General features: G+C 40.6%; 2 protein-coding genes and 1 long non-coding RNA gene across 8 annotated transcripts; 1 reads left to right on the plus strand and 2 right to left on the minus strand.

Annotated features, from left to right (window-relative positions):
- Positions 1-33,409: 33,409 nt before the first annotated feature.
- Positions 33,410-141,623, plus strand: REC114 (REC114 meiotic recombination protein). 2 transcript variants are annotated; one of them, XM_003267189.4, is made up of 6 exons: positions 33,410-33,584; positions 63,996-64,085; positions 121,097-121,180; positions 131,787-131,999; positions 137,138-137,224; positions 140,565-141,623. In XM_003267189.4, the coding sequence occupies exons 1-6, from the start codon at positions 33,426-33,428 to the stop codon at positions 140,727-140,729; spliced, it is 798 nt and encodes a 265-aa protein (XP_003267237.1). In that variant the 5' UTR covers positions 33,410-33,425; the 3' UTR covers positions 140,730-141,623. The 2 variants fall into 2 exon arrangements, with proteins under 2 accessions (XP_003267237.1, XP_030670583.1); XM_030814723.1 differs by lacking the exon at positions 121,097-121,180.
- LOC115835515 lies at positions 127,640-140,664 on the minus strand. Its single transcript, XR_004030556.1, has 3 exons — positions 140,529-140,664; positions 139,140-139,337; positions 127,640-127,678 (listed from the first exon to the last, which is right to left on the minus strand). It is a non-coding gene; the product is annotated as an uncharacterized LOC115835515 (long non-coding RNA).
- Positions 140,825-214,855, minus strand: NPTN (neuroplastin). Of its 5 annotated transcripts, XR_004030555.1 has the most exons (10): positions 214,559-214,855; positions 177,862-178,209; positions 172,496-172,667; positions 168,026-168,120; positions 154,441-154,574; positions 150,915-151,188; positions 146,327-150,574; positions 144,030-144,377; positions 142,699-142,773; positions 140,825-141,843 (listed from the first exon to the last, which is right to left on the minus strand). XR_004030555.1 is itself a non-coding variant. In XM_012507464.2 (9 exons), the coding sequence occupies exons 1-8, from the start codon at positions 214,647-214,649 to the stop codon at positions 142,713-142,715; spliced, it is 1,185 nt and encodes a 394-aa protein (XP_012362918.1). In that variant the 5' UTR covers positions 214,650-214,853; the 3' UTR covers positions 140,825-141,843; positions 142,699-142,712. The 5 variants fall into 5 exon arrangements, 4 of the variants coding, with proteins under 4 accessions (XP_012362918.1, XP_003267236.1, XP_003267235.1 ...); XM_012507464.2 differs by lacking the exon at positions 146,327-150,574 and having other exon boundaries at positions 144,030-144,039; positions 214,559-214,853; XM_003267188.4 differs by lacking the exon at positions 146,327-150,574 and having other exon boundaries at positions 144,030-144,051; positions 214,559-214,853.
- Positions 214,856-265,059: the final 50,204 nt, after the last annotated feature.

Here is a 265,059-nt window from a genome sequence, read left to right on the forward strand (position 1 = left end):
TATTCCTTTGCAGCTAGGCTTCTGGATTCAAAGCAGCTTTTACCAAATAAACGCTCAAGTGGCATTTGGAAGTAAGAAGTGAGAAGAAGGCCATCTTCCTGCTATTGCTGGTAAACAAAGTAAAGAGTATGAAGGCTGTGGCAGCATCTGGACTCAGAGTTCCAATGTCTAGTGTCTTGCTTTGTGGGATGAGAGTCAGCTGTGGTGTTCTCAGAGGTAGTAGCAGCAGTGGGTTCCTGACAGTTTTAGTGGAATAATTATATATTTGATAGCCTGGTTGCAGAACCCTGACTTCCACATCACAAATTTCTTCCAAAAATTTTTTGTATTACATCCCTTTCTGCATAAAATAATTAGAGTGATTTCTGCTTACTTCAGTAAACTGATTGATGCATCTATCCTCTGCTGGGTCACCTAAATAGATAACAGTTTGCCCAGGAGGGAATCCATTTCAGTTCAGGTAAACCCAGTTGGTACTGACCTCCACTATATGCATAGTTCATTTTCTAGGGTTTTGCCTTCAAGAAGTTCCTAGTCTGTCTGGGTAAATGGACTCACACAATGGGGTCTGTAATCATAGATACTATTTATTGAACAACCACCAAGCACCAAGGTAATATTGGGACTTTACATTTGCTGTCTTTCTCATCATAACCCTGTATGTATGTGTATCAAGAATGCTTTTGGACATAAGCATTAGAAAATCCTATCACATACTTAAACAAGTAAGGGGTTTATTTTTCTCACATAAACAGGTGTTCAGGCTAGGAAATTCAGAACTGTATGGCTTGCCGAAGCCATTATGAAGAACTGGGCTTCTTTTATCTACCTGCCTTACCATCGTTAGTGTGTTTTTACTTCTACAATAGAATAGAATAGAACAGACTAGAATAGAATAGATGCTGTACCTCCAGACATGTCATCCAAGTTCAAGGCAGAAAGAAAGAAGACTGAGGGAGGCAAAAAGCAAATAGCAGGCTGGGCATGGTGGCTCATACCTGTAATCCCAGCACTTTGGGAGGCTGAGGCAGGCAGATCGCTTGAGGCCAAAAGTTCGAGACCAGCCTGGCCAACATGGTGAAACCCCATCTCTACTAAAAATACAAAAATTAACCGGGCATGGTGGCACATATCTGTAGTTCCAGCTACTTGAGAGTGGGAGGCTGAGTGAGGCACAAAAATTGCTTGAACCCAGGAGGCAGAGGTTGCCATGAGACAAGATCGCACCACTGCACTCCAGCCTAGGTGACAGAGTGAGACCCTGCCTCAAAAAAAAAAGCAAATAACAACATTCAGTAGCCTCTTCCTTGTCAGACATTGACTTTTTATTCTGGAATGGAAGGCCTCCCTGGAGTCTTCTGTCTGCATCTGATTCATTAGATGTGTGGTATCATGGCCACCTTTTTCTACAAGAGAGAGTGGAGATGTGAACATGTCATTTGCCAGCCTTTTTTAAAGTAAGGCAGTAGACAATATGGTTGAAATAGAGGCTAAATAATCTAATCTACAGAATCTGCCAAGGCAAGTGTTATCTCAGTTTTACAGATGAGGAATCTAAGGTTGAAAGAAGTCACACGATGTGCCTGAGTTAACTAAGGGAATGTGGACCACAGATAATATGGCAGTCCATCCTGTGGAGCATCTATGCATTGCACTGAGGTGAAGGGGTGCTTTTCCTCAGTGTCCATCAGAGTCTCCTTGGCCTCAATGCCTGTTACAGATGTCCCCGATCTTGGACAAGGAGTGTAGACTTGGGGAAGTATAGAGTTTTTGACACCATTAAACCTAGAGATTGAGAAACCTACCTTAACATGTTAGGAGCATTTCTAGAGCTGAAGCATTACCATGGGGATGTACAGGCTATTGTGAGAAGAGAGGACTCAAGGGAAGTTTCCACAGGAAGAACCACCAACTCATGAAGGCCACTTGCCAGCAATTTGTGTGGCACCAACAGGGAGCATCAGGGCTAACAGGGAGCTGTGTTCACTGTTAGGTTGATATAGAGGTGAGTAGTAACATTTGAGATAGCTTAAAAAAGAAATGGTGAACAGGCTTAGGGAGGTAAAGGTGGAGGTCTCTGTCCCCTTGAATTGGTGTAGGCTTGAAGAGAAAGTGGAATTGTGGACAGGGAGATCTGGGTGAATGGTGGCACCAGAGAGAAGCACTGAGAAGGTCCTGAGGGCAGTGGCTGCTGTGAATGGTCTAATTTCAAGATCTCAATAAGGGTGACTATAAAATTGGAGAGATTTAATGAAGGCCAAAAAAAAAAATGATATACCATGTTCATGGATCAGAAGCCAATATTGTAAATATGTAAAATTTCTCTAAATTGATCAATAGACTCAATACAGTCTCAATTAAAGTCACAAGATTCTTTTAGGAAACAAATGAGCTGATTTTAAAATTTATATGGAAATGTAAAAGGTAAAGCTTATCCAAGGTAAAAGAAGAGGTAAGAGGACTTGTTTTAGCAGATATCAGGATTTACTATAAAGTAGAGTAAGTCAGTGTGGTATTGGTACAAAGATAAAAAATTAAACCATTGAACTGATGGAATAGAATAGAGAATCTAGAAATAAATTGTGCATAGATAGACACTCGATATATGACAAAAAACAATGCTGTACACTGGGAAAAGATTGTCTTTCTAATAAGAGGTTATCAATGTGGAAAAAAATGACTCTTATTCTCATACCATCAACAAAAATCAAATTTTAGATGGATTCGAAAATTCTCAATAGATTGGAGTCCTAAAAATTAAAGACAGAATAGTAAGAAATGTATAAGAGAAGATAGGGGAATATTTTCATGACCTTAGGATAGGTAAAGATTTCATAAGATGCACAACAGTACCAACCATAAAAAAGACGATTGTTCTACATTAAGACTTTTGTTTTTAATTAAGACCTTTGTTCAAAAGATACTATTAAGTGAGTAAAAAGATAAGCCACAGAATGAGGCAAGATGTGTTCCACACATATAACCGAAAAGAAAGAGCACCTAGAAATCAATAAGAAAAAGACAACATAATTTAAATAATGGTTAAGTACTTGAACAGACACATCACAAAAAGGGAAGTCCAAATGGTGAATACATTTAAGGAAAGTCGTTCAGTTTTATTAATTAAGGAGAAGTACAATAAGATTCTATTACATACCCATCAGATGGGTAAAATTTTCCTTAAACATCTGGCAGCACTAGGCATTGGCTAGGGTGTGGTGCAAGGGGAACTCTCTTATACTGTTGATGGGAGTGTAAATTGACATAACCATCTTGGAAAAATGGCATTTGTTAGTAAAGTTTAAGATATGCATACTCATACCATAACCCAGAAATTCCTGTACAAGAACGTACATGGGCAAGAATGTTCATAGCAGTATTGTCCACAATAGCCTCAAACTAGAAACAATCCACATATCCATCAACCATAGTTTATTTATTCATATAATAGATTATATGGCAACAAAAATGAACCCAGCTACATGCAGCAACATAAACAAATCTCACAAATACAATTTTGAGCAAAGAAGTCATATACAAAAGAATAAACACTACATGATTCCCATCTATATGATATTTAAGAAATCAGCAGCCAAACTACCTAGCCTAGACTTGCATACTTAGGTAGGATGTGACTACTATTATTTTCAGCATAGTGTATTCCTCTTGGGGAGGAAGAGGGCTGTGACTAGGAAGAGGCACCTGGGGGTGCTTCAGTGGTGCTAGAAATAATCTCTTTCTGGCCAGGCACGGTGGCTCATACCTGTAAACTCAGCACTTTGGGAGGCCAGGAGGCTGAGAGGCCGAGGCAGGTGGATCAAGAGGTCATTAGTTCAAGACCATCCTGGCTAACACAGTGAAACCCCATCTCTACTAAAAATACGAAAAAAAAAAAAATTAACCAGGCGTGGTGGCACACGCCTGTAGTCCCAGCTACTTGGGAGGCTGAGGCAGGAGAATAGCTTGAATCCCAGAGGCAGAGGTTGCAGTGAGCCAAGATTGCGCCACTGCACTCCATCCTGGGCAACAGAGTGAGAGTCCACCATCTCAAAATAATAATAATAATAATAATAATAATAATAATCTCTTTCTTGAGCTATGCTGATTACCCAGGTGGTCAGTAAGAAGGATTAAACTCTACATTCATCTGGAACCATCAGTTTCATGTACTTTCCTGGATATAATATTGCAGAATAAAAAGATGAAATATAATATATATTAGATCTGGAAATAAATTCAAGAGGCCCTCTGGTTTAGGTCCACTCCATCAAGCAGATCAGATGTCCTTTATCCCCATTTTCAGGTGAGGCAATTGAATCTGAGAGCTTTAAATGACTTGTCCGAAGCCATTCAATGGTAACGAATCAAAACCAGAAATAGAACCCAGGCCTCCTGCCTCCCAGGTTAAGACTCTCTCTGGTCTACTTTACATTTCTCTCAACCTAAACAGCAGTAGTTAAGTTCACAAAGAGTTAAGCAACATCATTAAGGGAAGAATTTCCCAGGTGGCCTGGATCATCCTGAATCCTGGCCTCCTTTTCCCCAGGGTCTCAGCCCTACCTTGATGACCCAGGCAGTGTGAGGAGCTGGGACTGGAGGGTTAACCCTGAAGCCTCCAACAGCTGCTTGGGTGCATCTGAGGCTTTGCATTGCTCTTATTTCCCTGTTCTGCTCCACATTTCCTGGCTGGCCCTTCTGGACCTACAAGCCCTGGCTGATGCGACCAGCTCTTTGGGATTTGTATGTTTTATTGCCTCTCAGTCAAGAAGAGAACTACCTAAAAGATATACAGTTTGAGCTCTGTGAGGGCAAGAACCGTATGGGCACAGGCACTATACTCCCAGAGAGGTGGAGCTGAATAAAGGTCTGGTTCCTTATCCAAGGAAGTCGGTGACCAATCCATGGACTTTGTAAGTCATTGATGGCATTGATGGTTGGGGAAGGGAGAGATCAATGTGGGCTAACTGGTCCAAGAGGTGACATTTGTACTGAGTCTTGAGTGATAAATGGAAATTGATACATGTAAAAAGAATGGAGGATGTTCCAGCATGGGCGGTGATGGGAAACTTCAGGCCAGTTTTGAGGAGGGTGATCAAGTTGACCACAGCAAATCGTTCATGTGGGAGTGTAGGGTTTGATCAGTTTGTTTCACTGCCCTTTCAGTTATAGCATTCTGCAGGGCTTTGTCATCAAACTTGTGAAGCTATTTTGTGGCCCATGGCTCTTCCTCATCACAGTGGAGGCTCCTGCAGGGCAGGCCTATGCCTCCCTTATGGGGCTCAGCCAGAGTGCCACGCTCTGCAGCTTTGCCAAATCCCCTTCTGACCATCAGGCTAGCAGCAGTGTTCCTCCCGTGACCATCTGGGTTCCAGGTGATGGTTCTCCCAGACGTTCTGGTTTGCATTTTTTACAGGTTGAAGTAAGTGCATTATTTCATTCTGGCTGTCCCACAGCCCCAACCCTTATGCGGTTGTCCCCCCTGGTCCCCCATATTTTTAGCAACCAATGTAATTAATATGCTGTGTAATGTGTTTTCCTGGAACTATGATTATGCTCAAGGTATCTCAAACCTTTTTACAGTAATTACTGAGAAAAGGCTTGGAGAGTATTAACCATGCATGTGGAGTGAGCTATAATCTGACCCTTGGACACTTAGATATTAAAAATCTCTCTGACTGTGTCTGCCTTCATTTGCATTTCCAAATTTTCAGGTTAGAGGGCCTTTCAGTTGATTGAATAATGGGTTAATGGAATCCTCTTTCTAATTAAATCCAGATTGTCTCTTTGTGAAAGTGCACACTTGACAGTCTATCTGGATCATTCTAATTGCATTCTAAAGTTGCCATGGGGGCTGCCTTGAAGAAGCTACTGTCCTGTCTGAGGGTAGAAACTGCACACAGGAGAGTAGCAGGTCCAGGAACACTCAGAGGCTATCCAGTTCCACACAGTGCTGTAATATAAGATTTGGGAGAACAGGGACCCACTTTGCCTTGTTGACCATCATGTATGCTGTGCCTAGAGCAATTATGGCCACTGTTCTCAATGCTAGGCTCTTGATGCTGGATAACTATTGCTTGAACACATGAATGAATGAATGATTTGCAGCTGTGTCGTCATACTGACAACCCAGTGGGGCGGGCTGAATGGCCACTTGGATATAGTTTTAATCCCATGTTTTAAATTATGGGACTAGGCTATATTGAACCCAGAGCATGAGAAGATTCTGAATACAAGAGAAGCTAGGCTTGAGCAATTCCCATATCTCCCCAATATATGCCCCCATAATGAGCCTTCTGCAGGGACTGGGTGGCCCATCTCTTTAACAAACTCTATGACTTGCTAATAGCCATCTAATTTCTATGTCAGTTATGCCATATGATAAAAACTTTAATATGACATGTTCTTCTAATACCAGTCCTAGGTAATCTAAAACATACTACTTCCTCTAGCCATGGATTTCTATGCTTAATTCTAATCTTATTTTTATTTTATTTTATTTTTTTTTGAGACAGAGTCTTGCTCTGTCACCCAGACTGGGGTGCAGTGGCACAATCTCAGCTCACTGCAACCTCCATCTCCCAAGATCAAGCGATTTTCATGTCTCAGCCTCCTGAGTAGCTGGGATTACAGGCATGCACCACCAGGCCCAGCTAATTTTTGTGTTTTCAGTACAGACAGGCTTTCGCCATGTTGGCCAGGCTGGTCTCGAACTCCTGACCTCAAGTGATCTGCCCACCTTGGCCTCCCAAAGTGCTGGGATTACAGGTGTGAGCCGCCACACCTGGCCAATTCTGATCTTTTAAAAACTCAATATTAATCCTTGATTGCAGAGAAAGTAGTGGGGAAAGTAGTCTGGGTCTGCCTATTACAAACAGTAATATAACCAGCTTTTTTTTTTTTTTTTAAATGCATGGTTGGCTGGGTGTGGTGGCTCACACCTGTAATCCCAGCACTTTGAGAGGCTGGGCAGGCAGATCACTTGAGCCCAGGAGTTCAAGACCAGCCTGGGCAACATGGTGAAACCCCATCTGTACAAAAAATATTAAAGAAAAGTAGCCAGGCGTGGTGTCTCAGACCTGTAGTTCCAGCTACTCAAGAGGCTGAGGTGAAAGGATTGCTTGAGCTCAGGAGGTAGAGGCTGCAGTAAGCCCTGTTTGCACCACTGTACTCCAGCCTGAGCAAAAGATTGAGACCCTGTCTCAAATAAATAAATAAATAAAAATTTAAAAATAAAGTGCATGGTTAAGCTTACAAGAAATAAAAGTGAATCTTTCATTGGCCACCAGGAAAATTAAAATCTAAACCACTATGAGATACCATGTTACACCCATTAGGACAGGTGTAACAATTAAAAACTAAAAAAAAAAACATAAAATAACCAATGTTGGTGAGGGTGTGAAGAAATTGAAACCTTTCTACATGACTGGTAATAATTTAAAATTGTTAAAAAAAAAAAAAAAAAAAAAAAAAAAACTCCAGGCCGGGTATGGGGGCTCATGCCTGTAATCCTAGCACTTTGGGAGGCCGAGGCGGACAGGTCACTTGAGGTCAAGAGTTTTGAGACCAGCCTGGCCAACATGGTGAAACCCTGTCTCTACTAAATATACAAAAATTAGCCAAGTGTGGTGGCAGGCACCTGTAATCCCAGTTACTCCGGAGGCTGAGGCAGGATAATCGCTTGAATCTGGAATGCAGAAGTTGCAGTAAGCTGAGATCTTGCCATTGAACTTCAGCCTGGGCGACAGAGAGAGACTCTCTCAAAAAAAATTTTTTTAACTCCAAAAAGTTTTTTTTTCTTTTTTTCTTTTTTTTTTTTTTTTTTTGAGACAGAGTCTTGCACTATTGCCCAGGCTGGAACACAGTGGTGTGGTCATGGGTCACTACAGCCTCGACCTTACCAGATTCAAGTGATCCTCCCACGTCAGTCTCCCAAGTAACAGGGGCTACACGCGTGAGCCAGCATTCCTTGCTAAGTTTTGTATTTTTGGTAGAGACGGGGTTTCACCATGTTGCCCAGGCTGGTTTTGAACTCTTGGGCTCAAGAAATCCACCCACCTTGGTCTCCCAAAGTGCTGGGATTATAGACGTGAGCCACCGTGCCTCGCCCAAAAAGTTAAACATAGTATTATCATATGATCCAGCAATTCCACACAAGAGAATTAAAAACTTGTACATAAACATTTATAACAGCATTATTTATACAGTTGGTTCTTCATATCCACAGGTCCCACATCCTTGGATTCAGCCAACTGTGGCTGAATAAAAAAGTATTTTTTGGGCTGGGCATGGTGACTCACGCCTGTAATCCCAGCACTTTGGGAGGCCGAGGTGGGTGGATCACAATGTCCGGAGATCGAGACCATCCTGGCCAACGTGGTGAAACCCCGCCTCTACGAAAAACACAAAAATTAGCTGGGCAAGGTGGCGCATGCCTGTAATCCCACCTACTCAGGAGGCTGAGGCAGGAGAATCCCTTGAACCAGGGAGTCGGAGTTTGCAGTGAGCCGAGATCGTGCCACCGCACTCCAGCCTGGTGACAGAGTGAGACTCCATCTCAAAAAATATATATGTATATATATTTTTAAGAAATATATATTTTAAAAAACAATAATACAACAATAAAAATAATACAAATAAAAAACAACACAGAACTACCATTTACATAGCATTTACATTGCATTAGATATTATAAGTAATCTACAGATGATTTAAAGTATGCAGGAGGATGTACACAGGTTATATGCAAATACTGTGTCATTTTATATCAGAGACTTGAGCATGTGGATTTCGGTATGGGTGGGTATCTTGGAACCAATCCCCCTTGGATATTGAAGGACAAGTGTAATAGTGCATATCTTGGTATAAACAACCCAAGTGTCTATCAACTGATGAATGGATAAATAAAAGGTAGTATAGCCATACAATGGAACATTAATACACTTATCCCAGGCCATTTTTTCCTCCACAAAAGTTGATGGCCAGATATCCTACATAGAGCTCTGCCTTCTAGGAGGATCACAGCCATGGATGGAGTTGTAGTGGGGCGGCAGACCATTTTTGACACACAGCAACAAATCAAGGCATTCCATTCATGGACCAGACCCAGTTTTTTCCTGCTCGCAGTAGCTGGTTGTATGGAACTCTCCACGGGGCCTTAGGTTTGAGCTGAGACAAAGGTATTGGTACCACAGAGGTAGGCGGCATGGGGATTTGGGATACCTGACAGTGTAAATTATTTGAGCTCTCCAGTTTTATTTGGGCCTAATCTCAAATATACCAGTTCCACCATATGATGGATTGCTACTGTGTTCTCAAATTTGTGACTTGGTGGATGTGACAGGACCCAACTTATAAGGTTAGCTCCACTCAAACAGTCACCTAGCACTGCATGACCATGCACTCACTTTCAACGAGGGTTCTGGTCTACCAGGGACTGATGTTTAAATAATGACTATCTCTCTGCTGCAGGACCTTAGGGATTTGTGCTATGACTCTCCTAAAATAATTTGTCAGAGATGCCACATAGCACTCTTATCTATCACAGATACCTATAGCCCCATTGTGCTGGATTATATGACCTCCCCTCCACCCTCTGCCCCATGGCAGGGCTGCTTTTGCTGAAGCCTGGACCTGCTGAAGAACTCACTTTTACCCTAGGCCCAATTCAAAATCAGCTGCCTTCTAATGCATCTGATAAATGGGACTGAATAATATTCCCAGCCATGGTATATGCTATCTCCAAAATTCAAAGACAGCTTCCAAGTACTCTGCCACTTTTTTAGTGCTAGGAGGTACAAGGTACAATCCTTTGTCTTTTACTTGAAGATATTCCAGCATACCCCAGACCACTGGGCCCCTGAAAACTTCACTGGTATGGTATTCTCCCTAAATTTTTATGAGATTTATCTGTTACCCTCTGGCCCTCAAGTGTCTTGCCGGGGCTTCCAGAATGTTTATCACTTCCTCCTTACCAAGTCTGACTAGTGTGATTTGATCAATATCGTAAATCAGCATGAAGTTCTTCAGAATATCAAGATAATCAAGGTCCCTTTGGACTATATTGTAACGGGGAGCAGGAGAGTTAATCAAGCTCTGAGCAAGACCAGTGAATGTGTACAGCTCTGTGTCTTAGGTAAATGCAAACTACTACTAACCTCTTTTCTTAATGGAGGTTAAAAATAACACATTCACCAGCTTAATAGATGCAGACCCAGTATCACACACTGTGTTGATCTAATCAGTAAAGATAGCAAATTTCATATAGTAGCTGGGATTGGGACTACCACTTGCTTAAATTTATGGGAATCCACCATCATTTGTCTTGGTCAATCTGATTTGTAGGTCCTTAAGAAAGAATGGTGGTAATCTCTGCTATTCCACCCAGGATGCAGTACAACTACTTCTAATTTACTATCTTGGTTGGCAGAAGAATAGTTTAAGGGGCTTCCATCTGGCCTTTCGTATTACAGTGACTCTTACCCCACAGGCCAGGGAACCAACTACTAAGTATATCTATCTCAATAATGCAATCAGGACTGAGAAAATTGACATACCAGGACTCCATGTAATACCCAGCCTGCATATACCCCTACTGTAAGTATGGGGACCATGATGACATTTTCGTTCTTCATGGTATCAAATGTCAGCTCATTTAAAGGCTCTATATCCAATAGCCTTTAAAAGATCTGGACAGCCCTGTGCACGATTACTGTGATAAATGACTCTAGCTCCCTTTGGGATAAGGATCGAGGGAACACCTACCTGCATACACTTGATGTGACATTATAGGGTCCTTCTTCAAGGGAGTACAGCCCCCTTCAAGCAAGTGCTCTAAAAATTGGCTCATGTCTGGAAAACAGTGAGAGATCATGATATTTTCCCATTGCAATCAACCTTGTGCTCACCCTCTCTTGATCTATTTTGATCTTGTAAGTTGAGCCACATCCTCATTGGCCCTCCATTTGTCTTGTGCCTAGAAACATCATTGTTTATTAGCCATTGCTCTGAAGCCATGTGGGTTAGGACTCTTGATTTTCTTCTGGCATTGCTGTTCATTATGGTAATTACACCCACATTTTCTCTGACAGTTAAGTGCTGCCCCATGGCCTGTGCTATTCCGGAATCATATCATCTCATTGATATTAGGGACTCCAGTTCCATAGCACATCTTTTACCTTTAACCCTGGCCCACACAGGACAGCCACCATGGAACCCCTCACTAGCTTATTCCTTATTATTTTAATGAAGAAAGTGTCTTCTTGGCCTTTCTAGGAAATATAGTCAGCTGGAGTGTTCTCTAAAATTGCATAATAAATGCGTTCTAACACACTCATTTTTCTGAGGCTTTTTTTTTTTTTTTGACAAGAGTGCAGTGGCACAATTATAACTCACTGCAACCTTGAACTCCTGGGCTCAAGCTATCCTCTTGCCTCAACCTCTAGAGTAGCTGGGACTATAGGTGCATGCCACCTCACCCAGCTATTTTTTTTTTAAGAGTCGGGATCTTGCTATGTTGCCCAGGCTGGCCTTGAATCTCTGGCCTCAAGTGATCTTCCCACCTCAGCCTTCCAAAGTGCTGGGATTACAGGCATGAGCCACTGTGTTTGGCTTTTCTGAGGCGTTTGACCTCCTCCTCAGTACTCTGCTAAGCCATCTCCCCTTTCTTTCCTACAGACTATCACTGATTCCAAGATTCAAAGAGCCATTCCATATTGGGATCAGCTCCAGGCATCCTCATTGGGATGTTAAATCCAAAGCCACAAGTGTGTCTCCATATCATTAATCTTCCATATCCAGCCTTATCTTTCAACCTCATTAGTCCAGCAATCTTGGAATCTATTCCCACATGTGTTTTCCCACAGCTCTTTTGGTGAATAAGCCCTTTTATTTCATGGCAAGAAGCATACATTTTAACTGAAAGCACGCTGAGACCTGACCGTACTTATCAATCTAGAAGTGGCCTGGTGCGGTGACTCACACCTGTAATCACAGCACTTTGGGAGGCTGAGGCAGGTGATCACTTGAGGTCAGGAGTTTGAGACCAGCCTGGCCAACACAGTGAAACCCTGTCTCTACCAAAAATACAAAAATTAACTGGGTGTGGTGGCATGCCCTTGTAATCCCAGCTACTTGGGAGGCTGAGGCAGGAGAATCACTTGAACCCGGGAGGTGGAGGTTACGGTTAGCCAAGATCATGCCGCTGCACTGAGCCTAGGCAACAGAGCGAGACTCTGCCAAAAAAAAAAAAGAAAAAAAGAAAGGAAGGAAGGAAGGAAGGAAAGAAAAGAAAGAAAGAAAAAAGAAAGAAAGAAAGAAGAAGAAAGAAAGAAAGAGAAAGAAAGAAAGAAAGAAAGAAAATAAAGAAGCAAGGAGGGTGGCAATGGGAGGTTGCCCTCCTAACAAGTGGTGGTGGAGGTGAGAAGGGCACACCTACTGGCTCAGAAGGGTCTAGATTCTTAAAGGCATCTACCCAAATATCCCATGTATCAGGGTCCTGACCTCACCTTATCAGTGCTGTGATTTTGGCATAGGAGACTTGTTAGGGCTATTAATTCATCTTCCTCTGTAACTCCACCACCCTTGCAATCAAATCTTGTCCTGATTTTTAGTACAATTGTCTTTCAGCTGCAGGAGATGCAGGTCACTAACATTGCCACCATGCCGTGTGCTCTTCACATTGTATCCAGATTTAACAGGAGGCTGACATGAACTTGATATTTTTTTCCCCTGCTGAGCTTTTATTTTATTTCGAGACAGGGTCTCGCTCTGTTGCCCAGGCTGGAGTGCAAGTGTTGCAATCTCTGCTCACTGCAACCTCTGCCTCCCAGGCTCAGGTGATTCTCCCACCTCAGCCTCCCGAGTAGCTGGGACTACAGGTGCACACCACCATGACTGGGTAATTTTTTTATTTTTTGTAGACACAGGCTGTCATTATGTTGCCCAGGCTGGTTTCAAACTCCTGAGCTCAAGTGACCCACCTGCCTTAGTCTCCCAAAGTGCTGGGATTACAGGCATGAGCCACCGCACTGGGCCCTCTCTGGGTTTTTATGGCAGTTAACAATAGCCAACCAATTCTGCCATTTCTGTGATTACCATTGCCCTCTTATCTTTCAAGTGCCAGAGCTATTGAATAAGCATTGCATTCCATTCCACCTGTATTCAGTCCCAATCTATAGGCAAGTTTTATTCATTGTGGCTAGCATGAGAGCTAGTATTACCACCTCAGTTGCTTCTTTTTTTTTTTTTTTTTTTTTTGAGATAGAATCTTGCTCTGTCACCCAGGCTGGAGTGCAGTGGCACGATCTCGGCTCACTGAAAGCTCCGCCTCCCTGGTTTGAGCAATTCTTCTGCCTCAGCCTCCGGAGTAGCTGGGACTACAGGCGCCTGCCACTATGCCTGGCTAATTTTTTTGTATTTTTTAGTTGAGAGAGGGTTTCACCGTGTTAGCCGGGTTGGTCTTGTTCTCCTGACCTCAAGATCCACCCACCTCGACCTCCCAAAGTCCTGGGATTACAGGCATAAGCCACCGTGCCTGGGCCACCCCAGTCACTTCTTACTGATATCTGGTTGGCAAGTGATACAATTTCAGAACCCCATACTGAGGTTCTGCTTCCTAGGATCACTTTTGGCACCACCCTTCTTAGGATGAGAAAAGGATTTGAATGCAAGGAGCTTATTTGGAAGGTATTCCCAGACAGCACTGGTATGAAGCTAGAGAAGAGAGACAAGTAGAAGAAGGAAGTCAAGAGAGGCTGTATTAATGAGCAGATTTTCACCATGGACACCTCCTCCTCCCATTCATCACTGACTAAGAATCACTCCCCAGGATTTGCACTCCCCGACACTTCTGGTTCACCCCATGGCACGGACCATGTAAAAGCTCTCAGGTAGAGAATTACAGGTTTACAATGGGATACTATTAGTGTGTATGGTAATGATGAATGCTGGTGGGGTATGTGTGTGTCCTTAACTGTATATACTACAGTAGAATAGAAAAAAAAATTGTCCACCTTAACCACCTCACACAAAGGGAGATATCAAGAAAGCTTATCTTTTTTTTTTTGCTTGGGCAAATGTGTGTGTTTGTGTGTGTGTGTGTATGTGTGTGTCCCCTTTGAGAATTTGTAACCATAGATCTTTACCTGACATAGGCTTGCTGTTTGAATTTATACTCCTTGATGGCCCAGAAACCCAAAGTAAGAAATTAATGTAAAATTTATCCCTGGCTAACTGATACCCATGGAATGCTCAGCAAATGTGCGTGAAAAAATAAAAAAATTCATATGACTTAAAACACCCAATAAAAGGAGAAATGATTTTTTATAAAGCCAAATGATGTTACATAATGCAACCATTAAAATGATGCTTAGAACCAGGAGCTTGGGGGAGAGAGATAAAGAGAAGTTGTATAATAGTTGCAGAGTTTCCGTTCTGCAAGATGCAAAAGTTCTGGAGATCTGTTCCACAGGAATGTGAATATACTTAACACTACTGAAGTGGACACTTAATAATGGCTAAGATGGTGAATTTAATGTTATGTGTTTTTTTTTACCACACAGGAAAAAAGAGAAACAAAGAATTCTTAATGGTGAGGAGAAATGCTTATGGTAGAATGCTAGAGAGAAGGGAGACACAAAATTGTATAGACCATCTTATCCATCTTATCTCATCTGTGAACAATTACATATATATATATATATCTACAGTGGAGGGAAAAGGTTTAAGAAAATATTTTAAAATACTAATAAAACTGCCTGGCAGAATTATGGGTGATTAATTTCATTTTCTCTTCCTTTCTAAAAAAATCTATTTCAGTAATGTATCACTTGGGATGATTTCAGTTGCAAGAAATGGAAAATCCAACTTGAAATGACTTAAAAAATGAAGGGGATTTATTGGCTTATGTAACTGAAAAGGCCAGAGGTGGGATGAACTTCAGGGCTGATTTGGTTCAGAGGTTCTAGTGATGTCATCAGCAACCCATTTCCTTCCCTTTTTCTGCCCTGCCATCTCTGGCTCCAGGTTTACCCCAAGGCTGACTCCCTTCATGGTACCAGAATAGCTGTAGCTGTCACAGGCTGTGCACCCACACACCATGCTGTCCCAGGGAAAGGACCCCTCTCCTGGCGGCTTTCAAAAGAAGAGGAAATTTCTTTTTCATAAGCCACAGATAACTGATGCTTAAGTCTCTTTGGCCATATTGCGTCACATTTCCAACTCCGATCATATTATCCTGATTGATCTTAGCTTAAGCAGATAGGCTACAAGGTGGAGAAGATACCTGAAAAAATGTCTGGGCATTGTTAGGAAGGGGAGAGAAAAGAATGAATGCTGGCTGGACAGCTAACAAATACATGTATTTAAGCCTATTCCAAAATTTTAGAATAAATTTGTATTCCTCCGGGAAGTTCAAAAACCACAAGTGTAAAAATGCTCTTTTATAGAATATTATATATAGTATACTATAGTATGTATTACATAAGTTTATATAATATAAACATATATATGTAAGTTATAAGTTTGTATTAAATATATATTTATTATAAAATATGATATATATTATATTTTGTACATAATATGTATCATGTAAGTTTCTATAATACATACTATAGTATACTATACATAATATATTCATATATGTACTATAATAGACTATTATATTACAAATATAATATAAATACCATAATAATAATGTTCTTTATGCAGAAAAAGTAACAAACCACCTTTACTGGCCTTTTATATAGACTCTATAGAACGAGGCCAGCATTCTGAAATCAGCTTTAACCTGACATTACAATTAAGGGTGATATTAAAAATATTTAATGAGCAGTATGGCACAGTTATCTATCAATCTGAGTGGGCACCCAAACAATGGGGGAGAGGGTGTCACTGGCCATTCCTCTGCGTTGGTGACCTCAGCCACAATCACAGTCATTATTACTTAGCAGTCACCATCAGCTCAGAGTGTGACATAAAACTGCCCAGTTTACCTTCAGCCACCAGTGCTGGACACCCACTAGCCAAGGGATTCTCACTCACACCCAGTCCAACACTGTGCCAGGACAGAGGGATCCCCATCACCAGACACACAGTTTCAAGGGAGATTAGGATTATCATTGTCAAAGACCAACAGAAGCATCTGCTAAAGACAACAAAAATAAAATCCAGCAAAAGCCTCCCTAGTCTTCTGTTGCATTTAATGAAGAGATACGGCATTGAAGTCAAGATAAACCAATGTCAAAATGAGCTCGATCATTTATAGCTGTGTCTACTCCACCTGGCCAAGCTTCAATGTTCACATCTACAAAAATGAGTAATAGAAGAATTACCTCCAAAATTGGTTATGAACACGCAGAGGTAGTGTAAATAAAGTCATTAATGCAGGGCGTGGCACATAGTAGGGAGTTAATCAATGGTAAGTATCTCTTATTACCATCTCAAGAGGCTGGTTGAAAAACCTCAGACAACTGAGTGGCTTACAAATGCCGTTGTAGGGATATTAGCTCTCTGATTTCTGAAGTAAGGAAACAGCCACTGGCCTCCCCATAATTTCACCCTCATTTTGGGCTTGAACCATCCATTCATCCACACTGCCCCTGTCTCTATAAACATAATGGGCTGACAGCCTCTAGTGCTGGAAACAGCTCTTCCTGAGCTGGGATTTCTGACAGCTCAACTTCCACAAGCTGTTCATGAGTTATTTCAAGGGACATTTTACTGTCAATCATTTAGCCCTGAAGTGGACTGCACAGTCCTGCCATGTGACCAGGATTCTGAAAGGGGTGAGAACAACATTTGCTTCCTGGAAATCAGCATACTGGTTCACGACCCATAAAAGGAAGCTGAGAAAAGGAATGTGATGCTAAACAAGGAAAGGAAGCTATTCTTACCAAGACCTCCATATATGTCAGCCACTGTGCTATCTTGCTGAATCCCCACAAGAACCCCAGGAGGCAGGTGTTAGATGCCCACCTTACAGGTGAACAAACTAAGGCTTAAAGATGCCAACTAACTTGCCCAGGCTGGTATGGGGAGGAGATGAGTTTCACATCTAGGGCTCTTTGACCGCAAATTTCTTTCAGAATTTCTCAGAGGTGATGCTGTTGACATTTTGGGCAGGGCAGTTTTTTTTTTATTATATGATGTTTAGCAACTCTGGTTCCTGAGCATTAAAGGTCAACAGCATGCCCAGGTCATTGTAACAGCTAAACTGCCTCCACACAGTTTCAAACCTTCTATATCTATAATAAATAGATCTTTTAGATCTATAATAAATCTATTTGTAGTAGATAGATAGAAAAACATCTTATTTCAGAACAGGATTCCGGCACAGAGTAAGAAGAGAAAAGGAGGCTGGGCACGGTGGCTTATGCTTGTAGTCCCAGCACTTTGGGAGGCCGAGGTGGGTGGATCCCTTGAGCCCAGGAGTTTGAGACCAGCCTGGGCAACGTGACAAAACCCTATCTCTACAAAAATACAAAAATTAGCCAGCCATAGTGGCACACACCTGTGGTCCCAGCTACTCAGGAGGCTGAGGTGGGAGGATTGCTTGAGCTGGGAGGGTTGAGCTGCAGTGAGCTGCGACTGCACTACTGCACTTCAGCCTGGGCGACAGAGTGAGACCATGTCTCAGAAAAATAAAAATAATTTAAAAATAAAAACAAATAAATTTAAAAATAAATAAAAAAGAAGAGAAAAGGAGTTTTACAGATGTGGCCATGGGTGATACTGGAAATGCATTTGTGAATCCGAGTATGTGTATTCCTGTCTAGAGTTAATAATGCATCTCTGTGCATAGAATGTGCATGCCACACTATGACTGCACGCGTGTATGAGATGTGCTCTTGTGTATGCACAGGCGTGCAAGGCCCTAAGTCATCTGGGATCCTTTCTTCTCAATCAGCTCCCACATTCAATCAGTCTCTTCAGTCCTGTTGATTCCCCCTCCTAGATATATCTCACACCCATTTCTGCTCTCCATCACTGCTACATTGGTCTATATCAAACTTCTTCATCTCTCATCTGGACCACTGCACTGACCCTATATCTGATCACAGGTACTACCAATTCATTCTCCACACCACTGACCACCAGCATGATCTGTCTATAAGGCAAATCAGACCACATCTCCCTCTAGCTCAAAATTCCTCAGTCATTGTCATTGCCTATAGCAATTTTAGAAGCAGAACCTTGTATCTAAATGAAGTCTTCAAACACAAGTGCAATATGTAAAGCAGATAAATGTAGAACTGCTCTTTTGGATTATGTAGACTCCTTAGCAAGGCATACAAGGTCTTTTATGGTCTGTCCTCCAGCCAACTACTACGGCAACATCTCTGGCTTGGTGGTCATGTTTGAGGGATCTAGAATTGCCTACCTGCATTCAAATTCTTTGCCACTTACTAACTGTGCAACTTGGGCACATTGCTTTACTTCTCTGTGCCTGGGTTTCTTGTAGATAAAGTGGGACTAACTGCACTTAATGGAGTTCTTTTGAAGATTAGATTCATTCATATTTGTGAATCACTTGGAACAGTTCCTGTGGTTCCCAAAGGAATCTGTGGCGGGATTGACCCCCACTAGAGTTGCCTACAATGTGACCAGCTAAATACACATCCTTGGATTAGCTTTCCTCTTTCTCTCTTTCATTTTTTTTTTTTTTTTTTTTTTTTCAGATCGAGTCTGGCTCTGTCGCCCAGGCTGGAAGCAGTGGTGTGATCTCAGCTCACTGCAATCCCTGTCTCCCGGGTTCAAGCAATTCTCCTGCCTCAGCCTCCCAAGTAGCTGGGACTACAGGCGTAGGCCACAATACCCAGCTAATTTTTGTATATTTAGTAGAGACAGGGTTTCACTACGTTGACCAGGCTGGTCTCGAACTCTTGACCTCAAGTAATCCACCCACCTCAGCCTCCCAAATTTCAGGGATTACAGGCATGAGCCACCGCGCCCGGCCCTCTCTTTCACTCTTTAGTCCCCCCACCTCTATTTCCTCAGACCACTTCCCCAAATAAACTATTTGCACACAAGATCCTGTCTTGACCTCTGCTTTTGTAGGGAATCTAAGCTAAGACAAAAAAGGTTCCCAAATTTTTCACTATTACAAAAAAATCCTGCTTTATGTTTTTATGTTTCCTTGTGACCATGTGTGAGTTATTCTCTAAGGTGTAAATCTAAAAGTAGAACTGCTGAGTTACATGATGTGTGCATTTTCAATTTTATTAGAAATTGCCAAGTTACTTTCCCATATGGTGGAACTAATTTACATTGTTGTCCACACTGTTGAAAATTCCCATTTTCCCACATTCTCTTCAATATTAATGTTGTCTGGTTTTAATTTTTGCCAGTAACATAGAGCCTCATTATTGTTTTTAATATGTATCTCCTTGACCACTAACGAAGTTGAGCATCTCTTCATAAGTTCATTGCTCGTTTTGTTTTCCTTTTATGTATTTTGCTAATTCACATCTTTTGCCCATTTTCTATTGGGTTTCTTTGTCTTTTTGTTATTGACTTACAGAACTTCTTCATACATTCTAGATGCAAATCCTTTATCTGTTTACTAGGTTGTGAATATTTTCTCTGAATGTTTTACTTGTCTTCAAATTTTGCCTATGATACTTAGTTTTTACTTTTAACGTAATCAAATATATTTTGCCCCTTATTGTTTGTAATTTTTTGTGTCTTGTTTTAAAAAATCTTCTTTTTATGTTACTTTATGATAATATTTACTTCTTTCCTTTCATAATTTTACATTTTGGTTTATGTTTAGGGCTTTAATACATCTGGAATTTATTTTTATATATGGTATAAAGAATAACTCTTTTTGAGCTAACAGGCATTGAGAAGTTTTACTTTGCATTAAAAAATGTTTCTTGCAGAGACGTCTTGGCATTTTGCATAAGGTATATCTGACAGGCCTAGAAATGGCAGAAAGGTAGAAAAGGAGGGGAAAGCACTGAGAAACTAGGGATGGTAAAGAAATTTCCATTTCACATTTTATCCAATGTGAGTACTGTGACCTTGTTTGGGCAAAGCAACCACATAAAAACCACTTTGAAAAGGTTTACATTGGTTCTTAATTATCTACAGGTGTCACATTAGTGAACATTTTTTGATTCCCTCACTTCCATTAGTCAGCTGGAATATGCTCAGAGAAATTGCAAAAGCTATGAAGTGGGAAAATAAGTAGCTTCAGTCTGAACCAAACACAACGAGAAAAGGAGGTCTGCAGGAAGAAAATTACATTTCAAAGCCTAAGCTAAAAAGTTTGGGGATTTTCTGCTATTTTGGAATAGTTACTCACTTTATATTCATTCATTCAGCAAGCATGTATTAAGCATCTACTCCACTCCAAGGACTATCCTGGGTGTAGGGAGCTATAGAGATAAATAAGTCCCTCCCCTTGCTCTCAACAATTTCTCTTTTGGGCAAAAAGACAATTATGTAAGAAAATAAATTTTCATTATATATGACAAACATGAAATGGCTACCATACACCATTTAAACATAACACCGAGCAGGAGGAATTAGTTATCTAGATTGGGGAGGAGGAGGTGGTCAAGGAGATGTTCCTGGATCTAACATGTGAGGAACTATTCAGGGGTGAACAATGGTTGACCAGGTAGACAAGGAGGTAGGTATGAGATGGCTTCAAAGGACATTCCAATCAGAGGGAGTAGAGAAAGCAGACATGTGAGAGGTAGTTGTGCCTGTAGGTGGTGGGAAGGGTCTAAAAATGTCACACAAACAGGATCTATTTTCCCAATTTTCTGTTTCTCCTTTTCAGTTTGAGCTTAGTTCTTAGTTCTGAAGAAAAGTCCCATTTCATCAAAGTAAACAAATACGGGCTGAAATTGACCTTCTTTTACATATATACCTAGATTTATTTATCTAATAATTTTTGTCCAGCACCTACTACAGGTGCTAGCAATACTTAAGGAATTATTGTGAAAAGACACACAGAAATACAGACATTAATAAGACAGATCTGCTAATGGAAGGTTGTACCCAGGTCCTGGATATGAAAACAGGGCACCTAATTCTGCCTGGGAGAGTCAGGGAAGAGAGGCAGAGGAAGTGGTCCTTGAGTTGAAATCTGACGGTAAATAAAGTTTGCCAGGCAGAGAAGTAGGAAGGAGACAATTCTAGGTGGAGGCTGCAGGATGTTATGGTACCAACGTGGTCACTACACCCCTTTCAGCTGCAACTGTTTCACCCACAATGCCCTGCTCAAGGAAGACAAGCAAAGCCATCCTTTGAAGGATGGTGGCTGCTGATTGGACCTCCTCACAGGCAGACAGTGTCCTATGAAGTATCCAGACGCAAGGGCTTTACCCAATTAGGAGGCATTGGTAACTGGTCAATCAGGCTGCATCCCCTAAGAATTTAGAGAATACAAATTGGACTGTCTGGTGACAGCAGAAGGATGATGAAGCCAGCTCTCAGAGAAAAGAAGAAACCCAGCTAGAGCACCAATTGTCTGTGATTATTTCCCCCAAGGACAGAAGATTAATTCATTTATCCATAGGCTCCCAGCTTCCAGTCATCAAAGATTGCCCCATGGGATGTTAACTCCCTCACGTTTCCAGGTTGCATGTAGGTCAGAATGGCTGAGCAGGACCCCACTGGAGTTCCCAGATTGTTATGTTTTCTTTCATGGGCTCTGTCTCTTTGGCCTTTTGTTCACCTCCCTCCCTCCCTCCCTACCTCCCTCCCTCCCTCCTTTCCTCCCTCCCTCCTTTCCTCCTTTCCTCCTTTCCTCCTTTCCTCCTTCCTTCCTTCCTTCCTTCCTTCCTTCCTTCCTTCCTTTTCTTTCTCTTTCTTTCTTTCTCTCTCTCTCTGTCTCTCTCTCTCTCTTTCTTTTTTAGACGGAGTTTTGCTCTCGTCACCCAGTCTGGAGTGCAATGGCGCAATCTCTGCTCACTGCAACCTCTGCCTCCCAGGTTCACAAGCGATTCTCCTGCCTCAGCCTCCCGAGTAGCTGGGATTACAGGTGCCCACTACCATGCCCAGCCAATTTTCGTATTTTTAGTAGAGACGGGGTTTCGCCATGTTAGACAGGCTGGTCTCGAACTCCTGACCTCAGGTGATCGGCCTGCCTTGGCCTGCCAAGGTGCTGGGATTACACGCGTAAACCGCTGCACCTGGCTGACCTTGTGTTCTACTTTCTAGGAGAGCTCCTCAACTTTATTTTTCAACTCCTGTGCTTTCTTTTGTATTTGTCCAGCATATTTTAAAATTTTTAGAGCACTTTTTTCTCCAATTATTTGTCTTTTGTGTAGCAACCTGTTCTTGTTTTATAGATATAATAGCTTCTCAAGTCTCTCTGGGGATTTTAATTATCTTCTTCTTCTCTCTATGTCATCTCTGTTCTCTCTGGTTATTTATCCTTTCTTCTACTCTCTTTTATATGTTGGAGATTTTTCTCAGAAGTCTGATAATTGCTGGTTTTTATTTAAGAGTGAGGTAACTAAAAAGCTGATTGGAACTATAATATTCTGGTTGGGCTTTAGAATTGGGGAAATTTGCTTTAGGTAAGTTAGGAAATAAGAAATTTCCTTCTATTCTGAGTGGCCCCCAAATGCCAGATAAATGGAAGTTACTCCATTTCTCTATGGAAGAACCCTCTGCCTGGGGGGAGATGTCCTGTGGGTAGGTGTTTTACACTCAAGTTTTGAGAGTGTGTTCCACTAATAGACTTTCTTTCTTTCTTTTTTTTTTTTTTTTGAGACAGAGTCTTGCTCTGTCGCCCATGCTGGAGTGCAGTGGCGCGATCTCGGCTCACTGCAGCCTCGGCCTCCTGGGTTCAGGCGATTCTCCTGCCTCAGCCTCCTGAGTAGCTAGGATTATAGGTGCCTGCCGCCATGCCCAGCTAATTTTTGTATTTTTAGTAGAGACGGGATTTCACCATGTTGGCCAGGCTGGTCTTGAAATCCTGGTCCAGTGATCTGCCTGCCTTGGCCTCCCAAAGTGATGGGATTACAGGCGTGAGCCACTGCACCTGGCTCCACTTATAGACTTTCAATTAGTCCATCTATTTGCAGCCTCACGTCTCAGTCACGTGTACCCTCTGGGGACACATGCCATCACTGCCAGACATGATGGCTTTCTTCTATTTTACATCCTCCTTCTAGCATGCTCCAGGCTGCAACTTCCCCTGCCCTACTAACAGTTACCCTTCCTTCCATAGTTTTTTCCTCCTTAGAAACTTGTTGAAATCTCTCCTTCACCTTGCTTTTTGATCATAGTCTTTTTTTCTAGTCATCTACATTTATTAATATGACAGTACATTTGGTCTTCTTAGTTATTCCTTGGTTTTTAATACTTTTTTGATGTTCTGTTATATTAATGTTTCACTTTATAATCTGTGATTACTTTTCTGGGATATGCATGCTGTTTTTGTCTGATAATAAGGATTTTTTTTGTAGTCTGATATTTTTCTAGTTGATCACTTTTTAGCTATTATTTTGAATAACATAATTGATTCTAGCATACAGCTAGATTTAAAAGTCCAATCTGATAATTTATGTTTTTAATTTGTGAGTACAGTTTATTTACATTTTTGTAAGTATATATATATTTGAAGTTTTAGGACCACCTTATGCATGATTTCTGCTTATTATTCTTTCTTTATTCCTTCTCTTTGTTGATGAACTTTTCTTTATCCCAACACTCTTTTTTAGTGTACTCATTTGGAAGCTATAGATTGTTCTATATTTTTAGTGGTTTCTTTCATTTTTTGACATATGCACACTTAACTCCTCATTTTCTAACAAAACTACTGTTATTAAATATTTCAATCCTAACTTTGGACATTGTCACAATTTAACTACTTGTTGAATACCTCTCTCCCTCCATCTTTTTACTCTTTAGAGTTTTAAAAATAGTCAATAGTTTTTTTGATAGTCAATAATTAAGTTTCTCTACATTTAAAACCAATTTCTGTGCTATCATTAAATACATCCTCTAATAGTTATTTTAGTGAGTGTCTAGAAGTATCAATTCTCAGTTATTACACTGAAAATTCATTGTTTAAATTTTTAAATGGGCAACTTTTTAATTGAAGTGTAATATACATAAAGAAACCTACAAAAATTATATACAATTGATTCTCATTATTTGTGAAAATTATCTTCCATAAAATCACCATGAACACTGAATTAATGAATACTGAACCATTGCTCCCAGGGGAAATACAGAGTTAGGCTCCCATGAGCCTCTGGTCACAACATTTTCGTCAGCCGATCAATGTATGATCTTGTTTTATGTGTGTTTCTATTGAAAGACACCTTATTTAATATGTATGGTTGATTCATTAACATTGAACTTACTGCCAACAGCACTGCAACTCATACCTGAATGAAGCTTACTAACACATGTATTTTCTCTATAAGGCATACCACAGGCTTATGATAACACTAGGTAACACTTCAGCTGTATGCTTCCAGGCCATTTTAAACAGCAAAATCACCATCAGAAAGCACGAAAATGCAGAAAAATGTGCACTAAGTAGCCTGTGAAAAGGACACTTGAGGCCAGGAGCAGTGGCTCACGCCTGTAATCCCAGCACTTTGGGAGGCCGAGGCGGGCGGATCACAAGGTCAGGAGATCGAGATCATCCTGGCTAACACGGTGAAACCCCGTCTCTACTAAAAATACAAAAAAAAAAAAAAAAAAAAAAAAGCCCGGGCGTGGTGGCGGGCGCCTGTAGTCCCAGCTACTCAGGAGGCTGAGGCAGGAGAACGGCGTGAATCCGGGAGGCGGAGCTTGCAGTGAGCCGAGATCGCGCCATTGCACTCCAGCCTGGGTGACAGAGGGAGACTCCGTCTGAAAAAAAAAAAAAAAAGAAAGAAAAGAACAGAACAGAAGAGGACACTTGCTTCTAACATGAGAGCTGAAACAAGTAAGCAGAGAGTTGCTTTGTCCGACTTCAGCTTGGAACATGTGCATCCAGTGACTCAAATTTTTCCCCTCAATGCGTATATCTGCAAAAGACCACAAAGCTCAGCAAGTATTGATTTTGGGGTTGCAAATAAATTTGAGTGAGTGGGTAAATTAACAAATACAGAATCAGTGAATAAATGAGGATGGATTGTATGGACACACAATGACTTTTCATAAAGTGAAAGCACCCGTGTAACAAGCATCTGAGTCAAGAAATAAAACATTTCCAGCATCCTCTTTGGCCTTTTTCCAAGGGTAACCATTTTTCTGGCTTCTGACACCATAGATTGGTTTGCCTGCTTTTTCACATTACATCATGTAAGCACGTGTTATGTACTTTTTTGTGTCTAGCTTCTTTTGTTCAATATTATGTTATTCATCCATGTCACAGGTTGTAATAAATAGTATTGATCATTCTAAAGCATTTTTATCAGTCTATTCTATACAATTAGTTTTGTCAGAATTGAGTTTGTATCCCTAGTGTTGATTTTGTTGGTCGTCTTTCCTAGAATTGTATTCCCTGATGTGTTTTAGACTTTTGATTTTCAGGGTCATTTTAAGCAAGAAGCTTCTTGCTTTTCTTCATGCTTCTCTTGCTTTCTAGTAATTGAGTGGTGTGCTACTGCCTTCCCTTGGTCCCCCAGGCTCCAGTCCAAAACTAAGTCTTACAGTGATGTTGATGTGCTGCAACATTGGAGATATCCATTTCCAGAGTGTGCACGAGCCTTGGCTCAGGTCCTGCTCATGAGGCTGTGTCTGCCCACCTGCCTACTTTGGGCCCCATGTTGCTGGAAACAGTTACACCAGGCAGCAGAGTGGCAGTCTTTTTGAGCCCCTTTCAAAGGAGTAGCATCCCACTCCAGATCCTGGCTTCATGCAGGGAGCCTGACTCTATTCTGTGCCTTGTGTGGAGGTGTTTGGTCCTGATTCCCTGCTACCACTGTCTGGGGCCAGACCTGGAGCCCAGCATGCCCTGGCTTTATCCTTGCTCACTGCTGGAGATTTATGGTCCCAGAGATGCTTGTCTTCTCTTTGATCCCAGCTATCCATTTTCAGTCATCTCTCCTTATATTTGACCTGTCATTACTGTGTCTGGAGATGGGTGACGTTGTCGAGGGGTGAATTTAACTGTACTATGCTGCCTGGGAGTCTGTATTGTTTGTTTTATCAGAGAACTAACAAGCCATTTTTATCTTGAAATACATAAAGTATTCAAGAGTTTCTTCTCAGGTGGAAACAACTCAAATATCTGTCAACTGATGAGTGGATAAACAACATAGGTATATCTATACAATGGAATATTAGTCATCCATTAAAAAGAATGAAGTATTCATACATGCTATAACATGGATGAATCTTGAAACCATTATGCCAAGTAAAAGAAGCCAAACATAAAAGGCCATATATTGTATAATTTCATTTATATGAAATATAAAGAATAGACAAATTCATAGAGACAAAGAGTGGATTGGTGCTTTCCAGGGGCTCAGGGGAGGGGAGCGTGGAGATAACTAATGAGTATGGGGTTTCCTTTTGGGGTGATGAAAATGTTCTGGAACTAAAGAGTGGTGATGGTTGCACAACACATGCCTTCTAATTGCTCTCATTTGAAGGTATCACTCCTTTGCACCAACACAAGGCCAGGTCCTGTCTTTATTGAACATCTTTCAGAATATATTGTGAATTACTTGTCTTTGAGTCTGTCCCTCTACCAGACTATAAACATTTTCAAGAGAAGTGTTTTTTCCTATTCAGATTTTTACCTCTGTTACTTTGCTTAGTGCCTGGCACAGAGTAAATCCAAGAAACACTGCTGAATAAATGAATGAACAAATTAGTTGAACTGAAATGACCACTTCAAAAAAAGTCATTCTTTTTCTGGGTCCCTCAATTTATTGTTAGAATCATCTCCCAGGGAAAGATTTTCATTCAGAGATACTGTGATGCCCTCAGAGTTAAAGCGTTTGATGTGAGGAAGCAGTGCAAGCAGCCCTTACCATTCCCAGGGTCCCCCTAAAACTTTGACCTCCCAGCCTCAGCCAGTCCTAACCTAACATCTGCTGGAGGTGCAGTTGCAATGGCTGAATTATTCAAAATATTCCCAACAACTAAGCACAAAAATGCTGTTGCTGAGTCACTCCCGGCACAAAGCATTTTCTTTATGATGTCTGCCCTCTGAGGTGTGAATTGCATGTCTCACAGCCTCACTCTATAGAGGTGAGCTAAATGACTTCTCCAAGGTCAGAACAAATGATGGAATAAGTGGTGCATCAAATTGGAAGAGATTTCTAGGGATCTATGCTTCTGTATTTGAGTATGTATATGTAGGTGTCAGGGTTAGAAAGTCCCCAAATACATCACTTATTAGATTAAGATCTTGAGATACAAAAATTTATTCTTTAATGTTAGCGCCAATTCTTCATGATGTGGTTGAAGGTGATTTCTTCTTGTTCCAACAGTGTGGAGGTAAGGAAGGGAAAGGGTTATTAACCATTTCCCCCCATGTTAACCCTTTATACACTCAAAGTGATTTTTAAATTGTCCCTTTCTTCCATATTAAAATTTGCAGTCCATTCATTAAAAAAAATTAAGAACCTACTATGTGCCAGCAAGTCTGGATTCCAACATAAATTATAGTCCCTCTCTTTAAGGTCTGAGTTCATAGTCTTCCTTTAGGGTTTGCTTTAAATTCTTATTTCTGACGCTAATCCAGCTTTGTAAAATACGCTCCCAAATCTACCACCTGGCAAACATTTTGTAGTAATTTATTATTCTCTGTGCTTTTAACACATGGGAAAATCAGTGTTAATCTCTCTCCATGTTATGCCAATGACCAGCAGCCTGTAGACAAGTTGGGATTGTCCGCGCCTGGTCACATAGAAATACTTTCAATTACCTGCAATGGAGGAGTTGATTTTTGCTTGTGAAAGATACAGAGTAGCAACTTGAAAATAATTGCTTTTTAGCAGTGAGGGTAAAGTACCATGGGAACATCCCCTTCTTACACAGTATACACAGATCTGTCATAATGTAGACAGTTCATCTGGCTTGACTGATTCAGATAGGGCTTTTCTGGGAAACCCCACAGCCATCAACATTATTCTGCAGTTCTCAATCACTTTGTGTGGTCCCCAGAGCTGTTGCTGAGGGACACAGCAGGCAGAGTAGAGGTGAAGCTTTTCCTGTCATCTTGTCATCTAGGGGACCCAAGGAGACTGAAGCCATCATTTCCTTTGCTGACTCAATATCCTGGGCCAAAGGGATGTATGGGGTCCCTGGTCTGCTCTGAAAGAGACATGCTAGGGTTCCAAAACCAGTCCTTCAGCCTGCCTCCAACAATGATGCTGACTTACTCACACAGCATCTCTCTGTGCTATTTATGCCACCTGCAAAATAGAGTTACACAGTAAAATAATTTGGAATGAAAACACTGTTCAGTGAAATAAATGACTTTTTCTCTTTTTGTTTAAACTTCAGGGGCTAGGTTTTTCTGACTAGTAATAGTCTTCTAAGAGGGGGATGTAGGGATCCAGTGGCTCATGCGTGTATCCCCAGAGGCTGAGGCAGAAGAATTGCTTGAAGCCAGGAGTTTGAGACCAGCTTGGGCAACAAAGCGGGACCCCATCTCTACAGAAAAAAAAAAAGAAGGGGATGTTTTAACTCATAGTAACCTGTCATTTATTAGTTCTGCCTTCAAATGCTGTCATTCTGCTGCTTCTAGTCAGCGAGACATTGGAGGGTCTACTTTGCATTTGAGAATGACTTCTCCCTCCTCTGAATGCCGGTTGTACCATCTTCCTGTATGCAACTATATTAAAGCTAAATACATGAGGGTAGGGACCGTCTATCTTGTTTGTTACTGTCTTGGTTTGAGTTTCCACAGAAGCAGACCCTGGGATAAGCAGACCCTCAAGTGCAAGCAATTAATTTGAGAGGCGATCCCAGGAAACACTGATAGCGGAGGGAGACAGGGTAGGGAAGTTAGCCCAAAATGAATCATTACTAAACAAGTTAGCATCATGGGTAAGTGGAACTTAATTCCACTGGAAAACTTAGGGAACAGGGTATTACACACATCTCAGAGCTGTCCCAACTGAGGAGTAAGGGAACTTGGGTATTTATATGACAGTTTCCATTAGTCATTGGTTTAGGGCTGCCCCCATTTAACATAACAGTACATCCACACGGAAGAGAATGATCCTTAATCCCTACTTCACTTCACTCAAATATAAGGCAAGAAGGATCATATACCTAGTTGTAGAAGTTAGAACCATAAAGTTTCTGGAAGAAAATGTGGGAGGATATGTGTGCAACCTTAGGATGAGCAAAGTTTTCTTAGGCAGGACATAGAAAACACTATTAAAAACACCTGAAAAATTAATTAAAAAGTACTTAATCAAAATTAAATACATCTGCTCTTTACAAAAACATTGGTAAGAAAATGAAAAGGCAAGTAATGGAATGGGAAAATATTTTCATTACATATATCTGACAAAGGACTGGTGCCCAGAATATATAAAGAACTCCTACAAATCAACAACGTTCAATGATTTGAACAGACACTTCACACATAATGTATACAAATGGCCAATAAGCCAATATCATTCATCATCAGGGAAATGTAAATTAAAATCCCAATGAGAAACCACTAGACATCCACCAGAATGGCTCAAACTAAACACTTGGTAAGGTGAATGTCAGCAAGGATGTGGTCGTGTCAGCAACTGGAACTCTTATATTTTGCTGATGGGAGTGCAAAGTGGCACAATCACTATGGATAACTCTTTGGCAGTTTTTTACAAAGTTAAACATACATCTCTCTAAGACCCAGAAATTATATTTCTAGGTATTTATTTATTTATTACTATTTTTTGAGATGGAGTCTCGCTCTGTCACCCAGGCTGGAGTGCAGTGGTGTGATCTTGGCTCACTGCAACCTCCGCCTCCCAGTTTCAAGTGATTCTCCTGCCTCAGCCTCCCGAGTAACTGGGATTACAGGTGCCCACCACCACACCCAGCTAATTTTTGTATTTTTAGTAGAGAGAGGGTTTCACTATGTTGGCCAGGCTGGTCTCGAACTCCTGACCTCAGGTGATCCACACGCCTCGGCCTTCCAAAGCGCTGGAATTACAGATGTGAGCTACTGCGCCTGGCCCTCTGGGTATTTATTATTGAAGATAAATGGCAACACACATCTACAAAAAAAAAAAGCTTGTACAAAAATGTTCATAACAGCAAAAACAAAAAACTAGAAAGTATCCCAAATGTCCACCAACAGGTGAAAAAAAGCAAGCTGTGAAGTAGTCATATAATAGAATGCTATTAGCACTAAAAAGGAATGAATTATTGGTACATGCAACAACATGGATGGAGCTAAAAAAACAAAATTACACTGAATGAAATAAGCATATATAAAAGAATATATTCTGTGTGATTTCATGTACATAAAGTCCGGGAACAGGAGAGCGAAGGTGATAAATCGACCAGTGGTTGCCCTTGCAGTGTGGTCTGATTTGAGTAATGGAAAGGAGGCACTCACAAGGGAACCTGGTGGTTTTGAAAGTGTTCTATATTTTGTTCTGGATGGTGGTTACATGAGTGTATATAGGTGTCAAAACTCACCTAATTGGATATGTGAGATCTGTGCTTTTTATTATCTAAAATTATACCTTAATAAAGATTACAGCCTTATCTTTTAAAAAGAAAACACATTAGCCATTAACAATAGTGGGTGATTTGCTCAGTGTTCTGCCCTCTACTAGATTGTGAGCTTCAAGAGAGCAGAAGCCCCATTTGTTTTGCTCTCTACTATATGCTCAGCACCTAGCATAACACCTGGGACCACTTGAGTGCTCAAGTCATATTTGTTAATATTATAAGTTTGTAAGAGCCTCTGTGCATTGAGCTATGGCTTTAGCATATCTCCCTTTGCAGACATGATCTGTTCTTGGCAGACGCTGGTGGCCCCAGAAGCTCCAGCACAGGTGCATTGTCTAGGAAGGGAGCTTGCAGGTGGGAACCCAGCAGGGCCCTGGGTGTCCTTGGGCACTGACAGGGTCCCAACTGTGAGCACCATCTGCTCCTGTGAAGGGTGTCTGACAGTAATAGCCGCAGCCCTGGACCTGGAAGGTGAGTACTTCTGAGACCCAAAGTCAGGCTCCCATTCCCATCCTCCCTGCCTGTAGGGAGTCTACGGAAAGTCACTTTAACCCTGGAAATAGAAAGCACCAACATATGTACCACTTTGTAATTTACCAAGTGTTTTCCCACATATGTTCTTATTTTATCTTCTCGATGACCCTGTAAAGTAGTTGTCTAATAACCTCATTTTACAGAGAGGTTAACTGACTTCAACAAGCTCACGCAGCTGGCAACTGACAAACCTGGGATTCAAACCAAGTTTTTAACCATTTATTCCTGTATTAAATGCAGTACTGCTGTGTCATTTATGGACCTTCAGAAGCAATTTCTGAAACCTGACCCCTTCAGTAAGCTTTACCAGACTGCTGGAAAGATAAGTAGCAGGCCCCTCTTGCCTTTTATCCAATTTATCCCATGTGCTTCCGAGATATTAACCTGCCTGGACGTCTACTACGATAGTGTCATTCTCCTATGCAAATTTTTCATATTCCTCATCACCTACCAAGTAAAATTCACATTCCTTAGCTGCTGTTCAATGCTCTTTTGCCCCAACTCACCTCTGTAGCCTCATTTTCCTTAAAAAAACAACTTTGCATTCTAGCTGGTCATGTCATTATCCTCATTTCCACAACTTTACTCCTCAACTTCTCCTTCATATGGAACAACAGTTCCTTTCATCTTCCCTTGGGAAATTTTTCTCACCCTTCAAGTCCTCACTCGAATACCACTGCCACTCCCTATTGAGAAGATTTTTACTTCATTTGAACCCTGAGAGCACATGGTTTGTTACCTTTCCTGTGGCATTAACTGTCAGGCGTCATGGGTATATTTGCACCTTGCTTGTCTTCCTTATTAGATCCTGTGATCCCAGAAGGTTAGATACATGCCTTATCCGTTTCTGTAGCCCCTATAGTGACTAGCATAGCTGTTTGCACACTGTAGATATTTAAATGATACTTTGTAGAGTGAATACATTACCACCTCTCCAACCATTGTCTATGAATTGAATATCCTTTGGTATGCATAGCTTTAAACATTGTTTGCGTTTTAATTCTATTTTATGTATTTGGTTAGCATAGTCTCTACCCTCTGTATACTTTGCTTCTAACTTGACATAGATTGTGTGAATATCTAAATTCTTTGCAAATGAGGTGGACACGTGGAGATTGTGGAGTCCACAGCTCTACTCTGGCTCTGCCGTTCACTGGCTGTGTAACCTTGGACAAACCACATCTACTCTCTGGATTATTTTTATTTATTTTATTTTATTTTATTTATTTTATTTTATGAGACGGAGTCTTACTCTGTAGCCGCAGCTGGAGTGCAGTGCGACAGTCTCGGCTCACTGCAACCTCCGCCTCCGGGGCTCAAGCAATTCTTGTGCCTCAGCCTCCCGAGTAGCTGGGGTTACAGACGCCTGCCACCATGCCTGGCTAATTTTTTGTATTTTAGTAGAGATGGGGTTCACCATGTTGCCCACAGTGGTCTTGAACTCCTGAGCTCAGGCGACCAACCCACATCGGCGTCCCAAAGTGCTGGGATTACAGGCATGAGACACTGCGCCCGGTCACTGGACCTTATTTTGCCTCCATCTATTAGATGGGGGTAATAATCCCTGCTTTGCTTCTTTAATTCACTACAAGGTTGTTGGGAGGACAAAGGAAATAACAGATGTGTAAGTGCTTTGCCGACTGTAAATCACCCAGAAATGTCGTTTCACTGCATCTGCTTTTGAATGCAGGCACATCTTTTGCTGCTGGCAGCCCCCACCCATCTGCTCCTCTTTCGGTGAAAAATTGACTGTCGGGTGGCAGGGAACGTCCAGAGGGCCGCAGGATGGATGATGAGGAAGTAATCATGTCTCCTGAATGGCGTGTGGCACTCGGGCTTTGTTGTGGTGGGTGTTAGGTGAAGCGGGGACACTGTCTTCTGAAAGGCCGCTATGAGGAAGGGAAACGCCTGTGTCCAGGCAGCCTCGACTACCAGCCTAGTCCCAGGGTGTAGGTTACAGGCAGTCAGGCAGTTTGGGAAACTTCTCAGACTCAGAGCTGCAGAAGTTGACATGGGCTGCCTGAGGGAAGGTGTGGGCCCGAATGCTGTGCAAGCGCGACATCAACTTCCACTAATAAGGGTCACAACCGCCCTTCAATGTAGAAGCGACCATCTCAGTGCCCAAGGTCAAGAGAGACCCCGAAGCCCGGAAATGCCCTAGGCAGGAATCTTCAGAGCCTGCCCATTGGCTTCCGCTGAACAGGAGGGTGGGCCCTGCAGCGCTCCGCTTACTGATTGGTTCGATGCCGGATTGGCAGGTCCCCGCCGCAGTGCGTGTGCTGAGGCAGGACATGGCGGAGGCAGGAAAAGTGCCCTTGAGCCTCGGGCTTACCGGAGGAGAAGCGACAGAGTGGCCTCTGCAGCGGTACGCCCGCTGCCTACCCTCAAACACCAGAGACCCACCTGGGCCGTGCCTGGAAGCTGGAACAGCCCCCTGCCCGACATGGAAGGTGAGGCCCGAAGGCAGAAATATCCCTGAGGTGCCCACAGCCCTCAGGAGGGGAGGCTCCGCATATACACGGGGCCAGTGCCCCGAAAGCGATGCCGAGGGGACACCGAGTGACGACTGCCAGGCATGTTGGGGAATGGACAGGCCGACAACTAAGATAGGAAATACATACATAGCAGTAGGAGACATGGTTGGAACCCTTTACAGTCTCAAAATAATTATGCGGGGGAGTAGTAAACATTCATATATTCAATGTGTATTTATTGAGCGTCAAGTATGTGCTAGACTCTATTCAGGGTGCTAGGGATGGAGCAGTGAGCAAGATATAAACGCTCCCCACCCTTATTGATGTTTTTAGTGGAGGATACACTATTTAACCAAATAACTAATTACAGAAGGGACAACTGAGTCATCCCATAACCAAGCATTCACACAGGACTAAATTTGAATCCTCGTGTTGCCAGTGAATTTCTGTGACCTTGCTTCAGTTTCTTAACCTCTCTGTACCTTATTTACTTTGTCTTAAAATAGAGATAATAATATAATGGTACAGGCCCTCAGAAATATTGGGATTCGGTTCCAGACCATCACAATAAAGCAAGTTACGAACTTTTTGGCTTCTCAGTGCATATAAAACCTATGTTTGCACTATATTGTAGTCTATTAACTGTCTAAAAGAATTATGTCTAAAAGAACAATGTACACACCTTGATTCGAGGATACTTTATTGCTAAAAAATGCCAACACTCACCTGAGCCTTCAGCAGGTCAGTCTTTTTGCTGCTGGAGGGTCTTGCTTCATGCTGGTGGCTGCTGTCTGATCAGAGTGGTGGTTTCCCAAGGTTGGGGTTGCTGTGGCAATTTCTTAAAATAAGACAACAATGCAGTTTGTCACATGGATTGCCTCTAACTTTCAGGAAAGATTGCTCTGTAGCATGCAATGCTGTTTAATGGCATTTTTACCCACAGTAGAACTTCTTTCAAAATTGAAGTTAATCCTCTCAAATTTTGCTGCTGCTTTATCAACTAAGTTTATGTGATATTCTAAATACTTTGCTGTCGTTTCAGCAATGTTCACAGCATCTTCACCAGGAGTAGATGCCATCTTAGGAAACCACTTTCTTTGCTCATCCATAAAAAGCAACTTCTCATCTCTTCAAGTTTTATCGTAAGATTTTAGCAATTCAGTCCCATCTTCAGGCTTCACTTCCAATTCTAGTTCTCTTGCCCTTTCTACACATCTGCAGTTCCGTCCTCCATTGAAATCTTGAACACCTCAAAAGTCATCCGTGAGGGTTGGAATCAACTTCTTCCAAATTCCTGTTAATGTTGATATGTTGACCTCCTCCCATGAATCACAAATGTTCTTAATGGTATCTAAAATGGTGAATCCTTTTCAGATGTTTTCAATTAACTGCCCAGCTCCGTCAGAGGAATCACTATCTACAGAAGCTATAGCCTTATAAAATGTATTTCTTAAATAATAAGACTTGAAAGCTGACAATTACTCCTTGATCATGGGCTGCAGAATGAATGTTGTGTTAGCAGGCATGAAAACAACATTCATCTCTTTGTACATCTCTATCCAAGCTCTTGGGTGACCAGGTGCCTTGTCAATGAACAGTAATATTTTGACAGGAATCTTTTTTTCTGAGGAGTTGGTCTCAACAGTGAGCTTAAAATATTCAGTAAACCATGCCATAAACAAGTGTGCTATCATCCAGGCTTTGTTGTTCTATTTATAGAGCACAGGCAGAGTAGATTTAGTACAGTTCCTAAGGGCCCTAGGACTTTCAGAATGGTAAATGAGCATTGGCTTCAATTTAGAGTCACCAGTGGGATTAGCCCCTAATGCAAGAGTTAGCCTGCCCTTTGAAGCTTTGAAGCCAGGCATTGACTTCTCCTCTTTAGCTATGAACGTCCTAGATGGCCTCTTCTTCTAAAAAAAGGCTGTTTTGAATAGTTAAAAAATCGGATCAGGCTTTGGCTTAAGGGAATGTTGTAACTGGTTTGATCTTCTATGCAGACCATTACAAATTTTTCCATTTCAGCAATAAGGCTGTTCCACTTATCATTCCTGTGTTCACTGGAATAGCATTTTTAATTTCCTTTAAGAACTTTTCCTTTGCCTTTACAACCTTGCTAACTGGCGTAAGAGGTCTAGCTTTTGACCTATTTTGGCTTTCAACATGCCTTCCTCACTAAGCTTAATCATTTCTAGCTTTTGATTTAAAACGAGAGATGTGTGATTTTTCCTTTCACCTTAACACTTTGAGGCCATTGTAGGGTTATTAATTGGCTGGATTTCAATATTGTTGTGTCTCAGAATAGTGAGGACCAAGGAGAGGGAGAGAGACAGAGCGAAGGCTAGTGGATGGAGCAGTTGGACTATACATATCATTTATTGATTAAGTTCACTGTCTTCTATGGGCATGGTTTGTGGCACTCCAGAACAATTACAATAGTAACATCAGAGATCACTGATCACAAATCACCATCAGATATAATAATAATAATAATGAAAAAGCTTGAAATATTGTGAAAATTACCAAAATGTGATACAGAGACATGAAGTGAACACATGCTGTTAGAAAAATGGCACTGAGAGACTTGATTGATGTGGGGTTGCCACAAACCTTCAATGTGTAAAAAATGTAATATCTGTGAAGTGCAATAAAGCAAAGTGCAGTAAAGGGAAGTGTGCCTGTACTTACTTCATAGGATTATTTTGACCATTGCATAAGCTAATACATATCAATCACCTAAAATAGTGCCTAGTATATGTTAAGTTAGGGGTTTGCTCTTATTATCATTTTGTTCTAGTGGTATGCTTTAACACCATGGGTTGCCAGTCATTCAGTTCCCTTTTGTCTGGTTTGACTATTGGATGAGGAACCTGGGATTTTGGATTATACACATACATGTACATCACATGTGTGCACACATGCATACATGTTTGTGTATTTTGGGCAGCAGTAGATAGAAGAAGAATTAAAGAGAATAAAGGTCCCAGGCAGCTGGGTGTGGTGGCTCATGCCTGTAATCCCAGCACTTTGGGAGGCTGAGGCGGGCGGATCACCTGAGGTCAGGAGTTTGAGAGCAGCCTGGCCAACATGGCAAAACCCCGTCTCTACTAAAAATGCAAAAATTAGCCAGGTGTAGTGGTGCCGCCTGTAGTCCCAGCTACTCAGGAGGCTGAGGTGGGAGAATTGCTTAAACCTGGGAGGCTGAGGTTGCAGTGGGTTGAGATCATGGCACTGCACTCCAACCTGAGTGACAGAGCAAGACTCTGTCTCAAAAAAAAAAAAAAAAAATCCCACAACATGTACAGAGGCCACAACATATCTGAAAAAACCTCAGCATGTAATGTATAGTGAGAAGGCTAGCAAATCTGATGCTTAGAGAATAAGGGAAATGGTAGCTTGAGATAAGCCTGTCTGAAGAGGTAGGCAGGTGCCTTGTGAACATTATTATAAATCCAGTGGGAAGCCACTGAACAGTTTTAAGCAGAGGCATTTTCATCTTTGAAAGATCACTCTGGCTGTGGTGTGAAGATGGAATTGGAGGGGAATATGAGTGGATTCAGAAAGATCATTTAGAATGCTATTGCAGTGTTATAGGCAAGAGATGATGATGGCTTAGACTCAGGGCATGGCAGTAGAGATAGGGATATTGGGAATATATTTTGGAGACCAAAATGAAAAGACTTGGTGATTGATTGTATATGAGTGGCGAGAGTAAAGGACTTCTGGGTTTCTAGCAGAAGCAACTGAGTAGATGGTTGAAGAATGGGAAACACTGGAGGAGGAACAGTGAGGGAAAAATCCAAGATTTCAGTTTTGGATGTATTGAATTTCATAAGATTGTGAAGCATCCAGGTGGAGATATTGAATAGGTGGTTGGGTATATTGGTCTAGACTCAGAAGGAAGATCTGGCTGGAGATATAAAGGTGTGAGTCATCAGCATAAAGGTCATATTTATAGTCATGGGATTAGGTGAGATTCGGGACCAAGCTTAAAGGCAATCCAACATTTGTAAGTTGGGTAGAGGGGACAGAACCCCAAAGAAGATTGACAAGAGGCCTGGCACAGTGGCTCATCCCTGTAATCCCAGCACTTTGGGAGGCCAAGATGGGTGGATCACTTGAGATCAGGAGTTCAGACCAGACTGGCCAACATGGTGAAACCCGAGGCTACTTGGGAGGCTGAGGCAGGAGAATCCCTTGAACCTAGGAGACAGAGGTTGCAGTGAGCCAAGATTGTACCACTGCACTCCAGCCTGGGCAACAGAGTGAGACTCCATCTCAAAATAAATAAATAAATAGGAAAACACAACAAGATAGCCAAATAGGAACAGCTCCTATCTGCAGCACCCAGCAAGATCAACACAGAAGGCGGATGATTTCTGCATTTCCAACTGAGGTACCTGGTTCGTCTCATTGGGACTGGTTGGACAGTGGGTGCAGCCCATGGAGGGTGAGCTGAAGCAGGGTGGGGCATCGCCTCACCTGGGAAGCACAGGGGGTCACGGGATCTCCCTCCCCCAGCCAAGGGAAGCCGCGAGAGTCTGTACTGGGAGGAAGGGTGCACAGATACTGCGCTTTTCCCATGGTCTTCGCAATCAGCAGACCAGGAGATTCCTTCTCATGCCTATGCCACCGAGGGCCCTGGGTTTCAAGCACAAAACTGGGTGGCCATTTGGGCAGACACTGAGCTAGCTGCAGGAGTTTTTTTTTTTTTCGTACCCCAGTGGCTACTGGAATGCCAGTGAGACAGAACTGTTCACTCCCCTGGAAAGGGCACTGAAGCCAGGGAGCCAAGTGGTCTGGCTCAGCGGGTCCCACCCCCACAGAGCCCAGCAAGTTAAGATCCACTGGCTTGAAATTCTCACTGCTAGCACAGCAGTCTGAGATTGACCTGGGATGCTCTATCTTGGTGGGGGGAAGGGCATCCACCATTGCTGAGGCTTGAGTAGGGGGTTTTACCCTCACAATGTAAACAAAGTCACCAGGAAGTTTGAACTGGGTGGAGCCCACAACAGCTCAGCAAGGCTGCTGCAGCCAGACTGCCTCTCTACATTCCTCCTCTTTGGGCAGGGCATCTCTGAAAAAAAGGCAGCAGCCCAGTCAGGGACTTATAGATAAAACCCACATCTCCCTGGGACAGAGCACCTGGGGGAAGGGGTGGCTGTGGGCACAGCTTCAGCAGACTTAAATGTCCCTGCCTGACAGCTCTGAAGAGAGCAGTGGATCTCCCAGCACAGTGTTCGAGCTCTGATAAGGGACAGACTGCCTCCTAAAGTGGGTCCCTGACCCTTGTGTCTCCTGACTGGGAGACACCTCCCAGTAGGGGCCGACAGACACCTCATATAGGAGAGCTGTGGCTGGCATCTGGTGGGTGCCCCTCTGGGACAAACCTTCCAGAGTAAGGAACAGGCAGCAGCCTGTTCTGCAGCCTCCGCTGGTGATACCCAGGCAAACAGGGTCTGGAGTGGACCTCCAGCAAACTCCAGCAGACCTGCAGAAGAGGGGCCTGACTGTTAGAAGGAAAACAAACCAACAGAAAGGAATAGTATCAACATCAACAAAAAGGGTGTCCACTCAGAGACCCCATCTGAAGGTCACCAACATCAAAGACCGAAGATAGATAAATCCACGAAGATGAGGAGAAACCAGCAAAAAAAGGCTGAAAAATTCCAAAAACCAGAACACCTCTTCACCTCCAAAAGATCACAACTCCTTGCAAGCAAGGGAACGAAACTAGATGGACAATGAGTTTGATGAACTGACAGAAGCAGGCTTCAGAAGGTGGGTAATAACAAACTCCTCCGAGCTAAAGGAGCATGTTCTAACCCAATGCAAGGAAGCTAAGAACCTTGAAAAAAGGTTAGATGAATTGCTAACTAGAATAACCTGTTTAGAGAAGAACACAAATGACCTGATGGAGCTGAAAAATACAGCACCAGAACTTCATGAAGCATACACAAGTATCAATAGCTGAATCGATCAAGCAGAAGAAAGGATATCAGAGATTGAAGATCAATTCAAAGAAATAAAGCGAGAAGACAAGGTTAGAGAAAAAAGAGTGAAAAGAAATGAACAAAGCCTCCAAGAAACATGGGACTATGTGAAAAGACCAAATCTATGTTTGATTGGTGTACCTGAAAGTGATGGGAAGAATGGAACCAAGTTGGAAAACACTCTTCAGGATATTATCCAGGAGAACTTCCCCAACCTAGCAAGGTAGGCTAGCATTCAAATTCAGGAAATACAGAGAACACAAATTCAGGAAATACAGAGAACACCAGAAAGATATTCCTCGAGAAGAGCAACCCTAAGACATATAATCGTCAGATACACCAAGGTTGAAATGAAGGAAAAAATGTTAAGGGCAGCCAGAGAGAAAGGTTGGGTTACCCACAAAGCGAAGCACATCAGACTAACAGTGGATCTCTTGGCAGAAACCCTGCAAGCCAGAAGAAAGTGAGGGCCAGTATTCAGTATTCTTAAAGAAAAGAATTTTCAATCCAGAATTTCATATCCAGCCAAACTAAGCTTCATAAGCAAAGGAGAAATAAAATCCTTTACAGACAAGCAAATGCTGAGAGATCTTCTCACCACCAGGCCTGCCTTACAAGAGCTCCTGAAGGAAGCACTAAACATGAACCAGTACCAGCCACTGCAAAAACATACCAAATTGTGAAGACCATCTATGCTATGAAGAAACTGCATCAACTAACAGGCAAAATAACCAGCTAACATCATAAAGACAGGATCAAATTCACACATAACAATATTAACCTTAAATGTAAATGGGCTAAATGCCCCAATTAAAAGACACAGACTGGCAAATTGGATAAAGAATCAAGACCCATCAGTGTGCTGTATTCAGGAGACCCATCTCATGTGCAAAGACACACATAGGCTCAAAATAAAGGGATGGAGGAATATTTACCAAGCAAATGGAAAGCAAAAAAAAAAAAAAAAAAAAAAAAAAGCAGGAGTTGCAATCCTAGTTTCTGATAAAACAGACTTTAAACCAGCAAAGATAAAAAGAGACAAGGGCATTACATAATGGTAAAGGGATCAAAGCAACAAGAAGAGCTAACTATCCTAAATATATATGCACCCAATACAGGAGCATCCAGATTCATAAAGCAAGTTCTTAGAGACCTACAAAGAGACTTAGACTCCCACACAATAATAGTAGGAGACTTTAACACCCCACTGTCAATATTAGACTGATCGATGAGACAGAAAATTAACAAGGATATCCAGGACTTGAACTCAGCTCTGGACCAAGCGAACCTAATAGACATCTACAGAACTCTCCATCCCAAATCGACAGAATATACATTCTTCTCAGCACCACATCACACTTATTCTAAAATTGACCACATAATTGGAAGTAAAACACTCCTTAGCAAATGCAAAAGAACGGAAATCATAACAAACAGTCTCTCAGACCACAGTGCAATAAAACTAGAACTCAGGATTAAGAAACTCAAAACCGCTCAACTACATGGAAACTGAACAACCTGCTCTTGAGTGACTATTGGGTAAAGAAAGAAATGAAGGCAGAAATAAAGATGTTCTTTGAAAGCAATGAAAACAAAGACACAACGTACCAGAATCTCTGGGACACATTTAAAGCAGTGTGTAGAGGGAAATTTATAGCACTAAATGCCCACAAGAGAAAGCAGGAAAGATCTAAGGTTGGCACCCTAACATCACAATTAAAAGAACTAGAGAAGCAAGAGCAAACAAATTCAAAAGCTAGCAGAAGACGAGAAGTAACTAAGATCAGAGCAGAACTAAAGGAGACAGAGTCTCGAAAAACCCTTCAAAAATCAGTGAATCTGGGAGCTGGTTTTTTTAAAAGATCAACAAAATAGATAGACTGCTAGCCAGACTAATAAAAAAGAAAAAAGAGAAGAATTAAATAGATGCAATAAAAAATGATAAAGGGGCTATCATCACTGATCCCTCAGAAATGCAAACTGCCATCAGAGAATACTATAAACACCTCTATGCAAATAAACTAGAAAATCTAGAAGAAATGAATAAATTCCTGGACACATACACCCTCCCAAGACTAAACCAGGAAGAAGTTGAATCCCTGAATAGACCAATAGTAAGTTCTGAAATTGAGGCAGTAATTAATAGCCTACCAACCAAAAAAAGTCCAGGACCAGACGGATTCACAGCTGAATTATACCAGAGGTACAAAGAGGATCTGGTACCATTCCTTGTGAAACTATTCCAAACAGTATAAAAAGAGGGAATCCTCCCTAACTCATTTTACAAGGCCAGCATCATCCTGATATCAAAACCTGCAGAGACACAACAAAAAAAAGAAAATTTCAGGCCAATATCCCTGATGAACACTAATGTGAAAATCCTCAATAAAATGCTGGCAAACCAAATTCAGCAGTACATCAAAAAGCTTATCCACCACGATCAAGTCAGCTTCATCCCTGGCATGCAAGTCTGGTTCAATGTACACAAATCAATAAACGTAATCCATCACATAAACAGAACCAATAACAAAAACCACGATTATCTCAATAGATGCAGAAAGGGCCTTCGACAAAATTCAACAGCCCTTCATGCTAAAAACTCTCAATAAACTAGGTATTGATAGAGTGCATCTCAAAATAATAAGAGCTATTTATGATAAACCCACAGCCAATATCATACTGAATGGGCAAAAACTGGAAGCGTTCCCTTCGATAACTGGCACAAGACAAGGATGCCCTGTCTCACCACCCCTATTCAACATAGTATTGGAAGTTCTGGCCAGGGCAATCAGGCAAGAGAAAGAAAAAAAGAGTATTCAGATAGGAAAAAAGGAAGTCAAATTGTCTCTGTTTGCAGATGACATGATTGTGTATTTAGAAAACCCCATTGTCTCAGCCCAAAATCTCCTTAAGCTGATAGGCAACTTCAGCAAAGTCTCAGGATACAAAATCAGTGTGTAAAAATCACAAGCATTCCTATACACCAATAACAGACAAACAGAGCGCCAAATCATGAGTGAACTCCCATTCAGAATTGCTACAAAGAGAATAAAATACCTAGGAATCCAACTTACAAGAGATGTGAAGGACCTCTTCAAGGAGAACTACAAACCACTGCTCAAGGAAATAAGAGAGGACAAAAACAAATGGGAAAACATTCCATGCTCATGGATAGGCAGAATCAATATCATGAAAATGGCCATTCTGCCCAAAGTAATTTACAGATTCAATGCTATCCCCGTCAAGCTACCATGACTTTCTTCACGGAATTGGAAAAAACTACTTTAAAGTTCATATGGAACCAAAAAAGAGCCTGCATAGCCAAGACAATCCTAAACAAAAAGAACAAAGCTGGAGGCATCATGCTACCTGACTTCAAACTATACTACAAGGCTACAGTAACCAAAACAGCATGGTACTGGTACCAAAACAGATATATAGACCAATGGAACAGAACAGAGGCCTCAGAAATAACACCACACATCTACAACCATCTGATCTTTGACAAGCCTGACAAAAACAAGCAATGGGAAAAGGATTCCCTATTTAATAGATGGTGTTGGGAAAACTGGCTTAGCCATATGCAGAAAGCTGAATCTGGATCCCTTCCTTACATCTTATACAAAAATCAGCTCAAGATGGATTAAAGACTTAAATGTAAGACCTAAAACTGTGAAAACCCTAGAAGAAGACCTAGGCAATACCATTCAGGACATAGGCATGGGCAAAGATTTCATGACTAAAACACCAAAAGCAATGGCAACAAAAGCCAAAATTGACAAATGGGATCTAATTAAACTAAAGAGCTTCTGCACAGCAAAAGAAACTATCATCAGAGTGAACAGGCAACCTACAGTATGGGAGAAAATTTTTGCAATCTGTCCATCTGACAGAGGGCTAATATCCAGAATCTACAAAGAATTTAAATTTACAAGAAAAAGTTAACCCCATCAAAAAGTGGGTGAAGGATATGTACAAAAGAAGACATTTATGCCGCCAACAAATATATGAAAAAAAGCTCATCATCACTGGTCATTAGAGAAATGCAAATCAAAACCACAATGAGATACCATCTCATGCCTGTTAGAATGGTGATCATTAAAAAGTCAGGAAACAACAGGTGCTGGAGAGGATGTGGAGAAATAGGAACGCTTTTACACTGTTGGTAGGAGTGTAAATTAGTTCAACCATTGTGGAAGACAGTGTGGCAATTCCTCAAGGATCTAGAACTAGAAATGCCATTTGACCCAGCAATCCCATTGCTGGGTATATACCCAAAGGATTATAAATCATTGTACTATAAAGACACATGCACATGTATGTTTATTGCAGCACTGTTCACAATAGCAAAGACTTGGAACCAACCCAAATGCCCATCAATGATAGACTGGATAAAGAAAATGTGGCACATATATATCATGGAATACTATGCAGCCATAAAAAAGGATGAGTTCATGTCCTTTGCAGGGACATGGATGAAGCTGGAAATCATCATTCTCAGCAAACTAACACAAGAACAGAAAACCAAACACCACATGTTCTCACTTATAAGTGGGAGTTGAACAATGAGAACACATGGACGTGGGTGCGGGGCATCACACACCGGGGCCTGTAGGGGAGTGGGGGGCTGGGGGAGGGATAACATTAGGAGAAATACCTGATGTAGACGACAGGTTGATGGGTGCAGCAAACCACCATGGCAAGTGTATACCTATGTAACAAACCTGCATATTCTGCACATGTACCCCAGAACTTAAAGTATGATAAAGAAAATAAAACACAAACAAAAATAAATAAATGAATAAATAAAAGATTGACAAGGGACAGAGAGTTGAGAAGCACCCAAGGGAATGAAGGTTTATCAGTGCTAAAGAGAGTTATTTCCAGGGGAAAGAGTGATTAACTTTGTTGAATGATGCTGCAAAATGAAGAAACATGATGACTAAGGGATATCTATTCCGTTCAGCAGCATGAACGTCCTTAATGGTCTTTACCAAAAGAAATTTAAGTGGAGTGAAGGGAGTGGAAGCCAGATAGGAATAGGGTAAAGAATGGCTGATAGGTGAGGAAGTGGAGCCAATGTGCACAGACAGTTCTTCCGAGAGGCTTGGCTGTGAATGTGATTAGAGAAAGGGCACAATGAATTATTCACCACATTCTAGAATATTAGAGCCAGGGGCACTCCTTTAAGATTGAAATCAGTATATCTACGACCATAAAAAAGGCATTAAATTCCTAGTTGTACTGTTTTGAAACCCTGTATCCTGAGAAATGATATAGGCTGAAATACAAAATGAGGCGAAGAAAGAGTTAAATATAAGGATGACTGACCTATAATTGGATCTTATAAAAAGCTGGGAATGTTTGATGACATATTTAATTTTTGAGACTGCTCCACAGGTTCCTTGATACCTTCTCATAACACACTTTAAACCCTTTCTCCTAAAGCATCTGTGTTGGGTGCAGCTGAATAATTCTTAAATTCTTATCCTGCAACCCAGAGGCCAGGACATTTGACCATTCTAAGGAGTTGGTTGTTATTACAATTTTTTTACTTCTCTTTGCAAAGCTCTTCATAATTGCTTATAAGGAACAGTGCTTTTAACAGTTTTCAAATGTTTGGCATAAAGCCACAGCTACAGTGACAAGAGATGAGGTTGGCTTTTGCAGTGCTTTTGAAAACTGAACATTTGTACCTTCCTTTGAATCTGTGCCGAACCATCCTACCCGCTGTGATCAGTTTCAGCCTAGGTCTGTCATTTTTTTTTTGGAAAAAACGAAAGAGAAAACAAGATTTGTTCTATTTTATGGGCACTAGGACTATTGTGCAATAATAATAATAAAAGATGAGCCATCTAAAGAACTGTACTCTCTAAGTCTCATGTGAATTTTTTATTTTAAAAATATGTGGTACCTGCAGTAAAAAAAGAGGTTAGGTAAAGCATAAAAATACATTACTGTGGAGGATAGAGTCATTCTAGTTGTTTTTTCTTTAGGGAACTTTCGAATTCAATCTTGGTTGAACCTATTTTGAGTTCTTTGATTTTTTCTGATTATGGGAGAATCTGTTCTCCTGGTACTGTTCTCTATAGCTGTTTAATTACAGAGAAAACGTTCGTCACAATGGTTCTATATGCTGAGACAAAAATGTCAACTCAAGAGAAAAAATGAATAGTACAACAAGACTCCTAAGACTCGAAGTCCTAGTTGAGAGGGAAGATCAATTCTGAGACAGAAAGAATGTTATATATAAAATATCTAACATATTTTATAGAATAATATACTTCATTATATGTACTGATTTGATTTACTTCTTTGAATTGAATTAATCTTGTTAAAAGACACTATCTAGAGATAAACACAATTTGGAAGCAAATAAACTTTGTAAAACACACACATGCACACTGAAAACCCAATGGTTTAGAGCTATGCTACCCAGACCTTAGTGTGCATAGAAATCATCTGGGGGTTTTGTTAAAAATGCAAATTCTGATTCAGTCAGAATAGGTCTGGTATGGGGAATGAGATTCTAGTTCTAACAAGCTCCCAGGTGACACAGATGCTGTTGGTTCAAGGACCACACTTCGAGAGGCAGGGGTTTAGAATATCTTAAATGAAATGATAGCCATATAGTACAATTGATAAAATGAATTTATAGAATTATGAGGTAAGGCAATCAGATTCATAATAACTATGCAAATGTTTTATTAATAGGGTTAATATTTAAGCCATCTGTCATCATTTAAGTGGAATGAGCAAACGTTAGTTCCTTACATCTGTTGGCTCAGTCTTTCTGAAAAGATATAATAACAGATTGGTCCATTTTATGTATTTTATGTCTGAATATAATTTAGTCTGCTAATAAGTAGACTAATTTGAAAGGTGATGTTAATTGCAGGTTGCTTTTAAAGTTTTACCATGTTTTTCAGATTTCAAGGATTTCTCAGACATGCCCTAATTGGTTGAACCTGACAACTTCTTAGATTTTTTTTTTTTCCTTTCAAAGGGAAAACAAATCCTTTTTTATAGGAGGAACTTAAAATAATTGCCCTACTTAGAAATTAAGAAATAGAATGTGAAGTTTGTACTTGAAATGAACTTTTAAATGTGGATTCAACATAAGATATATTTTGGATCTTCTCAACAGTGTTCTTTTTTCTTTTGTATTCCTAGTGCCTACATAATACCAAGTATATGATAGGTGCTCAGTAAATGTTTGAATGTATGATGTGGTAATTTTCCTTATGATAATGTGATAATTATTAAATGATAGCTATTATTTATCATTTGCTTTGGTATATTTTTTACAGGAGCCCTATGAAGCAAATATTATTATACCCATTTTATAGATAAGTGAACTGAAACTCAGGTTCAGTGGCTTTCCCAGGAACACAAAGTTGAAAAGAAAGAATTTAGACCCTCCTTTTCTTGTCTCTAAAATCTGTGCTTCTAAGCTCTATGCTGTTTGCCTTAAAAGTATTAATGTCTTATGTGGAGTGTAGCAATTCAATTATGTGGATGAAGAATTTTGAGATTAACACACAGGATAAAAATGACAAAAATAACAGGTTTTTTATTTGTTTTTAAGGAAAATTTAAAATAGTAAAATAGTTCTTTGTATGCTTGATAATTTTTTATTGCAGGCCTAATGTTGTGAATTTTACTTTGTTGGGTACAGGGTATTTTTGTATTTCTGTATTTCTGAGCTTTTTTTTTTTTTCTTTTCAGATAAGTTATTTGGAAACAGTTTGATCCTTTCAAGTCTTGCTTTTAAGCTTTGTCAGCTGGGACCAGAGTGGCTGGGACTAGGGCTAATTTTTCCCACTTCTGAGGCAAAGCTCTTGAGTATTCTACTCAATGTAAATTGTTTTCTCTACTAAGAACAGGCACTATTCCCTGTCCTGTGTGAGCTCTGGGGATTATTCCCTTAAATTCTTTCAGGTGGTCCTTTCCCCACCCTCTGGCAGTTTCCTTACGCATATATATATATATGTTGATCAGTACTCAGCTGAAGCAGAGGAGGAGGTTCTGCAAGTGTCTGGCGTTCTCCCTTTGTACAGGTCTCTCTTCTCTGGTGTTTTGTCTTGCAAACTGTAGCTGCGCTGACCTCCTAGGACTCCAAGCTTCATCTCCTCAACTCAATGAGACCTCACCAGGCTCTGCCTGGGTTTGTCATCCTCGCACTCTGACCTGGAAACTCGCGCCAAGAAGTAACCTGGGGCAGTGGTAAGGGCTCACTTCCTTCATTTTCTGTCATTTCTCAGGAATTACATCCTTTGTTACGTGATACCTATTGACTTGAGAGCTGTTGCTTCCTTTGATTTGTTCAGTTTTTTATTTCAGTTAGGAGGTATGAAATAACCTGTTAAGGAGGTACTTGTTAATTCCTGTTGGCCAGAAGTCCATAGTGAGTCTTTTGATTCAGTTCCACTTTGTTTTTCTACTGCAGGTCATCAAACAAAGCATTATTAAATTATCTGCTAAGTACTTGACATTCAACTAGGCATTAGAGATGCTATGGAACTGTGTGCTTCACATAGTCTTAAAATATTATGTTACTTGAGTACAGGATTACAAGGATAGGTGGGGCTTGATCACTGGAGCCAAAATTCCTCCTGGTGAGCAGACAACTTTCGTCAGTCCTTTGGGGTGCTTCTTGAAAATGCAGCTTCATTGTTCCTGTGCTAGGCCTACTGAATCAACTTCTGGGGTGGCTCTCTAATTGATTCTATGAGTTGTAATCAGTCTTCATGGCCCAATTCTGAAGAAAGGGTGGTAGGGAAGAGGGGACAATTGACAAAGTGGTACTGATACTACATGGAACTTTCAATTTACAAAGTATTTTCATAAACCTCTTTCCGTTTAATTCTCACATTAAGACTTCCTGGGTCTCATTACCATCTTATAGACAAAAAGCTGAGGCCTAATTAGGGTAAATAGTTTGCCAAAGGGTAACATAGGAAGTGTAGGAAGTGGAAGAATGAATTCTAAAACTCAGGTTTTCCTCAAGCCATTGCTTCTTCTGCCATACACTAACACTTACTACATTAGTTATCTTCTCATATGCAGATATAGGAGTATCATCAAGAGTTATTATTCTTTCATGTAGCATGCTTTTTTTGAAGAGTTAACAGGTAATATTTTGCATTAGGATTAAGATAGGCTCTGAGTGACATGTAACAGTGGATTAAATAAGATGAAAGTTTATGATTTTCCACATAAAAGTCCACCGCTGGTGTGGCACTATAGTGATAGGTACTGAGGCTTCTTCTTTGTTCTCTGCATGGCCATGGTCTCACAGTCTGAGATAGAATCAGTATCCTAGACAGCTTGTGGAGGAGGGGATAAAGAAATGGACAAAGCTATATGATTGCTATCTCTTAAGGAAGATTCCTGTAAGCCACCACGACACTTTCCTAGAACACAGTGGCCAGAACTTAAGACCTGTGGCCATCCTAGCTGCACGGGCAGCTGGTATATATGGTCTGTATTCCACAAGTTCATATGTCTAGCTAAAAAACTAAGGGTTCTATTACCCCATAAGAAGGAAAAATGGATATTGGAGGGTAACTGGCAGTCTGCCACACAGTTCTCTTCTGAATCTAGAGACTGCTAAGAAATGAAGACTTATTCTTTGAGTCCCTGGTTGGAATAACAAAAACAACTATTTAATGAGTAATTATTGTATGTTAATACCTAGAACACTGCTTGGCAGATGCCCCCAAAATATTGATTGAAGGAATGAAGGCCAGACATTCTGCTAAGCATCTGATCTCACATACCATTTAATCTTTCAGATGATCCTATAAGGTAGCATTACAATTTTTATTTTACATTTTACAGATGCGGTAATTATACTTTTTCTTTCTTTTTTTTTTTTTTTTTTTTGGAGATAGTCTCACTCTGGCACTCAGACTGGAGTACAGTGGTGCAATCCTGGCTCACCACAATCTCCACCTCGCAGGGTCAAGCAGTTCTCCTGCCCCAGCCTCCTGAGTAGCTGAGATTACAGTTGCCTGCCACTACCGCCTGGCTAATATTTGTGTTTTTTCAGTAGAGACGGTTTCACCATGTTGGCCAGGCTGTTTTTGAGCTCCTGACCTCAAATGATCCATCTGCCTCTGCCTCCCAAAGTGTTGGGATTACAGGCATGAGCCACCGTGCCCAGCCCTAATTAAATATGCTTCTAAATGGCAAAACTGGAATTTGATCCTAGCTGTAATTCCAGATATTGTCTTTTATAAAGTAGTAGTCGTTAGTGCTGTTCACCAAATATGCTCAGATTGTATATTCCTGCCCTCTTGAAGTTAAGTTTTATATATGACTGGTTTTGGCCAGTGAAATATGAGTAGAACCAACTGTCATGGGCAGAAGCTTTAAGAGCCAGTGCATGATTCATCTTATTCTTTTTCTTTGCCAGTGTTGCAGATATTGGCTTCTCTCTTAGCCTAGGTCCTACAGTGAAAACATAGGTGGTGTGAGGTAGAGTATGAAGACAGGTAGAATAAGGGTGGATAGGTAATGTAAGTGAGAAATAAACCTTCGCTTTTGGGGGTTGTTAATTTCTGCAGCATACTGTAAGCTACACCTGACTGATATGGAAATTTTTTTTACTTTCGATTATGTTTAATTGAATTATGTCATGTACATTGTAGAGTGCATGGGCTTTTGAGGAAGAATCTTATAACTGATGTTCTAACATTTTTTTTTCTATGACAAAATTATTGGTTGTTCCAAAGCATTAGTTTATAAATGTTTCCAACTTGGGACCAGTCTTTGTTCTCTTTCTTCAGTAAACAAAATCTTAATTTTATTGTGTAACAGACATAGTTTTCATAGAGGCTATGGCTTGTTTATGAAGCATGATTTAAAGTAGAATTTATCTGGACAAATAACTGAAGTTTTTTTCAGCTTAGTGGTTTAAGGAGTCTAAGAAGTTTGTTTAGAATGAGGCCCAAGAGTATTAAAATTCATTCATTTTTAGGATTTATTCTCTACCCAGTATGTGCCAGACACTATGCAAGGCTCTGTTTAGAGATGGTTAAAGCATCTCTACTCAAAGAGCTAGCCAATTAAGCTCAAGTACCTGCTTATTTCAATATAGGGTGTTTTTGACTTCACAAATGACAGCACTGTATCTGAGAAATAAAGTAAGGTGTTTCCTTAACTCAAATTTGAAATATAATTTGAATATTGGAACTGTTATGAGCTTAAGTGGGCTTTGTGAGTGAATAGAAGAGCATGCCTATGAAGATACCAAAGGTGAGTGTGAGAGTTGCAGAGACCTAGGATAGGTTTGGTAATGGGAAGTACCACTTTCTGGTATAGTTAGTGATTTTTATCAGATTTAGTAGTCTGGGAAATGTTTAAAGGATATTTTAAACATGTTGGAGAAACGTTGTGGGAGTATTTGTGATAGAAATAACCAGAGTGGCCTTGACTGGTAATTTCAAAGACATAAGGAACTTATTCTTCTGTTACATGGAAAGTGTTTTGAGTAAATGTAGTCTATTTATAGCTACTGATAGAGGTGATCAAGTTAATTCTAGTAATTGTGTTTAAAAAGACTGGATAATTTCATGACCAGTAATCTTAGGGATATGTGGTAAAAGTAGGGGAATTACATCTCATGCTTTGATACGTGAGATAATTTTTGTACATTGTAAAAGAAAAAATTCATATATATATGATTACATTTTGGTGGTGGGAAGGTCTGCGTGTTATTGCTATTTTTTTTTTTATTGTTACAGTTAAAACTTTGTATTTCTGTGAAACACCAAAAAATGCTGAATTTTATTGTTTGGTAATTGGTATTTGGCAGGACCATTCTTATTAGCATAATACACTCTGCAAGTTTGTTGAAATAATTTATGAGACTCTTGCTACCAAGAGTCAGTGGGAAGGCAGTTGATAGCCTACTTAGCAATTTTGCACATTTTTCATATTTTATAGTGCATAAAATAGCAACTTGAGCCAATAAAGCTGTGACACTTTTTGAGGGGTCTTAAAAGCAGAAACCAAAACCCTTAATCTAGTACATAATTTAATTCATCACAATCTGAATAATAATACTATTTTCACCTTTCATGTAGATATAATTTAGGGTAAGTACATTTGGAATACTTTTCTGTATTTTCATACTCTTTTGACTTTTTTCTACCTGATTTTAGATTTTTCTTATTTACACATGCATGTAAATTTTGAGAAGATTCTCTGTTTAACCAATATGTAGGTTGTGCTATTGTTGTTTAACTGATGTATCAGCTTGTGATAGGGAGGTTCCAAATAAAGCTGTGTGTGCTGCTGTGTTGATGGCAACATACTGCCATAGGCGGAGGTCATGTTGATGTCAATGTTAAGCTACGTTTAGATTGGCAACTGGAACGAAGAGAAGATATAAACTTTATGTATGTTCTCTGTGACCCCTTAACATTAATGTCTTCTGTTATGATTTGGTCATTAGAGATAACATTTTTCTTTTTCTTTCTTTTTTTTTTTTTTTTTTTTTTTTAAAGACAGAGTCTTACTCTGTCACCCAGGCTGGAGTGCAGTGGTGCGATCTCGGCTCACTGCAACCTCTGCCGCCTGAGTTCAAGTGATTCTCCTGCCTCAGCCTCCTTAGTAGCTGGGATTACAGGCACCTGCCACTGTGCCCGACTAATTTTTGTATTTTTTGTAGAGATGGGGTTTCACCATCTTGGCCAGGATGGTCTTGAACTCCTGACCTTGTGATCCACCCACCTTAGCCTCCCAAAATTCTGGGATTACAGGTATGAGCCATCGCGCCTGGCCAACATTTTTCTTTAAGCTTTCCATATTGTGTTAATGTGAACATGCCAGTAGCATAAAGTTATCAGTCATTAAAGGTATTTCCCAAGGGCCAGAAATAAGCAATTTTTTTTCTCAGATACCTGGATTATGTTAGGTGTTATGATATTGGAATGTCTCGGTAGAATTAGGACATTATATTCAAATCCTAAATACAGTATCATTGTCCTTTGTGGTAAGCTGAATGCTTTTCTTAACCTTGATTCTAACTAGTTGACAAAGAACATGGAAGCCTCTAACAATTTGTATTCTAAAGCATTTCAAGCATAATCAAAGGTAGACAGAATAATATAGCGATACAAGTATGCATCATCTAGCTTTAAGAATTACCAATTCGGGCCAGGTGCGGTGGCTCACGCCTGTAATCCCAGCACTTTGGGAGGCTGAGGCGGGCGGATCATGAGGTCAGGAGATCGAGACCATCCTGGCTAACACGATGAAACCCCATCTCCACTAAAAATACAAAAAATTAGCCGGGCGTGGTAGCAGGCGCCTGTAGTCCCAGCTACTCAAGCGGCTGAGGCAGGAGAATGGCGTGGACCTGGGAGGCGGAGCTTGCCCTAAGCCGAGATCATGCCTCTGCACTCCAGCCTGGGCGACAGAGTGAGACTCCGTCTCAAAAAAAAAAAAAAAAAAAAAAAAAAAATTACCACTTACAGCTAGTCTAATTTCATCTATACCCTATCCACCTCCTTCTCATCATGTTATTTTGAAGCAAATCCCAGACATGATATCATTTTCATCAGTAATTATTTCAGTTCATATCTCTAAAAGAAAAAGGACTTTAAAAAAGCATAACCATAATACCCCAAAATTAACAATTCTGTAATATTATCAGTGTTCTTCAAATTTCAAGTAGTCTTATAATTCTTTTAAACATGGCCAAAAATTGTGATTGATTGGTGTATCTTTTAATTTTTAGGTTTCCCTGCAGTATTTCCCTGACCTCACCTCTCTCTCTTCCTTGCAGTTTAAGAAATCAGGTTGTTCTACAGAGTTTCTCAGTCTGGATTTTGCTGACCGCCATCTCTGTGTTACAGTTTAATGTGATCCTTTGTGCTCTGTGTTTCTTGTGAACTGGTCATTGAATCTAGAGGCTTTGTCAAATTCAGGTTGGATTTTCTTGTATTTTCTTTATATATCATCTGGAATATTTCTGTAAAGAAAAACATCCCCTTATCTATTAGAGGTTACCTGGTGGTTGGTTTTTATAGCAGAGCTAGGATAAATTCTTGATTCTTTCTCTTCATTTACCACTTAAAAAATGAGTTAAGCTGGGCGCTGTGGTTCACACCTGTAATTCTAGCACTTTGGGAGGCCCAGGTGGGTGAATCACTTGAGGTCAAGAGTTTGAGACCAGCTTGGCCGACATAGTGAAATCCCATCTCTACTAAAAATACAAAAATTAGCTGGGTATGGTGGCGCATGCCTGTAGTCCCAGCTACTTGGGAGGCTGAGGCAGGAGAATCACTTCAACCCACGAGACAGAGGTTTCAGTGAGCCAAGATCGTGCCACTGCACTCCAGCCTAGGTGACAGGAAAAGAAAAAAAAAAGAGTTGGTTCCCTAGATTCCTTCGGTGTTGAAGGAGGATGTTTTTGTTTTTAACTAGAAGCTTTTAAGATCTTCTTCTATCCATGGAATTCAGGAATTTAATCCGGATATGTCTAGTTATTGATTTTTTAAAAACCCCCATCCCCATTAACTCCTGGAACTTAAACCCTTTCTGTCTTCAGTCTCACTTCTTTCTGCAGCTGTAGAATATTTCATTCTATTATTTTTTCAATTGGTTCCTTTCCTCAGTCTTTTTTTTTCCCTCTACTTTAGCCCCTCTCACTAACGTTTTTTCTCCTGGATCTGAATCTTTGCTCCATGTATCTTATATTGTTACACATGATTTCTTTCTCCTAGTTTTACTCTATTTTTCTCCCACTTGCTCTTTTAAACTATTAATTTGGCCTCAATAGTGTCCATCCAATTCTTCAATTAGCTATTGAATTTTTGTATTCATAAAATAGTTTTAGCTTCGAGATTCTCCTTGTGTGAATAATAATTATATTTATTATTTAATAAGAAATATAGAAATATATATTTATTATTACAGTTATTATTTGGTTCAAACTGTTGTCAGTCTCCTCTAGCAGTTTGTTTCCCCAGGAGCCTCGTGTGTTGGGTTTTCTGTTGTTCTTCATTGCTTTAGCCCATTGGGTATGTAGCTATTTTCCTTTGTCTAACTTATGGCTCTTTTCACTCCTGGGTCTCACCTCCAAGAGTGGACACTTTCAGTGGTGAGTGTTGGGAGATGCAGAAGTCACAGGGCTGTGGGCCTCCTGTAGAGAAGTAGGAAGGACTCAGTTAACTTGGCCAACTCCTTTGTGACTTCTTGGAGGTTGAGAGACCACTAGGAACTTCAGAGCACACAGTCTGGTCTGCCCATCTTCATGAGGTCCACAAATTTCTAGGGACTAGGCTCTCTCACAAGAACTGCAGCATTGTCTTTGCTTCAGGGCTCCTTGCTTAGTACCTCCTTTCTCCTGTAGGGGGAAAGCATCCTACTAGCTCTTTTTTTGTGGACTCTGAGACCTCAGTCCACCCTTCTGGCTCTCTTGGATGATGTTTTTTTTTTTTTTTTTTTTGAGATGGAGTCTTGCTGTGTTGCCCAGTCTGGATTGCAATGGTGCAATCTCAGCTCACTGCAACCTCTGCCTCCCGGGTTCAAGAGATTAACCTGCCTTAGCCTCCTGAGTAGCTGGGATTACAGGCACCTACCACCATGCCCAGCTAATTTTTGTATTTTTAGTAGAGACAGGGTTTCGCCATCTTGGCCAGACTGGTTTCGAACTCCTGACCTCATGTGATCTGCCTGCTTCGGCCTCCCAAAGTGCTGGGCTTACAGGTGTGAGTCACTGTCCCCTGCCAGATGCTGGTCTTAATTGCTTAAGGAAAGGTAATTGGCATTTGGATTAGATTTGGAAAGAGAAGACTTCAGGGATGCAATGAAGCTACCATTTTTTCTTGAACCCCTTGGAAGTTCTTAAAATGGATATTTTCTAACTATATGAGCACATTACGTAGACCTTTTGGATGAAGGATTGCAACAGACGTCTGAAAAATCATAAGCCTGGAATTCTCCTCCCCCAGATAGCTGGTTAACTCTCATACCTTTGGTCTTTGCTCAAGCCTCACCTTCTCAGATGCCTACCTTAACCTCTCTATTTATATTGTAATATCTGTGTCCTGTCTTTGCACTTTGATTCCACTTGCCCTGCTCTATTTCTTCCCTAGCTCTTGGCATTATCTCATATACTAGATAATTTATTTACTATGTTCAGTGATGTGTCTAGAACATCTGACACCTAGAATGAATATTTTTTAAACATCTTCTTCCCCTGAATGATGAAATTATTTTCAGAAATAATCATTAAGTTAAATGAAAAATATTATGCAGCGGACATTTTCTCTTACTGAGTTTTGTTATAATAATTATGCCAAATAAATAAGAAAAATACAGTATAAGGCAGGAAAAAAATCCACAACTAGCCCATTGTTTTTATTTTATGTTATGTTATTTTATTTTATTTTGAGATGGAGTCTTGCTCTGTCACCCAGGCTGGAGTGCAGTGGTGCGATCTCAGCTCATTGCAACCTCCGCCTCCTGGGTTCAAGCGATTCTTCTGCCTCAGCCTCCTGAGTAGCTGGGACTACAGGCGCACACCACCACGCCTGGCTAATTTTTTCATTTTTTTAGTAGAGACGGGGTTTCACCAGTTGGTCAGGCTGGTCTCAATCTCTTGACCTCATGATCCGCCCACCTCGGCCTCCTGAAGTTCTGGGATTACAGGCATGAGCCACTGCGCCCGGCCACCAATTGTTTTTATATCTAGTTAATTGTTTGAACTTGGATTCTGCAGTTACAGACTGATATTTTATGTAATTGTTCATTAACTAATAAGTGAAGTTTTTTTAAGTAAAACTAAGCATTTCCAGCTGGGTTCAGTGGCTCATGCCTGTAATCCCAGCACTTTGGGAGTCCGAGGCAGATGGATCACGAGGTCAGGAGTTTGAGACCAGCCTGGCCAACATAGTGAAACCCCATCTCTACCGAAAATACAAAAAATTAGCCGAGTGTGGTGGTATGCGCCTGTAATCCCAGCTACTCGGGAGGCTGAGGCAGGAGAATCGCTTGAACCTGGGAGGCAGAGGTTGCAGTGAGCCAAGATGGTGCCATTGCATTCTAGCCTGGGCGACAGAGCAAGACTCCCTCTGGGGGAAGGAAAACAACAACAACAACAACAAAAACCTAAGCATTTCCAAAAGGTACAATTTATGCAACTATTAATAAAATTGCTGATATGTTTTATCCCCTCTTAATGTTCTTCAGTTTCAAAACACTTAATTTGAAGAGAATAAATTTCAATGTTAAAGATATTGTTCAAATTTAGTAAAATATTTTGTGAACTAAAATTTGCACTTATTAAATAAGTTACATCTTGCTATTCACACTTGTAACAGTGTTTTAAATTTTAGACACAAATACCAAAAGGTCCCATAAAAATGACAGAATTGGAGTGCCTCAAGTTGTTTCTTGGTCTTTACAATCACTGTGCTATCTTTGTTTTATTTTGAATCTATCATTTAAATGCACAAGAATGTAGTACCACAGGGATGGAAAAGCCAACTGCATCCTAAGAAAGGGTTGGAATTAAGAACTTCATGTTAAGCAGTCTTCAGGTTTAACAAAGCATGGTGCACTAATTTTGAAACAAATGTATGTGCCTAAGTTTGCATGGATGGGGGTTAGCTGTAACTGGGAGTTTCCCCAGTGAACTTATATGTAGACAACAATTTAAGAATAAATAATAAATCTGATAATTTGAAGCTTACATATATATTATTTAAACTCAGCAGTAACTGCAGTAATTATTTGGAACTTAGACCAACAAAATTTTTTTCAGGAAGGAGTATTTTTATCACTAACATTGATTAGAATTACTGGCACATGGTGGTAATAAACTGATTTTAGTCAGCTTTTTAATTGTTTATAAATTCTCTACAGACCAAGCATTCCTTTATTGCCAGCACCTGCAGTGTACTGCTCCCAACATCCCACCTTTGATATGTCACTAATTATATTTGTTGTTTATTGTCTGTATCCTTGCTCTGCATCACCATTTCATGCTTGCTCCATTAGGATGAGGATTTGTGTTTTGTTCAGTGATACTGCAATCATATTTGTTGAATGGAAGAAATGAATTAATGAAGTTAAAGTTCAGAGACTTTCTATGTCTTTTTTCTTCTCCAAATTATAAGAGGGATCAGTACATAGTGGATACTTTGCTATTGTTAACTCACTGACTTAAATGCTTGGCATGTAGTCTCTTTGGACTCTTGCATTTCTTGAAAAATTTGGAATTTTGATTGGGATTGGATAGATCAACTTGGAGAATTGGCGTCTGTACTAATTTCTTACTGCTGCTGTAACAAGCTATAAACTTAGTGGCTTAAAACAACGCAAACATTAGCTTATAGTTCTAGAGGTCAGAAATTTTAAATGGGTTTATTGAGCTAAAATCAAGGTGTCAGGAGGACTGCATTCCTTCTGGAGGCTCAAGAATCCTTTTTTTTCTTTTTTTTTTTTCCTGGCCTTCTCTAACACATAGAGGTTGCCTGCATTCCTTAGTTTGTTACCCACCTTCCATCCTCAATGCCAGCAATCACATTCCTTCTCTTTCTGCCTCCCTCTTTCCCTTATAAGGATGCTTCTGATTACAATAGGTTCACCTGGATAATTCAGGGCTATGTCTCCAGCTCAAGATATTTTAACTTAATCACATATGCAACATCCCTTTGCTATGTAAGATAACATATTACAGGTTCCAGGTATTAAGACGTAGACATCATTAGGGGGACCATTGTTCTGCCTATTACAGCATTTTAATAATATTAAATCTTCCTGTCTGTGAACAAAATATTTCTCTCCATATATTTAAGTGTTCTTAAATTTCTCTCAATTTTCAATGTGCTGGTCTTCTTTTGTCATATTTATCCCTTAGTATTTTGTATTTTTGATGTTGTAAATTTTGATGCTTTTAAAATTTCAGGTTCTAGTTCTTCATTAGTGTATGTAAATACAATTGGTTTTTATTTATTGCTCTTATGTAACCTTTCTAAAATTCACTTATTAGTTCTAGTAAAATCAACTGGATTTTCTACATAGATGATCATGTTGTCTGTGATTAAAGACAGTTTTACTTCTTTCCAATCTGGATGCTTTTTCATTCTTTTTCCTGTCTGATTACAGTGGTAAGAAGTTCTGTTAACAATGTTGAATAGAAGTGGTGAAAGTGGACATCTTGTCTTGTTTCGTAGGGAGAAAGCTTTCAGTATGAAGTTAACTGTAGGTTTTTTTTTTTTTTTATACATGCCCTCTATCAGCTTGAGGAAGTTACTTCTATTCCTGGTTTGCTGAGTTTTAAAATCAGGAATAGATGTTGGATTTTGTCAAATGTTTTTTCTACATTCTCTCGTATTGAGGTGATCATATGGCTTTTTTTTTTTAATATGTTAACATGGTGAATTACTTTGAGTTCACAATATTTCAGATTTCCCTTTTAATTTCTTATTTACCCATGAGTAAATAAGAATATTTGGGGTTTTTTTTTCAGACCTTTCTGTTATTGATTTCTAATTTAATTCATCTGTGCTCAGGTAACATTCTCTTAAATCAACCCAAACTTGTTCTGTGGCTCAGAATATAGTCTTTGTGAATGCTCTGTGTATACTTGAGAAGAATGTGTTTTGTGTTGGTGTTAGATGGAGTGTTGAATAAATGTCGATCAATCATGTTGGTTGACAGTTGCTCAAGTCTACTATATACTTGGTGATTTGCTATGTGCTTTTTCTATCAGTTATTGAGAGAGGGGTATTAAAATCTGACTGTAATTGTGAACTTGTCTATTTCCCCTTACAGTTCTATCACTTACTGCTTTGTGTATTTTTAAGCTCTTTCTTGGAGGAATACATGTTTGGGATGATTGTCTTTCTTGATTAATTGACCCTTTTATTATTTGAAATGACCTTCTTTGTAACCTTTTGATATTCTTGTCTAATATTAATAAAACCACTCCAGTTTTTATTTTTTATTTTTATCTTTTTAGTGAAAGAGTCTCACTGTGTTACCCAGGCCTCTGGGTGCAGTGTGCAGAGTGCAGTGGTGCAATCATAGCTTACAGCAGCCTCGAACTCCTGAGCTCAAGTGATCCTTCTGCTTCAGCCTCCCAAGCAGCTGGGACTACAGGCGTGTATCACCATGCCTGGCTAATTTTTAAAATTTCTGTAGAAATTGAGTCTTGCCATGTTGCCCAGGCTGATCTCAAATTCCTGGCCTTAGGCAAGCCTTAGACTCTTTTTTTTTTTTTTTTTTTTTTTTTTTTTTTTTTTTTAAAAGACTGTCTCCCTCTGTTGTCCAGGCTGGAGTGCAGTGGCGCGATCTTGGCTCACTGCAAGCTCCACCTCCCGGGTTCACGCCATTCTCCTGCCTCAGCCTCCCGAGTAGCTGGGACTACAGGTGCCCGCCACCATGCCTGGCTAATTTTTTGTATTTTTAGTAGAGATGGGGTTTCACCGTGTTAGCCAGGGCAAGCCTGTGCTGAGATTGTAGGAGTGAGCCGCTGTGCCTGGCCTTACTCCAGCTTTCTTTTGACTAGCATTAGCTTGGTATATATTTTTTCTATCCTTTTGTTTTTAACCTGTTTGTTTTTATATTTAAAGTGCATTTCTTGTAGGCAGCATATGGTTTGTTTTGTCTTTTTATCCAATCTGACAACCTCTGCCTTTAATTGAGGTATTTACATTTAAATGTATTATTACATTTAATATGATTATTGATAGGGTTGGGTTTAAGTCTGTTATCTTGCTATTTGTTTTATAATTTTCCCTTGTGTTCTTTGTTCCCTTTTAATTTTGATCCTGCCTTTTGTTTGGATTAATTGAATATTGTTTATCAATATAATCCCATTTATCAGTTATCTTTTAAAGATAGATAAAATTTTTATGTATTTGCCCATGTAATTACTATTTCCAGCACTCTTTATTCTTTTGTGGAGATCTTAGTTTTTATCTGGTATAATTTTCTTTCTTCCTGAAGGACTTCCTTTCACATTTCTTTCAGTGCAGATCTGCTGGTGATGAATTCTTTCTGAAGACATCTTTATTTCGTTTGAAAATTTTGCATTTTAATATGGTACCTTCATTTAGAAGTTAATATTTACTTAACCATCCAACAAAATATTGGGTGTCTCTTGTGTGCCAGGTACTATCCTAGGCATTTGAATATAACAGTGTCCAAAACGGGGAAAAAAATTCTGTATCTTCGTGGAGCTTGATTTCTGCTCAGGGAAAACTGGTAACAAGTAAATATAACAAAGTGGTAAGAGCTATGGATAAAAATAAAGCTGGAGAAGGCAATGGGAGTAGTGTGGTTTAGGTAACATGGGGGAGTTTTCAGTTGGATGGTTAGGAAAAGTTTTACCTGAAAACATGATATTTAAGCCAAGGTTTGAAGATGGAGTGAGTCATGTGGTATCTAGGAGAAGAGAATTTCAGATAGAACAGCAATTGTGAAAGCCCTGAGGTTTATAATAATCAGTGTGCCTAGTGGGTTCAGGGAGCAGGAAGGAGGCTAGTGTGGCTGATCAGAGTGCACAGTGGGTGGGTGCTAGAGGACAAGAGCAGACAGGCAGTGGAAGGGCCTAGACCATGGAGTGCATTGCAGGAGCTTCTGAATGAGATAGGGAGCTATTGCAGGGCTGTAAGCTGGAAATGACATGATCTGACTTATATTTTTAAAGGATCACTGTGGCTACTGTATAGAGAATAAACTCTGTGTTGGAGAAGGGAAGCAAGAACAGAAATGGAAAAGTCAGTTAGGAGATTATTATAATAATCCAACTAGAGAGAATGATAATTTAGACAAGACCTGTAAGAAGTGATTGAATTATGGGTATTTTGAAGATAGACATGAAGGATTTGCTGATGGATTGGATATGGGTGTGAGAAAAGGAGTCAAGAATGATTCCATGGTTTAGCTGAAGAAATGGAAGGAAAGAATTAATTTCTTCAGTGTTGCATATAGAAACCTGAAAAAGAAGAAAATTATTTTCTGAGGTGAAAATATTGTGGGGTCAAATGTCTACAACAGCCTAGCACAGGGTAGGTACTTTGTAAATAATGAATGAGAAGGTTAGGAGTTCAAGTTAGGGACTGTTAATTTTGAGATAACTATTAAACCTTTACATGGAGATGTTGATTGGGTGATTAAATGTAGCAATTTGGAGGGCAAGAGAGTAGTCTAAACTGGGGCTCTCCTGGAAGTTGTTGGCCATGATTTGAAAAAAATAAAATAATTTGGGAAAAATAGAAATCTTTATAATGAGTGTTTCTATCCAACAAGAGACATATGTAAGAATGTTCATAACAGCATTATTTGTAGTGAACCTAAACTGGAAAAAATACCCATCAGCAAAAAAAAAAAAAAAAAAAAAAAAAAAAAAAAAAAAAAAAGTGGTATCGTCATAGAATGTATTCAAGAATAATGAAAATGAATACACATGCAACAACATTGATGAAGCCAAATGTCAATTCTTTATGATTCCACTCATATAATTAAAACTAAAGTATGGTGTTAGAAGTCAGGGTGGGAGATTATTTTAAGGGAAAAAGAAGCAGATAGTGATTTTAAGACGGCAAACACTAGAGGACCTTCTGGAAATCTGGTAATGTTCTATTTCTTCATCTGGGTGATGTGTTTGCTTTGTCGTCGTTCATTGAGCTGTACACTTATATTTTGATGCTTTTTGGTATATATGTTACATTTCTTAAAACATTAAACTATCATGTAACACATTGCCTTCCAAAGAATTCGTTGACCAGACTGTAGTTGTGAAAGCTGTACTTGACTCCTAGCTATGCTTCTGGTTCTAACTAGTCATAAAACACACAGGATAATTCATTTAAACTGTGACAGGAAGAGTGTTGTGCCACTGACCAAGTTCCAAATACTGGGAAAGAGGGAGAATTACAACCACTGAAGGAATTAGTGCAGGTCTTATCGTATCCCCTTTGATATCTAAAATGTTATTCACTTTTTAAGTTTGGAATTTAAAATGAATTAGAGAAAACACAGTAGAAATCTTGGATTTAAAAATAGCATTAAAACTCCAAACCCCACATATGAAACTATAAGAGCATTATTAGTAGAATGCAGTAACCTCATAAAAACATATCTAAGTTGAATTAGGTATGTGTTAATTATTTTGAACTTTGGGCATTAAGATGAGTCTATAACTTATTGTTTATATAAGGATGTTTACCTTACAGTGTTAATTAAGGATATGAAAGCCACCTATATAGTATAGTCACTTAAGACCCAGATCCCACTCTAATGTATCTATCAGTCATGTCCTTCCTGACATTTTGATTTAATTTCTTCGGTTCTTCACTACATCTCAATAGGTTGGAACTATAGATCAAATCTAACAAGATAAAATATAATGGGGCTAATCCAAGGTTTTATGTTCAGGTTCAAGATGAATAAAGGGAAGTATCATTTACCAACATAGGTAATGAAGTGTCAGGAGGTTATATTGATTTAAGATCAAACTCTTCAGTGTACTACCCTCTCAAAAAGTTAATGTGATTATAGGCAACACTATTGCAAGTAATGGGAGATAATTAGACTACACCAAGCAGATTACGTAAGTTTATGGCACCATATTTTAAGAGTGACACTGACAAACTAGAGCTTATCCAAAGGAAAGCACCAGATGTTAAGGGGTTATGAAAAATGGATGGCCGGGTGCGATGGCTCACGCCTGTAATCCCAGCACTTTGGGAGGCTGAGGTGGGCAGATACTTGAGGTCAGGAGTTCGAGACCAGCCTGACGAACATGGTGAAACCCCATCTGCACTAAAAATACAAAAATTAACTGGGCATGGTGGCGCATGCCTGTAATCCCAGCTACTCGCGAGGCTGAGGCAGGAGAATCGCTTGAACACATAAGGCAGAGGTTGCTGTGAGCCGAGATCACACCATTGCACTGCAGCCTGGGCAACAAGAGCAAAACTCTGTCTCCAAAAAAAAAGAAAAGAAAAATGGATTACATGGTGGAAGAAATTGGGACTGTGAAGTCTTACAGCAACTCTTTAAGGTGCTATCTCCATTTTACAGAAAGAATACTGAGGCTCAGAGAGAATAAATTATTTATTAAAATGTAACTAAAAAGTGGTTGGCTCAGGACCCACAACTCATGATTCTTAATCTGATATTCTTTCTGTTTCAAAATATTGGCTTTTAATTTTATTTTTTAAAAGTCTGGCTGTTAGCCTCTATATATGGGGAAACTTAAAGCTGTAAGGGAGGGGTTACAGATTAAATGAATGCAAAAGTGAAGAGAATGCTCGGAGTAGAAAGATCAATATGAGAAAACAGCTTGGTCATCAGTATTATAAGTTTATCAGTTATAGAAATGTATTCTCTTTTACATATTTTTCTCTTTCTCTCTTTCAAGGTTTTTGATTCCAATGAAGAATCTGGGTGTCTTGTTCTCACCATAGTTATATCAGGTCATTTCTTCATTTTCAAAGGACAGACACTACTGGTAGGTTTTATGCATAATAGTTTAATATGGAAATATATCTTTGTCTTCTTAGCTTTGCATGAATTTTTGTATCCTCAAGCTTCTTCAGTCTCACTGAAATTCATCAAGGTCAACACATTAAGCATTTATCAAATGTGCCATGACAGTGGGAAATACAGAAACGTACTGAATATTGCCTGACCTAAAGGGGTTTAGGATTTTGTTGGGAGTCAGAGTGGATCAAAAGATTGAAATTAACCAGTATGATAAAGGATTCTGCAGTAAGGGAGATTGAGTTAAGATAGGCTTGTTAACAGAGACAAGTGTGGAAGGTTTTCCAGATACGGAAAACAGCATATGCAAGGGGATAGATTTTCAGAAATAAAGAAAACAAAAAGGTGTTATTGTTAATTGATAGAGTCCTCTGTAAAACTCTAATTCTACGGTGATGCATGTGTTCTTTATTCTGAATATATGTACACTTTAGGAAATTTTGAAATGAAGAAATATGTAAAGAAAATAAGAATCAACTTGGTTGAAAGTTTAGGTTTTATTTGGTACATAGAAACCAAATGAAAGAACAAAAACAATTGGTAACTTCCAATCAAAGGAATTGTACAAGAAAGGAACATATAATGGAAAGTTATTATATCATTTAGCTGTGAATGGGGTCTACATTGACATAAATTCATACAACAAATATTTACTATCTACATGGGCAAATTTAACAAATATTTATTGAGTAATTATATATGCTAGGCATTTTATGGGATTCTAGGGATATAGCAGTGAACAGTGAAGACAGAAATCCCTTTCATCATGGGGATATCATCATTCTAGTGGGGGAAAAACAGCAATAAGCAAATAGGTCAAATACATTTAAAAGACATTAATTTTTTTTGGATCGCTTACATGTTCTATCATAATATGGTAGGATCTCACATGTGTATATTGTGATAATTCATCTTTCCGCTTAAATATAGCCTTCTCATTGAATGTGAAATGACCTGCAAAGTCATCTTTGTATTCCTTGTGACTTTTAAAACTGCAGCATGAGTTGTACTATTTTGCTTTATCTGCTACTGTCAGGGTCTGCATCAGTTGCAAGAGATAAGGTTTCTTCAGCTGCTAATGGGTACTGGAAATGGTAGACTTCAAGGATACCTAGTGCACAGCTAGTTCTCCCTGCCAGTATCATGGGTCTTTGCTGAATGGTGGCATTAATGCAGTTTGGCTTCCTCAGGCATAGGAGACCACCCCATACTGTGTCTTTGCTCCATCTTTTTGCCCCAATGGTAACTATTATGAACAAATGGATAGAAATTTCTTTGTATCACACATAGAATGATTTTTGCGCTGTAGTCACAAAACCAAGTTTATCAAATTCCAGGATACCCACTACTGAGAAATGTAAGGATAACTGCAATTTGGTGCATGTTGCATATACAGTCATGTGTCTCATCACAACATATTAGTCAAGAGAGGACCACAGATATGATAGTGATCCCATTAGATTATAAGGGGGCTGAAAAATTCCTATCACCCGTGACGTCTTGATGATACTGGCCCTTGTAGGCATAGGCTAATGTGCATGTTTGTGTCTTAGTTTTTAACAAAAGGTTTTTAAAATACAACAATTTTAAAAATGTAAAAATAGAAAAAATATTGTATATGTTTTAAGTTATTGTAAAACAGCCCAAATGTTTTTTAAATTTTTTTTGAAGTTTATAATGTAAAAATGTTACAGTAAGCTAAGGTTAATTTATGATTGAAGAAAGATACTTTTTAAAATTTATTTATAAAAAATAGTCATTAAGGAAATGCAAATTAAAACCACCATGAGATAACACTACACACTTATTAGGATAGTTAACTGAGCGTACAGTGTTTATAAAGTCCACAGTAGTGTACAGTAATGTCCTAGGCCATCACATTCATTCACCACTCACTCACTCATCCAGAGCAATTTTCACCTTGCAAACTACATTCATGGTAAGTGCCCTATACAGGTGTAATGTTTACTGTACCTTCTCTATGCTTAGATATACACATATTTAGCATTGTGTTACTGTTACAGTTGCCTACAGTGTTCAGTACAGTAACATGCTGTACAGGTTTGTAGCCTAGGAGCAATAGGCTATTCCACATGGCCTAGGTATGTAGTAGGCTGTACCATCGAGGTTTGCATAAGCGTACTCTATGATAGTCACACAATGACAAGATCACCTAATGACACATTTCTTAGAACATATCCCCATTTTTAAGTGACATATGACTATACATATATAACTTAAATATTGTAATTTGTTTAATCTTTTTTAAGATTATTTTTAAAAATCACTTTTTTGAGGTATAATTTACATAAAATTCACTGACTTTAAATGTTCAATTTGATATGTTTTAATAAATCTATATAGTCATGTAACCATCATCACAATCATGATACAGAACATTTCAATTAACCCAATTTCCTTGTGCCTCTTTGCAGTGAGCTTCTCTGCCCACCCTCAGCACCTAGAAACCATTGATCTGCTGTCACTCTAGTTTTGCCTTTTTTAAAACAATTTTTATTTATATATATCTTTAATTGACATAAAATTGTACATGTTTACTGTGTACATTATTTTGAATTATATATACATTGTAAAATGACTAAATCTAGCTAATTAACATATGCATTACCTCACTGTAGTTTTGCCTTTTCTAGAATTCATGTAATGGAATCATATGATATGTAGTCTTTTCAGTTGGGCTTCTTCCATTCATTGTAATTTGAGATTCATCTCTGTTGTTCCATGTTATCAGTAGTTGATTCCTTTTCATTAATGAAAAATATTCCATTGCATAGGTAAACCTATTTTGCTTATCCATTCAACTTTTGAGGGACATTGGGGTAGTTTTCATTGTTTCAGCTGTTATGAATAACACTACTGAATATTTGTATATGAGCCTTTGGGCATGTTTTCATTTTTCATCGTTAAATGTCCAAGAGAAGAACCGCTGAGTCATATGGTGTGTCTGTGTTTAACTGTATAGGAAACTGCAAAACTGTTTTCTAAAGTTGCATTCTCATAAGCAACGTAGGAGGGTTCCACATGTTCCACATCCTCACCAACACTTGGTATTGTCAGTCTTTTTAATTTTAACTATCCTAATAAGTGTGTAGTATTATCTCATGGTGGTTTTAATTTGCATTTCTTTAGTGACTAATACTGTTGAGCATCTTTTCATGTATTTGCCATTTGTATATCTCATTGGTGAAGTGTCTGTTCGTGTCTTTTAACCATTTTTGAGTTGTTTGCCTTCTTATATTCGAATTAAGAATTCTTACTCTGGTTACAGCTCTTTTATCAGAAACGTGTTCTTCGAATATTTCTACCAGTTTATAGCTTACCTTTTCATTTCTTTGTGTCTTTTGAAGAGCAGAAGTTAAAAATTTTGAAGTTCGATATTTTTTTCTCTTATGGTTTATCCTTTTTGTATACTACTTAGGAAATTTTTACCTATGCCAAGATTGCAAAGTCGTTTTTTTTGAGTCAGGATCTTGCTCTGTTACCTAGGCTGGAGTACAGTGGTGTGATCACAGCTCACTGCAGCCTTGACCTCCCAGGCCCAAGTAGTTCTCCCATCTCAGCCTCCTGAGTAGCTGGGACTGTAGGCACACACCATCATGCCTGGCTAATTTGTTATAGTTTTTGTAGAGACAGGATCTCACTATGTTGCCTAGGCTGCTCTCAAACTCCTGGACTCAGGCGATCCTCTCACCTCGGCTTCCCAAAGTGTTGGGATAGGCATGAGCACTGTGCCTGGCTGCAAAGATTTTTAAAAATGTTTTCTTCTAGAAGTTTTATGCTTTCAGCTCTTCTATTTAGGCCTCTAGTTCATTATGAATTTTTTTAGTATTTAATATTAATATTTTTTATTTTTATTTCATGTAGTGGTCCTTCTTTCCCACAATTAAAGCAATGCGGTATTGATAAAAATTACTATATTATGGAATGTAATCATGGATCTTAGGCAATTTACTTCTGGAACCATTGAATTAATTTTAATATATGGTGACAGTTAAGAATTTGGGTTTATTGGCTGGGCGTGGTGGCTCACGCCTGTAATCCCAGCACTTTGTGAGGCCAAGGTGGGTGGATCACCTGAGGTCAGGAGTTCGAGACCAGCTTGGCCAACATGGTGAAACCCCATCTCTACTAAAAATATAAAAACTAGCCTGGCATGGTGGTGGGCGCCTGTAATCCCAACTACTCAGGAGGCGGAGGTGGGAGAATTGCTTGAACCCAGGAGACAGTTGCAGTGAGCCGACACGGTGCCACTGCACTCCAGCCTTGGTGACAGAGTGAGACTCTGTCTCAAAAAAAAAAAAAAAAAAAAAAAAAGAATTTGGGTTTATTTTTTGCACATGGATATCAATTATTTTAGTACCATTAATTGAAAAGACTAGCTTTCCCTCATTGAATTACCTGGGTATCATTGTTGAAAATTAATTTGCTAAGTATGTGTTAGTCTATTTCTGGACTCTTTTGTTCTGTTGATCTATATGTCTATCCTTACTCCAGTAACACACTGTCTTCTGCTTTGTTGTAATTTTTGAAATCAGGTAGTTTAATTCTTCCAACTGTGTTCTTTTTCAAAGTTGTTTTGACTATTATAGGTCATTTGCATTTCCATATAAATTTTAGAATGACGTTTCCTACAAAAAAGCTTGCTGGGATTTTGATGGGACTGATTTGAATCTATAAATCAATTTAAGAAGAATTGACTTCTTTTACCATCTTCTAACTAGTGAATATATTTAAAACTCTCCATTTATTGATTTCTCTCATCAGTGTTTTATAGTTTTCACAATACAGGTCTTGCACATACTTTGCTAAATTTATCCACACGTATTTCATATTTTTTATGTTCTTGTAGGTAGAATTTTAAAATTTCAGTATCTAATAGTTTGTTGCTGATGTGTAGAAACATAATTGATTTTTAAATATTGACCTTGTATCCTGTGATCTTGCTAAACTCATTAGTTCTGCAGCTTTTTTGTAAATTCTTTAGGGTTTTCTACATACATGGTCTGTGTTCCGTAAATAAAGATGTTTTACATTCTTCCTTTCAATCTGTATACTCTCCCTGCCCGCCTCACCTGCTTCCCACAGATTATGCTGGCTAGGATGTCCTTTTCAATGTTGAATAGCAATGGTGAGAGTTGATATCCTTGCCTTGTTTCCCCATCTTAGGGGAAAAGCATTTAGTCTTTTCACCATTAAATATAATGTTAGCTGTAGGTTTTTTTTGTAGATCCAATTCATAAAACCAAGGAAGTTCCCTTCTATTCCTAGTTTGCTAAGGGACTTGTTTTTTCCCTTTGAGCTTCTGGTATTTATCTATTTTTAAATAAAAATTATATATATTTATATATATATAAAATTAAGGTATACAATGTAATGTTTTGATATACATTGTAAAACGATGACTAGTCAAACTAATTAACATATCGTTACCTCACAATTACCATTTCATATATGTATGGTGAGAATACTTAAGATCTATTCTAGCAGATTTCAAATATACAGTATAGTGCTATTATCTATACTTATGCTGTACATTAGATCTCTAGAATTTATTCATCCTATATAACTGAAGCTTCATACCCTTTGACCAACATCTCCTCATTTTCTCCACCTTCCCTGGCCCACCCCTAGTAACCACTATTCTACTCTCTGCTTCTATGAATTTTACTATTTTAGATCTCATATATAAGTGAGATCATGTAATTTTTGTGTGTCTGGCTTATTTCACTTAGCATAATGTATTCCAGGTTCATCCATGTTGCTGAAAATGGTAGGATGCCTTCTTTTTTGAGGCTGAATAATATTCGTGTGTGTATATGTACCTATATACATAACAATTTTTTGTCCACTTATCCACTGATGGACACTTAGTTTATTTCTGTATCTTGACTATTGTTAATAATGCTGCAGTGAATGTGGAGTACAGATACCTCTTCAAAATACTAATTTCATTTCCTTTGGATATATACCTGGAAGTGGGATTGCTGGATCATATGGTAATTCTATTTATAATTTTTTGAGGAAACTCCATACTATTTCCCAAAATGGCTATACCAATTTACATTACCACCAACATTGTACAAGGATTCCTTTTTCTCCATATCCTCACCAATACTTCTTGTCTTCTGTCTCTTTAATAGTAGCCATCCTAAGAAGTATCCCCTAAGAGGGGATAATGTCATTGTGGTATTAATTTGCGTTTCCCTGATGATTAGTAATGTTGAACACTTTTTCTTATACCTGTTGGCCATTTCTATGTCATTTGTGGAAAATGCTTATTCAGGTCCTTTGCTAATTTTTTTTATTTTTATTTTTTTAAAATGGAGTTTCGTTCTTGTCACCCAGGCTGAATAATAAATAAATTAAACAAATTTATTATTTAAAATAAATTTTAAATTTTATAATAAAAATGTTCAATTATTACTGAATCAACCTTTATTGTAGAAGTATTTGATTTTTAAAATTATGCACATGTGTAAGTGTGATTAAAAATAATACATATTTAAAATATATTTTGCCCCCTAAATTACAGAATAATTTTCATCAGTTCATGCCATTTATTCATAATCTTTCTTAGCCTCCACAAAAAGCAACACATAGAAGAGCAAACACATTTGGATTATAATGCATTTATAACACATGTAATTTTATGTTGGTATTACATTTACACACCCTCTCCTCTCATACTAATCTGGGTCATGATACATTTTTAGAACTTTTTTTTGAGACGGAGTCTCACTCTTTCGCCCAGGCTGGGATGCAGTGGTATGATCTCAGCTCACTGCAACCTCTGCCTCCTAGGTTCAAGCGATTCTGCTGCCTCAGTCTTCTGAGTAGCTGGGATTACAGGTGCCCACCACCACGCCCAGCTAACTTTTGTATTTTTAGTGGAGATGGGGTTTCACCGTGTTGGCCAGGCTGGTCTTGAACTCCTGACCTCAGGTGATCCACCCACCTCGGCCTCCCAAAGTGCTGGGATTACAGGCCACCGCACCTGGCCTTAGAACTTTTTTCATAAAAGGTAGAGACAGGACAGCCATGGAAAGTTTTAGCCATTTCTGTCTTAGTACAATAATTCAATCACTGGCATGGATCTAAATATCATATATTTATATTTTCAAAGTTGTGTGGAGGCTGCATCCACAAAACCCCTCCAAAAAGTAGTAACAGCCTAGTAACAGCTTCATGTGTGTGATATGTTTATGTAAAAGTCAAAACAGGTCAACAAGGTTTTGGGCTTTCTGCTTGGTCCTGGGAAGTTATTTAAATTTACTTTCCCTTAACCATCATAGGTCTTTGATTGTCACTCCCTGTGAGATCCATGGGAACTTAATGCTTCAGATTAAACTGCATGCATGGTATCTAGTAATACTACAGATTTCCATCTTGCTTGTTCATATGGCACCTGCATTCAACTGGGGACGTCACTGCCAGAGGGCTCCGTGGAAACCTACCACTAGACTATTCTATTGTCATTTATGTCAAAGGGTTAGTACAGCAAGAAGGCTGAGATATCTTGACCCCATCCTCAGTTTACCTTGGACTTGGGCTCAACTGACTTCCCCTTGCTAGTCTTGAGAGTTTGAATAGATTCTCCCTTGGCCGTTTAGGGCTTTACATTTTTTTTTTTCCTAATTGTGGTAAATACAGGTAACATAAAATTTACCATCTTAGCTCCCCTCTTTTTTTTTTTTTTTTTTTTTTTTGAGATGGAGTCTCACTCTCGCTGAGGCTGGAGTACAGTGGAACGGTCTCGGCTCACTGCAACCTCTTTCTCCCGGGTTCAAGCGATTCTCCTACCTCAGCCTCCTGAGTAGCTGGACTTACAGCTGCGTATCACCACGCCAGACTAATTTTTGTATTTTTAGTAGAGATGGGGTTTCACCATGTTGGTCAGGCTGGTCTCGAACTCCTGACCTTGTGATCCGCCCACCTCGGCCTCCCAAAGTGCTGGGATTACAGGCATGAACCACCACGCCTGGCCTATCTTAACCATTTTTAAGTGTACATGTCAGTGGCGTTAAGTACATTCATATCATTGTGCTACCATCAGCACCATCCATCTTCAGAACTCTTCATCTTGCAAAATGAAAACTCTGTACCCATTAAACAACTGCCCATTATTTTTCCAAGCCCTTGGTAACCACCATTCTACTTTCAGTTTCTATGAATTTTTGACTATTGTAGGTACCTCATATAATGGTGATATAGTTTGGATGTTTGTCCCCTCCAAATCTCGTGTTGAAATGTAATCCCCAGTGTTGAAGGTGGGGCCTGTAGGAGGTGTATCCCTCATGAATGGCTTGGTGCTGTCCTGACGATAATAAGTGAGTTCTTGCTCTGAGTTCATGCAAGATCTGGTTGTTTAAAATAGTGTGGCACTTCCCCCTTCTCTTGTTCCTGTTCTTGCCTTGTGACATGCCTCTTCCCCCTTTGCCTTCTGCCATAATTGGAAGCTTCCTGAGGCCTCATCAGAAGCTGAGTAGATGGTGGTGCCATGCTTTCTATATGGCCTGCAGAACTGTGAAACAAATAAACCTCTTTTGTTCATAAATTACCCAGCCTCAGGTATTCCTTTATAGCAATGCAAAAACAGCCTCTAATACAAGAGGAATCATACAGTATTTGTCTTTTTGGACTGTTTCACTTAGCATAATGTTATCAAGATTGCTCCATGCTATAGCATATCATAGATTCCTTCCTTTTTAAACAGAATAGTATTCTACTTTAGGTATATACCACATTTTGTTTACTGATTTATCTACCAATGGACGTTGGGTTGTTAATACCTTTTGCCTATTGTGAATAATGCTGTTATGAACATGAGTGTACAAATATCCCTTTGAAACCCTGCTTTCAATTAATTTGGATATGTACTCATAAGTAGAATTGCTGGATTATATGGTAATTCTATTTTTGATTTTTTTTTGAGGAACTGCCATACTCATTTCCACAGGGGCTGTACCATTTTACATTCCTAGCAATAGTGCATGACAGTTCCAGTTTCTCCACATCCTTGTCAATGCTTATTATTTTCTGTTTTTTAAAATAGTATTGATCTTAGCGGGTGTAAGGTGGTATCTCCGTATGGTTTTGATTTGTGTTTCTCTAATGATTAGTGAGGTTGAGCATCTTTTATGTATTTGTTGCCCGTTTTTGTATCTTGTTTAGAGAATATTCAGTTTTCTTTTTCAAAAAAAATATTTAACAATTTATTTTCTTTGAGTACTTCTGGTCAGGCTTTGGCAGGGCTCTCTGGATTCCTCTGGTCTTGTTTTGAGCTACTGCTGCTGCTGCAACTTTTAAAGCCTGTTTTTGCTTCTTCAGCTTTTGAGTTTCTTGGAACATCCAGAACGCACAGTCTTCTCAGTCAGGACTTGGCAATGGGCTGCTCCATCAAAAAGGTGTGCCCAATCCCCAGTGTGTCTTCTCAGAGACATCATATTGGTCTAACGAAGGTTTTTGAGCATCTTTTTCCTCTGGACAGTGCCCATCACCAAATAGTATTTGTGAGTTTTGTTCTTTCAGTGTTTCTGCGTGTGTTCTTCATAATTGTGGGCTTTGGTCAAGGGAATGATTTGAGCCTCCAGGAAGCTGGTGTCCTTAGGATTTGCCACGACTTTGTTCATCAGATGTTCTTGCTTGATATTTAGCTTCTCCTCTTGGTTGGTCATTTCCAAAGACAAGGATCTTTTCACTGTATCATTGCCCTGCTCAATTCCAGGGATGGTCTGGTGGTCTTTGAGCAACATGGAAAGGGGGAAGGTCATGGTCCTGTCTAGGCCAGACTGGTTTCTGGATGGCGTATCTGCTGCAGCCTGGAGGAGGAGACTGCAGGCCCCTTCATTTGGGAGGAGACTGCAGGCCCCTTCAGCTGGAAGGAAGCCTGGCATTCCCTCAGCCCAGCAGCCCAAGGACTGGGGTCTGGGTCACTGCCTGGGTCCAGTAGAACTCGGCCCTCTCTATGTGGTCCTCAGCATGGTGACTTCTGACCCCCACCAACTCCCCCGGGGCCTGCTACACAGCCTCCAGCCCCTTCACTATAGGGAATGGGTTATACAGACCTCTTCAGTTTTCTGATTGGGGTTTTGTTGTTGTTGTGTTGTGGAATTGGTGTTATTTTTTTAAAATGATAATTCCCCTTTACACAGACACATGCACACATATCCTCCACCTAGTGAACATAGCTTTTAAAACATTTTTGGCCAGATCTCATGTGATCTTCTCCACTTCTGTTTCTTCTTTCAGCTTGGATGAGGTGTAGGATAAGCACTGTGAGCCCTTTTTAGGGTGGGGACTAGAAAGTGTGGCTTTTCTCAGAGCACAGAGCTCTGTGCCATGTTGTGCCCTCTCCCCCAGTCACCCTTAAATATCAAGTTGCTTCTGCCACCTGCTTCTTTGCTGCCTGCTCAGTCCTCCTCGGCTTCTTCTGTCCTGGGGCTGGAGCTTCTGATTATTAGCAGGAGGTACACTTACCGTTCAGTGGGCTGCCACCTTTTCCTGGATATCAAATTCATTCTTTAAAAAAGTGGAATTCATAACTCCTTTGGGGATATTTCTCGAAATTTAAAAACACATTCTCTTACATATCATTGTAAACCTCTAAACATCTACCTTTTGTCAGCATCTTCCTTCTCAATCCAGAAGTTGCAGAAGCCAAAGTTTCAAGCCAGGTTCTAAATATATCCAAATGGGAGAAGTTATTTCCCAAGGCTTTAGCCTCCATTTCCAGCCATTCCTTTTTATCTCAGTTGGCTTTGGTCCAGCATGAGTGTCTTTACCTAAATATAATTATGCCTGAAACACAGAATGGTTTTGAGACAATTTTAATTCTATTTGTCTGGGAAACATGGGTCATTCTAGAAATGATAGAGTTCATCAAATTTTGTTTTGTTTTAGTTTCCTTTTTATTTTTCACACCTGGCCCAAATGTTCTTCCAACAGGAATTGTCTTTCTGTTTACCAGTGAAAATGCTATATTCCTATTTAAGTGAACTCTGAAACCTTTAAACACTAATTTTAACCCAATTTGTTTTAAAAAGTGTCCAAATCAGTCTTAACTACAGAATCTTCTAAAAGGAAAGATTTAGCATAAACTTTTAAAGTCAAGTTATTCACCCCATTAAACTCTTCATTTATTTAATATTTATTTTGAGATGGAGTCTCGCTGTGTCTCCAGTGCAGTGGCACGATCCCTGCTCACTGCAACCTCTGCCTCCCAGGTTCAAGCGATTCTCCTGTCTCAGCCTCCCCAGTAGCTGGACTACAGGCGTGCGCCACTATGCCCAGCTAATTTTTGTATTTTTAGTAGAGATGGGGTTTTGCCATATTGGCCAGGATGGTCTCGATCTCATGACCTCATGATCTGCCTGCTTTGGCTTCCCAAAGTTCTGGGATTACAGGTGTGAGCCACCGTGCCCGGCCAACTCTTTAAATCAGAACCTGTCTATTCTTTGGCCACTGATATGGTTTGGATCTGAGTCCTACCCAAACCTCATGTTAAATTGTAATCCCCAATGTTGTAGGTGCGGCCTGGTGGAAGATGATTGGATCATGGGGACGGTATCTCATAAATGGCTTAGTACTAACCTCTTGGTACTGTCCTTGAGATATTGAGTGAGTTCTTGTGAGATCTGATTATGTAAAGTGTGTGGCGCTTCCTCACCACCTTGCTCCTGCTCTTGCCATGAGATAAGCTCCTGCTTCACCTTCTATTGTGATTTTAAGCTCCCAGAGGCCTCCCCAGAAGCAGATGCTGGTGCTGTGCTTCCTGTACAGCCTGCAGAACTGTGATCCAGTTAAACCTCTCTTCTTTATAAATTACCCAGTCTCAGATATTCTTTATAGTAATGTAGGAATAGCCTACTACAGCCACTTTTTCAGGAAATAATGAGGGAAAACAAAGCTCGTCATAACTTTATCACCCCCTCCCACATTTAAAACCACTGTGATCAGTTTAATTCCACTTTTGTGTGTTTTGTTATTTCTCATATAAAGACAGTTGGGTTAGCAAGAGTTAAAGCATTTTACTGTTCTACGTTTATACTGTCCTACATCTAAATAAACTTCAGTCTTATGCAATACTTGCTTGCAAATTTGCTGATTACTCAACTGGGAGAAATGTGAGGCGATCTTCTACCATACCTTTTTTCCTTTCTTTTTTTATTTTTTTTGAAACGGAATCTTGCTCTCTCGCCAGGCTGGAGTGCAATGGCGCAATCTCGGCTCACTGCAACCTCCATCTCCTGGGTTCAAGCGATTCTCCTGCCTCAGCCTCCTGAGTAGCTGGGATTGCAAGCACGCACCACCATGCCCAGCTAATTTTTGTATTTTTGGTAGAGACAGGGTTTCACCATGTCGGTCAGGCTGGTCTCGAGCTCCTGACCTCATGATCTGCCAGTCTTGGCCTCCCAAAGTGCTGGGATAACAGGCATGAGCCACTGCGCTTGGCCACCATACCTTTCTTATCTTCCTGGCTTTTCAGCTCCCTTTGGGAATGTGTGATGTGAAAAACCAGGGAATAATGCCTTAAGCTACCTTACCTTTCCCTCTTTTACCCATTGGGCTCAATTTATCAGCAGGGGGTTCTTAGTCCATTTGTACTGCTATAACAAAATACCACAGACTGAGCATTTTATAAGTAATGGAAATTTATATCTTACAGTTTTAGAAGCTGGGAAATCCGAGGTGCCAGCAGGATTCGTGTCTGAGGTATCTCTACTTCCAAATGGTGCCTTGTTGCTGCATCCTCCATAGGGGAGGACTGCGGTATCCTTACATACAGAAGAACATAAGAGAGGTACTCTATTCTGGCCGGGCGCAGTGGCTCATGCCTGTAATCCCAGCACTTTGGGAGGCTGAGGTGAGCGGATCACCTGAGGTTGGGAGTTCACAACCAGCCTGACCAACATGGAGAAACTCCATCTCTACTAAGAATACAAAATTAGCCAGGTGTGGTGGCATGTGCCTGTAATCCCAGCTACTCGGGAGGCTGAGGCAGGAGAATTGCTTGAACCCAAGAGGCGGAGGTTGCGGTGAGCCGAGATCGCACCATTGCACTCCAGCCTGGAAAACGAGTGAAACTCTGTCTCAAAAAAAAAAAAGTACTGTATTCCCTGAAGCCCTTTTCTAAGGACCCTAATCCCATTTATGAGGGCCCTGCCCTCATGACTTAATCACCTCTTAAAGGTTCTACTTCTGTATACTATCATATTGGCAATTAAGTTTCAACATATTAATTTTGAGGAATACATTCAGACCATCAATTCCACCCATTCCCAAAATTCATGTTCTCACATGCAGAATATATTCATTGCATCCCAGTACCCCCAAAAGTCTTAACTTGTTCCAGCACCATTTCTAAAGTCTTTAAAGTCCAGAGTCTCATCTTTAAATCAGATGTGGGTGAGACTCAAGGTAAGCGTCATCCTGAGGTAAATTTCTCTTCAGCTGTGAGCCTGTGCTATCAAACAGGTTATATCCTTCCAAAGTACAATGGTGAGATGGGCATAGGTTAGACATTCCCATTTCAAAAGAGAAGAAATGGTCAGGAAGAAAGGGATAACAGGTTCCAAGTAAATCTAAAACCTAATAAAGCAAACATTAAGTCTTGAGAGTAATCTTCTTTGACTTCATGTCCTACTTTTGTACACACTGAGGTGGAGTTGAGCTCCAAGGGCCTGGAAGGCCCTGCCCGTTAGAACTTTGTGAGCATGGCCCACACAGAAGTTCTCGTGAGTTGGAGTTGGGTGCCTGCAGCTCTTCCAGGCTAAGATCACACTCTGGTGGCTCTACAGTTGTGAGATCTCAGGAGTGGCCCTGCTCCCATGGGCTCACTAGACATTGCCCTAGTAGGGAGTCCTTGCAGTAGTCCTGCGTCCATGGTTCCACTAGGCATTGCCCTGGTAGGGGCTATCTACAGTGGCCCCACCATGTGGTATTTTTTTTTTTGCCTGGGCCCTAAGGCTCTCTGAGCCATCCTTTGAGATCTAAGTGAAGGTAGCCATGCCTCCACAGCTTGTGCACCTTACACACCTGCAGAATTAGCACCATGTGGATGCTGTCAAGATTTATGTCTTGTGCCCTCTGGAGTGGTGGCCAGAGCTGAACTTGGGCCCACCTTAGTCACAGCTGGGGTGGCCAAGGAACACTGCACCAGAATTCTGGGAGCAGAGACTTGAGGCAGCCTGGAGCAGTGAGCCCCAAGGTCAATGGGCACCCTGGGTCCCTCCCTTAAAACTGTTCTGCCCTCAAGGCTCTGGCATTGTAGACCTATGATGGGTGTGGCAGCCTCAAAGGTCTTTGAAATACTTTTGGGGTTATTTTCCCATTGTCTTAATGAATTGTATCTGGCTTTCTTCTATCCATAGTATTCTTTTTATCAAATAGTTGCTTGGTCATACCTATAGGGTTTTCTTCCAAACACTCTTTTATATTCTTTACGAGGGCAGGCTGAGAATTTTCCAAATCTTTATGTTCTACTTCCATTTGACTATAAATTCCATCTTTAATTTATATCTCTCTTCTTGCAGTTTATTATAAGCAGTTAAGAAAGTCCATACAGCACCTAGAGTATTTTGCTCAGAGATTTCTCTACTAAATATTCTATTTCATTGCCTTTAAATTCTGCCTTCCTCAAAGCGGTGGGACACAAACACAATTCAACCAAGTTCTTTGCCATTGTATAACAAGAATGGCCTTTCCTCTAGTTTCTAATAAGATATTATTTATTTTTGTATAAGACCTTATCCAAATGGTCTTTACTGTCCATATTTCTACCAACATTCTATTCACTACCACTTAGATTATCTCTAAGACTGAGGCTTTCTTTATAGCCATCCTCTTCTAAGCCCTCACCTGAATCATCTTTAATGCTGTGTTCACAGCAATATGGGACTTTTCCAGCATTCACTTCAAAACTATTCCAGCCTGTACTCATTACCCAGTTTCAAAGCTACTTCCCCATTTTCAGGTATTTGTCATAGCAACACACCTTTCTTGGTACCAATTTCTTAGTCCATTTGTGCAGCTATAACAAAATGTCACAGACTGGGTAATTTATAAACAATAGAAATATATTTCTTACAGTTCTGCAGGCTGGAAAATCCAGATCAAGGCACCAGCAGGGTTGGTGTCTGGTGAGGGCTGCTCTCTGCTTTTGAGATGGCATCTTGTTGCTACATCCTCCACAGGGGAGGAAGACTATGTCTTCACATGGTGGAAGAGTAGAAGAGAGTGAACCCATTTTCTGAATGCCCCCACCCCCACTTTTTTTTTTTTGAAACAGAGTCTTACTCAGGCTGGAGTGCAGTGGTGCGATCTCAGCTCACTGCAACCTCCGCCTCCCAGGTTCAAGCAATTCTCCTGCCTGGGCCTTCTGAGTAGCTGGGATTACAGGCAGGTGCAACCATGCCCAGATAATTTTTGTATTTTTTTAGTAGAGATGGGGTTTTATCAACATGGTCAGGCTGGTCTTGAACTCCTGACCTCAAGTGATCCGCCCACCTCAGCTTCCCAAACTGTTGGGATTACAGGCGTGAGCCACCATGCCTGGCACCTGGAGCCCTTTCCTAAGGGCCCTACTCTCGTTCATGAGGGTTCTGCCCTCATGACTTACTACTTCTTAAAGGCCCACCTCTTAATTATATTATTATTAACTTATTATGTAAAGGCCTACCTCTTAATTCTATTATATTATTATTAACTTATGTAAGTTTCAACATTTGAATTTAGGGGAACACGTTCAGTCCATAGTGAGGGGAGAGTCTGTACTCTTATATGGCTACTCCAGAAAAAAAAAAAAACCTCAACTCTCTAATCACCCAGCCTTCCTCAGGCAGCAGTTCCCTTATTTGCCTTCCTAGCACTCCTTCCAAACTCTTAAAAACAGTGGTGGTTTATCTGTGCCAATCTCATGTCTGATGCCAACTGTAGCATTTCAGGTAGTGGAAGGAGTGAGTACACTCAAACACAGTGGAGTTCCTTGCTTAATTGTAAATGTGGAATCTTTTGAGAGTGAGGTGACCATCCATGACTGGAGTAGGTACAGTGAATCTCAGGATAGCTTTTGCTAACCCTATTTTCTGATGACACTTTTTGCTAGGCTGTAGCCCTTATGTACTTGGGAGCTAGGTCACCATTCCAGAAGAATTTCACTAATAGCTTCTGATTAAGAGAATGTTTACAAGCACTGGATTTACATCTGCCTTGTTTTCAAAGATAGAAAGTTGTCAGTGCTCAGATGTCCATGAAATTATTCTTTTGCCAAGCTTTTCAGCATTCTGGAAATTTACAGTGCTCTTCACATTTTCTGTTGGGATACTGAGGTTTTGTTATGTATTATTGGCATTATCTCTATAGAATAAGAATATTACGTCTTTGAATATATGTTGAAATAGTTTTGCTTGGTTTGTCATTGACTATTCTTAAAATGAGTTTTATTAGAGTACAATTTATATATAATAATAAAGTGGCTGGGCGCAGTGGCCCATGCCTGTAATACCAGTGCTTTGGGAGGGTGAGACAGGAGGGTCTCTTGAGCCCAGGAGTTCAAGACCAGACCTGGCAACATAGCGAGACCCTATCTCTACAAAAAATTAGCCAGGCATGGTGGCATACACCTGTAGTCCCAGCTATTCAGGAGGCTAAGTTCAGAGAATTTCTTGGGAGATGGAGGCTGCAGCGAGCCCTGGTCGCACCACTGTATTCCAGTCTGAGCAACAGAGCAAGATCTTGTCTCAAAAAATAAAGAATTTATATATATAATATACTCACTGAGTTCATTGAATTTTGATAAATGTATTCAACTATATAAACCATCACAATCATGATATGAACATTTCTTTCATTCCTTCGCCCCCACCAAAAAAAAATTCCCTCATACTCGCCCATCTTCATCCCCAGACAACTACTTTCTGTCTGCTTTCTGGCACTACAGATTAGTTTTGCTTTTGCTGGAAATTGATTAAATGCAATTATTGTAATATGTGCTCTTTTTGTGTCTAGCTTCTTTAATTCAGCATGATGTTTTTGAGCCTCGTCCACATCATGCTGAATTAAAGAAGAACATTGTACATGTTCTTTTTTTGTTGATCTGTATTTCATTTTATGGATGTACCACAATTTGCTCATCTATTAACCTGTTGGATATTTGGGCTATTTCCAGTTTGGGGAAATTATGAGAGCTGTTATGAACATTTATATATAAGTCTTTGTGTATTATCTTAATTTCTTTTGGGTAATACCTTAGTGTAGAATTATTGGGTTGCCCAGTAAGTGTCTTTATAAGAAAGAAGTAACTTCATAAGAAACTTCTGGGGCCAGGCGCGGTGGCTCACGCTTGTAATCCCAGCACTTTGGGAGGCCAAGGCGGGCAGATCACGAGGTCAGGAGATCGAGACCACAGTGAAACCCCGTCTCTACTAAAAATACAAAAAATTAGCCGGGTGTGGTGGCGGGCGCCTGTAGTCCCAGCTACTCGGAGAGGCTGAGGCAGGAGAATGGCGTGAACCCGGGAGGCGGAGCTTGCAGTGAGCCGAGATAGTGCCACTGCACTCCAGCCTGGGTGACAGAGCGAGACTCGGTCTCCAAAAAAAAAAAAAAAAAAAAGAAACTTCTGTATACTTTTTCAAAGTGATTGTATCAGCCAGATGTGATGGCTCATGCCTGTAATCCCAGCACTTTGGGAGGCTGAGGCAGGTGGATCACATGAAGTCAGGAGTTTGAGACCAGCCTGACCAACATGGTGAAACCTTGTCTCTACAAAAAAATATAAAAATTAGCCAGGTTTGGTGGCATATGCCTGTAAGACCAGCTACTTGGCAGGCAGGAGAATCTCTTGAACCTGGGAGGCGGAGATTGCAGTGAGCTGAGATCATGGCACTACACTCCAGCCTAGGTGACAGAGTGAAACTCTGTCTCAAGAAAAAAAAAAAAAATGATTGTACCATTTTGCTTTTCCACCAGCTTTGTTTGACAGTTCAAGTTGCTCTATAATCTTGCTAACAGTGGTACTGTCAGTCTTTATAATTTAAGTTATTCTTGTGTTTGTGTAGTGGCGTGTCATTGTCATTTAGTTCTCATTTTCTGAATGACTAGTGAAGCACATTTTTTATATGCTTATTGGCCATGTTAAGAAACAGAACATTTTTAGTATCCCAGAAACCTTTCTCATATTCCCTTCCAGTGACTATTACACACCCCCTCCCCAAAGACTAACCACTATCTGACTTCTAATAGCATAGTTTCCCTGTTTATATACTTTATATAAAATGAATAATACAGGACTCTTCTGTCTGCCTTCTTTTGCTCATCATTATATTTATGGGACTTATCCATATTATATTTATGGGACTTGTCCAAAATGTGATTGTTCATTCTCATTTTGTGAATATATAACAATCTATCCATTGATGGGTGTTTGAGCAATCTCAAATTTTTAGCTACCACAAATAGTGCTTCTGTGAACACTCTTGTATATCTTTTGGTGGACACTTGTATGTGGTTTTGTTGGGCATATAACTAGGAGTGGAATTAATGAGTTATACGGCAGCGCTTCTCAAACATTAGCATGCATATGAATTATCTGGGCTCTTATTAAAATGTTGATTGTGAATCACCATGTCTGGGGCGTAGTCTGAAATTTTGCATTTCTAGTAAACTCTTGATGATGCCGATTATACTGATCCATGAACACACTTTGAGGGACAAAGTCATAGAGTATGCTTTGGTAGATATTGCTGGAGTTTTCCAGAGTTATTCTGCTCAATTTATACTCTTACAAATAATGCATGAGAGTTCTCCACATTCTTGGCTATACATTCCTGATATTTTCTTTTTAGCCATTTTCGTAGGTTTTCATTTATATTTTCATAATTAATAGTGAGTTTGAACACTTTTCCTTATGTTTATTGGCCAGCTGGATATCCTCTTTTGTGAAGTATCTGTTGCAATCTTCTGCACAATTTTCTCTTGGGTTATCTTTATTTAGTTTTTATTTCTGCCTTTTTTTTTTTACTCTTTATTTTATTTTATTTTTTTTGAGGCAGGGTCTCACTCTGACAGTCTGGCTGGAGTGCAGTGGTGTGATCACTGCTGACTGCAGCCTTGAATTCCTGGGCTCAAGAAATCTTCCAGCCTCAGCCTCCCAAGTAGCTGGGACTATAGGCTCATATGCCACCACACCTAGCTAATATTTCTTATTTTTAGTAGAGATGAGATCTCACCATATTGCCCAGGCTGTTGCTTATTATTTGTTCGAGCTCCTTGTTTATTTCTTCTTTACTCTTAGCGAAACCTCTGACTGTTGCTTATTATCTGATCTTTACTCTCTTTTTTCAAAGAATCTGCATTTTTCTGAATTTAGTTTTTTTTGTGGTGCAATTTTAATTAAAATTTACTTCTATTTCTAGTTTTGTTTGTTTTCAAAACTATGCCCTTTTCTGTATCTTGAGGGTTATGTTTTCCCCTTCCATTTTGTTGCAGAATGTTTTCATAGATCTATTACTATTTTTTCTTTTTTTCTTCTTCTCCTTCTTTTTATGTTATTCATCCTCATGCATGGAGATGTCTCATATGTAGAGGCCTGAGGGTGGATTCATCCGCAATAACCTCACTGTCCTTAGAAACTAATAGTTTCCTTTCAAATATTACATAAGAGACCTGGCTAATGTAAGTTTACATTTCTGTTCATTGATCTAGAAGCCTGAGAAGAGTGAACTTAGAGCCTGTCCTAGCAAAGGAGTTATCTCTAATTTCTTCTGTAAGGAATCAGTTTTTTGCTAGCCACAATGCCAGTTGAATACTGTAGTTATTCATCCACCCTTCTGGTATATCTGCCTATTATTTCTCACACAAATTTTTTATTTCTCCGATTATTTTCTGGTATGCTGCAGTACACATTCTGGGGCACAGTTATTTCAGATGACCTTGATTAGTAGTGGTGAAACAGATTCCAGATGAGGGCTTTCTTATTTTTTCTGTGGCTCCCCTATTCAGTAGCTGTTGCCCCTCTTGGTAATGGCGTTTCTGCCAGTGTCTTCTCTTTCTCTCTGAGTCACAGAACTCCTTTCTCAGGAAGGTGCATCACTAGTTGGCTCTTGGCATCTTTCTTCCATCACAATACCATGTCTTGCATAAATTATTCAACAATTTTGTCATATGAATGGCATCTATTCCTAGTTTCTAGTATTGATATAGTTCTCTACTATTTTATATTTGTTTTGGCATTTTCATTTTGATAAGATGAAGGTATGAGTTAAAAGTTCAAGATACACCCAGGAGGCAGAGATTACAGTGAGCCGAGATCTCGCTACTGCACTCCAGCCTGGTGACCTGTCTCTACTAATAATAAAAAAAAATTAGCCAGGTGTGGTAGCACGCGCCTGTAGTCCCAGCTACTTGGGAGGCTGAGGCAGGAGAATCATTTGAAGCCGAGAGGTGGAGGTTGCAGTGAGCCCAGATCGTGCCACTTCCCTCCAGCCTGAGTAACAGAACAAGACCCTGTGTCGAAAAAAAAAAAAAAAAAAAGTTGAAGATATTTTCTTACCTCGAAGTCTAAAACCCTTTAAATTATTTTTCTTTTTTTCTAAAATGCTTTAAGTATTAAAAAGAAATGTACCTTTTCTCACCATAGGATAACAGTTATGCAACTTTCTGTGAGGTTTTGTTGTTCGTGGTATCTCAGATGACGTTATATTTTTGCAATTGGTTGATATGCTATAAGTGGGCCAGAATATCCAAATATACATCAAGAACATTTATGTAGATGTAAATAATTCACTTTCTATAGTGGATCAGACAGATGCACTCTAATTGGGTAGCTAAAATGGAGATCTTTGACCTAAGCCTTGTTATACTAAGTGTTTCATGGAAAGTTAGCGTATATATCTAGCTTCACTGATATGGTAATAGCTCTGATAGGGACCCGAAGGGCTTATCTAGCCTGGTTTGCTTTTAAAACTGCAATTACACTTTTGTTTTGTTGCACTTACATTGTGACTTTTATATGAATTTCTTGTCTGTCTTTCATTAGTGACTAATTCCTGACAATTTTTAAAAGAGCTTCTGCTTTGTATTTGGTATGAAAATCTTAAGCATGTGAAGCCAGTATACCATTTTATTTCTTCTCCTCATCTTTTCTCTTCTCTCTAAAGTGAGTCATGACTTTGGAATAATCTTTTGAAAGGGTACTAACTACTCACAAAGAGTAATTTTGACACTTTAAACCTAACTGTCTTTCCCACCCTTCTTTTTTCATTTCCTAGCATATAGGAGTCAAAGACATTTGCCAGATTGTGTAGACTGTCTTTATTTTTAGAGCTCTTGTTTACATTACTGGATTTGTAGTTTCGAAAAAAAGTACCTCTTCAGGACTAAGTTCTGGTTGGTTCATTTTGGGTATGTTGAAATTTTGCATCAATATGTAGCTTACTAGTTATCTCTGATATATTCTATCCTCAGTGTCATAACCCAAAACAAAACATAAATACCACAGTCTTAAAATATTTTGCACTGCCAGTTTAAAAAAAAAAAAAAAAGCAAGGGAACTTTTTTTTTTGCAGTGACAAAATAAGTCTTGATTTAATTTATATCCTTATTTATCATCTTATCAAATTACAGGCATAAGAAGCTTAGTTATAGTACTTAGCCAGACCTCTAGATTCCTTCTTTTATTAAGAGGCTATAGAATTTAGGGTCTTTTCAAAAACACATCTTTAATATAAGATTTTTTTCTCACAGTATTCAATTAAGTCTGTACTAGGTTCAATTGGATTAGCTTTACTTGGATTCCTTTAAAATAGTAAATCTTTTTATTGTTGGAGAAAAATTGTTATTTTTTGTATCACTAATCATTAGTGAAAGGGAAGTGAGCACATTTTACTTTGACTATTACTAATTAAACTCTTCTTAAATCTTTAAATTAATTTAATATTTGGGAATATTTAATCCTTCAGTGGACCTTATTGAGCAGATAAAATTTTCACACTTGAAACAAAGAAAATGCAGTTCCAAAAGATGGGAAAGATGCTCTAACAGCATAACATTTTTTTATTTAAACTTTTTATTTAGAAATAGTTTCAGACTTATAAAAAAGTTGGCTGGGTGCAGTGGCTCACGCCTGTAATCCCAGCACTTTGGGAGGCCAAGGCGGACAGATCACGAGGCCAAGAGATCGAGACCATCCTGGCCAACATGGTGAAACCCCATCTCTACTAAAAATACAAAAATTAGTTGGGTGTGGTGGTGAACATCTGTGGTCCCAGCTACTCGGGAGGCGAAGCAGGAGAAACGCTTGAACCCGGGAGGAGGAGGTTGCAGTGAGCTGAGATCGTGCCACTGCACTTCAGCCCGGTGACAGAGCAAGACTCCTCAAAAAAAAAAAAAAAAGTTGCAAAAGTAGGCCGAGCGCGTAGTCCCAGCACTTTGGGAGGCCAAGGCGGGCATATCACTTGAGATCTGGAGACCACCCTGGCCAACATGGCAAAACTTCGTTTCTACAAAAAATACAAAAATTGGCCAGAGGTGGTGGTGGGCACCTGTAATCACAGCTACTTGGGAGGCTGAGGCAGGAGAATTGTTTGAATCCGGGAGGTGGAGGTTGCAGTGAGCTGAGATCACGCAACTGCACTCCAGGCTGGATGACACGGTGAGACTCCATCCAAAAAAAAAAAAAAAAATTGCAAACGTAATATAAGGAATGTGTTTATACCATTCACCCAGCTTCCCCAAATGGTAATATTTAGCATAGAATGGTAATCCAAACCAGGAAGTTAACACTAACACAATACTACTAACTGATCTACAGACCTTATTCAAAATTTGAAGTTGTCATACTGTGTTTTTTGCTGGTTCAGGATCTAACCTAGGATTCCACGTTGTATTTAGTTTTTTTTTTTTTTTTGAGAAGGAGTCTCGCTCTTTCACCCAGGCTGGAGTGCAGTGGCGGGATCTCGGCTCACTGCAGGCTCCGCCCCCCAGGGTTCACGCCATTCTCCTGCCTCAGCCTCCCGAGTAGCTGGGACTATAGGCGCCCGCCACCTCGCCCGGCTAATTTTTTGTATTTTTAGTAGAGACGGGGTTTCACCGTGTTAGCCAGGATGGTCTCGATCTCCTGACCTCGTGATCTGCCTGCCTTGGCCTCCCAAAGTGCTGGGCTTACAGGCGTGAGCCACCACGCCCGGCCTGTATTTAGTTTTTATGTCTTCTTGGGTTCCTTCAATCTGGGATAGCTCCTCAGTCTTTGTTTTTTTTTTTTTTATAACTTTGACACTTTTGAAGAGTACTAGCCAGTTATCTTGTGAAGTGTCTCTGAAAGACAGAAGAGATGTTCAGTTCATTATCACAGGAGGTACATGATATTGATATATCTTGTTACTAGTAATGTTAACCTTGATCACTTGGTTAAGGTGATATCTGCCAGTTTTCTCCATTGTAGTTACTCCTTTTCCCTTTGTAATTAACAACTATGTTGCCAGGAAATATTTTGAAGTATGAAAACACCTTCATTCTCACAATACTCTTGTCCCCTAGTTTTAGCATCAATTGGTGATTCTTGCCTGCAACAGTTACTGCTCTGGTGTTTGCCAGATGGCAATTTCCTATTTCTGTGATTCCTTCTGCATGGACTAATTGGAATTCTACTGTAATAAAGGGTTGTCCCTTTTCCCTTATTTATTTATATATTTATTTGATTCTATCAGTATGGACTCATAGATACTCACTTCATTCTGTAGGTTATCCATCACTATCATTATCTATCACTATCACTAATCTCCCACTGATCACTTTTCTTTAGTCTTTTAGTGTCTAGCACCATGCTATCAGTTAGAATATCAGGGTTCTTACTCTAACTTCCTATGTGCCATGAAATTCACCTTTAGGCAAAATATTCAACTATTGTTACCCTGAGTGCCCTCTCTCATAAAATGGGAATAATATCTGCTTGCGGTATATAAATAGATTTGTAAACTATAGAATGTGAAACATATAGTAATATTGTCATTATTTTGTTGCTAAATGCCACAATGGTATTCAGAGAACAGGGGCTCTTTTCAGGGGCTGACTTAAGAATTAATTCTTTTAGGGTGTCCACTTATTTCTATAGGGAGGCCCAAGAATGAAAGTGGAGAGGAACAGTTGTATGGAGATGAAAGGCAGAAGGAAGCCAAAAGTAAGTCACAGAAACACAGAGCAGCATTTATTTTCACATTCTGCTGTGTACAGTAAATAATTACTGAATTCCCTAGAATATCATGCAATAGTAATCTATTTCTTTGACTATTAGTTTTCAAAATTCCCTTGTTTCATGTAACAAAATATTTTTAAATTAAATATGGCATATAAAAACAACATTAACTTAATTTTTCCTGTACCTCAAGCTATTGTTTGATTTGGAAATGTTATCTCTGGTGTACTTTAAGGATGTGTGAAGCACACAAAACCATAAGGTGTTATGAATGTTATTACTCTTGTTTTTTTTCCCAGTTTTCTTTGTGAGTCTTTTTAGATACCTATGACAATACTGTGTACAGAAGTCCTTGATGTGACTTTTTCTCATTAAATTTCTGAATCAATACATACATCCACTGCCCGAGATCATTTGTTTCTCCATCCTCTTTGCTGTAGGTATTTGGAGAATCTGTTGAATGCTAAGTTTGTGATTTAAGGTAGGGGTGTGATTTAAGGTAGGGGTGTGATTTAAGTGTGTGTGTGTGTTTCCTTTTTTATGTTTTATTTTGTCTTTGGGGATGAGAGTTTTATTTCTTCCTGTCACAATAATTGGGCAAAAAATAGTAGATTAAACTGCTAAATAGGTCAACCTGCCTGAGCACCATGAGGTGGCAAATTCTAATAAGATTTCCTGACTTCGGGAGTTATCAGTGATGGGAACAGGGAGTAGAAATAGCAGTATTTGAACTTCAAATATCCAGGGAAGAATACATGAGTTTCTGTTTTGTTCAACATTTGTAACTAAAGAAAGATTTTACACCACAAGGTCTTTTTCTATTTCATTTTAATGAATATTACCAAATAAAGGCATGAAACCAGAATTAGAGAATAAGATCACAGTAAATTATTATATTAATGGATTTAGGCTGTGTAGTAGACACCTTCTGTGTTCTCTAATACAGTAAAAGATTAGAAATAGCCTTGCCTCCTTGTTGCGTATGTGTATAAAAGTGAACATTAGGCGTTGAAGCTATTAAGGGATGCTATTTCGTGTCAGTTATTTTGGAGATGGATGTTTTGTAAAATCCTCTTAGACATTAAAATCAACAAATGCTATGAATGAACTTCAGACCTTTGGCTTTAGCTTAGCTTTTGGTCATAGGTTGAAATTTCATTTTTTGTTGTTGTTGTTGGTCTTTGGCTACTGACTTGTTTGCAGAATGGTGCTCAGCTAAACTCTTCCCCATGTCATTGGTCTACCAGGTATCTTAAAACTCTCCAGATAACAATGGCAAGTGCAATAGGCACTGTAAAGAAACACCTCTTAAGGCATTAACACTTCTGAATGAATTACTCTGATTCCTTTAGGTTGATGCAAAAGTAATTGCGATTTTGCCAGCAGAAAGTGCAATTACTTTTGCACCAATCTCATAATTGACCTGAAACCAGTTATGAGGAGGCAAGTATTAGGGAAAAATATTTTTCATTCCTGCAAGGTCATGTGGAGAGTGTTCTAAATAGCAAAATTAAGTACTTATTCACCAGAATCCAGTTTGATCACTTGCTGTCTAATTAGCCTTTTGTGTTAAATCTTTCAGTTTGGTTGAGGGACAACAGGGTAGTTTTTGACAAATCATATTAAAACCAAGTAGTTTTAACATTTGAGTTCCCTACATCTTTATTACCATTACCTCAGTTTAGTCCTCGTTATCTCTTGTCAGGGTTACTACTGTAATCTCCCACTGATCACTTTCTTTAGTCTCTTATTAAGTCTGTACTAATATCTGAATAATCATTTAAAAATACAAGTCTGGTCAGATAATTTTCTTGCTTCCAGTTTCTTCAAAGCTCCCAATTGCCTTAGAATAAAACCAGGCATTCTTAGCATGGAATGCAAGGACCTTAGTGATCTAGTCCTGGCCTAACTTTTCAGTCCTGTTTCCTTACAACTTCCCTCAAATGACTTGTGGGTCCCTGAAAACTCTGCAGTTTTGCTTCTCACCCTTGCTTTTAATGTTTCTCTGCTTGGCATGTTATTGTCTTACTGACTAGCTGCTATCCATGCTTTAAGACACAATTTAAATTTTAGAAACTTTTAATTATGGATATTGTCCAAACATACACAGAAGTAGAGAGAATAATATAATAAACCCTATGCATCCATCACCCAACTTTAGAGTATCAACATTTAGCAAATTTTTCAACCATGATTTTTTTTTCCAACTCAGTCTTTGTTGGAGTCCTCCATGACCTCTCTAAGCAAAGTGAGCCACTCTTTTCCTGTGTTCTCTTTAGCACCTTGACCATCCTGCTGTTAGAATGCCTGCAAATATAATTCCTCATTTACCTGTCTCTCCCTCTACAATGTGAATCCTTAAGGATAGGTACCAAGCTCTTTTCACCTGTTCTCTATGCCTAACATAGATGCCAACACATCATAGGTGTTAAATATATGTGAATGAAAGTAATAAACCAACCTCTTATCTTCTTCATCCCCACTTGCTATCACCCTTTCCTTCCTTCACAGAAATAGCAAAAAAAAAAAAAAAAAAAAAACTTGTTTCCCCAAAGAAACCAGATACGACGAAAGGGTGTGTATGTGTGCACATGTGCATTTATTTTTACTTTTTCAAGAAAGGCAAAACTAGCCTATGGTGATAGAAGTCAGGATAGTGGTACCTTTGGCAGCAGGTGAGGTGGAGGCATTGTTCACTGGGGAGAGCTCATGCATGGAGGAGCCTTCTAGGTTCTAGAAATGTTCTATCTTGACCTGGATGGTGGATAAATATATGTGTGTATAAAAATGTATCAAGTGGTAAAGTTAAGATATGTGTATAATACTTTGCTGTATATAAGTTACAGCTAATTTTTTAAACATCTGTTTGTTTTTTAAAGCCTGTTCTCTTCAATTACTGTTGTTTTTTTTTTTCACTGCTGGTAACATCATTTTCTTGATTACCCAAATTGCAAAACTGGGAGTTTCTCTGGACTTCTCCCACTCCCTCCTCTGAATTCTGATGAATCCATTTTATAAATAGCATTTGATCTTTCCCTTCTTATTCATCCTTAGAACCTCTGTCCCCAGGATATGGACCAGCCTGTGATGGGCCCACCTTGTGTCAGGTGTCCCCATGGTCTTATGTATTGAGGGAGGAGTCATCTGGCTTACTACCCACTTAACAGGAGTTGTGAGTGGGACATGGCTCAAAGGCCTTGTTTGGGAAGGCAGTGAGTGATTCACATCACTTATATACAGTATGTGAGAATTTAAGGCATATCCATTAAGCCATTTTTAGTACCTAGGTAAGTGTATCCATGTAAATGAGGTTATGATAATTTGAAGTAAAATAACACAATTTTTACTAACTGTATATTTTATTGCAACACATCTGTGAAGGTGTGCCATTCAATCTCATTGGATAAATGTTAACTAAGTTTAAAAGAAACAAGTTTTTATTACATGTAGTGTGGAAATGTGTAGCACAATTTAAGGCAAGGTGCATTTTACCTAAGTATCCCTTGTCATTCTTCTTCTATTGAAGGAAAGGTGGTAAAAATAAAAAGCCATAGGAGGGTTCCAAATGGTGATAAGAGTTTATCCTGTGAGCCTTTTCCAGTTTTATCATCATCAGCAGCATTATTATTATTTTAGACAGAGTCTTGCTCTGTCTCCCAGGCTGGAGTACAGTGGCGCCATCTCAGCTCACTGCAGCCTCCGCCTCCCAGGTTCAAGAGATTCTCATGTCTCAGCCTCCAAAGTAGCTGGAATAACAGGTATGTGCCACCACACCCAGCTAATTTTTGTATTTTTAGTAGAGCTGGGGTTTCGCCATGTTGGCCAGGCTGGTGTCCGTCTCCTGACCTCAATTGATCCACTCACCTCAGTCTCCCAAAGTGCTAGGATTACAGGTGTGAGCCACCATGCCTGGCCGCCAGTTTTATTATTAAAGAAGGACAGAACTGACTCACTTTTAAGCAAGCTGATTTTATGTTTGATTCTTGAGAATAAATGTTTCATCAAATAATCAGAACAGATACAAAGATGCAACCATCAGAACAGTGAATACTTAAATGTGTGCAGTTCCTGAGTAGAGTTTATTTTCTTATGTAATGATATTAAGATCATATTCTTCTGAAAATAAACTGAGTATTTAAGAGAGTTCCATTGTGGAAAATGCAACTCAAAGAGTTACGAGCTGGGCACAGTGGCTCTCGCCTGTAATCCCAGCACTTTAGGAGGCCAAGGCTGGAGATAGCTTGAGCCCAGGAGTTGGAGGCTGCAGTGAGCTATGACCATGCCACTGCACTCCAGCCTGGGCAACAGAGCAAGACTTTGTCTCTTAAAAAAAAAAAAAAAAAAGACAGAATGCCAGGAATTTTAGATACAGAATGTAACATTTGTATACTTTGTATTCTTCATATCATTGTTAAATAACACATCTTATAGAAAAAAACAAAAATATAAAAGCTGAGGATTAAATTTCCATGGTAACATCACCTTATTACACTACAGTTGATCCTTCAGCAATGCAGGGGTTAGGGGCACCAACCCCTTGCGCAGCTGAAAATTCAGGTATAACTTTTGACTCACTGAAACGTAACTAATAGCCTACCGTTGACTGCCTTACCAGTAAAATAATTTTTAACACATATTTTCTATGTTACATGTATTACATACTGTATTGTTATGATAAATTAAGATAGAGAAAATAATCATAAGGAAGAAAAAATATATTATTTATTAAGTGGAAGTGGATCATCATAAAGGTCTTCATTGTCATCATCTTCATATTGAATAGGCTGAGGAGGAGGAGTAAGAGGAGAGATTGGTTTTTCTGTCTCATGGGTGGCAGAGGCAGAAGAAAATCTGCCTATACATGGACGTGCACAGTTCAAACCTGTGTTGTTGAAGGGTCACATGTAATTAGTTTTAGAATCCATTTAAGTAAGTTTTAGTACTAAAATTGTTCAGAGCATAAATATTTGAAAATTTTATGTTGATTTTATGGAACCTGGCACATTCTTTAGAATCCTGTTACCTCCAAAACTTATCTGTAGACTATTATTTGCATAAAGGACAATATTTTTCTATGCATGCTTCAATTCTTACTGAATTGATTGCATTTATTAGTGAAATACAGATTAAAACCCCAATGAGATACCACTACATATCTATTAGAATGTATAAAGGTCTAATGCATGCTTCAATTCTTACTGAATTGATTGCATTTATTAGTGAAATACAGATTAAAACCCCAATGAGATACCACTACATATCTATTAGAATGGCCAAGATTAAATGAAATATAATACAACTGTTTGCAAGGATGCAGAATAAATGGAGCTGTCATGCTTTGCTGTTGGAAATGCAAAAGGATACAGCCACTTGGCAAAAAATTTAGCAATTTTTTGTAAAGTTAGTCACTTACCATATGACCCAGTAATAAAGGCTCTTAGGTATTTATTCAAGAGAAATAAGTTACTTTCACACAAAAATTAGCTCACAAATGGTTACAGCAGTTTTATTCATTATCACCCCAAACTGGAAACAATCCAGTTCATACATTCCCCAGTGTTTCAACTGAGTTGTGGCACACAACTCATAGAACTGTATACTAAAAAGGGTGAGTTTTACTGTATGTTTATACCTCAATTTTTATTGAGGTATAACTTATACTTCAATAAATCTGACTTACATTTTTTCCCTATCTTTTAGGGATGTAACTGAAATATTTACAGAAAAAAAAGTGATACAATACCTGGGATTTGCTTCAAAATTATCTGGCAGTAGAGATAGGGATAAAATAAGATTGATCATGAATAAATTATAGTTACATTATGGGGTGGGTACATGGATGTTCATTTTTTTTTCTCTCTACTTTCATACATGCTTGAAATAAGCAACATTAAAACAAATTACAGGTTATCTGGGAGATGTGAAATGGGATCTCATGTTTTAAAATTTTATTTTCCTGTTTATAATAAGTTTTAGCATCTTTTCATATTGGCAATTTGGGTTTCCTCATTTATGAATTTTTGTTTTTGTTCTGTGCCTATTTTCCTACTAGCTTGTTTGGCTTTTACTTATTGATTTTAGACCTTTATATATTCTGGATACCAGTCCTTTGCCAGTTACACAGGTTGTAAATCTTTTTTCCCAGTCTGTTATTGGCTTTTCAATTAGTTTATGTTAGCTTTTGTTGTATATAAGTTTTAAACTTTTATGTAGATGGATTATCAACCTATTTATTTGTGCTTTTATATCTTAGAAATTCTCCCATGGGAATTTTTTTTTTTTTTTTTTTTTTTTGAGATGGGAGTCTCACTCTGTCACCCAGGCTGGAGTGCAGTGGTACAATCTTGGCTCACTGCAACCTCTGTCTCCCAGGTTCAAGTGATTCTCCTGCCTCAGCCTCCCGAGTAGCTGGGACTACAGGCACGCACCACCATGCCCAGCTAATTTTTGTATTTTTAGTAGAGACGGAGTTTCACCATGCCCAGATGGTCTCGATCTCTTAACCTCATGATCGCCCTCCTCAGCCTCCCAAAGTGCTGGGATTACAGGCGTGAGCCACTGCGCCCGGCCTGAAATATTTTTATATTTCTTTGTTTTTCACATTTCTCTAACCCTTCCGGAATTTATCTTTTTGTATAGGAATTCAGTATTTTTTTCGTATTGATTATCAGTTGTCCTTATACTAACCTTTCCTACTGATTTGGAATGCAACCTACAGTTCTTTACCACTGGGCTCCCTACTGATGTTGGATCCCTTCCTGGACCGTGTTCTTGTTTGGCAAGAGGAATCCTAGCCCCTCCTTCCTGCCCATATGACCAGCAGTTGCTTCTTCTCCTCTGGGTTTCTTTAGGAGTAGTTATAGATTTATGCTGCTTTGGCTTTGCTTCTCTTCCAGGTTTGGAAATGGGTCATTTTAAACTTTTTCTCAGGAATATACTTGGTGGAGGTTGGGGTAGAGAGGAGCAGGCAGGCGCAGGCTACAGATTTTATATGTTGAACTAGTTTGGAATGAGTCTTTTGAATTATTTTTGTTACTTATTAAAAAAATGACTTCATGAATTATAAGTTGTATAAAAAATTTTGTGGGTTTTGTTTTAATGGGTTTTGTTTAAAAATGTAGACGTTTTATTGGATTCTATCTTAATTTGGGTTAAAAAACCCTGAACCTTGGGCTGCTTAAATTTCTGCAATAATAAACTTGCATCCTCTTCTCTAGCCAAACTAAATTACATTCTGTTCCTTGTTCATGCCGTGTTCCTCTATTCCTCTGTACTTTTGTATTTGCTGTCCTCACAAGTGACATTTTTTTTCCTTATCTGCTTGGGAAACATGTACATGTTCCTGTTTATCTTCTTCACTAGTCTGTGAGCTCTTACTATGTCTTATTTATCTTTTAATAACTGTGCACAGCACCTAAAATTAACTGTGCACAGCACCTAAAATTTAGTCAGTGCCCTGTAAATGTTTATGTGCAACCTTAGATTCACTATGTTTGTGATATTCATGTATAAAAGTTTTAAACCTTTTCTATAATTTAGTTTGATATTTGGTCAGTGTAAATTTACCAGTTTCACACATGTGGATTGTTATTGGTCAGGCTCTACCATGTGTACTCAACCTGTTGGCCCCTGATTTGCTAAATCCACCAAGATTCTTATGAAAACAGTTTTTTGTCCAGTTGGCCCATATGTAGATTTTTCTACCCATCCCTTTGGCATAAGCTAGTTAGGATGCTTTTCTGTTCTACCAGTGCCCTTTCCCCTGTGTAGGGCCTTTTCTTATCCAACATTCAACTGTACTTCTCCTTCCTTTTTTTTTTTGTTTTTGAGATGGAGTCTCGCTCTGTCGCCCAGGCTGGAGGGCAGTGGTGCGATCTCTGCTCACTGAAAGCTCTGCCTTCTGGGTTCACGCCATTCTCCTGCCTCAGCCTCCTGAGTAGCTGGGACTACAGGTGCCCGCCACCACGCCTGGCTAATTTTTTGTATTTTTTAGTAGAGACGGGGTTTCACCGTGTTAGCCAGGAACATCTGTGGTCTCGATCTCCTGACCTCATGATCTGCCTGCCTCGGCCTCCCAAAGTGCTGGGATTACAGGCGTGAGCCACCACGCCCGGCCTGCACTTCTTCTTACCCTGGTTATAGTTGGTAGAACATTTCCTGATTACACCCTGATTATTGTAGCTATTGTGATGTCATGCTCTTAGTTTGAAAAGGCTCTCTTATTTTTATTCCTACTAATGGAGCAGTTGAAGAGGGCATGCCTGAGAAGTGTGGTCTGCAGAGCACATCCTTTCTGAACTGACAAGAATGGAGATAACCCCTGCTTTTTTTCCTTTTTGTAAACAAATGTTTTCATATTGATTTTGCCATTTTATACAGAAAGCTTCTATAAAATGTTATTATTACTTATTTATGGAATAGGCTCCATAAATGAAAAGTTTAAAAAAGCTTTGCTATTTCTTAGAAGATAAAAGCTTTACTTTTTTTTGTATCTGATATTCTATCACATATATTTTCTAATAATGGAAGATAGAACTGAGAAATAGGTTCTGAGTTGTGACCTTTCTATTTTTTAAAAGCTCTGTTGTCATGTTGTCTTGATTCTGCTTTTAACGTCACTTAGTATTGTCTAAACTGTACTGAAATAGCAAGAGGTGGCATTATACCTAACTCAGCTGGTTCACTGTGCTGTTATAATTACTACTGCTTGTGAAATCTAAAAATTGAAAGTTTAAAAAGATGCCTGCGGTGCTGATAAAACATGGCTGAAGTGCCACTAGAAATGAATGCAAGTAGACGTGCTATATATAATAATTCAGGAATTAGATCAGAAATTGTTAACTATAAACAATATAAATATGCTTGGTTTGCTAAGGATTATAGTTTAATACAGCCATATATATGTTCATCAACACTAAATGCCATCATTTGTAGAACCATTATTACAACTGTAAATCTTTTGTGGAGATAAATGTAAATGAATGAGTTTTATAAGTCTCATCTCTATACTCAAGAGGCAAATAACTCCATCAAACTTACAGGCCCCTTAGAAGATTAAGAGCAATACAAGTCTGAGAGAAGGTACTTGTATACATCTGTGTACTGACATTCTGGCCTTAGAAAGGATTTTTAAATCACCAAGGAAAAGATCAACAGATATTAACTACATAAAAGTAGAAAACTTTGGTATATCAAATAAAATCCGTAGCCAACTAAAAAAAATTAAAGTCTTGGAGTGACAAGGCCTTGTTAAATAAGATAGAAATGCTCAGAATCTATAAAAGATTGATAAAGCTTGCTACATAAAAAAATTCAAAACTTTCTGCATGGAAAAAATACCATAAAGTTTTAAAAAAAGACAAGTCAACTCAAGACTAAGTGTTCATTTCCTGTGTATATAAAGGATATCTACAATTAATAAGATAAATTATAACCCAATTAAAAATGGGCAAAGGATATAAACAGACTGTCCACAGAAGTGGAAACTATGTGTGTATAACTTAAATAAAAATATATCACATATATATTTTTGCTTGCACATGCATAGAATACATCTAGAACAAGATTGTCCAACATGTGGGCCAGGATGGCTTTGAAAGCAACCTAACACAAATTTGCAAACTTTCTCAAATTATGAGGTTTTTTGTTTTTTTTTAAAGCTCATCAGCTATCGTTAATGTTAGTGTATTTTATGTGCGGCCCAAGACAATTCTTCTTCCAAGGTGGCCCAGGGAAGCCAAAAGATTGGATACCCTTGTTCTGGAGGCTTTATAAGAATTTGGTAAAATTTCAATGGTTATCCCTAGGGAGGGGACCTGGGTGGCTGGAGGACAGAAATGAGAAGAGGATTTACTCTCTAAGATATTTTTTACCTTTTGATTCTGTACATATGTATTAAATATTAAATAGATACTATATATGGGTACACATGTATGTGTACATGTATGTACACATATATAGTGTTTTGTGTATATATGTATTTTTAATGTTAAAAACCTAGAAACAATCTTTAGAGCACAGAATGACAAATTTTTGTTTTAACAAAGAGCTCACACAAATTAAAAGCAGAAACTTATAAATACGTAAGCAAATGAACAAACAGTTCACAAAAAGAATGAATAAACAGACATACAGAAATATGTTCAATCTCAGTAGTAATCAGAATGAAGCTTGGACATAACCTTCTCAGAAAGCCATTTCCAAGTACCTAAGGTCATGAATGAGTGGGTTTTATGAATCTGGTCTGTATAAATGAGGTGGATGCTAAGGTCAAGGTAAGTGCCATCTTTGGTGCATCCCTACAGCATCTTGTATTTGCTGGGTTGTGGCACTTAATCAGTGGCTTTTGTTGGTTGGTTGCTCTTCTTGTTTTCTGTCTTCAGCTCTAAACTATAAGCTCTCTGAGGTCAGAGATTATGTCTTCTGTTATTTTTTCCAAGTCTGCCATCATGTCTGGCATCTGTTTGTTGAATGAATAAATGAATAGAGTAAATAGATGGTAATCAAAGACATAGAAATTAAAGTAAAATATTTTGGTTTATTTAATAAGAGGAAATTAAATTTTAATATATTGTGTGTTGATAAAAATGTAATGAAGTTAGTATGTTCATTTACTGCTGGTGACGTAGCACACTGTTTTTCTAAAATGTTTTCTTCATCTGCCAGTATGTATATCAAGACTACCCTCTACCACAGCACACAGTTTTTAACCTTTGACCCAATTCTATTTCTCCAGATCTGTCTTAAGATAATTTGAGATACAAAAAAAGTATACATCTAAAAATGTCTGTCACAATGTTATTCCTAATAGGGATAAAATGGAAGTATTCATAATGGACAACATTAAAGTAATGGTTTTTATAAATTGTTGGTTCTATATGATAAGCATTAAAAATTATAATCCTAACAAAAAGGTAGCAGTTTGAAAAAAATGCTTATGCTAAAATAATGTTAAGTGAAGACAGCAAAATTCAGAATATAAGTATGCAACAACAATGATAAGATATAAAGAAAGACTAGAAGAAAATACTTTAAAAGGAGAAAACGGGAAGGTATATTTATTTGCTGTAATTGGAATAATTTTAAGTACAGTGGCTAAGACTCCATTCTCAAAAGTGCTCTAATGGGCACTACTGCCTTTAACACTCCGATTTTTTTTTTTTTTTTTTTTTTTTTTTTGAGACAAGATCTCACTTTGTTGCCCTGTTGCCCAGGCTGGAGTGCAGTGATGCCATCCTGGCTCAAGTGATCCTATGCTCAAGTGATCCAACCTCCTGTGCTCAAGTGATCCTCCTGCCTCAGCTTACAGAGTAGTTGAGACTATAGGCATGCGCACAATGCCTGGCTAATTTTGTGTAGAGATTGGGTGTCTCTCTGTTGCCCAGGTTAGTCTCAAACTCCTGCATCAAGCAACCCTCCCACCTTGGCCTCCCAAAGTGCTGGGATTACAGGCATGAGCCACCATGCCTAGCCAGATTTCTTTTTCTTTAGATATATTTGATACATCCAAATAACTTATTGTATTATCTTTTATCTTTTGGTAGGAGTCTGGGAGATTTCTCCAACAGATCATATGATTATTTTTTAAAATAAAAATGTTTACATATTCCAGCAAACATCCATATTCTTACAGGTTGCTGCAGTTATTGTACTGGTGATGTTGCTTACAAATTTTCAAGGTATTTTGGCAGACGACTCTTATGGGCTTTTAGGGCCTGAATTGTGTCTCTGCCCACATTCATATGTCGAAGCCCTAGCCCACAAAGTGATGGTGTTTGGAAGTGGGAGCCTTTGGGAGGTAATTAGGTTTAGATGAAGTCATGAGAATGGAGCCTGTGATGAGATTAGTGCTTTTATAAGAAAAGGAAGAGAGAGAAATCTCTCTCCCTTCTCTTGGTGCATGCACTGAAGAAAGGCCATGTATGAGCACACAGCAAGAAGGCAGCTGTCTACAAGCCAGGAAGCAAGCCGTCACCAGACACTGAACCTGCCAGTATCCTGATCTCAGAACTCCCAGCTTCCAGAAATGTGAGAAATGAAATATCTGTTGTTTAAGCCACCTTGTCTCTGGTATTTTGTTATGGCAGCTTCAACTGACTAAGACATGGGCTAACTTTTATGAATATGGGATGTGTTGAAGGCACACGATAGCTACTTTTATATTTTGCCCATAATCCATTTTACTAACAAGGAACTGAACATGAAGGCCAGTCTCTAGCATTTTTTTTTTTTTTTTTTTTTTGAGACAAAGTTTTGCTCTTGTCACCCAGGCTGGAGTGCAAGGGCACGATCTTGGCTCACTGCAACCTCCGCCTCCCAGGTTCAAGTGATTCTCCTGCCACAGCCCCCCAATAGCTAGGATTACAAGCACCTGCCACCACGCCCAGCTAATTTTTGTATTTTTAGTAAAGACAGGGTTTCACCATGTTGGCCAGGCTAGTCTCGAACTCCTGACCTCAGGTGATCTGCCCGCCTTGGCCTCCCAAAGTGCTGGGATTACAGGTGTGAGCCACCTTGCCTGGCCTCTAGCTTTTAACCATTAATAAAATTAAGGTTCTGATTGTTAGTGTTCTAAGCATCTGGGGGTTTTAGAAAGATACTCACCACTAGCCTGAAAATAACCCACCGAGAACTTTTATGATCTTCAAAAGTCTAGAACAAGAGAAACAGATTTCACACAGAGAGTTAAATGGTAAAAATCAAAGCCGAGGTATGGAAAGATCTCCCAAGGAGATAAGATTGCTCCCAGGCTGAGTCCTGAGAAGTAAATTGAGATAGGTTTGCAGAACCTTGGAGGTTGTATTGATGAATGCAGTACTCCATGCTATGAAGTAGACAGCATTCTGGGCCAAGTCTCAAAGAGAGGGGCTATAAAGGTATAAACGATTTTTTTTTTTTTTTTTTGAGATGGAGTCTTACTCTTGTCACCCAGGCTGAAGTTCAATGAAGCAGTCTCGGCTCCCTGCAACCTCTGCCTCCTGGATTCAAGCAATTCTCCCACCTCAGCCTCCCGAGTAGCTGGGATTACAGGCTCCTGCCACCATGCCAGGCCTATTTTTTATTTTTAGTAGAGATGGAGTTTTACCATGTTGGCCAGGCTGGTCTTGAACTCCTGATCAGAGGTGATCCACTGGCCTCGGCCTCCCAAAGTGCTGGGATTACAGGCATGAGCCACTGTGTCCAGCCATGTAAAGGATTTTTATATGCTATCCATAGTTGGAGTATTTTGTAAAACACTCCATCAATTTCATTCTTCCCAAAATGCATATTGGGGAAGGTGAGGAGGGAGTTGACAGAACCTCACTAGGACACAGGCTTGTTCTGTGTCCGTAGACCTCTGTCTTAAGAGGTTTCAGGTCCCAGAATGTCTTTATGATTTATTGGCAGTTTATGATCTTCAAGTCTTTTATTTAGCAATTAGGTATGCAAGTGTTTATATACTTCAACCTTCCCACTTCTTTGTAGGTCATATAAAAGATTTAGTTTTTAGCTTGAGAGAAATAGGAAGCTGTTAAAGAATTCTAAGCAAGGGAGTGACAGAGTCAGTTACGTTTTTACATAAAAAAGGTATCTCTCAAACAAAGAAAAAAAAATTTTTTTAAAGGTATCTCTCAGTATTGTGGAGAAGAGGAAGAGTGGGCAAGAAGATATCTGAAGCCTACTTAGAAGGCTGTTTTAGTAAATAAAGAAGATGACAGCTTGGACTACAATGGAATAGATTTATTTAAAAGATATTTAAGAGCAAAAACCAATTGGACCTAGTGGTGTTTTAGAAGTGAGAGGGGGAAAGAAGTGAAGGAAAACTTTGAAGTTTCTGGCTTATGCAACTCAACTGAAGGTAGCCTCATTTATTGAAGTTAGGGACTTCAGAGATGAGCCAGGCCTGGCAGGCATGTGTGATGACCACCGCCCTGGTGTCGGACAGTTTGAATTGGAGGTGTTTTTGAGACACTCAAGCAGGGATGTCAGTTCTACTTGTCCTCATTTACTATTTAACAATTAGCCCTTCTGGTTCTTTGAAGGTCAAAGAAGGCTGTGCTAGAGATATGATTTGGGACTCACAGATATTTAAATAGCAATTGAAACTGTGGATCTGGTGACTATAGCCTGGGGGAGGGTAAAAGAATGAACAAGGGAAAGAGGAGGTTGAAGAGAATAAGATCAGAGTAGGCGAAGAAGGAACTGCCACATGTAGGAGGAAAACTAGGAAAGGGTGTGATCATAAAAGCCAAGACGAAAGTGTTTCACAAAGGAAGCAGTGGTTAACTATGTTGAATATTGCTGATGTTGATAAAACATTCAGATAAAAAACTAATTTGTTAATTGCTATGTTAAATGAGGAGATGTGGAGTTTTTAAAATGGCATGGCAATTAGATAGGGAAATTTGGATAATTGAGCAGTTAAAGAAATGAATTATGTTTGCTATTATACTTCTTAAGCTGGGTATTAAACTCTTTGTGTTGCAAATAACAGAAAACCAACTCAGGTTCTTTTAAACAAAATAAATAACTTATTCCTTCATGGAATTGAAATATCCAGGATAGGAGTGGCCTCCAGCACAATTGAGTCAGGGGCTTAACCAATATTGTTAGCTGTGTCTCTCCCTGTCTCTGCCTCTGTCTCTCAGCCTGTTTTCCTCTGGAAGGATCTCTGGTGGTTCCTGGCCACATCAGGCTTTTCTGATCCTTACAATAAATAACCCTAATGGGAAGAGAGCTCCTCCTTCCTAGTTCTAGCAGAAGTCCCAGGATTTACTTAAATTTTACTAATTTAAATCACATCCTTATTCATAACCTAGTTACTTTGGTCAGAAGTAATTAGATATGCTGACAGGCCAGGCCTGAATCATCTGCTCACCCCTGGAGGTGGGCCAGGTGAAAAGTAGCCTTGTCTGAATCACATGGGCTCTGAATAGCGGGAGGGGTGATCTCCCAAAGGAAAATGAAGAATGCATGCTGGGGATACAAAAACAACAGACAGCTATTTTAGCCGTAAAAAGAAGCCTCTGGCCCAATACATTTGAATAACTGCTTCTGCAATATACTTTATAGGTAATCTTTTGGCCTAAAGGATGAATGGATGTATTTGTTGTTGTAACTTTAAAAGAGCTACAGGGTCTGATTTTTAAGACTAAAGAAAGGTTGTAATTATTTTTTGCTGCATGTGCTGCTACTGTGGGGCTGAATACTAACTAATCTTAAAGACACATTGAGGCCAAAACAAGCCCATGAAAAATGTTCAGCATCAGTAATCATTAGAGAAATGCAGATCAAAACCACAATGAATTATCACCTCACACCCATTAGGATGGTTGCTATAAAACAACAAACAAGTGAAACAGAAAGTAACAAGTGTTGGTGCTATGGTCTGAATTTGTGTCCCCCTAAAATTCATATGTTGAAACCAGTCCTCAATGGAATAGTATTATAAGCATTACATAGTATTAAGCACCCTTAAGAGGTGATTAGGTCTTGAGGACTCTGTCTTCATGAATGGGATTAATGGCCTTAGAGACCCCAGAGAGCTAGCTAGCCCCCTCCACCATGTAAGGACACGATGAGACAATGTCATCTTTCAACCAGAGAGCAAGCCCTCATCAGACACTGAATCTGCCAGCACCTTGATCTTGGACTTGCCAGCCTTCAGAACTGCGAGCAATAAATTTCCACTGTTCATAAACCACCAGTGTATGACATTTTTGTTATAGCAGCTAGAATGGACTAAGACAGTTGGCAAGGATATAAAGAAACTGGAACCCTTATACATTGTTGATGGGATTGTGAAATGGTACAACCTCTCTGAAAAACACTATGGTAGTTCCTCAAATAATTAAAAATAGAACTACTATCTGATCCAGCAATCCCACTTCTGCATCTATATCCAAAAGAAGGAAAGCAGGGTCTCAAAGAGATATTTGTACACTCATATTCACAGCAGATTATTCACAGTAGGCAAAAGGTAGAAGCAACTCAAGTGTCCATCAGTGGGTGAATGAGTAAACAAAATGTGGTATTTACGTATAATGGAATATTATTTATCCTTACAAAGCAAGGCTGTCCTGTCATGCTGCATAGATGAACCTTGAGGACATTATGCTAAGTGAAATAAGCCAGTCTCAAAACGACAAATACTGTATGATTCCTCTTATATGAGATATCTAAAGTAGTGAAACTCATAGAAACAGAGTAGAACAGTCATTACTAGGGGCTGGGGGAAAGGAGAAATGGACAGTTGTTATTTAATGGGTATAGAATATTAGTTTTTTTTGCAAGATGAAAAAGTTCTGGAGATCTGTTGTACAACTGTGAATGTATATATAATATCACTGAATTGTACAGTTAAATATGGTTAAGATAGTTTTATATGTGTATCTTACCACAATTTAAAAAAATTCATGACACATTGATTCAACAAATTACATAAATAGATGGTCCTTATGGACTAATTGTATCTTTTTTTTTTTGTTTTGGGTTTTTTGTTTGTTTGTTTGTTTTGAGATGATCCCTGTCGCCCAGGCTGGAGTGCAGTGGCACGATCTTGGCTCACTGCAACCTCTGGCTCCCAGGTTTAAGCAATTCTCTGCTTCAGCCTCCTAAGTAGCTGGGATTACAGGCGTGTGCCACCATGCCCGGCTAATTTTCGTATTTTTCGTAGAGACAGGGTTTCACCATGTTGGCCAGGCTGGTCTTGAACTCCTGACCTCGTGATCCACCTACCTCGGCCTCCCAAAGTGTTGGGATTACAGGCGTGAGCCACTGCGCCTGGCCTGTTGTATTTCTTAATAAGGATTGGTGCACATATCCAAAGGCAAGGGATTTTCGGGGGTTGAATTTGTTAGAAGATGTACCTAGCACCCCATCACGAACCTCCCTGCCCCATTTTGCCCTGGATGTGCCTCTGAACTATGTGGTTGTTGTACTTTGCAGTGGTATTAATAGATTTGTATGATTAACCTTATTTTTCCTGGTTCTCTCTTAAATAGTCCGTTTATGTTATCAGTAACTATCTTTTAAAAGAGTATTTCTAAATCTTTCTAGGAGTTTGCAACTCATTATACTTGTTTATTAGAAATTAACCCACACTTTCTTTTGCCATAGATGGGATTGCTGTTCTTCATTTTTTCATTAATTCATCAAACAGACATGCCTATTGAATGTCATTCTTGAGATATGGAGCTTTGTGACATAGACTTTGCTCTCAAGAATCTCACAGACTAGGCAGATATGATTCACAAGACAGGGTAGGAAGTGCTGTGACAAAGGTGTGCACAAGATGTTACAGGGACATAGAGGATGAGTATCTCTTTCAGGATGGGCTGGAGTATAAAGAAAGTCTTAGCAGAGGTAATGACTGGGTTAAACTTTATTTTAGCATTAAAAATACTTAAGAAACGGACAAATCCACAATCCTGGTGAGAGACTTCAACACACCCCTCTCAATAGCAAATAGAAGTGCAGAGAAAAATCAGTAAAGATGTAGAAGATGAAACAAAACAACAACTGACATACTGAACACTGTACCTAGAATGACACAATTCACATTATTTTCAAGTACACATGGTATACATACCAAAATTGAATAATTGTTGGCCTAAGCTGTGCTTGAGGAAATTCTGTAGTTGTACAAGCATATTAGAAAAGATGTAAGAGTGAAAATCAAGGATTTAAACTTCTATCTCAGATTGAAAAAGAACAGTAAATCAAACCTAAGGAAAATAGAAGAGAAGAAATAAAGAAGAGAAATAAGTGAATTAGAAAGCAAATGTATAACAAAAAAAATGAAGAAAGCCCAAAATTGGTACTATGGAAAGATTAGTAAAATTGATGAACCCTTACAAAGACTAATTTCTTGAAACAGAGAAGATATAATATTAGGAATGAAAAGGGGGATGTCACTGTAGAGCCTACAAACATTAAAAGAAGATATTTTTATCATCTCTATATCATGTATTTGATTGGATGAAATGCACAAATTTCTTGAAAAATACAACTTACCAAAGCTAACGGAAGAAAGAATAGAAAATCTAAGTAGTAAAATGTATATTAAGGAAACTTTCTGTTATTTAAAACCTTTCCACAAAGAAAACTGTAGGCCCACGTAACTTGTCTGGTGAATTCTTTCAGATGTTTAAGGAAGAACTCAGATTCTTCTAGATAATAGAAAAAGGGAATAGTTCCTAACTCAAACTGAACACATAAAATGGACAGTACATTACAATGAAGCAGGTTTATTTAAAGTATGCTAGGGTAGCTTAATGTTTAAAAATCAATGTGTTTCACCACATTGACAGGAAGTAGAAAAAGCAGACGATCATTTTGATATGAATTTTTAGCTTAGCGGAAAAGGCCCTTTTCAAAGAGTCTGCCTGTCCTCCAGCCTCCTCTCCTTCCACTGTCATGTATACACACACACTTCAGCCATATATGGAATGGTTTGCACTTCTGAGGCATGGCATGTTATTTCTTGCCTCTCTGCTTTCAAATGTATCGTACTACCTGCTTCTTTACTCAGTAACTTACACTTGTCCTTCAAGTCAGTTTAGGATTCTTGGAAGATGTTGCCAGCATAGTCTTTCCTCCCCCTTTTTCCATCTTTATTGAGATATAATTTACATGCAACGAAAGGCATCTGGGTAACTACCACCACCACAATCAATATGTAGAATATTTGTATTACCCTTAAAAGGGTGCTCCTTCTCTGTAAATATTCCCCACATTGATCTATCTGCTTTCTGTTAGTGTAGATTAAATTTATATTTTGTGAGGTTTCATATAATCTGTATTAACTCTTTTGTGTCTGGCTTTTTTCACTCAGTATGTTTTTGAGATTCACCCATATTGTTACTTGTATCTGTAATTCATTTTCTCTAACTGCTGAGTTGTATGCCACTATATGGATATACCACAAATTGTTTATCCAATACATATTCACGGACATTAGAGTTTCTTCTAGTTTTTATTAAGAGTAAAACTGTTAGAAACATTAGTATTCAAGTTTTGTGTGGACATATTTTCATTTTCCCTAAGTAAGTACATAAGAGTTAAATTGCTCAGTAATATTGTTGGTATATTTTTAACTATGTAAGAAACCACCAGAGTGTTTTCCAAAGTGGTTGTACCATTGTACACACCAGTCAGCAATGCATGAGTGTTCTGTTTGCTTCATATCCTCAGTAACACTTGCTATTGTCAGTCTCTTTAATTTTAGCCATTCTGCTGGGTGTTGGTGGTATCTCATGATTTTAATTGATGTTCCTCTGATGAATTATATTGAGTATCTTTTAATGTGTTTATTGGCCATTAGTATTATCTTCCTTTGTGAAGTGTCTGTTGAAATATTTTGCCTATTGAGTTGTCTATAAGAGGTTATAGATATATTTTTATATATATATATATATATATATATATATGTTCTGAATTCAAGTCCTTCATCAGATATGTGATAAAAGAAAAACTTCAGCCGAATTAAATTTAAAGGAGTTTAATTGAGCAATGAATGATTCATGAATCAGGCAGCCCCTAGAATCACAGCAGATTCAGAGACTCCAGCACAGCCACATGATGGAAGAAGATTTATAGACGAAAATAAAAGGGGGGGGAGATGAGGTACAGAAACTGGAAGTGAGGTACAGAACAGCTGGATGGGTTACAGCTCAGCCTGTGCCTTATTCGAACACAGTTTGAACACACAGCAGTGAATGAATGGTTGAAGTCTGGCCGCTGGGATGGGCCAAAACTTAGCTATTGTTACCGGTGCATACTACTAAGTTAGGTTTTCAGTTTTGTCTGCCTGTGAGGCTAGGTTACAGTTCATCCACAAGGACACAAATATAGAAGTATGGAGTCCTTCTCAGGCCATATTTAGTTTGCTTTAACATATATATGTTGTGAATATTTTTTCTTAATCTGTGGCTTGCTTTTTCATTTTCCTAACATTGCCTTTGGAAGAGCTAATACTTTAAATTTTATGAAGTCTGATTTATGAAATGTTTCTTTTATGGTTCATACTTTTTGTGTCCTCTGTTTCTACCCCAGGGTGGCAAAGATTCTCTCCTATGTTTTATTTTAGAAATTTTATAGTTTCAGCTAGTACATTTAGGTCTATGATTTATTTTTAGTTAATCTTTGTGTATGATGTGAGGTAAGGGTCAAGGTCCCCTCCTCCCCAACTATGGATAATTTGATTGTCCCAGCACCATTTTTTGAAGAGATTGTACTTCCTTCATTGAGTTATTGTGGCACCTTTATTGAAATCAATTGACCTTGTACAAGGGGTCTTCAAAAAGTTCATAGAAAGTGTATATTTTGAAAAATCTATACAAGGATTTCATTTATTTTGCACCAAAATAAACATCTACTAACTTGTTATAACATGTCTGAACAGGATCTAGTTTGAGGCACTAAGAAAGAGGAGATATCAGTTTGAAAACGACCCCTATTAGAGCAACATGGATTTTGCTAAAATTGAAGAAAGAACAAACATCACATTTATGGTGAAGCTTGGATGGAAGAAGAGTGAAATCAATGATGCTTTATGAAAAGTTTATGAGGACAATGTTCCCAAAGAAATTGGCAGCTTATAAATGGATAACTCATTTTAAGAAAGGATGAGACAAGGTTGAAGATAAAGCCCATAGTGGCAGACAATCCACATCAGTTTGCAAGGAGAAAATGAATCTTGTTCATGCCCTAATTGAAGGGGATCAATGATTAACAGTACAAACAATAGCCAGCATCATAGATATCTCAATTGGTTCAGCTTACACAATTCTGACTGAAAAATTAAAGTTGAACAAACTTTATGTTGATGAATACCAAAACTGTTGTGCCCAGATGAACTGCAGACAAGAACAGAGGTTTCTTTTTTTCTTTTCTTTTCTTTTCTTTTTCTTTTTTTTTTTGGAGACAGAGTCTCACTCTGTTGCCCAGGCTGGAGTGCAGTAGTGTGATCTTGGCTCACTGCAACTTTCGCCTCCTGGTTAGAAGTAATTCTTGTGCCTCAGCCTCCTGAGTAGCTGGGACTAGAGGCACCCACCACCTTGCTAGGCTAATTTTTGTATTTTTTGAATAGAAATGGGGTTTTGCCATGTTGGCCAGACTGGTCTTGAACTCCTGGCTTCAATTGATCTGCCTGCCTCAGCCTCCCAAAGTTCTGGGATTACAGGCATGAGCCACTGTGCCTGGCCCAAAAGCAGAGCTTTCAATGGAAATTTTTAACAAGTGGGATCTAGATCCCAAAGCATTTCTTCGAAGAACTGCAACAGGAGATGAAACATGGCTTTACCAGTATGATCCTAAAGACAAAACGCAATCAAAGCAGTGGCTAGAAAGAGGTGGAAGTGGTCCAGTCAGAGCAGATGCGGATCAGTCAAGTGCAAAGATCATGGCAATAGTGTTTTGGGATGCTCAAGGCATTTTGCTTGTTGACTTTCTGGAGGGCCAAAGTGCAGGGATTACAGACATGAGCCACTGCGCCCAGCCAAGTTGTACTATTCTTACTATCTTTTTAGTGCATGTGGGATCTGTTGTGCCATCTTCTCTTTTATTCTTGTTGTGAATTTGTGTCTTCTCACTTTTTATTCTTGATCAATCTAGACAGAGATTATTTTTTCAAAGATCTATATTTTTGTTTCATTAAATTTTCTGTTTTCTATTTCATTTACCTAAGCTCTATATTTATTTCCTTCTACTTATTTCTGGTTTAGTTTGTTATTTTCTAGCTTCATACAGTAGAAGCTTATATTATTATTGATTTTTTTCTAAGTATTTAAAATCATAAGCTTTCATTTGAGTACTATTTTCACTATATATCCCAATTTTTTTCTATGTTGTATTTTCATTTTCATTCAGTTTAAAATGTTTTATTCTGTGATTTTTTTTACCCATGGGTAATTTCACATTGTGTTATTTAATTTGTAAATATTTGGAGATTTTCCAGTTATCTTTATGTAATTTTTTTCTAATTTAATTCTGTTATGACCAGAAAGCCTACTCTGTAGTATTTCATTATTCTTTTAAAAACCTACTCTATATTATTTCAGTCTTTATGGAAGGCATGCATATGGTATATCTTTTTGAATGTTTTGTGTGCATTTGAAAAGAATGTATATTCTGCTGCTGATGATAGGTATTCTATGAATGTCAGATCAAGTTGGTTGATTGTGTTAAGTGTTCCATATTCCTAATGTTATTCAGCCTACAAGTTCTGTCCATTACTGAAAAAGGAGTTTTGAGGTTTCCAATTTTAATTGTAGATTTATTTCTCCTTTCAATTGTGTCAGTTTTTACTTCATGTATTTTGAATAGCTGTTATTGGGTACAAGTACATTCAGGATTATTATGTTTTCTTGATGAATTTAACCCTTTATCATAATGAGATCTTCCTTTTTATCTCTGGTAATGATCCTTGACCTGACATGTTTGTCTGAGATTGACATAGCCATTCCAGTTTTCTTATTATTAGAGTTTAAATGCCATATCTTTTTATCTCTTTTTGTTTTATTTGTTTCTTTACATTCAAAATGAATTTATTCTAGATAGAATATCGTCTGATCTTGCTTTTAAAATCTATCCTGACAACCTCTTTTCAGGGTTTAGACCCTTTGCATTTAATGTGATTTTCTGTGTAAATTTAAATCTGCCATCTCGTTGTTTTCTGTTTATCACATCTATTTTTGTTTCTTTTTCCTTCTTTTCCTTACTTTTGGGTTAATTCAGTGTTTTTTAGGATTCCATTTCATTTTCACAATTGGTTTATTAGCTACTCCTCCTTTGTCGCCACCCACCATGGCTGTTGCAGGGTTTACAATATACATCTCTAACTTATCACAGTCTGTCGTCAAATATATGCTGCTTCCTGTGTAATGTATGAAACCTAACAATAGTGTACTTCCATTTGTCCCCTGGACAAATGTGCTGCTGTTGTCATATAGAGCATATTCATGAAATAGCTTCTTCAACACGCTTTTCTGCTAATTTTATCATCTCTTGAATTTCTGAGTTTGTTTCTGTTGACTCATTTTTCTCAAGGCTACTAGTCATTGTTGCTGGTTTTTCATATATATAGTACTTTTTGATCAGATGTCCAATATTGTGACTTTTACATTGCTGCATGCTCACTTTTGTTGTATTCCTTTGAAGAGTACAGAATTTCAAGCAAGTAGTTAAGTTACTAATAATCAGTTTGACCCTTTTGAAGGTTATTTTACTCTAAGGCTGATTTAGCAATACTCCTGATGTATTTTTTTTTTTAAATAGAGATAGGGTCTCATTATGTTGCCCAGGCTAGTCATGAACCCTTGGCCTCAAGCAATCCTCCCATCTTGGGCTTCCAAAGTACTGGGACCATAGGTGTAAGCCACCGCATCTGGCCCTCATGTGTGTTTTCTACTGAATGTCCTGTGTATTCAATGAAGTCTCTCTACTCTAGCTAGTTGTAACTTAAACATTCCCAGACCTGTGGAATTCTAGGACTGTTTGACTTACACTTCCTGGTGATTCTTATTTTTCCAGAAGTTGTTCTTGCTCAGTCTTATAGTATTTCATTCTGCATATGTACAGATAGCTATTCAGCCAGAGAGTCAAGGAACACATATACAGGTTTCTAAAGCTCTTCCTCTGTATTGTCTTCATCTCTTAAGTGCCCTGCCCTGAAAACTGCAGCATCTTGGCCTACCTGACCTCCCATCTCTTTCTTCTCAACTCACTGGGATTGCAGGCTCTGTTTGGATTTCCATTCTCTGTGCCAAAGTCTGGAAATTAATTTTAGGAAGAAAGCCTGGGTGATGGTAGGGCTCACTTTGTCTCCCTTTTATCAGATATCACAGTCCTGTACTGTCTATTTTCTACTGTCTGAAAATAGTTGCTTCCAATAGTTTTGTCTAGTTTTCTAGTTGTTTATAATAGGAGTATAAATTTTGACCCTCTTATTCCCTGTTGGTCAGAAATGACATCATAGCTTTTGTATTTTCTCACATCTCCCCATAAAAATAGACAGTTCAAACAGGGCTGCAAAACCAAAGACCCGTGGATAACATCTACAACTAAAACTAGATGACTAGGCATTCCTGTGACCTTCCAAATATGAGTGGATGGAGCTAAATCACTGACAGCTTGAAGACCTGTGTGATGTCGTTATCTATACAGGAAAAAAAAAAAAAGGCAGTTCAGCTTCTGATACCTTGAGATTACTAAGGCTATATCAAAAGGACAGGGCCAACTTGAAAAGGTCCTCATAGCTAAAGAGAGGCAATGTAAAGATCAGTAACTTGCAAAGGATCGAAATAGCAAATATATTTAAATTTGTAAGTTCCAAATGACACTTTTTTTAAAAAAAACTCTCATTGTAATCTTTGGAGGATACTAGAGAACCACCTCATTATTTTGAAAGCTGACAAATACAAGAAATGAGGTGAGCATTTATCCCACCTTTCCTATTTTTACCTGGTATAACAAAATAGTTGATGAGGAAAAATTCCTCTTTCGAGATGTATTCCGTCTCATAAAGAATGAATGAAAAAATTTAAAAATCACCATTTTGCAACCCCAGATGAATTAATGAGTGTAGGCAGTGATTATCAATGGCTGCTAATATCACAAAAAGAATAAAAAACCATTATGTACCTACTATGGAATCACATACCTGTCACTTAGGAAGTAATCTTATAAAATCTGAGAAAAAAAAATCCAACCTGAATCTGCAAGCTTCTTGATCTACCACTTTTTGAGAATTATAAGACAGAGTTACATATTAAAACACACCATGGAGATACAAAAACAAAATTTAGTGAGGGGACTTTAGGGCAGGGGTTAGCACACAATGCGTGGGACATATCTGGCCCATTGCCTGTTTTTGTATGGCTTTTGAGCCAAGAATAGTTTTTACATTATTAAGTGGTTGAAAAAATTCAGAAGAATATTTTGTGAATCATAAAAATTGCAGCGTTCATAAAAAGGTTTTGTTGGAACACAGCCATGCTCATTTGTTTATGTATTGTCTGTGGCTGCTTTCATGCTACAAGGGCAGAGTTGAGTAGGTGCAGGAGTCTGTACAATCAAAATGCCAAAATATTTACTCACTGGCCCTTAACAAAAAAATTGTCAATCCCTAATCTAGAGGACTAATGACCCGGTTTCTTTAACAAAAAAATTCCAAGAAAAAGGATGAAAGGAAAAATCAGTAAGACTTAAGAGACATAACAATCAAGTATCACAATATGTGGACCTTATTTGGATCCCTATTCAAAACACAATGTTTAAAAACCAAGATCATCAGGAAAATGTGAACAGCAACAAAGATATTTGATGATATTAAGGAATTGTTAATTTTTAAAGGTGTGATAATTTTGTGATTATATTTTAAGAGGTCCTTAGCTTTTTATTTTTATTATTTATTTATTTTATTTTTTGGAGACAGAGTCTCGCTCTGTCGCTCAGGCTAGAGTGCAGTGGCGTGTTCTCGGCTCACTGCAAGCTCGGCCTGCCGAGTTCATGCCATTCTCCTGCCTCAGCCTCCTGAGTAGCTGGGACTACAGGCGCCCGCCACCACGCCCAGCTAATTTTTTGTATTTTTTTAGTAGAGACAGGGTTTCACCATGATAGCCAGGATGGTCTCGATTTCCTGACCTCGTGATCCGCCCGCCTTGGCCTCCCAAAGTGCTGGGATTACAGGCGTGAGCCACTGTGCCTGGCCGGTCCTTAGCTTTTTAGAGATAGATTCTGAAATATATACAGATACTTGGATTTGCTTCAGATGGGAGTTACTGAGTGTGGATGTAAGTAAAATAAGATTGGCCATGTTATGAAAATTGTGACTGGAAGATGGGTACGTAGTGTGATGGCTCATCACACTGTTTTACTATTTTCTCTAGCTTTGAATGTTTGAAAACTTAGAGTTTAAAATAAATCAGTTATTTCAAAATAAGTTTAAAAATCAGTTCAAAGGCCATTTCCTCTGGACCTAGTAATCGAATGCCTCTTTTCTGTGCTTCTGTAGAATCATGGAACTTACCACATTGATTATTGTTGGGTGATTATTTGTTTAATTTCCCCTAGACTCCCAGCTCCTTGAGGGCAGGGACCATTTGACTTTGATCTGTAGTGTCAGTTATAGGACATAGCACGTAATCTGGTACATACTTCTGGAACCAATATAATGACTTTTCATGGCATACCATGATTTCTAGATGATAAAAATTGTAAAACACAGTCATCCTTTTTTGTTGACGTTATTTATTTTTATTTACTTTACTCCTTCCAAATAGCCTATAGTTCAGCATGAAACCAAACTGGTTATATAGCTTTTATAAATCAGGAAAAATATAACTCCAAAATAAAGTAAGTTATAGAATGGGCATCTTAGTTTGAGCTGTCTCAGTCTGAGACATGATATTGTTTAAGTGTGGAATAGGCACTTTGAAGTAAGGCAGGTATTTCTTCTCCTAGCACAATATTGTATGTTTCTGAATATTGCAGAAGATCCATATTCAAATCTAAGACCAAAATCTAATCAAACCAGCTACAAATTATTTCTATCTTATTATTCCCTTTTGTTAGCTTAATACCTTAATTATTAGCTTAACCCAACAACTGGTTATGATTGTTGAAAATTTAATTTTTGCCTGGGTGTGGTAGCTTATGCCTATAATCCCATCACTTTGGGAGGCCCAGGCTGGAAGATTGCTTGAGACCAGCCTGTACAACATAGCGAGACCCCATCTCTACAAAAAAATTTAAAATTAGCTGGGCATGGTGGTGCATGCCTATGGTCCCAGCTATTCAGGAGGCTGAGGTGGGCGGATTGCTTGAGTCCAGGAGATCAAGGCTGCAGTGAGATATCATCGTACCACTGCACTCCATCCTTGGCAACAGAGCAAAACCCTGTCTCCAGAAAAAAAATGTAATTTTAGAAATCCCAGTCTTTTGCTTTGTTTTCCCTCTCCACATTGTTGTCTTCATATTTGTAGCAATTCTCTTATCATGGATTTTTTTTTTTCTGTTTTCAGTGAAATTTGATCCTCACAAACTGAGCTCCAAGATAATGAGTCAGAAACACAACCCTGAAGCTTAGGCCAGGGTCTAAGTTTTAAATAAATCACCTGGCACCAAAACACCTTCTCACATTCATCAAGAAGACCTTTTGGTGTTCTGGGCTTGGGGACAAGGTGCATTGTCAAATGATTAGTCATCAAGTTATTTTTGTAGCCTTATTCTCTTATGCTGTTTTCCTCTGAATCAGGGTTTTTATAGCAGGTGTGAACATTTATAATTGTCATTTTCATAAAAATAAAATGCTGTTTTCTTCAAAGCATTTACAAAATCATAACGGGAAGATTTTAAAGCTAATTTACCTAGCTAAATGCCAGTGACACCCCATGATATTCTCCTGGCTTCCTTGCCCAAACTGGTGGGTGAAGTCAGAACTGAGGGGTGTCTAAGGTACTAACGGAACTAGCTCAATGGCAGAGTCAACAGCAAGGGAAACAGACTCAGTAGGGTTAAGGGCCCAGGTAGTTTTTCCCATCATCTTTGGACTTCGGATTGTGTACATCTTATCTCTGCATCCATTTTCTTAGGTACTTTTCTCCCTTCCCTTGATGGCTTCCTTTTTATCTCTTTGGCAAGTCTTCATTATGTATGATAACAGGGGCCACGGAGTGCATGGATGACCACAATTTAGAAACGCACTTCATAATTTATAATGCATGAAGACCAAAGCTTGAGATTATATGAAGTGTAGTGTGGCGCCCCATCTTGGTGGCATATTGGCCACTGCCCTTCAGGGAGGCTGTGCCAGAACTGGGCAAATTAAGGGATGGGTCACAGTGTGTTAGGAGGAAATGGGGATGTCAACCGTGTGCCAGAAATTGGCCCTCTTTCATTCAACAGACATGCTGGGCACAAAGATGAATGTACCCCAGTTCTTGATCTCATGAAGTTTGCAGTGAGGTGTAGGGGCTACAAAAAGAAGACAGGGTAGAAGCAACAGCCAGCCATTGCAGGGCACAGCATCTCCTGCTGCTAGACTCCATGCAGATTTGACAGCCCTTATTTCTACTCCATCCCTGTGCATCACCTGACACCATTGACAAGTTTCTCTGCTGGAAACTCTCACCCCTCTTAGCTTCCACATTACTCTGTCCTGGACATTCATTCTTGGTATTGGCTCTTGTTCTTTTGTCTGATGGTAAATTAGCATTTCCTAGAGTTCTCCACTCTTTCCCATCCCACCCAGTGCCATCAATTCTGAACCTCAATTTTTCTGCCTCAGCACTTTCCTGGGTTATGACAGACTCTCATCAGTTAACAGTAACTTCCTTTGGCAGTGATTCTTGACCTGGTGGGGGAACAGTATCCAAAGCTCCAGTAGCAGAAGCTCCCTGGGTGATTTTGACACATTTCCCCCTACTCTTGGACAGATTCTGTGTCTTATATTTTAACCCCTAGCACGGTGGCCAGCTGTGGTAGGAGCTCAGTGATGTTAACCACGTGTTTAATGGCAGTAAGCACAGCATGCTATGAGAACACAGAGCGGGTCACTTAATTGTGAGAAAGTCAGGAAAAGCTACAGAGAAGCCATCAGTTGAGCCAAACTGAATTCTCTAGATGGATAAGCCTTAAAGAGATTCGAACAGGTGGATTTTCACAGCAAGGCAGATCAGTTATTGAACTTTATGTATGGCAAGTGGTTAGACACACAGGCTTCTTTCCTAAATCTCAGCATTAAGAGGAAAGAACTCTTTCTGAATTTTGAACATTAGCATAAGTCAAATAAAAGTAAGATGTTCTATATCACTATATCACTATATTACACTGGATAGGTAATAGATTTGTGGCCATCACTGCTCCCAAGAAATGATACTGGTCCTGGCATGAAATAAGTCTAATTAATTTTAAAAAATAATTTCAATTTTCATTTTAGATTCAGGGGTACATGTGCAGGTTTGTTACCTGAATATATTGTGTGATGCTGAGGTTTGGGATACAAATGATCCCATCACCCAGGTAGTGAGCATAGTACCCAACAGATAGTCTTTTAATTAATTGTAATAAAGAGTTTCATTTATTCACTCAATAAACTTATTGAAGCACCTTCTAGTGTTAAGCACTATAATAGGTGCTATATATTCATTAGCGAGCAAAACGAACTTAGCCCCTTCCCTCATGGGGCTTATAGTCTAGTGAAAAAATAGACATTAAGGAAATCACTACAAACACACAGACACAATGATAAATGCTATGAGAGAAAGTGGAATGTTAAGGGAAAGTACAACAGAGTCACCTACTTGAGAGACTAGGCAAGAAGTGAACAATGATCAGAGGTTAATTAGGCAAAAAAATTAGGGGGAAGAGGCAGAAGAGATACAGGAAACTCCATGGCAAAATGGTTTGAACAAATTGATGAAGAGCCATAAAGCAAGCAGCTCAACTAAGAGTTGCTGTTGAGGAGAAAGGGCACACCCCTTCTCAGGTCCTGCTTCTGCCTCTTCCTTGAGTTCATGCCATATTGTAGTGGGGGTATTCCCCCATCAACTCCAGCGACAGTGGTCTCCTTGCAGGTTCTCAGACAGGCTATGCTGTTTCATGCCTTTTAAAAATTGTGGTAAAAAACACGCGACATGAAATGTACCCTCATGTTAAGTGTTCAGTACAGTATTGTTAACTATAAGCACAGTGTTGTCCAGCACAGATTTAAGCATTATGCATAACATAAGCATTAAGCATAACATTACGCAACAGTGTTGTCCAGCACAAATGTTTGCACAAATTTTCTCATACATGCATAAGAAGCTTACACAGCTCAAAAATCAGAGCAATGTAAAAAGGCATAGAGAAAGCTTTTATTCCCACCCCTGCCCCATCTGCACTGTTCGCCTTCACTCCCTGCAGGTAACATTTTTATTAGCCTCTTGTGTATTAGTCCTCCAGTTCTTTATGTAAAGAATATACATTGTTATGTTCTCTTATTAAAAAAGTAGCATATGATGGACATTGTTATGTAGCTTGCTTTTTTGCCTAACAATACGTGTTAGAGTTCAGTTTATATAGAGCTGCACTGTCCAAGAAAGTCAGTAGGAGTCATATGTGGCTGTGGAGCACTTGAAATGTGGCAGGTGCAACTAAAAATGGAATTCTAAATTTAATTTAAATTTAGATTTAAAAAATGAAAGCAGTGAACAATATTTTCCTATTAATCTCAACTTCATTGTTTTAGTAGGACTACATTTCACTTTAACCATTGAAAATCCAACATCCAAATTGAGATGTGGTATAAGTGTAAAACACACACTGGATTTCAAAGACAGTATAAAAAAAATGCAAACTGTAGGCCGGGCGCGATGGCTCACGCTTGTAATCCCAGCACTTTGGGAGGCCGAGGCGGGCGGATCACGAGGTCAGGAGATTGAGACCACGGTGAAACCCCGTCTCTACTAAAAAATACAAAAAATTAGCCGGGCGTGGTGGCGGGCGCCTGTAGTCCCAGCTACTTGGAGAGGCTGAGGCAGGAGAATGGCGTGAACCCGGGAGGCGGAGCTTGCAGTGAGCCGAGATTGCGCCACGGCACTCCAGCCTGGGCGACAGAGCAAGATTCCATCTCAAAAAAAAAAAAAAGCAAACTGTCTCATTAATGTTTTACATTGTTTACAATCTAGTCATCAATTTGTTCAATGTTTTTTGATATAGTTGGTTAAACAAAATACTAAAACCAATTCTGCCAATTTATCTCTTTTTAAAAGTGATACCAGAGAACTTTAAATTACATATGTGGCTCAAATTCTTTTTTTTTTTTTTTAGACGGAGGCTCGCTCTTTCACCCAGGCCAGACTGCAGTGGTGCTTATCTCGGCTCACTGCAAGCTCTGCCTCCCGGGTTCACGCCATTCTCCTGCCTCAGCCTCCCAAGTAGCTGGGACTACAGGCGCCTGCCACCGTGCCCGGCTAATTTTTTGTATTTTTACTAGAGATGGGGTTTCACCATGTTAGCCAAGATGGTCTCGATCTCCTGACTTCATGATCCACCCGCCTCGGCCTCCCAAAGTGCTGGGATTACTGGAGTGAGCCACTGCGCCCAGCTCAAATTCTATTTCTACTGGACAGTGCTGATATATAACAGTTACTACTTTTTACACCTGTATAGTATTCCATTGTATAGAGTACCACAATTTACTTAACCAATCCACCTTTGATGCATACTTGTTTCCAATCTTCTGTTAAAAAAAAAACAAAACAGAAATGCTTACCCTTCTCCATGCATCACTTCATACATGTGCAGGTTGATCTGTAAAATGAATTCCTGGCATTGGGATTGCTGGGTCCAAATGTAAATACATTTGTAATTTTGATATTGCCAAATTGCCCTCCATTAGCATTGTACCAATTTGCACTCCCACCAGCAATGTGTGTGAGTGCCAGTTTCCTCATATATTGCCACTTGAAACTACAATTAACTGTATTTTTGGATGTAATAATCATTTCTTTTTGTTAATTCTGAGAGGGTTTTAAGAAGAAATCATAAATGGTTTGTCTAACTTCTTTTTCCATTTGGGAAAAAAACCTGCCATTGATAAAATGCTTAGAGGTAGCATTTCAGAACTGACTTTTTTTTTGAGACGGAATCTCCCTCTGTCCCCCAGGCTGGAGTGCAGTGGTGCAATCTCGGCGCACTGCAACCTCCGCCTCCTGGGTTCACGTCATTCTCCTGCATCAGCCTCCCGAGTAGCTGGGACTACAGGCGCCCGCTACCACGCCTGGCCATTTTTTTTTTTTTTTTTTTTTTTTAATGAAAGCATCAAAGAATTAACCCGCACTGTTTCCCAGGTTGTAAATTTCTATGAAAGTTGCAACTTTCACCATACTGAGATTTAGGTAGAGGGATTTTGTGAGGGTTCAAATGGATAAGGGACTACATTTTCTTATGTTTTTTTGAGTTGGGGATTTCTCAGATTACTCCAGCAGCCTTCCCTGGCTGTGGTGGACTAATATTTAAGGGTAGACCGGCAGTTTGCATGCAGTTTTTGCATATTGTCAGTAATCTCTTGGATTGGTTTTACTGTATGCTAGACATATTCTAACTCAATGGGTTGCTTAACTGAGGAAACCACTGACAACATAATTGGCGCTTAAGAGCTGCCATAATCATCAGATAGTTCATTCCACTGACTTTATTAGTAAATGGCAGAGAAAGTTTTTCTTTTCACTGTATGGATCCAACTGTTGTCCCTCATTTGAGACTTGTGTGCCCTCTACTGCCCCCTTTGCCTTTTTTTGTTTTTTCAGATGGAAATGAAGAAGTAAACATATAGTATCCAAAAGCAAACTGCTTTAAATTTTCCATTCATAGGAATATGAAAATAAGATTCTTGTGAAGAGAAATCTTACTATGGAGTTAGAGACGTGCCAGATAAGTTAATAAATCAGTATAATGGAACCCTTGATTTGGGGGAATATAAAATATTTTGGCAAATCCTAGAGGCATAGAAAGGCATGTTATATCAAATATGACTATGGACACTTAACTATCTTTAGTATTGTATTGATTTTCAACATAAAAAGATTAAGAAAAAAAGTTGTCGTATGTTCCTCATGCAGGAGACGCACCAGGACATTGAGGACTTAGTATAAGGGTCATCCCTGGCAACTGGTTTTATTGAGTCATTGCTACTGTGTTTGAGTTACACAATAAATAAATATACAACTTTCTAACAGGAAGTAGCTGCAGCCGCAGCTATTCTTCATATTTTTGCTTCTGTTGCTGATTTTTGCTTAATTTTATTTCAGGAAGGGTTTTCACTCATTGGTAGCAAGGACTGGTTGAAGATTGTAAGACGCGTGGATTGTCTGTTGTTTGGAACAACGATAAAGGCAAGATTTAAGCTAATGATCATACTCTTCTCATCTTCTATGTGTGTATGTTGGGGAGGTGTTTGGGGGCATCTCTTGGTAGGTGACGGGTACTGGGAAGAATACAAATGTTTAAGAAAGGTTTGTACTATGAGCAAAACATGAAACAAGGACCGTAGAGAGGCAGAAGCCTCATTAGCAGGAGGACATTGCTAAGGAGTCAGGCTCTGATGGATTTATCAATATGCATCTGATGGAGCTGTGCAGCCATTCTCTATCCCCCAAGCACAAATCGGAAGTGGAGTACATCATTTGTCTTGCTATTTGGATGTTTAAAAAGGTGTATATCTTCAAATGATTCAGTGAATATGTATTTTCATTTTTTCTCTTTTTAATATTAAAAAATTTCCATTTTACTTGCTTTCTAGCTGTATTAAGTGTAAAGAATGATCCTCATCAAAGAAACATTCATATTAATCACCTGGATCATTTTCCTTCAAAAATAACTATGAAAACCAATCTGTTAACGTTCACGGAGTAGATAATATTGAAATTTAAGTGAACGATAGTAATTTTTGAGGGACTCAGACTCTGAGAGTTAGACGATTATCTAGTGGAGGGGTATTAACCTGGGGTACACAGACCCCAGAGTCTCCATAGAATTCAGGGGGTCCAGGAACTTCCATGGATTTCCACTGACCTCTAATTGAAATTTATCATTTCCTTCCACTGTGAATGTAAGGCCAGCAGACCACAGTAGTTTTAGACCTTCTCACTAATGGAAATCACAGATACTTTCATATCACATTTCAGTTGTTTCTGACATCTCAAATGTTTATGCTCATCACTACCTCAAAATTAAGGTGTTTATTAGTCCTCCTACTAGATCTTTATTATCCAATACATTAATAAAGAAGCATATATGTTAGTTCACAAATTAGTGCCTTAATATTGTAATAAACTAATTCAGTATAATTGGTTTCTTTGTAAACTTGTGCATTTTGTGTAATTAAAAACATTGTTCGGAGAAGGGGTCCACTGGCTTACCAGATTGCCGCAGGGATCTGGAGCACACACTCCAAAATGTTCAGAACCCCTGTTTTGTTTCCCATATAAGGAAAGTGACTTAAGCCAATAGCCCAGGTTATGACTAGCTATCAGGGAACCAGGCTGCCCTTTGATCTTTGGACTTAGCTCCAGACCATATCATACTGAATGAATGTATAGATCTCTGAAAAAGTTATACCATGCTGTATGTTTGATATTTGAGTTTTAAATTTTTCTAAATATAATTACTAAAATTTTAAACTAACTACAAAGAGCAAAATAAAAACCAACCATAATTTGACCACTGAAAAATAATTATTAATATTCTGAAGGTTTTACTAAGCATATATACTGTATCAGGATTGTGTTCAGATGCATGTAAGAGAAAAATCAGCTATAATGGCCTAAAAACCAGGTTTCTTTTTTTTCACTTAAAAGGAAATCTAGGCTGGGCATGGTAGCTCATGCCTGTAATCCCAGCATTTTGGGAGGCCAAGACGGGTGGATCACCTGAAGTCAGGAGTTCAAGACCAGCCTGGACAACATGGTGAAACCCCATCTTTACTAAAAATACAAAAATTAGCCAGGGGTGGTGGTAGGTGCCTGTAATCCCAGCAACTTGGGAAGCTGAGGCGAGAGAATTGCTTGAACCTAGGAGGCAGAGGTTGCAGTAAGCCAAGATCGCACCACCACACTCCAGCACGGGCGACAGAGCAAAACTCCATCTCAAAAAAAAAAAAAAAAAAAATCTAGAAATAGGCCCTTGCTAGCATCCTCCAGCAACTCAACAGTGTCCAAGTTGGCATCTCGGTAATTCTGGCCTCTCCCTCTTGGGTGCAGAATGGTTGCTGCAGCTCTACTGTATTTCCACTGAAGGAAGGTCAGCATCACCTGGCCCTTTTATAAGGAAAGCATCCACTTTCCTATATAGCTCTCCACCACCCACAACCCCCAGAAGATGCCTGCTTATGTCATGGACCAGTGTAATATGGCTGTCCCAAACTGCAAAGATTAGGAAAATGGGCATTTGACGTTTCCAGCCCCTCTCGTGGATTGGCTTGTGCTAATTGAGTGTCCACCATATAGATAATTTATAAAATGGGGATTGTAGTACTTTGTATCCTGCTCTTTTTATCAGGAACATTATACCAAGTCATTAGATAGTCTCTGAAAGGAAACACTCATAATGGCTTGGTAGCATGTTATTGTTTGGATGCACTAGGGTTTAACTCATTGCTAATTTTTCACTATTATAAAAATGTTCAGATTTTCATAAGGATTTATTTACAGGGTTCTTGAGATAGAAGTCCTAGAAGTATACATTTTTTTAAATTTTATTTTATAAATTTGCCTCCCGATAGGTTGTCCCTGCTTCTACTGTACTGGCAATGTGTAAGAATGTTCATTCATCCAAATCCTCTCCAACATGGTGATACAATTTAAATTCAAAAACTAGTTTCTGGCTGGGCGCGGTGGCTCCCGCCTGTAATCCCAGCACTTTGGGAGGCCGAGGCAGGTGGATCACGAGGTCAGGAGATCCAGACCATCCTGGCTAACACGGTGAAACCCCGTCTCTACTAAAAATACAAAAAATTAGCCGGGTGAGGTGGCGGGCGCCTGTAGTCCCAGCTACTCCAGAGGCTGGGGCGGGAGAATGGCGTGAACCCCGGGGGGCGGAGCCTGCAGTGAGCCGAAATCGCGCCACTGCACTCAAGCCTGGGCGACAGCGAGACTCCGTCTCAAAAAAAAAAAAAAAAAAAAAAAAAAAAACAACAACAACAAAAACAAACTACTTTCTAATTTGACAGGCAGAAATGAGCATATTCCTTTAATTTGCATTTCTTGTTAAAACCGATGAGAATGGTAATGTAACATTTGTATTTCTTCTGTGAATCACCTACTTCTTTTGCCTAGTTTTTCTCTTCTTCAAACTATGTATAATTTGTGTAGCTATATAATTTTATATATTTGTGTACATACTGTATGCACAGACTTTTTAAACATTTAAAACTGGGAAGCATTTGCCTGTTACTGTGAATGGTTTTTTTTTTTTGAGATGGAGTTTCGCTCTTGTTGCCCAGGCTGGAGTGCAATGGCGCGATCTCAGCTCACTGCAACCTCCTCCCAGGTTCAAGTGATTCTCCTGCCTCAGCCTCCTGAGTAGCTGGGATTACAGGCATGCGCCACCACGCCCAGCTAATTTTGTATTTTTAGGAGAGATGGGGTTTCTCCATGTTGGTCAGGCTGGTCTCAAACTCCCGACCTCAGGTGATCTGCCCGCCTCTGCCTCCCAAAGTGCTGAGATTACAGGTGTGAGCCACCATGCCTAGCTGTAAATGCTATTCTTTATCCCAAATATATTTTCAGCTAGTTATTATTGGATTTTTTTCTGAATTAGTTTAAATTTAACCTCCTTACTAAACTTTTATTAACTGTTTGTTTTTTTAATTTCTAGGAAAGTGTTTTTATAATTTACAGACAATTGTATTTCTTTCCAATGATTTATATTTTTTATTACTTTCCCCACCTTACCGAATTGTCTAGATCTCCCAGAATGCTGTAATCATAGGGTTATAGTATCTTTGATGTCTTCCTGACTTGCATGGGAAGTAGTGTTTAGACATTTTTTTTGAGAAGAGTCTAACTCTGTCACCCAGGCTGGAGCACAGTGTTGTGATCTCTGCTCACTGCAGCCTCAACCTTCAGGGCTCAAGCAATCCTCCCGCCCCATCCTCCTGAGTAGTTAGGACCACAGGAGTATGCCACCATGCCTAGCTAATGGTCGGATATTCTTTATCATGTAAGGGAGATTCTCTTTCAATTATAGTTTATTTAATACCTTTGTCAGGATTACATATCATTTTATCAAATGCTTTTTGACAAGTATTAAGATCATTGGTGTTTTCCTCCTTTGATCTATTGACTTGATGTAATATTTTGACATTGAACCAACAGATTCTTCTTTTGCCCTACCTGGCAAAGAATATCTCTGGTGCTTCTTGGCTTGGATAACTTTTAGTTTTCAAGTATTATGCCAAAACACTATTATTTAATTGACAAATGGAAGAAGTAAAATTTTCACTCCTTTTATAGCAATTTAATATAAATTCTGTGAGTAGTAAACATTATATTTCTTTTCTCTCTGAACTGAAATAAGTAGGTTGAATAAATTCTGCCTACTTATAAGGTAGGCTTCCCTGTTTCTAGCAATTCTGAACAAATAGGTTCTGGCTAATGGGCTAACAGTAGACATATAATTACTTATCTTAAGGGCACTTTGGCTTAAAGAAGGAAACCCAAACAACCACTGTCCTCTTTACTTCTCACTCCCAGTAACTCACTGAGGAGTTTTTTAAATGATTTCGTCTAGCCAAGGCTTTGAGTATTGCCTTTTAGTTTCAAAGCAAAGAATCAAATAAAATGCTGAAGTACCTTCTCTGGTTAAGACCTTTTTCTGTACTTCCACATTTTCTATAGTAGAGGAATTCACAATTAGTGGTGGGGAAAACTGCTTCAGTTGGGGTCTTAGTGGTAATGGAAAATTTCATACTGATCTGGGTGACGAATCTAAAACAGCGGGAAAACCCACTGGGTTTTTATGAGGCCTCTAGTGTCTCCTTGGCTGTCTATGTCGTGTTAACTGGGCTCCACATTTTCCAGGGCGTGATGATGCCTTGGAACACCTGCTGTGGAGCCTGTGGCCTAACCATCTCTGTATGGAGATGCTATTCATACCTGTGAGCCAGCACTTAGTAGGCCTAATCCCTTTGTGAGTACACGTAGATAAGTGAAAAGAGATGAGCACTTATCCTTAAATTTGCTTCCTTGAGTCTGTATTAGTTGTTATAACTTGAAATTAAGTGTTCTGAAGGAGGGTAGGTGCAACTTTACATGTAAGCCACCACTTCAGATACAGTAATTATGAGCCCATCTTCTTAGGTGATAGAAACTAGAGACTGTATATTTGGCAAAGTTCGTGATTGTTGGTATACTTGAGAACTTTTCACTTCACAGCAAGAAGCTCTTTCTGACTTTTAATTATGGCATAAAAATAAATCTCATCAAGACTTTGAATCTTTAGCAGTCCCTCTGGTTAACCCAGTGGAAAGTTTTCCATTATGTTAACCTATGGCATTGAGGTTATAGGATGGAGATACAACTAATTTTCAGATTTTTCCTGATGTACCTGGGTTTTATCTTTGATCCACATGCATTGAAGTGGTATTTCTGGCTTTAGATGATAAGCTCAAATTCTAAAATTTTTACAGAAGCAAACATGGAACAAGACTTCAGTTAGGCTATTAGACATGTAACCTACTCTGTTGCATTTTTGGAATTATACTCCAAAAACCCCTAGCTATCCAAACTGATTATTATATACATTCACATATAGATACCTGTAGACTTATATAACTGGTCTCAGGTTTTTGCCCTGCTTGTATGCTTAGTGTCTGCTTGTGCATACAGCTTTTTAAAGCTAGCTACGAAGTACAGTTGCTGATGTCACTGTCAGAAGGTGAATCGCAGAATCCTAATAGCTAATCATATAGATGTCTTCATATAGAGTCTGTTGGAAACAGCTAAGTAACTGTAAACAAGAAATCAGTTTAATTTCACAAAAGAAGATTCATAGTAGTATTATAGACTGAATGTATAGGTCTCCTATCAGTTCTTTTCCCTTCCTCAGGGAAGTTTACCTTTCAATGACTCTTGATAATTTGGGGATTATCCATCCAAGAGGAAAATGGCTAAGGGCATGAATAGGTAATACACTAAAAGAAAAAATACAAATGACCAATAAGCATAAGAAAGATAGTCAACCTCACTTGTAATCAAAGAAATGAAATTTTTAAAAAACTATGTTAACTTAGTGTGTTGACAAAAATTTAAAAACATAATCTTCAGTGTTGGAGGGAAATGGGCACACAGATTCTTGGTGGGAGTAAATCAGCCCTGTCCTGCCACAGGGGAGTTAGGCATTATGTACCAAAATATGAATTACACACATCCTTTGACCCAGCAAGTCTTGCTTTTAGGCATGTATACACAAAGATGTATGTATAAGAGTGCTTGTTAAAGCTTTGTGGTTTATATAGGAACAAAGGCTGGAAATAACCTAAATGTTCATCCATAGGGGGCCAGTTAAATAAAGGAATACTCTTCAGCTATTGAAAGTAATGAGGTATACTTCTATTTTTATATATTTGATGTTAAATTAAAAATTATGTTATAGAACAGCAATGTATTTTATATACACACAATATATATATATAACCTATAAAAATATATTTATCAGTAAACTCATTTTCGATAAAGGTGCCAAGAACATAACCTGAGGGAAAAGACAGTCTCTTCAATAAAGAGTTCTGGGAAATTGCTGAGGCAGGAGAATCGCTTGAACCCGGGAAGTGGAGGTTGCGGTGAGCTGAGATTGTGTCATTGCACTCCAGCCTGGGCAACAAGAGCAAAACTCTGTCTCAGGGAAAAAAAAAAAAAAAAAAAAAGAGTTCTGGGAAACTGATATCTATGTGCAGAAGGATGAAACAAGACTCCTATCTTTCACCATATACAAAAATCAAATAAAAATGGATTAAATACTTACATCGAAGACCTCAAACTATGAAAACTACTACAAGAAAACATTGAGGAAACTCTCCAGGATGTTGATCTGGGCAAAAATTTCTTGAGTAATACCCCACAAGCGTAGACAACCAAAGCAAAAATGGACAAAGGGGATCACTTTAAGTTAAAAAGCTTCTGCACAGCAAAGTGAAGAGACAACCCACAGAAGAGGAGAAAATATTTGCAAACTACCCATATAACAAGGGATTAATAACCAGAATGTATAAGGAGCTCAGACAACTCAATAGGGAAAAAAAATCTAATAATCTGATTAAAAAATGGGCAAAAGATTTGAATAGACATTTCTCAAAAAGCAAATGGCAAACAGGTATATGAAAAGGTGATCAACATCACTGATCATCAGAGAAATGCAAATTACAACTACAATGAGATATCATCTCACTCCAGTTAAAATGGCTTTTATCCAAAAGACAGGCAATAACAAATGCAGGAGAGGTATGTGGTGAAAAGGGGACCCTCTTAAATGGTTGGTGGGAATGTAAATTAGTACAACCATTATGAAGACAGTTTGGACGTTCCTCAAAAAACTAAAAATAGAGCTACCATATGATCCAGCAATACTACTGCTGGATATATACCCAAAAGAAAGGAAATCAATATATCAGGATATCTGCACCCCCATGTTTGTTGCAGCACTGTTCACTATAGCCAAGATATGGAAGCAACCTAAGTGTTCATCAGATAAATGGACAAAGAAAATGTGGTACTTATGCACAATGGAGTACTATTCAGCCATAAAATAGATATACGCAGAATGGGTATAACTGGCTAGCCATATGCAGAAATACAAAAATTAATTCAAGATGGATTAAAGACTTAAATGTAAAACCAAACGCTGTAAAAATGCTGGAAGACAACCTAGGCAATACCATCCAGGACACAGGCACAGGCAAAGATTTCATGACAAAGATGCCAAAAACAACTGCAACAAAAGCAAAATAGGATCTAATTAAACCAAAGAGCTATGCACAGCAAAAGAAACTATCAACAAAGTAAACACAAAAGCTATAGAATAGAACATTTTTGCAAACTATGCATATGACAAAGGTCTAATATCCAGCACCTACAAAGAACTTAAAATTTACAAGAAAAAAACAACTCCATAAGAAAGTGGGAAAAGGACATGAATAGACACTTTCTTTTTTTTTTTTTGAGATGGAATCTTGCTGTTGCCAGGCTGGAGTGCAGTGGCGTGCTGTAGGCTCACTGCAACCTCCACCTCCTGGGTTCAAGTGATTCTTCTGCCTCAGCCTCCCAAATAGCTGGGACTACAGGTGGGTGCCACCATGCCCAGCTAATTTTTGTATTTTTACTAGAGACAGGGTTTCACCATGTTGGCCAGGATGGCCTTGATCTCTTGACCCTTGTGATCCTCCCGCCTCGGACTCCCAAAGAGCTGGGATTATAGGCATGAGTCACTGTGCCTGGCCTGAATAGACACTTTTTAAAAGTAAGACATACATGCAGCCAACAACTATATGAAAAAAAGCTCAATATTACTGATCATTAGAGACATGCAAATCAAAACCAGTGAGATACCACCTCATACCAGTCAGAATGACTATTACTAAAAAGTAAAAAAAAAACAGATGCTGGCGGGTTGTGCTTATATACTGTTGGTGGGAGCGTAAATTAGGTCAGCCATTGTGGAAGACAGTGTGGCAATTCCTCAAAGACCTAAAACACCATCTGACCCAGCAAGCCCGTTACTTGGTATATAATCAAAGCAATATAGATCATTCTGTAATACTGACACATGCACATGCATGTTCTTTGTGGCACTATTCACAATAGCAAAGACATGGAATCAACCTAAGTGCCCATCAGTGATAGACTAGAAAATGTGGTACCTACACACCATGGAGTACTATGCAGCCATAAAAACATGAAATATTCTTTGCAGGGACATGGATGGAGCTGGAGGCCATTATCCCTAGCAAACTAACACAGGAACAGAAAACCAAATACCACAAGTTCTCACTTATAAGTGGGAGCTAAATGATGAGAACACATGAATACAGAGAGGGGAACAACACACACTGGGGCCTTTTGGAGGGTAGAGGAAGAAGAGGATCAGGAAAAATAATGAATGGGTACTAGGCTTAATACCTGGGTAATGCAATAATCTGTACAACGAACTCCCATGACACAAGTTTACCTATGTAAAAAACCTGCACTTGGACCCTTGAACTTAGAATAAAAGTTAAAAAAAAAATTATGAGATCTTGTTACTTGCAACAACACGGATGGAACCTGGGGGTCATGTTACGTGAAATAAACCAGGCACAGAAAGACAAACATCACATTCTCACTTATTTGTGGGATCTAAAAATCAAAACAATTGAACTCGTGGAGATAAAGAGTAGAAGGATGGTTGCCAGAGGCTGGGAAGGGTAGTTGGGATGGTTAATGGGTCCAAAAAAAGAATGAATGAACAGGACCTAGTACTTGATAGCACAACAGGATGACGATAATGGAAATTTTTAAATACGAGTATAGTTGGATTGTTTGTAACACAAAGGATAAGTGCTTGAGGGGATGGATACCCCATTTTCCATGATGTGATTATTACTCATTGAATGCCTGTATCAAAACATCTCATGTACCTCATATATATACCTATGTACCTAAAATTTTAGAAATTAAATATACATGAGTGTTTGTATATATTCCTTTATACACCCACAGATATATATGACTTCATATTTTTTCCAATGTTGGATAAGATAATGAATAATGGATTACTTTTATATTCAGGGGAAAAAATTAAATGAATTAAAATATAAAGAGTACCAAATACTGGCAGTGAAAAGGGGTAGTGGTGCCTATTCTTCTAAACATGATAGTTTACCATTATCTTAGCCACGCCAAGAGTTTTCCGTAATCTAAATATATGGCTTTACTTGATGGGTTTATTTAAATAGTGTAAATTGTGAACAGGAAAATCAAGGACTATTTGCTTATAGGAACTTACAGAATTTTGTTAACTGTAGTTAGGAGTGTTTTCAAGGTAGCAACATGGTATATATAGTTCATGAGGAAAAGGACTGTCACTGCTAAGCTTAGCATCTACATTTCTTTACAGAAGAAACTGATGAAAGGTATACAATATATACAGTCTGTTTCGGGAGGCTCTTATGTAGGTTGACTCCTCTAAACTAGGCATAGTAGATAACCAGAAAAAAGGGAAACTATTCTAAAATGATTTTATGTTATTGTTACAATCTAGATGTTTTTATACTTAGATGTTTTTATACTTGTAATCAAATAAGTTTGATGTAGTTGACAGATTTTTAAAATTTTTTAATTGCATCTGTCCCACATTTGCTAATTTGCCAAGGGATGTGACTCATACAGCAAATTAAAGACAGCCTTTCACTTTGCAACTTGTATGGTAGTCTGGCCTCTTTAAGGATAAAGGGTACTACAGATCATTAGCATGAGATCTATTAGCTTTGAGCATCTGCCTGTCACTCTTCCCCAGTATTGTTTAAGCTCACTGCCTTGTTTAACATAGTATCTACCTGGTTTGGTATTACTCAGTTTAGAAAAGTTTTGTTGAGCAGGACTATGCTGTATTATTATCCTCACAGATTTTTCACTTAAGGAATTAGAAGCTATGAAATCTTTATTCCAAAGCATGATAAAACACTGATCTGCAATCAGTATAGTGATCTTCCTTGTCTTTATGATATGAGCTTTTCCATTATTGCTGATGTCACTTCCCAGAGGGAAGTGAATTTTAGTATGATAAACAACTCTCAAAAGAGGGAAGAAAATGAATTATTGGCTTTTTCTATGCCTGCATCAATAAGTGAAGATGACTGTTCCCTTATCTATACCTCTTCCTCCGCCAAGCAAACACTCAGTGGAAGACCCCAAAGTAAATAGTTATATGACGAGGGTCTCTCACGATAACTTTTGATTTGTCAAACAGGACAAGAGTCGCCTGTTTCGAGTACAGTTCAGTGGAGAGTCAAAGGAGCAGGCGCTGGAACACTGCTGCAGTTGTGTTCAAAAGCTGGCGCAATACATAACCGTTCAGGTGCCTGATGGAAACATCCAGGAGCTTCAGCTGATTCCTGGCCCACCCGGGGCAAGTGAAAGTCAAGGGAAGGATTCTGCAAAGAGTGTCCCACGGCAGCCTGGAGTAAGTAGGCTGATGTGTTGGTTATACAGGAAACATGACAATGCAGTGCACGATGAGTGGCCAAAATTGACAGTGGAGTTTGTCAAGTCTGTTAGGTTTGTAGTTTAAAAAACATCTATGTTGGGTGACTTTTTAAAATTGAGGTCGACACTCATTGTAGCTCCCTATTCAGAAATTAGGGAGGGAGGAGTTCCAGCTGCATTCTGGGTGTCACTACAGAACAGTGCTTCTCAGAGTGTGGTCCATGAACCCCTCCCTAAGACCCTTCCAGGGGGCCCACAAGGTCAAAATTATTTTTCTTAATATTTAAAGAAATAGTATCACTTGCCTTTTTCACTGTGTCAACATTTGAATTGACACAAAGGCATCGTGAGGCTGCTGTCATCTCATACAGATCAGGCAGTGGCACCAAACTGTACTAATAGTCATCATGTTCCAATCATTCGCAGTAAGAACAAACTAACTAAATAACCCTGCAGTCTGCAGTACCATGGCTGTCTCAAGGGAATGCACCTGTGTGACATTTGTATTTTGAACTAGCCTCTTTTTTCATAAAATACCATCATTATGTGAGAGAACAATAGACTATGGTCATTCAGATTTGGGTATTTGGCAGACATTTTCTCAAAAATCAGTGAAATGAACTATCACTTCAGGAAAACTGATAGTATTTATTGAAAATGATAAAATTTAAGCTTCCAAGAGAAAATTAGAATCTTGAAAAACTTGTATCTGCCACATGAGCTTCACAACTTCCCAACCCGGAAGACTTTTCTAAAGGTGCTATTAATAAATGTGATTTACTTTTTTATAAGTAATTACCTGATGAAATGTGTCAATATTTGAAAGACAGTATATTCAGTGAACCAGTATTGTCCAAATGACCGATGCCTGAATGCCACAAAATTATACGTGGATAAAGAGCTATTCAAAAGTGTAAGATAGGCTAAAAGATTGTAATATAACATTATAACAAGTTTATTGCTATGGTTTCTGATTCTATATTGCAACTTTAAGCAACTCACTCGTTGAGTTTTGGTGTTATATCAAGGAATATCCACAGTTATCTGAACAGGCTATTCTAAAATACCCCTCCCTTCTCCATCTACAATTTGTGTGAAGCCAGATTTTCTTCATGTCTTCAACCAAAGCAGCACATTACAGCAGACTGAATGCAGCAGCATATGTAAGAATCCAGTCACTTTCTACTAAACTAGGTAGTAAAGAGATTGGCAAAAATCATTACATTTTGTTTTAGAAAAGTTATTTTCCATAAAAATGTTTTCAACATTGACATAAAGTGGGTTTATTATTTTTAATGAATATTTTTAAATTCCATGTTAATTTCTAATATGATAAATACCAGATAAATGTAACTCAGACGAAAGTTCTCTGAAGGCCTCATAAGGGGTCTTGCGACAAAAAAGTTTGAGTCTCATGACTATAAATTTCTCCCAGAAATGTGTTCTGCATTTCTTTGGCACAGTTTCAAATATTGTTGGAATAAGCACCTACCTCTGCTCTTGAGATGAGATTCTACTTTCAAGCTGGGTTTTGCATTTGCTTTGAGAAGTGATTTTTCCAAACCTGGTTTTCCATTACTTCATCATGTTAGTTTTCCTTAGCCAAAACACCTCATTTTTGCTGTTTTGTCACTGTCTTTTTTTTTTTTTTTTTATACAGAGTTTTGCTCTTGTTGCCCAGGCTGAAGTGTGCAATGGCACGATCTCGGCTCACTGCAACCTCGCCTCCCAGGTTCAAGCCATTCTCCTGCCTCAGCCTCCCAAGTAGCTGGGATTACAGGCATCCGCCACCATGCCCAGCTAATTTTTGTATTTTTAATAGAGATGGGGTTTCATTATGTTGGCCAAGCTGGTCTCGAACTCCTGACCTCAGGAGATCCACCCGCCTCGGCCTCCCAAAGTGCTGGGATTACAAGCATGAGCCACCGCACCCAAGTGTCACTAAGTTTCTTGTTACCCATAATTTGTCTAAGGTGAACATAAATTGTCATTATTTATTATAAAATCTTTTTCTTTAAGCAGGTGCTGCATGATTTCCTCTTGAATGTATTTAGTTTGCCAAACAGATTTTTGGTGTTTTGAGTTCTTTCCCTTCGTTTGATTTTTGTGAAGATGTCTTAATGCTAAAGCTGCTTGCCTCACAAACCCTGGATCTAGTTTCAAACAATAATGCTTATTCAGCTCCTGCTATATTCCTTAAGAATCCCCTCCCTACAAATGGGTTGGTTGTTATAAGGTATTTTATTGCTTACGATTCTTTGCCCTTTAGATTTTCATGTTTCACTGCCCATTAGATTCAGATGATAGTATAGTATACCCAGTGTATGGAGTGTAACAAAAAAACCCAAAAGGGTTCCAGAATTTGGGAACTCAGTCTGGAATTCCTTATAAAGGTAATGAAGTCACATCATGCTAGAACCTCATCAGGCTACACAATTATCTGAGTATTACAAATGCAAATAAATTGAAGTTGTAACATGCAGTAACAAATGCAGGCTGAGTTGTGAGCTACAGCCCCAGATGAAGGCTCCAGCTCTCTGATGTTAAAGACTGGTCCCAAATGTCTAGGTAGAAATACCTAAGAAGTGGTTAGGAAACTTTCATGCCTTTCTTGATTCTATTTTCAGGGACTCTTCTGAACTGTAATTGGGTGATTTGACTAAGATAGCATGATGTTGTGCAAAGACTACAGGCTTTGGTATCAAAATGGATCTAGGTTAGAATCCTGGCCCTATTTCTTAGTAGCTGTGTGATCTCACGGAAGCCAATTAGCCCCATCTGTAAAATGGTGAGATTAAAATGCTGTGTAGAAAGCACCCAATACAATGCCTGGCAAATATAATCACAAAATCCATCATTACTATTATTGCCACCAGTGTTACCCTTTCAGATGTGCCTTCCCTTGCAAATGAACAAATCAGCATCCTGGTCAATTAGCAAGGATAAGAACCTCCAGAGCCAAGAGAGGGCATGATAAGACAGTGTCTGAAGCTGCAGAGCAGATGACAAGTTAAAGCCATTGGATTAAATTCCACCAGCATACAGACCTTGTGAGGCACCACCTAGAACATTCTAGTTTTCCTAATGGCAAAACATAAGGTTTGCCCTTAACTACTGTTGTACAAATTTTGGTAGCATGTGCTCTTTCTCAGAATCCGTCTTAAGAGGTACAAGCCATGGCCAAGTTCTGGTCATTTTGCTGCTCTTACATTCAGGTGTGTCATTTTTGTAATACCTATATATTTTTTAGTATAAAATAGTTGTTTCCTTCTTTGCAAATAGAGATAATTCTATTTCAAGTTCTTGAGTCATTTACGGGCTCATATTTTAGTTTTTGCTTTTCCTCAGCCTTGTAATTTTGTTAACCGTGGCTTAACCAGGCATTTCTAAACCTTAGCACTTCAAAGGCAACCAGCCCACCCCAGGGAGGGGGATGGGAAAGACAGTCAAGAGGATCGCAGTTCCTATGTGGACTCTTTCCTGTTAGCACAAGTAGTCCAGAAGAAAGTAGCTAGGGGACTCCAGCTACTGTGTGCACAGACTCTTCCGTCTCTATGCAGTTGCAGGGGTGGACCATCTAATCCTAGAGCCTGCTAGCCTCAGGTGCTTCAGCTCCACTTAGCTATTTTCTACAGTGTTTATGGCAGACAATTTTGGTTGACATCTTAGTTCTTTGTGTGAGCTGAAATGATAGGTATTCTAGGAAAGCATCAAATGTCATTGCTGAAGAAACACTACGCACTAGAGTCTGCCTTGTTTTTACAGAGGAGAAAACTGAAGAAACTGAACAGAGAAATAGGGCTTGTCTAAGGGCTCTTGATTATAGAGTCCTTTGGCCATTTTGCTCATTTTTTGTTTTCTTGTCTTTGTTCTTTCCTTCCTCACTGTACCTCCACACCTCCTTTTTGTTGTTGTTGTTTGATGCTTCCAGGTCTGGTTTTCTGCTACCTACTGACTAGCAACCATTAGCTTCTCTGTAGGACAGAAGACAGAATTTGGCATCTTCTGCCTTCTGGTAGTCAGACTTGTTGCTGAAGGACGGAAGCGCCCTCCAAAGAGTGCCCTGTTTCCTCCCTGTATTGCACCATCAGCTCATACCTAGTGCAGGATCACCACTGCTCGTCTGGAGATTAGCACTGCAGCAGCCTCAGGTACCCAAGGCATATTGGGGCCTGCAGACATGTGGCTAGAAGGAACGGAGGTAGGGCCCTTCATGCCTCCAGACCCCCTGCACCTTGTTCATTCCATTTGCCTGGAAAGCATCCCATGTCCTACCCTAGAACAACTTATTACCATAGATTCTCTCCAGATAGCATGGACCTTAGAGCATCCCTGTACTTCCTGCTTAGCATACAGCCCTCCAGTTTACCCACTTCTCTGTGAACCTCCAGCACTTCCTGAGTTGCAAGATAATTCATGGTTTTACTTGTTAGGTTCTCACTAGGTTGTGGGCTTCCAGAGGGCAGGACTATCTTGTTCTTTGTAGCTCCTATCCCTGTACCACCCCAGTGTCTAGTACGTAGGAGGCATAAACAGTCGTTGAAAGAAGGTATCTGTAAGTTTTACTTACAGAAGAACTCGTTCCTTCAGAATATCTAAAATGAGATTAAAAAAATCATTTTATTGAAAACATCAGTTGTCTTAAAATTATAGGAGTTTTCCCCCATTTTGCATTTCTGCAATGAACATGTATTACTTGAGCAGTAGAGTGTGACAAATCATGATCAGAAGCTGGGGTCCATCCACTGCATGCAGGCTGCCATGGTAACAGCACCTGGCCCACCCTCCAGCACCTGGTCCTGAATCCTAGGCTGGGCCTCTGACAACAGAGGAATGCCCCAGTGTCTGACAGGAAGAAGCACTAACAGCCTGCCAACTGCTGAAGAACGTCAAATAGAGGTCAGGAGCCGCAAATTTAAACTCAGTACTTCTGCTGTGGTAACTCAAGTAACCCTCCGTTTAAACCAGGACAGACCTATGCTGACAACCATTTTTACCACTCTTAGTGGTATTTTCTTTCTTTGAACATGAATGCATATTTCTGTTTCTTTAATGGCCTGTGGTATTTAAGATTACATTCAGCTAGTCTCCTTATTGCATGTTGTTTTATTCCAGTCCCACCAGCACTCAGAACAGCAAGTGTGTGTAACAGCGGGCACCGGCACTTCAGACGGAAGGACCTCACTGACGCAGTTAGCTCAGGTAGAGCTTATTTCTGTGTTCAATTTTCTTGTCATGAGAAGCAGTGACCCCTAAGAATTTGTATCCCTTTGTTCACTTCTTTGTTTTAGGAGAGAAACTTCTAAAGCATTACTCTAAAAGGTGATAAAGACAGAGACAGGCCATTTTCATCTACCCCTTGCAGAGTAAGTTTTATTACAGTAAGTTGTGAGGTGAGACATGATGGCTGCAGGCACATAAAGATCTACCCTCCTAAGGAAATAAAAAGAGGAAAAGTGGTTGAATGTCCAAGATAGAAAATTTAATCACCACTTTCCCAAAAAATAATAAATGGAGGACTCCATTGTAATTATGGAAATGAAATTTGGGAACTATTTTAAGACAAGTATCAAAATGAATGTGGATTCAGATCTACAGTTTCTATATGGGCAGATTGTTAGTACTCAGCTAAGGATGTGCAGAAACCCAGGAGGATTCAACTGTTACCTCAGACTTGCTTTCAGACAGCCCCTTGCCCCCTGCTGCAAAACCTCTTCATTTAAAACTATGGTTATGTGATGTCCACTCTCCTGGGAGCTCTGCAAGGACTTTGTCTCCCCCTCACTGCATTCCTCATTGCAGGTGTTCAAGCCAGCAGCTTCTGCTTTCCACAGAATTCTGCGTGGAGTTCATCAATCTTCAAGTATGATTTCTTTTTTTTTTTTTTTTTTTTTTTTTTGAGGCAGGGTCTCACTCTGTCACCCAGGCTGGAGTGCAGTGGTGCGATCTTGGCTCACTGCAACCTCTGTCTCCTGGATTCAAGTGATTCTCCTGCCTTAGCCTCCTGAGTAGCTGGGATTACAGGCATGTGCCACCATGCCCAGCTAATTTTTGTATTTTTAGTAGAGACAGGGTTTCACTATGTTGGCCAGGCTGGTCTTGAACTCCAGACCTCAAGTGATTCCCCCACCTTGGACTCCCAAATTGCTAGGATTACAGGTGTGAGCCACTATGCCTGGCCAAATTCTCTTTTAATCCCTCTACTAAACTGTGCTATCAGTAGTTTAAAAAAAAAAAAACAAAAAAAAACAAAAAGCGTTTTCTCCATCTGGCTTGCCACTAACTCAAAATAAATGGACAATCATATAGAATAAAAAACTCAAGAGGTAGGAAGACTAAGAATTCATGTTTATTTCTTTTAATAACCCAGTAACTATGAAAAAAATCTGTCCAGCAGCAGGACTGACTAATGCCCATATTTGCATTGGGGTTAGGGGCTAACTGAATCAGAGAAGCTGAGGAAAACAGAGCTGCAATAAAACAAGCAAGGCAGGGTGTGATGTCCTTATTTAGGAAATATCAATTGCTAAAAAAAGGCATACCTTTGCCCAGTTTATTTACATAGTATGGAAGAACCATATACAAATGGGAAAAAGCATGAAGCTTGGAGCTCAGATACATTACTTATTTGCTCTTATCTTTTGGACATGTCGTCATTCTATGTAAGTTGGTAAAACCTTTTGGAAGGCAATTTAGCAGTACATATCAAATTTAATTATTATGTTAGCTATAATTTCAACTACACAAACATACATATGTTTATCACAATGCTTAAGAAATTGGAAATAACATAAATGTTCATTTAATAGGATATTAAGTGAGGTATAACCACAGATGGGATGGAAATGCAATTATTACAAGGGATGTAGGCTGCACATGGTGGCTCACACCTGTAGTCCCAAGCACTTTGGGGGACTGAGGCAGGAGGATCATTTAAGGCCAAGAGTTCAAGACCAGCCTGGCCTAACATCATATTGAGACTCCCATCTCTACAAATAAACAAAACAAGTGCTGTATATCCCAAGTAAATTTCTGTTACAGAGAGTTCCTAGAGAAATATCAGTTATGTACTTACACACTAAAACATGCTATCCACAGAAAGAATAAAGCCACCTACCTCACAGAATTAATGTGAGGAGTCGATAAGATGACCGAGTCAGTGCACCAAAGTAAGTGGACCACACAGAACTGGAGCCCATCATCGTCATGTGGGACTGTGGATCCAGTGTTGCCAGATCTTCCAAATTGTCAAGATTTTTATTTGAACTCTCCTAATATTTAAATGTCGACAACTTATTCAACTGGTTTTAAAACACTGCAGGTTACCAAAGAAAACATACAGATGACAAATAAGCATGTGAAAAGATGCTCAACATTATTAGTCATTAGGCAAATGCAAATTAAGACCACAATGAGACATCCTGCAAACTTATTAGAATGCCTAAATTAAAAACAAAAACTGACAATACCAAACCCTGGATGGGTAAGCAACTAGAACTCTCATCTACACTGCTAGTGGAATGTAAATGGGACAGCCACTAGAGATGACAGCTTGGCAGTTTCTTACAAAGTTAAATATACATTCACCACATGACTCAATCCCAGGTATTTACTGAAGTGAAATGAAAACCTGTGTTCACACAAAAACCTGTAAGTGAATGTTTATAGCATCTTTATTCATAATCACAAAAAATAAAACCCAAATGTCCTTCAACTGGAGAACAGATAACCAAACTGGCACATCCATGCTATGTAATACTTATTCAGCAATAAAAATGAACTACTGCTATACTCAACATCACAGATTAATCCCAAATGTATTCATTATGCTAAGTGTAAGACGCCAGATTCAACAGCGTATTATGATTTCATTTATATGACATTCTGGAAAAGGCAAAACTATATGGAGAAGAGATCAGTAGTTACTAAGGGTTAAGGGTTTTGACGGTAATGGTTAGCACAAGGGTCACATAAGGGAATTTTTTTGGGAAGTGAAAGAAATGTTTTGTGTTTTGATTGTGGTGCTAGTTACACGACTATTTGTCAAATCTCATAGATGGCCAGAAAAACACGCGTGTGAACTAATGTCCTTTGGGCAGTCTGTGGCCTCTTTCTTACATTCAGCATGCAGCTAGCACATAGTAGGCTGCTCACATCCACTCTGCCACCTATGCTGTGGGGAAGATGAACTAAGCTAGTGGAGCTCGTTCATTCATAGGTTTGTTTTCAATCCACAGGTTATCAGCACAGTATTCTTCATTAAAGTAGAATCTCAACTTTGCAAACATTTCATCAGTACATTTGAAATTCTTTCCTTAGGGCAACAAGATTATCTCACATGCTATGGGTATTCAGAAAACATATTAATATACAAAATTGTAAATGTAACAGTAAAACTATGTAAAGGAAGCCTGTAAAGCTAATTAACACTAATTTTTTTGATGTGTATTTCTCTAATCTTAAAGCACTATTTGCCTGTGTTCTATTAGCCAGGTATTGCTTTTACCTGTAATCTGTAACGACTTTTCTGGTATCCCTGCAGACTCTTCTGGCCTCGGAGGAGCTGCCCCGTGTCTATGAACAATCTGCATGGGGTGCAGAAGAGTTAGGCCCCTTCCTACGTTTGTGCCTTATGGATCAGAATTTCCCAGCATTTGTGGAAGAGGTAGAAAAGGAACTTAAAAAGCTGGCAGGTTTGAGATATTAATGCTCTATATACATATATAACTAAGGAACTTCAAAGTATTGAAAATGCTTCCTCCTAAAATTAAAGAAGAATTAGAATAAAGAGTATTATCCAAACACCTTTTATCAATGTTTTATTTTTAAAAACAGGTGAATCCACTTTTTTATACATCATTGCACTTCAATAATTACACAAAACACACAAGTACATGCATCTACGCACCGCATGAGAACCCTGTTAGGTTATAAAATCTATCAACCAGTAAATCAATGTGAAAAAATACAGTGTCAAACCAAAAAGTGTAACTATATAGTTGCATAGAATATCACCATGCTATAACATTTCAAGGTCATTGGAAACAAAAGAAAAATTATAAAAGTTTGCCTTGATTGAATGTACAAGAATAAGGTTCAACACATCAGTGCAAAAGGATTTATGAATTTACATGACTTAACAAAAGAAAAGATAATCACTTAAAAAGCAATCATACGTATATACTGCAATTCATTATACCCATTCAGTGGACTGTTCCAGCTTATTAAAGTCACAGGTTAAGCCCTTAAAATTATAGATTTCAGTTTATATTACTCATCTTTATGTACCAGAACTGCACAATTTCCTCATCTGACAACATACAATAAGGAATGAATATCAGCAGCTTAAAAATGAAACAAGCATTTATTTTGGATTTCTCCCACCCCCAAAAATATAAATATATATATATATATTTATATACTGTATATATCTGTAGGTTTTGCTGTACTTTACAAAAATGTATCACTAGATGGCAGCAGTGCATTTTAGAGCTTTGCCAATTTAACAGCTGCATTAAGTAAAAAATGGCGCATGCATGATCTGATCCTTAGAGGACCTTTTCACTTCTATTTAAATATTTTAACAAAGGAAAAAAAAAAAGCAACATTCACAGCACATCAAGCCCAAAATAGTTTACACCTTCTACACTGAAGCATTGTTTAAAATGTACCTGGCTAGATCACCCTTACAGGAGAGGCTAAATAAGGCATGCTTTAGACAGTCATTGTGGTGTTGCTCACTTGAAAGGGGAGAGAACCAAAGAGGTCCAAGCAGAAAATTTAGCAGGTCATGTTGCCACCAGTTTCAGGAACCTAAAGATCTGTAAAGAAATATGTATTTGGAAATTATAAAGGGATTATGCACTGTCACTCACAACTACACCATGTGCCACACAAAACTTTGGTTCAAACAGCATGCTCAGGGATGTGGTGTGAAATTCTGATTTCCATGTGCCTAATAAGATGATGACATTCTGGCCCTATTGCTACCTGGCCATTCTCGTCTTGCCCTCAGATGTGAGGTAAGACTAGTAGGCCTCTGGGAATAATCCACCTAAGAAGGTGACAATTTTCACCTCTTTGTAAAGATATAATAGTAGTGGAAAGTATTTATTTTAAAACATGTCTTCTGAAATGGCATTTACATAAATATGTGACACAGTGCACCTGATGGCGGGGCACACTGGCTCATGCCTGTAATCCCAGCACTTCTGGGAGGCTGAGGCACGCGGATCACTTGAGGTCAGGAGTTCAAGACCACCCTGGCCAACATGATGAAACCCCGTTTCTACTAAAAATACAAAATTTAGCTGGGCGTGGTGGTGGGCACCTGTAATCCCAGCTACTTAGGAGCCTGGGGCAGGAGACTTGCTTGAACCCTGGAGGCGGAGGTTGCAGTGAGCCAAGATCACGCCACTGCACTCCAGCCTGGGCAATAGAGTGAGACTCCATCTTAAAAAATCCAAACAACAACAAAAAACAACACAGCTGAAAAATGTTCCTTTCCAGTACCTAAACTGGGCAGACAGAACTGGCTTCATCAGTATCAGCTGCTCTGAAATGAACTAAAATATCTTACAACATAACACCAATTACTGAAGAATTTGTAACAAGGTCAATAGAGGAACATTCATTTGAATATAATTTTTAAGACTGCTACAGAAGGCCATACTTACATTGTAAGCAGTACTTAATTTGTGTTTCTCTGGCGCAAGTTTTTATCTTTGTGATTGTTGGTAGAGTTGGTTTTCCTTTGGAGGAAAAATTGCATTACATGAGTTAAACTCAGTCAATAACTTTTGAAAGTATAACACATGGACATACAGGGACTCTTTCACTTACTGCCATCCCTGGTGTAGTGAGAAATTTTGTGGCACAATATGAGTGCATAAAAAAACATTCCTTAAGTAGCTACAGGTTAAGTATCCCTCATCTGAAATGCTTGGGATCAGAAATGTTTCAGATTTTGAATTTTTTTAGATTTTGGAATATCTGCATTATACTTACCAGTTCAGCATCCCTAATCCGAAAATCCAAAATTCAAAATGCTCCAATGAGCATTTCCTTTGAGCCTCGTGAGCACACACAAAAAACTTCAGATTTTGGAGCATTTCAGATTATGGATTTTGGTAGTAGGTAGACTCAACCTGTATATACCTCATTTTATCCTCCGTTTGACCACCAAGGCAGACAAGTACTTTCCCTTTGATTCCTGAACTATAATTACAATACAAGTGAGAATATGTAAAACTTTTCTCCACTGAACACACCACCACTGTCCCTTCTTGATAAAAGATAATCGTAAGCTGGCAGTGCTGGGCCCTCTGGTACTTAACAAATTTGGGTGCTGTTTGTCTGCTTCTCACTCTTTAGTCCAACTCTAGGAGATTCTGCCGACCTTAGATTGATTCCATAGCTGCAGTACCCTCTCTTGGATACGAGCAATTGTTAATGGGGCTAGAGAGTTTATCCAGGCTACAGTTCAGCCTCAGATTGCATTACATGAGTTAAACTCGGTCAGTAACAACTTTTGAAAGTATAACACATGGAAATACAGGGACCCTTTTACTATCATCCCTGGTGTAGTGAGAAATTTTGTGGCACAATGTGAGTGCATAAAAAAACATTCCTCAAGTAGCTACAGGTTGAGTATTCCTCATCTGAAATGCCTGGGATCAGAAATGTTTTAACATTGACAAAACCGGAAGCCTCAGATATACTGGCCATTTCCCCCACATTTTAAGTATATTGAATACGCAAAATTTGAAAAAAAAGTTTTTTGCATGGTATTCCACTTTGTATGGCCACTGAAAATAAGACTGTATAACCTAGCCTGAGAATCAAGTGGTTTTTAGTCAGATCTGTGTCAAGCTAAGAAATCTACACTGCAACCTTCATTTCTACTCACTGTCTTCCCCTCCAATCTTAGCTACTCCATTTGATTAAACTGCAAACACAACATAATTCAATCAGATACTGTTGAATCAATGTCCAATGAAGTACTTACATTGGTCCAGCTGGTTCATCATCTACATGGTGTTCAGTTTTTTAAAAATCCATGAGAGATAAGAGAAGAAAGGAGAAAACTGTTAGATTCTGCGTAAGGATTAATAGAACAGCAAACTGCAAGTGGCAATCATGGCTACTCACAGCATTTATTAAAGGCCATTCCATCTGGAGGTGCAAAACACTCATGGAGTTATTATTTCTAGATTCAAGTTTAAATGGCAGGTATGTTGTTTCAATGGTTTTAGTTAACACTTTGAATGCTTGTCATGAAAAACTGCAACTGTAGCGGACAGATAGGCTGCAACATTGTTATACTCATCTTGTCCCCAAGTTCCAGTGGTTCACTCTTAAATAGATGAGAAGACAAACCAACATTTCAGTTGTAAAATCCTGCTGTTTGTTTTCTTGTGGTGAATGCATGCAGTTTTGGCTCAATCCTGCAATGTGAATGGATGTGTACAATCTGTACATTTAGCCACACATCCTCACTTCCCCAAAGGGCACTCTGTTTTTCTTGCTGTTTTGTAATCTTTAGAAGAGTCTTTAGTCTGGAGAATGAGATTGAGAAGAGGCAACCACAATAGTTCAACCTAAATTGGGTCAGCCATGCTGGGCTATGCCAGCAACAAGTGTATGTATACCAGAGGATGTTCTGTGACACACCAAGGAAAGCTGAACAGTGGTGACATCCCTCTAGAAAAGACTTCAGAAAGACAGGCTCACTCCTGTGCCCTGGCCAAAACCAGAAGCCAAACCCAGGGGAGCCATGAGATAACTTTTTTAAAATCAAAAAGCTGACATTATGAGTTTAAGCCTTCTTAAATTGATACTTTATGATTCTGATTTATAAGTCTTTCGTGTTTCAACTAAGTGCAACTTGATCCCCTTTAAGCTGAGATATACATTCACAGAAAGAGAATGTTTTAAAAAGACCCACAAGGGAAGGGAACAAGTAAGTGCTCTTAGTTTTTATTATACAAAAGTCAGGTAGACTAAACGATTCAGAACAGTTTGATTTCACTGAAGGCTTCTAGAAAAACTCTCAGCAGGATTCCACAAGGGGGCTTGGTGCACATGAAGCAGTTATGGAGATTACAGTCTCAGTGTAGGCATCTGCAGGAGCACACGTCGGGAGTAATGTCTGTCAGAGGGAGACATTGCTCCACCTGTTCCTTCGAGGCAACGGAGAGGCAAAGCCACCGCCAGCACACACAGTGACTGGAGCAAAAAAGGATTTCAAAAAAAAAGAACTAACCACAAACCAATGACTCATCAGCCAAAACAATAGGCTAGCGACACACTAGTGTCCACAGGAGTCCACTACTAACAACAGTATACACTATCAAACGGGTACAGAGAACAAACTAAGACTTAAGGACACCCAAGACATCTGTGTGCTGTGTATGCAGTGGAGAGATACAAAGACATACCAGGTACTAAGACACACAAGCCCAGCCTAAATTCTCCCCTCACAACATCCTAATGCTCAGCATCCCAGCCAAGCCAGCTCAGCTACATGCTAGGAACTAAGCACTTTGGGGATTTAAATGAAAAGACACAGGAGCAAACTTGGAATATTTTTAGTGCTCTGGCTGTGCACTCGAAAATACAAAATTCTAATGCAAGATAGCCGAATCAAGAATACACCAATCTACTCCCAAATTTAAAATAAAAAGCAGGGGAGGGAGAATCGCAATAGCCAGGCTAATCTTTTCAAAGCATGACACTGTAGGCACCAACCCAAGCACCTCACACCACAGGCTGTTTTTCCTTTTGGAGTGTGGGTATTCCCTGGTGTCTGATTAGTAATGTCACTTTCCAGCCCAACAAGCTGGTAACATGCAAAGGGTTGCATGGAGGTGTTTTAGCGACAGTGCCTCCGGCGTAGCTGCCATGCCTGCAAGTGGGAACAGCTGAGATTCACAAGGGGGCAAAATCCCAGGAGCCCTCTTCATCTGTCTCCCCAAATCCACTTTCACACTGACAAAACAGCCTCATGTCTCCCCACTCTCCTGGACTGAATCACTATCTGCAGCACCACTCTCCCCTACAGGTCAGACAAAAAAATGACTTGACCCCTAACAGGGAAGTCAGGGGAGAGGGAAAGAACAGAATTACAGAAAAAAGATACAGAAACCAAAGTAAATGAGGATTAAACAGCAAACTGAAATCCAAATTAGTTGTGAAAGTGAATGAAGTAAACTTGAAGAAAAGTGTTAACATTATGAACTGTGCATCGTATAGACTGAAGCGGAGATTAAACAAACTCCAAAAGCATGCATATCGCTCACTTACCACCATGTTTTAAGGGTTTGATGCAATTGAGGGGGGAAAAAAAAGAAGTCATAGTAACCGACAAATATCAACATACCCCAAACCCTCAGGCCAAAAGATAGCCAGCTTAAACAATGACTGTTCTCTCCACCTCAGTATTACAGCCACTGGCTAGATGAGACGAAGAGGACTGGGGGGAGAATGGAAACAAGATGCTTCTGGAATCCACCTTATGAGAGTGAAGTTACCGGTGGAGCTGTAGCACACACTGATTTATCTGCGTGTTCCATCTTCCCAACCGAATGGACCACAGCCCTCACTCCCCCTATAGCCGCCTCATCATCTAGAAGGGGTGCTCTGCAATGTCTAGTAAATAACGGATTGCCTAATACAATATCACCTCCAAAAAGATGGCTTTAAAGTCTGAATAATGAAGAGTTGACTCTCTGGTCAAAGGTCCTTTGTCACTGCAGTCATCTCACTAGAAGGTTTTATGGTTTCTAAATCCACTTAAATTTTGCCTGACCTTAGCAGGTTAGCATTAAACCCAAGAGAGACTGAGTTACTTCCTATTTCCTTCCTTGTTTGGTCCTATTGCATTTTCTCCATGAGGTAACTTGTTACTGACCCAGATGGCCCCTAGTTAACAGACCAGACATTGAATGCATGTTTTAGGTATCGTTTTAAAAGTCACATTTCTTTTCCAATATCCCTAACCTGTATAAAGCTTCATATGCTACCAAATGTTTTGGCCAACTAATAGATTTTGGAACATTAGAACAGCTTTTCATTCTAAAGCGTCTAAAAGAGCTTGGATATAACAGAGCCACTAAAAATGGCCCCCCAAAAAACCTCAAATATCTTCTCCGTCAGTAACTTAAAGAGAGTCCCTTTGACTTGCTTATAAAAATTATCCCAATGTAAAAACAGAAAGTTCTTTTTTGGTGCCAGCACTTCTTTTCTTAAATCAGCTCCTGTTTTAATTTGCTGTCTGTGAGGTCACTAAAATATCCAGAAGAACTGAAGTCCTCAGCAACTAAGTGGGTTCACTCCCCATTCCTCCAGGGCCTGGGGAGGGGAGACTTAAGAGCACACACTGACTGCTCCTGGATTGCAGTCGGCAGGACACCAGCACAGAAGGTGCACCCAAGCAGGTGCCCAGCTGTGACATGGATGGAAGGCTAGAGGCTGCTAGCTTGACCTGGTCTTTTTAGAGAATTATCATTTAACGTTTTCAGGGAATACAGTCAAGTGGTGAGTAAAGTGAACAAAACAAAGCTCTTATTTGACTCCATCATTCACTTGTTCCTGAAAATACTGAAGGTAAAGGTGATCTGTAGATTAGTCCACCTACAAGACAACCTAGTGGGCACTGATCCTCAAAGAGACCATACAGGGGACTAAAGGAATGCAGGTGGGAGCTTTCATGTAGGAAATGGTCTGAGAATACTCCAGTAGGTGAAGAAAAAAGACATGGGGCTTTTTTTTTTTTTTTTTAAAGGAAGCAGCTAAACCTCAATCCTAAGCATTTTCAATGTGAGAAATCTAAATTAATATTTGATTTTCTAGTGAAACATACTTAAACTAAACTATGTAAGTTTAAATTTGTGCTTTTATACTTTTGTATTGTTCACTTGGTGCTTTTGTAGTAAGGGGATGAGTTACCAAGAACTCACAGACTGCCCAAAATATGAAGACTGCATTCATATAAAAAAAGTTCAGTGAGTCTGAAATGAGCCATGGGTGTATCTTGATAATAAAGTGTTACTTGGCAAAGCAGAAGTATGCCAGGCCTATTAAAAAATTCCCATTTTCCTAATGGTATAAAAAAAATCCAACACAGAGCCACAGATGGTTATCTGATAGGTAAACACTTATCACCTCTAACACTCCCAAGTTTGTGTCAAATATAATGTACCTCTTCGTTTATTCCAAAAAGAAGTGTATGTATATATCTATATGAAAATTTGGGGAGGAGCACACGGGAAGAAAGCAGACAGGTAAGTTTGTCCTTCCTATGGAGTGCACAGGGGTTGAGGGGAACCGGCTAAAGAAGGAAAAGGCAGAGAAGAAGGAAAACTCACCAAAGAACATTTCAACTTTTTCTTTTGTTTAATGATTACTTCCAGGAAAGAAGAAAAGCGGGCAGGGGTGGAAGCAGGGAGGAGTTTGAGAGAAAGAGAGAAAGAGACGGAGGAGAAAAACAGAATGGAAATACTGGAGCAAGGGCAAGGTGTGAAGATGGAGAGTGGAGCCTGGCCCACACTGGCTGTCAGGAAGGGAAGGAGAGAAGGCAAACATTGCGATCATTCCAGCATCTCAGATTTTTCACCCCAATGCAACAACAACGAAGTAAACGCTGCTTTCATTACAATACTCTCCCAAGAGACTAGAGCAAGGAGGTTTTACTTTGCACTTACCCTGCCGTCATCTCTTTTAAGGGTAGGATTCGTTCACTGTCTATAATAACTTAGTTTAAAAGAGGTACTTTCCCTCCAGGAAGCTGTTCAGATTTGCTGGCCACAGATGTCTCCTATAACAAACTGGTCCCCCATTTGAATTCAGTAACCAAGAAACTCTTACAAAAAGAGAGCTGCTTCCCTGGGCAGGTGTCTGCACTTGTCCAACAGAACAATCCTAACCATTTCTCAAATCTAACCTGCCACATGCACTGCGATAGCAACCTCATAAGCGTGGTGACTTCTTAGGGCAAAGACTAGACCTCTGCTGGGAACACGCTAGGCTGCTGCATCACTCATCAGTGGCAGCCAGCCTTGCCTTAAAATTTAAAAATCAGGTTCTGAAGCCCATCTCTGCCTTCTCTTACCTGACTTTTTAGCTTCTCAACCTTTCCAAAAGGCAGGCTGAGGAAGGTGGTATTGGCAAAGCAAAAGCATTCTGGGGGGATAAAAAGGCCCTTTTCAGGAATGAGGCATAACTGATCCCACAGAGCCAAAGCTGGAAACACACGAAAGCCAACTCTTTCCCTTTACTCCCAGGTCTAAATAAAGGTGCACTGTTGCCTTGGGAGTCCTAATATGTAGCAGGAAAGAGAAATAACCTGGAGAGAAAAAGCATTAGGAGTACATGAAATCCCAAAGAAAGCAGGTTCACTTCATAAAGTAGGAAAGTAAAACTCCTGGGGACACTCCCATGTTGCAGGAAACTAGAGATTCATTTGCAGAGGCTGTCTGCTCCCAGCCAATGTCCCTCCCACGCCTCTGCCCAGCTCACTGCTGAGTGCACATCTGGAGGGCGTCACCAGATATTGTCAGTGTCATCAACAAACCTCCTCACCAGCCACTCAACTTACTGCAGGCAGAGAGATTTAGAACTGCTGAGAAGAAAGGAAAAGATGGGGAAGGGGCTGTTGCTCTCAAACATGTCCTCCCAGAGAGTCTAAAGCCACTGGCATGCCTCTGGGGCCACACTCTTTCTGAGGGAGCACCAGACGTCACTTTGTATTCTCCACTGGACAGCCAGCTCTGTGGGGCAGGATACAGCACCACAGGTGCACAAACACAGGCCCCAGAACAGCTGGACTGTGGCTGGCAACCCCACCATCACCCCGGGTCGGCTACCACTGAGCCCAGGGGCACATCCGTCTAGTCTAGCCAGGGACAGACTAGTGGTGGTAACAGTCGGCCAATTAATTTCTGTACGCTGGTCATGTTATAGGGTGGGGATGGGGAGCCAGCTGGGAACCTGAAGTACTGCAGATACAAGTCTCCATCAGCAGCTTCCCCCTTCACAGGAAAAATCGATCACCAAAAATTTCCCAAGGCTTTTCTGACTCTAGGCATATCCAATAACCTAAGACTTCAGCTCTTGCTCTTTCCGGTGCTCAGTGGTGTGCTGTGGTTCTACTGCTACCATCTCCTCCCTTCTCTGACCCTAGGCCAGCTTGAGGGCACAGCCTCGGGGCGTGGACTCCATTTGTTCCGCCTTCGCTATCTCTGTCTTACACTAGGTGGGTGGATACATCAGACTCTCCTTTGTCTGTGAGACACAGATGGAAAGCCACCCAGCAGAGAGCCTTGGAAACCTATCAAAGGGACCAACCAAGGAACCAAAGGCTGGCTCGTTCCAATGGCTTTTCTGAGAACAGTCTGACTGGGCTGGGGCAGTTACCTACAGGGGCTACACCAGGCAACCATGTGACAACCAGTTAGATACCTTAAATCTGCCTGAAAGGCCAGGTGGCCTGCCATCTTGGGGTGGCTTCTAGGCTTGACTTGGATTCTCCTCAAGCTCAATCTGCCTGATGATCTGTATTGAAGGAGGACAGAGCTGAACAAAGAGACTGACAGCTGCCCATTCACCACATGGGGCCTGAAAGGCAGATGGGACTAGGGTTTGGAAAACACCCAAACAGAGGGAGAGAGCTAAGGACAGCTCTAGATGGCTAATGCAAAAAATAAAATAAAATAAAAATAAAAAATAAAAATAAAAAACTCTTACGGGTAGGGGGTTAGGAACTGGTATAAGAATTTTCCTTCTTTCCTTTAGGGATTGAATCCCAACATCCCTATAGTCCTCTTTGGGTACTTGGAAACCACCCGAAGGAACCAACCCCAGCAGTACAGCTATTTTGTAGGGATGCTCTTACCGTCAGGAACCTCATCTGGCCTCTTCCTCTTCTCATACACAACAATGATCACCACAAGGATGATAATTTCAGCCAGAATTCCCAAGAAAGGCCAGAGTGGGGCCAGGTGGCTCCGCACCCTGAGGACAGTGACAACAGAGGCGGAGCCAATGGCGTTGGTGGCATTACATTCATACTCGCCAGGGTCTTCTGTGATCTGCAGGTTCACGATGTTCAACTCGGTGTAATTTTCCTTGTTGATGATGAAGAAGCGGCCAGAGGTATTAACAATGTCCTGCAAAAAAGTGAGAATACACAAAGGTGAGAGTGAGTAATTGAGCTAATGTTCAAGAGAGGGTGACACTGCTCTCCGTTCTTTTCAGGCACCAGCCAGAACAAGGAAGCAGTGTCTAAGAGGATTTCATTAATGATTTCCCTTCAGTATCAACAACAACAAATCAACACACTTCTGACAAAGCCAGGCAAGCCTCCCTTACCATCGGTCCTCCAGAATTCCCCGACTTCCACGAGATGAGTGCAGGTCCTACTGCCTGGAGACTCAGAAAAGTCCAACAACCTAGTAAATGCTGCCTCAAACACCAGGTAAGAAACCACAGCAGAAAGAGGACGGCGGCAGGAGGGGTGCAACCCCTACAGTCAGGCATGCCTCCAGGACCTCAGGCCTCTCTGATGACCTCAGAGTCAGCACACTGACTTCACGCTTGGTGAGTTCTGAGGAAGTCTCCTTAAACTTCCTCCACAAACAATGCTAAGAACTCACTCCTAGTCAGACTGGGGGAAATTCATAACTTTCCTTTCACTTAAGGACTACAGGGTTAGAGGAAAGGTTATTCAATCAATCAACAAATATTTATGGCTGGGCACAGAGGCTCATGCCTGTAATCTCAGCACTTTAGGAAGCTAAGGTGGGAGGATCGCTTGAGCCCAGGAGTTCAAGACTGGCCTTGGCAACAAACTGAGACCCCATCTCTACAAAAATCAAAAACAACATTAGCTGAGCATAGTGGTGTACACCTGTGGTCCCAGCTACACGGAAGGCTGAGGCAGGAGGATCACATGAGCCCAGGAGGTTGCTGCACTCCAGCCTGGTAGACAAATCAAGACCCTGTCTTAACACAAAACAAAACAAACAAATAAAATAGAACAAATATTTACTAAAATATGCTGCATGCTTTATATCCTACTAAGAGTAGGTGGGAGGGAGAAGGTGAGATAGGGAGAAGACAGATCTAAAAATGAATAAGGAGCTTGGCCTCAAAAGGGAACCAGACATCCAAAAAGGGATGACTGATTACAGGAATGTGTTAAGAAGCTCCAACAGAGCATGTGTATAGAGTGCTGTAGGGCACAGTGAGTGGCCACAGCTGGAAAGAGTCAGGGAAAGCTTCACAGATGAGCTAACATTTGCACTAGACTGTGGAGGAGGACAGCTGATCAAACAGGGAGGAGCAGTGCAGGCAGGGATTCGCATGGGTGCGAAGGCAGAGGTGCAAGAGTGCACAGGCAGAGGTCGGGACTCAGCAGGATGGCTCACTGCACTCAGCTCATGAGATCCCAGCAGGGAAAAAAACAGACTCATGTGTCTTTACCCTGCAACAACTAAGGCACAATCAGAAATAGGAGAGGAAAAGGGGAATATTATCCTGGAAATGATTCTAGATATGGCATACAATCTTGTCAGCATGTGAGTGCAGGTACATCTGAAACGGAGAACTCATAGCTTTTAAAACAGCTAGTCTGTGATGCCTCAAGCTTCATCTTTCAGATTAAAACACATACTGAGTTAATTCCAACCTGCTTTGGCAAAAGCTCAAGGGCACTCCTTCCCAGTGACCAGCAGAGAGAAATGGACATTTCCTCTCCAGTGCCTTAGGAAGTTCAGTGTCTTGTAAAAAAGACTCAACTCAGCATCTTCACCTCTCCAATCCTCATCCTGCTCCTTGTTAACGGGTCTCTGAAATCATCGCTGATGTTGGAGTCATTATCACAACTCAACATTTTATTATCAAGATGTCATGAAGTGGGAAGAATAATGGACTTGAAATTTACAAAAAACTAGATACAACTCTTGGTTTTGCCACTAATTTATCTTGGCTACTATGGAACCCTTCCAAAGAAGCTGGATTAATGATCTTTAAGGTCCTTTTGGATTCTGAAGACTGATAATCAAAGAGGATCCATGGGATCAGAGGAATGCTTGACACCCTCTCTGACAGAAAAGGTAATGGGTCAACAATCGTAATGAGAGAGAAAGTGAGGGTCTAAAGCTCTGACTCCCCAAACACCATCATGAATCATCCCACTGATCGGAAAAGATGTTCTCTTTGACCTTTTCTGGGGCAAATACCGTCAGGTTCCCAATGTCTAAGGCTGCCAAGGCTGCCCTTGGGCCTCCTCAGGTTGCCCCCATTCCTTATCAGTATGTTCTGTGTTGCAGGAATGTACTGGTAATTGCCCTCAGTACCTTGGGCCTCCTCAGGTTGCCCCCATTCCTTATCAGTATGTTCTGTGTTGCAGGAATATACTGGCAATTGCCCTCAGTACCTTGTTTCCGACCAAAAAAACAAGGCAGGTTCTCTACGACCACTTCAAGAACAGTATTTTCTTCAGGATAAATGGACGAGAATTAGGCTCAGTTCTTTCAGTGTCCTATCCTGAAGGCAAGTGATATGGTTTGGATTTTGTCTCCACCCAAATTTCATGTTGAATTATAATCCCCAGTGTTGGAGAAGGGGCCTCGTGGGAGGTGACAGCATCATGGGGGCGGATATCCCCCTTGCTGTTCTCCTGACAGTGAATTCTCATGAGAGCCGGTTGTTTAAAAGTGTGTAGCACCTCCCTCCTTCACTCTCTTCCTCCTCTCCAGCCACCTAGGACCTGCCTGCTTCCCCTTCACCTTCCACCATGATTCTAAGTTTCTCTACTTACAGGGATCACTTAGGAAGAAATAAACAGCAACTGCAGTCTAAAAAATAGGTAAGTTTCAAGGATCAAAGAAGCCTGAGGGAGAGGCTAATTCTTTGGATTTAGCTTTATCTTAACTATATTACCTGTCAATGCCTCACCTTCAGTTACAGTAATCTGAAAGCAATAAAACTCAAAGCAGGCCAGATGTCACTATGTTGTCTAAAACAGAAAAGATCATCTTTCCTGTGTTTCCTGAGGCCTCCCCGACAATGCTTCCTGTAAAGCCTGTGGAATCATGAGCCAATTAAACCTTTTTTCTTTATGAATTACCCAGTCTCTGGAAGTTCTTTACAGCAATGTGAGAACGGACTAATACAGCGAGCAATCTAATCTCTTACCAGATGGACAGCTTTAACAAATCATGTATAGGGATTTTTGTGCTGGAAGAGACTGTCAATGACCTCTTGATTCATGCTGTAAACCGTTCATGACTCTAGAAAGGGTGACCCTCGCCATGCACACATCCGAGGATACAGCTACTACAGTAACTGACCCACATGTCTGGACCTCTGCAGGGAAAACTCCAGCAACCACAGACCCGGGCCTGCCTCCTACTCACCATGGGCATCCCGTTCTCCTTCTTGCGCCATATCCAGTCGGGGTGGGGGTAGCCAACTGACTTGCAATACATCGTGGCATCCTGCCCTTCATTCTTGTTCTCACTCCGTTTATGGCCAGTGATGTCAGGAGCGGCTGTGAGAAAGCGTTAGACGCAGTTACCATGGAAGCCTACTCCAAACAGGATACAAAGGCCCCACCTTCTGGCTCAGAGCCCTGCTTGTAATGTAGTCAGTCTTTATGCTTACTTTCATACTCAGCTTTGATGAAGAGCATTTCAGGTCAGAATAGGGTAAAGGGACCAACCCCATCCTCTACCTCCCACCCGCTAAAGATGCCCAGGCAGATACCAGGCTCTACTAATGTAGGTGATTCTCCAACCTACTGGAAAAGGATGCAGGTCCAACTGCCCTCAATTAAGCCCACCTTTAAAGAAAATGCAAACAAATGCTATTATCTCTTCTATCAGCCCAAGTTTTTTCTTAAAATACCTGCATGAACAACAATTATGCATCCTGTCAAATATCACACATTCCCTTAAGGAAATGAGATTCTGAGATAAAACAACTATAATCAAGTCCTATTACAAGGTATGTAAAAACAATGAATGCTTGGAGAAGCTACTCAATGAATAACAATGACCAAGGCTCTCCCAGGAAAGAGGGAATCCAGAAACTGGTCTTCACAAGGAGGAAGAAAGGAATGAAGAGGAAATTCAACCAGTGTCCCAAGAGATTTTTTTCTTTAATTGAATGACTGATTGAGATGGGGTCTTATTCTATCATCCAGGCTGCAGCATAGTGGCATGATCACTGCTCACTGTAGCCTCAAGCTCCTGGGCTTAAGTGATCCTCAGCTCCCAAGTAGCTAGAACTACAGGCACATGCCACCACACCTGGTTAATTTTTAAATTTCTTGTACAGACGGGGTTTTACTATATTGCCCAGGCTGGTCCTGAACTCCTGACCTCAAGTGATCCTCTCACCTTGGCCTCCCAAAGTGCTGGGATTACAGGTGTTTGCATCTGCACCTGGCCCTAAGACCTTTTATTAACAACTTAAGAATCTGCCTTGGACACCTGATTTGCAACAATTTCCTAGACTGAACCCAATATAGAAGGAATTTCAAGACATGCTAGAGGCCGTTGGTCTTCTCTATTTATAGGGATCACTTAGGAAGAAATAAACAGCAACTGTAGCCTAAAAATTAAGTTTCAAGGATCAAAGAAGCCTGAGATAAAGGCTAATTCTTTGGATTTAGCTTTATCTTAACTATATTACCCGCCAATGCTTCACCAGTTACAGTAATTTTTTTGGAGACAGAGTTTCGCTCTTGTCGCCCAGGCTGGAGTGCAATGGTGTGATCTTGGCTCACTGTAACCTCCACCTCCCGGTTTCAAGCAATTCTCCTGCCTCAGCCTCCTGAGTCGCTGGGATTATAGGCATGCGCCACCATGCCCAGCTAATTTTGTGTTTTTAGGAGAGATGGGGTTTCATCATGTTGGTCAGGTTGGTCTTGAACTCTTGACCTCAGGTGATCTGCCCGCCTTGGCCTCCCAAAGTGTTGGGATTACAGGCGTGAGCCATCACGCCCGGCTAATTTTGTATTTTTAGGAGAGATGGGGTTTCACCATGTTGGTCAGGCTGGTCTCGAACTCCTAACCTCAGATGATCTGCCCGCATCGACCTCCCAAAGTGTTGGGATTACAGGCGTGAGCCACTACACCTGGCTGGGTTACAGTAATCTGAGAACAATAAAACTCAAAGCAGGCTGGATGTCACTCTGTTATCCAAGATAGGAAAGATAATCGATATGCCTTGGTCCCAATTCCAGTTTTGTTGGTTCTTTCGTTATTCTGGGCTTTGCTGCTATAGCCATTATCAAATGGAGACACCTCGTGTCCTTGTCTACCTCCCAGTGTTCCTGCATAGATGAACAGGATGTCGAAACATTCATCTTGAGACTGTAGAAGCCTGTACAATTGCACTGGGGCTAATCTCATGTTCCACCTTTGACTGGCTCGGCTTTTCTTGGCTTAAAAACAATGCAAAGCCCTACTAGTCACAGGATGTGCTTCCCAGGCACAAACTGGTTTTAGACTCATCCTCCAGAGACACCTGGATGGGTATGCACTGGGCAAGGCCCCAAGCTGTCTCTGTAACCAGTCCCTGCCAAACTGAGGCCTGCTGAGTAACACTCAGTGTGAAGTGTTTTCTAGATAGTACGTTTCAAAGGAAGTATCTTTTTTTATTTCCAGGCCAAGTTTCTTACTACAGAAGGAAGTGGTCAACCTGGCTCTATCTCATTCCCACAAAACCAGACTTTTCCCACAACTACTCAGTCACTTCTTAGGCTGACTGTTCAACCCGGTCACCCTTTCTCAGAGCTTACTTCAGTCAATAAATTCCAAGCACTCCAAGGAGCAGGCTCCATAGCCACACAGGACCCAGCATGTCCGAAGCATTACCATGTGCTGCTCCAGCCAGCCATGCTTCATTCATCTGGCAAACACCTGCTGAGCACCCACTACACACCAGATATGTCAGACTGGTTGGGTAAGGCTTTTGTGATGAGATGAACTTTAGCATGGTCGTGAGGAAAGTAAGGGAGTATATACAAGTTTCCTGACCTGTGGTAAGTAAAGAATGTCACTTTTTTCTTTTTTTGAAACGGAGTCTCTCTCTGTTGCCCAGGCTGGAATGCAGTGGTGTGATCTTGGTTCACTGCAACCTCCGCCTTCCGGGTTCAAGTGATTCTTCTGCCTTGGCCTCCCAAGTAGCTGGGATTATAGGCATCTGCCACCACACCTGGCTAATTTTTGTATTTTTAGTAGAGATGGGGTTTTACCATGTTGGCCAGGCTGGTCTCAAACTACTGACCTGAAGTGATCCACCCGCCTCGGCCTCCCAAAGTGCTGGGTTTACAGGCATGAGCCACTGCACCTGGCTAAGAATGTCACTTTCTAACAGGCCAGGAACCCCAAGTTATCTTGGAACCTCAAGAGGAGAGGAATTTGCCCAACTCGTAAGTATTTGAGGGTACAAACCCATGGCTGGGCTCGACTTTTTGAAAGTCTTATCTGAGATTCTTCACGGAACAGAGTTGTCAAAGCCAATTTAAAAAGCCTAAGTGAAAAATAACTATTCTTGCTGCACTTTATGCAAATAATCAGGCCAAGTACAGTAAGAATAAGTTTATTTTATAAATAAATCAGTTCTATCATGATTTGTTTTTAATAAAAATGGGGACTGGAGAGAGAAAAATTATGCTTCAAAAGAAAAACTATAGTATACTGTTGTTAGCTGTTCTTGAGGTTTTTTTCTGCAGTTTAGATGAAATTCTAAATTCTTTGTGGGTTGGAAGGCCCCAAACTAATGCTTTCAAATCTTTGCTTTTAAAATTGGGAATTGTACTCCTCATCCTAGGACTCGTTATTTACCTTATAGTAGGCTGTTCACTTAAACACTGTAGTAAAACTATAGATGAGAGTAGTAATGTTTTTCCCACACAAGCCTTGGAATCCTAGCCAGGCCTGCATGAGTACACTCAGACAGTAACAAAGCAGTTCCACTCTTCTCACCTTGGGGTTCACTCCCATTCCCACTACGTCCCCTATCAGCAGGAAGAAGCCAGAGTGATCGACGGCCTTTTCCCATCTTCAGAGCCTACACCTTAAGATTAAGGTGTTATAAAACCCAAAGGGAGGGACTGAAACCGTCTTTGCAAAATTATGACTGAGACAGTGAAAGAGATCGAACTTAACTGCTCCATCTTACTTCTAACCTCCAAGCTGTCCTTGTTCACTCCTGGGCGCAGGCTGAACTAACTTTGGGAGAAACTTATAGTTTAAACAAAGATGGTAACAACCCTTTCCCAAAACAGACCCCCTTCTTGTCTGGGGACTAGATTGCCTTTGTAGGACTAACATTAGCCACAAGATTAGAAATTATGGTTTAGGAGTCATGCAGCTGGAGGCTACAAGATTCTGACCCTCCCTAAACTGCTCCTAAGATCAGTGCTTGAGATATTTTGCAGACCTTGCATTTGATGGATCAGCTGGCCCCACCCAGATCAATAAACAGGCTCATCTGATCTTGTGACCCCCACCCAGGAACTGACTGAGCACAAGAAGACAGCTCCAACTCCCTATGATTTCATCTCTAACCAATCAGCACTCCTGGCTCACTGGCTTCCCCTGACCCACCAAGTTATCCTTAGAAACTCCGCTCCCTGAATGCTAGGGGAGACTGATTTGAATAGTAATAAAACTCTGGTCTCCCAGCAAAAAAGAAAAGAAGGGAGTACGTCACACGTATCTGTAGGAAGAACACTCTAGGTCGAGGGAAATGCAAAGGTCTTGAGGTAGGATTGTGCTTGTTATGTACAAGGAACAGCAAAGAGGATTTGACTGGAACATAGTAAGCAAGGAGAAGAGAGCAGGAGATAAAAGAAATTAGAGAGACTGGGGACCCAGATTAGACAGGACTTTGTAGGCCACCATAATGACTTTGGCAGTTATAGTGAGTCAGCCGGGAAGCCACTGGTGAATACTATGTGCAGGTATAAAATGATGGGTGTGTTTTAACAGGCTCCCCGTGGCTACTATGTGAACAAGAACTGCAGAGACAGCAGTGGAAGCAAGACCAAGCAGGAGGCTATTAGAGTAACCCAGGCAAGGGAGAGGCTGGTTTCCATGGGGGCAGTAACAGTGGAAATAACGAGAAATGCTGAGGTTCCAGGTATATTTTGGAGGTTGAGTTAACATATTTGCTAATGGATTGAATGTGGACTGTGAGAAGAAAAGGAGTCAAGGATCACGCCAAGGTTTTGGCCTGAGTAACTGTTAGAACGGAGTTGACAGTTAACTAAGATGAGGAAGATTGCAAAAGAATAAGAGTGTTTTTTGTTTGCTTAATCTTAGTTTGTTCTGTTAAAAGACAGAGAAACAGTGGTGGTAAAAACCAGAAGGTCAAGGTCTAGAACATGGTAAGTTTAAGATACTTATTTAACATATGGCTAGGTGCGGTGGCTCACGCCTGTAATCCCAGCACTTTGGGAGGCCGAGGTGGGCAGATCACCTAAGGTCAGGAGTTTGAGACCAGCCTGGCCAACATGGTGAAACCTTGTCTCTACAAAAATACAAAAATTAGCCAGGCATAATGGTAGGGTGCCTGTAATCCCAGCTACTTGGGAGGGTGAGGCAAGAGAATCGCTTGAACCCGGGAGGTAGAGGTTGCAGTAAGCCGAGATCATGCCATTGCACTCCAGCCTGGGCGACAGAGTAAGATTCTATCCCCCCCCCAAAAAAAAAAAAAAAAAAAAAAAAGATACTTACTTAATATCCAAGTATTGGGAGGCCAAGGCAGGCGGATCACGAGGTCAGGAGATCAAGACCATCCTGGCTAACACGGTGAAACCCCGTCTCTACTAAAAATACAAAAAATTAGCCGTGCATCGTGGCAGGCACCTGTTGTCCCAGCTACTCAGGAGGCTGAGGCAGGAGAATGGCACGAACCCGGGAGGCGGAGCTTGCAGTAAGCTGAGATCACGCCACTGCACTCCAGCCTGGGCGACCGAGCGAGACTCCGTCTCAAAAATAAAAATAATAATAATAATAATAATCCAAGTAAAAATATCAAGTAGGCAGTAAAACAGCCAAGTCTGGAGCTCAGGGAAATGTTCTATGTTAGAGATATAAATTTCAGATTATCAGCTTATATGTGGTACATTTTCCCATTTTCATTCTCCTTTGACCCAAAGAGGACACCCACTTTGGGCCAGTTATTGGCAATAGTACTATGAATTCAGTACTATCAGCTTTTGCTTTGGGGACTCATTTCCAAGACTGTACCTTAGAACCATCTAGAATGCTAAAAGTTGAGTCAACAGCTGCACTGCCTCTGAAGTCACTATTCTGAAAGGACCCAGACTTAAAGGTCAAGATTGGGAAGGGGGCTAGGAACAGTCTTCACTCCTGCCTTGGTGTGTGGGAGGAGAAGACCACCACTTCCCCTCTTTATTCGACACTCTGGGAAAGGGTGGCCACCATACTGGGGGACACTCAACCAACCAATGGAGAGGCCGGCACACTGAGGAACTGAGGGCCACTGCCAAGAGCCGTGTGAGTGAGCTGTACACATGGAGTGGATCCTCCAGCTCTGGTCAACCTTTCAGATGACTGCAGCTCCAGCCAACAGCTTGACCAAAATCTCAGGAAAGGCCCCAAGCCAGAACACCCCACTAAGCTGCTCCCTAATTACTGACTCACGAAAACTGTGAGGTGGTAAGTGCTTATCATTTTATGCCACTAAGTTTTGGGGTAATTTATTATGCATATTTGTATGTATAGATACAAATATACCAATTGATGAAGCAGACATTACCCCACATTTTAAAATTGGAAAACTCAAGTTTGGAAAAGTAACTTAATGTTTAAATGGTAAAGCTAGAATCCAAGTTCAGGGTTGTCTGAATCCAGAGACCATGGTTTTTGTACTTTAACATACTGAGGGGAAAATAAACTAGAACAGAGTCCACAAAAATAAAAATATACAACATGCGAGGAGGGAGACCATCAGGACAAATACCTAATGCATGTGGGGCTTAAAACCTAGATGATAGGTTGATAGGTGCAGCAAACCACCATGGCACAAGTATACCTATGTAACAAACCTGCACGTTCTGTACGTGTATCTCAGAACTTAAAGTAAAATTTTAAAAATATATATTTATATATGTATATATTTATATGTGCATTATACATCATGCATTACTGGTAACTGCAGAGCAAAGAGCCCAAAAGTTATCTTTACTTATAGATGTGCTAAAACACCTTAGACCCAAAGCAGAACTGATTTACCAGTCAGACTTTACTCTGTATTAGTGTAGCATAAAGACAGAGCTTCAGACCTGAAAACATGGAAATCTGGACTTGATCTCGACTCTATTACTCACCAACTGAGTAACCCAGGGCAGATCACGTCAAATACTCTGAGTTTTAGTATTGTAAAATGACAGTAACACTCACATGTTTCAGAGGTCTTGTGAGGATTAAATTACATCTCCGTACTAATCTAGAACATGGTTGGAACTCAGGGTCAAGCATTTAAACATCAGTCAGGGAAAGGAAAGGCTAAGGCTTGGACTCTGTCATTAGTTCTAAGAAATCAAAGATACTGATTACTATGTGCTCTCCCCATTTGCTGATACAAACAGGACTTTTGTTTGTAGCTCTAAAAATAAGGTTTAATCAGGTCAGATACTGATAAATTATCTGATTAATGGCCTATTTTAGTGCCTCACCTTCTATGGGCTTGCCATTTAATAAGGGACCGCTTAACCAGATTTTGTTGGTCTAAAAGCAGGTCTGAGCATCTAACTAAGCCTTCATATCCTGAAGGAGACAAGAGACGATACTCTGTGCTTCCCTTTACCCTCTTAGTGGGGCACAGACTAAGTGGCAAGAGCAAGGGGTAGAAGCAACAAAGTAACAAAAAGACCCTTAGAAGAGATCTCTGATCCACTCAGGAATTCATTCATTCTCTGGCCTTGTTAGTCACATATTCTAGTCACACTGGTTAATTGATATTCCTCCAGTATCCTAATAAACAGCAACACAGGGGTCCCAAAAGAGTCTCAGTTACCCAACAGCACCTGACCCAATTTCATTATCTGGGCAGTCTGGGACTCTGGCTGAGGACAAATACATGTTCCTCAGTACCCTCTGCTACCCAACCTGGTGCACTTAGAGCAAAGGGTCAGCTTCTAGGCCAGGCTGGATGCTGTAGAAACTGTCAACTCAGGCCATGGAGGCGCATTTCAGATGATATTAAATAAAGTTAACAGAACAGACTTAAGAAAGTGATCAAGATATAAGGCCTCTTTACAGACACTGCTTATATGGTGCTCACTTTTTTTTTTTTTTTTTTTTTTGAGACGGAGTTTCACTCTGTTGCCCAGGCTGGAGTGCAGCAGCGCGATCTCAGCTCACTGCAACCTCTGCCTCCCGGGTTCAAGCGATTCTTCTGCCTCGGCCTCCCGAGTAGCTGGGACTACAGGCGGGCACCGCCACGCTTGGCTAATTTTTGTATTTTTTAGTAGAGACGGGGTTTCACCATCTTGGTCAGGCTGGTCTGGTCTTGAACTCCTGACCTCGTGATCTGCCTGTCTCAGCCTCCCAAAGTGCTGGGATTACAGGCGTGAGACACCACGCCTGGCCTTGGTGCTCACTTCTTAAAGCATGTTCATAACCTAGCAACTTATTTTCAAAGAAAATCTATCCTTAAAGGTGTTGTCAATGAGTAGGCTGTTTCCAAGTAAACACAGAGATTCTGCATTTACAGTCTATTTGCTTCCTTCATGCAACCTATCAAATCCCAAAAACACCTATCTTTGTGGTGGACAAAATGAACACTTGGCTGAAGGCAGTGGGAGAGTGAAGATTTACTGCTTGCCAAGAGCTATGCCCAAGAAGGAATATGAGACCGGTCAAGACAGAAGCAAGAAGGATGCAGGCTTTTGGCTCAAACAAGCATTCTCCACCCACAGCAGATTCATCATTGGTTGTGAACACTAAAGCAGTCTAGGACAGGCGCCTCCTTCTGCAGGTGAAACCACTGAGTAAGAGGTGCAGAAGTTTCCTCAAAGACAGTGATCCTCAATCCTGGCTGTATACCATAATCACCTGATGTGCCTTAATCTGATGCCCAAGCCACAGTTCATATGAATTAAATCAAAATGGAGAACCATTGTTCTATCACCTTTCCTGGCACCAGTACTGGAGGTCAGATACCCCCCACAAGACAGGGAGATGAGTGGGTAGAGGTGTGGGAGTCATTCAGGTGACTTTTCCAAGCTGAGAAACTGACAAATTGAAATTTTCCAATAACACTAGGAAAATGGACTTGGAAATCACTTCCTTCAATAACCAACCTCTCCCAGCCTACATCTTTCTCCCGTGCTGGATGCTTCCTGCCCTCAAACATCGGACTCCAAGTTCTTCAGCTTTGAGACTCGGACTGGCTCTCCTTGCTCCTCAAGCTTGCAGGCAGCCTATTGTGGGACCTTGTGACCATGTAAGTTAATACTTAACAAACCCCCACATATGTATCTCCTATAAGTTCTGTCCCTCTAGGAAACCCTAATACACAACCTCTCATCTCTGTCCACATAAGGGAACCTAGACCGTCAGAGCCACACAGAACAAAGGAACCTTAAAGATGAGCTATCTCCTTCTACTTCATCAGGCACTTGAGGAAGCTGAGACCCAGAGAAGGGAAGTGACTGGTCAGAGTCACTGTGTTTAATGGCAGGACCACAATTAGAACACATTTCTCCTAACTCTTAGTCAAGGCCTTTTAAATGTTACATGCTCAACAGAGCACCATGGCTTGGTGCTTAGGAGCACAGGATCTGGTGCTAGGGTGCCTGAGTTAGAACCCTGGCTCCACCAGTTAACTCTGACACTGGGCCAGTTATTCCCTCAAGCCTCAATTTTCTCACCTGGGAAGTAGAGATAATAATCGCACTTATCCCATAGAGTTGTGGACACTAAAGGAGAGAAAAGGAACAAATAATGCACCTAGCACAGTGCCTGACTAACATAAGTGTGCAATAATGTTAGCTATTCTTATTAAGGAAGGTCAGGGTGGCACCTTGAAGAGAGGAAAAGAAAGTGCAGGTATGGTTTTTGGGTTGAAGTTAATGTTCAAAATGCCCCAGCAGCTTCATATTATTATGCCTTCAAAGACTTCTCAAGTCACGGCAATTCTGAGTCAGAAGCAGGTTGCTTTGACATCAGTTCTGACCTAAAGGATGTCACAACCTCTACGCATCCTCACCTATCACACTAGCTGCCTTTCCTGACTGTCAGTGAAGAAAGGACGGTGGAGATGCTGTGCATGCTGAAAGTGCTGTGTGAATGTGGTCTGTGTATCACTGCTCTTCACAATGATCTTCATCCCCACCACACTGCCTTAGCCAGTCTGGATTAATATGTCACTTGTAATGCACCATGACAGAGTAGGAAATAGGAAGGCAGGGCAAGGCCACTTATAGATATCCTAACCTTTATTCTTAATAGTCAAATATAGAGAGAGCTAAGGAGTAGGGAGGAGAAAAACAAGATCCTGGCTCTCACAGCAACCAAAAGACTGAAACTCATTTGAAATGTCCAATAAGGAGGGTGAGATGAACCTAGTAAGACAACAGCCTCAACCCCCTTCTGGGCTGGGATGTGCCTCTCACAAGAGGCAGTGACATATTTGTTGCAAAGGATTGGATGACCAACAAAATCCTTTTCCAAAAACAGCAATAAAATTCAAACTCTTTCTTTCTTGTACTAACCAAAATGGTTAAGGGATAAGGATACTGCTTGGGAGTCATGAGAGCAATTTTTTTTCTTTTTACTTTGTAAATGATATCGGGATTTTTAATTTGCTTTTTTGTGAGCACTTTTTTTTTTCAAAATTTTAGAAAAGGAAGGAAGGAGAAGAGGGAAGGAGTAAGGGGCAAAAGGTTGAAAAATTATAGGGATAGAAAATTTCAACATCTATTCATTCACGAATTCTCTGTAAGGTGTGCACTCTGGTACCACAGCCTCTGAAGAGTCACAAGCTGAGGACAGAGATGCCCTCCTCAGTATTAGCTGAGTGGATCCCAGGGGGGTGGGGCTTTGGGCTCCACAAGGCCTCATCACTGCTGTCTTCCCTCTCCTGACCAGCCCTGCTCCATCTTCATTCTCCGCATATGTGCAGATCACCTGCCGAATACCTGAGAAACATAACCCTCAACTGTATCTTCATGTTTATACTATGCCACATTGTGTCCTTTAAAAAAAAAAAAAAGGAAGAGAATTTAAAAACCTGCTTCAGGTACAAGGCCTCCCCCACTACATGTAGATACTCCTATCCTCCAAATTCCTTTCTTGACGGTGATCTACAGGCTTTGGTTAAAAAACATGATCATCTTGGCTCTGTTCCCAGGCCACTGTCCCTCTGTCTGGTTCCTTCAGCCTTCTTTTCTTTTGTAGACTACAGATAACTCAAGGTTTGGTAATCTGACAGATAATGCCCAGTCCCTGGCTAGGTTAAATCCTTCACTTCCCACAGTGCCGAGCCCAAACACCACCCCAGAAATGTTCTGAAAGACAGGAAAAGGCAGATGGGAAAGAAATGGCTGAGAGCAGAATAGATGTTGAAGAAATATATATGCATGGTCTGAATTATATGCCCTGTTGTGCTGATTCAGTTAAAGCCACACAGGAAGATTCTGAGAGACTCCTTTCAGCCAAGAGGCCACTGATGTTCTCGGAACCTCTCTGTTCTCAAGTACAACTACCTCTTAACTCTCTATTACTCAGCAGATTTTTCAAATCACTACAGCTATAAAAAGATAACTGTCTCTTATCCCCACCCTGGAGACACTAGGGGAATAAAATGAGGGTTTCTATTAAAATGTTTTCGGAACTAACATACAGACATGTACTACTCCAAATGCAAGGCAGTTTTTCTACCCCAACCACAATTGGAGGTTAGCCTAGAATATGATCCTGGGCCTATGGCAAACCTTTTAAAACTTATACAGAAAAAGCGAAGTGTTCATAGTCTTTACCAGACTCAACTATCCATAACTTGGAAGACAAGACATTAAACATTGAGCTCTTTTCTATCCAGGTGTTGGGGGGAGAAGGAAAGACAGACTAGAATTCTTTACAAATTTTCTTGAGAGATAAACACACAGTCTATCTATCCAAGGTGGTCCAGAATGTGGTTTAGGATATTTATTAAACAGAATTCCCTCAAGGTCTACTTCTGTAAAACCAAGATACCACCATCTGCCTCACCTTCTACACAGGGCTATTTGTACAGTGAGAATGCAACAGTGCATAGTAAGCACCTTGAATATAACACGTAAGTTGTAACTTGCTCTGCAAATACTCCTGGCCTACAGCATCCTATTCTCTGACCCTGGCAACTGCTGCTTCCTACCTGCTGAAGAGACTATGAAGAAAGATGCCTCTAGGGCCACTAAACCCCCACCTTCGTAAGCAGCCAAACAAATGGAAAAACCATTTTGATTTCCACCCTTGAAAGTGCTATTTAGAAATCATTAACTCAAAGTCACTAACGATTACAGTTAGTTAGGACTAATTATCTCTTAGGCTTGGTGAGCACAATGAACTAGACACCCCAGTTTCCTTCCCTCACCCACCCTGCCTCTCTGCACTTGGACTTTGTGCCGAAGGCTCAGCCAGGAACGCTGCAGGGCCTCAAGTCTCACAGAGAGGTCTCCCCACACAATTCAGCTCACCTAGGCTGGGGAAAGCCCTCACTGGCTTAGAGAAAATGTTTTCCCACATCCTTCATCCTCATGTTGAATACATGTGGTATTCTTCTAAAATGGGTAGAAACCAAGGTTTCTCCAAGAAAAGCCACTAAAAAAATCAAATGCCAAGTTCTCTGGCCCACTGTGACCTGTAACTGTAACTCCTTTAGGCATTCAGAATTAAACTGGCAGCTGGAGGAGGCAGTGGCCATCCCTACATCAACCCACAAGTTTAGGACTGTGTCACCAAGATACTACTTTCTTTTAATAACACCATATAATGGAAACTTTGAATGTGTCTAAGCCTTTCTTGAATCTGCATTTTTAACCTTCCAAATATTTTAGGAAGACCTGAATACCTATTATACAGGCCCTTCCTTCTCCTAAATTTGTCCTTCTAGCTTCCAGGGATAACTTTATGGATTTAAAGAACAAGTCTGTGTCCTTACTAAGCAAAATGAGAAAGACTGAAAATAAAAAACCTGACCTCAAACAGTAGCCCTGCCTTCTCGTGATAATTTTGTGAGAGTAGAAAAAACATTGGATTGGGGGTCAAGACCTGTGTTCTAGACTAGCTCTGCCACAAACTCACTGTGTGACAGACAGCTAGAGGTTTCACTATTCTGGGTCTCAGATGCTTCTTTGAAATAACTTAGGAAAGCTGAAATTTATGATGTTGGCTGACTCCAACTTTTATAGTTCTGTTTGCCCTTCTTGGAACTTTCTGCTACTGTCTCATCTTTCAAAGGTTCCTATTAAAATTCTAATGAATTATCCACAAACAGCTGATGTCCACTCTGCACAGTGTACTTTCCCCTCAATCCTGCTGGCCCACAGAAGACCTATGTAATCATACTTGTAAGGCACTGATCTAAGAGCTTTACAAAGCCTTGGGCCATAGGAGCTGCCAACATTCAAACATTTTTGACATATAAAAACAGCAATTTTATGCAGTTCAATCCATTAACTTATTTAATCCTCCTAAAAGACCCATGATGTAAGTACTGCTGATACCCTCATTTTAAAAATGAGGAAAAGGAAGCAAAGAGAAGTTAGTAAACCACCAAGGCCACACAGCTAGTAGATGATGGGGTTTGAATTTAAACCTAGGCAGCCACGCTCCTGAGCCTGTGGCCTAACCATAACATTATATTGTGTCTCGACATGGAAAGAAGAGGAGCTTGAAGACTGGGACTCCAGACCAAAGTACTGTCTTGGAAGGAGAGTGAGAGGCTCACACCACAGCCTCTGCTGGGTTGTACCTTTCACTTCAATGGTGGCGTTTGCTTTAGGAGCGCTGACAAAGTGATATACGCAGTGGTATTCGCCTGAATCCTCAGCTCTCGGCTTATTGATCCTGCAGAGATGAGAAGAAAAACCAAGTGAGGAAACTGGGAACGGTCAAAATATACAACAGAAGGAGAATCAAAGGGGTAATCAGGGATCCTGCTCTCCAAACCCTTAAAGCAACTCACCTCCTTCTAACTAAAAGCAAAAATCCCTCTCTGTGCATCCTAAAACATTAACGTCTTGCTCTTTTCCAGGTGCCAAGAATACAAAGATGGAACAGCAACATGGTCCCTAACCTTAGGATGCTCTGGTTTATTGGGAAAAACAAAATGCAAAAGAAGTAATCAAAATAGAAGGATGTCCAAAGTACTATAGTTTATATTCAGATATACAGTATAAAACCATCACGGCTGGGCATGGTGGCTCACCCCTGTAATCCCAGCACTTTAGGAGGCTGAGACGGGTGGATCACGAGGTTAGGAGTTCAAGACCAGCCCGGCCAAGATGCTGAAACCCCGTCTCTACTAAAACTACAAAAATTAGCTGGGTGTGGTGGCACACACCTGTAATCCCAGCTACTCGGGAGGCTGAGGCAGGAGAATCACTTGAACCCGGGCAGCAGAGGTTGCAGTGAGCCAAGATCACGCCAATGCACTCCAGCCTGGGTGACAGAGCAAGACTCTGTCTCAGAAAAACAAAAACAAAAACAAAAATCACTAAAAACCTCTTGTTCACCTGGTGGTTCCAGTCAAACAAGAGAAACAAACAAACAAAAACAAACAAAAAGCACAAGCTTTCTGAGCTTCTCCAAAGACCTTGTTTTGGTAGTTCTGTTCTTCCTACCTTGTCTTTTAGTAGCATGCGTTTCCACAAGTCTACTCGCTAACAGGACCCAGGCATAGTTTAAAGAAAGAGAAAAAAATCTGCCATCAGAGCATCAGCCACAGACACGCAGCAAAAAGTCTTGTGATAAACCCCAGGGACCTACATGATCTGGCCCCTATCTATATCCCTAGCTCCATCCCATGCCACTGCCCAGCTCTTCTGGTCTCTCTTCAGTTTTTCAATGCACCAAGCTTGTTCCCACCTCAAAACCTCCACACAAGATGTTCCTTTACAGAGAATGCTCTTCTCATCACTCTTAAGTCTACCTAACTCCTTTTCCATCAGGTCTTGGCTTACATGTCAGTTTATTCCAGCCCCAATCTAAATGTCATCCCCTTCCACAACATTCTCTCTCACACTACTCTGTGCTTCTTCACAATACTTATCATGTGTCTGATTATATATTTATGTGATTACTAGATTAATGTCCGACTTCCCAACAGACCAAGTTCTATGTGGATAGGCACTGTTTATTCAGCATACTATCCCATACCGAGCACCTAGCCTGGTGCCTGGAATATGGCAGGGGAATGAATAAATGAATGAATTACTGAGTGAACACAAACACAGAGTGAGTATCTGTGCACAGATTCAGATCAAGTTAAGCAGAGTGACAGGAAGGGCTGTAAGAAGAGTGTATGGGTCAGGCGTGGTGGCTCACACCTGTAATCCCAGCACTTTGGGAGGCTGAGGTGGGTGGACTGCTTGAGCCCAGGAGTTTGAGATCAGCCTGGGAAACATGGCGAAACGCTGTCTCTACAAGAAATAAAAAAATTAGCTGGGCAAGGTGGTGCGTGTATAGTCCTAGCTACTCAGGAGGCTAAGAGGTGGGAGGATCACTTGAACCTGGGAGGTCAAGGCTGCAGTGAGCCATGATCATGCCACTGCACTCCAGCCTGGGTGACAGAGTAAGACCCTGTTGCGAAAAAAAAGAAAAAAAGAAATAGTAGTATATATGGCCAGAACAGCACTTCATCTCAATTACACACCGTGATCCCAAACAAGCCTCCTTGCCCCCGAGGGTCAACTACACATCAACTCAGTACACTCTGGCCTACAAGCACATACACCAAACACATGCCGAAAGGTCAGTGAGTAATTACAGAAAGAAGAAAAACATCAGCCTCCAGATCAGAGGATAAATATTTATATAGGGCTGAGCTCTAGCTTTTTTGCTTAGCGGTTAAAATATGATACTTGTGACGGTCAAATCTCTACTGCACTATTTAATGTCTAAGAAAGACTCCTAAACTCGACCACTCTGGCCTAATGCATTTATCCATCTTATATTGCTCATTCCAAAAAGGAAACACAGGTTAAGAGACTATGGACGAGGAGAGACATAGCCTATCCCCAGGCTGTCTCAAGATATCCACATGGCAGCACCATATTCTGTGAGAAGCAGTCAAGGTGTCTTCTCAATGTGACACCATGCCTCTTCTTAAATCAGTATGTTCCCAATTGGAAAACAGACAAGTCAGCTGCTCTTATCAACAAGTGTTCCAGAGTTTCAGGAAGGAGCAGCAGCTCTTTCTTCAGGGCTTAAATTGAAGTTCTTTGAGTCTAAGCCCTGAAGAAAGAGCTGCTGTTCCTTCCTCAAACTCAGCCCTGAACTTAAGACTGAAGTTCTTAGATTTCTAAGTTCTTTGGGAAATACTTGGGAAGGTAACTCCCACTTGAGTCCATGTCTATAGGCTCAAAATCTCCCCACATCATTCCCTTGGACTAGCTATTAGGAAGAAATTAAAGCAAAGGGATAACGTCCCCTACAGGCTAGGCAGAAGCAGGGTTCTGAAATCGGCTCTTCAGGCTGACTTATTAGGTAGCCCAAGGAACTCATCAGTTGTTATTTCATGAAATGTAGAATCCCTGAAAAACTCTAGAGATACACAACACCCTTGGAGAGCTTCAAATAAGCTGAGGGGGAAAAAAAAAGAGAAGAAGCATTTTATAAAGTCAGGCTGAAGCTTCATGAAGTTAAAGCTCAACGATTTGCAGGCAATAGTACAAGACCCAAGAGAAACATGATTGGATGTCTGCTATCTTAAAGGAGGTATTATAAAAAACAAGTCTAAGGCTGGACGCAGTGGCTCACGCCTGTAATTCCAGCACTTTGGGAGGCCAAGGTGGGGAGATTGCTTGCACTCGGGAGTTCAAGACCAGCCTGGGCAACATGGTGAAACCCAGTCTCTACAAAAAATACAAAAAAAAAATTACCCGGGTGTGGTGGTGTGCACCTGTGGTCCCAGCTACTGGGGAGGATGGCTTGAGCCCGGGAGGCAGAGGTTGCAGTGAGCTGAGACCGCACTACTGCACTCCAGCCTGGGAGGCGGAGCCAGACCCTGTCTCAATAAAATAAAATAACAACAAAAAATCAAGTCTGTAAAACTAACGGACAGAACAAGAAAAAAATGCTTTTCATTCCACCTAACAACTTTATTTGATTAATCCTTTCCAAACTATGAGGAAAATCGCTGAGGCTAAATTTCTAATTTTTTTTTTATCTGAAGAAACTACAGTGGAGATAGGTTAACTACCTTGCCACTAAGTGGATGGCATAGCAGGGAAAATAAAAACAATTCTAGAAAAATTTCTAGAAAATCAGAAGACCTGGAACCTAGCCTTGGTTCTAGAACTTACTAAAATACAGTATTTGGCCTTAAAGCAGCCAAGAGTCACTCTTCAAGTCCTAGTTTCCCTGCTTGGGAAAAAAGGAGGATCCACAAACTCATTTGGATCAACTAAATAAGGGATGTGAAAAGATCTCAATGCTGCAATATCCTGCAGAATGCCCTTGCTATCACTGGATACACAGGCTTTCCTGGTCTCACTTCAGTGCTCCCTTTCTTTGCACTGCATTAACCTTCTAAGCAGGATTAGCTGATTCTTTTCCAGACAGTCTTCAACCAGGAACAAACCATTCTGCAAGGTGGGGTGCCATGTGTTCTAGATATTCCAAAAAGCACCAAATATTTGGGTGCTGGGTAACTCTAGCCAGCAAATATCCTTCTTTTTTCAAAGGATATTTCCAGGCTACCATCCTCAATCCAGATCATTCAAGAGCCCTGCAGCTGCTGGTCCTTATCAGGGTACAATGATGTTACACACTACTAAAAGGGAATTCACTAGGAAATCTACCCAGTGGAAAGATGGCTTAGGGAGATGTCTTGCTCTACAGTCACAAAGCAGACTTCAATCTGTTTCTTCAAACCTAACTTCAATCTGACTGGATTAGGTCAAGAGACTACATTCTAAGTGTGACTCTCCCATTGACTAGCATTGTTACCCTGAACAAATCACTACTTCATGGCCTCAGTTTCTCTATGATTATAGTGAGGGGATCATCTATGGTTCTCTAATCTGGCTGCTCATTAGACTCCTTTGAGAATCTTTTCTAGACTACTGGGCCTTACCTGAGATATACTGGATTGGACTCTCAAAGGGAGAACCAAGTATATCTCATGTTCCTCCTGCATGGCACAACTATGGATTATGAATGTCAAGTAAGCTCAGCCACACTCCCTCCCACCTTCCCAGGAGCTGCCCACCCCTCTCACCTGTACTCCATGTTGCTGGCATTCTTACGAGTGGCACTCAGTTCCACCCCATTCTTTGTCCAGTAGCTGTATGTAAGGGTGTGAGAGCTGGAGGTGAGGTTACACTGCAGGGTGACAGGCAGAACAGGGCTGTCTCGAATAATGACCTCTTCACTGGTGACAATCCTTGGCTCTGTAATAAGAATGCACAATGATAGGGGGCAATAGCCTTCCATCCTCTGTAGCCCTGGCCTGAGAGTTGGACGGGGTAGGAGGGAGGGAAACTAGAAAAAGAGGGAGGGCAGACAGGACCACATGAGGAATTTCACTTTACCACTTTGGAGGAAGTCAAGAAAGGAAAAACAATGATTATAAGCAAATGACCACTAGCGCAGACAACAGCCTGAAGACCAGTTGGCCTAGACGTGAAAGAATGGGAGTATTACAGGTGCTTGTACTGGTAACAATCCACTTACGCTTTTGAATACCACCTTTTTATAAGAACCACCAAACAATTCAGCTTCAATTAGAAAACCAGGCTCCACCTTGCCATTCTGAAGACAAAGGCCATATCATTTATATACCTATTATAATAAATTCCCTATTGTACCACTGGGCCTTGGAACAGTAATAATTACATAATACATGTATAGCTTTCCCCACATTTAAATGTTAAACCTATGGCAAACCATAGGCCATTATTTATGCAGAAAAAGACATTGTGGATTCTAAAAGCAAACTTCCTATTGGAAGTCACTTGCATTTTCCAAATTTTGTGGAGGCAAAATTCTTGAGAAAGCATCATCAGTTCCTCCTCTCCAGCCATATCTATTCCCAAAACAAGTTGTTGTTTTCAGAATTGCACTTTTAAAACACATTCCATTCTGAGAAAATATAACTAGAGTGCAATATTGTGTTGGTATTATGGGCTCCTAGAATTTTAGAAAGGCCCTTAGAGTTCATTGAATCCCACTTTTTTTTTAGGAGCTGGAAAAGTGAAATGATTTGTGCAAGGCCATAAGTATTACTAATGGCAAAGCTGGGCCTAGAAGACATATCTGACTGAATTCTCTATCCTTGCCACCCAGCCCCAAGACCACCCCGACCACCTTGTGTCCTGGGCAAGGTATATATACTTCACCTTCTGGTTCTATTCTGTGCTTAGATAACCTGGGATCACTAGCTTATCTACAAAAATAACCTACTTGAGTCAAATATTATAATACATTGAACAGAAATGTTTAAAGTCACTCTATATTATTCCTGGAAGCTTCATCTTTAAAGCACTTTGAAATCTATCACTGTATTCAAGTCAAGACATTTCTATGTTTGTTGTCTTTTGTTAATGTGCTTTGTCTTTATTGTTTCCCCAGGCTTAGTTTTCTCTACTTTTGATCAAACATTTCCAAGTGAAGTCTACACTAACCATCTTTTCCCAACCACAATAAGAGGTATTTGCTGTTTGTTTTCCAATTCCCTCTCAGAAACCCTTGACTGACTTCCCATTTCCCTGTGTCTAGCCACTTCCTATCTACAGCTCTGCAGCAGCTCCCCTCACCATTTTATACAGTATTGTGCTGAGCCTTAACTTGAGGAAAGAACTCTCTCCCTCCATGGGAACTAAGTTGCTTGCTGTTCAGGGAGGGGGAAAGCATGGGGAAGTCGTGGGATACTTGGGAAATGTAATGTCTTAAGGACCTCCTAACCGATGTAACATTTCTGACTTGTAGAGTTAATGTCTTTGAAGAAACTTGTAATAATGCAAAACCTTAAGTTTGCTCAATTAACAAATTAGTTCTATTTTCCAACTCTGGCAAAAGGATAACGGTTATCTTCCATTCAGCACTGGTTCTTATCAGTAACATCAAAAACAGGCTCTCTATGTACAGATAATGGAGGCATAGCAGCCACTAAGACAGAAGCAGATGCATGTAAACACGTTAGCGCAGTGGTGTCCCATGGTTTCCAAGACACACTGGACAGAAGCCAAATCCCTGGGCCTTAAGAAGTCGAGCAGAATGGCTGCAAACCCTGCAATGGAAGGCGCACACACACCATCAGCAGAAAGCATCACGATTCCAAGAAAAATCAAAACCAAGCAAAAACAAAAGAGAAAAAGATAGAACCAGTACTCCACAGAAGAGAAATTAAAAAAATATAAAGGCAACATTAAAACCCAAAAACACTTTTAGGTTTTTACTGAATTTTTATTATCGAATTTCATTTTCTGTCCCACTTGGGACTCTCCTTCTGGCTATTCCTCTCAGACTGCACTGAGAAAGGGTAAACTCTGAGAATGAGGCCAAGAGCTTCCAGATGTTTAAATACAAGGAGGCCAAAGTAAACGCTACTCTTACCTGTGGCGATGCAAATGACCACTGCAGCTCAGGGAGATTAAGAAGTTGATGAAAGCAACCTGGTAGACTTTCTGCCAAGAATTCTTGGAAGGCAAAGGAAAGCACTTTTTCCCTTAAGTGTTAAAGATCCAGGAAAGAGTCAGCTGGGAGCAAGTGGATAATTTAAATAGGTTTAAATATGATTCTGAACCATAGGAGGGTTGTGGGGTAGGGTAACCTGCCTCCTGTGATTGCTGTATATGAAAAACAGTGCTACACCAAGTTCCTTGGCCATGGTGCGTCATCTGCATTCTGCACCAGGATGAAGGTGGGGCTTTTATTTTTGTGGCCAAGCGCTGCCCAAAGTCCAAGAGAGATGAACATTTAGGAGAAGCTCAAATGTGTTTACCTGCCACTGATGTCTATTTAAAAGCAGTGGATAGGAGACCCTTACCCCAGCCATCATGCATATATAAAGAACATGCTATGGCCAGAGAGATACCTAAAAACTGGGCACACTTCTCTTCCTGCCTTACATACTAAATGAGCTTTGGGGAAAGTACTACCAGGAGGTCATTCTTAGAACACCTGACGTCCCCATAGAGCAATGTCTTTTGGGACGCTGAGACCATAAAACAGTCCAATTAGAGTTGGATCCAGGGTGTTTAAAAAAAAAAAAAAAAAAGCAGCAGCAGCAGCAGCAACAACCTCCTGGCTCTCCAAAACAGCTAACTCGGGTTAACTGACTGATGGGGAAGTCTGAAGACAGTCTAGCCAGGATTTGGATTTGGTTCAACCACATGCAGACAATTCTAAGTAAACTGGGGGAGTGCTATGTATTCTCGGGATTGGTAGGTAGGTACCCCAAAGCCTCATCTTTTTCTAGCCCCTTGGCATGGCCATTCTAGCTATGAGTCAGGCTCTTGGAAGTATAAGTGCAAATGCCCAGCCCAGCCCATACCTATAAACTTCCACAGACCTTTGTGGCCATGTAGGTAATTCTGCTTTTATAAGGAAAGGAGCAAGGGGGCAGGAGAAAGAGGCGTGCAGGGGAAAAATATTGTTAAAAAAAAAATCACTGGGTTAATGTTCCCCATTTTCACATAGACAAGGTTTTCTTTTCCTCTTTCCAGAAGCAGGTTCTCTGATTCAACAGTGCCAACTGCAGCAGCCTCTCCTACCACTGCCCTACAAAGGAGTCTTTTTTTACCCATAGGATCTTCAAGTGGCTACAAAGAACAGACACTAATTTGCTATTTTCCATGTAAGTATATAGATTCAAGGCCCATGTCTTACTACTTTATGTATTACCAAATTCCTCATCAAAGTAAGATTTTACTATTCTTACTTTCTCTAGATCAATCAGCTCTTTAAGCTAGAACTGGCTATAGATCTCTCATTGTGTCCTCAAAGAGAAGGTGAAAAACCCAGAGGATCTTTCCAAAAGTGAATGTCCCCTCAATTATAACCAGGTTTGATGTGGGGCCAGAACTCTTCTTGGCCAGGAACGTTGGTTCTGTGGTGGCTTCTCCCTCCCTCTGCTTCCCAACATAAGGTAGCAAGTCACTTTCAAGAAAAAAAGAGAAGTGGCCACAAAAGTCTTGGTGGCACATGTCTCACACATACCTGCTACAAGGAGAGGATTCTGAGCCAGCTGGTCAGCTCACTCCATCACTGTGAGAAACCAGGTTGGAAGTTAGTTTCCTCTTTTTTTCAAGACACAATGAAAAGGCCTGGCCGGGCGCGGTGGCTCACGCCTGTAATCCCAGCACTTTGGGAGGCCGAGGTGGGCGGATCACAAGGTCAGGAGATCGAGACCATCCTGGCTAACACGGTGAAACCCCATCTCTACTAAAGATACAAAAAATTAGCCGGGCGCGGTGGCAGGCGCCTGTAGTCCCAGCTACGCGGGAGGCTGAGGCAGGAGAATGGCGTGAACCCCGGGGGGCGGAGCCTGCAGTGAGCCGAGATCGCGCCACTGCACTCCAGCCTGGGTGAAAGAGCGAGACTCCGTCTCAAAAAAAAAAAAAAAAAAAAAAAGAAAAGGCCAGTGTGAGTGGTCCCCACACTATGTCTGGAGTTCCCATCCTCTGGGATAAGGCACACTGTGCCAACAGCTACTCATCAGAGTCAAACCGTGAACAGGAATCAACTGCAACTCTGACTTCCAGCCAGTGTGATGGGCTAAAAAAAAATAGTAATTTGCAGCTTAGTGTCACCTGGCTCCTAACAGCAAAACCTAAGAAGGAAGTCCCAGGCTGCTGCTTTTAAAGAGGAGACTGATTAGCAGGCCCAGTGAGGAGTACACTGCTGCAGTAGAGGGCTGTTATCAGAGAAGCACATGCCACGGTTTTAGAAAAGAAAAAGAGCTGAACTATGAAAATATCCAAGCTTACATGCCACCCAACAACCAAAACACACCACCACACTGCACCCATGGCAACATTCCCATCACAACAAGATGACACCAAGTCACAGTTAAGGGAAGAGGCTGGGCAGACACAAACTTAAAACCATAGAGGTGAAGGCAGCTACTTAGCTTCAAACAGAAGAACAGAAGAAATAAAAAGTAGTTAGACTGGGGAGAGAAACAAAAATAGAAAGGCACCAGAGAAGAAATCAGCAAAAGTATAGCAGGAAACCTACTACAGAATCAAAGGGGAGGGAAAACCATTTCAACACTACCCTCCTTGGACTGCCTGGTTTTATGAGTTTTAATTTGAGCTTCCCAGTTCTCCCTCCCCAACTCTTCCCAACACAGATGATTTTGGACAGTCACAGATTTCCTCAAGTTCTTTGTTCCTGAGAAGAAACACAGAGAAGGGTTGGGGGATAAGGGAGGCAGAGAGAACGGCAAAGAAAAGAAGAAAAAAAGTTGCCACAGATGTTTTCATACACTACAACCAGAAGGGTCATGGGATTGAAAAAAAAACGAAGACAAGGGGTGGGGTGAGTGATCATACTGGGGAAGAGGGAAAGGATGCAGAAGGGAAGGGTCATTGGGCCACCTCTAATGACTACAGTACTACTACTGTAGGGTGCTGGACTCACTCTGAAGGACGCTTATGGTGGCCTGGGCTCGAATCCATGTTATGGAGGGGTTTTGCCTCAAGTCATTCCTCTTGGGGTCGTTGCTGGCCCTGCACTCGTAAGTCCCAGAGTCCTCCAAGGTGAGCCGGGTTATTCTCAGCACACTCACGCCGTTTGACCCGTAGGCGGTGTTTACGGTGACACGGCGCTTCCGAGCACCGTCCCACAGCTGTCTGAAAGACTCTGCCCGGTTGACTTCTGCGTACCACCACTGGATCTCTGGCGTGGGGCTCCCGACCACGTCACAGTACAGCTCAAAGGCGTCCCCCGTGAGCTTAGTTTCTGACATGGGCGACTTGACAAACCCAGCTAGAGGGAGGGGGAGCAGGAATGCAGTGACAGGCCAATCAGAAAAAAAAAGAATCAACAGGTGTTAATAGTAATTTAAAGAAAAGAAAAGAAAAAAGCAAATGAGTTGCAAAGAACAAAAAAGGATTCATTTTTAAACTATAAAGAGACAGTACAGCAATTCATACAAGCTTTTAGAAGAAGAACCACACCCTGGGAAGCTTATGAAGCAAAGGCAGGCTAATTACAAGCTGGGGCAGCCCAGGTGCTGGCCAGGCAGAAGCAAGCCCACTGGAAAGCATTTTAGCAATGGGCCCAGCTGGTAGGAATGAGAAAGCCTCAGGTCTTGGGAAGAGCCTCTTTCCTTAGAACACAAACCATGTATTACCTTTTTAAACTCAGGCAAGTGATGAAAGATAACCAGAAGGGGCAGTAGTTTTATATGCCAAATCAGGATCTCTCTTTTGGATGGGTAAACGCTTTGTTAGAAATGCAGTGTCTTTTGCAAGCCTCAACAAGAAGTATTAAATGACCTACTGGTGCCTTCTCTTGGGATTCAGAGTCCAAATTTCAACTGAAAGAGTAGCAAATTTCTCTCTCACACAGGATTCTATCCTGGGTTCGATTAGACTTTCTCCACCTCCTATTCTTCCCTGGGCCTATGGCAAACAAACAACCCAGTTGTTTAGGGTTAGGCAGCCTCTTCCTGAATGCAGACCCTCAGTCTCAGGAGAACAAGACAGTCTGTACTTCACACCACAGTGAGATATTAATACTTTGTGGGTCAGCTCAGAAGCGAGACCAACAATACCAGCAACCCAACTCATTGCCAGCAAATGGAGGGACTGTGCCCTCCATAACCCCATAGATCCATTACCTAGAAAAATCTGAAAAGCTATGGTATTTGACAGGCTCTATACAGTTGAATTGCCTGGCTTCTAGAAGCCAGCTCAGAAGAATGAGAAATGTACCCTGATGAATTAAACTAAACACTAGGGTGAAAGCCAGGCCTCAACCAACACTCTCAGGAACTGCCCAGGAACTAAAGTTGATGCCTACCTCCAATTGCCCATAATTTGCTTGAGGTTACACTTCCATAAGACAAGGTGGAAATGGCAGAAAGAGTTAAAAAAAAAAAATCCAGGCTTAATTTAAAAACTTGGAGTTAGGTCCATAGGAAACAAAATCAGAGTGCAAGCATACTCTCTCTTACCCTTCCACCCCACCTAGGGTTCATTCAGCAGTTCTACTGATTCAGACAGTATCCGAAAGTATAAGGCAAGACACTAAAAGAGGGCATTCTGACTGGCTTCGCAACTTCCCCTGGGAGGCCTGCTGCATAAAGCCAAGCCAGCCCCTCTGCAGTGAGCAGGGTGAGGTCAGGATCTGCCAACATCAGATTAAGAACATTCTAGAGGAAAGGATGAAATAAATGGAACTGTTTTCCTACAGTCCAGAAGCCAACGATGTAACAGGGCTAGCTGAAAATCGAGGTTACTAAGTGGAAAAATTCCTGTTTACATCCATAGCAGTATTTGCCTTTGGTGATAACCCCATACCATGGACTAAGAACATTAATGGAGGTACTATACTTACTCAAGTAGAGGCCAAGACCTCCAAATTCATACTAGTCTTTCAATTCCTGACATTTTCAGACTCTGGGGAGCACAGGAATGCAGTGATTAACAGGCTTAGACTAAACGTTCTGCCTTTAATATGCCATTTTAAACTACCTCTTCAGATCCAGCATGCATTCCTTGTAAGGAAATATCTACCAGAGGCCTCAAGAAGCCAAACAGATGTCATTCTCAGATGCAGGAGAAGCTTTAGAATTACAGAAAGGAGCCCCCAAGCCCCTGCATGAAGAGCTGAGCTCACTGCCAAATAAAGTGGTATCCAAGGAGCCATGTCTCAGTCTCACAAACCACCTGCCCACCTGTCAAAGTCAATGCCAGCTAATATAAACAAAGAAGTAAAGGAGGGCTGGGCGCGATGGCTCACACCTGTAATCCCAGCACTTTGGGAGGCTGAGGCGGGAGGATCACGAGGTCAGGAGTTCAAGACCAGCCTGGCCAGTATGGTGAAACCCCGTCTCTACTATAAATACAAAAATTAGCCGAGCGTAGTGGTGCTCACCTGTAGTCCCAGGTACTCGGCAGGCTGAGACAGAAGAATCACTTGAACCCAGGAGGCAGAGGTTGCAGGAGCCAAGATCATGCCACTGTACTCTGCCCTGGGCGACAGAGTGAGACTCCGTCAAAAAAAAAAAAAAAAAAAAAAAAAAAAAAAAAAAAAAGGAAGGAAGGAAGGAGGGGAGGGAGGGAGGGAGGGAAGGAGGAAGGGGAAGTAAAGGAAGCTGGTTTTATTTATTTTACTACTGGCTCAATCACCAGAGAAAACTGGGTATCAGTACATCCCTGAAATGCAGTAAAAGTATTATTCTGTTTTAATCATATTCTTGACCATAAGTGGTAATCACAAATGGTCTTATCACATTATCTGTGAACTTGGGGAGTTACAGCCTCTCAAATGCTGTAATTATGTACTTGATTATGCCCTAGAACTGTTGGTGGATTTCTTTTTTACTTTTTCCCTTCTTCTGTATTGTACTTCAAAGCAGCCCTAGACTTAAGCCTGTTTATCAATCTGTTGACAATGCTAATGTAAAAAAGATGCCTGAAAGTATCCTTTCACCAAGAGTCCATCCAATTCCACCGTAACCCCAAGTCCTAATACCACACAATTCACAGGTAGCTGAGAAACAGTCTATGATTCCCACTGCACACAGCTGGGCGAGTCACTCGGCCTGATCATGCCACCCTGGGCAAGACTTCCTGCTAAGAGGAAGGAATGCTGATCTGAGTCAGTTCAATTTTCTAACTGTATCAAGGAAAATGAGACCAAGACAAAAATGTTCTTTACATTAGTAAATTATGTGCTGTATATTTAAATGAACTTTTAAAACACAAGATAAAAAATCCTTTAAAATGCCAACAATGGACATTTTTCTGTGCTCGCTTTGAAGGCCATTATTGTTATTACCATTATTAGACATATAGAGTAACAGGTGACATTTTCTAAGTATGCATTATATGTTTAGGCAATGTGCTAAGCACTTTATTCATTATCATATTCAAAATTCATTTATTCATTATAAGTGCCATTATAATTTTCTTAAAGATGTGGAAACTAACATCCAAAAAAGTTAAATATTTTGCCCACAGTCACAAGCTAATAACAAGAGTCTGGCCTGGAATCCAAAGTGAAAGCATGGTCTCTTAACACTTACCACAACTGCGGTCAATGGGTCTCACTGGCCTGAAAAGGTTTTTGTAGTTACTTAAGTTAAAGATATGCTTTGTCACCACTTAGTTTAATAAATAAATTAATTAATAGTAATTCCTGGCCACAAAAAGCCAGGAATCTTTGACCGATTGTGCAACATACTATGATCACTAACTCCATAAAATTATAATCTTACTAGAGAATGGAGATAGAGAAGCACTGGGTCAAAAAGTTCTTAAAGCAACTGGGGGAGGGTGAACAGTGTGAAAAGATAAGATGATTCTGAGGCAAGACTGCCTCTAGTTCTGATGATTCCAGTGCCCTGCTCTGGAGAAGGCTGGCTTCAGAGAAGGAAAGAATTTACAAGACACTGGAAAAACTTCTCTGATGCTGTAGTCAGGAGCCAAATTAATAAAGGGCAGCACCTGAAAGTTTTATGAAACTTCGCAGTTTGAAAAGTGCTTCCACATACATCACATCTCATTTCATTCACACGGTTCCACAAGGTTCATACATAGGGCAGGTGCGGAGACAGGTTCATGACTTGCCCAAGATCACTTAGGCAGTTAATCCTGAGTGGCGCTGGGACTAGAATGCAGGCCTTAGCTTAGTCTAGGGTTCTTTCCAATAAACTGTGCTGCCTCTAAACAAACTAAGGAATTCCTTGATAGCTGAACACTCATCAAAAACCATGAAAAGAGATCTATTCTGCCTCCAAACAGCATGGAAAAGAAAGAAAAGAAAAAGAGAAAAGAACCCTCTTTACAAAGTACTGTGAAATCACAATTAGCAAGGGAAAGTTATTAGCAACCATCCACCTCATTATCCATCCAAAATTAGCTTCAATTCAGGAAAAGAACTGGCTCTCAGCAGCAGCAGCAGGAGGTTCAGAGCCTGACTCACTGCCCTGCCCTTCGTTACTAAGGGCTTTCGAACAAATACGTACCTTCAACAAGAAAGCACACACTGCCTAAAGTTGGGAGGCCAACAGAAGCATCTGTTTGCTCTCTAGGTCAAGGGTCATCCAATATTTTGGAAAAACCCTAAATTTTATAAGACAACCTCCCACCCCACCCTCTTCCCCACCATCATCTCCACCCACTATCTTAAGTGACTGGGCTCAGATCTGCAAGAGTTTTGGGAAAGTATTAATATCAGTGCATTCAGAGCAACAGTGATAAAGAGGGAAACTGAACAGTGGTTACTGGCTTTGAGGGCGGAAGAGACTAGAAGCTGGGTGGAGGGGGTAGCAGGCAGAGCATTAAAAATGGAGGCAGCAAACCCAAGAGAAGCATAATGTAAAATTGCATAACTGGGGATGGGGGATGGGAGGCAAAGATGACAGCTGGGACTAGCAGCCGGAGAAAAGGAGGAGCTCGCTGGCAGGAAAAACTGGATGTGTAGATATGTAGCAGAGGGTGAGAAGAAAAAGGGAACACAGAAGAGCAAGTTGAGCCCAATCCCAGGAAAACTGCTTTCATATATGCCCTAAGGAAGTAAAAAAAGCTAGCCTAGCCCTATATGGGAGAGACTATCATGATTTTTTCACATTTACCTCCAGGGCAACCACAGAACAAGAAATCAGACTAACTTTCTCTCTCCCTCAGGACTACTGCCAAGGCCAGGCCTTTAAGTCTTGCCTGCTTTTGTCACCTTTTTTAAAAACAGCTGTTCCCTTCAAACCCCCTCTACCTCTAATTCCCTGTGGCTGGCTTATGCTGTTCTCTCCTTCATTCCTCGCAATAAAGAGAAAATGACAGCCAAGATCATAAGAGCGTTTCTCTCCTCTGTCTCTCTCTCTCTCTCACACACACACAAATTCAAATCATCTACCTCAAAATAAAGACTGGGCAAGACCCACTGACATCTAAACGTGAATACAGGAACTATGAGTATTTCAAATATCTAAAGGACGCTTAACTGCTGTGAGGCTGTCACAGACTTGAGCCTACACAAACTACTGTAGAGCCTGCCTATCCTTCCTGTTAATCAGGAAACAGATCATTCATCACTATTCCTTAACACCAAAGGCAAGTCAGAAATCTATATGCACTCATTCTGTGTGTACTGACCAAGGGTAAGGCAGGCTTGAAGCCCTGGGAGCAATGGAAATGGGGTAACCTCATTCTCTGCAGCAGGAAGAGGTACCATGGATTAGTCTCATCTCTAGGTAGAGATGGCAGCAATTACAAAACATTTTCCAAATTCAAACTGGCTCCTTCCACAGCTACCTTGATCAGGTAGATATGACAAAAGTTTGGAAATTAAGATCATCCCCATCACTAGCTTCTAAACCAGGGTCCACCCTTTATTCTGAAATTATACCATTCAAAATGACCAAAGGCATCTATACCAGCCAGCCTTCTGCTTTGGAGAAATAGGGGAATCTAGTTTATGCCAAGAGAAACTACATAGTTTAGTGTTCAAATGCAGCAAACTCTAAAATCAGTTGTCTGGATTCACATAAGGCTCTGTCACTAACTGTATGACTGTAAGCAAGTGACCTAACCTCTCTGAGCTTCATCTCCCTAATCTGTAAAACGGGACTAATAATAGCAGCTACAACACAGGGTTATTGTGAGGATTATATGAGATAATATAGCTTAAAACAGTACCTGACACGTAGTAAGCACTCAATAATGTTAGCTATTATTATATGTCTCCATAGAAATAAGTGCTAAACAGGCCATGGGCAGCAGCCTGCAGCACTGTTCCACAACAGGCTGGGAAGCAGAACTTCACATCCAAAATGAGCTTAACTTAAAATCCAAGTTCTTCAAGAAACAACAAAAAACTAACCTTAACCTTCCAAATAAAATGAGAACCAGAACAGAAATGTTAACTGCAGAAGAGAATGAAAAAGAAGAGAATTCTTCATTCCTTCCTATCTTTAGAGCAAACTAGAATGAACAGAGTGATAATAGCAGACACATGTATGTGGACTCAAGGAATTAGCAAGTGTTTTCAGAGTTATAAACCATTAAATCTAAGATATTATGAATAATCTGGAAAGTCCAAGAATAATAAGAATAAAGAGAGGCAGTACAAATTCTCCTTTTCAAAAAAAAATTCTTTTAAAGTAGAAAATAATCCTATCAATTATAAATCAGGCTGCTTAACAATATTTGGGAAGATACTGGATATTGAGCAGGCTAAACTGTTAATTTACAAAATATAAGATGTAGTTATGGAATTTGAGATCATGTCACATTTGCTTAATTTCAGCCTAAGAAAAGGCGTCAGGTTTTGAGTCAGCACCTCCACAACATAAATTCTCTTAACTTTAAGCAGTTTCTTCAAATGGGAATGATGCCACTTACTTTATAGGGTAGTTGTGAAAATCATGTTACATTATGTGTAAGAGTTCTGTAAACTATAAAGCTCTATGCAAATATTAAGTTACTTCAGGACAGACAAGAAATAAGCATTTGGTATGACGGATCTCCCTCAACAAAAACTTTCATTCAGTCCTGTTGCCAATTCCTATTGACAAGCTAAACAAGCATGATCTACCTAGATCTACAGGTTTAAAAAAAAGTCAATGACAAAAAAGAAAAAAAGTTAAAAGTGTGATTTTAAAAAAAAACATGGGCCACTCACACCTGTAATCTCAGCACTTTGGGAGGCCAAGGTGGGCTGATCGCTTGAGTCCAAGAGCTCGAGACTGGCCTGGGTAACACGGCAAAAGCCTGTCTCTTCAAAAAAATTAGCCAGGTGTGGTGGTGCATGTCTATGATTCCAGCTACTCAGGAGGCTGAGGCAGGAGAATCACCTGAGTCCAGGAAGCTGAGGCTGCAGCATGCTGGGGTCACAACATTGCACTCCAGCCTGAATGACAGAGGAGACCCTGTCTCAACAAATAAAGAAAACAAAAATTATGTGAATCTCTCATCTCAGAAAAATATAACCAAAGTTTTGCATATTTCAGGGGTCTTCCAGACCCTGAGTCTAGACTGTACTACTGTTAGACGAGTGAACAGTTAAGGGTCTATTAAGATGAGAGCTCACCTTATAGGGAAATGAGCCACGGTTTAAAAAACCTGCGATGGATTTTTCTATTTCTTCAACCTCAGTTTCCTCATCTGAAAAATGGGGACAATGATTCCTATCTTCTTCATAAGGCCATGGCAAGATTCACATGAACAATGTATGTAAAATTACTTTGTAACCTATAAAGCTATAAATGTAGTAACATGTCAGTTTTATGCAAGCATTCTACTCTATTAAGTAAAGAATGATCTAATGCCAGGCGCAGTGGCTCATGCCTGTAATCCCAACACTTTGGGAGGCTGAAGTGGGAGGACTGCACCAGTCTGGGGGCAACATGGTGAAATCCTGTCTCTACCAAAAATAGATGAGCGTGGTGCTGTGCACCTCTAGTCCCAGCTACTTGGAAGGCTGAGGTAGGAGGATCAATTGAGCCTGAGAGGTTGAGGCTGCAGTGAGCTATGATATGCCACTGCACTCCAGCCTGGTGACAGAGTACAGACCCTGTGTCAAGGGGGGAAAAAAAGAATGATCTAAACTAGTCCTGCGTGTTCTGTTAACATCCCTCAAAAGGAGTATGGAAGAAACTGGGGGGCAGGGCTCACACACATCCATGAAGGAGGGGGATGTCTACTGGACTGACTTTTTCCAAATCTTTCCATTTTCCAAAAGAAAAAAGCACTGCAAACCACTGATCCAGAAAATTAACATGTTTCAAATAGAAAGTGACATTAAATGAGGTAAGGTTGCCAGAAATTAATAAAAATGATTTAGAATAAATTCTGGTTAAAAAAAAATCTTACAAAAATAGAACCTGACATCAGACCTGAGAAACAGAAAGAATTGGAAAATGTTGGCTGGGTGCAGTGGCTCACGTCTGTAATCCCAGCACTTTGGGAGGCCGAGGTGGGCAGATCACCTGAGGTCAGGAGTTTGAGACCAACCTGAACAACATTAAGAAAACTCGTCTCTACTAAAAATACAAAACTAGCTGGGCGTGGTGGTGCATGCCTATAATCCCAGCTACTCGGGAAGCTGAGGCAGAAGAATCAGGTGAACCCATGAGGCGGAGGTTGCAGTGAGCTGAGATCGCACAATTGCACTCCAGCCTGGGCAACAAGAGCGAAACTCACCTCAAAAAAAAATTGGAAAATGTTAAAAGCAAAGAGAAGAATCAGCTCAGAATTGAACCCCTCTTGCATTTCTTCTGTACGTCTGTCTTCCATGGGTCATTCCTATGATCCTGAATATCTTCACATGGATTCTTAACAGATTGAAAGCTCTGCCTGTATGTTATTTACCAGAAAATACTATGGCCATCATGCGGTGGCTCATGCCTGTAATACCACCTACTTGGGAGGCTGATGCACGAGAATCGCTTGAACCCAGGAGGTGGAGGTTGCAGTGAGCCGAGATCACACCACTGCACTCCAGCCTGGGCAACAGAGCAAGACTGCTTCTCAAAAAAAATAAAAAGAAAATGCTAGCCACTTGTAGGCTTTTACAGTACTCAGGTAAACAGTTTCATTATCAAAGACACTGCTGGAGACTAACATTTCTTCTTCACCCCAGGAAGGAAAAAGGTATTTAATTTACTCTTGAGCAGTCAGATCCAAGAAAGTGAGGCCAAACACAGTAAATCAGGGCCCATTTTGACTTTGACATCAAGATGACCATGACTTTTTTAAAACTAAGGATGTGTCTGTCCAAGGAGAAAAATGCAGTAGCCACAAACTATCGTCAAGCTAGTCTTTTCAGCGGAATTTTAGGTAATTCACTTCCCAACTTCACAAATAGTACTTAAGCTGCTGGTCCACAAGAGAAAAAGCTGGTTTTGCTAGCCATTAAAAACCAGGAATGTGCCGGGCGCGGTGGCTCACGCTTGTAATCCCAGCACTTTGGGAGGCCGAGGCGGGCGGATCACGAGGTCAGGAGATCGAGACCACGGTGAAACCCTGTCTCTACTAAAAATACAAAAAAATTAGCCGCGCGTGGTGGCGGGCGCCTGCAGTCCCAGCTACTTGGAGAGGCTGAGGCAGGAGAATGGCGTGAACCTGGGAGGCGGAGCTTGCAGTGAGCAAGAGATTGCGCCACTGCACTCCAGCCTGGGTGACAGAGCGAGACTCCGTCTCAAAAAAAAAAACAAAAAACAAAAAACCAGGAATGTCTCATGCAGGGGAAACAGAAAAATGCACACAAATAAGCTATATCTTAAAGAGAGTCATTAATGAAAGGTCTGGTTCAAATATGTAAGTGAAACCCTTACATATTTAAGCAAATGCTCATAAAAGCTCTCATCACAAGAGATTGTCAAAAGTAGCTATGGGCAGGTCTAGAACTATACCCAAAATGGAGCTTTGAGGCCAAAAACAATTTTAATTAATTAAAAGAAAAATAATACCAGTTATAAAACACGTAGAGAGTGTACTTCAACAGACTCTCCAGTTAGCATTAAAGCCAAAATGAAAACAATATACTAGAAAGCTTTAATACTTCAATTCGACAAAGATTCTTTGCTTGACCAATATTTAGGCTTCTGAACCTTCTCCTAGGCCCATCTGTGAACTTCCTTATAAAATTCAGTTTTAGCAAAGAACCTTGCTAAGTCAGTTTAGCAAGAACCCCCATCCTTGATCATCCTCAATATCAGATTAGGTTCTTCAGCCTCCACCATTCCCTAGCTGAGGTCTGATCAACCTGGCTTATCCTCAGTGAGAATGTTTAGGTTGGCTTAGCCAAATCCTCCTTACCCCTAATGTTTCCTCTTAGTAACTTTCCATCCACTGACCCCCACTTGCCTATGCTGTATTCAGAGTTGAGCCCATCTCGCTCCCCAATGCAGAATCTCACTGCAGTGGTCTGGTCCCTACATCTATCACCATGTTCTAAATAAAGCCTTTCTTACCATGCTTTAACACGTATCTTTTTTTTCCTTTAGCAAGTTGAATAAACCATTCTCAAAAGCCATAGGTAATTACTGCTCAAAAGCTAATCTTTGCCAATACTTTTTCTGTGAAATGCACCTGTCTATAAATTCAGCATAACTTCTGATAACAAGCTTACTTTCTGTCTCTGACAACACAGTAACAATCAGGACTTAAATGTTAAGATAACAAAATTCATCTCATTCTTCCATCATCATATATCTCATGAATATGACAATGAACACAAGCAGCCCAAGCTGATAGTCTAAGTATAATCCAGAAGACATTTTAACTGAAAGAGGTAGTAAGCTACTTCTCCCCACCTTTTTTTAAACAGCCATTCTCAGAAACCAGAGTCAAAAACTCTGCCCAGAGGGAAATTCAAGTTTTGAATCACATCTCAGGATGTTAGATAACGGTAGTCCTAGTCTTCCCAGCTGATGAACTATTAATATTTCCAAAGCATAAATAGCTTATAGCAGAAATCACAGTGAGAACTTTGTCATTATATACAAAAGGCAAAGCTTTCCTTAGATGACAAAATTCTAAAGCAGCAATTCTTAAATTTTACCATGCAGCAGAATCATTTGGAGGGCCTGTTAGAACACAGACTGAGGCCTGAGACTGCACTTACAGGTTCTCAGGTGATGCTCGTGCTGCTGCTCCAGGAACCATACTCTGACAATGTCTTGGAGAATCTGAAACTGTGCAAATTTTGTGCAAATTTTCAGCTTGTTTAAATGGAAGGAAAATAAAGGCATAAGAGCCACACAGATGTTTCTGAAATCATATAAAAACTCTCCCATCAGCTGGGTCTGTGATCCATGGCCAAAAGGAGTAGAGTAGCAAAAATAGTTGCTAAAAAAACTGTGTCACTATGATTTCAAAACAATGATTTTTATCTTGGACTTGTTCAGTTTTCCAGTGTATACATTGACAGGATGCCTTCAATTTACCATTTATTGAGGTCCTGTTTACCAAGGACTGTGCACAGGGATAAACTTTGTTCCTAAATAGATTTCAACCTTACAAGTCACAAGACAGAATAATCAAAATACAATACCACTGACAACAGCACTTCTATGACACGTATGCACAACAGGAACATATATAAAAAATAATTTTGTTGGACTAACGTATACCTAGAAAGCTTATGCACTGAAATCTAAATCTAGCCTTGTCAGTTGCGGGGAGAGATGGTCTTGTTCTAGACAAGAGGAAACACCATAAGCACAGTATTACAATTAGTAGGAATGAGTTCTAGATAAAGGTGAAAAAATTCAACATTTTTTGAGTGCTATTATATGTCAAGCACCTATTAAGTGCTCATGCTATTCAGAAAAATATCCTCAAGACCTCACAATATAGGGAGAATGACAGGTATCCTGTAAGCTATGAAGAGCATATTCTAAAATAAGCAGCTTGGGCTTCTTTCCATAGAACAAGGGGTATGACTGCTCTGACTGGTGGCAGTACAACGGCTGTCAGAAATAAGGAAGTCAACAAGGAGTTAAGAAGCTCCTTCAATAATTCAAATGAAAAATAGTCTGAACTAATTAAGAGTGGCTGTGGGAATGGTGAGAAGGTAACAGACATGAGAAATGTTTATGAGATAGAATCAAATGAACTTATTGATGTAGAGTAGGCAGTGATACTGTAACTGTAATAAGGGAAAGCAGGCTGAGCTGGCTTTAGAGACATCTGGAGATATCCAAATGTAGTTAAAAATAAGGATCTGATACGCAGGAGAGAGGTGGAGGCTGGAAATATGCACTCAGGAATCATCAGCTTATGGACGTTGAAGCCATGGGAGGAGATAAGCTGACTCAGGGAGGATGAAAAAGAAACAGAATGGAACTTTCTACATAATTATATTTCTTTCCAAATGATTCACCACTGAATGCAATGCACTTTCACTAGGATAAAATACCCCAAGTTAGGGACTAATTCCCTTCCCATATCTAGACAACACTTTTAATAATGTCAAGTAAATATTTTATTATTTTGCTTCAGAAGACTTAAAACTCCATGTCAATGACTCAGTTATAAGGCACAGTATCCATACCAGAAGGTCTCAAAGCAGCATTAGACTTCACTTGAGTAGAGTTTGTAATGCTATTAGCCTTTACAAAGAATCCTGGCCGGGCGCAGTGGCTCATGCCTGTAATCCCAGCACTTTGGGAGGCCAAGGCGGGCGGATCACCTGAGGTGGAGAGTTCAAGAGCAGCCTGGCCCACATGGTGAAACCCCGTCTCTACTAAAAAATACAAAAACTTAGTTGGGGGTGGTGATGGGGGCCTGTAATCCCAGCTATTCGGGAGGCTGATGCAGGAGAATCGCTTGAACCCAGGAGATGGAGGTTGCAGTGAGCCGAGACGGCGCCATTGTACTCCAGCCTGGGCGACACAGCGAAACTCCATCCCTGAAAACAAACAAACAAAAAAAAACACACACAAAGAATCCTTAACTTCTGAGAAAAACAGTATCCATATGGTTCCAAAGATTACCTTTGGAAATGCTTTTTTCCCCTTATTTATATGACACATAATAATTATATGACACATATTATATATATTTATGGGATACATAGTGATGTTTCAATATATATACAACGTGTAATGATCAAATTGAGGCAACTGGCATATCCATCATCTCAGACACTTATCATCTGTGTCATGGAACACTCAGTATTTTCTATTTTAGCAACATGAAAATATGTATTACTATTATAGTAATCCTGCATCTAGTATTTTCTAGCTATGAAACACTAGAACTTATTCCTCCTGTCTAGCTTTAATTTTGTGCCCTTAAACAAATCCCTCTCTATTCCTTTCTTCTCTCACCTTCCTGTTGTACTTTTTACCTTTTTTTTTTTTTTAGAGACAGGGTCTCGCTCTTGTCACCCAGGCTGGAGTGCAGTGGCATGATCATAGCTCACTGTAACCTCGAACTCTTTGGTTCAAGCAATCCTCCCACCTCAGCCTCTAGAGTAGCTAGGACTACGGTGTGTGCCACCCCACCTAGCTAAGTTTTTGAGTTTGTTGTAGAGATGAGGGTCTTGCTATGTTTTTTGTACAGTATGCTGGTCTCAAACTACTGGCCTCAAGTGGTCTTCCTGCCTTGACCTCTCAAAGTACTGGGATTACAGGCATGAGCCACTGTACTGGCCTACTTTTTACTTCTGTGAGATCAACTTTTTTTTAGCTTCTGCATCCGAGTGAGAACATACAGTGTTTAAATTACCGTTTCTGAGTTACTTCACTTAACATGGAATGCTTTCTGTGGAGAAAAAGCTAACACATAATCCCAACCAAATTTTCTCAACTTTTAAAAAGGAAAACATGCGGAATCTCAGCCTAAAGCCCAAAGCTAAACCAACTCCCACTCTGCAGTAAAGAGCACTGAAAAGAAACAAAGCCAATATGCCACAGACCAGTGATTCCAGAGAAAATATTAACAGAAATAGTAACCCCTATTTTAGACTGTGATAAAAGTTCATGAAATATTACAATGTTTATGCCCCTTTTCCTACCCTTCTGGTCCTCTCCAGGATTTCTGTAAAGATTAAACAAATATGATTTTGGAAAATAAGGATATGATGGTGATACACAGGCAAGTGAACAAGAGACTCTTCACTTCCACAATGGTATGAAATGGGAACATTTTCCCCCCTCTAGGCCCCAGTGGTTCCTCAATTTAAAAAAAAATTGAGGATGCTCAGCAGAACTTTACGGAGTCTTATTTTGAATCTTGAAAAATGAGACAAATTTGACTCCGTTACATATGGACCATATGGACAATGTGCTGAAACTGCAAACATTCCCACTACTTAAGTTGTGATAGTAGCAAAAATTATTTATACAGTTACACTGAGCCAGAGTCCAAAGAATATTTGATATTTGGTATGACACAGTTTATGAAGATCCTGTATTTGTCCCTGAATTCTCAACAACTCATATAATTACTGTTCATTCAGGAACACAGGGAAAATCATTCTTAAAGTAATACACAACTTCACTCCCACTAAATGGGAATTTATCACATATTCAACTCACTGTTAAATAATTAAAAGTTCCCACTTGTGGAATTCAGTATGCCAATCTCGAAACAGACTATCAAGAACACTTTCTTAAAATTAAATATGCTCCCAAACAGTAAAATACTATTCAATGCAAAAAAAAAACAAAAAACTCTCAAGCCATGAAAAGCCAAGGAGAGACCTTAAATGCATGTCACTAAGTGAAATAAGCCAATCTGAAAAGGGTACACAGTATGATTCCAACTACATATATGACATTCCAAAAAAGGCAAAACTACGGAGACAATAAAAAGATCAGTGATCCCAGGAGATAAGAAGGAAGGAGGGATGAAGAGGTGGTACACAGGGGATTTTTAGGACAGTGAAACTATCTGTATAATACTATAATGATTAGCATATGTAATTATATATTTGTCAAAACTCATAGTATGCACAACATCAAGAATGAACCCTAAACTCAAAGTCCTAAACTATGAATTTTGAGTGATGATGTGTCAATGTAGGTTCATCAATTGTAACAAACGTACCACTCTGGTGGGAGTGTGATAGTGGGGGCTGTATCTGTGTGGGGACAAGGGGTACATGGGAACTCTCTGTACTTCCTGCTCTATTTTGCTGTGAACCTAAAATTGCTCTAAAACTGCAGTCGATTTTTTTAAATTAAAAGTATCATCTGAAAAATACTTATAATCATGTACTGAGGTTTATTTGCACTTGACACTGAGCATATCTGATTGCAATTTTTTAAATGGTACATAAATGCAAAGCTACTTTTGAGCAATCAGAAATCACTTCTGCTCAGACAAGCTAGTAATGTTCACCTATCTTGTGTTTCTGATGCAAGCACAGAAAACATGGGACAGGTTGGGCATAGTGGCTCATGCTTGTAATCCCAACATGGGAAGGCCAGGGCAGGAGGATCGCTTGAGCCCAGGAGTTCAAGACCAGCCTGGGTAACATAGGCAGACCCTGTGTCTTACAAAAATGTAAAGAATTAGCCAGGCATGGTGGTGTGCACCTGTAGTCCCAGCTACTCAAGAGGCTGAGGTGGAGGAACACTTGGACCCAGGAGGTCGAAGCTGCAATAAACTGTGATCACACCACTGCACTCTAACCTAGGCCCACAGAGTGAGATCTTGTCTCCAAAAAAAAAAAAAAGGAAGAAAAGAAAAGAAACCACGGGACTCATGGGACTCTTAAACCTTAAGATCTATCAGACTGGCCGGGCACGGTGGCTCATGCCTGTAATCCCAGCACTTTGGGAGGCCAAGGCGGGCGGATCATGAGGTCAGGAGATTGAGACCATCCTGGCTAACACGGTGAAACCCCGTCTCTACTAAAAAAATACAAAAAATTAGCCGGGCGTGGTGGCGAGCGCCTGTAGTCCCATCTACACGGGAGGCTGAGGGAGGAAAATGGCGTGAACCTGGGAGGCGGAGCTTGCAGTGAGCAGAGATGCGCCACTGCACTCCAGCCTGGGCGACAGAGCCAGACTCTATCTCAAAAATAAATAAAATAAATAAATAAATAAATAAGTAAATAAATAAATCTAACAGACTTCCACTACACTATCTTAATTAATGCCCTCCTAACTCCATTAAACAGAAATCTCCCATCATAGGGAAAAGAATGTCATAGGAGGAAATCTCCTAAGCCTTTATCACGTTAAATGCCCAGGAGAATAAATTACACTTATGGGTAAGGTAACCATATAATTTGTCATCTAAACCTGAATCCTTCTGAGAGTGAAAGGGGTGCTGTTAATAATTCTGACAGGGCAACAGGCACAAACTGAGAATTATGGTTACTCGACTTACAGGGAACCTGGAGGATGTATTATGTAAGATTAAGCAATTAGAGTGGAGATATCCCAGAATAAAATTCTAGGTCAATAAACTTTCAATTCTAAATACAGTATATTTGTGATTTACAAACTTTCCCCAAAACCTGGAGCAATAATTTTCCAAGAATCCCTTTGATTGTTAAATATCTGAGCCTCAGATTCAAATATATCAAGTCCTCCAAAGCACCTCCAACATTTCTATTTTATTTTTATCTATTAAAATTATAAATCTTCCACCTTATTCTTCTACATTCAATATTAATTGGTAACTATACCACCCTTAGCTAATTTTTCCATTAACTAGAACCTATTGTCTTAGTATAAAGTACACAATTCAAGGCCCTACTGCTCCAAAAGAAAATGCCTCTCTTGATTTTAAATGGTAGTATACACAGATCAATGAACACTAATATTTACAAAAGGTAGTTCTCCACTTGGTAATTTCAGATGATCATATTTAGTAAAATCACAAACTCTGGTTAAAAAAAAACAGGCCAAGATTGTGTCAGCTAGCAACGACTCTCTAGAATTTATTATCGTATACTCTCTAATAGTGTCTCAGAAATGAATACGAAGCTACACGGTAACAAAATGCTGGACATATCTTTTTTTTTTTTGGGAGACAGAGTCTCGCTCTATCACCCAGGATGGAGTGCAGTGGCACAATCTCAGCTCACTGCAACCTCTGCCTCCTGGGTTCAAGCGATTCTCCTGCCTCAGCCTCCCAAGTAACTGGGATTACAGGCACCTGCCACCATGCCTGGCTAATTTTTGTGTTTTTAGTAGAGACAGGGTTTCAATATGTTGGCCAGGCTGGTCTCGAACTCTTGACCTTGAGTGATCCGCCTGCCTCAGACTCCCAAAGTGCGGGGATTACAGGTGTGAGCCACCATGACTGGCCTGGACATACCAATTTAAATTGTAACTTTTTGAAAAGTATATTTAAGCCAGGTGTGATGGCTCATGCCTATAATCCCAGAACTTTGGGAAGCTGGGGCAGGTAGATCACTTGAGCTTAGGAACTCAAGATCAGCCAAGGTAACAAGACAAAACCTTATCTCTACAAAAAATACAAAAAATAAATAAATAAATAAATAGCTGGGCATGGTGGTCTACACCTGTAGTACCAGCTACTTGGGAGGCTAAGGTGGGAGGATCATTTGAGCCTCGGAGGTGGAGGCTGCAGTGAGCTGAGACTGTGCCACTGCACTTCAGCCTAGGCAACAGAAGTAGACCCTGTCTAAAAAAAAAATAATAATAAATGCATATTTATAGAAATCATTCCATTTAATAAATACATACACATATATTAAAACCTGAAACCTCAGTTCCCTGGTGTATATAACCAGAAGACTGGAATGGACAATTTCTAAGGTCCTTTCAGCTTTAATATTCTGCAAATCTATGTATTTGTAGATGTAATTGATGAATTAATTCAAATGCCATGTTCTATGAATCCATGAAGATGCATAAGGTAAGAAGAAAGAATATATGTTAACAGATTATAAATTATTTGGAAACCAGGATATGTCTCTAATGTTTTTCCCCCACAGTGTCTTGCTGCACACATTATACTCAATATTTGTTAAAAGAAAGGTGAGGAATAAGATTCTTATTAATGAAAGATTAAGAAAAAAAATCCTTTCATTAAATTTCAACCTATTAAAAACTTAAAATGTACTAGTCATGTTAATAAGTGTATAATAAATGAAACCATCTTTCTTTGATTAGTGGAGTTTTTCATAGAAAGGTGGCCATCAGAGCCACCTTTCTTAATATCAACAGAATCATATTAATACAGTCTAAAAGACTAGACTTTGATATATTTGAATTTACCACAGATACCTTAGAAGTTATCTTTTGTTTAAAAAAATCAAATCCCTAATGTCAGTTTGTTTTCTAACAAGCAAGGGAATAAATTTGAGTTTAAAATAGATTTCTTATTTGAGTTTTCACTTTACAGTTCAGCTTCAACTTAACCACTGTTTTCCAAGTTAGGTAGTGATGCTGCCCATCACTAAGTCTAAAAGAGATGGATGTTCATAGTCTCTGTGAAAATCCTAGCATCAAAAACAAACAGCCTAACAATCTTTTTTTTTTTTTTTTTAAGATAACCTTGAAGAAAACCATGGTGGACCAGGGATGGACAGGGAGTAGGACATTTTTTAACTATTCTTAAAAAATAAAAAAGAACATTTCAAAAAGATTACTGAGCACATAACTAATGTCTCTGAAAGGAAATTCATTATTACAGCAGCTAGCCTTTATTGATCATTTGTGTTGGACATAATGCAAAGTATATCATAATTTAATTTGCTGCATAAAGATACAGTCTACCTCTTAAGGTTGCTTTTGTCATTCTACACAGTACAGAGGAAGGATGCACACCTTGGCAGTATACTTCCAGAGCTTGCAACCACTACACTATACTGCCTCACTGACAGCAAAACTTTTACTATAAACAATCAGAACTAAATAATATCCTATACACATTATTTAATCCAAACACATTTTATCTTAGAATGACTGTACACAGTGAGTTCCACTTCTCTGTCATCAAGGTTAACAGTTCAGGCCTTTATCACTACACTTTCATCCCCAATCTGAATTACCTATACAAAAAGTCTATGTGGGCCTATGAGTTTAAAAAGTATTTGGCATTACTAACCAAGACCGATTTTTAAAAGCTGATGTTCCTAACTAGTAAACTGGAATTTGGTAGTAGGTTTCCAGTTCTTACTGACAGATCTCCAAGATGGTTACTAAAATGACACACCCCTAAGATTTTCTTCCCACCAAGAAAGGATGAAAATAGCAGGTTCATCCTCTCTCCAACCAGAGACTTAATAGCACATTTCTGTACTCTATCATGTACATATACCTGGATTTCAAAACTCAGGTAAATGACAGGTAGCTCTTTCTTCCCCAGAGGTTGGCAAGCCTTGTAACAAAAATTATTTTACTGAATCCATTTTGCATAGGTTAATTATATTTGTGCTATTTTATACATTCTATCTTAAATGGGTCATCTTTTCTGTTGGTCTTATTTCAACAATGGACATATATATTAGTATAAGTATCTTAATTCTTAGCTTTACAAAGTATGCACAGGACCTCTTCCATGCAGGTATCAAGACTGACCAAGTAGATTATGAACCAAAGGTACAAAACACTCTTATGCAAAAACTTTTAAAAAGTAGGTCTTCAAAGGGGTCATCCATTTTTCAATTTAAAAACCCTGCTCCACAGACCCTAAGGATTCTTTGGAACACTTATGGGACTCCCTCTACCCCTCAAACAGCTCTACTTGTATCTAATTAACAACAAACTTTCTGCAGCTGAAGGTTGAAAACTCCTAAATCTAATTCTTGCCCCAAATTAATACTCAGATATATCACGGGCCAAAGAGGCTATACTTTAGTTGCAGAACCCTTAACTAGAATTCAAATATTCTGACTCCTGTTCACTAATGCTCTATCCACTAAAACCTGCTGTCTCCTCAGTCCCTCAGGAAATCCCAAAATTCAGCCAACTGTCCAAATCTATTCTATTCTCCCTTCACAATTACTTCTTATTTCTGCTCTCCTCAACTTGTTTCAGGTCTGTATTACCTCGTAACTACATGATTAAGTAGAATTTTCACCTCTGCAGTGAGGTAGAGTCAGGTTATACTACTTACCTAGTGTCCCAAACACCAGCAAAATGTTGCTGCTTGTCTTGAAAAGGGACAGCAAAATTGTTTCCAGAATGCTTTCACTAAAAATTAGCAGAGCTGTCCCAGGAGTTACCCACATGGCTAAGATATTAAATGTGTGAACACTGAAGACTTCAGCCAAAAATTGGATAAAATTGAAGTAGTATATTTTTCTATTCCATTTAATGAATCTTTTCGCTGCTTCCCTCAGTAGACCAATTTCAGTATCAAGAATGTAGTCATTATCAACATAATTCCCTCTGGTGACAATTAGTAACAACAGATGTATTCCAGCAGTTCCATACATTTACATAAATGAAAATATCTGTCACTCTAATTACTATATTCAAAAAAAGACTATAAATACCAAGATGAATTATACTACTAAATGCAATGCATCACAGTATGTAAATGATATGCCTACATAAACCAAGCTTTGAAAGGATACACAACAAACTACTAACACTGCTAACTAAAAAGTAGGAATATCAGGAGTAAAAGGAAGAACTTCAACATTTTAAACACCTAAGTATTATTTGAAGTTATCATGTAAGTAAATCCTTTCATAATTTTTAAAAATCCAGTAACTTTTTCCTTCTTTCAAAAAACTGAATGAAATAATTCGGTGTCAAAATGTTGGCTAACCACTATCCAATGCAGGAGGATTCATCCTTCCTAACTAACCACTGGTATTCCCTCCTGTGGTTAGTTACAGCTATTCTTTGGCAATTTGACCCAATGAAAACTTCACTAAATTCTAGGCACAGATGGCTGACAAGCTTATGTATCTGGTTACCTCAGGCTCACCTACTACTGGGCCTGTCAAGTTTTTCCAGTGGTGTATTTTGAGAGTTCAAGACTTGACACAATTCTTTACTTCTTTCCATGACAAACAGTGTTGCAGAATGGTAAGGTGACACTCTACTAAGACACTACTAAAAACACATTCCACTCAAACTCCCATTCTGGCTTTAGAAAGCTGCTGAAATATACACACCTGTTACTAAAATACAAATGCCAGGAAAGCTCATTCTTCTGATAACTTCTGAGCAATTTTCACTATAACCTAATGTTCCTACAGCAAGAACTACTACTTTGTATACTCTACTGGTGTTTTTTTCTCCCTTTAATGCATATCAAAATTTGCCCTTTCATCCTCCAGCTGTAAAGTCTGACTACCCCTAGCACCACCCCCACCCCATAATTGAATTTTAATGTCTACTTGCCACTGAGTAGCAAATTACATGCTCCATGGGCAGACGTTTCAGAATGTTTCACGTACACTACTCCACAGTAAGTGGTAGCTCTGCAGGGAACCAAGTACCACATAGCTCACAATCAATATTCATTACTAGCCGCCTGCCTGGAATTCTTTCTGCCTCGATGTCCTCACTTCCATCAGGAATTAATTTCCTTTGTGACTAGGCCTTGAAGACCAGCAGAGCTGTTTCTCAGAAACACGGGCATTATGACCCTTTGGGGATTAAAAGATTAAAAATATATATATGCTAGAAAGATCTCTACCATACAAAGAAAGTCATTAAACAGCTACTAGGAAATGCAAAAATACCCACTCACAATATGGAAACACTCCTGCTCAAAAACACCAGTCATCTAAACTTTTATATTACACTTAGAATATGGAACCACTACCTCTCTGCCTAAAAAGGATTAAAACAGAATTTAAAAATTTTAAGTGGCAAATGTTTATCCAGAAACAACTGAAGATACCAGAAGAAACAGGATCAAGAAGGTATGTGTAAGAAGAGAATAAAATTAAGATAGGAAAAATAAAATGACTTTATAAGAAATCACAGGCCAGGTGCAGTGGCTCAAGCCTGTAATCCCAACACTTTGAAGACCAGCCTGAGCAACAGTGAGACTCTGTCTCTATGAAATATTTTTAAAAATTAGCTGGGCATGGTGGCATGCACCTGTGGTCCCACTACTCGGGAGGCTGGGGTAGAAGGATCACTTGAGCCCAGACAATGGAGGCTGCAGTGGGCTGTGGTCTCACCACTGACTGCAGCCTGGATGAAAGAGCAAGATCCTGTCTCAAACAAAACAAAACAAAAACACCTCCCTGGGCAACAGAGTGAGACACCATCTCTACAAAAAAGTTTTTAAAAAAATTAGCCAGGTGTGGTCGTGCACGCCTGTAGTCCCAGCTACTCAGGACACTGAGACAGGAGGATTGCTTGAGCCTGGGAAGTTGAGGCTGCAGTGAGCTATGATCATACCACTGCACTCCAGCCTGGGCGACATAGCAAGACCCTGTCTCAAAAAAAAAAATGGTAACAATAAATTAACTTAAATTAAAAAATTTAAACTAAGGCATAGAGGTCTTTAAAAGGATTCCAAATCATATTGTAGAGGAAAACAAAGATGGACAACAGAATTATGGTGATGGGAATAAAGCTTCTATTGCTTTAACTATTTAGATCATTGTCTTAATTACTGATGTTTAGAAAGAAAACTTTCTGCTGCTAAAATCTGAAAACAAGATGTACAGCAAGCTATGTACGTCTCTACAAAATTTTACAAGAACCAAGAAAACATAAAACTTTCAAAACATTCACTGGAAAACTGAAAGAAAATAATATACCATAGTTTCCTAGTAAAACTCATGCTGCTAAATTTCTAAGTCAAGCAACAACTACCAAAACATGTCACTTCTATGGAACAACTTAATTTTGATGGCGCAATACTGTAGTATTAGCAAAATTACCTGCTCCAAGACAGCTTCAAAAATAAAGACCACTGCTACCTGGATACATTAATGTTAAAAGCTAACCTGAAAGACCAAGGAGGGTGATCTACTGAAATACTTTGGAATAAGCGTATTTAGTGTTATAAGCATCAGGTTCCACATACCCTAAATGGTAAATAAGTTGTGTGTTAACCAAAAAAGTTCATTTTAATTACTTTCTGGCTTAAGAGGGACTAATATCCTCTGTATTAAAGATTTCAAATTTTATAATCATTTTACTATAGAACACATAGCTAGCTTTAAAACAACAGATTAAAAACTAACCAAGATAACTGAATGGGTGTTAGGGCAGAGAGAAAAGTTCGCTAAACACATGTATCTTGTGTCATGTACTGTACTGGGTATTGTATATATGCAATCTCATTCTAACCACCATCCTGTGAGGTGTGCGTTATGTCTAATAAGCAGCTGAGGAAACAGAGGCTAAGAGAGATTAAGAGATTTGCCAAAAATCAGGATTTCAACCTAATCTCTCAGGCTCCAAAATTCATAATATAATCCTTTGGTAAAAGGGACACAACTTAGAGGCCCACTGATAATTTTATTTCATCAGCACAGTGTTTTTAAATCCAACTTTCAGTGTTTTCAAAGCATGTATTCTCTAGTTTAGCAAATGGTACTTGTTTAGCTCTTGTGGTACATGAGTTTGCAAACTCTGCTTTAATGCATGTTAACAAAAAGAATAAAGGCAAGTCAACAGCTGTTCTCCTTGCCTTTCCATTCCTAGAAGGGATGTGGCTTTGACTACTGATAGTCCTAGGGACTAAGTACTATAATCCTACATCAGAGGACACTTACAAGTACAGGAACAGAATGAAGATATTCTCAATGGGGGCTGCCCTGCCTTTTATAGGGCATTTTGGAAATTTCTCTATTTTTGGTTGACACAATGACTGAGGTGAAACTACTAGTCTTTAGTGGGCAGGCACCAAGGATTCTCAATATTGCACAAAGTAAGGAAAAGTCTTGCACAGTAAAGAAGCGTCCTGTTTCCTATACCACTTTCAAATGACATTCAAGATGAAAAACTTGTTCTGAGCCCAGAACCCAACTCTGTTTTAAATATAACACAAAGTATTCTTGCATGATTTTAATCATCACTTAATTTTCCAGGAATGTAATTACTGTGTAAAGTGAAAATAAGACTGTTCTTTGGTTCATTTGGAACTCTACCAAGAGCTGTTCACCTTTTCAGAAAATCACATTATCAACAGCAACACTGCCTATAGTATTTGATTCACCATTACAGCACAACTGTATCGGTCTGAATTTGTAGCTTGGTTTCTAATATAAACAATGGGCTACTTCAATGTCTTTCTGTGTAGCCATCCCTTAGCACTTACAGACTGAGCTAAACATTATATTATTATAGTTACTTTCCCTTATTTTCTCCTTTATATTACATTTAGGACATCAGATTGTTTTTTCTTCAATAACATGTAGGTAGGTCAAAACATCTATGAATTTTATTTCACGATAGTAAAAGGGAGTTACAAAAATTTGCTATAAAAAGGAAACAGACAGACATCTGATTTCACTTTCAGTCACCTATCTCGGGGAGGAAAGGAGAGAATGGGGATGAAAAATAACAAGGGTCCCTGTGATTAAATTTAACTTGAAGTGAGAGCAGTGAGCACACTACAAAGATTATAGAAATTCAATATTAACCTTCCCTAGTAGAGAGGAATAATTAATTCAATGAAAAGACTGGCCTATTAACAACCATCTAAAATGCACATTTTAATGATATGGTCATCATTTGTCAAAAGAGCCAACCTTGAAATAATCTGGCCTTTCTCATTAGTACTTTATTTTTCCTCTTAACTTTCTTATGAACTACCAGAGTTGCAGTTAACCTATTAAGGGTAAACACTATAAATACCATGTCCTATAACTCAAAGCTAAACAAGCATGCCATTTAAAAATATAGCAGTTTATTAATAAGCACTTTAGCATACATTATAATTTAATCCCATAAAACTCTATGGGTTAAGTATTACACTAATTTTTAAAATAGAAACCAGAGTACTAAAATGCAAACAGACAGTATTTCAGGGCGACTGCCAAATCGTGTTCTTTCTACTTAACTTCACTGCCCGACAAGATGACCTTTTCAGTATAGTTCTTATTCACATTTTATATTTACAATGGCAATTTCCTACTTTCATAAAAACTACAAGTTACTTTTAATACTTTTTAAAATTACCTTAAATATATTTCAAATAAACATGGGTAAGTATAACTAGGGTTATGTTTCATGTTCCTTAATATCATTCTCCCTGGAACCTATTACACTGTTCAATTCCTCTTATAGGCACCACTCCTTGCCTCAGCCCATAACAAAAGGACAAAAGGGAGAGCTCTTACAATGAATTACTGATAAACAGGGACAAACCACTACTAAAAACTCATCAAACCATGATTTTCTTGGTACTGAAATTTAGGTATAAAGTAATCACATCCCATGGGAGACTGAGGCAGGAGAATCACTTGAACCGGGAGGTGGAGGCTGCAGTGAGCTGAGATAACGCCACTGCACTCCAGCCTGGGTGACAGAGTGAGACTCCATCTCTGAAAACAAACAAGAAAAGTAATCACATCCCTAGTCTGTCTGCATTGTTAACATCCACTTTCTGACTCTCTAAATCATGTGGTTAGAATTCAGCAAGTGAAAATTATTTTGAACCCATTAGAAAGAAAAGGGTGTGGTCAATCACATCTTCATTTATACCTTTTTCTTCTTCCAAACCAAGAATACAAATATATTCCAAGCCCCCACGCACAAATATGGAAAAGGGCAATCCTTAAACGAGAAGCCCCAGAAACATCCTTATCATATACCCTTTAGGCAGTAATGCCCTAAATTTTTAAATATTTTAGGTAAGAAGAGGGAGAATTGTTTAAAAAAAAAGCCTGACGCCCTCAGCCCACCTTCTTCTAGAAAACAGCTTTAATTTCAGAGAATAAATGAAAAAAATTACTGTCAGATATAAGGTAGCTGAACTGAAGAAAACACATATAGAACTGTGAGGTTATCAAAATAAAACAGTGCAACTCTAACCCCTATTTTCTCATACAAAATTTGCAATGCAACATGATTTTGTCCATATTAAATCTACTTTAGGAAGATTTCTTTTAATACACAAAAACCTCACCAAATTACAAGGCTGTCTTTTAAGTTCTAACTGGAAGGCCAAAATAGCAAAGATACATTCTTCCAGGGTTGCCATATTAAGTAAATAAAAATTCTTCATTTTTGATCTGAAATTCAAATATAACTGGGCATCCTATATTTTATCTGACAACCCTACACTCTGCAAACTAAAGTGAGCTCCCACCTCCACCAAGGTATTACGGCACCAGCTCCCACTTCTAAAGACAGGCTGTGGCTTCTATCACAGCAGAATTTTAACTAATGAAGTCTTAGGAGTTAGGATGAAAGTGTCCTTTTCCAGGTTTTTAGTAGCATACATTTACCATATAAAAGAAAAAGCTTAATTTCTAATGGCCAAAAGTTATACTTTTACTAGGTTTCATATAAAGTCTAATGGGCTCTTTATTATCTAGGCTTCTTTGTATCAAACACATATTGGAAGGATTTCATAGTTTAGCTTTTTGATAACAAAAAGAAGTTGCTTCTGAAGGTTATAGTAAATGAAATTCTGTTCTAATATCACAGGCAAGTCCTAAAAGCTACCTTAATGGATTCCAAAGTTAATCTACCATTTTACTTGGATTCATAATCATAGAAGTTTAGAGCTAGAAACACTAATTTCTGATCTTTAAAAACTTCTGGCTGGCAGGGGGGGCTGTGGCTCATGCCTATAATCCCAGCACTTTGGGAGGCAGAGGCAGAAGGATCACTTTAGTCCAGGAGTTTGAGACCAGCCTGGGCAACACAGGGAGAGCTCATCTCCACAAAAAATTTAAAAATTAGCCAGGCATGGAGGTACATGCCTGTGGTCCCAGCTACTTGGAAAGCTGAGGCAGGAGGATCACCCGAGCCTGGAAGGTTGAGGCTGCGGTGAGCAATGATCACGCCACTGCATTCCAGCCTAGGCAACAGAGCGAGACCCTGTTTCAAAACAAAACAAACAACAGAAAAACACGCTAACTTTTGAAAAGCCCATTTCATTTCATATTCATTTCCATAAAGATTTTTCTCTCATTGAGCTCCTAAACAAGCACAGTACTATATAAGAAAGAGATCATTTCTGGTTTTGAGTGCCCTCTCAACCAGCTCTGTCCTACTTATAATGGTTCTGACAATGAGTGCAAATAACTCTATTCTTCCACTAGTTTCATTAAAATCATCTTAATACTAAACCTATGCTTTCTTCCCTGTGCTCTAGGCCATTGCTCTTTGATACAGCCCATCCATCTTTGGAGACTGCCTAATTCCCTTACTTCATTTACACTGCTACCTTGAAAGTATTAATAGATAATCACATCCCCCTAGTGCTCCCTTTTCCTAAGTTTAGCTCCTTCAGGCTTTTTTCCTAAATCTTAAGCTACCATCAACATAGATTCTGTCTCTTCCAAAATGTGGTTAGAAAGTATTCTTATTTGGAGTTCAATCCTAGTAAGAAAACAGTAACGCTGTTAGGTTAGCACCATACTTTTGATATGTGATCACTATGTTATTTGTGTAAGGGTAATTCAATGACAGTTCACTGCAAGCTATTTGAAACCTCTTTATACTTGTTTTTTTCCAGGTAGCAGTTTCCTGGTTTGCATTAAGGCCATTTATTTCATCTCCCTTGATGCATGATTTGAGATTCAGCATTAATGAATATAATTTCAATGCTGGAGCTCCTTGTGCTATTTTTTTCCAGTTGTTCCACAATGATTCCCAAACTGCTAAACTCGTATAATCAAAAAATCCCAAGTTAAATTTAACACATTCCTTCCATCTATGAATTTACAAGTATTTCACAGATAGTTGCCAACAAAGGAGGACATCTTGTTGCTTTTTTTTTCCTCCAGGAAGCAGTGTCTAAAAACTAGGAAATAATCCCATTACTCTAGGATCTTAAACGTGAACGGCAGATGATTCTTTAGTGATGGTTCTGCTGACCCTCTCTCTCTCTTCCCTTGGCAAGTATTCAAGTCAATCTGTACTCAACAGAAATGTGCCTCAGACTACAGAAACCAAGCAAAGCATTCGGCTTAGAATAAACATTAGTACTCTCAGCCCTGCACTAAACTCAAAGGCTCAGGAATAAGGAACACACGGTCTAATTTAAAAGGAAGGTCAACTGAACATACTGGAAAAGTTATGTCTTGATTACGATATTCAAATTACTGTGGCTTCCCCTTTTTCTAAAGTTCTAAAAGGAAAAAAAAAATCACTGTATATAATGGCTAATGTACAAATCCAAAATGTTATATTTTCCTTACTCGTAGTGACTAACAGTATATGCTGATATTACTGATAAATGTCTAGTGAAAATCCTTGTGTTAACAAAAATCATAATTATTCCAGACTAATATGGCATGTAAAAAATAAAAACCCCAAACTACTCCATACCTGAAAATGCTGTTTTTCAAACTGAGTTTCATGGCCCACGAATGAACTGTGAATTCAATTTAGAAGGTCACTATGGTTCTCTTAACTACCTCACACAGATTAAGAATAGGTAATGTTTCACAAAATGTTACATATTTGTGTAATTTTGTTACAAATTTCTATTAGTCAAAAACTACTTCTCTATCAGGGTCACAGACAAAAAAGTTTGAAGCCTTTTTCTAAAGAGCTTTTTTTTTTTTTTCGAGACGGAGTCTGGCCCTGTCGCCCAGGCTGGAGTGCAGTGGCGTGTTCTTGGCTCACTGCAAGCTCCGCCTCCCGGGTTCACGCCATTCTCCTGCCTCAGCCTCCTGAGTAGCTGGGAATACAGGCACCGGCCACCACGCCTGGCTGATTTTTTGTATTTTTAGTAGAGATGGGGTTTTGCCGTGTTAGCCAGGATGGTCTCGATCTCCTGACCTCATGATCCGGCCACCTCAGCCTCCCAAAGTGCTGGGATTACAGGCGTGAGCCACCGCGTCCAGCCAAGAGCTTTGAGCTTTATTTTTCAAGTAATTTCAACATGATTACATGTGAACCAAATATTATCTTTTACTCATATAAACTAACCCCTACTGACTACATTTCAGGTCCTAGAAAATTCTACTTTGCAATGTAATTTTTAGGTTATTTTTAAATTAATAAGTAGCAAGGATGTAGCTGAAACTAGATGATGAATACACAGGAGTTTATTACATTACTTAATCTATTTTTGTACATGTTTGAAATTCTAAAGATCTAAAAGAAAAAAGGAAAAGAAATGGACACAATAGATAACAAAGTAGTACAATGAATGTTTACAACCTGAGACCTTTAAACACAATGTTTCTAAGGAATAACAATCAAGGAACTTGCCTGGATTTAATTCAGTTAACACTTGGGGTTGCCTTCTTCCACTATAATGGACGGATTTCCAGGTCTTAAAAAATGCATAAGGGACTGCAGAAACTAACTCATATATAGAAAACAAGCTTTCTCAAAAGATAACATAAAAATACAAATAGTTAAGTGTGTTTCATTGTCTCTTTATTAGTCAACCACTTTCAGCCAACAGAAAGATCATAAAATACCTACCTACCTGGCAGGAATATTCACTTCTTTATTCACACTGGCAATTTTCCCAGCAAGTTTAATATAAGATCTCTGTATAACAGACACGGTTCTGCCTCCCTTGAAACAAGAACTGCAAAGGTTGTCTGAAGTAGATTTAGAGGCAGTTAGATTTCAAAACAGTGCATGCCTCAAAGTTAATTTTCATTATATCCAAAAGTAAGTTTCTAAAAACTTTTAAACAGAAAGTGTTATCATCTCTGAGCCTTTAACCTATTGGAGACAGTATCTAAGCTATAAGGGCAAGATAATTAGTAATTTTTAGAACTGAAAGGAAATTTAGACATCAGCTAGTCCAATGGTTTCCAAATACTACCATCAGGAAGAAAAGAATCTCAAAGGCATAACAATTTATATATGCAAAACAAACTCTTACTTAGTTTGTTTTCCTGTATCTTCCCGCACATTAAGTACTATGCCCTATTAGTATCCTATCAGGAAAGGATGTGACATTTCATTATGTATTTTATATTCAATCACATTTGGTATGCGAGTATCCATTTAGGTATGATTAAAACTATTGGTACGACTTGGGACTTAAATGTTTTCTAATTATAGAAACTTACATAATATATCCAACCCTAACACTTTCAGAGTGATTTTTTTTTTTTGAGACAGAGTCTCGCTCTGTTGCCCAGGCTGGAGTGCAGTGGCGCGACCTCACTCACTGCAAGCTCCGCCTCCCGGGTTCATGCCATTCTCCTGCCTCAGCCTCCCGAGTAGCTGGGACTACAGGCGCCCACCACCACGCCCGGCTAACTTTTTGTATCTTTTTTAGTAGAGACAGGGTTTCATCGTGTTAGCCAGGATGGTCTCAATCTCCTGACCTTGTGATCCACCCGCCTCAGCCTCCCAAAGTGCTAGGATTACAGGCGTGAGCCACCATGCCCGGCCTCAGAGTGATTTCATACCATCTCATTTATATTTCATTGTCTAGTAAATTTGAAGTAATACCTGGGTGACCAATGATTTTTAATAAGGCAAGAGAAGGATATCCAAATTGGCATATTTCAGCCAGGCACGGTGGCTCACACCTGTAATCACAGCACTTTGGGAGGCCGAGGTGGGCAGATCACCTAAGGTCAGGAGTTCAAGACCAGCCTGGCCAACATGGTGAAACCCCATCTCTACTAAAAATCCAAAAATTAGCTGAGTATGGTGGCGGGCGCCTGTAATCCCAGCTACTCAGGAAGCTGAGGCAGACAGAATTGCTTGAACCCAGAAGGCGGAGGTTGCAGTGAGCTGAGATCATGCCACTGCACTACAGCCTGGGCAACAGAGCAAGACTCCATCTCAAAAAAAAAAAAAATTGACACATTTCTGGAAAATACCATAAAGTATATCATAAAGCTCCAGTAGTTAAGATTATTTGGTAGGAGGGCTAGTCTTAAAACATTCCATCATTATTTCAGAAATGCAAGAGAATATCACTTAGTACTTTTTAGTACAAGAAACTCAATACAAAATGTTTCCATCAAGCTGACCACATTCTATTTTAATGAACGGACAACACTCAGTTTATTTGAAAAACAAGAAACACAACAAAAAAAACAGCAGATATCTGAGGAATATTAAATGTCTCCCCTAACTTACTGTGTGCAAGTAAATTTACATACGTAGGAAATTCTTTAAATATTTAGAAAACCCCATTTCTATACAGAGAGACAAAAGTTCTGAGCAATCAGGTCAAAATAATCTCAAATTAATAAGACTTGATTGATAAATATTTGCCTTTGTATATACACAAAAGCAAACAAAAGTTAGGCCTACTTTCAGTTTCAGACAACATAATAAATTGAAATTAAATACAAATTTTGACTCTCCTTCCTAAACTGAATAGATCCTTAAAAAGCAGATACATTTTACTTGTGTATTCACTCTTTTAAATTTAGACATCAATATCACTAGAATAATGTTTTTATACAAGATCACTTTTAAATTCAGTAAGAAGTTTCGTTATGTAACCATTTATAGCCAATTAATTTTACTGGAGGGGTTTCCTGTCTTCCCGAAGCTAATCCTTACCAACTAAAATTAGGAATTTTGAAAAAAAAAAAAAATCCATAAAAATTTCACAAACAAGCTTACAAATGCATTATCTAAGGTGCTTAAAATTAAACTCCATATTATGAACAACATTTTAAAAATTTGTATAAAATGATAATGTTTTGTTTAAAGAGGCCTACTGAAAGCTAAGCCAATTGTTCACAGGAGGTGATTCTCCACCATTATTTTAACTTTGATGTGTGAATTTACTTTAGAGGTCCCTGATCTATTTACTGTTTCTGACAGCTTATATTTTTCCAGATGCTCCTCAAACGAAGATTCATTCCTCATTCTTGCATCCTGCTTTTCTCCTTGTACTACTGCAGCCTTTCTTCTGTCTTTCCCTTTCTCTTACAACTTCATTCTCTACTTCTGACCCTGTCCAGATTGTACTCTCACTGCAAACAATAAGTTGAATAGAATATATCAGAACGATTTTCATAAAATTCACTTTTCCAAAACTACTTTGCATAATTTTATTGAAACTTTTGTTGAACATCTCTTGTATAGTATCCAACATGGTCACTCACTGTTTTTCTACATACTTCATTTTAATAGATATTAGCACATTATCTCCTTCCCGAATCGTTGTAAAAAAAACCTTTACACAGACCCAGCAAGTTTCAGAGTTTACATACAAAACATCTTACTTTTAAAAAGTACCTCAGACTAATGAAAAACAATGTTCAAACTGATAGAGCACTTTTCTAATTACATTTGGTCATCTTTTAAGGCCCAATTAAATATTTTTTTAAATAATTATTTTATTTAAACTTTCTTTTAAAGTTTAAAGATAATATAATGTTGCTTTTTATTAATGTCTAAAGGCATATTCCACAAAAGAAACTGTTTCACATCAAATCTGTATTGATGAGAAAAAACAAAGGGATTCCCTCAAAACAGTCTAATTTCTCATAAAGATCTGTATTAATCAAGCAAAGTCAGACCTGTAATGAATTCCAACCTCACATCTAAGGGTTTTTATTTCCTTCTGTGGTTTTAAATCTTGGTATATTCACAAGTTAAGGTCTACTGAGTCTGGCAACACAAAAACCCATCTGTATCTCTTTCTGATTTGGATCCAGTAACCTTGTAAAACAAACCCAGGGAATGGGTCCTGATGTAGTAACATGGCCTATCCTCCCAGACCGAACCAATTTCTCATGCCTGGGTGCTCCATTATATCAGTAGTGACATTTTAGCCAGTAGCCTGAGAGACTGAAAGCCTGTGATCTCCTTAGGAAGGGCTTTATTTCAAGGCAAACTATTTCTTCTGGTCAAATCTTATTTGGATTATCTCAAAATTTTTTGCTTGACATTTGGCATGTCATTTGTGCCACAGCTGCCATAGATGTGTCTTCTGTTGCTCATTTCAGTTCAAAGAGGAAACACACAATCAATTAGCAAATACACCTCTAAAAATGTACTCAGGGAGAGAAAATTGCCAAACCACTGAAGCAAACAGCCCTTGACAGAAAAGAAAAAGATCCATGAATCATCTAATGCAAATACTGGCATTATTACAAAGCACAATGTTCACAACTATCTAGTATCACCCAAGCAAAATGGTTTCTAAAATTTAGGTCGTTAAAAATAAGATTCATTAGATTCCTTATTTTCCTCTATTGAACAGTGTTAATTATGTGATGTCATATTTTCCCTATGAATATATTACGTTTTTACACACCACTGCACATTCATTAATTCAGCTAACATCTATAACACTCTCACTGTGTGCCGGGTACCACATTCTATTTCTCTTATTCACAACAATAATACTCTATGAGAAAGTGATACCTGGCCCATTTGAAAGATTTGGTTCACTGAAAAAAAAGAAAAAAAAAGCCATAAAGTCTCTCCCAGAAACTCAAATAAAAATATTAACTTCCTCACCAGAATTGGCAATTGCAGACACAGTGCAGCTCGTCACTTTTCTGAGAAAGTTACATAAGCAAAAGCACAAATCTCTATGTGGGGCCTTCAAATGGCCTATTTACCATGACAGCAGCATTAACAATCAAGTTTTCAATATACACATGAAGAAACATAAATAAAAAATAATGCTCCTCTTTAAAGGATAGTAGTAATAGCTAACATGTACTGAGACTCAGGCTGAAATCTAAGCAGCCATTATCTCATTTAATACTCACATCATCCCTAGAGAATGGACATTATTGTAATCCCCATTTTACAGATGATGAACTGATGAAACTGAAGTTTGCATTACTCAAGGTCAGTCAGCTACTGACAGCTGGAACTCAAACCTGAGTCTGTCACCGTCCAAAGCCTGCACTCTTGATCATCACATTATACTGCTTTGTTTACAATCACTCAATGGTAGTCTAATGCTTTTGAATGTTTCATAAGGTTACTTTTTAGAACAAGTTCCTTCTTTAAACTACCATTTTGATGATACATATAAAAGTCAACAAATAAGGATTTTACTTGGAATTGGTCTTACAAGTTTAAATACTTGGATGAGAAACAAAATCCATCTGAATGAAAGCCCTGAATGCCCACAGCAATGGGTCAGAAACTCACTGGAGCTCCAAGAGACCTTGAGAGTCATACAGGCCAAATTCTTCATTTTAGGAATAATGAAACAAACGCCTTTTGAAAAACATCTATATTCAATCTAAACTACTACATTCCCAATTCAGAGATACCTGTGAGTTTTTTTTCTCCAATCATTTAAATAGAAAATCTAACATTTCTAACATTTCAACATTATGTACAAGCAAAGTATCCCTTTTTGAAAGCACTGTAAGAAAATACAAACTCCATGACAAGAAGTCAGATCACTGCAGGGCTATTTATTACCAGCTAAAAGCTTGAATATTATAAAAAGACATGTTATAGAAAGCTATAAAATGGCATCCTTAACTATACGAACTCAAACTCAAAAATAGCCATTTCTTCCTTGAATTAAATTTACATTCATTTGGGTCAACCAGCAGCTCAGCTTCATTTCATCGGTCACGTCATGTGACTGAATTCAAGCTCATTTCAAGGGAAAGGCCGTTCTGTGCTGTATTTAGAACACATATCACTGAGCAGACAGATGAGTCTTTATAGGCCTATCCAGAAACCTTGCTTTAGTTGCTAAGAAACTACAATTTTACCGTATTATAAATCATTGGAAAAAAGCTATGCCAGCAGAGATTAAACATGTTAAGATCAAGAATCTCTCACCTATTGTGCAAAATGAAACTATGCTATTACCATAAACTGAATAGCTAAAATTAGCATTAGGCTTCTTTAAGTCATGTTGACACAGTCGAAAAACTGATAAGACAAATAAGACTAACTCCACCCTGCCTTCCACAGTGGACTCATGCTTAGAGGAAAACAGGAAAAATACCCAATACACTTAGCATATTCAATGCTAGAGACAGAAAAAATGTTTCCTTCCTGACCCCTGCAGTGATATCCAAGGCCATGCAGCACACATAAAATTTGGTACTACAAACACATACTTAACTGATGGATACTGTCAATCCTTTATTCATTTTAGGAATAATGAAACAAACTCTAACATTCAGCATTTTAAACCCAGTTTCTCAAAAAACTCCACTGGCTCTATCACTGATTTTTTAAAATTTAAATTGCAGCCTCTCTAATAAGAGTAATAGTAAATTGTTCTAGCATAACAGTAAACACTGAAAGATTAGCAAAAATAATTTATAGTTCACTCTCCAGTACTGACTTCTCATAAATTCCTTCACAGAAAAAATATTCTTTAACCTTGTAATGGCTGTTTCCACAAGCGCAGAAACAGGTTCACAATCCTAGACTCACTTCTCAAAGATCAATTCAGCAGCTGAATGGTAACACATGCCTTCAATCATAATCTGTTCTGTTTAGGTCCCTAAGCCCATCATTCCCCACCACTTCTCCATCTTCTCAAAGGAGCTTCAATTCAAAACCCAGTAATTCTCTGGTTTCTACTGTACCACCTCCCAGGGGCCACTTTCATGTTCCTCGGAAATAACGTCTCTTCTGTCTTGAAACTTTTAAATCTCAAAAATCCACTTCCCCATCTCCCTGTCGCCAGTCACTGCCCTCAATCCCACCACCGCAATTAGTTGCAGCTATGTGTTCTCCCAAAGACCCGACCAATATCATACAGCATTTGCCACATCCCAACTCCTCCCTTCCCTAATTTATCCTCCACACTGCAAACCAACATTACACCCCCGACTTCCTGCATTTTACTCCCTTCCCTTATTTTTTGTCTTCCCCCATCCCCATCTCTATACCCAGGCCTCCTTACTTCTCTAATAAATATTCCCCCACCTCAGTTCCAACCCTTTCCCTCCATCCTCTGCTCGTTTTCCTCTCCTTATTTAGAAACTCATTTTTGCTCTCCCAACCACTACCCTAGAATGCCCAGCACTCCACCCTCTTTAGCAAACCCAGCCCTCTTCCCCCAGCTCATTTGGAGACACTGCTGCTTCTCTCTCCAGGTCCCCTACTGCAGTCAACCCACTCCCTTATCTTCCCACCCACCTTCCCTCTATCCCCAGATCCAAGGTTCCCTGATTTTTTACCCCCTCCTTTGGTCTCTAGTACTCAGCTCACCATTAGTGTTCCTCAGGACTCTCTTCCCCCCAATCTCTCCCTTATTTTTAAGGATGTCATCAGTCCTACGGGGCCTCAGTAGAATCCTGGACGACCCCAGCTCCCGGGACCTGGACCGACACCACCATCCCCGTCGCCCGGAACACAAACGCCGGTCTTGTGCCACCCTCCCTAAGAGCTGCGCCCCCTCCTCATCCGCCCCCGCTACTCCAGCTCCCCACGTCGGCTTCCTCTGTGTCCCCTCGCCGACCCGGCACGACGAGACCCACGACGTGGAGCCTCCGAGTCGGCAACACCTCGGGCTCACCCCGGACGCCCCCGCCGCTCGGACGGGCGCCTCCGGTCCTCACACCCGCGCCTCCTCAAACCCGCGGCCGGTACCTCCTCCTCTCGGACCCGCAGCCCCTCAGACGCCCACTCGGCCCCCTTCCCCGAGCTCCAGCGTCTGCTCAGGCCAGAGCCGGGCCCCCTCCGGCCCCGGCGCCCCTCAACCCCCGCCCGGCCCGCCCCCGGCGCCCCGCTTACCGTTCTGAGCGGCGCCTGGCCCTGGGAGGAGGGAGCCAGAGACCAGCAACAACGAGAGGGCCAGGGTGCTGGGCAGCGACGAGCCCGACATCCTCCCTAGCAGAAGACCCAACAGCAAATGGGCCGGGGCCAGAGCCGGGGCCGGGGAAGGGAGGGGAGGGAGGGAGGGGGCGGGCGAGTGCGCGAGGGAGTGAGCGAAGGAGGCAGCCGCGGCTCGGCTCCGTCCTTCCCCGTCCTCCTCCTGCCGCCGCAGCGCCCAAGCCTCGCGAGACCTTCGCTCCGGGTCGTGGGCGGCTGAGGAGCGACCGCCGCAAGGCTCGCGAGAAGAGGCGGCCCCGACAGAGACTCCCGCCCCGCGGACTCGGCGGCCCCGCCCCTGCAGAGGCTGATTGGCCTAGCGCGAGGTGGGTCACGTGCCGAGGGCGCCTCTGGCCATGTGACGGGGCGAGGCGGGACTCCGCCAGCTCTCTGGGCAGCGGCGATCTGGCAAGTCCTCGTTCGGTTTACTCCTCTGTGGCCCGGGAGCATCCATAAATAAGAGGAAGCTTTGGAACACAGTACATTTCCTCCACCCATCCTGCCTTTCATTTGTTAGCGCTCTTGGCTACAGAGTTTCATACACCGTGCCTCCTTTCCTCCTTCCTCTCTTTGTCCCTTGTCCTGCTGTTTCTTCCTTCTGGACTTTGAACGTAGACTTCTACTGCTAACTGGCTCCAACCTCCTTCTCTCATCTGCTGTTTTTTCCTTCCAGGAAAAGTGGTGCGCCCCCTGTGCCCCCGTTACGTTGTGCTTTCCTGCCTGGACATCTGCTCCCTTTGCCTAAAATGTCCTCCTTTTCCGCCTCTGCCTACTCCCCCTCCCACCCCACATCTGGGCCTTATTTTAGCTTCATGGACTCTCAGGGCCTGAAGTTCAGCTAGCCTAATTGCATGTTCATAGACACAATTCTACAAGGAAGTCATGTATGAACTTACATGAAGACTCCTGAGAAGCGTCTTAATGCGGAAAACATTTATTGAGAATGTGCTGTGCACCAGGCACATAGTGAAACCCACATGAAAAGATAGTCCCCGCCCTCATGGAGTGCACTGCCTAGGCTGGCAGAGGAGTGAGGAAGGGTCAAATGGCCCATAGGAAAGGATCTAGCAAAGCACTCAGGAGGGTGATTGGCAGTGTGGTTACTACTGTTTGCATAGAACTTTGGGAAATGCTCTTTTTAGGGGTATTTTTTGTACTACCCTCAGCGCTTGTGGTTGGCAAAGGAATTTCTATGGCTTAGCTCATCCCTGACTCACAGCAGACGTCCTGGGAGTGTCTGTGGAAACTCCGAGGAGCCAAGTAAACAGTCCTGGTGGCCTGACTTGATTTAATGAGAGGGTTTGGAGGACCTGGAAGAAGGAGACCCTCGCAATCTCTATCAAGCTAAAGTGGTCTGGAGCTTTCAACAGGAGCTGAACAGCTGGTGGTTCCAGACCGAAATTTCTAGCAAGGGCCAGGACCACTATGGCATGTTGTTGATTGAAGTGAAATCTATATCCTTCAAAAGCTCAGGTGTGTGAGTGACAAAAAGATTGGCATATACCTTCATCTGGACAAAGGCCATTCTCTAAACAGCCCTGTAAGGAGGGCTACAGGGCTGCCTGTGGTGGGATCAAGATTTTCAGCTGATGGAAGCTTTGGTTGGATGCAACCATTCTGCCTCATTATAGCTGTAACAAATATGGCTCTTTGATCCTTACAACAAGAGATTATTACAAAATGATCATGCTCTTTTTGTGGATAGGGAAGCTGAAGCCAAGGGAGGACACAAACGGCTCCAGCTCTCAGAATATTTGTATTAATCATTAATGCCAAACAGTCTGGTTTGCTTGTTAATAGGCTCATGGTAGAAGTGCATTTTCTTGTCCCCTTGAAGTCGAGAGTGGCATTGGATGTGCTTGGGCCAGTGAAATGTGTAAAGTGACGTGCATTGCTTTCAAGCAGAAGCATTTCATTTCCAGTTTAGACTCTTTCCCATACTCTTTCGTCTTGGTAGTGATTACTGATCATGACGATGAAAGCATATATCAAAACAAACCTTGTGTCAGCATTAGTCCCTGAGTTAGCATAATAAGCTTAACCCCCCTGCTAACCCATACAGAACAGGTACCCTCTGTTGAATTAAACTGTGAGATTCAAGGGGTATTTGTTCCTGTGACATAACATGGACTGTTCCGGCTAAGGGAAAGATGAAATTCAAGTCCACAACACCAACATTACCATCCAGGAGCTCTGTCACCTTAGGCAAATGACCTAATCTCTCTGGACCTTATTTTCTGTCAAATGGTGCTAATGATAGCACCTACCTTACAAGATTATAGAAGGAATAAATGAGTAAATTTATGTGCAATGTTTAGAACAGTTTCTGGTGCATAGTAAACACTCATGTTGACGTTGATGATGCTACTACAATTCTGACTCCAGCTTTGTATTCTTCTTATTATCTCATGCTTGCAAAAAGTGATCTGGGAAGAATATTTTTAAGTATAGATATTACCAGTCAACTCTCAAAACCTGCAGTTATGAAAAAACCCTTTTACCCAGGGAGAAATGTCACCAAATTCCACATGATAGTAGCTGCACTTTGTCACTTTTCGTCGAGAAAATACATAATAACTAAGACCTTTTAATAATTCTGTAACTTTTTTTTTTTTTGAGTTGGAGTCCTGCTCTGTTGCCCAGGCTGGAGTGAAGTGGCGGGATCTCGGCTTACTGCAACCTCTGTCTCCCAGGGTCAAGAGATTCTTGTGCCTCAGCTTCCCAAGTAGCTGGGATTACAGGCATCCGCCACCGTGCCCAGCTAATTTTTGTATTTTTAGTAGAAACAGAGTTTCGCCATGTTGGCAGGCTGGTCTCAACTCCTGACCTCAGGTGATCTGCCTGCCTCAGCCTCCCAAAGTGCTGGGATTACAGGGGTGAGTGAGCCACCATGCCTGGTCTAGGTCAGTAACTTCCTTTTTTCTTTTTTTTGAGACAGAGTTTCGCTCTGTCACCCAGGCTGGAGTGCAGTAGCGCGATCTCGGCTCACCGCAAGCTCTGCCTCCCGGGTTCACGCCATTCTCCTGCCTCACCCTCCCGAGTAGCTGGGACTACAGGTGCCCGCCACCACGCCTGGCTAATTTTTTGTATTTTTAGTAGAGACGGGGTTTCACTGTGTTAGTCAGTGAAACTAAAATTGGTGTTAGTCAGTTAGTCACCTTGTGATCCGCCTGCCTCGGCCTCCCAAAGTGCTGGGATTACAGGCGTGAGCCACAGCGCCCGGCCTAAGTCAGTAAATTTTCAAAAGAATTTAGGAATTTGTATTTTTTTGTTGTTCAAGATTTACATACACTGTAAAAAAAAAAAAAGAATCTCTACAAGTGTATGTGGCTGTGCCAGAGGATGGCTGAACTCTTTGCAATACCTTAGAAGAGCCCTAGGGGTCCTCAGAGCTCAAGCTGAGACACACTTTCCTGGCCTCCAGGGACTGCTTGGAGTTAGGCTCTCCGTTACTGATCGCGCCCCCTGGTGGGAAGGTCTGTAATACAGCATTCCCAACTGAAAGGCTTCGCGTGGTTTGGTTTGAACGTGGTTCACTCAAGGATGTTAGTCAAAAGGCTTGTACTGTTCCTAGAGTTGACCTTGAACTTCCTAATGGTTTCCTCCCTCTTGTAAAGATCTCTGCCTCTTTAAAGCTCTTGCTATTCAGATTACCACCCCACTCATCTTGATTGTTGTCATCTTCCGACCTCCCAGTCAATGTAATCTTTTCCCTGCCCCTTCCGATGCCTGGCACCATCCTTGAACTCCATCCATGGGTGAGTTCAACATCCATGTTCGTGACCTATTCAGTATCTTGATCTCTTAATCCTTTTACCTTCTCACATCCAACAACTTTCTCCTCAACTAAACCAACACTTCCGAGCTCACACTGTCAACAATTTAATCACCCAAAAAGTACTTCATCTTTGAAATATGAAAATGTAATACCCCACTGTCCATTCACTAACACCTAGCCTTTCAGTTCCTTGTGCTAGTACCCTATTTGCTGTAATTATTCAACCTCACTGAGACCACTAATCTGCTAATCCCACCAATTTGTCTTTATCCATTCTTCATTTCTTTCTTGGTCCAATTTAGAACCTATGATTCATCATTATAATCATTCCCTTGCCCACCTCAACTTTCAACATACTTTCCTGGAAAAACCACGACCTGACTGAGCACTATAGTCTGAAGTAAGTTACCATGCCTCTACCTGAGCAGCTGAGTGTTGCCAGAGAAAAATCATACAAAACTTCTAAATGACTTCATTTTAAATTCATGATCTCAAACTTCAAAAGGATATTCAACACTACTCAGCAATCTTACTCTTTCATATGTGATAAGCATGAATTTGCAACTACAACGGTCACTTGGCCAGAAATGCCTCATTTTTTTCTTTCTGTAAATCAGATTTAATCTATTCTGAGTACCTTTCTGCTGAGATGACAAGAAATTCAATGTTGGCCTTTATGAGCCTCCGTGACTACTTCCCAGGATAATATGAAATTCCTGGTGTTTTACACAGCCTAGGACATTCCTTTTTATTTGCTTTTTAGTTCACCATGGTGACTGCTGATAGGAACATTGACCAGATCCACGTGATTCCTGGAAGGTGAATGGCTCAGTGCTTCCCACCACTTCCCCCAGCAGCTTCACCCCACACCACACTCCCTTTCAGTTCTTTGTGATGGCTCTGCTTCATCTCACCTTGGGGGCCTTTGCATATTTTGTTCTCTTTGCCCCAAATACCGAACAACCCATCTTTTTTACCTGGTCTACTTCTCATCCTTTAGATCTCAGCTTCAACTCATCTCTCCTAATATGAAATTTTAACCACACTGAGGTGCCATTTCGCATGCACATATTTAGTTCAATAATTTTTTTAATGCTGGGCACAGTGGCTCATGGCTGTAATCTCAGCACTTTGGGAGACCAAGGTGGGTGGATCAATTGAGGTCAGGAGTTCAAGACCAGCCTGGCCAACATGGCAAAACCCCATCTCTACTTAAAATACAAAAATTAGCAGGGCATGGTGGCGCACATCTGTAATCCCAGCTACTCAGAAGGCTGAGACAGGAGACTTACTTGAACCCAGGAGGCGGAGGTTGCAGTGAGCCAAGATCGCGCCACTGCACTCTAGCTTGGGTGACAGCATGACATTCTGTCTCGCAATAATAATTTTTTTAAACCTGAAAATACCAAATATTGATAGGGATGTGGAGCAACAGGAACTCTCATACATTGCTAGTATGCAGATAAAAATGGCAAAATTACTTTGAAGAACTGCTGACAGTTTTCCATCAAGTTAAATACATATCTAATCTATGACCACCAATTCTACGCCTGAATCTCAGTGCCCAAGGTAAGTGAAACATGTGTCTACAAAATGAATTGTACAAGAATGTTCATAGCAGCTCTATTCATAATAGCCAAAACAGGAAACAACCCAAATACTCATCAACAGATGAATGGATAAACAAACTGTGGACTAGTTTTATGATAGAATACTACTCAGGAAAAATAAATAAATAAATAAATTATTGACACACAACAACATGGATAAATCTCAGAAGAATGATACTGAGTGAAAGTGAGACAAAAAATGTATTATATATATATATAGCAGAGTTCTACAAATTTATAGAATAGGCAAAACTAATTTACATTGACACAAATCAGATCAGTTTCAGTGGTTTCCTGGGACAGGGAGGGTATTGACTGGAAGGGACACAGGGCATGTTCTGGGTGATAAAAATTTTCTGTATCTTGATCTAGGTGATGGTTACGTTACTGTATACATTTGTCAAAACTTATTGAAGCTACGCCTCAATTTAAAAATGAAAACAAAAACATCTCCTTATCAAAGCCTTTCCTGGGCTCCACAACTCAGTTAAACCTCATTCTTTCTTTCTTTCTTTTTTTTTCCAGACAGAGTCTTGCTCTGTCTCCCAGGCTGGAGTCCAGTGGCATGATCTCAGCTCATTGCAACCTCTGCCTCTAGGTTCAAGTGATTCTCTCGCCTCAGCCTTCCCAATAGCTGGGATTACAGGCGTGCACCACCACACCTGGTTAATTTTTGTATTTTTAGTAGAGACAGGGCTTCACCATGTTGGCCAGGCTGGTCTTGAACTTCTGACCTCAGGTGATCCACCCACCTCAGTCTCCCGAAGTGCTGGAATTACAGGCATGAGCCACCATGCCCAGCCTAAATTCTTAAATACACTGATTGTTCCATGCATATCTTCACGGCTCTTATCACAGCTGGGATTTTACATTTATTTGTATGGTTATTCAACTTGCATCTGAATCCTTTGCTAGACCTCCAGGAGGAGGGAACGATGACCAATGGTATCAGTATTATTTACCACTGTATCTCTGTTGCAGGCTGAAAGAGTGAGGGTCATGATCAACTCAGTATACCATTAGAGGCTCTATGAGTAAACAGCAAACTGTTCTCATGAAAGCAGGATGTTGGCAAACTGACAAACTGCGTCTGCCGCCCAGAAGGAATGCTGAGGGCAGTCATGCCCCAAGCAGTGTTGCTTGTGGTTAGGCACATCTGAAGCCTGTTAGCAATAATGTGAACCTGTGATCAATTAAGCAGCTGACCAATGTTATCTCTTCCTCCCTGCTCTTTCTACCCAATAAACACGAAGGGCTGTAGAAGCTCAGGGCTGCCTTTGCTCACTAGGAGTAAGGAGCCTTCTTCTTCCCCAGACCCCTTCTTTAAAATAGTTTCTTTTGTTTTAAGTTTTCATTTCTGCGTTCGTCCTCCTTCATTCAGTCCCATGGTAACCGTAGTAACCATGGCAAACTGCAGCATATCTCCAGTACCTACTACAGTGCCTGGCATGCAGTGGGCATTTAGTGAATATCTCCTGAATGAATAGACAAAGCATACAGCTAGACTCAGAATCTCAGACTCTTGTCTCTCAATTCAGTGCCCCTTTCACTCTATCACTATGATGTTACAGTCCAGTTCTGCCTCAAGGCCCAACTCTAATTCCTTTTCTTCTGGAAAACCATCTCTGTTCACCATTCATTCAGTCCTCATTCATTTCACAAATGTTGGGTGCATAGTCTGTGCAAGGGTATGGTATACAATGATGACAGGGAACATAGATACTGAACAACAATTATACCATTGCTTACTTAATGATAATTTTGGTCCATGATAAGAGTAGACATATTGGATGCTAAGAGAATATGTTACAGGGAAACCTAACTGTGTCTGAGGTGGGAGGAGTGGTCAAGAAAGGCTCCTGGAGGAAGGGACAGCAAAGCTGGGCTCTGAAGGATGCTTAAGAGTTAGCCAGGCTGTCAGGCACAGTAGCTCACACCTGTAATCCTAGCACTCTGGGAGGCCGAGATGGGCAGATCACCTGAGGTCAGGAGTTTGAGACCAGTCTAGCCAACACCCAGTCTCACAGGGTGTGCAGAGAAGCATTTCCTTCATCAGCTTCTTTACTAAAAATACAAAAATTAGCTGCACATGGTGGCACACACCTGTAATCCCAGCTACTTGGGAGGTCGAGGCATGAGAATCACTTGAACCCAGGAGGTGGAGGTTGCAGTGAGCTGAGATCACACTACTGCACTCCAGCTTAAGTGACAGAGCATGACTCCATCTCAAAAAAAAAAAAGAGCCAGGCTAAAAAATAATAAACAACAAAAAATTATATCTAGAGGCAAAAATAAACTAAAAAATAAAAAACAAATGAACAAAAAAGAATTAGCCCGGCACCGATAAGATAGGCCTAGGCAGGGGAGGTCTGTTCCAGGCAGGTTTAAAGGGTTGGAAGCAGGAAGGAGATTGTCAAGGTCTGCAGAGGAGCCCAGTGTGCCTAGAGCTCAAACAGCAAGAAGGGGGGCAAAAGGAGCTGAGGCTGAAGGAGGGGCATTGGGGCCATATCAGGCAATGCCTTGAGGACCATGTTAAGGGTTTAAGATGTTGATCACCTATGAGGTAACCTGTAGCTTCCTTTAACAAAATTTAGTCCAGAACCTCTTTATTTGTCAATAAATCTATCTGTAAATACTGTAATATATTAAAGCAGAATGAGTCTAAGCTGTGCTACCTATAAGCCTGATCACGTGTTACTCTCCATAATCATTTTATTCTATTAGTAACATTTTACTTAGCTGTTCCTCCAGGCTCAGCTGTGCTGCAGAGAATTAAGGGAAGGGCCATTTGTCCTTTGGGTCAGAACATAAATGGCCAGGAACCCTCCCCTAAGGTCATGGTGTGATGGCTGTTGTCTCCAAGTAGAAAGTGAATGTAGCACAGAGAACAATGCAATGAGTCGTGAGGGAGGACCAGTTCTCCCTCCACACAAGGAGACTCTCTAGCAATTGCCAAGGCTGCATGTCCAGCCCTCAATGCTTCCTTCTGCCTCCCGATACCTATAAGGCTCCTCCCTATACCATTGAAAAATGTTACCAAGCCTTGCATGACGGGCTAATTTGGCACCTCTCCACATCCAGTCTCCCCATCTAGAACACGGGTTCATTATAACAACGTCTTACATGCTACAGCTTTTCACAGTTTACAAAGCATTTCCCATGATAGGAAAAATAAAGGATTCATTATCCCATTATTTCACTTGGTTATCACAACAACCAATCTTGTTCATTTCATAAACAAGATAACTAGGCTTCAGAATGGAGAATGCCTTGTTCAAGGTCCCCAGCTGTCAGGTAATAGAGCCAGAATTTGAACCCAAGTCCTTTGGACCTCAAAGGAAATATGCTGAGGGTGGCTGATGATCTTTCTTGGGGAAGATGATCTCTTGCAATGACCCTCCTCAGACACCATGAGTCTTGTCTGAAGATAAAGCACTCTCTTTGGGCAAGTTCTCCATTCCAGATCTGCTAAGGCTGGTATAATGTTGTTTCACCTCCTGGCCCCAGGAGTTTGAGGTGCTCGTAATTTCTTCAGGGAGCATCTTGGGTACCAGCTCCACTATGATGGCCAGTGCTCAAATGGGGCAGGGCAACTAAACAGCTGAGGTAGGCTCTCCCCACTGTTGGGGTTGGGGTTTTAGTGGCTAATACATGGCATTCTTTTAATCCCTTCTCAAACTTGGAAACAACTGAGAGACAGACACAGGAGTCAGGCATATGGAGGTCAAAATGGTGGAGAACATGGCTTAGTCTGCTGGCCAAGTGAGCTTGCTAACACTTCGCCCCTGAATTTGGCAGACTTATTCAGAGACGCTGGCAGTGCAGGAAAACTACAAGTCTCCCATGGCCACTGGAAAACTTAGGGCAGCATGGAGAAGCAGAACCACTCATCTGCTCTCTGTAGGACACCAGTCCCAGGCTTGCTCAAGTCCTTCTGCCTCAGCTGTCCACCAGAAAACTCATTCCTGGGCCCAGGAGGAGAAGCAAGTAAAAGGAGGCCACACATGTTACAGTAATGAAGTGATTCTCTGCCCCGGCTACACATTAGAATCAACTAGGGAGCTTGAAAAACACACCAGTGCCAAAATAGATATACACAACAACGTCCAGATTCCAGCCCCAGAGATTTAAATGCAATTGATCTGGGGATGGGGTCCAGCTTGCATAGCAGAGTAATGCACTTTAATGTGCTGTAATGCACTGCTTCTCGAATGTTGATGCACATTGGATTACCTGGGAAACCTTAAAAAATCCCAACCCTAGACCACACCAATTAAATCAGAATCCCTGGAGGGGAGACCCAGGCATCAGTATATTTTTAAGACTCCCCAGGTGACTCCAATATGCAGCCAAAATTGAGAACATGTGCTCAAATGTGGTTGTGCTGTTGTTGTTGTTGTTGTTGTTATCATTTCAAATTTGAGTGTTCAGCAGAATCACAAGAAAGGTTTGTTAAAAGATGGACTTCTGGGCCTCACCCCCAGAGTTTCTGACTCAGTAGGTTTGGGTTGGGGGCCTGAGAATCTCCATTTCTAACAAGCTCCCAGGTGGTGTGGATGCTACTGGTTTGGAGACCACACTTTGAGACCTGCTCTTACACAGGGTGTGCAGAGAAGCGTTTCCTTCATCAGCTGAGAAAGCCACGGTAAGACCTGATGTGATAACTTTCATCCCTGAAGGTCCACAGAAAAATATGCCAAAGTCAGTAGCATTGGCCTACATGATGTTTTAAAGAGGGTTCACAGATTCTGACTTTAAAAAAGAGCTGCCTCATCGTGGCTAATGTCAGAATGCCCAAGATGCTCTTTATTTTGGTGCTGTCCTTCTCACAGTTGGGAAACTCATTTCTGTTTTTTTCCAGGTTAATGGTTGGTTATAGTTGAAACAGAGATGCCTTCTGAGTATTGACTTTTTCTCTTGAGAAGTGCTCCCATCTACATAGCTCTAATTGGACCACTCCATTCTTACAAGTCCCTGTTTCCCTGTTTAGCTCAGGGGTGGTCACCAGACTCAAGTCAGGCCATCCAGAAGCCCTGGAAAATTTTGGGGTTAAAACTGAGGAAAGAGAGTCAGTTTCTCTCTTCTCCATGTTATAAGCTATGAGATGTGAGATTTGGGGTGAAACTACGTTTCCTCTCTACTGTGAGCTCCTGAAGGACAGAGTGTTATTTACTGCCATATTTCTCAGTGTTTAGCATAGTTAGTGGCACAAAGCAGGGCATCAAATAAATATTATAAACAGTTTTGATGAGGTATAAGTGACATACAATGAATGGTGCATATTTAAAGTATTCAATTTGATACGTTTGACATATTTATACACTCTGATAAACAGATTTTCAGATTGAATTAAAAAAATAAGACCCGACTATATGCTGTCTCTGAGATAGCCATTGCAAACATGAAGCCACAAATAGATTTAAAGTAGGAGGATTGAAAAAGTATCCCATGCAGACATTAATTAAAGAGAAGCCAAAATGACTGTATTCATATCAAAGTGGATTTCAGAAGAAGAAATATTATCAGGGAATAATGGTGATATTACATAATGATAATGGGGTCAATTCACCAGGAGCACGTAACAATCCAAAATGGTGTGTACAACAGTGCTTCATTATGCATGAAGCAGAAACTGAAAGGCAAAATAGACAAGTCCTCAATTATAGCTGGCTATTTTAACACCTTTCTTTCAGTGATTGATAGAAAAAGTAGACAGAAAATCTGTAAGGATATGGGAGACTTATACAACACAATCCATCAACTGGGTCTAATAGCACCATCTACCTAATAATAGCAGAATATGCATTCTTTCCAGGTGCACACAGAGCATTCACTAAGATAGCCTATGTTCCAGACTATAAAATAAGTCTCAACAAATCTAAATGTATTGCCAGGCACGGTGGGGCATGCCTGTAGTCCCAGCTATGCAGGAGGATCCCTTGAGCTCAGGAGTTTTGAAACCAGCTTAGGCAACAGAGTGAGACCCCATTAAAAAAAAAAAAATTAAAAGTAGTGAAATCATGCAAACTATGTTGTCTGACCACAAAGGAATATACTACTAAAATCTTTTCAAAGAGAAAAAGGTATCTTGAAAATCCTCAAATAATTGGAAATTGAACAACACACTTCTAAAAAAAAACCCAAAGAATAAATAATAATGGAAATTTAAAAATATTTTTAATAGTCCATTACATTAAAGAGATTTGAAAATAAGAAAACATATTTAGGGCCAGGCACAGTGGCTTATGCCTATAATCCTAGCACTTTGGGAGGCCAAGGCAGGTAGATCACTTGCTCTCAGGAGTTTGAGACCAGCCTGAGCAACATGGTGAAACCCCGTTTCTACAAAAAATACAAAAATTAGCTGGGCGTGATGGCTTGTGCCTGCACTCCCAGCTACTTTAGGGAGCTGAGGCAGAAGATTCCCTTGAGCCCAGGAGGCAGAGGTTCCAGTGAATGGAGATGGCGTCACTGCACTCCAGCCTGGGTCACAGAGTGAAAGCCTGCCTCAAAAAAAAGAAGAAGAAGAAGAAGGAGGAGGAGGAGGAGGAGGAAACATATTTAGTACACTTATATTCACATTTATTATTTCTCTTTTCTTTTTTTTTTTTTTTTTTTTGAGATGGAGTCTCAGTCTGTGGCCCAGGCTGGAGTGCAGTGGCGCAATCTCAGCTCACCACAACCTCCACCTCCCGGGTTCAAGCAATTCTCCTGCTTCAGCCTCCCAAGTAGCTGGGATTACAGGCACATGCCACCATGCCCAGCTATTTTTTGTATTTTTAGTAGAAATGGGGTTTTGCCATGTTGGCCAGGCTGGTCTCGAACTCCTGACCTCAGGTGATCCACCTGCCTCGGCCTCCCAAAGTGCTGGGATTACAGGCATGAGCCACTGCGCCCGGCCACATTTATCATTTCTATACTCTTCATTCTTATGTGTGGATGCAAATTTCCACCTGGTATCATTTTCCTTCTGCCTGATGAATTCTCTAAACTTTTGCCTGAGAAAGTTTTTATTTCACCTTCTCTTTTGAAACATATTTTGGCTAGGCACAGCGGCTCACTCCTGTAAACCCAGCATTTTGGGAGGCCAAGACAGGAGGCCCAGGAGCTTAAGACCAGCCTGGGCAACATGATGACATCTCATCTCTAAAAAAAAAAAAAAAGAAAGAAAGAAAGAAAGAAAGAAAGAAAGAAAGAAAGAAAGAAAGAAAGGTATTTTTTTTGTCAGGTATAGAATTCCAAGTTAACAGATTCTTTTTTCAATTCTTTAAAGATGTCATTCCATTATTTTTTGCTTGGCATAATTTCTGGTGAAAATTCTACTATAGGCCGGGCGCGGTGGCTCACGCTTGTAATCCCAGCACTTTGGGAGGCCGAGGTGGGCGGATCACGAGGTCAGGAGATCAAGACCACGGTGAAACCCCGTCTCTACTAAAAAAAATACAAAAAATTAGCCGGGCGTGGTGGCCAGCGCCTGTAGTCCCAGCTACTCGGAGAGGCTGAGGCAGAAGAATGGCGTGAACTCGGGAGGCGGAGCTTGCAGTGAGCCAAGATTGCACCACTGCACTCCAGCCTGCGCGACAGAGTGAGACTCCATCTCAAAAAAAAAAAAAAAAAAAAAAAAAGAAAATTCTACTATAATCCTTGCCTTTGTTCCGTTGAACATAATACATCGTTTTTTTCTGGCTGCTATTCAATTTTTTTTTTTATCACTGGTTTTTCAGCAATTTGATTATAATGTGCCTTGATGTTTGTTGTTTTCTTTATATTTGTTCCATTTGGAGTTCATTGAGCTTCTTGGATCTATAGGTTTATAGCTTTCCTCAAATTTGGAAAATCTTATGCCATTATTTCTTCTCATAAGTTTCTATTCTTCTACCCTTCTGCAACTCTAGTTACACTTATTTTATTTTATTTTATTTTTATTTTTGAGATGGAATCTCACTCTGTCGCCCAGGCTGGAGTGCAATGGTGTGATCTTGGCTTACTACAACCTCCACTTCCCTGGTTCAAGTGATTCTCCTGTCTCAGCCTCCCTAGTAGCTGGGATTACAGGCGCCCGCCACCATGCCCAGAAAATTTTTGTATTTTTAGTAGAGACAGGGTTTCACCATGTTAGCCAGGCTGGTCTCAAACTCCTGACCTCAGGTGATCCACCTGCCTTGGCCTCCCAAAGTGCTGTGATTACAGGCGTGAGCCACCGCACCCAGCCTGTCACATGTATTTTAGATCACTTGTTATCATCCCATCAAATCACTAGGCTTGTTTTTTGTTTTTGTTTTGTTTTTGAGACAGAGTCTCACTCTTGCCCAGGCTGGAGTGCAGTGGATCACAGTTCACTGCAGCCTTAACTTTCTGGGCTCAAGCGGTCCTTCCATCTCAGCCTCCCAAGTAGCTGGGACCATACGCATGTGCCACCACACCCAGCTAATTTTTGTATTTTTTATAGAGATGGAGTTTTGCCATGTTGCCAGGCTGGTCTCAAACTCCTGAGCTCAGGTGATCCACCTGCCTCGGCCTCCCGAAGTGCTGGGATTCCAGGCATGAGCCACTGCATCCGGCCATATTTATCATGGAGGAGGGGGAGGGGGCGGGGGAGAGGGAGGAGGAGGATCTGCCCACCTCAGCCTCCCAAAGTGCTGGGATTACAGGCGTTCACTTTTTGTCATTCTCATTTTTCTCTGTTTTCTTCATTTTGGGTAAATATTGCTATGTCTTCACATTCACTGACCTATTTTTTCTAGTGTTTAACCTTCTCTCAATCCAAACTTGTATAGATTTCATTTCAGATAATTGTGTTTTTCATTCTAGAAATTCCATTTGGGTCTTTTAATATATTTTCTTTGTCTCCTCATTATTTTTATGTTTTCCTTTTCATCTTAAGCATATTTGTAAGATTTAAAAATAGCTTTAAAATCCTTGTCTGCTAATTCTATCATCTTTGTCATTTGTAGGTTTTTGGCTTTTTTTTTTTTTTTTTAAGAGACAAAATCTCTCTCTCACTCTGTCACCCAGGCTGGCGTACAGGGTGGCACAATCATAGCTCACCGCAGTATCCAATTTATGGGCTCAAGAGATCCTACCGCTTCTGCTTCCTAAGTAGCTGGGACTATAAGCATGCTCTACCACACCCTGCTAAATAAAAAAAAATTTTTTTTGGAGAGGTGGGGTCTCATGATGTTGCCCAAACTGGTTTTGAAATCCTGGCCTCAAGCAATAATCCCGCCTCAGCCTCCCAAAGCGCTGAGATTACAGGCATGAGTCACCGTGCCCAGCCCATTTCTAGTATTTTTTAATGATGCATTTTTCTCTTCGCTATGGGTCATCTTCCTGCTGATTTGTATGCCTGGTAGTTTTTCACTGGATGCTCTACATGGTAAATTTTACCTTGCTGATTGCTACACTTTGTTGCTTTTCTTTAAGGAGTATTGGGCTTTGTTTGGCATGCACTTAAACTATTGCATATCAGTTTGATCTTTTTGAGGCTTGTTTTTCTGCATTGTTATGGAATCAGAACAGCCATTTTTCTAGGTGTATTTATGTCTTCTGTCAAGGCCTTCTGCTTCTGAGAATGCCCCCTATATTACAAAGTCTCCTTACTCTGGCCGTTGGGAACAAAAACTAGTTCTAGCTGTCTGTGAGCTCCAGGAATTATTTGAACAACTGTTTTCCAATGATTTTTACCCCACCCTCCTGGAGTTTCACCCCAGGCATGTACAGATCATCACTCAACCAAAGACTAGTTTAGAGGATCCTTTTGCAGATCTCTAGAGCTTTCTGGTGTGCAGCTTCCTCCTTCCCTGTACACTGCCCCACAGGTTCCAGCCACCTCAGCCTCCCCAAATTCCAGTCTCTGTCTTCTAAACTCAACAAGGCTGGTGGTTCTGGATGGGTCCCTCTCCCTGCACTACAGCCAGAAAACTGCCTGAAGGCAACAACTGCAGAACTCCCAATACCTGTGCCCCTTTGCTCAGGGATTGCAGGCCTGTGCTGCCCATTTTGTTTTATATATTTTGCCTGGTTTACTAGTTGTTTATAATGAGATTGCAATTTTTGTAGCACTTAATCCTTCATAGGAAGAAGTAGAAGTAGAGTTAACTACTTTTAACTGTTTCTCTTTTAGTTCTTCTACTAGTTGCTTTCATAAGTTTAAATAATATTCTGAAGCCAACATTTTTTTAATCTTTCAACTTCCTTCTATAAATGATGATTTAGCCTACCCTTCACTTTCTCCATCCCTTTCCCCAGTTTGAATAGTTATGTGATGTTTTTGTTGTTGTTGTTCTTCATTTATTGTGTAACTTTCAGTAGTATACTTGATAACATATTTCTCATACCATCATCTTTTTTTTTTTTTTTTTGAGACAGAGTCTTGCTCTGTCACCCAGGCTGGAGTACAGTGGCACAATCTCAGCTCACTGCAAGCTCCGCCTCCCGGGTTCACGCCATTCTCCTGCCTCAGCCTCCTGAGTAGCTGGGAATACAGGCGCCCGCCACTACGCCCAGCTAATTTTTTTGTATGTTTTAGTAGAGACAGGGTTTCACCATGTTAGCCAGGATGGTCTTGATCTCCTGACCTCATGATCCGCCAGCCTCGGCCTCCCAAAGTGCTGGGATTGCAGGCATGAGCCACTGCTCCCAGCCACTCCATCATCTTTTGATAGTATCTTTGGATCTTCAATTACTGTGTAAGATGAGGTTATTGGCTGGGCAAGGTGTCATGCCTGTAATCCCAGCAGTTCCGGAGGCCCAGGCAGGTGGATCACCTGAGGTCAGGAGTTTGAGACCAGCTTGGCCAACGTGGTGAAACCCCGTCTCTACTAAAAATACAAAAATTAGCTGGGCTTGGGGGTGCACGCCTGTAATCCCAGCTACTTGGGAGGCTGAGGCACGAGAATCACTTAAACCCGGGAGGTGGAGATTGCAGTAAGCCCAGATGGCAGTGAGCCAAGATTGCACCACTGCTCTCCAGCCTGGGTGACAAAGCAAGACTGTCACAAAAAGAGGTTTTTTTAAAAAAAGATCTTGAACCCAGGTGGCGGAGGTTGCAGTGAGCCAAGATTGCACCACTGCATTCCAGCCTGGGCAACAGAGCGAGACTCCATCTCAAAAAAAAAAAAAAAAAAAAAAATGAGGTTAACACCCTACCCTTCCCTTCATTTCTATTTCCTGACTTCCAACTCCCTGCTTATTTAATAACCTATACCCTTTATTCCCACATTGCTGTAGTTCCTACCATTTATATTTTGTTGTGTAAACATATTTAAATCTTCTGTGCTTTGCCTAGGGATTACTTCCAAAAGTTGAAAACTAATAGAAAATAATGTATATTATTGTCATTAAGAAAATATTTACTGGCTGGGTGCGGTGGCTCATGCCTGTAATCCTAGCACTTTGGGAGGCCAAGACGGGTGGGTCACCTGAGGTCAGGAGTTCACGACCAGCCTGGCAAACACGGCGAAACCTCGTCTCTACTAAAAATACAAAAACTAGCTGGGCCTGATGGCGCACACCTGTAATCCCAGCTACTTGGGAGGCTGAGGCAGGAGAATGGCTTGAACTTGGGAGGCGGAGGTTGCAGTGAGCTGAGACCATGCCACTGCACTCCAGCCTGGCAACAGAGCGAGACTCTGCCTCAAAAAAAAAAAAAAAAAAGAAAAGAAAAGAAAAAAATATTTACTGCAGAGCCAAGCTGTGTGATCAACTTACAATTCCTTCTTTATGAGGTCAATAATACAAACCCGTAATACTTGAATGAGTCGAGGTCAAATGGATTCTGTTTTGCTTCATATTTGGACCATGACTTTGTTGTACACATTCTTTCTTAAAATTTCTAATTACCTTCCTCTTGTCGAGAAAACTAATGTAAGACTAAGCCACTAAGCTCTTCCAGCTTCTTATCTACCATTTTTGCTGAGAATCAATTCTACTCTTCTTCTTGAAGACATTCTTGTTGGATTCCACTGATCTGTGTTTCTTTTTCTTTTTTTTTTTGAGATGGAGTCTTGTTCTGTCTCTCAGGCTGGAGTTCAGTGGCGCAATCTCGGCTCACTGCAACCTCCGCCTCCCAGGTTCATGCAATTCTTGTGCCTCAGCCTCCACAGTATCTGGGACTACAAACATGCCTGCCACCACACTCGGCTAATTTTTGTTTCACCATGTTGGTCAGGCTAGTCTCAAACTCCTGACCTCAGGTGATCTACCTGCCTCAGCCTCCCAAAGTGCTGGGATTTCCTATCTAATTAGATATGACACCTGGAATTGTGGCAGCCATCTTGCTGTCAGCTTGAGGCTGAAGCCAACACTAAGAGGTGGCAGAACAGAGATATGGAAAGAACCTGAGCTCCAGATGATATCATGGAGCTAATGACTCAACTAATTCTGGAAGCCCTGCATCTGGACTTTCTGTTTCCTTATTGCTTAAGCCAGTTTCCTGTCTCTTAGAACCAAATATTTTGTATGTAAAAAACACTGTTGGTTGCTTGCGCAATACTTTTTCTCCTCTTCTTTATTACTAGGAGAACTTCATTTTTTCCCACAGAGAGGCATTATACAAAAGAAAAGAAAGAAAGAAGGCAAGAAGGAAGGCAAGAAGGAAGGAAGGAAGGGAGGGAGGGAAAGAGGCTTTGCCTTTCAGATTCCTTTTTTCAGCTAGAGATGACTCTAAGACCCATCTAATTCTAGCGAATAAGATACAGATACAAATTTCTGAGTAGGGCCTCAGAAAAACCTTTTTAATGGGAATAAATTTGGTCTTCATACTTCCTCCTTCCTTCTCACTGAGAATGGAGATTTAATGCTTGGAATTACTGCAGCCATCTTGTGATAGGGAGGGTGAAGACCAAATGCTAGGGATGGCAGAAATGGAAAAAGAAGATGTCAGGAAACTTTAGGACATCCCTGAGCTGCTAAGCCAGTCATAAAATGCCTGTAACTAGACATTCTGTGATGTGGGAGAAATAAAACCTTATTTCTTTAAGCTGCCATTAATTGCAATGTAGATAATACATCAAGAATCCAACTGCTTCCTCTTCCTCGGTTTTCACCTTCATTTTGCTTGATGATACCCTCAAGATTCTCTCTCTTAAAAAGTATGTGTGATAGATGCTTTATTAGCCTTTGTCTGTCTGAAAATTCCTTATTTTGTTCTCATACTTGATTGATAGTTTGGATGTATTATACAGTGCTAGCTTAAAAACAATTTTCCCTCGCAACTTTTAAGACATTGCTCCATTTTCTTCTGGCATTTAATGTTACTGATGAGAAGTCCACTATTAATTTGATTTTGCGCCAATGCAAGTGGTTTAAAAAATTTTGGGGGGGAGCTTTTAAAAAATTTTATTTTTGGTGTTCTGAAATTTCACAATGATATGTCAAGGTATGGGTCTTTTTCACTCATTATGTGCAATACTTGCTGGGCTCTTTCAATCTGAAAACTATTATGTCTTTATTACTTGAGATAAATTATGACCTTCTGTGCTCTTTTATTCTCCTTCTGAATGTTTGACTTTCTGGATTGATTGTCTCTTATATTTTCTATCATATTTCCCATCCCTTTTGCTTTTTCCTCTGTGTTCTAAGAGATCTCCTTTATCTGCCAATTCTTCTATTACATTTCTAATTTCAGCCATTACAATTAAAATTTTAAGAACAATTTCTTGGTTGGGTGTGGTGGGTCATGCCTATAATCCCAGCACTTTAGAAGGCCAAGGCAGAAGGATTGCCTGAGTCCAGGAGTTTGAGACCAGCCAGTGCAACAAAGTGAGACCTTGTCTTCTTAGTAAATAACAACAACAACAAAATTAATAATAACAAGGAACAGTATCTTATTCTATGATTGTTCCTTTATCATAGCAATCTATAATTGTTTATGGATATGTCATATTTTAAAAGTCTCTCTAGAAATATAGTTTGTAATGGTTTTCTGTTCTCTGCATTCTTTATTCCTCTTGAGCCAGTTTTTTAAAAAATATATTTTTATCATGATCTGTTTCTTTTATTTGTATGTGCAATGATATACATTTGCTTTTTTATATTTAAGAAAGAGAGGCCGGGCGCCGTGGCTCACGCCTGTAATCCCAGCACTTGGGGAAGCCAAGGCGGGCGGATCACGAGGTCAGGAGATCAAGACCATCCTGCCTAACACAGTGAAACCCCGTCTCTACTAAAAATACAAAAAATTAGCCGGGCGAGGTGGCGGGCGCTTGTAGTCCCAGCTACTCGGGAGGCTGAGGCAGGAGAATGGCGCGAACCCCGGGGGGCGGAGCCTGCAGTGAGCCGAGATCGTGCCACTGCACTCCAGCCTGGGCGACAGCGAGACTCCGTCTCAAAAAAAAAAAAAAAAAAAGAAAGAAAGAGAAACCATGTTGATTTTTCTGGGTACCAGTTTTGAGTTTCCTGGGTACCGCAGCTAGGTCTGTTTTCCCATTTAGTATCTCCCGGAAGGAAAAGGTTGGCCAGGCCTAAGAATGAAGTTTGTTCATGAAGTTTGTTCCGGGCATAAGAATGAAGTTTGTTACTATAGTGAGACTGGGCTAGGAGTTGACTTTTAGCACTGGGGGAAGGGTATTCTCTATGGTTAGTCCCATCTAGCTGAGCTCTACGTGAGTAGAGATAGCAAAGGGCGTGGTCTAAGGAGGGCATCTTGGGAAGTTGTTATGGAAAGCCTTCCACTTAATCTCTGCTCTCATAACTCTTCTTTCCTCACCAGCCAGCTCCTGGGCTCTGCTGGGTGTACCCGCCCCTCAGCTTCCTTCACTTACTCTGCACAGTGGGCCCACTTCTACTTCTCATCCATCAGCGGCTTCTCTCCACTTACTATTTTCTACAAATCTCAGAAAGTCTCTTTTTGGTGATGGTCTACTCTCATTCTCTGCTCTAATCAGATCATTTTCTTTTGCTTTTTTTTTTTTGAGAAGATGTCTTGCTGTGTCGCCCAGGCTGGAGTGCAATGGCATGATCTTGACTCACTGCAACCTCCACCTCCTGGGTTCAAGCCATTCTCCCACCTCAGCCTCTCAACTACAGGCATGCACCACCACGCCTGGCTAATTTTTTATATTTTTAGTAGAGACAGGGTTTCACCATGTTGGCCAAGCTGGTCTTGAACTCCTGACCTCAAGTGATCCGCCCACCTTGGCCTCCCAAAGTGCTGGGATTACAGGCGTGAGACACCACGCCTGTCCTCATTTTCTTTTACTGGCATTCTAATTGAGTTTCAGGAGGGAGAGAAGGCAAATGTTTGTGCTTGGTCCATCATCTTTGCTAAAATTTTATTTTTAATTTTTCATCCATCTTCATAAATGAGATTGTTATACAGCTTTTCTTTTCCTTTATGTCACGTTTCTTTGGTTTTGGGTTCAGGGTTACAGGAACTTTAAAGAATGGTTGGTTCACATTCCATGTATTTCTATGCCCTGGGATAGTTTAAATTCATCCACACACTGATCCAATAACTAACTGCATTACAGTCACCTGGGAATATATTTTAAAGTACATATTTCACTTGTCTTCGTATAATCACAGGAAAAATATGGAAGGATGTATATAAATTGTTACATTTATACACAAACTAATAAAATTTGTTTCAGCAGGAGTAAGATCAGGGAGAAAATGGGGAGACAATTTTTCTTTTATATATTGTTGGATGTTTTTTACAACCGCTAAATGTAACTTCAGAAATGAAAAAAAAATCTTTATGAAAAATATATATTCCCAGGCCAAATTTTGGAGACTTAAGTTTGTTGAGTCTGGGAAGCCAGGAAATCTATACATGTTTTTAAAAATGTACCTAGGTAATTGTGATATGCAATCAAGTTTAGAAACCCCTAGTATAGATATTATAGGAATTAGTTTTTTCTTGAAATTGTGAAGTACTTACCTATAGAACCCCATGGCCCTGTGACTTGGTGGGGGAGGGCAGGGCAGGTGGAGGGAATGTCATTCTTTGACTCCTTTTTACAATTTGTCTCGTAGAGATCAAAATATGCCACTCCAAAACATGCCACTTTGGCATACAATTATTTCAGATTCAATAGATGCAGAAAGAAGCCGTCTCAGGGCTTCCCTTATCTCATAAGAAGCAGAAACTTCTGAGAAATGAGGACTGCTGTAAATCTCTTCTAGGGAAGTTTTATGGCCACAAAGAAGATGGAGTTGGCGCCAAGATGGATCTGCACAAACAAACCTTACTCCGTTAATTTCCCTCATATATTTACTTTCCCGTGGTTTACTGCCTTTGGGAGCCTAAGATTTTTCTTTTTCCTTTGACTTGTCACTTCTCTACGAATTTATCGTTCTTTGTTAAGATGCATAAACCCACATTCTAACCACCTCTTTGAGATTTTCATCACATCACTGAGTTTCTCCTGGGTACATGCCCACTGTACATGCTAATAAACTATTTGTTTTTCCCTTGTTAACCTGTCTTTTCTCAGTTAGTTTCCAGAGCCCCAGCCAGATGTGGGTAGAACCTATGTGGGTAGAGGAAAAAGCTCCCACCCTCTTACCATCAATTTTGGTATTTTATGCATCTCCTGGGAAATCATCTATTCTATTAAATTTATTAGTGAAAAATTAGATCTACTAATTTTTTGTTAGCTGTACACTTACCCTTTTTATCTTTATTTTGAACTCCTTTCTTATTCTTAGTATTTGTGATTACTCTGTTTTTCAAAAAAAAAAGTTTTATTGTGGTAAAGTATATATATATATATAACAAAATTTACCATTTTATCCATTTTTAGGTGTACAGTTTAGTGCCATTTTGTTCACTCATAATGTTGTACAACCATCACCACTATCCATCTTAGAACTTTTTCATCATCCTGAACAGAAATTCTGAACCCATTGAATAGTAACTGTCCATTCCTTCCTTCCCTAGCCACTGCTAACCTCTGTTCTACTTTCTATTCCTATAAATTTGCCTATTCTTGGCACTTCTTATAAGTGGAATCTTAAAATAATTATCCTTTTGTGTCTGGCTTATTTCACTTAACATAATATTTTCAAGATTTATCCATGTTGTATCTGACTTTCATTCTTGTTAAAGGTTGAGTAATATACCATAAAGTATGTATATATCACATTCTGTTTATCCATTCATCTGTTGATGTCCATTTGGGTTGTTTCCACCTTTTGGCTATTGTGAATCATGCTGCTACGGACATTGGTGCACAAGGATCTATCTGAGTCTTTGCATTCAATTATTTTGGGTACATACCTAGAAATGGAATTGCTGGATATGGTAATTTTACATTAAAATTTTTGAGCAACTGCCAATTGTTTTCCACAGGAGTCACATCATTTTATATTACCGCCCACAAGGTACAAGGGTTCCAATTTCTTCACATCCCCACCAACACTTCTTTTCTTCTTCTTTTTTTTAATAATGGCTATCCTAACCGGTATGAAGTGATATCTCATTGTGTTTTTGTTTTGCATTTCCCTAATAGCCAGTGATATTGAACATTTTTCATGTGCATATTGGCCATTTGTTTATCTTCTTTGGAGAAATTTCTATTCAAGTCCTTTGACTATTTATTTATTTATTTATTTGAGACGGAGGCTCCCTCTGTCGCCCAGGTTGGAGTGCAGTGGCGCAATCTCAGCTCACTGCAACCTCCGCTTCCCGGGTCCAAGCAACTCTCCTGTCTCCGCCTCCCCACTAGCTGGAACCACAGGCACCATCACCACGCCCAGCTAATTTTTGTATTTTTGGTAGAGATGGAGTTTCACAATGTTGGCCAGACTGGTCTCAAACTCCTGACCTCAAGTGATCCACCCACCTCGGCCTCCCAAAGGGCTGGGATTACAGACCTGAGCCACCGCGCCCGGCCGTCCTTTGCCCTTTTTTTTTTTTTTTTTTTTTAAGGCGAAGTCTTGCTCTGTCGCCGCCCAGGCTGGAGTGCAGTGGCGCGATCTCGGCTCACTGCAAGCTCCGCCTCCCAGGTTCACGCCATTCTCCTACCTTAGCCTCCCGAGTACCTGAGACTACAGGCGCATGCTGCCACGCCCGGCTAAGTTTTTGCATTTTTAGTAGAGACGGGTTTTCACCGTGTTAGCCAGGATGGTCTCGATATCCTGACCTCGTGATCCACCCGCCTGGGTCTCCCAAAGTGCTGGGATTACAGGCGTGAGCCAACGCGCCCGGCCTGCCCATTTTTTTTAAATTGAGTTGTTTGTTTTTTTGTTATTGAGTTATAAGAGCTTCTCTATTTTTTTTTTTCCTATGGAGACAGAGTCTCGCTCTGTCACCCATATTGCAGCGATTCTCCTGCCTCAGCCTCCCCAGTAGTTGGGACTGCAGGCACGTGCCCCATGCCCGGCTAATTTTTGTATTTTTAGTAGATTCGGGGTTTCATCATGTTGGCCAGGCTGGTCGCAAACTCCCAAGCTCCAGTGATCCGCCTGCCTTGGCCTCCCAAAGTGCTGGGATTACAGGTGTGAGCCATCACGCCTGGCCGAGTTTCTCTATTTTTAATTAATTAATTAATTTATTTATTTTGAGATGTAGTCTCGCTGTTGTCGCCCAGGCTGCAGTGCAATGGTGCAGTCTCGGCTCACTGCAACCTCTGCCTCCGGGTTCAAGCGATTCTCCTGCCTCAGCCTCCTGAATAGCTGGGATTACAGGCTTGTGCCACCACACCTGGCTAATCTTTGTATTTTTGTAGAGATGGGTTTCACCATGTTGGCCAGGCTGGTCTTAAACTCCTGACCTCAGGTGATCTGCTCACTTCGGCCTCCAAAGTGCTAGGATTACAGGCATGAGCCACCATGCCCGGACTATTTTTGAATGATCTGTTTATTATTCTGTGTCTCCTGGATTTATATGAAGCATCCATTGGCTCTTCTAGACTTGTGCTGTTCAGTACAGTAGCCACTAGCCACAGGTGACTATTAAGATTTAAACTTTAGTTAATTAAGTAAATTAAAATTTTAGTTCCTTGGTGACATTAGCCACATTTCAAATCATCAGTAGACACATGTGGCAAGTGGCTGCCATACTGGACAGCACAGAATGAACAGTCATGTCATCACAGAAAGTTCTATTGGACAGCACTGTTCTAGCTCTACCTTCCACAGCTCTTATTTTTTCTCCAATATTCTGCATCTCTATTTTTATGGTCTTCATTCTGAGAGATGTCCTTGATTTTATTCAGATCTTTAATTGGCATTCAATCATGGCCATTGCATTATTGGCTTCTAATATTTAATTTTGAATTTTATTTGGCAATTAGCTTTATAAATGCCAATGTTTCTTTTGTTTTTCTATTGCTACCTTTTCACAGCAGCATATTCTTATTTTATTTTTTATTTTTATTTTTCATTTATTTTATTTTATTTTTGAGACAGAGTCTTGCTCTGTTGCCCAGGCTGAAGTGCAGTGACGTGATCTCAGCTCACTGCAACCTCTGCCTCCTGGGTTCAAGCGATTCTCCTGTCTCAGCCTCCTAAGTAGCTGGGATTACAGGCGCACGCCACCACACCCAGTTAATTTTTGCATTTTTAGTAGATACGGGGTTTTGACATGTTGGCCAAGCTGGTCTCAAACTCCTGACCTCAGGTGATCCGCCTACCTTGGCCTCCCAATGTGGTGGGATTACAGGCATGAGCCAGCACTCCTGGCCAGCATATTCTTATTTTGTAGGTGAAGTTTGCTCTTGTTTATCCCCAAGGACACTAATTCACTTTAAGAAACTATTTTTAAGGTCTTCTGTTTTCTGAATTAACTCTGTTTCCTCCATAATTAAATGTCCTATTTGTTCATCTTGGATTTTCTCTTCCATACTGTTGGTTTCCTAAAATGTCTATTGATTCTTAATTGTCCATTTATATTTTATAAATACAAATCTAGGCTGATTCACAACTTACATTCATTCTCTTAACAATTGAAACTCCATTTCCACAGCTGACATTTCTCCTTAATTATAAGATTGATGGGATGCTCTCAGTGTGCCAAGGTCAGTAACAGTCAGATCAGCTCCCACAGTTGCTAAAAAAGGAAGGTTTTACTCTAGAGGTGAGTGCTTTATTTCAATCATGGGTGAAGCTGCCTTTCTATTTTTCCCTTTCTTCCACTTACATTTTGAATTTACAAAATTATCTGGGTCCTGATGTGATTCTCTCGTCCCAAGACCTGACTAAGAGTCCCCCAGGCAGATTCTCCAAGTAATCAGAGAGTGGTAATCATGGCTTTATCCTGCAGTGAAACATTGCAGCCAGCTGCTTTATATAGAATGATGACTGGCTCAGTTGCTCCAGGGCAGACCTTTAATTTGTGACTCCAAGTTCCACCTCTGCTCCTTGCCTTTGCTGACTCCTGGAAGCTCTTTGAGGAAAAAACATCTCTAACTTATATTTCAAATCTCTGCTACATCTATTTAGGATGTGAATTTCTCTGCTGTGATTTCTCTGTCAATTAAATACCACTTTCATTAATTAATCTTTGCTTTTGTGGACCTCTAGTGCATTAGATTGAATTAATCTTCATAGCAATCAATTATCATCAATCTATAATGTTCCTCTCTGATTATTATGTTATTACTAATACTATTATTTTATTTGTTTTGGTCTTCATGCATGACAAAGGCAGTCTCTTTTCACCAAAATGTTTGTCAGACTCCTCTGAGTCTTCTGCTTAACTGGCCTGTCCTTGGGCTTTTCTCTCTGTCCTTGAAGAAACCAGTTTGAGCTAGAATCCTCAAGTCAGTTTAATGAAAATTCACCATGCCTGATATCTGACCACCCTGGCCTATCTTCAGCAAGAATTCTGTTGAGTAGCCCTGATGTTTCTGCTTAGTCATTTTCCATTCCCTGATCTCCACCCTGCTCCTTGGTTATAAATTCCCGCGTGTCCTTGTTAGAGTTGGGGTTGGGTCCAGTCTCTCTCCCCTACTGCAAGACCTCATTGCAGTGGTCCCTATACCTATCACCATGGCATCCTTGACAAGTGCCACGGATCATCTCTTCTTTAACGTGCACCATCGCAACTCCTTTTCCTCTTCTTAGGATGAATGTATTTTTGCCTCATGTATGCTTGTATTTTTAACTAGTGTAAATGGTACTAAAAGCCTTGTTTTCTTTTTTCAGTCAACATTGTGTTTTAAATATACATCCATGACATCTTATAAATTTCTAATTAATGCTTTAAAATGTACAATCCTGCTGTGTGTACAGAAGGAAAAAGGCCTGGAGATATTTGGGGAACAGCACTAATGACAACCATTGTTTGTCCTTCTGGTCAACAAATATTCAGTTTGCTTTATTTCCCCTCAGAAAAAATACACTCCTTCTGTATCTAAGGGAGTTGTCTGAAACATCCCACAGAGTCCTCCCCACCTCCTCTCCTGGGGATGCACATGGTTCTTGCTTTGGCTCTGATTTCCTGCCCTGGGAGTAGCTACTTTGTCCTTTGTTCTCCTTGTTGTTCCTCTGGCTCTACCTTCTGGAAGATTGTTTCTTCTCCATTATCTGAAGTAACCATCAGCCCATTTCCTGCCCACTGGTGGTTGGGTGCCCTAGGCCCTTTAAGACTCAAATTTAAACTTTTTTTCACTCATAATTTCTTTGGCAACACTCTTAAAATTTAGTAGCCTTCTTATTTATTTGATTCCAGTCAGTTCCATATGGCAGAGCTGATCTATAGTTATTTTCTAGATATATTTCCTGAATTTGCTACATTTCTTGTTTCTTCCTTTCCCCAACCCTTCCCCTTCACTTAATTGCAGGTAAGTTGTTAAGCTTATCAGGCTTTGGGGGAAAAGCCACACATTTAGTCTCTTTTCCCAGAACCATTTTGTCAAATTAAAAGGAATTATTGAATATCTCACCCTTAGTTGACATTCACTTTGAGACATCTTCATCCATTCAAAGGTTTTTATCACTGGATGAAACAGCCATAAATTTGATCCTTGTTGAAAGCCTGAAATTTTAACTGGTCTTTGTCCTTCAAAGTCCTTCTCATTTTTCCTTTTACTTGTTAGGGTTGAGAAGCAGTTATTCACAACTTCCAACTTTGCAAGACTCCAGTTTTCTAGTCCTTCTCAATTTCCTTTCATTCCTACTTGGAAATTTGCCAATTATTTTCTAAGCTTATCTCAAATACAGTCAATAAAAACGTATGCTCCCTCCTGTCTTCCTTTTCAGAGCTACCTTCCAAGTTTTTGCAGACCTACCTTCCAATATTTTGCCACTGCATAACATGAATCACTGGCCAGGCACAGTGGCTCATGCCTGTAATCCCAGCAATTTGGGAGGCTGAGGCAGGTGGATCACCTGAGGTCAGGAGTTCGAGACCAGCCTGGCCAACATGGTGAAATCCTGTCTCTACTTAAAAATATATATACACAAAAATTAGCTAGGTGTGGTGGCACACGCCTGTAATCCCAGCTACTCGGGAGGCTGAGGCAGGAGAATTGCACTTGAACCTGGGAGGCAGAGGTTGCGGTGAGCTGAGATGGTGCCACTGCACTCCAGCCTGGGAGACAGAGCGAGACGCCATCAAAAAAAAAGAAAGAAAGAAAAAGGGAACGAAAGAGAAGGAAAGGGAAGGGGAGGGGAGGGGAGGGGAGGGGAGGGGAAAGGAGGGGAGGGGAAAGGAGGGGAGGGGAGGGGAGGGAAGGGAAGGGAAGGGAAGGGAGAAAGAAAGACAAAAACATGAATTGCCATCCTTCCAACATTTGCTAACAGTGTCCTTGCAACCTGATGGCCAGCTCCTAAGCCTTCAAAGCCATATTTTTGATTATATTACGGTAGGTAGGACTCCACTTCTGTATCAACCGAGATAGATGGATTATGCTGTGGTGACAAACAACCTTAAACAACCATAAAATCATAATGGCCTGACAGCCCAAAGAGTATTTCTTGGTCATTGCAAGTCAGCAGTGGTCTCCCCTCATAGCCACTCAGGGACCCAGGCCAATGGAGTGGCCACCATCTCTAACATTGCTTGTCATCATACCAAAGGGAAAGAAAAGGTGGTAAACAGCACATTGGCTTTTAAAGCTTCTACTTATAAGTGATACTTGTCACTTAAATTTTATGGACAAAGCAAGTCCTATGGCCACACCTAACTTCAAGGAGGCAGGCAAGTGGGCATATGTCCACTAATCATAGCCATGTATCCAGGAGGAGAACCAGAAATATTTGTGGAATGGTACTATCTCACATAAGTTGCCTATTTTTTATTGTTGTTTCTGTCTTTTTTTGTTGTTTCTGTCTTTTTTTGTTGATTGTTAGAGTTCCTTGTAGGATCTAGAAAATGTTATGTACTTCCTCATCAGTTTTGTTTTGTTTTGTTTTGTTTTGTTTTGTTTGTTTTGTTTTGAAACAGAGTTTTACTCCTGTCGCCCAGGCTGGAGTGCAATGGCGCGATCTTGGCTTACTGCAACCTCCGCCTCCAAGGTTCAAGCGATTCTCCTGCCTCAGCCTCCCGAGTAACTGGGATTACAGGCATGTGCCACCATGCCCAGCTACATTTTTTGTATTTTTAGTAGAGACGGGGCTTCACTATGTTGGCCAGGCTGGTCTTGAACTCTTGACCTTGTGATCCGCCCACCTTGGCCTCCCAAAATGTTGAGATTACAGGCATGAGCCACTGTGCCCAGCCCCTCGTCAGTTTTAAACATTGAAAATATCTTCTGTCCATCCTTCATCTGTTAATTTTGTCAATAGTATCCTTCCTTCATGGTGTAGAAATCCTTTATGTTGGTGTAGATCCATTCACCAATTTTTCCAGATGAAAGTTTTTGCTTTTGGGGTCTTACTTTAAAAATCCTTTCCCCATCCCAAGGCCACAATATGTAATTATATACTTTCTCCTATTAACTATGTATTCTACTTTCCATATCTAAATTTTAATACAGCTAGAGTTCACCTTTTTCTTAAGGTGCGAAGTAGGGATCTTTTCTTTTAATACATAAAAGGAGCGAATATTCTCAATACCATCAACTATAAAATTAATAATTTCTCCATGATTTATGGTTCCATCTTTATAATATTTCAAATTTATGAAATTCGTTTTTGTCCCAGTAGTCTATGTGTTTGTTCCAATTCTTTCTAGTACAGTACTATGGTTTTGTAGAATATTGAAGCAGCATATTTTCCTGACCCCTTCACAGGCCTTGTGAAAGGGGTGTTTCACTTACTCAGCCCACCGTGCTCCACCCCTCATGGGAGGGGGAGCACATGTGAGTGGGTGCAGGAGCCAGGGTGAGTGCTTTTGGGTGCTGATAGGAGCAAAACTCCATGTGGGCCCCGTAGCAGTGACTGGGGGAGTCATCCCTGCAACCCCTGAAGCCCCAGAAGGAAGGTTACAGTGCCCTTTTAGCTTTGCCATCTGTGGACTGCTTAAGTGTTAACAGCTCAGTGGAGGGTCAGTGTGGCAGCCTTTGGCACCCACACTTGAGGCACCTGAGTTCTCGTCTGGCATCCAGGAGGAATGATGTTGCACAAATGAATTGAAGGTGGTAAATGTGGGGAATTTTATTGCCAATGAAAGTGGCTCTCAGTGGGTAGGGGAGCTGAAAAGGAGACAAAGCGGGAAGGTAATCTTCCCTTGAAGTCCAGCTGCCCTTGGCTGGACTCCTCTCTGAAGCTACACTGTCAAGCTGTCCCTCTGAAGTCAAGCCGCTTCTCTCTGACTTCCAACTGTAGTCTCTGACATCCAGCTGCTTCTCCTGTCTCTACTGGCTGAGCCTGGAGTTTTTATGTGCACAGGATGGGGGACAGTGGGGGCCATGGGTGGTTTTTGAAAAGGCAACATTCAAGCAGGAAAACAGGGATGTAAGTTTTCATTTTGGGCTGCAGGTTCAGGCAGAATTTCTCTGCCTCCTGTCCCTATCAATATCTTTGCTTTGTAGAGAATCTCTGCTCTTCTTCACAGTTGTCTTAATTATCTGTGAATTTCTATTCTTCTCTATGTATTTCAGAATATTTTAAGTTGCTAAAACCTTTTGACATAAATTGTACTAAATGTATAGATGATTTTGAAAGACAATTAACTTCTTTGTGATGTTAAAATTTTTCATTCTTTTTTTTTTTTTTTTTTTGAGATGGAGTCTTGCTCTGTCACCCAGGCTGGAGTGCAGTGGCATGATCTCAGCTCACGGCAACCTCCACCTCCCAGGTTCAAGTGATTCTCCTGCCTCAGCCTCCCAAGTAGCTGGGACTACAGGTGTGTGCCACCACACCTGGCTAATTTTTGTATTTTTAGTAGAGACAGGGTTCCACCATGTTGGCCAGGATGGTCTTGATCTCCTGACCTTGTGATCCACCCACCTTGGCCTCCCAAAGAGCTGGGATTACAGGCATGAGCCACCATGCCTGGCCCATTCTTAGTTTTGTTTTTGAGATGGAGTCTTGCTTTGTCACCCAGGCTGGAGTGCAATGGCGCAATCTCGGCTCACTGCAACCTCTGCCTCCTGGGTTCAAGCATTCTCATGCTTTGGCCTCCTAAGTAGCTAGAACTACAGGTGCCTGCCACCACGCCCAGTTAATTTTTGTATTTTTAGTACAGATGGGGTTTCACCATATTGGCCAGGCTGGTCACTCCTGACCTCAAGTGATACACCCACCTCAGCTTCCCAAAGTGCTGGGATTACAGGCGTGAGCCACTGTGCCCACCCCAAATGTTCCATTCTTTAACATGACATGTCTTTCCATTTTTTCTAGTCTTTATGTATTTTATTAGCGTTTTAAAGCTTTTCTTGTATATTCTTTGATAGGTTTATTTATATTGTTAAAATAGATAATTGGGACATCATTAGGATGAGACACTCCAATGCCTGAGGTTCTTACCAGAGAATCCAAACCCCAACTCAATGTAAACTGTAAAATGAAACAGGCTAAACCAATCAGAAACTGTTAGCTAAACTTCTAACGGACTTTCCACTTTAACCAATTAAATATTTTATTTGTCTTGCTTTCATGAGCACCTTATAAAGGTTTCTTCCTTGTATCTTCTCAGTAGAGCAGTGACCTACTTATAGTCTGGTGTTGACTGATGAATTGCAGAATGCTCAAATAAGCTCAAGATTTTAAGGTGTCTAAGTTTATCTTTTCTTTTCTTTTATTTATTTATTAATTTTTTTGAGACAGAGTCTTGCTCTGTTACCCTGGCTGGAGTGCAATGGCATGATCTTGGCTCACTGCAAACTCCACCTCCCAGGCTCAAGTGATTCTCATGCCTCAGCCTCCTGAGTAGCTGGAACCTGCAGGCTTGTGCCACCACACTCGGCTAATTTTTGTATTTTTAGTAGAGATGGGGTTTTACCATGTTGGCCAGGCTGGTCTTGAACTCCTGACCTCAAGTGATCCCCCTGCCTCAGCCTCCCAAAGTGCTGGGATTACAGGCGTGAGCCACTGCACCTGGTGGTGGTGCCTATGTTTATCTTTCAATACTATATAGTATAGATGGGATTTTTTTTTTTTTTTTTTTGCTGCTGTGAATGGTATCTCCGTTTATATTATATTTTCTACTTGGTTATATCTGATGTAGAGGAATGCTACTTATTTTCAAATATTTTAAAAGATTGCAACTGTGCTTATTTTTTTAAAAATGATGTTCTGTTGAGTTTTCTATGCATATGATCACATCTATCACCTGAACATAACGACAGCTTTGTCTCTTCTTTTCAAATCTTTAATCTTCTTCATTTCTTATTGTCTTACTTCAGTGTCCACATTGACTAGGGGTGGGGCTATTGTCCATCCTTGCCTCATCTGTAACTTTCAAGGCTTTTTGCCTTCATCAAGCATGGCATTTTTTATTGAGATATAAGTTCCATGCAGTGAAATTCATAGATCTTCAGTAAACTATGTACTCAGTTTTGGTGGACACAGAGCATCTCCTTTACCTCAGAAAGTCCCCAGTCCTCCTTTACAGTTAATCTTTCTGCCTTCCAGAAGCAACCACCACCCTCATTTCTATCATTATTACATTAGTTTTGCCTTTCTAGAGTTTCATGTAAATGGAATTACAGCAGAATGTACTTTGATGTGTCTGGTTGTTTTCCATCAGCATAGTATTTTTGAGACCCATCCCTGTTGTTACTTGCATCAACAGTTTGTTCCTTTTCATTGCTTAGTAGTATTTCATTGTATGAATACACCACTCTTTGTTCCTTTTCATTGCTTAGTAGTATTTCATTGTATGAATACACCACTCTTTGTTCCTTCTCCTTTGGATGAGCATCTGGATTGTTTCTACTTCAGGACTGTTATGAATAAAACTGCTATGAACGTTATTCTGCAAAGCTTTTTTGTGGGCATATGCTCTTATCTCTCTAGGAATGGAAATGTTGGGTCATAGTGTAGATGTATATTTAACACTTTTTCTTTCTTTCTTTCTTTCTTTTTTTTGAGATGGACTCTTCTATGTCACCAGGCTGGAGAGCAGTGGTGCAGTCTTGGCTTGCTGCAACCTCTGCCTCCAGCGTTCAAACAGTTCTCCTGCCTCAGGTTCCCAAGTAGCTGGAATTACAGGCACATGCCACCACACCCAGCTAATTTTCATGTTTTTAGTACAGAAGGGGTTTCACCATATTGGCCAGGTTGGTCTCGGACTCCTGACCCCAGGTGATCCACCTGCCTCGGCCTCCCAAAGTGCTGGGATTACAGGCATGAGCCACCACGGCCTGGCCAACTTTTTAAGAAACCGTTAGTTTTGATGTAGTGTGGGCAAGGCCTCAAACTAGGGCTTAGCCCAGGAGGGTTTGAGGCTTTGCCCAGGAAAGAATTCAAGGGCGAGCAGGTGGTATTCGCAACTTTTATTGAAGCAGCAGTGCACAGCAGCAGCAGAGGTACTGCTTCTTGCAGATCAGGGCTACCCCACAGGCAGTGTGCCCAGAGCAGCAGCTCAGAGGCAGTTCTGCGGTCATATTTATACATGATATACATATTATCCAGCACTTTTAATTACATGCAAATTAAGGGGCAGACTATGCAGAAATTTCTAGAAAAAGGGTGGTAACTTCTGGGTCATTGGGTAGTTGTCATGGCACACTGGTGGGCATGTCTTAGGGAAAGCTGCTTCCATTCTCTTTTAGCTACTCCTCAATTTGGTCTGGTGTCTGAGCCCTGCCTTCGTAGTTGAGTCCCGCCTCCTACCTCAGTTTTCCAAAGCAATTATTTCATCTCACACTCCTACCAGCAATGTATGACAGTTCTAATTGCTCTACATCTTCTCCAGCATTTAGTGTTATAAATCCTTTTCATTTTAACCATTCTATCAAGTATGTAGTGGTGCCTAATTGTTGTTTTATTTGCATTTCCTTGATGAATAATGATTTTAAGCACTTTTTTCATCTACCTATTGGCCATTTGTATATCTTCTTTTATAAAATGTCTGAGTTTTTTGCCCATTTAAAAACTGTAGTTTTTTTTTAAATTACTGAGTTGCAAGAATTCTTTATATTTTATGGATGCAAGAATCTTCATTAGATATATGTGTTGTGAATATTTTCTCTTGGCAGCTTTCCTGTTTATTTTCTTGATGGTGGTTTCTAATGAAGAGAAGTTTTTAATTTTGACGAAGTCTAACTTAGTAATCTTTTCTTTTATGATTTATGCTTTCTGGATCCTCCTTAAGAAAACTTTGCTTACTCTGAGATCACAAAGATATTCTTCTGGCAGTTCTAGTAGCTTCATTATTATTTTAGCTGTTATGTTCAGGTCTGTGACCCATCAAGTTGGGTTTTGTGTATAGTGTGAGACAACGGTTGATGTCCTTTATTTCCTATATGGACACTCAATTCTTTAAGCACCATTGGTTGAGAATTTTTTCCTTTCCCCATTGAATTGTTTTGATACGTTTATTAAAAATTATTTGATTTTATGTGTATAAGTCTGTTTCTAGGACTCTCTATTTGATTCCAGTAGTTTATTTGACTATCCTTTCACTAATAGCCCATTATCTTTGTTGCAGTTTTGTTTGTCTGAAAATATCTTCATTTTGCCCTCATATTTTGAAGGGTATTTTTGCTAGATATAGAATATTTGCAAGTTTTTTCTTTGAGCATCTTAAAGATGTCATTCAATATCCTTCCAGCTGCTAAAGTTTTTGATGCAAAATTATCAAATCTTACTGTTTCTCCTTTGAAAGTCATGTGTCTTTATTCTCTAGTAGCTTTTAAGTTTGCCTTTTAGCTTTGGTGTTTGGCTTTTTGACAAGGAAGTGCTTAGGTGTGGTTTTCTTTGTAATTATCTTGCTTGGGTTTGACCCAGCATCTTGAATCTGTACATTGATGTCTTCAATCAGTTTGGGAGGGTTCTTGATCATTAGCTCTTCCACTTTTGCTGCTGTCTTATTCTTTCTCTCCTCTGTTTGGGACTCCATTTACACATACATTCAAACTTTTGATTGCTTCTCGTATGTCTGATGTGCTCTGTTATTTCCATCCTTTTTTTCTCTGTGGGCTTCAGTTTGCATAATTTATATTCAAGTGTGAACTTTTGAGTTCACTAATCCTGTCTGATTAAATCCATCCAAAGAATTTTTATTTTCAGATACTGTATTTTGCAGTTCCAGAAAGTCCATTTGCTATATTTATGGATTACAATTCTCTGTCAAAGTTTTCTTTTTAACTATTTTGTTGCATTTTCCATTATCATCTTTAAACATATTTGTAATAGTTATTTAAAATGTTTTGTCTGCCCTACAATATCTGAGTCATCTGTGGGTCTTCATCTATTCATCTCCTGAGAAAGTGAGGTTATATTTTTCTGCCTTTTCACACAACTTATAATTTTTTTTTTTTTTTTTTTTGAGATGGAGTCTCGCCCTGTCCCCCAGGCTGGAGTGCAGTGACACGATCTCAGCTCACTGCAACCTCTGCCTCCTGGGTTCAAGCGATTCTCCTGCCTCAGCCTCCCAAGTAGCTGGGGTTACAGGCACATGCCACCACGCCTGGCTAACTTTTTGTATTTTTGGTAGAGACGGGGTTTCACTGTGTTAGCCAGGATGGTCTCGATCTCCTGACCTGGTGATCTACCCACCTCAGCCTCCCAAAGTGCTGGGATTACAGGCATAAGCCACTGCGCCTGGCGCGTTTTACCCTTTTCTTATTAGGCAGGTAAGGTAAGAGACCAATCACAACAATATGATCAGAAAATAAACTACATTGAGGTTGAATTGTAGTTCTGCTAGACTCAGTCTCTGGTTTGATGGAGAGCTTGTCAAGTCTCTACCTCCTCAGACATATCACACGATGGGAAATTCATTTATGCCTCTTAGAGGTTTGAGCTCGGCTCTTTAGCTTCCCACTTAACACAGCTTCAATTTTGGCAAATAGGAGAGCGGGACCAGCTGTGCGTTTGACACAAGTCCCCCTTCCTCTGCAGATTGTTGTCTCCTAATTACTGTGAGGGTGGAAATTTTCACTTTGTTATTCTGTGTCCCTCCCACAGCCTCCCATGCCCCTCAGGCACTCGGCAAATGTTCCATGGGAAAAGCTGGCCATGCTTCAAGGGCTTTGTTCAATCTGATACCCTACATCTTTAATTATGAGAAATAATTGGACATTGTGTCTTAAAATATTTTTCTGGTTATTTCTTTTTCTGAGACTCCTGTTAAATGGATGTAGGCCCTTATACTTTTGTCATCCATATAACTTTTTTTTTTTTTTTGAGACAGAGTCTTGCTCTGTCACCCAGGCTGGACTGCAGTGGCGCAGTCTCAGCTCACTGCAGCCTCTGCCTCCCGGGTTCAAATTCCCCTGAGTAGCTGGGACTACAGGTGCATGCCACCATGCCCAGCTAATTTTTATGTTTTTAGTAGAGATGAGGTTTTACCATGTTGACCAGGCTGGTCTTGAACTCCTGACCTCAGGTGATCCACCCGCCTCAGCCTCCCAAAATGCTGGGATTACAGGTGTGAGCCACCACAACGCCTGGCCCACTTTTCTTTATATTTTCTATTTTTAGACCTTTTCTGTTTTTTGTTTTGTTTTATTTTGTTTTGTTTTGTTTTTGAGATGGAGTCTTGCTCTGTTGCCAGGCTGGAGTGTAGTGGCACAATCTCAGCTCACTTCAAACTCCGTTTCCCGGGTTCAAGTGATTCCCCTGCCTCCGCAGGCTCCCAAGTAGCTGGGACTACAGGCGCGTGCCACCACGCCTGGCTAATTTTTGTATTTTTAGTAGATGGGGTTTCACCATGTTGGCCAGGATGGTCTCGATCTCCTGATCTCGTGATCCGCCCGCCTCGGCCTCCCAAAGTGCTGGGATTACAGGCATGAGTCACTGCACCTGGCCCCGATATTTTTGATTTTGGTGATTGTCCTCTGCCTGATCTTCCAATTCTCCAATTTATTTTTTGGCTGAATACATTCTGCTATTTACTCCATCTACTGAGTTATTTGTTGCAACGGTTATTAAATGTTGTCATTGACAACATTTCTAGTTATTTTTAAATCATTGCTTATCTTGCTTGATATTTACAGTGTCCTCCCTTATGTCTTGGAGGATGTATATTGTCCTTATTGTAAATCCCTCTTCTGCCTAGTCTGTTCATATGACTTTTTAAAATTTTTTTATTTTTTTGAGACAGAGTCTTGCTTTGTCGCCCAGGCTGGAGTGCAGTGGTGCTATCTTGGCTCACTGCAAGCTCCGCCTCCCAGGTTCATGCCATTCTCCTGCCTCAGCCTCCCAAGTAGCTGGGACTACAGGCACCCGCCACCACGCCAGACTAATTTTTTGTATTTTTTTAGTAGAGACGGGGTTTCACCCTGTTAGCCAGGATGGTCTCAATCTCCTGACCTCGTGATCCGCCTGCCTCGGCCTCCCAAAGTGCTGGAATTACAGGCATGAACCACCACGCCCGGCCCATACTACCCCTTTTGCTAGTCATTCATTTGGTGGTTGTTTTGGCTCTGAGTTCATCTTCCCTTAAAAGTGTCAGCTGTCTTGATGAATAATGTATACTCTGTGGGAAGGAGTGAGGTTAAAGACAGGGCTCCAGCTTTGGCTCCTCTAGGCAAAGGTATGAGGGGAGTGCCTCAGGGTGCAGAGCCTCTAGCAGCTATTCCTCATTTGCCACCTGTCCACAGACAAGCCAGAGTGAAGTGCCTCACCTTCCAGAGAACCTCTGCCCTAGTCACTGCTCTTTTCCAAGAGCTGCCTCACTCTGCTTTGTCTTTTATCTCAACCAAGGGTAAAAGAGGAAGGAGAGGCTGCTCCATGGCTCCTGGCCAGCCTTCATCTATTGAATCTGTTTTCCACCAGCCAGTTCAGCTGGCCCCAGAATTGCCTTGAGGTTACCTTGCTATTTTCGGCTGGTGCTGTGTTGATATTTTCTGCCCACAGAGGTGAAAGGGCAGGCTACTCTCCACCCAGAGAAGTATGGGGGACAGAAAAGCAACAAGAAAGCCCTCTCCCAGATTTATATCGACCCATGACCTCTGGCTGTCACCACTCTAGGCTGCGGTGCTCAGCCAACTGGGACCCATCTACCTTTTGTTTCTCAGGGTCAGATTCTGGATACATCATCCCTCTATCCCTTATACAGTGTCTCTAGGGCCAAGTCTCGGGGAGGGAATCTGCAGTCCACTCCATCCAGCACCAAGATAAAAATCTGAAGCCCCATCTACTTTCTGTCTTCTAAAAATTCTCCAATATTTCTGGTTTGTTAATGGTTCTTCATTTTGTTTTCTAGCCCTGTTATATTTTGATTGTTTTTAAAACTATTTGTTTCTTTTCTGCCATTTTCAAATGTGAGAGCATGCTCTGAGACCCTCCCTTTTCTTCTTAAGAAGAATCTCCCTGGCCGGTTGCTTACACCTGTAATCCCAGCACTTTGGGAGGCCAAGATGGGTGGATCACCTGAGGTCAGGAGTTTGAGACCAGCCTGGCCAACATGGTGAAATCCCGTCTCTACTAAAAATACAAAAAATTAGCCGGGCGTGGTGGCAGGCAATTGTAATCCCAGCTACTCGGGAGGCTGAGGCAGGAGAATCTCTTGAACCTGGGAGGCGGAGGTGCAGTGAGCCGAGATCGCGCCATTGCACTCCAGCCTAGGCAACAAGAGAAAAACTTTGTCTCAAAAAAAAAAAAAGAAAAAAAAAGAAGATGAAGAAGAATCTCCTACTTAGTAGAGGCAGCGATTTTTGTGCAACTTTGTAACTTTCATTCATCCCATTTACTCTTTCCTGTTTTCTTGTCTGTAAAATGGGAATAGAGGAGTAGGTGATGTTTGAGGGCCTTTCGCCCTCCCCGTGCTGTGGCTCCAAGGATCAGGCCCAACTGTTGTTTGCTCATTTTCTGCTGTACATTCTGCGTTAGTTCAGGAACGTGAGTGGTGGCACCACTTTCTTTCTAATTTCATTCTGGTCATTGGTATTCAGAGAGCAAAATGTAGAGCTGAAAAATGAAGATTGTTTCTTCTTAGAAAAACAAAAAGCACAAACCATCTACAGAAACCTGTTCCTATAATGAGCAGCTGAGGCAGGTGAACAGAGGATTGTCCTGAGAAATGTGAATGAGCCTGCCTCCACGGAATGGGTTATCTAGAGTGGGGGGTGGTGCGAGGGTTTTTTATTCCTTCCCAAAGCAAAAGCAGACTTTTAATCATTTTTATCTTGCACTCTGGCCTCTTTCAAATCCCCTGAAGCCCCCCAAAGTTGCCAATGACTAACGTGAGACTATAACTCTCTAGGAAATAGGGATATCTCTGCCTCTGATGCCAGAAAACAAGGTAATAGACAGAATGACTTCCAAGAAACTTGCCTATCAAATACAGCATCCAGTCATGTCTCTTTGTAGAGGCAGAAACCATTCATGCTTCTGGGAAGAGCTAAAAACCATTTTGAGAAAGGTTGGAGGAGTTGAGCACTGGGATGCTGGCTTCCTCTTCACCTTCCACCGTGATTGTAAGTTTCTTGAGGCCTCCTCAGAAGCGGAGCAGATGCCAGCTTCATGCTTCCTGTACAGCCGGCTGAACCGTGGACCAATTAAACCTCTTTTCTTGATAAATTACCCAGTCTCAGGTGTTTCTTTATAGCAATTTGAAAACAGCCCAATACCCCATCCATGATTTTAGGTACTATAAAGCCATAGACTATTGGGCAAGGACTTCAGCTCAACCCTCATATACAGATAGGGAAATAGGCTGAAAGAGCTCAGAGACTTCCCTGATATCACCATAGTGAGTCAGTAGCTGAACTAGGAGTAGAACCCAAGGCCTCTTACTGCTGTGTAGGAGTCTGATACCTGTACCTGGATGCCTCAAGTAAGTTCCTGAAGCTTCTAAGCCCCCCACTGCTTTTGAAGGAAACGCTAGGTCAGGCATAGAATAAGGGCTAATTAAATGTGCAGTACTGTGGCAGATGCTGTCGATCCCCATTGCGGTTGAAGGACCTAGCCCTCCAGGTGCTAGGAGGACTGCAGGAAGACGGCTTTTGGCTGTAAATCCTCTTTGGGAATTGCCTCTGCTGAAGAAAGCAACCTGGATCAAAATAACTTCCCCCTTTCCGGAAGATCCACATCCAATGACTGATTTGTGCTTGAGTATTAAAGGCCAGCTCTGTCCCTGACACAGGACAACTCGAAAGAGGTTGTTCCAGCTTCAGAGTGCCCCATGCGGTTGGCCAAGGTCTTTGCTGAGTCTGTACTGTGGCCTAACTTCTCCCCTGCCCAATTCTATTTTTCTCCCTTTTCTTCCCCAGGTGTTGAGCCGCAGAGCACTCCCTATTCTAATCTCAGAGTCTGCTTCCTGAAGAACCCATCCTGCCACACTTGGATTGAATTACAGTCATGAGGAAGCCTGAACTTGGGAAGGGGGCAGGGTCTGGTGGCTTCAGTGGTGGTGGGGGAGCAGCTGAAGAGAGATGGGTCATGAGGTGGGGCACAGACCCTGGACCTGGAGGCCTGGATTCCTGCCTCTCCATAGCAGCTCACCTGCCCAATTATGATTTTGCCTGCAACCCTCCAAGCAGAGCCGGGAGAGGCTGTGTGATTATTACTGTTCCAATCACTGCTTAAAATCAATGCCATGTGTCCTAGGAGACCAATCTCCCCCATTTCTTAGAGCCACTCCCCTAAACCTTCACCCCTCTTCTTGGGCTCTGCTCACTCTCACCTCCCTCACTCTCAGCAGATGATCTTGCCTCGTACTGTCCTTTACAGGAAAAATGAAAATGAAGCCATTGGGAAGCTTTCATCAGTTTCACATCTCATATCCTTGTTACCCTATCCTCCCCTCCTCCCATCCAGCCCAAGGAAGGGTGGTCCTCCCCAGGCTCTGGGCCCTGCCCCTTTCTGCTTCCTTAGAGATCTCTGCATGTCAATTATCATACCCCTTCTCCCTCATGGGACTTACCTGTTTCCTCTCTCCTGGTACCTTCCCGTGGGTACATAAATATGTTTAGGTCTCTCATATCTGGAAAAAAGCACCAACCACAGATAGAAGAAAATATTTGTAAATTATATGTTTGATAAAGGACTTGTATCCAAAAATGTACAAAGAACTCTTAAAACTCAACAAGAAAACAAACAACCTTATTAAAAAATAGGCCAAAGACCTTAACAAACACCTCACCAAAGAAGACATTTAGGTGGCAAGTAAGCATATGAAAATATGTTCTACGTCAAATGTCACTGGAGAATACAAATTAAAACAATAAGACATGACTACACACCTATTGAAATGGCCAAAATCCAGAACACTACCAACACTAAAAGCTGGTGAAGATGCAGAGGCACAGGAACTCTCATTCATTGATGGTGGGGATGAAAAATGGTACAGCCTCTTTAAAAGACTGTTTTTGGCAGTTTCTTACAAAACTAAACATACCTTTACCATAGAATCCAACTTCCTTTGTTAAATACCGAGGAGCAATCACGCTTCTCGGTATTTAACAAAGGAAGTTGAAAAGTTATACCCAAATAAAAAAACTCTGCACATGAATGTTTATAGCAACTTCATTCACAATTGCCAAGGACATCCTCTTGTCCTTCAGCAGGTGAACAGATAAATAAACTGTGGTACATCCAGACCACAGAATATTATTCAGTGCTAAAAAGGAATGAGCTAGCAAACCATGGAAGGACTTGAGGAGACTTTAAATGCCTATCACTAAGTGAAAGAAGTTAATCGGAAAAGCCTAGATACTGTATGATTCTAGCTATGTGACATTCTGGAAAAGGCAAAACTATGAAAACGGTAAAAAGGTCAGTGGTTTTCAGGAGTTGAGGGGAAGAGAGGAATGAATAAGTAGAATACGGGATGTTTAGGGCAGTGAAACTACCCTATATGATACTATAATGGTGGAAACATGTCATTATATATTTGTCAAAACCCACAATTTGTATAACACCGAGAATGAACCTTCATGTAAACTACAGACTTTGGGTGATGATGATGTGTCAAGGTAGGTTCATTGATGGTAACAAATGTACCCCATAAATTGATTATGGGGGAGGCTGTACCTGTGTGGGACCAGGGGGTATATGGGAAATCTCTGTATCTTCTGCTCAATTTTGCTGTGAACTAAAACTGCTCTAACAAATGAAACCTATTTTTAAAAACGACACCACACTACTGGTCTTTTCATTTAGCCACACTCATGCCACAAGCAGTTATTAAGCAATATTCTAGGTGCAGGAATACAGCAGTGGATAACAAAGTCATGACTCAGATTCTATGGAGGGAGATAGACAATAAATGCATAACCAAGTAATATATAATATTGTCAGAGGGTAAATAAGTGCTAAGGAAAAAAAAATTAAGCAGAGTAAAGAAGTTGGGGATGACCAAGGCTGGGGATAGAGGGCACCACTTTATATAGGGTGGTCAGGGAAGGCCTTCCTGGAAAGGTAACACTTGAACAGAGACCTGGAGAAAGTAGGGAAAGAACTCTATGGACATCTGGGGAAAGAATGTCCCAGTGAGAGGGAAGGGCAAGAGCAAAGGCCCAAAGGCAAGCATGACTGGTGTATTTAAGGAGCAGTAAAGGAAGCGAACACAGAGTAAAGGAAGCAAGTGGGGGAGAGATGAGATCAGAAGGAAAGCACAGAGCCAGATCATGTAGGATCATATAGAACGATTGAAGGACTTAACTTTTACCCTAGAGAATTCTGAGCAGAGGAATGACTTGATTTGCTTGCATTTAAAGAGGTCACTGTAGCTGCTGTGTAGAAAGTAAACTATAGAGAGAAGTGGAAGGAAAGAGACTAATCAGAAAGCCACTGCAATACAGGTAAATGAGGATGGCTTGGATTAGGGTGGTGGCAGTGGAGACCAGAAAGGTGGTTCTGGTTCTGGATATATTTCGAAGGTAGGAGCCAGTAGGATTGTTGGTGTGGGTTTTGCAAGAAACAGAAAAATCAGCTGGGTGTGGTGGCTCATGCTTGTAATGCCAGCACTTTGGGAGGCCAAGGCGGGTGGATCACCTGAGGTCAGGAGTTCGAGACCAGCCTGGCCAACCTGGTGAAACCCCATCTCTACTAAAATACAAAAAATTAGCTGGGCCTGGTGGCAAGCGCCTGTAGCCCCAGGTACTCAGGAGGCTGAGGCATGAGAATCCCTTGAGCCCTGGAGGCAGAGGTTGCAGTGAGCTGAGATTACTCCACTGCACTCCAGTTTGGGCTACAGAGTGAGACCCCATCTCAAAAAAAAAAAAAAAAAAAGGAAAAGAAAAAAAGAAACAGAAAAATCAAGGATGACCGCAAGGTTTTTGACCTGAGCCAAAAGAAGAATGAAGTTGCCATCTCCTGAGATGGGGAAGACTGCAGGATAAATGGTTTGTTGTTTGTTTTAGTGGCAGTGGGTAGGCAGGAGGATGAAAATCATGAGTTTGATTCAAGACAAGTTAGTGAAGATGTTGAGTAGGCAGTCGGGTATACAGAATTAAAAGATACAGTCCAAGCTGGAAACTTGAATTAGAGCATTCTCAGCACACAGATAGTATTAAAGCCGTCAGACTGGACGAGATGACCGAGGGAATGGGTCTAGACCGAGAAGAAAAGAGTGTGAGTACTAAGTCCTGGAGTTCCTGTACATTAAGGGGTTGGGGAGAGGAGAAGGATCCAGCATAGGAGACTAGAAGGAACAACCAGCAAGGTGAGAGGAAAAGCAAGAACTTTCTGTTCTAGAGGCAGAAAGTGTTTCAAGAAAGGTAGTGAATGATTTGGAGACAGTGAAAAGATAGATGATGAAGGAGAGGAGAATTGTTGGTGTGATGTCCTTGAGTAGGCAAGTTGCGCAAAAGGAGGGCTGACCTGAACGGTAGCACAAGGAGGGAAGGCAGAGGGTGTGGCCCAGGTGCTCTTTTCTCTGCTCCCAGATCTGCTCTTCTCGAGGTGGCCTTCCCCTTCTGCCCCCTGCACTTGACCCATTTCCTGATGCCAGACTCTGCAAGCAGCACTACCAGGGTAATTAGATCGATGTCTTCCCAAGTGTGTGTTGTCTTACAGAAGGTCAGACCTGGGCAGGTCCCTGATGCCTTTCACTTATTGAGTTCTTCCCATCCTTCAAGGTCAGCTATAAGCCCAGCTCCTCTGCAAACCCTTCCCTGACCTCCATAGCCTCAGTCCACACAGCTTTCCCCTCTCCTTCCCTCCCATTTCCTCCTTCAAGCTGGACATTGAGGAGCATCCTTGGAGACCTAGGACAGGTGAGGACAGGAGCCCATTTCAGCCGCATTTCCACTTATCACCAGGAGGGGGCTCAGAGTAGCAAGTGCCTATGTCAACCATGATGGAAAGAACTTGAAAAGGAGTAGGGAAGTTGGAGACTGTTAGTTCCTTTTTGGCTTTGCAGGCTGCTTGTCCATGGCGCTAGCCTGCTTCATTAGTCCTGTCTGCTGCAGGGCCGAGGAGGAAATTCTGATGCTCTCAGTGAGAAATGGTGGCTCAGGGCTGCAGAGGAGCTTTAGGAGGACTCTGAGAGGAAAAGGCCCAGAACAGTTAAGCTACCTCCTCCAGCCACATGGTTAGTTCGTGGCAGGGATGAGAGGTGAGTCCTGGTGTCCTGGTTTTCAGCCTGCTGTACTGTCAATGCCCCTTCCCGCCAGCCAGGGTCAAGGCATTCACTCCAGAGTTCAAGCCCTCATTCAGCTATAGCATCTCAGGTGGGAGTGGGGAAGCATGAGTGAGGAGCCTGGAGGAGAATAAGCCAGAGTTCCTGCCCTAAGGGAGCCCTCAAAGTGCCTGGGGAGATATGACACGTGGCTCGGGCCAAGTGGAGAACACTGTGGGCAGCACACATCAGAACAGACCAAGGTTGAAGCTGACACCTGCTCCTTGGAGGAGGCTTAGGGAAGTAAGTGGATTGGTCCAGTTTGAGAGAACAACCTCTGATAGACTCCCTCCTCCTAAGCTGGGAGGAACCGGACTGCGTGAATTTTTATGGAGTGGTGGAGGGTGATGGAGATGGGCCACATTTTGACAGCAATGCTGACCCCAAAGAATAATGAAGGCCTGGTCAAGGAACTACTAGGGTGAGGGGAGAAACTCCAGCTGGAGTCATTCCTCAGAAGCCACACATCTGGCTGCACATCTCCCTGAGTGGACGATGTCAGTGCTGCCGCTCAAATTCCTGTTTGGAAACCCAGAGCCCATCTCTGTTTGCCTGTGAAGGTGCTAGGTTCTTGCAGAAAGTCTGCTTATAAAGGATTTCTTTTGAAGTTATGTTCGTGATGATCTCATCATGAGAACTGAGGAAGGAAGAGGAGCCACATATGTCATTTTGCTGAAAGTCCTGTTTTAAGAAAACAAATGCAAGGTTGTATTCATGAGCAACTGCTAACCACAATAATGGAAGAAGCAGTTAAGCTAATAAGATATAATACCCCATACTTCATGTAGTAACCTTGGGTGAGGTAGGCCAGTGGGCAGGAAGCCCCATGTCTGGTGGCAGAAGCAGGATGGGAAGGAAACTGCAAGAGAACTGAGCCTTGGTCACTGACTGAGGATGCTGCAACTTACACATCCTGCTTCGTGGCCTGGCTTGTCTCGAACTGGGTTCTTCCCTAGCACCAGTAACCCAAGTGGAAACCTAGCAGCAGCCAAGACATGGTCCCAAGTAGGGTCACTTTCACTGCAAAATACCTGTCTCCAGGAGAGAGGGGGAGTGGACTGAGAGAAGCCAGGGAGAGAAAAAGGGCAGGGATTTGCAGTCAGTTGTCCTGCCTCAGGGATTAGGGTTGACATGAAGAACTGCCAGTTAAGAGTGCTCCATTAAGGAAGATTGGATAAACTGTTCTCACCACTGGGGCAGTTAAACCTTCCCTTGAGTCCATTTGGTAAGGTGCCCTGAAGATGCCTAGACATAATGTCACAAGCTCAGCTGAAAACAAATACCACAAAGAGACCCTGTGACTCTGAAAACAGCAATATTTGCACTTAAGATTCAGCACCTGGCTTACTCCTGCAGTCCTAGCTACTAGGGAGGCTGAAGAAGAAGGACTTCTTGTGCCCAGGGGTGAATTCAAGGCTGCAGTGAGCTACAGTTGCACTAGGGCACTCTAGCCTGAGTGACAGAACAAGACCCCATCTCTTAAAAAATAAAATAAAATAAAAAAGGATTAAACTCCTAGATTGAAATTCGTATTTCTGGATTCCATGTGGTTTATCCATTATCTTCCTTAAGAGGGCCATCACCACTGGCTTGCGAGGCTGGGCCCCTTGTTCTCCAAGCCAGGGGCACTCGATCTTATTCATCTAGCAGGAACCCTTAGTTGTTTTGGTCAGTGCCTGCTTCTCTGAGCCTGTCTTGGGGCAAGCCTAGGAGCAGGGCCAGGACAAGCATGAGGTACCTGCACCTATGATGCAAAACTGAAGGAGGTGCTCATTTTCAGGTCAGTGCAAGGGTGGAGCCTGTTCAGTTATTTGCATGTGAGAGCTATTAGAAAAAAACAACTCCCAAAGAGATAGAAGAGTTCCCCTGGTAGCATGGTGCTGTTTTTAGTTTGTTCTGTTGCTTCGTTGTTTTGTTTTTTAAACTCTGTCCAACCGTCCTATGTGGAGGACCTCCCACCTTCCTTCCGACTCATCAGCAGCAGGACACAAACTCTGAAATGGCTTCCTGGTATTGGGAGTGTTGTCAGCCAAGGTTATAGTAAAGCAATTGGAAAGGGAAAGGGGATTGAATGGTTCAGTTTCACAGGGGATGGGGAGGAAGACAGATAATGGAAAGGGTGAACAGGGAAGAACAGAGGCTGGTGAGTCAGATAGAAGCAGCTAGTTAGAAAAGACTGCTTAGAAGCTCTTTCGTTATGTTGTTGTGTGTGTATTAGAGTCTTAGGGTTGCAGAGTGTTCCCAGGTGATCCTCCCTGGAGGACCTGTTCCTCTCTCATTAGGCTGCTCCTGTTATTTTGCTTGCCAGATGCTTCCAGCTGGCAGTAGTTGGTTCTAGACATTTGAAGCCTATTCCAAGACTCAATTCCCAGGACTAAGAAACTAGGAAGCCGGAACCTGCAGTGGTTGCTATGCACCATATCCAGTTTTACACCGGATTCAGTCATTTGAGAGAAATGTGGTTGCCTTAAGTCTAGGCTGGATGGAATGGTTCCTGATGGCACCCTATGAGTCCTAAGTGAGTGGGCAGAGTGGAGTGCGGGTGGGTGGCTTTTGCCAAGACATCAAAGATTTGAGGCCTAAAAATGCAAACAACTTGGGAAGTAATATGCACCAGCCAGCCTGAGGGAAGGGAGGCCAGTGCCAAGATGTTGGCTTAGTGTCACAGGGATCCTCGATAAAATCCCCAATCCCCACTTGGGCCTTAAATCCCTGACACTGCCAAGAATTGATTTTTGTTTCTTATGGAAGCAGTCAAAATGAATACATTTTCAGTATCATTCTTGGGAGAGGCATCTCAATGTTTCTGAGCCGCTTTCTATGAGATGGACTGCTTAGCTGCTCTCAAAAGACAGAAATATCTCCATAGCTTACACTGTACAGTTTGCTTTATCTAAATGTATTTAAATAGATGAGACAGACACTTTCCCTTTTGCATGTCAAAGGAGGCAAAAGGAAGTTGTCTCCTAATTTCAGTCATAATTTCTGCCCTGAAGAAAGTTATAATGTTCTATTGTATGGATACACCACATTTTGCCTATCCATTCATCTGGAGATGTAAACACTTGGGTTGCTTCCACATTTTGCCTATTGTGAGTAATGCCACTAAGAATATGAGCGTACAAATATCTCTTTGAGACCCTGCTTTCAATTCTTTGGGGGTATGCCCATAAGTGGAATTGCTGAATCATATAGTAGTTCTATTTTTATTTTTATTTTTATTTTTTGAGACAGAGTCTCACTCTGTCACCCATGCTGAAGTGCAGTGGCATGATCTCAGTTCACTGCAACCTCCACCTCCTGGGTTCAAGTGATTTTTCTACCTCAGCCTCCCGAGTAGCTGGGACTACAGGCGAGCGCCACCATGCCTGGCTAATTGTTGTATTTTTTTTTTTTTTTTTAGTAGAGATGGGGTTTCACCATATTGGCCAGGCTGGTCTTGAACTCCTGACCTCAGGTGATCCGCCCGCCTTGGCCTCCCAGAGTGTTGGGATTACAGGTGTGAGCCACCTCGCCTGGCCTATTTTTAATTTTTTGAGGAACTACCAGACTGGTTTCCATAGCTCAAGGCTGCTCCTTTAACAAGCTTTCCTCAAAGCCTCAATCAGTGAGTTTCATTTCCATCTCATTTGCCACACGGGGTCACGTGACTGCCTCTAGCTGCAAGGGGGTCTGAGAACCCATGTATTTTCAACCAGGCATAGAATTTCTTAGAACAAATGCTACACTCTGTTGGTAAGGAAGAAGAGAATTAATTTTAGTGGACAACAAGCAGCCTAAGGGCAAATGAGAACACTGGAGGGCTTCAGGTAGGCAAGAGACATTGTGGGAGGATTTGCGCTTTAGAAGGCCCTGTCTGGCAGCTATGGACTGAGGAGTCGTAGTCAGCAGAATTAGTTAAGAGGCTTCAACAACAATCCAGTGCGGAGTGATGGGGGCTCAGATGAAGATGGTGTGGCAGTAGGGTATTCAGGAAAGGGATGGATTCCTAACATATTCTGGGGCACCCCTTCATGCCTGCCTGGATATTGGCAGTGGGAAGTGGGGAGAAGTGGGAGGCAAGGAGGGATGAGTCCAGGTTTTGAGCGTAGTCCTTCCTGTATATCTAGAAGGGGAAACAGGTTTTGGGGACAGGTGATAATTCAATTTTGCACATGTTGAATTTGAGGAACCTGCAGGATGGTAGGTAGATAAAAAGTGGGATAAGGCTTGTCCCAATCTGGGTCTTTTGGGATTGGTTTGTGACCTCCTTGGGGAACTCGAAGCAAAACTGGAGATAGCACATTCTGAGTCATCTACTACTGTGCTGGCCCAGGAAGCAGGTTGTGGGGAGGTGGGGGATGGGTAGGGGATAGAGGTGAGGGGATAGAGGAGAGAGGGGTAAGGCTGCTGTCCAGAAAGAATGCATGAAGACAACCTTCCATCCTGAGTTTTCTGGTTCTCACGGGAATCTCTGTGTAGCACCTCCATTCCTGAGTTCTCAGGAACAATCAGGCAAACATTCTCTGAACCAAGGAGACCCCTGCATGATGGAATGGTCATTCTAGCTATCTGTGTCCAGATCCAAGTGTCTGAGTCTCAGATGAGCTGGTCCTACACACGTGCTATCTGTGCCCTGCCCAAGCTGTTTCCCCTTCCTAGGGGATCAGAGCCCTCTCAATCTGCTGCTTCCAGGGATGAGAGCCAAAACACATTTCCTTCCCTCCTGACCTCTGCTCTTGAATGATTATTTTAAAATCTCCCCCTATAGACACACTATAAACTGCTCTGTGATGTTCCTTTGCTATCCACCATGGCTGAGTCATGCCAGATTATAAATCCCCTAGGACAGGACCAGCGTCACCATTGCAGGGCACAAGGCACAGGACTGACTCTTTGTGAAGGGAAGGAAAGTAAGTTTCTCTAGATCTGTTCAATGCCACCTCCAGGGTCCTGCAGCAGGGCTCCTAGCTCCCTCAGCCCAAGGACACCTCTCCATGTGATGCTTCTTCCCCAGGTTGCTGGGCCAAGTGGAGGCTACTTATCCTGAGACCTGTAAGGCCAGACCCAGGCTGGACGAGGCTGGACAGGGCCTGGCAGGGCAGTGGGGAGCAGCGTGGATTGGTCCAGAGTTCCTGGAGGTCGTCAGGGACAAGACAGCTGGGCCTCTCTGCTGTCATCCCTAGGAGCAGTCGGCAATTACACAGACAAAGCTGCTGTGTGATTCAAAAACACATATGCAAGTAGACTCAAATACAGAGTTGCTTGAATGTGTTCACAAACATACACACCTGGCCGGGCGCGGTGGCGCACACTTGTAATCCCAGCCCTTTGGGAGGCCAAGGTGGGTGGATCACAAGGTCAAGAGATGGAGACCATCCTGGCCAAAATGGTGGTGCGCACCTGTAATCCCAGCTACTTGGGAGGCTGAGGCAGGAGAATCACTTGAACTCAGGAGGCGGAGGTTGCAGTGAGCCGAGATCGAGCCACTGCGCTCCAGAGCCAGACTCTGTCTCAAAAAAAAAAAAAAAAAAGACAAACCCCCCCCCACAAATATACACACCCATGCACCACCACCCCTGCCCATACGCCACATGCACACTTAAATTCAGAGGGCAAATCCTGGTTCCTCCCTTCATAGCTATGTGTCCCCAAGTTACTTAATCTCTTTGTATCTTAATTTCCCTATTTCTGATCTGTAAAAATGAGAATAATGGTATTCACCTCAATGAGTTGTTGTGAAGATTAAATGAGATAAAATGGTAAAGAGCTTACAACAGTGGCAACACATGCAGAGAGACGCACATGTTTTCATACTCATTCCCCAAGCCCTGCCCAGTACTGCCACTGGCACTGGTGGTGAGCCTGGCAGCAGTACAAGGTTGGAGTCCCTTCATCCCTTTGAGCCTTGGTTTTCTCATCTGTGAAATGGGAATAATAATATCTACCCGGCGGGGCTGTTCGGAGGAACTAAAGAGGCCCAGCATGGAAAGCTCCTAACCTAACTGTGGCCCACAAAAGTCTCCCTACGTTTTAGCTGTCACTGTCC

This window comes from Nomascus leucogenys, chromosome 6, assembly GCF_006542625.1.
Source record: "Nomascus leucogenys isolate Asia chromosome 6, Asia_NLE_v1, whole genome shotgun sequence".
In the NCBI taxonomy this organism is placed as follows: domain Eukaryota; kingdom Metazoa; phylum Chordata; class Mammalia; order Primates; family Hylobatidae; genus Nomascus; species Nomascus leucogenys.

Excerpts from the sequence above, each read along its gene's own strand:
- REC114 (XM_003267189.4), top strand. The coding sequence starts at position 33,426 with ATGGCGGAGGCAGGAAAAGTGCCCTTGAGCCTCGGGCTTACCGGAGGA. Across the intron at positions 33,585-63,995 it reads CCCCCTGCCCGACATGGAAG|GTTTTTGATTCCAATGAAGA; the intron begins GTGAGGCCCGAA and ends CTCTCTTTCAAG. Across the intron at positions 121,181-131,786 it reads TGTTTGGAACAACGATAAAG|GACAAGAGTCGCCTGTTTCG; the intron begins GCAAGATTTAAG and ends TTTGTCAAACAG.
- NPTN (XM_003267188.4), bottom strand. The coding sequence starts at position 214,649 with ATGTCGGGCTCGTCGCTGCCCAGCACCCTGGCCCTCTCGTTGTTGCTG. Across the intron at positions 168,121-172,495 it reads GCCAGCAACATGGAGTACAG|GATCAATAAGCCGAGAGCTG; the intron begins GTGAGAGGGGTG and ends TCATCTCTGCAG. Across the intron at positions 154,575-168,025 it reads CGCCACCATTGAAGTGAAAG|CCGCTCCTGACATCACTGGC; the intron begins GTACAACCCAGC and ends GCTTTCTCACAG.